This window comes from Chaetodon trifascialis, chromosome 1 (genome assembly GCF_039877785.1).
Source record: "Chaetodon trifascialis isolate fChaTrf1 chromosome 1, fChaTrf1.hap1, whole genome shotgun sequence".
NCBI classification, from domain to species: Eukaryota; Metazoa; Chordata; class Actinopteri; order Chaetodontiformes; family Chaetodontidae; genus Chaetodon; species Chaetodon trifascialis.
In genome coordinates, this window is record NC_092056.1 from 5137244 (window position 1) to 5425601 (window position 288358).

At 40.2% G+C, this 288358-nt stretch overlaps 3 protein-coding genes across 3 annotated transcripts in view; 1 reads left to right on the forward strand and 2 right to left on the reverse strand.

Moving 5' to 3' along the window:
* Positions 1-3291, reverse strand: part of lingo1b (leucine rich repeat and Ig domain containing 1b) — a 19705-nt gene extending 16414 nt beyond the window's left edge. Inside the window, exon 1 of the mRNA XM_070969725.1 lies at positions 3007-3291. Within this exon, the coding sequence (XP_070825826.1) occupies positions 3007-3018 (12 nt within the window). The 5' untranslated portion in view covers positions 3019-3291. The remainder of the gene's footprint in view (positions 1-3006) is intronic.
* A 21380-nt stretch (positions 3292-24671) lies between these two features.
* luzp2 (leucine zipper protein 2) lies at positions 24672-162816 on the forward strand. Its single transcript, XM_070969681.1, has 12 exons — positions 24672-24986; positions 97176-97293; positions 101433-101503; positions 104921-105002; positions 109716-109778; positions 132335-132397; positions 142311-142373; positions 145971-146045; positions 146827-146994; positions 154455-154556; positions 156418-156492; positions 161929-162816. Exons 1-12 carry the CDS (start codon positions 24925-24927, stop codon positions 162034-162036), a joined length of 1050 nt encoding a protein of 349 aa, XP_070825782.1. The 5' UTR covers positions 24672-24924; the 3' UTR covers positions 162037-162816.
* A 121475-nt stretch (positions 162817-284291) lies between these two features.
* The window catches only part of LOC139332876 (mucin-15), a 12513-nt gene continuing 8446 nt past the window's right edge, over positions 284292-288358 (reverse strand). The window contains exon 4 of the mRNA XM_070965026.1: positions 284292-286115. Coding sequence (XP_070821127.1) covers positions 286000-286115 — 116 coding nt within the window. The 3' untranslated portion in view covers positions 284292-285999. The remainder of the gene's footprint in view (positions 286116-288358) is intronic.

Below are 288358 nucleotides of genomic sequence, written 5' to 3' on the forward strand. Positions count from 1 at the left end.
TCACAGAATATTAAGCATATGACAGCAAGGAACAAACCACTGTGGAAAATATGAACAGCAATGCTGCTTTGTGTCAAGCTGCTTTGTTTTCTATGGAATAGACTGAAGTATAGATGTGTGCATCTATGCTTTTACTAGTATTTCCAATTGAATTACCAGTGCTGGGGAAATAATGGTTGTCAATTGAAAGACAACTAATCACCAAGTATTTTGATAATCAGTTCATCGTTTCAGTCGTTTTTCAAGCAAGAAATGTCAAACATTTCATGGTTCCAGCTTCTTAAATTTGCTGCTTTTCTTTATGATGTGTGACAGTAAATGGAGAGTCTTTGAGTTTTGGACTATTGTTTGGTCAAAAGGAGCATTTTTTTTGCTCTGGGAAACTGTGGGTTTTGATATTTATGGGCTCAATGATTAATCAATTAATCCTGAAAGTCATCAGCAGATTAATCAATAATGAAATCATTGTTAGCTGCAGCCATAAACCTTTTGACCTTTTTTTCCCCCTCACATGTCAGAGTGAAGCGAGTTCATACAGCAAACTGCTTATTATTACTTATTTTTTAAGAATAACACTATTTATGAGGAGCAGTGTAAGAACCTCCCTGGACCCCACAGATTACACAAGCTCTCTTTGTGTCACTTGTTACAGATGATTCAAATATATTACCATGGACTGTTGTATGCACACACAACTTTATATTATTGTTATTCTGTTGGCCACTGAGCAGCCTCAGAGGACAGTGGGGCTGTGTGCCTTATATAGGTACTTAAACAACAGGCCCTGATTTCCAGTGAAGGCGTTTGAACTAAAAGGATCTCAAAGTATGTTTGCCATGTTAACAATTAGATTTTTGTGCAAAACGCTTTGAAGCAGTTGTATTAGTCTAAATTATACACAGTACAATCTACTAAAGCTCACCCTAAGTACTCAGACAGTAGGTTAGCCGTAGCTGAAAAGGTCATCTCATCAGAACATTTAGCAATGCTGAAAATGGTTAGTTGTATGCAAAATGATAAACACTAGCGTCTGTTGTAGAAAACATTATAGCTGCTAAAATAAATACTTTTATATTAACCACATAACTACTTGTGATGTGAAAGGGTGTGCTCGTAGTGATGAGCCCTGAGTCAACGGATCACCCGACTGCAGTTCCCCTCTGTGTTTTAGCGTCTTTTAGTTCTTGCAAATTCACTGTTCTGGTTCAGTCACACCACTCTGCATGATTTCCAGCCACAGCAGGCAGCTGTTTTCAGCTAAAAGCAAAAAAATAAATAAATAAAAAAAGAAGCTCTGCTAAAACGACTGTACTCTACCTGCCAAGCACCACATGGAGAAAAAAACTGCTCACTAACAGAGACGTATAGTCACATTTACCAAAAGAGCCATACATTAAGGAGTTGGTGAAGACCAAAACAGCAAACCTATTTACATATTTAGAGGATATGGAGCAAGATTAGCATTCAATTAGAGGCATATTTATATCGCCCCAGTAACAATAAATACAGTATTCTAGCGGTTTGCTCACAAATTCATCTTTACGCTGTACGTTAATAGTACTGCAGCCCAACTTGTCCCCCTCAAGCTGGGGACAAAAAAATTGAATTGATGCAGGTTAGACGTTGTGGTAATCTATAAATGTGCTTATATAACATACATTTGCATTTTATATAATCAAATCAATGTTAATTTATTGAAATGCAGGGTAATGTAAAGTGTGACAATAAATTTTATGTTTGTTTTCCAGGCTTGATTTACAAATGTAATATGCCCACAAACAGCCCACAAATTTTATAATTAGAAACTGGTATTGCATTCGACACACACTGAGACACTTACAGACGTGCAAACGGAACTGACGATAGATTGCAGAAAAAAATGTTTGCCCAGTAATAATGATTTGTCCGTCAGATGTAATTAGAAATTCCAGTCATACACGTACATGCCTTGCTCACTTCAGTCTATTGAAATTTTGTTGAGCGGTTTGAAACTACAAACGTGCACATAGTGACACGCGTAAATAACCACCAAAAATAAAGAGTCCAATCAGCTGTCATAACCTGATTACAGGGGCCCAATTAAGAGCTTCAGCTCGTAAAGCTTTGACGTGAAGAGCAGACCCTTCACTCAGAGACTGTCGGAGGTCTGTCGCTTGCACAGGTTGTTACTGCAACAATCAAAAAAAAAAAAAAAAAACAGAGAGGAAGAGTCCCCTCAAAGCTGTCTGTCTGCTGGAGCGTTGCAACCATGATAATGAGAATGCAAATAAAACAAGCAATAGAAATTAAACTGGCCTGCATAAATAATCATACAAAGTTGCCCATCACCTCCCACACCCACCCTCCCCCCCACCACCACCCATCTGTCTAACCTGTGGCAACTCAAACACCTGCATAGGATCCCTCATAGCCACTGGAAACAGCCAACAGCAGAAGGCTGCTGAGAATGAATAAGTGTGAGTCTAGATGAGTTTACTGGCATTTGAAGGAACATGAATGTTAATGAGGGCAGATTAGGAAGCAACAACAACCAACCTGGCAAAACACTCAGGGAGAAGCACCAAACACACACTCTCCTGCTCAACCTCACACCTTTAACTGTCAAATAAAAAGGTAGGACTCATAGGTGTGTATGCATGCATCCGTGCACAGTACAATGTTTATAGTGTATCTGTATTTACATACACACCATGAAAAATATCTAAGCTATATATATTCGTACATTACATACACACATGTGTGTGTGTTCCATAGACAGTGCAAACCCAGATTGCACAGCACACAGCAAAATGAAATCCATCTGGATGACAAAGCACAAATAAGATCTCGAGCTGTCTTCAGTGAATAATTCTCCTTCTTTCCATCCCTTCCATTTGCCTACGATACACAATTTTATTCTTGACATTAATTTGCTCCCTGGCGATCCCCTGGCCCCACCACTGCACCATAATAAATCTGATCCAATGCCTCAGTGCTCAAAGCCCACCATAGAGACAGAGTACTTACCAGGACTGTCATGCAGAGAATTCTAATTCAGGCAGCTCCATGTTGCCAAGGAAATTCAAAATGCCTCCGAAAGCATGGAGACAGGGATGCAGGATTCAAGACAGGCTAGATTCAAACGGGAAAGAGGGATATATGCAGCGATGAGAATCCCTTGTCTGAGGGGCATTTGAGAAATGCCTTCGCTCTCTCCAGATGCGCTAAATCCGGCAGCACTGATAGGCTGACATGTAAACACACAGGCGGCTCTGCTGGCTCGCACACGCTCACATACATGCTGCACCTAGCAGAGACAGAGAGGAAGAGGGAGGGGCAGCTGATGAGGGAGGTGGAAGGAGGAGCTGCAGTGCATTGGGAGAAAGAGAGGCACAGAGCACAGGCAGCGAGGAGAGTTGAAAAGAAATGGAGAGAAACGTTCTCTGATTGCACTGGCAGCGTTTTCCTCTGATTTTTGTTTACTGTTTTCCTATTTTTGGAAGGATAAAACGATCTGGTTAATAGGAATACAGGCTACTGTGTGTGTGTGTGTGTGTGTGTGTGTGTGTGTGTGTGTGTGTGTGTGTGTGTGTGTGTGTGTGTGTGTGTGTAGGGGGGGATCAGAGTGATGTGAGTGGCTACAGTAGAAGGGGGGTTAGAGAGGGACAAGTATGAACATGCAAATAAAGCTAGGGGATGAAGATGAGCAAAAAAAGTGATGGGAGGTTATGATGGGGAGGAGGGAGAGATGAAACTACGGGGATATAGAGCAAATGAAATTCAATTCCTGCAGTATGCAAACCTTTGCTGATAATGAGAGGCAGCTTAAGACTTTGGTGGATAGGGATGGATAAGTACTCTTTATGTTTTCAAAGATTTCTCACCAGAATTGAGGATTAATGCCACCCATAGTGCAAAGAGAGGTAATCATCAGACAGACTCACCTTTGCTGTGAGGAGTGGGGATTGGGGGTGAGAAGCACAGGCTTAACGGTGCTAATGGTTATATGGGGCTGGCATACACATGCTGGCAGTGCCAAGGAGGCTTCACAGTCAGGGAGTGTTTATGGGAGATTATGGGGCTGAGGATTTAGTGGAGTGGTGGTGGACATGATGGGCTCCTAGCCACTGAATGAACTGTAAATGTACGGCTTAGAAAAAGACGTCTAAGTTATATTTTATGCATTTAATTCTATATTTTTATCGTTTCATGACAAAGAAAAGTATTTCATGTGCTTTAATTTAAACTTTTCCTGTTTTTTGAGACCAAGTTATGGCATATACCTTCTTCAAGAAAGCCCACCCTGCTTTTGTACTAAATCTGTTCGACAAACAGTCTGAAAACAGAGCTGAAGACAGCCAATGGTGGCACATCTCTGCTGCACAATAAAACATACAGAGGGAAAAGAATTATTCAGGCAGTTTGAAAAGGGGAAGCACTCTACACCAATACAACATAAAAAATATTTATGGCTCATTTCGCCAACTAGAAACTAATCTAAAAGAGATGAGTTATGTCCCGTGTAAGAAATAAAACCAGATGAAAGGTGAGTTTTGAAGAAATTTGAATGGATGACACCAAGGATAAGACCCACCAGACAGGGAGCGGGATGAATAAATCTCATTTTTTACGCTTTGAATGGGACTGTGCCCACTATGGCCACTTAGAAGAGATTGGACTGCTGATTCATGACATCTGCATTTACATTCAATGGTGCCATGAATTTTCCTATTTCTGTGTTAGCAGATGAATGCCTTCGGACCATGTGACTCATAGCCTATGATTTGTGATTGGATTTGTTCCTGAGACAGTTAAAAAAACATGAGTGTGTTTATTTTGTGTTGTTAGAGAGTGCAGTTTCCACTATGGAGATATTACATTTTAGAGGGGGGGCTCTCTTTATTAAAATGAAAGGACTCTGTTTCCATAATTAATGTCTGCACATATGCAATAACTTTCTACTGAGATACCTTTTTGTTTTTTTTTTGTTTTTTAGAACAGCACAGCACAAGCTCAGAGCTATGAGTTACTTGCTTGACGTAGCCCTGCCGTGCATGGATTGAGTAAGTCAGCAGCTCATTGATCCCAACTGAGAACCAGTTCAAAGACAGTTGGGATGAAACATAAATACAAACAGAAAACAATCATTTGCAAACAAACTATGTTTACTTACAAGTTTTCTGAAGTGTTCCTGAGCCCATGTAGTGATATCCTTAACCAATCATGTGTTCACAAAGTGGTGAACCTCACTCCATCCTCGCTTGTGAATGACTGAGCCTTTCCAGGATGCTCCTTTCACACCCGATCATGATACTATCACCTGTTACCGATCAACCTGTTTTTGGAGCACTCCACAAATTTCTTGTTCCTTGTTTGAAATGTGTTGCTATCAGTCTTGCCATTTCAGCTGTAGTTTTTATGTTTACAGCAGACCCGTTTTGAATCTAAATGATAATTTACAAACTGATTGCACAGCATCGGGGCAGTTTTGGGGTTCAGTATCTTGCCCAAGGATACTTCAGCATGTGGACTGCCGAGGCCAGGGATCGAAGCACACACCTCCTTATTGGAAGACGACTGTCTACCTCCTGAGCCAATCAAAGTTTGGACACATTCAAATAGTTTTATTTGTTTTAATTATTTTTTATTATTATTAAGACATCAAAACTGAAGAGCAAAACATGTTTTTTATTTTATATTCTTCAAAGTAGCCACCTTTTTCTTTTGCAGTTTTGCACAATGTGGGCTTTAATCTGTGGTGCCGTAAATTGGTGATTTCTGAGGCTGGTAGCTGGTAATGAACTTATCCTCTGCAGCAGGGGTCTTCTCTTGGTCTTCATGTCCTGGGGCGGTCCTCATGAGAGCCAGTTTCATCATCACATTCACCATCAGTTTGGTGGTTTTTTACAGCTGCACTTGAAGATACATTAAAATGACTCCAAATTCTTAATATATATTGAATAAATATTATAATCTGAAGCATGCCATTCTGAAGGTCGCTAAGCTATGGTTGAATAATTGCCCTTCCGGGGAGGAGTTTAGCTAACAGTCAGTTCAAAGTGTAACCTGAATGTGTGCGTTGATCGGGATTAAACGTCTTTGTTGACTGAAGGGTCTCAGATGACCCGCAGTTCAGATTTTGCTGCACAGCTCAGTTCTGTTTGTTGGGGCTTGGTGCCAACTGATGAGCTGCTGCTGTTCAAACCCAAATACTCAGTCCACAAGCTGAATGAATACTGGGTACGACCACAAAACTGCTGCGCAAGCTTGTTAACATCTGAGCTTTATCAGTGCTCTGTGATTTGTGTCTGAGTGTGTCCTCCTGCAACAACGATATGATACAGTGTGTTTTTATAAATACAGAAATCAGTGGCCGAAATGATGTTTATGCTTTTTTCCCCACATACAATCATTTAATTACTGCAGTTACAAAGTATATATAATGTTGCTTTTAATTGGGTAGTGGCACTGTGCTACATGTGGACATGGACACTGGCCAATACATGCAAACTCATGATTGGTTGACTGCGTAAATCTCTGGAACTAGAAACTGTGAAGCTACAACCTGGAAGGCTCCAGGAAGTCAGCCGCCTCCTCCAAAACATCCAGCCAAACAACTTTGCAGCTTAAAGATACACTCCCTGATTTATTTATTTTTCGCCCAGTTCACTGTTGATATTTTATTTGAGAGGAATAGTTGAAAGCATCAGTACTGCGGTGGAAGGAAATCTTGGAGATATGCAGCTATGTGGTGATATATCAATGTCAGAGTCCTTTTTTTTTTTTTGATCTTGTTGTCCATAATAGGCTGGCTGGCTATGATAGTTAGCAGTATCTTGTTTCAACATGAGGAGGAGTTTTTTTCCAGTCTTGCTCTGTTGCCTGCTCTTAGTATTACTGACAGTGCTGACGTAGTTTATAATTTTATAGCAGTCACTTCAAATAGGTCAATGTGACATAATTTAGTCCATCCAGACATCCACAGAATAAGAAAATGTAACTCCACCACACAACATTATGGCTAAAAAAAGATAGCTGCTGCTTGGTTGGTGTTAAAATGTTTTGGGGTAGATTTTTTCCATTAAGCCTGATCAGTGAGGATTTAACACCAAACTGTGTGTGTGTGTGTGTGTGTGTGTGTGTGTGTGTGTGTGTGTGTGTGTGTGTGTGTGTGTGTGTGTGTGTGTGTGTGTGTGTGTGTGTGTGTGTGTGTGTGTGTGTGTGTGTGTGTGTGTGTGTGTGTGTGTGTGTGTGTGTGTGTTTTCAGACCTGCTATATCTGGTATTAAGTGTCTCACAGGCAGCTGCTAACATGAGGTGGTGTTTTCCCAAAATACACACAGCAGCTTCCGTCTGAGTCTGTGTCTGGAGGAAAACTGCTGCAGCCCGACGAAGAACAAATTCTTTCAGAGAGCGTGAGTGGTCAGCTGTAAAGAGGCTTCTGCTGCTTGCACTCAGCACTACACATGGAAGCCTGAAGTCATTCTGACTTGTTTATGTCATGTTCAATCATGATGATGAGGAGGAGGTAGCCCATGAGTTAAACGTAGGGCTTAAGAAAAGAAGAGGTTAAATGTCAGAGCTTAGAAAACAAGAGGAGATTCTGTGCTCGCAGCTCGAAATCAGATTTCTGTTTGTGTGAGAAATAAAATACAAATTAATACGCAAGATGCATCTTTAAGAAAATATAGACAAAAATACACTTAGAGGGTTGCATGAGGTTTATTTACCTCTAATATTGAGTGACAGAACTGATATCTCAAAACATCAAAGCCTGTTTCTCAAGCTTAATGAGAGCTTGGCCTCCCCGACTCCATCATTACCAGCACCATGATCTCACATAGCTTATCAACACGCTCCATTTTTGGGGAAAAACACTCTGGCTTGTTTGTATTCTTTAGACTACTCACAGGCGTTTTGCATCGTGCTCAGTCCAGGATGAAGCGACAGTGTTGCAGATACATGCAGATAGCAACTAGCTGACGTAGTCTGCAGGCTTATACCTTTAGCCTTCTTCCTGTTAGTCAGACTGCCACCAATAAAATCCCTATCGAGCCATATTTTTAAAAATCTGGGGTAGTATTTGACTCAGATTTGATAAGCATATAAACTCAGTAATAAGAGTAGTTATGTCTTGGGTGGCATGGTGGAACAAGTGGTAACACTGTCGCCTTATAGCTAGAAGGTCCCGGTTCAAATCCTGCTGTGGGCGATGGTGGCGTGTCCTCCACCATGTCTTCGGTGCCTGCTGCTCGAGGAAAGGGGCCTTTCTGTGTGGAGTTTGCATGTTCTCCCCGTGTTCACCCGGGGTATCCTCCTTAAATAACCCCCACTAAAAACATGCAAGAAGATCACCACCTGACCAGTGGTGATGACAGAGAGTCTTCTTCTTATTTACATCTGATATCTTGAACCCGTATAGTGAACGTTATTCATGTCTTCACTGTCCCATCTGTACCTGATTGTCCAAAATGCTGCTGCAAAAGTTTTTACTGGCACTAAAAAGAGAAATAATCTTCCTCCTGTGCTGGGCTCTCTTCACTGGCCTCCAGTGCGTCAAAAATTGATTTTAAGATCCTGCTGTTTGTTTTTTAAGGCACTCAATGGAGCATGTTTGAACTGTATATCTCAAATCCCTTAACCTGTCACATCTCTGTGAGATCCTGCTTTTGTTGGGGTTATTTCATGAAAGTGAGCAAAGCCATTACTGCAGCTGAATACGGATTAACCCAACCTTATTTGAAAATACGGAGCTAAAATTTAATAAATCAGCCAGATGGGTTCTTAAATTCTTAAAGCTGCTCTGGTCAATATTTTTCAATTACGATCCATTGACTACATGTTGTGAATGGGGATGTATGTTTTACGTGAAAGCATGCAGCTGTTTTCAGTGAAAAAGCTATGAAAAACAACGTCTCGCTGGTGAACATAGTGGAGCATTTAACTGCTAAAGAATCAGATATTTCCCTCGAGTTCTTGGAGATCAAAATGTATTTATATACAGCGCTTTTTTCCAAAGTGCTTTACAGTATGCCATGCAAGATGCTGGCCTGACCATCGGGAGCAATTTGCGGTTCATTGTTTTGTGGACAGGAGGAGCTGGGGATCGAACTGCCACAATACAAGACAAAGGTCAAAAACAGAGAGAAAACAGGGCAGAGAAAAGCAAACTACAGTGATGGAACATCTATGTACTAATCAGGCAGCTCAGGCTAGCATCATTACAGATTCAAACTCATGAAAGAAGTCTTCAGAGGGCTGTGGTTGATTTGTTTTCTAGCATACAGTAAATATTTTAATTGGTCCTGGTGTTGTACACTTAGTGATTCCAGGAACGTCTAGCAGCAGAATGTGTCCAAACAGGTTGACATGCATCGCAAAGTCACGTTTTCACAACAGAGACACGCTGGCAGCCTAATTAGTGGAAATCCAGGAGAAACGCTTATGAACAAAATGTCTCGCAAAGACAATCACACACATGGACCAACACTTCAGTGCAGAGCTGCAGACGAGGTGAACGAGGTGGAATGAGTCAGAAAGAGAGAGGTGAAGTCATCTGAGTGAAATGTTTATCACAGGGTTTATACTCACCAGCCTAAGGACGAAAAGACACTAACTGAACTTGCTTACAAGTCCGGTATCGCTTCTTTTGTTGTCCTTGATTATCACTGTCAAAGCACAGATAAAAATCACAAGGACAGCCCTCAAAGGACATTGTCAGTATTCGGGTAAATCAAATGTTAAACAGCCGTAGATATGGTGCTCAATTATTCAGTTTTTGACAGATGGTGACTAAGAATGTGTGAAGAATGGCAACGATGCGGCAGGATAAAAAGACAATGGATGATTGGCAGCCCGATATGCATGGAGTAATGAGGCTAATGTTTAATTAACTGTATCTCCACACAGTAACAGAAAGCACTGGACTTCAGTGATATCACTGAAGTGTAAAGTATGGACGGACTGTATGGATAAGATCAAAATGGTATTGATGTTTCAATTAAACATTCACAGCCTACGGGTTTTGCAAAGGCAGCAGAACTTTTTTGAAGTGACAGTTTTTCCACTTGGATGGATAATTTTGTTCCCGGAAGAAGTGTCACATTTATATAGGAGACTTTCATCAGCTGCCACCTTTGTTCAGAGAACGCAGCGATATATGTAACTGATGTGAATGTTCACTTAGAAATGATTTCCCATTACTCTTAATATTTTACTTTTCTTTACAATTCATGATCATACTGTGACTCACTGAGCTGCATATTGTATGTGTGTGTATTTGTCCAAATGACATGTGCAGTGCATCTTCTTGGAGTTAGCTGTAATCCATTAACCGACTGTGACGTAAAGGGGAAAACCATAACCAAACATGTCTTTCGATGGAAGGGAATCCACAAAAGAACATGCGCTACTTAGTTTTTAATGTCCTACATCATCTCGTAATATCTTAATATCTGTTGCGGTGTAAAGGCTTATGCCAGTAATGTTCATAATACATCCCTGTATTTTCAGTATGATCAGGTGAGACAAACCTAAGTGTGAACAGAAATGCAATTTCTTGCGACTTGGCCTTTAACCTTTAACTAAAAATAAAGTGAATAGGATTCATTGATGGAACTCATAACATTCACTTTAGCTGCACAAAACTTATAAAAGAGCACCACCCTGTGGATCAGAGCAGTCATGACAATTGTTGAATTTATTCATGCCTGCATTTATACTTTTGTTTGCACATTTCCTGCAGCATTTGGGTGTTTTTTATGTTGCGAAGAAGCCAATTTATCTGCAGCTGCTTGCCATAGGCCTGAAGCCGCACTGAACTAGAATGAGAGCCATTACACCCAAGAGAAAACATGTTATTATCCACAATACATCACAGCTTTAACTCACATTAAAATACTAAAAATGTCTTTACATCAACAGTATTTGCAGACACTCACAGGAGGAGTATCTCATTTTATTTGGCAGCAGTGCTTCTCATAGTTGTCATTTGAAAGAATCATACCAGCTGCACAGCTGGACACAAAAACAAACCCACAGCGCTGCTAATATTATCACACGCAGCTGAAAATGTTTTGCACAGACTCTTTTATTCAGTGAATAGCCAACAGACAGCTTCCTCTTGCACGGTGCTGACTGCACTGGGTGCATGTAAAAGGAAAGTCTATGAGTGTGCTATTTGAGCGTGACATATCTGCTGAAGATGTTTTTTTCATTTTCTGCTGCAGTGAGGGAATATGAAGAAGAAAGAGAACACCTGTCCCTAAAATTATGGAGAATGCCAGTGAGCATACAACCGATTGTGTTTAAAGTGCGCATAATTGTGTGAGCTGTGAACCATGTCCACCTTCCATGCTTGGCAGTCATGCACCATTTCCTGTGACCTTGCTTTACACGAGAGAATCTGAACTGATTTTGTGTGTTTTCCATCATTTTAATTATATTCAGAATGAATTGTGTTTTTGAGTCGTTGTGCTTAGATTTATGCCATATTGAATTTGCTGGAGTCCAAGTCTCTACATTTAAAACATGATTTTTCTCTCTCTCTCTCTCTCTCTCTCTCTCTCTCTCTCTCTCTCTCTCTCTCTCTCTCTCTCTCTCTCTCTCTCTCTCTCTCTCTCTCTCTCTCTCTCTCACACACACACACACACACACACACACAGACAGAGTACATTTTTAAAGGTTTTCTCCACAAAAAGCACAAGCTGGAAACACCTGATTTCATCTTTATAACATGTCTGAGCTGGAAAAACAATATTCACAAGCAAGAAGGAATATTATAATTTGGTTAAAAAAAAAATTCTGTTCTTTATGTCGTTAAAAACATCTCAGTCTCCTTGCAAGTGTCAGGTCAAGATATGGGATTTAGAGAATTTGGTAGGAAATGCCAGAATAGAACATCAGTCATTGGCACATTTTCTGTTGTTGAATTTCACAATATGTATTTAAATATATGTATTGTTTAATTTATTCATTTTAAATTACATGAAGACAACACAGAGAAAAAAGAATTAACACACAAATTAATGTAAATAGTGTGTGCACAATGTAAGTTTAAAATCAAATGAAATGCAACTACTATACGACTTAATTTAACCATAATACAATGATCATATCTTAAATAACATAAGATTTATGATTATGATACAAGTTTGAAGTGTTTAGTGCAGATATAATGTTTTCAGGCTTATCAGAATTTTGTAAGCCCTCAAATTCTCAAAATAGATGATATGGAATTGATGGCATGTGTGTATTTAAAACCTCCCCGTCTGCATATAAAGAAATATTAATAGCCTCCGGTGTAGTGGGATATATCACTGCACTGAACTCTGCTTTACCCAACTTCTCTTAGCTCCGAAACTTCCCACCAAGCTTTAGATCTTGTGATTGGGGAATAGCTTCTGGTGCTCGTCAAATCACTGTTGAGTTTGCACAGTAGTTTCTATAGGGGCTTTGTCATCTTTCAGTACGGGGATAGCGTGAGGGAGCAGGGTTTGCACCATATGGTGAATGTGGCCCTTTAAAATTTCTCTTCGTTCTTTGGTTATTAGATGACCATTCAGAGTAATCAGCGACCTAATGATTCCCATTATTCCCTTTGACTGTGTCATCACCGTTTGAATAGGATATTATTACAGATCTATCCTCTAGTGAAGGCAAGGGCAGCCCAACAGGGATTATAAGTAAGCTGAAACCAAATGTTTGTAACCGTTTTAGAGCAAAAATAAACCAAGGCATGTAATGAAATTAAGGGGCTCAGTGTCAGGTTTCAACATAAATTAAAGTATCTCAAATGTTTCCTTTCTAAGAGAGAAGGGAGATTTTTTGCACATTACACGTATTCATCTTTTCTTTATTCAGGTTATTCATCAATCAATTACAGGCTGCTCTCACATGCAGCGCAGCCAGAATATGTTAGATTTGTGTGACACATCCTCAATAAAGTGATTCAACGATTCAAGGACTTGATTATCATAAGTATGAAAAAAACATCAGTGCATTTCCATATGATGGGAAAGTTGTGTCCTGGCTGCTCTTCAGTGTACATAGTATACAGTAATGTTACCACGCATACTTTTACACACATACATGCATAAAGTATAAAGACGTTCACATGAAAACAATATGAAAAACAAGTAAGAGTCAACAGCTTTCCAACACATCTGTGAGGCTGAACTAAAACACAGTGGTGTTTTTAGCTAAATGCTAATGGTACCCTGCTAACACACTTATAATGACAATGCTAACATGCTGATGTTTAGCAGGCACAGTTCATGCAGTTCATGATGAAATGCCCAATACTTATACCTGCTAAACACCTTAGCATGTCAACATGCTAAATAGCACTGTATGAAAACAGTAGCTGAAGCTGATGGGGATTCAGTTAGGTTTGCAGGTAATTAATGTTCTGGCAAGTTAAGATTTTGATGCTACATTCAACATTAAGTGATTAAACAAAGTTTTACGATGCGATCTTGAGGGGGACATAAGTGTCTGAACCCACTATTATATTATTACCCACTATTGGACACTTCACTAAAAACCACAAATGTCAACGTTATGGTTGCACTAATAGAAAAATCAGTAGGCTTCATTCTCTGACACATGGAGTGTCATTTCCAAGTCATTTCAACATATTCTCACACAAAATCTTCTTCCAGCTAGATGTAAGAAAATATTAGAATTGCTTGTTTAGTCATATTATTATATTATCATATTGTTATTATCTGCTACACACTCTAAATTTAAATGTTCACACATCAAGTTCTGGTCAGGATCTGGACAGTATAATCAACTATGCAGGTAATGTTTTGCTCATTAAAGCCCCATGAGTCGGGTTACTGACTGATAACATGATAAACTCCTCCCTCTACAAAGACTGTTGTCTATAAGAAAAGAAAACAAGGAGTGTTTTCTATGAGACAAGAAACCGCCATGCCAAACTGTACTGTCATTGGAAAAGGCACCTCACGCGCTCCACAAAGTGCTGGCTGGTGATCCATGAGCTGAACGGATATTTAACAAAGTTGAGTGTTTTGATGAAGTGGGCAGGACTGCTGACTTCTTCTTTTTTGTCCACTTAGTTGGAACAAAGAGCCTGTGTAATGCCTCATCACTCCTGTAAAAAGCTTGGCTGATGTAAAGCTCACACACCACCATCAGTCTCTGACGCCAGCTGAATTACATGACAGCTGCTTCGGGGTACTTGCTCTAAGTATTTCTCTTCCCACATCAGCAAGTGGGCCTGTGTCTGCCCATGAGAACCATCACAGGGACCTACCTGCCTTCAGAACAGCTCAGTTATGTGGGACCCTGGAGGGCCATGCCCAAATTTACTTGCACCTGTCATAGCCACACAGCGGCAGGTTGTCAGGACAGCCAGAGCTATGCTATACTGTCCTTAATGGGGAAGTTTCTTCCCTCTGGCATGACACCTAGTTGAACAGGGTGAGGAACTAGGTTTCCATGCTATGAATGTGCTCAGCTCTGGTTAAGGTCTTTTATACAAAGCAACAGAATTCTGATATCAACATTGTTTATTTAGAGGTTGTTCTTCGGACGAATGATGATAGTTGTGTCTTCGGTCGTCTGCATTTGGTTCATGGTTAGTGTGAACCCTCGGTGCCAGGAGACTGTCCATTTGAGTTGAGTTGAATACAAATGATTGAATTGTGCTACTGCAACATACAGTTACTCTCATTCATGCAGCTCGACGTGCATTGTCTAGCCACAATGGTGTAGAGCAACCATGGCAATACTCCCAATTTATATGTCCTTGTTAATTTGAGAAAAAAATCTCTCTCATTGCTGTCAGTTGTGCCATTATTTGTTATTTCGGGGTCCACTTGAAATAGCCTTTGGAGGACTGGCTCAATCTGTATCATATTTTTCACTTGTGGACAGCATTACAATGAATTTCTATAACAGCTGCTATGGATAGAATTTAAAGTATTTGTGAAATCTAAAGTAGCCTTTGTACTTATTCCATCATAATAATACAAATGGTCATAATTTTTATATAGTAGCTATCAGAATACATTTACCACGTGCCTTAAAGGGGAAAGACAAGATTAAAAAACCTTATTAAATAAATTCAAACAAACAGAAATGTAAGAATAAAACTTGGTTCTGAGAAAGTATTTAAAATATGTGACTAATTCTGCGGGGTTCAGATCCTCAGGCAGGGAGCTATAGTTTATTTAAAAGTCGATAGCACCATGAAAGAGTACTCCATTACAGATCACCCATTTATCCAATATCTATATCTACTTATCGCTTGGAGGATCACAGGGGGCTGGAGTCTATCCCACCTCACGCGGGTAACACATGAAGACAAACAACCAGGCGGCCGCATTAATACAAACATATTAACAGCAAAAAGCTGTTCAAGTATCCAAAGTAAAAGTTCTCAAAATGAACTGTCTCCATCACTGTGATATTGATGTATTAACATGCAAGCAGCATTTTAATGTTGTCACTGGTCCAGGTGGCACAGAGTCAAGCTCGTTCATCATATTTTATGGGCTTAGCACATATTCTGAATGCAACACCTTAATCTGCAAAGTAACTAGTACCTACATCATCAGATAAAGATAATGGATGGAGTTGAAAAGGCTGCTATTGTCTGAAGGGCAGATAGAAATTGAACTTCAGTACATTCCTTGGCAATATTTCACATAATTTTTGTGTTTGTTGTGTAAATGTGTTTGGGGAAGTTTAGATAACTAACATTCACACATTAGCTCCACTATTTAGCTACCATTAGCAGATACAAGTCACTTAACACCCATTACCACAGAACATGAGTGACTACAAGCCATACACAAACATAGCTTGGTTATGGAACCACTTGTTCTGAAGAGAACCCTGTCGGTCCCCGTGGCATTTGTTTCTTTCAGTTTGATTTTGGAGAGAGCTCCCAGCAGACGTACTCGGCATTCCCTCTGCGCCGCCATCAACAACAGAATCTGACAAAAACAACTGCATGTCGCTGCTGCATTTTAACTCGGTTATAACTGCTGGCTCGGCTGGGTCTCGATCTTCCCTACTCGTGGCGCAGCCGCACTTTGTCAGTCTTTATCATTTTGTCATGCAGTGCAGCTGGCTCAGAGATGCACAGATAAACCTGCATGTTTACGTCCTCCTGGCTCGTGCTGTGGCCGGCTGACTGGAGGCCTGTGTTTTTGTTGCAGCCTGAGCTCTTCCTCTGCAGTTGTTTGTCTGAATTTGATTTTAATCGTGCATCCCTGTGTGTTGCCTGTACCTCCTGTAGTCCAGACGGCAGCTGATCGGTTACAGTCTTTGACCCTTCCCTGTTCTCAGGCTTCACTGTGTATGGCTGGATTTCTGATCCGGCTGTTCAAGTGTATCTTCGCGTTAACTGTAGTATTTGAGATGCTGCTGCTGCTGAGTCCATATGTGTTAGCGCTTACATTAAATTCCATGCTTGCTTGCAACTTTCTTTCCAAACTTTCAGCTTCCAGTCCCAAGTTTATAACCCACAATGTGACCTTCTACAGCTTATTGACATAATGAGGACACCGCTGTATAAAAATGGCATCTCCTTTAATAGCTGTCAGTATTACATGCAGTGCAATATGTGGAATATATTTCCACAGAGCTGACATTTTACATCTCAATCCACTTCACAGAATTGTATGTTATCCAGTTTTTAATCTTTTCTGTTCCTTCTTTCTATCTTGGGTAACCTTTTACCTTTCACACACTCACATCATTTCAATTATGGGATACAGTCAGAACATTTTGTCCGTAAGATGAATGTTTGTTCCTGGACTTTGGATGAAGATTGGTGAAGACTCAATTTAATATGTTTTTAAATCATAGGAAAGGGGGGTGATTATACTTTTCCTGCCTCGATGTGCATTCAGTTCTTCAGTTATCCACAAGGCTGATAATGATAGAAAAATGCTGTATCATTTTGAAATAATGGAGTTTGAAGGATATAGGAAAGATTAACCCTTCTAAAAATGTCACTGTTCACTTCAAACATTTAATGTGAAATTCACACAATTCAGCTTTACGCTATAAAGCCTGTGTCCCTGGTAGTGTCTGACATAACAACAGCAGTATGCTGTTAATACTGCTGTATCTGCAGCATTTTGTTTATCCAGGTCATGCAGCAGCTGTGTGACAGAAGCAACTATGCGAGGTCTTAAAGATGCCTCACTGCCTCTCTGAGAGGGTTCAGCAGTTTGGAAAGAAAAACAACAACAATACTAATAAAAGGCACAGAATGATGAGTTTTCTTGCTGTGGTCACTGCTTGAAGTCCCAAACACTTGCAGTTTAAGGAACCACCTGAAGATGGAAGTAAAAATCCACCAATGAGTTTAAATAGCAGACAGCCTCTGAATTACGAGCGTTGTTAATCCTTTCACCTCAGACAATTCAGTTTGTATTCTTGAAATACTTCATTCTTCCTTCCCCTCTGGAGTCATGTTTTACGGACACCCACCCATGTGATGGCACAGCAGTGTGACGAAACCCGAACAATTGCTCAGATAGAATGGGAAGCGATTTTATTTTCTCTCTCTGGCTCATACAATAGTCCTACCAAGAGGGGCACCTCATTTCAGTGCAAAGTAGGTGCTCAAATCAATATTATATGCATTCACAAATTCAATCTCACACAATTCTCCAGCTATGGAACAACTCCAATTTGTGTTTCATAGCGTGACAGATGAGAATCTTGGCATCTGTTTTTTTTTTTTTTTTTTTTTTTTCACATTTCGAAATTGCAACTGCAAGAAAATGTTGCAAATGGAATGCAAATGGAAAAAAGACACTATCCCAGGATATTCGTGGATTACACAAAGCAGGTGCTGTATTTTGATGGATGCAATACATATTTTAATGAGTTCTTAAAAGTAAAGTCACCAAGAAGGTATGATGCTATGTAGTTTTTGTAAACCTTCCCCTGAAATATTGCACATATAATACAACCGCCTTAAGAACTCCTGTGAATTTTTTTTATATGCTCACAACAATTTGTCTTTATTTCAAAACACTGGTGTTCATGAACAAAAATCCACCAACATAGCCCAGTATTTATCCTGTGGAAGCATCATCTAAAGGCCAAAGCCTACTCCGTGAGAGCAAGAGAAGGTAAAATTGTCCCAGAAATGCTCATTTAATGGCACAAAACCAATCGAAGAAGCAACACAGAACTGTTCGAACGTAAAACCTGGGGGTGGTCACATGGCAAAGCTGCTGATGTTACAGAAACTAGAAATCTATATGTTTATAGATCTCCAAATGAATAGATTCTTTGCCTGGAGCTGCTCTATGGCACATATAGTAGCAATCAAGTAACCTGCAGCAATAGGCCTATCTCTGTATATTTTTCAAGGCCACAAGTCTGAGACATGGAATAAGTGGGTATTGGAAAACTGCCAGTTTTTATATCTCAGCAGCAGAGCAATGCAACCACATAACGGTTGTTATACATTCACCACTAGTTGTAAAACCTTGGTCCTGACATTGTGGAAGTACATCTATAATGCAGACCGATGACAGTTTCATGCAAACATGAGCTTGTGACCCTCAAGAGGGTCAATATGAATATGTCATTCTTCTGAGTGAATGGAAACATGAGCATTGTACATAAAGTTAGCATCTATCTTACCCGTCCCAGTCTCTTATATATTCCTCCCACGCTTGCGAAAATATTTTCACATTCAGGTTAAATATTCTGCTCTCTGTGTCCTTAGACCTTGTGGGTCAAAATAATCCTCCCTTAATCACAGAAATAATTGTTACATCTGTTATCATTAAGTTTTGGCCACATCATTGCCACCCCCAATAATTGGATTTGCATGTAATGTTGCTGATGTCGGACTTTAAGCTTATTCTGTTGTGAGTTGCTCTTCCTAAGATTATCAACTAAAGCTCTAAAATGTAAAGTAGAATCAGCACTTAATTACACTTGATGATACATAATTAACTTAACTCATAATAGTCTTCTTATAACAATCACATGGGTGAATAATTTGCAGGAAAAACTGTTTAGCAGTTTTTGCCTTCACTCAGGGGATGCAGGGTAAGTAGCTCACTGGCTAACAACCCCACAGAATCACAATAAACTGAGGCACAATCCCACACAAATGCTCCTCTCCAGTGGCAGCATCACCATGGTTTAAGGCCAGGGCTCTGCTCTGGGGATCTTTCTGGGGCATTACAATGCATCAGAGTGAACAAAGCTGGACTACAATGACTGGCCTTTCCATACTGGTTTGAATCGTGCGTGGTTTCAAAACGTCCTGTACTGTGTTATCATACAAATCCATAGCTGCTCTGCCACTAAACATGGATGTCCTGCTGCTGTCTCATTGCTCCAAGTGGGTGTCCTGGCATCTTACTACAGCTTCATGTGGGTGTCCTGCCAGTTTATTGGCTTTAAATGTGGGTGTCCTGGCATCTTGCCTCTGATTGTGGGTGTCCTGCTACTGACTTTGGTTGTTCTACCATTGAAGCCCCTCAGTCAGGCCGCTATGTTTAGCTGTCCAGCAGTCCTTAGCATCAATGTGAAGGGATTGTTGCCTCACAGCTGAAAAGGCTCCTGAAATTGATCAAATTTACATTGGTTTCAATTTAAAGATTCAATGTGAATACCAGCTTTATTTGTATTTTTGGAATAACTTGATAACTTAAATAAAATAAATAAATTAACCTCCTGAACACAGATTTCTCCTTTTAACTATAGTACAGCTTAATCTGAAGTTAAAAAAGAAAACAAGTATTCATATATATGTCATATTAATACATAATCACTTAACTGGTGCTGTAATAACCTTTATATTAACTTAAATATTCAAAGCTCAGGTATATTATGAAGGCTGCAAATAGCTGGAAATGTAGTAGATGCTTGATAATTTAAGGCATCCGCAGGCCAGTACTCTGCTTTTTGTAGAAGGATGTCTTTGTGTGTTAAGTACCTGATGTCTCATTTACCTGATTCAGCTTCAGGACATTGTCGTGAATTATGATCTCCCTTTAAAAAAGGCTAAAAAGATGTTGACATAATTAAATTGTTGCGGTTGTGACATGTTGCATTTATTTTTTTTGCCAGATGTTTCTCAGCTTTTTTGTTTTTTTTAAGAGGCTCCAATAAAGGGAGTTTAAGATGTCATCGAGCTGATTCAAGCTCAGCTGGACCTGTCCTTGGGAGTTGACTTGAACTTGCTGAAGATGACCTACTATACAAACGGTTCATGATGTGGGGTCTTGGCTCTCTAGGAGTCTCGAAAGGAATCCCAGAAAGTGTCCTTGAAAATTGAGAAAGTAATTTTCAGTCATTTCCAGTAATTGATTTAAAAAAAACAACAAAAAAAAAAAACACCCTTTGTTATCTCACACTATGGCTGTATTGACGGTATGAAGGATTTAAAAAAGTCTAACTTTGGCACAGAGAGTGGTAGTATGGAACAAAAACACTGTGGTCAACAGGTGTGCTTGCAGCAGACAAACACAGAGATTAGCTGGTGGAAAAAAATCCAACGAATGCAGCTTTAAACATAATTAAAAAAGGGATATCTCAATCTGTTGTCCATCTTTTCTGTCTCTCAGCATCCTTTATTTTCTTGGTACTCTGCAGGGGCGCAGTACATCGCTGAAACTTTAGAGAGAAACTTTAAAATGTGCCATCTCCACCAGGTTGGTGTTACAGGGTTTAATAAAAGCTATTTTTGTTTTGCGCTGACATATTTGTTGGATGTGACATGTCTCGGTTTCATCTGAACAGATGTTTCATGTGTAGTGTACGCCGTACCTCCTGATTATCAGGAGCTAACTGCTGACCAAGAACAGCTGTGTGGGGATTTAAGCTTAGTGACATTAACGCTGCTCGTGTAGTGTCTCCGTTCATTTGTACTGAACGTATGATGACAAACTAAACATCTCAGGCATGATGTTGAGAGCTTATGTCAGCACCAGTTCTGTGAAGGCACATTTCCATACTCCTGCTCTGAGAGAATAACCAACTGACAGGGAAGTGCCTTAAGCTTCAGCCTTGCTGCCTGACTTCTCTCTTTTTTTGTTTTCTTTTCCCTTTTCCTCACAAAATGTTGAATGGCACTGTAGATGTTGAGAAGGGAAATTTATGCAAGGGAAAGCTGGATTTTTTTTCTCTTCTAGTGCAAACCCTCTGTAAACATACATAATAGACTATGGAGATTTCAATACTTGCTAACTTATCTTCCTGAGCTTAATATTCATGTGGAAGAAAAGCAGAAGAGGAACGAGGAGCATCTTTGCAGAAAGCAAACAGTCATTGGTAAAAGCAGCATTGTTGCTGACAGGCCATTATTTTAGCGAGCTCAGAATCAGGATATCTTGATTTAGCTACTTAAACTAGTGTCAGTCAGTATCTCTGTCCTTGGACATGTTCTTGCAGATGTGGAAATGTTGGCTGCTGGGACCATTATAGCCTGGAGGTAAAGACAGCAGCTTGTGACCACAAGACTAAAACGTAGTCTAGGGAAATGTGGGCTAAGAAGTAAGTGCTCTAAGTGCCAAGAGCACCTACATAGTAGGAAATGCTACAGATTAAATAGGATAATCTAATGTGCAGTATGCTGGAAAAAACCTTCCATGGCCAAATCAAGGGTGTAAAAAGAAAACAAAAACAACTAGACTCATGCTCCTCTATGCTGGAGTCAGCTAAAGAATATACAGCTTCAAAGGCTTGAAGACTGTGGCCATGCCTACTGTGCTTTGACAGCTGGTAGGCAAATTCTGCCTTTTCCTCACTTTTAAAAACTCTCATAAAGCTCTATAAACACACGTTTTTTTTACTTCTATTTTTGTGAGAGCCCTTACTGACATAATGCATTGTATAGCACATAACCCCAAACTTAACTATGACAATTAGGCAAGGCAACTCACATTGCAGTTACAGTTCAAAATGCTTTTCAGCTTACAAAATAAGGTAAATAAGACGTGGTTTAAAAACACATTAAAACATCAATGTCAGTTATAAACACATTCAAGCACAAACTGCGATATGTTACACTGACATACAACACTCAAATATGTCCCCTGAAATCAGCATCTTACAGGACTGTCACATCTTTCTGATGCTAAAGCACAGTACCACTCTATCAGATCTCCTGATTGTGCTGCTCAAGTCCACCATTCATCATTTCCTCCGCTGTGACCACAGTGGGAATAAAAAGCTGAGAACATACTTTTACTTCATAGCCAAGATGTTGAAAATTGCCTGCATAAGATTTTTGTTGCATCACTCCATGGATGTTTATGACTTTGACTTTGCTTTCAGGCATTAAGAAATTATTGGAGGAAGTGCAGAGAAGAAAAAAATGCTCTTATAATAGTGTTTCTAATATGCCTCGCAGAGCTCCACGGCAGCCTTTTTAATTTTGTAGTTAATGCAACAAACTCAGCTGGAATAGTGGGATTCTACGTGGTTCAGGTCGTGATGAAGCAACTAGACATCTGCAGTGATTGTGTGTGTTTTTTGGGAATGCTAAGGAATTAGTGTGTCCAGTGCTCAAGTGGCACAGAGCTGTGGAATCTTTTCTGTTTGCAAAACTGCTTTAATGACAGAAAACCTCGAATGAAAAGTCTCCTAATGTCATTGTGCCTCAGTCTGGGTGTGCAACTATCATATAAACAAAGAACAGTCACACAGAAACGTGTTTTCATCCAAGGAGAATCCATAGAAATCATTAAACAGCGCTTGGCTCTGACTGAATCAAAGCATCCCATTTAGGCGTGATCAAAATTCAAATGAAGCATTCCTAAACAAAATATACAAATCAACTGATGTGACGTACAGGCTCAGCTATGGGGATTTATCCAAATGTAATCTTGCATAATATCAACAATTCATGCTCATTTGCTGGTGATTTTTCTTCATTATGATAAGATTATCAACAGGTTGGCTCAGAGCGCTGGGACTGCAAGTTTCTGGCTGATGTGATACATGATTGAGACGGATAACTTATGTCTGCAGAGGACGCTCTCCCCGGTAAGCGAGGCAAGCTGTGGTCTAGCAGACTCATTACAACTGGTCACCATGGGTTTCCATGCATGAACTTCTAATTATACCACATAAATGGGTGGAAATCTTTCAGTATGGAAAATGGGCTGGGGTACAAAAGACTCCAAACTCTATTAAACCTGTAATGGAAATCATTTATCATGCCTATGGTGTGTGACCTCCACCTTTTTGTATGGACTGCTTAATATTCTACCTGTATTACATGGCTTGGAGTCTCACTTGGAACATCCTTCTCAACATTTTGTTCTTGAGCTGTTCTTACTTTCATAAGGTTAACCTCGAATTTCAAAGTGGTCTGCAGGGGAGGTAAAGCTGGGGTTGAGATGATTTTATTAACTACACATTTCTGTTATGCCATCGATGTCCAGGTGTGGTTAATTTAAAGAATGAGAGCTGTTGGTCTCACTTTACAGCCTTGGACTTCACTCTGTACCAACAAATTATTAAAAGCTCCATATCAGCTTGTTCCAAAAATAAATGGAGGTTATCACCATAATTAACATCTTGTGCTAACAAGAGCTGATTTTCTAGACCATGTGTAACCATGTAGTTGTTTGTGGGTGTATTACGGCCATTGTTGGCAATGTTGCCATTAAATGAGTGGTCAGCACTATTTGATTTTACTGTAATTTCTGCAGGAGTGTGATGAAGTTTCTCGATTTGTCAGATATTTAATGCACTGAATTAGACAAAAATCAACAATCTGGTTATTTTATCCATGAATAGCATCTTAATATAAGTTCCATCAAGTTCAGCATATCATAATGTACATGTGTATATGTAATGTATATCAATAAAATAATATAAATTTACGTATACTGTAAGTGAGGATTTTATCCATGTCGCCCAGTCTTATGAGTTTTAATTAAATGTCAAATAATTATTAAAATGTTACATTCGAACAAAATAAACAAATTAACATTTTTTTCCATCATCTTTGTTGACTCTGTGCCAAATTTTATAGTGAGCAACTTATATCCCTACTTCTTCATCATTGTTTAACTTTATAACTGTCTTTTAAATCTGTATTTTATTTCAGGTTTTCTGAGAAGACGGTTTTTATTTTTGCTTTCTAAAATACTTAGTTCAGCAAGTTTTTGTTCACCGAACAATTTCAGTTGAGCCCACTGTAGCTCAAAAAAGAAATGTGTTTGTTTACTTTAAATTACTGCACACATCATGTAGCAAGGAGAAGTTATTTAAGCTTAAGAGAAAAGAGAAAAAATGAAGTAATACTTTGATCACAGTTTATTTCATTTAGTTTGGGATTTTTTTTTCCGTACTGAGGATGATTGATTTTTTTCTGCAGTGTTCACTCACAATTCAACAACCTAACCTTGCTTTCTGTCTAAGCACAAAGCTTCATTGCTAATTGCACTTTAATTCTCTTAGTATCTTGTCTTTACTGAACTGTGACTTTACTGTTACTGAACTGAGTGTTTTCTTGCGGTGGCAACCTCTCTCAGCCAAATGTTTTGCTGTATCTCCACCTATCAGGCTGCAGGTAGTAAAGAGGCAGAATGAAATGAATGGGGAGATGTATTGTTGGAGGAACAACCAGCCCCAAACAATGGCAATAATGCCTCTCTCCAATAGCTGAAGCTGCCCGGGCGCTGACATCATATCACTCCCACATCTCCCTCTCTTGATTTCAGCCCCACCCGCTCCTTTCCATTAGCAAGTCGGTCCGTGTCCCTGTGTTATTTAAAGCCAGAGATCCTCCCTCTCGCCAAGCCACTGTGTTGCATCTGTCTGCCTCGCTGCTTGTGTGTCTGGGTGTGTGCGTATGAGAGTGCGCTAAAAAACCCAGGCAGCCAGTGGGAGAGCTAGAGAGCGAGGAGAGAGACACGGGGGGAAAGGCAAAAAGCATCTGAGACGGGAGAAGGAACGGGAGTGTGAGACAGCTATGAAATTCATCCAAGCTATTTGCTTACTGCTTCTCTGTCCAGCATTGAGCCTCAACACCAGGTAAGAGATGAAGAAGAAGAGAGTAAGACCCTGCTACAGACTCTGAGACAAAAGGGGGGTATAGGTTCAAAGGATATAACAGGCAATCTTAGATTACTAATCTGAAGGTCTGTTCAGTCCTGCCAAATACTGAAGCCTTAATTCGTCCTGGCAGAGGCTCTCTGTGTGCTAAGCATGTTGGAGACGGAAAGACTTAAAAGGAAGAAAGAGCTTATCTGTTGAACTAGGCTATTATCTTTCTCAGTTCTGGATGGGCTGAGAGACAGTTGTCCTTTTGTGGTGGTAATTCACTGAAAGCGATGCCTCCTGAATAGTGGTGACATTGCTTTTTGGGACTTTTGCTGCCTGCTGGTCTGGGAGGGAGCAAGTTGAAGTCAGGGGAACTGAGAAAAAGGACAAGGCTACTTGTGTTGCAGTGTCTCGAAAAAGAGCAGGTGTGTGTGCTTCTGTATATATGTGTGTGTGTGTGCGCGCGCGTGCGATGTAAGGCTTTTGAAGAAGCTGGAGGAAGAGTGATGGGCAAGGAGAATGCATAAGAGAGAAATGTGTGGGGAGGGAGAGTTTTGATGATTAATTAAATCATTGATAAAATCGTCCTTCTTCTCTGCCAGTGCCTGACACCACTGCCTTAATGAGAGCCGTGAGAGGGCTTTGACTATACCATGGAGACATCACACGCAGGAAGGCAGGCGTTATAAAACTTGCCTCTCCTCTTTCTCCTCAGTGCCCAAAACATTCTGATACTGTTGTTGTCCTTTCTTGGTGAATTAGTTGAATGCGGTTGCAGAGGAAGGCATGCACAGGGACAGCCATGGCTTTGAGCTGACAGCTCTGTTGTCGATATTAACTGAATATTTAGACCAGTACCTACATTTTTGTGGTGTCACTCCTAACACACGAAGGGCCACTATATGAATTATTTTGTTTGCCTCAGGTGTTACAGACGTAGAAATCAAGGTTATTGCCTACATCCAACAAATTTGTCAATACCAGAGAGGTACACTGATGATGTATGAGTCATATAACTAGGGGCTCTATTGATGTATTAATCTCTTGCTTTTCGTAGTCAGCAAGTGAAGCGCTCACACACCCTTTGACACACCTACAATTTTAATGTTCGCATAAGGCAAATACATAAAAAACCTTCAGGCAGTAGTTTTTGGAAACGTTCGATGGTTTTAGCAGGTTTTTTTGGGCTGTGCATACACATAGACTTGTTAAGCTTTTTTCTGAACTGTGAAACTAATCATACGCAATTGTTGTAGCGCAACACTTTGTTACTCTACCTGTGTCTCCGCTACCTTTCCAGATCCACATGTCTGAACTGTAGTTGGGAGGTTTTAGGTTATTATAAATTACTTTAACCTGCCTCGTAGCAGGAAAGTAGTGTTACAGCCAGCTCTGCTATGAAGAATGAGCAAAGACGCCATAGTAATGTTGCATTAGGAGGGAATTTTTATTTCTCTTCTGTAACACTGAACACTGTATGCGGCTTACCAATTACTATTATGCTTATCCAGCTACATTATAGCTGATGGAAGTGAGTTAAGTGCTCCTTATAGCATGCACTTTTCTGTGGCTGTGGCTATGTGCTGGTACTTCCTGACACACCGGGAGAGACTTACTTCCAACAGCAAACCCATTAGACTACCAATCTAATGTTAAACCGACAATACACCCACAAGTCTTGTCAACATGTATGTGCAGTTCGGCTGTGGATGTGCTAACCTAGCTTGTAAAAATACTTTGTCACCAATAAATGTCCTGCCCTGAAAATGTTACTTAAAAAGTAAAATCAGCTGCTCATTTTGGACAAGACTGCAACTATGTATTATTTTCATTGTGGGTTAATCTGATTATTTTCTCCATTAATTGACTCTTTGTATGGTTTGTAAAAATTCAGAAAATGGTGAGAAATGCTGTCACAATTACCCTGAGCCCAGAGTGACATCTTCACAATGCTTGTTTTGTCCAGCAAATGGTACAAATTCAAAATGACTAAAAATGGATGAAAATTATTCAATAATAATTCAAAAGAAAAGCAGCAAATCCTTCCTTTTCAGAAGCTGGAACCGTGAAATGTTTTTGCCATGAAAAATGGCCAAATAGTTACCAATTGATTTTCTGTCAATCGGCTAATCGATTCAGCTCTACTTGGATGTTACTGTTGGGTAGTTTGATTCAGAACAAAACATATGTTAGAAGCTCTTTGTATGTTTTTATATGCAAAAAATGGACAGTGTTTTCCTCAGAGATGTAGAAAGTGACACAAAAAGAGAAGACTCAAATAAAGGACAAGTACCTCAAATCTGTACATGCTTGAGTAATTGTACTCCGTTACCCTCCACCACTCCAGAGGGGACGTGGATTGAACATAGGGATAGAACAAAGACAATGTTCACCCTGCCCCACCCCCACCCCGGCAACATTTCCCCCAAAGGAAAGCTGCTAATAATGCTCTTGTTAAGTTTGGTGTCTAAAAATTCAGTTTGTGTCTCAAGGTTTATTTTTATATAGTTATCTTTTGGGTGCTAATTGGAGAGGGAGGCATTACGGTGGTAATTTGGCAGGTCAGCACAGATTGTAAGCTACATCTCAAGGGGGAATGTCATGAAAAGTAATTACCAGAACACATAGATATAATCAGTGTTTCATTAGATAGTTCATTTCTAAACCTGGCTTAAAAAGGGAGAGTTGTGTTTTGTTGAAGGTGGAGGGGTTTTCCAGGCAAAGGTGGAGACCTCAACTGTGACCTGCTCAACCTTGATTTTTTTTCAAGAGTGGGAAAACTAAACCTGAGCCAGGTCCTAAACAGATCTGCAGTGCAGGCAGATGTGGAAGCAGAAGCTGTGACCATGTTAAAATGTTATAATTCAAAAAAATGACAACAGTTTGGGGGGATTTCAATAATAAATGGGCTCTCATTACAACATAGTGAAACAAAACAAGTTACAAAGAGGGTCTTTTTCCATCACTTCATCTGCTCCACAAACCAAAGAAGATCTTTCCAGCACGCTACTTAACATGCAGCCTGAAATACTAGAAACCAGCCTTCAAAGCTGATCACCAGTTCTGTCGACTGTGCGTCAGAGAGGTGTTGATTGAATTCTAGTCATTTCTGAGGTGGTAATTAAGTGTTTTATATGAAAGAATATACTGAAAGTTTGACAATTTGTTTGCAGAGCTTTCTTCTCTGTGAGTTTTTTCTGTTATCATGTGACCTCGGCAAAGAAAAAGCTTATAATTGGACCTTGGTTTATTTTTGTTTGTGGCTTTTTATCCAGAACTAAAATGTTCAGATGGCCTCATTTTAATGAAAAGGACAGTAACGAGGAATCTACAAGGGCAGCTAAATTTTCCTCTTGCTAAAGATTTGTCGTCACTGCCCTAGCACCACGGATGGATTCAATGAAAGGTCAACACTGAACACGGAAAGCAGTTGTTCCATAACACCTGCCTGCTCCATCATTGTTCCACTGCTACTGCAGTGGTTGGCATGCTTTTTGTCTACCATTCCCCCTGTCAAATATACAGAATTAGCTATGCTTTTAATAGCCAGTGCTAATTAACTAGCATATTATACTGCACGTTATCTTTTGATCTACCGCCGCCCTGGAGTGCTTCTGCTGAGGCAATAATAGTTGGCAGTGATGCATTTAACATAAAGCTCTTGAAATTGGTTTTATTATTGCTGACGTAGTCGCATTTCATTAAAAGCAGTACAGAATTTTTGATTTTTTTCTCTCCTCCTCTTTGGTGTACCTCCTTTCAAACTCAACATATTTCAGAGATTTTCAGCTTTATAGCTTTCTTTCTTTTCTAGTCATCAAAAACCACAAGCAAAGGGAATAATATAATACTGGAGGCAGACTTTGCTTTTAATCTATCTGGTACCCAAAACCTTTGAGTTGATTGGTGCCTGAAGCACCTTGTTGTGATTCTGGAGGTCATGGAGCCAGACAAGGCTTATCATATGTGACATCCTCATTCTTTTGTTGGAATAGTGTAACATCGGAGAGACTAACTGTAAGGTGTATCTGCAGCAGGAGAATGAATTGTGACCGGAGCTGTCTCGTCTACGTACTGCTCTGCCTTGCTTTTCTTCATTCACTATCATCACATCTGTGGTGTGTGAGAGAGTCCATTTCATATGTTAACTGCAACATCCATTGTGTGGCCTGACGAAGTCGCCTAAAGATTGAGAATCAATGAAATAGGAACAATTTCAATGTATATGTATGATAGCAGCATTTTATACTTAATTCTGTTGTATAGCCTTTGAATCTAAAAGGCGTCTCTTAGACAGTGTTATTATGAATGCTAAATAAAGGATATATAGTTTAAAAAAAAAAAAATCTGATTATCTCTGTAAAATTAACCATTTTGATGCCGATCCCTGCTCATGTGAGAGCCTGACCAAGAAGAATTCGATTTTAATGAATTGAGTGGATTACTCAGGCCACATAATGGTGGTGCAGGGCTATGTGTCATTGCAGAAATCAATTGGTACTCAGGCCGAACACAAGGCTGCATTGACACTAGTCCCATGAGATATGACTGTCCGCCTCTGGGTCAGGGTTGGGAGGCTACTACAAGACTGCTCTTCTGCATTTGCCTTGGTTTTTCTTCTCTGTGCAGATCAAACAGCACCACCTTTTTTACGCTTTCAAATATTCCCTTTCAGAGCATTTCATGAAACATATTTGACACATTTTCTTGACACGATCTTTGATGTCTCTTACCTTAGCAGGCTCTTCTTGGAAACGGTGATATCTGGTGGGATCTCCACAACATCAAATATTTATGAGTATTTTGGACAGCAATTAAAAGGACTACAGAGAGCCGTGGATTATAAATATAGCACAGACACTCAGCCACATTGCTTTATATCTTAACATCTGCCTGTGGATATGAGCATATTGTAAATCCAATATCTCTTTAATGTTACAGATTCAGACATGAAAAGGAAGATTCATGGCATTTAATGATCGAGCCGGGTAGCAACTGTAATAAATGCTTTATATATTGTCCATTGTGGTCGTTTCTTATGTGTAATACTTTTGTAAACACTAGGTTGTGCTTTTATCTCTTTTATCAGATTGAATTACATAAAAATATAACCTTATACCAGGTTGTACACATGTCTATTTCTGCTGTAAAGTTGGGCATTTTGATATGGGGGTCAGTGGGGATTGACTTGCTTTTGGAGCCAGCCTCAAGTGGCCTTTTGAGGAACTGCAGTTTTTTGGCACTTCCACATTGGCTTCATTTTTCAGCGCTGGCAGTTGCTGCTTGGAGGAAACATATCAGTATTTGGACATTTCTTGTCATTGAAACAGTTTTGAAGGATAAAGCAAAATCTCCTTGTCCGACTGTTTTCTCTCAGTGGAGCTGAAATAGCTCTGATAGGTGGTCAGCCTCCAATTCATTCATCAGAACAGATGCCTCCTTTGTGTCAATCTGTCACATTTGCTGAGTTGAGAACATTCCACAGATCATCATTTACATTCAATCAATGCTTTCTTACAAGTGACAATAAATAGATTTAACCATGATGTACAGCAGCGGAAAGAAACTCGACATGATGTCTCATTGAATGAATACTCACAGTCTGAATTTAGTTTCAGCTGTGTAGTTGTTCACAAATGTCGTCAGATATTTGGGTAAGTGAGGATTGACTAGAGGTCAAGTGTGGAGCAGACGCAGACTTAGACCGAACTATTGACCAGGAGGAGGTGGTAATGTCAATCTATACACTGATGGACTGCCAGCGGTTAGCAGGGATAATGACTAAGTAGAAACAAACCGCCTCTTATCCTTGGGCATTGTCTAGCACTTGGATGATGAAACAACAACTATTTTGAACAAATAAGGCTTACCTAAGGAAGTGTGGAATGCTGAGCCTGCCTATATTCTCTTTCTTTAAGTGGAGCTTGGCTGTGTTGTCATTTGTCTCGATTGTTATTGAGTGAGAACTCCATCGTCTGAATGAACAGGTGCTTTATTTATACTGAACGACATTGTAGAGGCCTGGCATGTTTGAACTGACTCCCTTGCATAAACATTTATGTGTGTAGCAGAGCAGCAGTTTGGTGGAAAGTGGTTAAAGTGTCTGGCTGGAGTGATGGTGCACCTTACAAGATGGCCATCTGTTTAATTGCCATGCAATAGCCACCTCTGGGTGACTTTTAATGTGCAGCAGTGATGTGTGCCACGATTGGGCCGATGCAACATGAAACATTTGAATGTGTGACAATTATCTGGGGCAACAATAAACACGGTTTCCCATCTGCACTCTGTTTTTCATGCCATCAAATGACAGAGAAAAGATAATAGATATGACTTTCATGGGTGGGGTTTCACTCATCAAGATGAGAGAAAATGATATTTGTGCAGCCCGGTAACGTCCTCAGCACAAATCAGACTGTGAATGATAATTGAAATTCAAAGGACATGGCATAATGGTCACACCATGGCAACCACATTGGCCACATGACAATAACAAAGTGGGCTACAATAAACAGAACCTTGCGTGGCTCCTACAAATGAGAAAGTAATTAAAAGGACCATCATCAGTGCGAGCTGAAGAGTAGCCAGACGTTTTATATTCAAGGCCACATTTCAGGTACTCTGCTTTTGCTTTCATTGCTCTCAGAAGACATTTGAAATGACAGCAGTGTTTATTCTTCAAATACTGAAAGTGAGTGTCAGAGATTACTTCTTATCGCGCTTCCTGGAACACAAAAGTTGAATAGCGTCATCCTGTAATGTGGCATGCAAGAAAATGAACATTTGCTTGGCTTAAAACAAGGATGTTTGGGATGATATGTTACAGACATTAAGAGGCTGAGAGTGCATCGCATAATGCACTAAAAAGTATTGGTATTTTAGAGTCAAAGGTATTTTTGAGGGATTGAACAGAGAGTGCAGTGTTGGCTTGACTTATGCAGTGAAATGTATCTGACCAGCCATCAACTTCATCACCCTGTTTAATTTACCCTTATTGATACAAATGAGGTGGACAAAATATTAAAAACACTTCTCAGTGTAATGTGCTATAACTCAGCAGTACTATATTGTAACTGTAGCTGCCAAAATCACCATAAATTATCAATATAAGCTTCATGGGGGGGGGGGGGGGGTATTACAGTACTGGTATGGTAGACTACATTAGTTAGATGTATAATAAATAATAAACTGGCAACAGCAGCAATCAGACACCAAAAGGAAGAAATGCATATTTTATATTTTTCAGTCTCATGATGGTGTCTCTGGGTTTTGCCTTAATTAGAAGGAATAACGTTCCAGTATCCGTCTACGTAGATGGAGATGTTCTTCTAATACAGTCAGATTTTGCATAAAGCAGAAGCGTCAGCGTTCTGTCGTCGTCAGAGCAGACGGCCAGTCTGAGCCAGACAGCAGGCGGCTACACAACACAGAAGCCACAGACCTCAACAATAACCCAGATTAGCTTTCCTGCAAAAGTCTTCCTTCTGTACATCTTACAAGCAAGACCACACATCTTATCCTGCTTGTTGAAGGAGCCAACAAGCAAACATTCACCGGCAAAAATGCACTGCTGATGTCAGTTTGCAGGCTAGATAGCTAATTAGGTGCTAAGCTACACCACACTGAATGGCTTGTAAACGTACCTGCAGATATCTCTTTTGTCCGGTTAGATGCTTGTGCGGTCTTTCCTCCTCAATACATCTAACGACACACTGTCTGCTCATCATATGTAGGCTATGGCAGCCTGCCAGCTGCTGTCAATCAAACACAGACACCGACACGCCCTCCAGTCAGCTGTGACGAAGAGGAGCATTTCTGTTATTTCCTCAAAGATGGTTAATAAAAAACAGTAACACTTTATTTTTAGGGTGCACATATTCATCATCCACTAGCTGCTTTTTTAGCATGCATATTAGTAACATACTGCCTGTTTATTAGTCATTACAAAGCACTTATTAATGCTTCCTTCCAGTCGTTAGGGTTATTAAGGATCAGGGTTAGGTTATTAAGGTCATAATTCATTTACAGCTTTCTTACTTACTGTCAATAAGAAGTAATTAGGAGGTTATTGAGGGACATGGTTGGTTGGTTGGGACATGTGGGCAGTTCAACAAGCAGTGAAACATTGACACGTTACCTGTTTAGGAAGATTTTATGGCGAATATGTGGAACATTAACTTTTTTTTGTTTGTTTCTGGCCACCTGACCAATGTTCACTATTCTCTTAGCTCCAGTTTGGTTTTCATTATACTGGAATATATTTGGCTCTTCAGCTTGGTAGAGCTTCACATGAGCCACTAACTGTATCTGCTACTGTTTACTGGTGGGCAGGTAAAACAGAGAGCTGCCTGGTTGAGAGATGAGTTTGCTTGCTGGGAAACCAAAACAGAGAGCTGAAAGATGCTAAAACACTTCGTAGGACTAAGTAGATCTGCAGTCATGTGATAATTCTCACTACACAAAGTCAGTTGTCAAAATTGGTCATTTGGTAGTCGAGTCAAGGATCCTGAGACACAGCTGTTATCACACAAGCATTAGTATCATAATGAGTATAGGAACAGACTTCCTCTGTTCCTATACTCATTGTGTTGCTGTGCTGTCTGTGCACCTTATTTGATATTTTCATTTACACATGGTGCAGCTTTGATGTGAATCTTTACTGTTGTATCAACCAGTACTTTATTCTACTCCTTTGCTGCTGTCAGTATAGATATTAGTGTCTGGTTGTCACAGTCACTGTTGTAATTGGCAGGCACTTAATTGCTCAGTCGCTGTAAACATGATGCCCGTGTTCTTTCAGTGATGAGTCATTAGTGGGAGGCTTGGCTTTTTGTTTTACAGTGAAGTGCAAGATGTATAACCATAATAAACAAAAGCTGAGCACCATCGCTCGTCGCACTGGCACCACGTATAAAAAATGCCTCTGCTGTTTTCAGCGGGTTATTGGTGGGCAGCTATTTCCTTTGAAACTAAAGGAGAATCCATCAGGTTCTTGCTCATGTATGCAGACTAATGCACAGGGCTTTTCATATGTTCTTTAATGTAGATGTCAGTTGAGGCATTAGATTAAAGTCGAACTCTATTTGTCTTTTCACGCTTTGTATGATTTTCATTCTGAATCTGACATCTCTGTCAGTCCGGTCTGATTTATAGAAGGTCTCTGCTTTTTATTTGCACTTTCTCAGCAGTTGTTCGACATTAATTTTAAGTGATGGACTCCGAGGCCCCAAGACAGGTAACATCTGAATCACTTCAGTGAAGTGTATTTAGCTGATAATCATTAGGTCTGCAGCTAGTTATTATTTTCATCACAGATTAATTGCTTGGCCTGTAAAATGTCTGAAAATAATGAGAAATGACCCTCACATTTTCCCAGAGTCCAAACATGCTGTGTTCACAATATCAAACTGAGAAAAGCAGCAAATACTCGTACTGGAGAAGCTGGAAGCAGAGAATGTTTGGTGCTCTTACTTTAAAAGTGATGATTAATCATTTAGCAATTCAAACTTGAACCTTATGAAAGCAGCTGCTTAATTTTCCATCGACCAACTGATCGACCAATCATTGCAGATCTAGTAATAATAAACTTTATTTGTGTAGCACGTTTCATACAGGAATTGCAGCGTCAGTGCTTTACAAGAAAGAAATCACATGCACTGAGTGCTTTACATAAAAAGACAGTTTTTAACTTATTAAGGTTGACGAGTGTTAGCAACTGAAAATCTTAGCCTGGGAACTCTACTACAAAATTATTCTTGATGTTTCTTCATGTCTCTCTTTTTGTTATTGTATGACCACATTCTCAACGTCATCATTAACAATACCAAAAAGGAAGAAACACATAAATGCAACATCTAAAGATCTGCATTGTTTTATAGGACTTTTTGCGGTGGGAAGCCAACAAGATTATCCCGTGTTAGCTCAACATTACACATGGCCACTCGTTATGTACAGTTCTCAGCCCAGTTGCTTAATCTTAAACAACTCCGAAGAGAAATAATTACCATAATTATATTTGTTCTCTTTATCTTATCCATGATAGCTACTCTTTTTTTGCTGTGCATGCACTACACTACTACTGAAGGTTGCAGGAGTACGCTGATTTCACAGTATTAATCATAATAATAATACCATGGAACTTATATTTTCTGAGATGGTTATTGTACCATAAGAATCTTCTAACATTGCAACCTTACTACTCTGACTATACTCTATTTTACTATACATTTTGCATAAGTGGTGAGTCATTCAGCATTTTAACAGAGTTTTAATGTCATGAGGCACGTTTTTTATCTAACCAGTCAATACTCGAAATACTGAATGATGCTAAAGTGTTTTTTCAGGGAGAAGAATCAGAAAATGACCGACAGAAATAGATCGAAATAGTTTCTGTGTAAGCTCAAGTAAGACATCCTGTGTGCCTCCCAAAACAACATCATGGACATATTGTAGTAGCATGTCTCTAAGGCAAGCTTAGTGGGAATCCTAATACAAATATATGTGTGTGTGTGTGTGTGTGTGTGTGTGTGTGTGTGTGTGTGTGTGTGTGTGTGTGTGTGTGTGTGTGTGTGTGTGTGTGTGTGTGTGTGTGTGTGTGTGTGTGTGTGTGTGTGTGTGTGTGTGTGTGTGTTTGACCAAGACAGTGGGCTAAGAAAGGTCATTAATTCTCTCCAACTTCAGTTTATATTGACTTTCTCATGTGATCCTGGACTGTTTTGGCATTGCAAACAGACTCTGTTGACATATTACAATTTAATCCTCATGTAAATATTCTCCTGATAAACAAATATTCATTAAGACATTTTCTCCACCACAAGTCTCTAACATTATAGAAAGTCTCTGGGAATTAATTGATCGCAATAGCAACAGAACACAGAGTTTAAATATCAAGCGTAAATGTCATTCAGACTGAGGCAGATGAAAATGTTACCTGCTATTTGAATTATTTTCTTGTTTCTTCGCCTCACAGCTGCTTTTGTGCTTTTTTCCCTCACCTTTATTTATCCAGAGAGGAGTTGCTAAACAGACAAGCTCTTTCTCAGGAGCGGCGTGTTTCACATTCATAAAGTTCCACTCTTTCACACCGGGGAGCTGCCCTTCACAGATCACATGGTCTTCGATTGCACAGCTCCACTGAAGTAGTTAGTTTAGTGCTCGCTCAGGACAACCTCTACAGTAGTTATCAAGGGGTAGAGCCCTGATTTTCTCGGCCTTTCTTGGGGTTCTGGTCTCAGTCATGGGCTACTCCTCTGATCATTAAGCTGCCACCGGCAATCTTTCCATTCCCTGTTTTCATTCTTTTCTGCTGCTTAATTGGTTCACTATGGAAGGAATCAAAGTGCTCAGAGGCATTACTCACAAAATATTGTGGGATCAGAGAACATGGGGATATTGGTTTTGGCATGAACAGAAGACGGGGATCATAAATAACACAGGTCTACACAAAATGCTTAGATCATGTTAGAAAAACACAGAGGAGGCTCAGCGGTTTGTCTTTTTTGTCAATATTTTTACTGTGTTCCAGCCTTTGTCTGTGCTCTAGTTCTGCAGCTGTCTGTTGAGACTGCCCTGTTTTCAGAAGCTGTCATTAATTGCTGTTCTTTCATTGTTTCCCCCATAATTTACGTTAAAGTGTGTTCTGATTTCTCTCCATTTTAAAAGCCATGGCAGCATTTGAAAGATGTGTCATTTGTTCCAACCTCTGAAAAACATCCTTCACCCTTAGTTAATAATGGCATAAACTGTTCTTTTTTTGTTCTGAACGCTAATAACCCAAATCTGTGAAGTCAAGGGTAATGTAGGTTTAATGCTTGGCCGTGGCTTCTAAATGGAATTAGCCTTTTGATGGTTCAAGGCTGCATTTAAGCAGAACATCTCAGCAGTCCTTGTTGCTAACAACACATGTTACATGGAGACTTAAAACCTGTTGAATGATTAGAAATCTACAAAAACCTCAATTATAGTAAGTGGTAAGTAAACAATGGGAGATGTGACATGAAATCCATTTCGGCTCAAGTGCTGGGCACCTGTGCAAAATAAAGCATTCCAGTCAAATGGCTGTGCTATGAATTCAAGGTCTTCAGGTCTTTAATTGTCCTGAAATACAGAAATACACACTTGCAGAGAACATTGTATTATGCCATGCTCTCGATCTGCTTTCATGGTAGTACAGTGTGAAAATATTTCTTTTGAATCCTGTAATATCCTGTTGCCACAGAGTTATGAACCATGCACAGCAAAAGCACTAAAGGCTAAAACAATGGAGTATCTCCCTCAGTATTTTCACTATTTGTCTCTTCACAAGGTTATGAATCACAATTGAACAGGTTGCACTAGTTTTTTTCTTCAGGGGCAGCAACAGACAACAATAAAAACGTTTTTTTTTTATAAATAATAATTTTTAAAAAATATAATAATTAATCTCAACCAATCCATGGGAAAAAGTGTGACTTACCATTTTTAGCACATAATAGCAAATTAAATACTGTCTACCTTAATTTTTAAAACATAATGCACCCAAATTTAATGTATTTACATCTTATGTTGTGCATACAGTATAAATACACAGGATCTTAACCATCTGTTTCTTGGCCCCTCTGTTTTCAAAAACAACATCGTGCACACAACATCGTTTTCAAAAATGTTGTTGTTTACATGAACCTGGATAAACATGACGTTGAGCACATCATAACTATGCCAAACCTATGGGCGCGAGTGTAAACATAGGTCGCTCATATGACGTTAAGTGTTCAGTTGCATGTTGTGACGTTTCGGAACCTAAAACGCCGTTTAACCCAGTTTACACGTCGACAAATAACTGCCGTTTTCAGAAATCTCCACTTTGGCCGGAGTTTTTAAAAGTGATCGTTTTGGGATCTGGCTGGGATCCCGAATGGCTTAATAACCATAAATACAGCCCTTGGTTGTACCACACTCCCCGTGGTAAGTTTCCAATTTGTTGTTTAGCTTATATTTTTGTTCTGATTGAGCTTCTTTTTTTTGGTAAGCAATAATGATGAAAATAACACAGACAATAGGCTAGTTTTCCACTAAAACCACTACGGGGTCATTTTTCCCCAGGCATTGTCAAATGAATGTAACTCTGTTATCATAAAACGAATAAAAAAAACTTCTATGTTTAATGTTTGTTAAATGTTTAAGTTATTTATAACTGATAGAATCTCAGTTATGTGTAGGAAATACCCCTACCACAAAGCCTTGGTGAATTCTTCTCTAAACCGAGAAAAATCAAGTGCAGCACAGAACAATGCACACTGTGTGGTTGAAGTGCCAATGTGCCAATCAAGCATGTTCCATTTGTATGCAATAAATGCACCTTATTAAGTCACCCTCTCCTTGTGATCTTGAATACAGTCTGGGTGAACAAAAATTTGAATGCAAATATAATAATTGCAGAATTGCAGACTGCTTGCTGTGCCACCTGACTTAATCCAACTGCGCCAATACACCATCCCACACGTCTCGTCTCTTTAGGGTTTTTTCGGTGGGTGCCACTGGGCCTGAAAAAAATTCTAGGGGAAACACTGAAGTGTACCTAATAAACTGGCAACTGAATGTATATTGGTTGGTTTTCTTGAAAAGAACAACCATTTGTAGAGATCTGTCTGTTAAACAGAACCAGCTGCAAAGCTGTCCATGGAGACAGTTTGGAGAATGGCAGGCACTTAAAAAAAACTAACTTTAACCAATCAGATCAACGAACATATCACGTAATAGGAGAGAAACTCTTGCCAATGCCAGTGAGAACAACAAAAACATCTTTTCCACTGAGAAAAGCCTTCAGTGCTGTTCTTTGCTCCTCTTTCAGTGAAGATGCACTCTAGCTAATATAAGTGATGCTACAGCAGCATCTATGACAACCTCTTTAGGAGCTGCGAGTGCTGATTTCGAACAAACTGAAGCTTCTCTCAGTATCGTCTACAGTGGCCAACCGTGAGAAACGTGCTGCAGCTTCAGAGATGATGCCAACTCAAAAACACCAGTGAAAATCCAAAACAAACACTACGGAAACCACTCCCATCACCGCCGCTCGTTCCTCACGGGACGCTGCTCTGTCGAAATGACTGTGAACTTCAAGCCTGGCAAGATTGATTCTTAGCTCAAGTGATCTCGATCTTAACCAAAAGAAGTTATGGACTCCAAAACATTAAGTCATTTATCACCGGAGATTATAAAGGAATATGTATTGTACTTTTATCATACTGAGTTTTTAAGGATTGATAACTTTGTTTTGTTATATGGCACAACCGAGCAACGGGTTGTTTTCTGAGCGTTTGTGGGCCATTTCAAGCGACAGTTGTGCGACTGTTGTCCCTTGCAGGTTATTGCAGTCGAGACTAATTTGAAATTAATTTGGTGCAGAACAGTGGACTAAGTGTAAGCCTTCGTGTAGGTACCACGCCGTTGAGTAATTGAGGTCTGATCGGTGTTGAGAGCACGGATTGGATGAGTGTCTGAGCTGCCAGAATTTACTCCACAGCTGTCAGTGGTCTTGAGCATAATTCAACAAAACATCTTTGATGTGAGTTGCCCACTTGATTACTAAGCTCCTTTCTGAAATACACAACCCAGCTACAGTATCTACAAAGGCAGTTGGGCTATACTGCATGTTGGTATATGGCACAAGTCAGACAGTGCCTGACAGAGATGAACTGTCAATATTCAAGGACAAACAAAACAAGCTTACATTCAAGAGCTGCAACTGATTTCCAAACGTATCACATAGAGCTGCCAAACTGGGGCTGTGTTTTTCATTTCCTGTCTTTTATTAACCCCTCCATATTTGTTCCATGCTCTCTGCTGGGTATACTGTACATCACAGCCAGGCTCCAATGTACCATTTTTCAAGAAACATAATATCTGCTTCTTTTGGTGAAGGCTACATAAATCTGAATCCTTTATCAGCCGCCAGCACACCTCCTCGAAGACGCCCGGGCGGATTCTGTTATTTTTATCTAATCATTTCCTGCGCATATTCTGGTGTCAGGATCCATCCTGGTTGACAAGTGCTGGTTCCATTTGAGTCCCCTATCGCCCTGTTTTTCCAGTGTTTTGCCATGACACCTGACTGATAAGTGTGGTGTTCAGTGTGTATGTATAAGGGAAGGATTTCAGCAGTGACACGCAGCATTTAGCACAGAGAAGCCGTTCGGTGGTGCCCACGGTGGCACTTTGTCTCATAAATGTGTTTGTTTTGTATTTTGATTGAGGATTTTATGCCCGCAGACCTCAGCATCTGATGGCACTTTTGAGACTCCTGCTTGTTCACTGCAAAAGAAAAATGGTGTCTTGAGGAAATGTGAAGTGTCAGAGATGTCATTAATCCACAGGCTTTGGTCAATTTGCATGAATTTGTGGCCACTATGAAACTAATGCCAAATTTGAATTACAACTATATTTTCTGCCTTTGTTGAAATTTAATATGCCTTTTTTTTTTTTTTTTTTTTTTTTTGGGGAAGTCTCCAAACGGATGACCTCCTTTGTGAGCCTGGCGTTACAAAAAATGAAATTGTAAACATCCTATGGTGCACCTGGTCATAAATCTTGACCCTGAAACAGTGCTTACTGGATGATGGTTCTGGGATTAAAGGGGTTTTGCCACTTGCCAATCAATTTTTAGTGTCAGGTTTACTATTTGGCAATAAATGGAAACTCACTCATGCAGTTCACCCCCTTGTTGATTGCATCTCTCTGATCAATCTGTATCTGTCCCTGATTTTTTTGTTTTTTTTTCTCGCCAAAGACAACTGCCAGAGAGCAAAGAGGAAGCCCAGGTTACAAAATATGGCCCTTCTTCTTTTGTCTGTGTGTGTATGTATGTGTGTGTGTGTATGTGCATTGAACCTCACCACTGGTCACAGAGAGGGCAGCGAGAGGGTGTTATGTTGCTGAAGTCCACCACTCCCATTTGCCTGTCTGTCAGATGCCTTGCTTGGCTGAGCTCCACACAGTGATGGTGTTGACAAAATGACAGGAGGGGGGCACACTCCAGTGAATGTCAATTTGGCTGCAAAGCACCGCTTCCCCAGGAGCGCTGAAGCTCCCACACACCAAAACAGAAAAGGGAGAGAGCTGTAGTTTATAAAAGGCAAGGCCCACAGAACTGGATATTTACAGAAAATCTACAGGGTCACGTGCATGTATAACAACGTACGCTGCACTGTCCCTGCATTTACACAAGCATAATGAGAACACACTGTGACTGAAATTACATCCCAGCTGCAATCAGCTGACATGTAGACAAAGCCTCTATCAAAATGCTATCTGATGTTTTGCATCGATGACAAGGTTTGCTTCCTTGCGCAGATTCACTGTCATTCGTTGTCGCAGATCCTGTGTTCTCAGAGCTTTCCTTGGCTTGCTTACTGTCCCGACTTGACTTGTGGGATTAGAGACGCATTTTAATGTGTCTCTAATCTTATAATCTGTCTAATAGAGGCAGTTACACTCAAGCCCTTTCTAATATATAAATGTAGATTGGCGGTGGAGACTGCAGAGGTTACTGGGGACGTTTAGTACAGATCTGAATCTATAATCTTCCCATCAGAATTCACAGAGTATTCCTGTTTGTAACTGCATTAAGTTGGAGTTGCATTCACAAAACTCGCATCAGATGTTAAATAAGTTATACCAAACAACCTCCCTGGCGTGTTTAGCAAATTAGCATTTGATGACAGGTGTTTGGATTAACACTGATTTAATGAGCTTTATGAAAGTCCCTGGAGGATGAATGCAGGGTTTTGGGATTACCTTCTTCCAGGATACTGTTAAAGACAGGCAAATGAAAAATCTCTGCTCCAAATCCATTAAAATGTGTCCATGTCCTTATCTACTTAAACCCCACCAGGAAAAATGAAACAACACCACACCAACATTTAACATGTGCATGTGAAGCATGAGGATGAGGATGCCTTTGTGCCGCAAAACATCCGATTCCTCTGGGTGTGTCTTTGTAAACGAATGAATGTCATGATGACATTCTTTATCTTGATGGCATGCTTAATTGGAAATGCATACACAAGGTTGTTTACAAGGCAGCAGTCTCCAAGGTAGCCTAAATGTTTTTGCCATTATGTAGGAGGCTGATTTTGACAGCGGCAGTAACTTAAGTTTGTCCTATACTTTCACTGAGCTCTTTTGTTAATCAGTATCACATTAAAACATTAATAAATGCTTTAATGATGCTTTCTCTTCATGGTAATCTTGTAGCAGTAACCAGTCAGTGTATTCATACATATTAATACAGTGGGCTATTAGCTCAAGTTTGTACAATAGAACCACAAACTATACATATACTTAATATACTTATTTTTTTTATATACCGCAACACAAATAAAATCATTTAAAATGATCTGGAGGAGCAGAGGGTCTCTGTGGGACCTGCAATACACAGTGTCTGAGAAAATGTCAAAGAATAATGTCAAGCTGGAAACTTGACAGGTTTAAAAAGACCCGAGTAATGGTCACCTGTGGGAGTTAAAAATTGTCCCTGCTGAACGCGACCTTGTCAATCTTCTCCTTATCAGTCTGAATCTAGACAAAGGGGCTGCAGTGTCACCTGCTGTGGGCATTGACTGCAACTCAGTAAGAGCAGTTTCAGCAGATGCTTGAAGAGCCACTACTTCAGATCCGCTCACTGCATTCAGATGTACTTCACAGACAGAAGACTGGGTGTCCACAGGTTAAGACACATTTCAATATGCTTGTGTAAATGCATTTTTCTACAGAGGCTTTAATACGCAGTATGATGTTTTCAAGGCAAGACAGGTTTATTTGTATAGCACCTTTCGACAACACAGCAATTCAGAGTACTTTACAAAGAGCATAAAAGGCATTAAGAAGAGAAACACAAGGCGGTGTAAAAAGACATTATAAAACGGCGCATTTAAACAGGATTTAAAAGAGTAAAATAAAGTAGATGATAAAAATAAGCTCAAAATGAAGTCCCGGATTTAATTCCTTAAATTGCACTGGCAAACAGTGTTTACTGCAAGAAAAACACTTGGAGCTTGTAAAAGTTGACAGTGTGCTCAGAGTCCATTGTCATCGAAAATAGTTTCCCTCTCAGCCTCAAGTATTTAGCAAAGTCTCAGCAGCATAGAGGGGTGTCCCATATCTCAGACTCTTCATACCGTGAGTCTGTCAAAGCTTGTGTAATATGTTATACAACTAACATTAATCCAACACCTCCCAACCTGAGTTGACAACAGGTTCGTCTGAATATAGTGCTTGGCTGCATTGCGAGCAGAATCCCATTACTTAAATGGCTAGGACTAATAATAAAATATTACTTCCGACCTAACCGGATTAACAATGATCTTGTGCTCATGGGAGTTTGTTGAGCTGCCTTTCCACATGAACACCTTTTTATATATACAAAGCTTTAAAGCAAGTTCATTTTGCTTCTGCTGCTTTGTGTTCATGGATTGGAGGAGGGATAATAAATGCATGCTGGACAAATGAGGACGGGAAAAGGCAGGCCTCTTTAGTCTATGTGCTTACTGCTGCACCTCACTATATAGCTGAATTAATGCCAAGTGCACACAAGTTAGGTCAGCTAGGGAATGCCAAGCATAGGAAAATATAAGCAGTTTGTTGACTTCACGCCACAGAAAATGCAGATGAAACAAAAGGATGAGACACTGAATCAGCAACCAAGTCTGTGCACAGGATTCTGGGCTTCTTAGGCTGGTTGGTATCATTTTCTTTAATGTCCTCCTCCTGTGTGACGGTTTATGCAAAATTTAAAGTCTAGAAAGAGCCCTTTAAAAATACAAAATGACTCCAAAGGTGAGATCATCACTTGCTTAATAGTAGAGCTGCAATGCTTAGTTGATCGAAAGAAAATTGATCAATCGCATCAACCCTGTTTTCAAGCAAAAATGTCAAATATTATCTGGTTCCAGCTTCGTTAGTGTGAGGATTTGCTGCTTTTCTTTGTCATTTATGATAGTAAATGAAGACTCTTTGGGTTTTGGTTGGACAAAAGAAGCAATTTGAGGACATCTGGGAAATAGTGATGAGTATTTTTCACAATTACATTGACTAAACGAATCGTGGAAATAATCGTCAGATTAATCAACAATGAAAATTATTGCTGGTTGCCGCCTACTTTATAGCTGTGTCCCAATGCCATACTACATACACATACTATATGTGCTATACCTTCATAATGTGTTTTTGCTGTTAGCACACAATGTTGAAGTATATTAATTTCTAAGGGAGCAGTTCAGAATCATCTTGCTGCTCAGTGTGGAGTGTAAGATATTTTAACCGGAAGGCTGACTGAGATACATCAACACCTTGGTGCAGAGGGGTGGTATCAAATGTACCCGGCTGTTTGGATTACACAGGAGTGGTTCCCATGCTCATTAGGGAACCCTTTAGAAGGAGAAGATGCTCTGGTTGTGCTTTGGCTTAGCCCAACCAATGCATGCAGTTCCCTAACAAGCTGGTGGAAACATCTATACTACGTTCCAAGCAGGTCTAGAAACCTCATCCTTGATTCTTATATCAACTGCCATCTGTGAATCACCACTGGGGAGATTACATCAGAGTGGCACTGCCTGGAGAAAGGCATCATAACAGGCTGTACCGTCTCTGTCACACACTATTTGCCTTATACATGAACATGCAATTGAAGGCTGCCGTGGTGGAGCGCAGAGGCCCCCGGTCCAAGTCGTGGTAAAAGAGTTTATGGAGGATCTTACAGGGCTGTGAAGCAGGTGGCTTCTGCAGGGGCCAGAGAGACTCATCACTTGTGCCAGGATGAGCTTTAAGACAGCAAAATCAAGACCCCTCAGGCTCAAGAAAGACAAGGTCACCAGCAAGTGACCATCATTGCTTTTCTCTCTTAGGATCCCCTATCCCCTCAGCAATGGTGAGGAGCCTGGGGAAGGTGTTTACATGCTCCCTTAGGGATAATGCCTCAGTCCAGGAAACCAATCAGACTCTTGGAGTCCTGGCTAACATCTGTGAACAAATCAGGTTTACCTGGCAAGTTCAAAGCCTGGATCTACCAGCATGGCATCTTTCCGCGCATCCTCTGGCCTTTGATATATGAAGTCCAATTAACTACAGCGGAGAGCTTCGAGAAGAGGCTCTGCCATTACCTCTGGCGACAACTGGCCCTCACCAGCGTATCAGCAACATCGCCCTCTATGGCCACCAGTCTCACTTCAGGCTTCCCTTTAGCAGCCTGAGTGAAGGGTTGATGGCAGCGCTTTCTTGCCACATTACTGTTGCCATCTGTCAATCAGTACAATAGCGCTAAACCTGCAGTAGGAATGTGCAACGTGTTGCTGCACCCTCGTGTGTGTCCTGATGATGAGTGTGACATGCAAACAGAATGGGGAAGTCCTTCCTTGCTTTGTTTGTGCAAATCTTCCTGGATCTTCTGCATCACCACAATTTTTAGCTTTTTTCCCCCCACTTTTTCAACATAAATGCAATACAAACCCTTACAGAATTAGTGCTTAGTGCAGTTAACACTGTCTGCAACAATGCCTCCAGTAGTCAGAAACACTCTTAGAAGAGGGCAGCTTTAGTTCAGAAGATTTCCTTTGATGGATTATGAAGTAGCCAAAAAGTGAATTGGCCTGACATGAAAAAAATCCAGTGTCCAACCTTACATTTACACACCTCATAATTAGCAGATAAAACAGTGTTGACACTGTAATAATAATTACATATTCTTACATGATATGTGTGATTCACATGCATTAGATATTATATAGATAATTCAGAACTGTTGTAAATCATTGCAGAGGCTTCTGGAGCTATCATGGGGCTAATTTAATGAAATGTCTGTGACAGGAGTTGACCAGTGGATAACACTACTGAGACTCTTCCCAACCACTCTTTATTCCCGCATGCAAGCTACATATCACATTTCACCCCAGTTTCATAGCACACACGATAGTTACATCAGACCCTCTGTATTAGTTAATGAATATAAGCCCGCCTAGCTCACAATAGTAATATCTTGTGACAGTGCTGAAGACTTATTTTTGACAGATAAAGGTAGTTGTGTTTGCACTGCAGAATCATAACTGCTGTTCTTACTGCAGAGATACATATTTGGCATTCCAGTCACAACCCTCCAGTGGGCCGACTGAGCAGATAGAGCGATACCTTAAGCAAGAAGTGCAGTAATTGTGGTTGAAGAGTGACCTACTCAGTCCTCATGTTTGAATTGGGAGGTTTTAACTAAAGTATGGGACTCTGTAATGGCACACAGGTCAACTGGCAGATCTGAATTTTGAAACTGAAATGATTAAATTGTCAAAATGTCCCTTCACTGTATTTTGTTTCCTGTTAAAACGATATGGATATTTTAATCATCAGCCTTGTTAGCATCCACTTACTGGTTCGCACATCAGCTGCCACATCACTGTTAGGGCAGTGTCTCTCACTTGAAAAGCGAAATATACAACAGCTCCGATGCAGCAACTAAATACTAATTATTAAATACTAATTATGATACATTTCTAACAGTGATTTAAGGAACTGAGCAAACTGTTTACTATGATGTCTTTCTGATCTAAGGCAGTTACTGTTTGGGTGCAGCCAAAGTTCATAAAACAAATGTAAAATATACAGGAAAAATTATTTCCAAGCAGTGCCAGTATACTTACTACTATCCTCAGCACAGATTTCTGTTGCTCTAATATTAGCAAATATGCTGAAGACTTTTTCTGAAACCTAACCATCACTCATCTCCCCACACAATTAGTCACCACTGTTGCTAATGTTTTTAGTCATGACATTATTCTGTAGACTTTGCTCTTGGATCTGCAAGTTATAGCACTCTTTCATGTCTTTCAAGGAACTGAACAGATTTAAGAGATCTAAACCTTTTTCTTTATGAATGAAATGACATTATGTACCGCAAACAATTGTACAGAGCTGACATTTGGTAGCTCGGTGAGTCATGCAAGGACGGAGAGACAGTTGAAGGAATACAGAGGATGAGAGCTGAGCCCCTGAAGTATGAAAAATATTTAAACAAGGAGAGGGAAATAAATGAAAGAACAGGGAAGGTTTAACTCTATCAAAGATTTATCTGCCAGAAAGCAAAGGAATGTCTAAAGCAGCTGAGAGAAAGAGCACAGCGCATTAGTGAGAAGACAGAGAAGGTAGCAGGTTTTGGAGAGCTTTGGTGTAAACAGAGAGAGGCAGTTCAGACAGATCAACCTGTAAGAGGCGCTAGTGCTGCAACAAGGCCCAGGAAATTGATCGTAAGGGTAGAGCACATTGCAGCAAGGCAACTTTATCAATATAAATAATGAAAATATACCAGCTATATAGTACTAATAAGGGGAATAATAAACTTGTCAAGTCCATTATTGAATCTATCAGGGCTTTGAGTTAAATCTAATGAATGTGGCGTAGGGAATAAGTGGTAAGCCTCACTCCTCTCCAACACACAGCGCAGATTTTCCCTCGGGCACCTATCCATGTCTCTGATGCCACGTTGATGTCACCCTCTTTTCCTGGCACAATGCCACTAATTGGGGTTTCCCATTATTGAGATGAGATGTCTGACAGCTCTGCGGTCCCCGTGACACTCAGTGAATGTGCAGCCGTGGGCCTCTTGGAGTTAACCTTTATATGGATACATTTCTTCTTTTATTTATGTTTGAGTAAAGGGGCTGACTCTCAGAATTGACAGCAGAATGTATGATAATATACACAATGGTGCTAGAAATAGTACCGTCAGGCAATACATCACACTTTGCCTTCAAAATGGCACTTCGGTTCACACTGTGAAATTTAAGTGGTACCTTGTGCTCTTGTTCATTTTCAGAGACAAAAGAAAAGCCGAAATAAACAAGTTCATTGACATGGATATGAATATTCAAGAGGGTCACTTCATTAACAATTTCTGGCCAATTTCAGGAGTTAATGGAGGAGGGTGTGAGGCACATTAATGTGTCCAAAAATTACAATTTCTAAAGAGAACTTCAAATAGAAAATGTCAAAATGGTTTTATAACTTGACTGTTTAACTTTGAAAACAGAAAACTGTGCGACATCTTTATCAATTTAGCTAATTTCAATGTTGGCCTGTGAAAAGATTTTAATGGTTTACACTGCAGAGCAGTGCATTTATTCAGGTAATATTTACTTTATTATTATTTCTAGTATTGTAAAGTCACACTGCACAGTCTCGTTTTGGGGAAAGAATGTTGGCAAATACAGAAAATCCACAGTAAGATCCCAGTTAATACCTTAAGATACTGTATGTACATGTAAAGTAAACACTGAGGTCTTTGTTATTCAAATCCACCATTTTTTCATTGTTAAATTCACAAACCAGTAACCGGCATCTCTGTGGTGTCTTGCTTCAGTATTCCTCCTTGGGTGGGTGGGTTGGACTATAACAAACAAAGGCAGTGAAGCCCACTGCAGAGTGTAGCTGGTAAAGCAATCCTCTGTGAATTGCTTTGTGCATAATCTTATGCTGTCACACCAGGCTGCAAACATTGTGCCCAACACATTAACATGATGTTTCATGTGATGGGAGGGGCAGAGAGTGTGCAGAGAAATCTGGGATGGTATTATCGGCGCAGTGTTAGTCTACACCGTCCCTGGAAATAAAATAAAATACCAGCGTGAAATAAAGCAAGAGAAAATAAATGTTGCACATAATTCAACTCCGTTTCAAGCAGGTGCAAAGTCTCATGTGGAAAATCTGCAAACAAAAGTCATTTTTATTGTGATTTTAATGGAAAAGGTCGGTGCTGGATATTATGTGATTTATCACCTGAGGTATTGAAAGATCCGAGTGTCACAAATGCCAACTTGGTCGTCCCGGCCCACAAAGGATAGCACACATGATCTCTGAGTTATGAGGCCTTTGACTCGTCGCACACAGCAGCAGGTAGCAGCATGTGAGTGGCAACATAATCACATCAGTTATAAAGGGCACTAGTCGTAACACAGCAGCCATAATGGCCAATAGCATCGTGTGTTGGGAAATTGAAATGGTCAGGTGAAGGGCTTATGTAAAACATGTAATATCTGTGCAGATAGTTTTATCTCGTTTTCGTCCATCACCAACCAGTACAGTACTTATCTTTGCAGAGAGCAGACTAAACTAAAATATGTTATTGAATTACTATTATTAAATCTTCATTGGGGCATGAAATACTCATTGCATGTGAGGCGGGTGTATTGAAGTTCATTGAACAATCCAATGTGCTATGTATGAGACTATGGGATCGCTTCTAATTGAATTTTTATGGGGATCCATGTGAACAGCAGGGCCGCCTATGCTTCACAGCATGCAACCTGAAAATATCATGGTTTATGAATGCTGCGTGCCTGGCTGCCAGGTGATGTGTGACTTCAGTGGCACCTTTCAGCGCAGCTTTTATCAGAAAATCACATCCAGATCCATTAAATCTGAACAAACATCTGATTCTGACATCTGAGATCTTCAAAACCAGATATTGAAGTAGTCGTTCACTGTGGTGGCAGTTCCACCCACAATGTGCATATGAGCCATATATAAAGCTAGAAAGGGCAAGAAATATTGTGGGGGTATGGACATAAATTAATACATCCGGAGGGTGCGATATATACATATATATATATTATGAGCAGCACCACCTGAAATGAGCACCGTCCAGGCAGGTCCCTAAAACAAGAACCAAGACTGACAATTAAATGGCCACATACCGAAAAACAAGACATATGTGCTCCTTCCAGGGATGCGGAAGGATTTCTTTGAGCCAGCTTCCAGCCCACCAGGGTCCGCACTCTTCAGAGGATATCGGGGACAGCAGAACAGTGGCTGGCACTGCCGGTAAATGATGGAATAATCTGGAAACACAGCAGCCAATACTCTGGTCTGATGAGTATTTACCTACAGGGGGTATGCTCATCCCTTCCGTTTTATCTCAGCAAGCACATATGGTGCCCTGTTGCAGGCGCCTCCAACAGGAACGTCTGTTTTCCAGAGGATGCCTGCAGTTTATTTATACAGTTTTATGCACTTGTTGTATGACTATGCGGCGTTAGACAAAACAGAGCTCTTGTCAGAGTAGGGGAGATTTTTCTTGCTGCTCTGGTCATGGTGCGTGATGCTGTAACATTACCGCTGTGTGTGTGTGTGTCAGTTACAGTGGCACAAAAACGAAACATGTTCCCCATCAAGAGCATTTGAAACCTCCTGAATCATTGGTTGCAATGCCGCTTGTCCTTCAGACAGCAAGAACTCCTGTTGAGCCTGCATGAGCCACTCCACTTCATTCACTTAAGTATGCTTTTACCCTGACATCTAATGTGACAGCCAACCCTCAGGGGGGCATTGATTGCAGTGACCCCTATGGGAGTAAGGGGTACATATTTATATGGCAGTAGACAGCTGTCCCTAAGAATAATGTGATGAAGGCCACTGAGACAGACATTGACGGTGAATAGCGGCCCCTCCAGGAGCTCCAAACTGCCTGCATCATCACCTTCATCTCTTAACAAAAATGTATATTCGCTTTAAATTAGTTTATCAGCTCGACCTCGTGGTCCACCCCTGATCATTTAAATGTGCCCCCAATCAATCATATTAGCATAATGAGATTTTCAATGTCAAATGCTTGTCAAAGACAACCAAAAAATGTCTTCATTGGAGGCCTCAGAGGTGAAGGGTGAACGTGTCAGATTTCTGGAAAGAGTTCAGCATCTCATCACCCATCACCACATTCAAGACGACAAATGATAACGTGCGCCCTTCGTTTGTCTTTGTAGGGGGCATGTTTCAAGTAAAGCATTTGTTGTGACAGATTAATGCCAGACAGATCAAAGACAGCACATGTTATTAGACTTGTTAAATTAATTAAAAATCAAAAGCATGAAAATATGCGTTCAAGTTGAAGGTGCATCCGTTTGACGGTACGTGACACAAACGTCTCAAACTGTGCTTCGCCGCAAAGTGAAAATGAGCCGACCCTTTTAAAAATAATGCCAAAATAAACTGACATTTTAGCAGATGAAAAGCAGACTTTTGATATTATCTCAGCTGACAAAAAACCCCAAAAAAACCTTCAATTTGGAGGACAAATTTTCCCCATATTGGTGTGGCTCCATACTGGTGTGGCATTTACAATAAATCGGCTTCTCCTCGGCGCTTCGAAATGCCTCAGGGCCGGGAAAAAAGGTCACACATAAGCTGAGAAAATCATACATGTTTGAAAGCATGCTGAATTGTGGCTCTCATATTTATGAAGTGCCTTATTTTTTTTTTTTTTTTTTTTTTTTTTTTTTACATTTATTAAATATTATTATCAGAATGAATAAATCTCCTGTCCTCAGGTGTTCAAGATGTAAAGTGCTTTAAATACAGGAAATTAGTGCTCTAATGACTTAAAATTGATGGTTACCTACTTTTTAAGTAATTAAAGCAGTAATCTGTCTCTATTTATATCCAGTTTTTTCTTAATTTCACAGTTTTTAATGTTGCCATTTCATTCACAGTAACTACCTCTCATTGTGTGAACTGAACCACACACACCCACACACACACACACACACACACACACACACACACACACACACACACACACACACACACACACACACACTCTCTCTCCTCTTGAAATGATTTTTTAAGAAAAGGGTTGCTGCTGAGTGTCAGAGCTCCCGCTGAGTTGTTTGGCCTAAGAGGAGTAACCACTTAACCACTGTCTCGTAGCAACGACACGACAAAGCACATTTCCCAGCGTGGTTTCACACGCACACCTGACACAGGGAGGTGAGAAATTAAATTCAACTTTGAAGTTAGTATTAAAAGCTTCAGATAGCTTGAAGCTAATATTACAGCTAACTGATAGCCATCACCCCTTTCATAGGGTTACTGGGAAGAGCTTGTATGGAGTTCGACGCCCACTGATGTCATTTTACCCTCTGATACAGAAGTTCCACATCAGATTATGCACCTCTCAAATGTCAGGATCAGCTGACTTACTGCAGACTCTCAATGATTTACAGACCAGAGAGCATATACTTTTCACCACATCCAGATATCTTCAGACTTTAATTACTCACCGCCATGTGTTAAAGAATTGCAGTTTTGCGGCCGCTCTGTCACTCAGTTATTATTGGTGATGTTTGTTTAGTCAGTAAATTAACCAAAGAGCAAAATATGTTTATAAGGTCCAGTCCACTTTGGAGTGAGACAAGCCTGATTGCTCATGTGAACATGAACTTATTCATGTGATCATGTGATGGTTGAGGATTTCAAGGCTCTCCCCCAGGACTGCTGGGTGTGATATGGCCTTATTTGATTGACAAGCACCATATGCTTGTCAGTATTTTTTATATTATAACATTTTTGTGTGTATTAATGGTGACTATGTGATGTTGGAGTGATGGGAATAGGATGCAGAGTATTAGACACCTGTCTGCACAATGGAGGCAGTCTGGTGAGTGTTTTATGCTTCTGATGAAAGTAACTGCATTGAAATAACAGGAAAATATCATTAGGTTTCATTTCTCTTGCTTCATCTCGTCAGCCCACAGAGTGCTAACATTGGTACTAGCGGCAGCCTGTGTTTACAGGTTGAATGAATCCTGTTCACATGTTGTAGACTGCAGTCTGACCAGTCAGTCATGCACTGCAAACTCTTTCTAGATAATTCCTGGGAAACCAGAAAGTGCTGCCCAGGGAGCAGGGATTTGGAGGGCATTGACAGCAAGAATGTCTTTCTGTCAATGCAGATTATGTGTCTAATAGTTTCTTGGTTTCCTGGAAAAAAAAGCTAATAGTGGTTCCACTCTGAAACAATTTGCAGTGTTTCCCATTAATTACGGAGTCTGTGACAGCCCGCCACAGTCCTATTTATCCTGCCACAGTCTCATAGTGAACAGGAAATATTTTTACACTCCTCATAACAACATAAAAGATGCACTGGAACATTCCTGGTTTGAACCCGAGACACATATTGAGAGCACAACATCATTAAGGAAGACTAAATAATGTTGCAGCATCAGTTGCAGTTATCCACTAATCCAAACACCATTTTATCAAATCAATGTCCGACAGCAAACAGATAACGCTCCCAGTAAGCGTGGGTCATAAGCTAATGTTGATTAACTTCCTGCCCTTTGTGCACACCGCCCGTCGCTGCTACCAATTGGTTGGCAATTAGCCGCTATTGCTTCATTTCTCTGATGGCTCAAATGTATGCAGTAGTCGATTCTGTGATTTGACCATTTGTGACCTGCGTTAAACTCTGTCTATTTACCAGGCTTTGTGGGTGTGACTTCTCTACTGCGCCTTTCACATCTTTTCAACCAACGTGTTTATTATTAAACTGTTTACTTCAGCGCAAAGTAGATTCTTAAATTTGATCTCAACGCTGTATACTGGTGGTCCCACAGTAGAGCAGGATGGTGCTGCACAATAAGGAAAATCCCAATGCATTGATTTATTTGGTTGCGAAGCAGCAGAAACACAGGAGCTGAAAGCAAATATCTGCTTCGTAAAGCCACTTGAATCAGTATGTTAGTAAGTTAGCTTGTTTGCTAACTCTGCTTTGACAGATTATTGCAAGAGGTACAGAAAATAATGAATGTTATCTACAGGGATTCAAAGGTCATTTGTTATGTTAAGACACAAAGCTGTAGGAACTGTAATATGATTAATTATGCACCGTACGGGACTTGCCAGCAACGCTTTTGGCATCTACACTTCCGAGACATTAATAGACTCGACAGCACTGAATATGCAGCCATACAGCTATTCTGTTTGTGCGATATTTCTCACATCTGATGTGTTTTCCCATGTCTACATTATACCCATCAAGTGCTTTAAAAATGACTCTTCATTTATTTAGGATAGACGGAGACACCCTGTGAATGAAGCGTGGCTGATTTGCACTGCCAACTAAAAAAGTGGGACTCAGACACTGACAGGCTGTCACTGAACACCGAACCCTCGGGCTGATAGATTTTACATCCATTCTTGAGCTGTCTTGCTGTCATGTAGCGTCCAGCTATCTCTGACCCCCCCCTTCCCCCACTATCAAAACTCTCATGTGCTCAGGTGTGGCCTTCCTGCTTCTCGGTATGATTTATTAAAAAAAACCTGATCGTATATGATTTGACATATGCTGTATGTTTTCTTTTCTGGTTGTTCTGAATTCTGTGTTTTAAGAGTTAAGCCCATTGTGTGTCATCAGTAAGACAATATTCAACACTGAATTAATATCAATGACTTTGCTGTAATACAGCCATGAAGTCTGCAGTGAACTCACGTCTTGCTGCTGCCGATGTGGTTTTACTCCTGACAGTTTGCAGAAGTGAAGAGGTCTTTCTAGTGTGCTGCCTCTCTCTCAGAGGACCCCTTCAGCATGGCTACATGTGTGCGTGTGTGCGTGAGACACCAACACATTGCAGCAATTCTTTTTTTCCTCTCTTCATTCGGCTCAGATGCTGTCAGAAAACCACTTAAAATGGCAGGGAGCGGCCTGATTTTTTTAACACATATTTCTGTGTGATTCCTTGTTGTACAGTCAGTTTTGTTTTGTTGTTGTTTTCTCATCAAGGAAACAACCTGTTTTCAACGGCAAGACTGACGCGGAGATCCTTGATCTTCCTTTTTCCCCTCCAGTCAACATGGATGACGAGGGACTAATTTGCGAGGCTGACCAGAGATCACAGTGTACAAATCCCCCAAATTACTCATTCTAGCTGAGGAAATGATTAAAACTTAGGAAAATTATGTTGTGAAAAAATAACTCATTTGCAGAGGGAGGAATCATAAGCGATGCCAAAAATCTTCCGCTCCTCATGCTCCGACATCGCTCGTAGTATATGTGGAGAGTTTTTTGCACGCCATCTGTTAGCTCGACTGCTCGCTTTATGTTAGGAAGAGGCGTCACTGTTCTCATCTTCTCAGCCTCGTTTCCAGCAGCACCTGCGTGCTATCTAGGAACACACAACAAGGTCTTCTTTCCATTTTCTGAGACAAATCTGCATCCTCCAGACTTACTATTAGAAACTGAAAGCTTTGTGATTTAAAGTTGAAACAAGCAGTTTGTGAGCACAGAAGGAGGACAGCTTCCACACAAAAGGTTTTGTCATCGGAACTTAGTTTCGTCCCTCCAGAAAACCCATCAAAGCTCTTCTGAAGTCACTTTTCTCAGCTCCACTCCAGGACTCCCTCGTGGACTTGGCTCTTCTGCTGAGCCATGACATTTAGCCCACAAATGTCTAGAGCTTATTGGGAAAGGTGTCCTCCAAAAGCACTTAAAAACATAAATAATAAGTCGATAAACTGGCCTCCTTATATATAATATACTGTTGAGTACTTTTTTCTAGTAATTTGTGGGAGTTTTTTTTTTTTTTTTCCAGCTTTTGTCTCTTTTTTTGGCTCTCCATAACAACTGGACTTTTGTAAAAGTAGCAGATTGGTTTGCTGTTTCGCGGATATTTGTTGTGGACGCTCTTCCAAAAAGTCTCACACTGCAAGAAGGTACAGTTCCCCGTATCGCACTTCCTTTGCAAAGAGGGCACTTCAGAAAACACAGACAGCATACTGTCACAAAGGTTAGGTTTTGTTTGATCCAAATCTTCACTTTTTTCCAAGCAAAGTGGAATTTTAACACATTTTTCAGCTTTTGTAATACCCATCTTTCGGCCCTTGGAAGTCCAAAGAGGACTTTTAAAACCTGTGTTTACGTAGATTTTTGTATTATTATTTTATTTTAATATTCAAGATACCGATTTGATTAATTTAGATCTTTGATTTGAACTAAAAAGAGCTCTAATCTTTATGTGGGAAATGAATAATGGAACTGTTGAGAGACCCTTAAATAGCTCTCTCATTTAGCCTTGTAGTTGCTGACTTATGGGTGTGGGTTCTCAAATTAATTTGTATTTATGATTCTCTTATAGAAACTCATCTGTCTTTAGCTGCTGTTACTGGATATGATGATAAATATCCATCAATAAATTAATCATTGTCAGTGGATAAAATGAAGCCAACAACACCTCCAGGTAAAAACAATACACTGCTATATATATACATATATATATTTTATTTGATTTTGTGACATTGTGTGCTTTCATGTCCACAATTTTGCAGGCTTTGTTTCATTCAGTGTGTTTTAGGTGTTAAATCGTTAATATGGCGAATATCCATTTTTCCATGCCAGACTCTTCTTCACTGCCAGCAGATCAGTAATTGTGGAGAAACCAAGACTGGGGTGTGTAACATGATTGGAACAATATGAATCCTGTTTAGTGTGTCGTTTCCTTTGAAATTGTCCTGGCACCACATGAGACTGGATTTGTTTGGTATCTCGCTAAGAAGAAGAAAAGAGCATCGGCAAGAGTATGCCAAATGTTTTTATTCCTCGGTGTACACTTTTCCTCTGTAAGCTTAGTCGCTGCTAACAAACAGATTGACCACAGTTGAACCTTCTCAGTGAAATCATTACACAAGATAGAGGCTAAAAGTTATGTGATCTACAGTGGCAGATTGGAAGCAAGGCAACTGGTTTAATAATGCCATTAGTAACACTTCAAATGATTGCACCCCCATGGAACTGCAGTGAAAACCCAACCCAAAGGACCACTGTTTTTACTCTGCTTGAGAAACACTCAATGCTGTTTTGTGCACTCCATACCATGTTTATTTTTTGGAAAAGTAGGCATAAAATAATTTTTCAGAGCTGTATACAGTATAGCCATTAGAGCAAAGTAAATGCTATATATTGTAAGCAATACTCCTGGGCTGCTGGAGCGGTCTACAGAGTCTGTTTAGTGAAACTAAGCAAAACGCTCAGTAGAACTTTTCATTTGAGCAGTCTAGGTTTTAGACTCACTGGAGAAAATCCATTTTCTCAGATCCCCATCCATCCATTTTGTGTAATATGGCATCTGTTGCAGCTCTTTTGCCATAACAACAGCCTGTCCTCACCAGAAAAACGTTCCACAGTGCAAGAAGGTCATTACGAAACATATTTACTTTCATTGCTTGGCTGCGACCTCTAGTGGCCGTAGTAACTATGACAGGATCAAGGGAGGAAGTCAGGTGACGTAGTGTAAGGAGGAAACAAACACAAGGCATTCAGCCAGGAGGCCGCTGCTTGCGTCCCATGTGAAAGCGTTAATAAACTTAGTTACTTCATCAACGTTCGTCAACTTATTTTTTACTTATGTCACGCAGGTAATGTAACTTTGTGTAACTAACATACTCATTTTAAGCCATGGTCTTTCCCAAACCTGATTAGGTAGTTTTAGTGCACAAACTTAACCAAACTGTGACCATTTCACATCATTAATCACCAAAGACAACGAGGGTCCACTCCACCTATCGCTGGTACAGTACTCTCCAGTGTATGACTGTATATGCCTCTTTGGGAGTCATTGGCTATCGACCTATTCAGTCGTTTTCACACCACAGGGCCAGTAAAGACTGAAAATCAACTGCAAGTGTGACAAGCTTACAAAATATACTTCATTCTGAATAATTCTATGCGTTGATCACTCTTAATATATTGATACCATGCAGGTGAATTGATGATATTTGCTGGCACACAGCGGAGCATCGATCACATACTGTGGCATTTGATTATGTGTTTAGCATTAGCCCGTGTGTTTCTCCTTCATTATTTATCTGTCTGCTCGTCCCTGTCCTCCTCCCATACTGATGCTTGAGTATTTATCCTCTCCCTACTTGTATCCTCAGTGGATTGCTTTGTCCTAATTGGAAAGCTGAGCTAATTATCCCCTAGCCTGTACTTGGCACATCATCTAGACCTCCCAAGAGAGACTGTTAGGTTTGGTAATCCTGAATAAAAAAAAAGAAAACCTTGCACCGGGGTGAAGAACAGGGACGTGGGAGCACTCTGACCTGAATTGGGCCTCCGATTGATTGAAATGATTGGGGATGGAGAAATAAAGAGCATCCATCATGATTTCCAGCTGTCAGCATTCACAGGGATTTCACAGAGCTAATTGGAAAGGCCTGCGTTAGATTGCAGTTTTGCTTCCCTCGGTCTTTCATAAAAAGACAAGTGTTCTGTTTGCTTGGTCTTAATAAAGTCACAGGACATGAACAAAGTAACCTGGTTCTGCAAACCTACACTATTTTGTACCGTGTCAAGAGCAGCTGTGTGGGTATTGAATACCCTTAATACAGTATGTTGGTGTTTAAAGGTTTAGACAAACTCTAATGAGTGGCGTCGTACAGAATTTTTTGCTGAACCACAGGGTAAGGAAACATTTGGCTCACAAACCTTACTTGGTTCTTCTTTTAATGATGCTTTAATTTCAAGGTTCATCACAAAAATCAATACATGATACCAAATTTGGTAGCAGCCAGAGTGCTACTGACATAATTGCTGTGCGTTTGGAGAAATCTGACAGTGGAAAAGCTGAGTAGAAAAACAGGACATTTGTTACACTGATAAACAGTGAAGTCACATCAAGGCAACAAGCAGCATTCTGCATGAAGTGCAAATCTACCATTACCACTTAGTATTTAAACGAATACTTGGTCTTATCAGTAGTTCAGAATTTGAGGTTGACTTTGCTCTTGACTGCGTTGTAGTGACTTCAAATCCAGAAAACACCCACAAACCTCATGGGCTTTGTAAATCAGTGTTTTATTACAATATAACACTTTTAGTGACAAGTAAACACAAAGAGTAGAGCATCATCAGACTGATTGTGGCACAGTTTCTCTTGGGACGAATTGTATTCAATTTGCCAAGAAGAAGAACTGACATTATACATTTTATATTATAGATGATAGATCCTGAAGTAACCCCCAAAAGGCCTGTGTGTGATTTGACAAGACTGCATAAAGCAAAGCTTCCAGATGCTTTTCTTCCAAGTCCTCGACAATCTGCGTGCCGTCACCCGTCTCCCCTCCTAAAAATGAATGATATGGAAGAGTCATTCTAAAAAATGAATGACATTTCACACTTATTATAATTTAATGGAGCTCCAAGATCCTTTCCTCTTACGATTAAGTTGAATTTTTATGATCGCTGCACTCTGAATAGAAAATCAAGAGCCACCAGCTTCAAATGTTGGTTTACGTTGAAACACTATTTTGTTTATAAGCGTTGGCAGTGTATTATTGCTGAAGCTATTAATGTGTCAGAACCTGTTATCTCTGTCACAATATGTCCAACATCCTAAGCTAAAACAAGTTTGCTGAAGTCAAACAGGCAAAACAAAGTCCCAAAATCCAAAGTGCTACCGGCTCGGTATGAGCACAAGGTGCAAACAGTAATCACTTTTATCAGACGAATGTGATCGTACTTATTCTCTTCAGACCTGCTGCTTCCTGCATTTTTCCCTGGTGGCAGCTAAGTACAAGTGCTTCCCACTGAAAATACATTGAACCTATCTGTTAATATCACTAAAGGCAAGAAAAGATGATGTTTTATGGCTATACATAAATCTGTGACCGCAACAAACAGTTTCACCATAGATAGATGTGAAGATAAAATGTGTAAATTAAAAAAAAGTTGACACATCGCTCACCCTGTCAGACCATTAGTTCAACATCCAAAGATAATCAGTTTACTTTCATAGAGGAAAGAAAAACATCAGATCCTCACATTTTAAAACTGGAACCAGGCGTTTTGGTAGCAAAATACTGTAATAAAATATTGAAATAGCCAGTTTCATTTTCTGTTGATCACCTAATTGATAAATTGACTAATCATTGCTTCATTACTATTGTCTGTTTGTTGAATCTCACTGTTAACTCCTGTGTTGATGCTTTTTCCTTTCTTGCCTCCACATCTTTAACCATTTCTATCGGGATTTTACGGGAAAATGGTGAAACATAATTATCAATGACTTGTCAGAGTTTTTTTTTTTTTTAAACTCTACCCTTTAGACCTTCAGGGCTACAGATGTGTTAGTTGAAGCTAGAGCTTGCCATGATTGAACCAAATGATAACATACAGCACTCAACAAAATAAACAAAACAACATCTACTCTAGAGAGAAGACAGCTCTGCCTAATCTTTGTAGCCTACCACCCACCTTGAACCCCCAGCGAAGACATGAAATACAGTAACTTCAAAGAACATCCTGCTGGAGGGAAAAAATTGGAAAAACCTTGAACCGGGCAATAGGTTTCCCGAGCATGTAGCAAAAATAAGAAATGGATGTATGAGCTGTGAAAATGAAAAATAGTTGGCAGCAAATGTATTTAATGGCCCTTTAGATTTGAAATAATTGCCTCTATGTTCTCCTCTCAGTGAAAGGATTTTCCCTGCTTTGAGTTGAGGTTTGATGATGATGCACACCTGGGATAACTGTGATCAGATGCTCAGCACCGCTCAAAACGTGAATTGACTATTTGATAAGGTGTTGACTATCTCCCAGACTCCAGTGAAATCACATGCTTCAGCCTAGTCAAGAACCCTGGAGTGACGATCTCTTAATAGAGGAGTTCTGTTCAAGGAGCTGGAGAGATGCAGCAAAGGAGATGCTTGATAGAGTGGCTGCTTTGGAAAACCGATGAGAAGGACGAGATGCCTTGAATGTGATCCAAATATCAACTCACCCGCTCAGTCTCCGGGTCATAGGCAGATCCGTGTGAAAATTGGAACCTTGTAAGCTGACGGACCGAGTGAGCGAGGACTGCCTCACATCTGTAACTCACGCACATCCACTATGTTATCACGCATGGCGATGCAGTCGGCTATGAATACCAAGTCTGGGCCACAATAAAGCTAAACACTCGCCTAAGAACTGCATTACCAAGGTGAAATGTTCACCGTCCTGACCGATCAATCCCTCAAATCAATCTGCCACAGGCAAGGCAAAGAATTCTCCACGGGGGGAATCTAACCAAAGCAGCTGCCACCTGCCTTTGATGCTGGACCGAATCCTGTTAGATTAGTGTTTCAGCTGTGATGATGCATTTATTAAATTGGTATTTTGCAGGTATTTTTGCTACTTCATTTAAGATTTCATTTTTGCAACCTTGGGCTTTTTCAGAAATTGTGAAGCCTTTTTACATGAGACGAGAAATATAGCCTTAATTTCAAACCCCTCATTACAAGAGAATCAGTCAACGCTTTCCTGAAGTGTGTAATTTGCAACCCATCAAAACCAAATTGATTGCAATTTAGTAGCTGTTAATTACAACTACAAAGGCAGACCACTAAATGGTGAGTGTACTCCTTTCATGAGCAGTTTTGCTTTGTCACAGCCAGAGCACCAAAAGTTGGTAACACGTGTTTAATAATTCATTTTAAAAACATTTCAAATCAGTAGGTTGCTAATATCTAAGTAAATAACAACAAATCGACTGATCTCGCTTCCACCTCTTCTGAATCTGGCCCCAAACACCACAACGAAATAATTAGATATTATAATAAGTACAAAAACTCAAAATGTCTTCAAACGGTATTGAAATTTTTAAATCTGTAAGCTTAATCACAAGATAACTAATCAACTTTTCTATATTGAGATATTAAGTGATTTTGGTAAATTTCATAATAGTTTCACACACAAATTTCTCTTGAACAGTTACGTTCCTCCAGTTAAGGTTGTATTTCTAACATACTGTGATGAAAATTCAAGTTATTGCAAAATTAGTCATAACACTGCTGTAAATTGAACACCTGGCTTTTTTACACCTGGCTGTATTCCTTTATATTCTGCCTTCGTGCCCTCTGTCTGTTTTACAAATTGTAATTCATTTACGTGGATGTAACATAAATTTCAGGGCAGCAATGAAACTGTGGTTTATGACAGGATGGAAATGAGTGAAGGTGCTTATAGCCAAGCGGATGTGGTGCAGTCCGCTTGATTAATAAACACTGTGAGCTTGCGTTGAATACAGGGATATTTGCTCATCTGTGCAGCCAAATACCTTTGTGAAATGTGCATTTCTAAAAGTAACTGCAGTAGTAAGAGTACTGTAAATGTTCTTAGCATGAAGATTACTTTCTCAAAGTGACTTTTTTAAGGTTAAATACATGCATTACTCATAGGTGATTAGCAGCCAAGCACGCTCTGGAGGCCCCAAATGTTCCTGTAATGTATAATAGATAAAGCAAACATTGATGTGCCAGCCAATTAATGAAATTATACTTAACATTCTGCCTCGATTTAACAGGTTGCCCACAAATCTTACGCTCCTCTCTTCTGACATAATTTGGTTTTGAACCCTGGCTAACATTCCCTGATTAGATTTCTTTATTGATTCTGCAGGAGCCGTGAAGGTCAGACTATCACTTGACTCGCAGAGACTGACCTTCAGAGGAACTCTGGCGCAGACAGTTGTCTCTTTCATTTGGCTGGGATCATTTTCAGGGATTGATGTCTCTGGACATATTTTTACTTTTATTAAAAATAAAGCACGTTTTAGAAATTTGAATAGGCATTACACATGAAGAGTGTTTTACTTATCGCAAGGATTCATGTTCAAACTGTGGAAATGGTTCTGTAATGTCCTCTGTGGCTGCAAATGGAGCTTTCCAAATCCAAGAAAATGGCTCTGATAATGTCATCAGGGCTATCTCAAGTTGGGCTTGAGATGTCAAATTTCTATCATGCGTTATGAACTAGTGATGTGGAGATTGTCATGGTCAGGAAGGCTGTTCAGCAGGTAGAGAGGACCGAACAAAAGATACCATCAAGTGCCCTGTAGAAATCATGAGGGCTGTACATCTTCCTAAAGCTGGTGCTAGTGACTACTACCTCTTCCAAAAGTTCCTCATGAATCTCAATGTAGACAAACTCTTGTCACTGATGTTGCGCGTTTGCACAGATTTGATATCGTATTACTTGTTGTGTTAAATGTTAATGACGTTTTGGATTTTATGGCCTTCAACGCTCGAACATGCCCTGTCTGACTCTTGTTTTATCAACACAGCTTATAAATAATACATCTTAGATGACGTTAAGTCAGAATTGCCCCCACTTTTTGACAGATTTGTCTAGATATACATGCAGTAATTATTAATCGTTATTGTATCCATAATAACATGATGTAAATCTCCTTTGAACTGAGATTCAGATTCACGCATTCCTCACATCTCACATTTGTTCTTGCACGCTGACACATGTGAAACTCTCGACCCTTCGCTTCCTAATCAAGCAGCAAGCGGGAAAAATTGCTCCGAGCTTCTGCTGTCATCTAAGGAAAGTCAGTCACCATTTCAAGGTTAATGGCAAATCACTTTGAGGGTTTTGGGCAATGGGGGAAGAATTCGTGCAATGTCACAGTGGCTGTTATGAAAGATTACAGCCCAAAGACAACAGACATAAAAAAAGAAAAAAAGAAAGCCTTCGGGTTCCAGCAAATACTCTGATCACAAGAGCACGCTTCGAAGGTCCAGCAATGTCAGTTTATTGACCTTTCCTATAAGATTATGCATGCCCTCATATTTAATTTAGTGAAATGCGAATGCTGTGAGCCTTCAGGCTGTCAGTGACATGGATATATCATTTGCACTTTATACTCCGTGTGTGAGCCTCATTTAGCTAATGAATATCTGGTAGGTAGGTACAAATATATGCATTTGTTGTATTAAAGTAATGAAAGTGCATTCAAACGTGAGCGTCTTTTCATCACTGTGATTGCATGGCAGTGCAGGTAACAAGAAATGTAGCTTATATAAATACATGTTCCTGCTGTATGCTCTCATCCAGTGGGTGTATTGCACTCTGATGTGACCATATGACAGCTGGCGAGTAAGGCTGTCAGAGAGAGAATATGTAATATTCAAAGTGAGGAGGAATCAGCAGTGCATGCTCACAAATGCAGGATCTCCAACCAGGTGAGTTTAAAAACAGCTTGACTCATTGGTCCGGCAGGTAGAGGTAAAGATCAGGATGGAAAAACCGAGAGGCAAGAGCACTAAGACAGATAAGACAACAGAGGGCAAAGAGAAATACAGTATGACTCATGATCAAATGCAAAGCAGCTGTAGACAGGTGGCGTGTCGCCGGAGGAGTCAGAGAAGAAGAAAAACTGACGGTGTCTAGTGGACAGGTGCGGCATGACGAGGTCTAAAATAACAATCAGTGCACAACAACAAGCCGGGGGGAGGTGGCTGAAAGGGGAAACAACGTAAATTAACAGTATCTAACCTCAACCTGCCATTTTAATAAATCAGTCATTTTAATTAATATTTTCATTTCCGTTGCGTCTTACTCATTTCAGTCAATTTCACAGTCTAATCTGACTTTTCATGGTCATGTTGGCAGCTCTTCTGTCAGGCTTCATAATGTTGTGTGGTACAGTGAATAACATATCACAGCTGAGCCTTCTGCTAAACGGAGTGAATTTCATACCTGGTAGAGACTTCTTACCTGCCTGGAGTACAAATTTAAAAACTACTACTACTACTTCTGCTGCTACTTCTGCTGCTACTTCTACTACCACTACTACTAATGATAATAATAAACCTTATTTTACAACAGTAAAATGAGCTGAATAGTCTGTTAATTGATTAGTCACTCCGTAAAGATTTGCTGATGTATTCAGTCTTCTGTGACCGTAAACTGACCATTTTGGTGTTCTGGACCTTTTATTGGTGCTCATCACAGATTTTCAAAGGCGAAGGTGACTTAAGACGTCACCTTCGCCTTTGAAAATCTGTGATGAGCACATATCATTATTTTCTGAGATTTTATAGAACAAATAATTAATGGAGAAAATAATTGGCAGATTAAAAGATTGAAAATAAGCTTTTGTTTGTTTGCTTCCTCAGGACTGAACCAGTGGCATGTAGTTGCTGTATTTCATTTCTAAACACTAAAAACTAAACATTTAGTTGATGTCACCGGAGAGAGAGACACTAACAACCCCAAAGTCCAAAGGCAGAGAAAATAACTCCCATTTTGGCAAGCTGAATTATAATTTAAAGGTAGGAGTTGGTCAATAGATTGTGTGCAGTGTGTGTGTGTGTTAAGCCAGCAGTCTTATCTTCTGAGTGTTTTTTGATGAGAGTAGACAGATACATAACTCAGTGCCTCTCTTCATGAGCGCCCCATGATGCCTCATTTCAGGCTGAAAACATGAAAGCTGTTCGAAACAAGAAGGTACCGTGTCTCTTTTCCTGATGTATTCATCTGTTCTCTGGTGATACTGTGGACGTTCAGATACCACCTGAAGGCCGGGGGCTCAAATGGGAAAAGGGCATCAGCAGCGCACACATGGGCACAGAGCTGGAAAATCCATATACAGTGCCTTCTAGATACGCCGTGGAATCCTCTTTACTACACTAGAGGTGATATTTTCATGGATAACCAACTGCTTTTCACAAAAAATGCCGATGTCATACAGAGTGACTGACCACTGACAACAGTCTGCAATGACTTTGTGTTTCTCCCAAACATTTGTTAATGTCTGCTGTGTCTTTTTAGCCATGCTAGCAGCTAGAGTTATCACAAGCTATCATAAATCCCTATTCCATCTTTGGGAAGCTCCCGGGTCAACTGAAGGGTGGTGAGAATGGTGGGCTGACTTGTGGTTGATTGCTTAGTGGTTTCACATGAACTCTGCAATTAAACCAACAGGTCTGATGAGAAGCATGGCCATACGGGATGTTATTGCAAAACCACGAGACCCACAAAGTGTGCAAAATACATTTACGATGAAATGTGAGCTACATTATTTTAAATTAAAAATTTCGTTGCAGTCTCATTGCTTGATGCCACTAAATCCTCCACAGTCGCTTGAAGCAATCACCTATGAGGAACTACTGATGGGTACAGACTGCAGCTGTCCATTGAAAAACTACAATGGTGAATCCTACAGAGGTTAGCGTAGATGCTGCTGTAGCATCAGTGATATCAGAAGTGGAAAATACTATTTCATTGAAAGAAGAGAAAAGAATGGCACTGAAGGTTTTTCTCAATGGAAAGATGTTTTCGTTCTTCTCCAAACTGGCCCGCTCTCCCATGAAGTCATATGGTTCACTGATCTGATTGGCTGAAGTTAGCCTGTGACAGACGGTGAGAGACAGATGGTTCAGCCAATCACCTGCCATCTATTTTTTTGAAAGTGCATCTCTTCTCCAAACATTTTCCATGGAGAACGTCCCAGATGGTTCAGTGTAATAAACCATCTTGCAGGTCAGCTTATGTTCCCAGCAATCTATCCAATTGACTTGATTCTTCCTCTAGTGCCACCATGAGATTCACATTGTATCTCACCACCTATTGAAAGGATTACCATGACAGTTGGTGCATTCATGTTCCTTCAGTTCAGGATGAATTGTACTAATCTTTACCTTTTCATCACGTGATATATTAAATAGCTGAAAATGCTAGCATGCTAAACTGAAATGTTGAACATGCTAAGCATTATACCTAATAAACATCAGCATGCTAACATTGTCACGTTAGCATGCTGACCTGCCAGAGAGGCATATATTGATATATTTATTATTGATTGATTGTGCTGTGTCAAATGCAGCTTTGTCTTATAGTGTTGTACAATAATATATTTTTTATGTGGTCTATTGATATATGTTTGACAAATATTAGAAACACCTCTGTGAACAAAACAATACAATTTAACAGCACCACAAACTGCAGCCTCCAGAATGGCCATAAAGTTGAATCACCGCCTCTCTACAACAGTTGGCAAAACAGTCTCACCACAAGGTCCATTAGTGGTTCTTCTATAGCTTTCAATCACATTATACAATCTTCCTTGGTACATAAAGTTTGCCCAGTTGTCATGCAATGGCAGATTTTCAAATTTTCATTTTTGGAGCATTTTAAGCACTCCGCTTTGCTATGTCTTGGCTTAAAAGTTGAGATTGAGGTCAAGAATGAACTTTTAATCTCAACTCTGGAAAACAGTTTCCACAAAACTCAACATTATAACCTTGAAGACAGGAGGATTAATCGTAGGGCTCTTGCATTATTTTTATCTAGATGTTCCTAATAAACTGGCAGCTGAGCGTTCTTCTCAGCCTCCGTTTCTTTCTCTGGATGTCAGGTAAAAGCAGAGTATAACTCAAGAAAAAAGAGAATCCGAAAAAAACTAAAGCTAATTAGGGCTTCATGTTTACTGCAGTCGATTATCTTACTTGGGCAACTTTCAAGTCTTGAAGGTTGTTTTTCCCACTATACAAGACTGACTGACAGCAAATGACTTCCTTTAAGAGGAGGAAAATGAGTCCCTAACATCCAACGACGCTCTATGTAGACACAGAGGAAGGCACCAATCTTAAAACAGCCACAGTATTATTCTTTAACCCTGTCCTGTTATAAGAGCGGTAATGAGACCAGAAAAAAAGGCTTCCTGCCACAGTGAGGGATTTCTTTTTCACCTGTCAGTATTATGCAGATTGGAAACAGGATACGTAACCCAGCATGTCCTTGGTTTAAAGACGCCTGGTAATCAACCAGAATAATAGCAGCAATGTCCCCAATAATTTAGAAAAGCAGGATAGCCTCCATTTACCTTTTGAAATCAGCACCTGTTCTCTGTTGGTTTGTTTGTTGTGTTTCCTGTATGAGTCCCATTTTTTAAGCCTCGCTCCCCTCAGAACTGAAACAGTAGCTGACCGACAGAAAATTAATTAACACCTCTGATGGTCAGTTAAGTCATTTTTAGTTCAATGTGAAGGTTTGCTTGTTTTCTTAGTCCTTCTTGGTATTAAACTAAATATCTTTGGGGTTTGGACTGCTGGTCGGATAAAACAAGACATTTGGAGATTTCACCTTTACATTTTTCAGTAATTGGCTAAACAAAAAAATGAACTGATGATGAAAATAATCATTGCTGCAGCCTCAGTTTCTTCCTTCAAAGTGACATATACTGTAAATCACATCTTGAATAAAATGAGAATCTGCCGCTCTTCTCCTCGCCTGTTGACATTTAGGTGGAGTTTCCAGTCCCCTGTATTTATTCTTACACTCGGTCAATCTTAATGTCACGTTACTTATTTTAGAAATGGGAAAGCCACACATCTGATCCAGGTCAGAGCACTACTGTACCTGGAATTTCACTTTTGATATTATGCCTGGACTTACATGCTCCTCTGACTGTCTCCCTGTCACCTGTGGTTGTCTTTATCCAGATGGATGAAAGAACAGTCCCTCTGGCCACCTCTCGCCTTTGCTTCTCTTTCTTTTTACATTTGGCATCAGACTTTCTGTAAAGGAATCACTCACATGATGTGTTAAGGTGGTAAAACTACAGCAATGAATTCTTCTGTGGCTTGTGATAAGATGTGTTTTGTGCCACCTTTGTGTTTGATGTTTGCATGGGATCAGGTTATTTGCTGGACTGTTCTTAGCAGGATCTGGCTTTGGGAGAGTGTAAATGTGTATTCTGCATATTGTTCACTGTGAACATACAGTACTAACTCCACTATCTGACAGCTCTTCAATGCTGTAATGACAGGTGCCATGTTGCCAAGTGTCAGGACTTTCATGACATGTAGGCCTGCATAATTGTGCTTCAAAGTATTCTTTAAATCTGTGTCTTTTCCAATGTGAAAGACAGGGCCTGCTTTATTTGCAACCCAGCACACAGCTGACAGGCATATAACTAGCACTAATCTAGATTTCACTTGTTTGTCTTTATTATTGTGGGTAATTTACAGTGAGCCTGCTGCAGTTTAAGGACACACTGGATGTTTAGTGGCTTATTTAAATGAACACTTAAGTAGATGGAAATGCCTTATCCTGGCTGTAAGCACAATAATAATATGGCAGGTTAACAAGCCAGGGTGAAACAATTAATTACAGAGTGGATAGTTCATTCTGGCTGGAGTTAATTCAGAGTTTCGTACTTCTTAAAAGATTAAAATCAAAACTTCATTTTCACAACCCTCAGATCTGAGATTACTATGCCTGTTTTGAGGCTCAACACGCGTCTTTACACTGTTTGCCAAAAGAAACTAATATGACAGGCATGATTGAATATTCTGGGGATGAATCCTTTATGGTAAATAAATGTAGATTTTGGGAGACTGAGTGATTGACAAGAGTTTGCCTTAAGCTGCCTCTTTCGTGGATTTAATAGCAGTTGTGATTGAGTACAAATCATAAAAAACATTAAAAAGTCACAGACTTCATCCACCTCCGTGCATTTCCAGATGATCTTGGTGAGGTTTAGGCAACAAAACCTCTGGTTAGGAAAAGATCATGGTTTGACTTCAAATAAGTACATTAACCTGTGATATAAGTTAAATACATCACGCAAATTAACTCACAGATGTGAGTTAAAAAAGTCAGTGTTGACTCACGACTACTGCATTTTAGACCACTGCATCTTGCTCCTGCTGCATGTCTGCTGCTGCAGCGCCCACACAACAACAACAACAACAACAACAACAACAACAACAACAACAACAACAACAACAACCCACAGTGCCCTCAGCTGAAGATACAGCTCCACTACTTTATTACTGCATCATGCTAAAATCACATATGAACCACATTTTCTGCGAAACCCCTATTTCAGACGGGACATGAACACTGGTCTCCTGCACGAAAGTCCTCTGCCCATCCACCACAGCCTCCTCCATACGAGGAACCCCCTTTAAACTACGTCGCCTGACATTTCTTTCCTCTCTGGCCTCCATGCCTTCAATGATGTGGACCCGTTAAATGACACACAAAAAGCAAAAAAATGCATTGTGCTAACACGCAAGATGACTTCAGACACTGGCGTGTCATTCGTTGAGACCAGAGAGGTCATTTAAATACAGCAGAGTCAATGAAATCACAGCTAATATAAAGCAAATACTCCCGCTTTGTGTTGTGTTAAAGCTACGTTGGACTGATATCCATTGAGGACACTGGTTGTCTCTGAGGTTTGGGTTCATCATCTCTGCACCACCTCGAATGTCATGATTCACCGTAGACACATTTTATTGGCGGTGTCTGTGTGCGTTTGTGTGTGTGCAGGGGGCAATCAGGCGGTTCAGTCATTAATATTAATAGAAGATTAAAATTGACAGAGACACGCCTACTTAAGCAGGATGAGATTTACACTTGGAGGGGGTAGAGGAAAGATAAAAAAGTGATTAAAATTATTACTCGGAGCTTATTGTGACAAAAATATCACACACTGACTTCTTGATATGTTGTTAATGGAAATTACAATAACTGAAGTGGGTTTTTAAAGTTTTCAGATGAGCTACAGAGTGAATTCGTTTCCCACCTCTCTTTAACTTGTGACACACTCCCCGCTGATGTACAGGCGTGTGCAGGCGGCTCTGAGTGTGGCTGGTCAGCAGCAACATGGCAGGGGTATCTGCTTGATTAATGTAACGCTGGCTCCCTCATTATGCTTTCAACCTCCCACAAAAAGGGAGAGATTGACATTTTGAGTTGCTTCCTGTTCCTTCCTTGTCTTCTATTACTCGCACCAATACTTTCACTGTGGACAAGTTGTACTTTGGCCAACAGGGCCAAAGGGCAGTCTATTACAGCAGCAGCAGAAAAACTCTGCCTTGAGATTTATTTCCAGTATTGAATGAAAACACATTTTACATGTACAATTTGAAACTTAGACTCAGAAAAGGTCTGCATACATACCCTTTTGTCAGCTCCCTTGAGGTTACAAATGTGCAACACTGCATGGTCTAGACCTCATTGTAGTCCATTAGTCTAATAAATGAGCACGACGTCATGCATGTTGTTTATCATCACATCCCAGCGAGAACAAGAGGCTGCGATTCAGCTGAGCAAACCTTTCCAGCATTCCCAGTATATTTATGGTTTCTGGTGATATTTTTGTCTTTTTATCCACCCCTGGGTCTTGGTGTCATTGCGTGAATTTCATTTTTATTTTAGTCTAATTGCGTCTTTGAAGGAGGATTTCTTGGCATGGCTGGCCTTTTTTGTTTCCAGTAATTAAGACAAAAGGCAATATTGAACGTTTACATTAACATTCAGCCCCTGAGCTTACCACATTGAATGTCGCTGGAATAAGCCATGAAATCCGTCCCCTGACATATTTAAACGTGATTTCATGCAAAATTTAACAGTGGGCATTAACAGCTGAATTCCTCCTATACCAACTGTCCCTCATTAAGATCTTCTTCAATGAGTACTTGGTTCAGAGCAATGATACATAATCCCCTCTTCTCTCACACCGAGATAAGATGCAATGCGTATTTGCACAAATGATCAGTGTGTGGAAAACGGTAGATTTTCAGCGAGGTGACAGATGGAGACAGAATGAAATGGTCAACCTGTGTGTGTATGTGTGTAAGTGCAGCATGGAGGAAGTCAAAACAAGGTCAACCACAAGGTTACACATATGAATTGTGTATCAGCCATTTCCACCTGACACACATGTAACAGTGAGACCAGCGGACGTGCTACCCGGTATTGAAACAGGCTGAGACTGTCTCCAGGGGCCCGATCGTTTGGTTCATTTTCATTCGAGCCGGCTGCTACATTGTTGGGATGTCTGGTATTTAATTAATAAAATGGATATGAGCACCTGTGCAAGCATTCATTAGTGTGCCTCTTTAAAATCGTTGGGTGCTAAGAGTTGCAAATTGCATGCCGTGTTCTACCATGCTCTAAATTAGCCACTGAAGTGTACAACTGTCTCAACACTGCTGTGTTTGGCACGCCAGTGCTGTAAAAAGAGCTTTGTTTGAGTTTGAGCTTATTTTTGTCAGCTTTACGACTCGTTCGTATCTGAAGTGGTCGCCGTCCGTTGTAAACTGCTTTGTGGACTGTATATAAAGTCATGCAAATTGCATGTTGAACAACAAAATGTACTCACTTCAGCAAACGCAGACCACAGAAGTGTTTATCTGGGGAGACTGTCAGTCAGCATCTGCGTGGTCTATTTTAAAAGACAAAAACCATGTTTGCTCTGAAAATCTCCTCCTCACAATACCGCTGTGTGCCATGTGCTGTCATGCATTATAAAATAACTTTGGCAAACCATTTGATGCAGCAGAAATTTCAAATCAAAGCAAAACTTCACGTCATTAAAATATGTACAGTGTTCCGTGTGCGAACGTCTGTAAGACTTCATGGATGAATACCAGAGTTGTCCTTTGTGATGTGCTCCAGATGAACCTGTGTGCTGACCCACTCATGCAACTCGGTGCACTTTGAATCGAGGCACATCCAGATTTCCCTGAACAGCCATCACGAATAGCCAAAGATGTGATGAGAGCTTCTTTCTTTCTGTGACTACAGAGGTTTGAAACCTCTGATTCTATCATCCATTTATACAGACTGATCATCAAAGCACCCTCCCATTCTCCTCTAATGGCTAAAAGAGTTCTGCCTTTTCAAAGACGAGCTGTAATTTGTTGGCAGCAGTTCTGGGCAGGTCACTCGGTTGCTTCCATTAAGAAGCTGAGAACAAGCACGAATCCCGTCTCCAGCTGGTTAAATTGGCTGAATGGTTACTGATAAGGGTCACAGAGTGACGATGGAGATGCTCGAAGTGATGGGCTGTTATTTCTTTTTACATTATATATGCAAGACTATTTAAGCAACTAGTTTGGAGGAAAAGAACATCTTCAGTTTTCATTTATTGAATTTAACATTGAAAATCTTGACAGCATCCTTTCAACCAAAGCATACAACCCAAAACAGTTATCAGAGTTTGATTTAAATGACGCCAAACTCTTCTGACTTTGTTGAAGTTCGTTGTTTCTGACTCTGACAGGTTGGCCATTGGCCTCAATGTGACTGATGTGCATTAAATTTTTTTTTTTTTTGTCAATGCTATTATAAAATTCTGCATTTCCACCATCAGTTACATTAATTTAGTCATGGCTCGCCACCAACTCAGTTTTTAACGCCACAGCAGTCTCTGGCCTCCTGTTACCTTCCATAAAATGAGTTCCTCACAGTGAGGTATACAGAATTCAACTTTGGGAAAAGTGTGCTCTGTATCGGTAGATACTCTGAGGTGACATTTTGGATGCAAACCAGGAGAAAAAAGTTGGATCAGCGCTTTCAAACTCAGGCAGCTTAAAGGTCCAAATCCAGCTATGATGCAGATTTGAACTGTGGTGTAACCCGACATCACTGCCGCAGTGGGTGTGCAAAGAGCATGTAGTCACCACTAGCAGCTTGCTAACTCGCTAACAGAGCAAGTTACTATGGTGCTTTTATCTTGGTCACGACTGCCCCCACACCTGCACACATAGCGTATGCACATACTAAACAGTGTGTAAACAGAGTGATGGTGTTTTCAGCCACACTGTGTATTTGGTCATTTTCAGCTGTTCGTAGATATCATGATGAACTTTGCAGTCACTTTACAAGCTGCTGTTGAAGTCAGTGTGGACGCGTGCGAGCACTACTTTCACGAGTTTCCTTTAATCTGTGACGTCACATATTTTCCTAAAGGCTTCCTCGTGTTTCTCTTATTTTGCTTTAACACAGGAGTAGTCGTACAGTGTGTAGGAGCACCTAACCTACTGTTACCTCCTGTATATCAGGCTGCATTACAGGAAGACTGCAGCGTCTGAGGCCTTAATTGGACACTTACCACTTGAACAACTCTTTTCTGTGTTAGCTAGTGTTTTCCTTTTTTCCTGGTAAACACTACCACCAGCTGAACCAGACAATGTAATTTTAAATAAGGATTAATCATGAATGTTGTTTTGTTCTCTGTCTTTCTATTTGCCACTCTCCGCTGAGGCTCCTTTACAAATTGTAGCGCTGGTGAGCTGGCAACACTCTGCTCACGCTCTTTGGAGAAAAGTCAATAGGCTTAGCACAAAGAGAGGACAGTAATACAGTCCTCACTTAGAAAATGTCTTGACTTCAGGTTTATTTGTGATACCGAAAGAAGAAGCATGCATGTTGATGACATATTGACACCTTTGCTGGTGTCATTATCAGTGTCGGCTGTAGTGTTTGGAGCTCTTTGACTTGGAAAAAACAAAACAAAAAAAAACATTATTTGGACTGGAAAGCCATTTCCAGTTGCTGTCCAGTGTGTTACAGCCCTTTAGACCATTTTATCATCACAGTCGTTTGCTCTGGAGACTGCGTGGAGGGCAGCTCGTGGACTTTGTGTGTGTGTGTGGGTGTGCTGTTTTTGTACCACATTATTAGACATTAGTTTGACACATTATCACATCTGAAATCAGATGTGACCTTCACACCAGAAGTGTTTCATTTTAACACATTTCTATAATTGGCTCACTGTAGAGATCCAGTGTGTAGGATTTATGGGGATCTATTGGCAGAAATGGAATATGATATTCATACGTATGTGTGTACAAGCGGCTGAAAATAACAATCCTTGTGTTTTTGTTGGAGCAGCTGCTCCTCCACCGTATCACACAGCCATGTTTCTACAGTAGCCCAGAATGGACAGTCCAAACACTGACTCTAGAGAGCAGCTTTCACAGGTTTGGCATTTTAGCAGCCACCATTGTGAAGGCTGAGGTTCAGTTGGTTGTACCTCACTGCTAGCTGCCATTAAATCCTACACACTGGGTCCTTAAATACAAAGTATATAATAAGTAAGTAAATAATGCAACATTTGATACCAGTTTATGTTCAATATTGACTTTCATTATCATTATATTTTTTTTTAAATATTGCACATTTATGTGTTATTTTCCTGCTACTTTTAGTAAGCAGTTGTTGTGTCTGATATAGATTTTTTTCTGTCTCGTCAAAAGACGGATGTATTACGTTGTCCCTCCACAAACACAACATTTCCTCACAGTTTTCTGTGTTTTTGACAGCAGCGTTATCTTCATCGTTGGCATATCTCCATAATTCAGTGCAGTGATATTGAATGATGTTTAACTTGTCATATAAAAAATGTGGAGTCTCAAGGCTGACAAGGCATCACTGTACACAACCAGCCCTGCAGGCATATGAGCATGAAATCTGTACCATGCAGACAGTGAGTGGGGAAAGGCTTATTGACAACTCTTACACACTGGTCATCTGAGGAATAAATAGACGACGTAAATTAAGATGACAAGCTTAACGAATCAAATTAATAAAGGCATTTCAAACTGTTGTCACACAACCAACAAGAGAAGTGTGGTGCCTTGCATTTTCAGTCCACTTCCTATGATGGATCTTAACCCCTTTTTTTTCTAAATAAAATGACACAAACTGAGTTAATGGGTACAATTTTGTATTTTAGAAAATTAACTTTTAAGTGTTTTTTTGTATATCAGCAAAGTGATGCCATGCATCTACTTACACTCAAAACATCTTATTTCCGAAGTCTCACTCTCAACTAAAAGAGGGCTAAATCACAAACACCCACTGTGATCACACTTTTAAAAAGGATTTGCACACCGCAAAGTACAACACTTTTTTTGGCAGCCAAGTTTCACCTCAGCTGAAAGTCACTCTCTGCCTCGATTTTGGCTGAAGACTCATTTCATTTCTTTGCTTATCATACTGCAAAATAATACCTGACATTTGCCAAATATTTGCTTTGGTGCAGCTTTAATGCAGCAGCTGAGGTTCAGCTGGTGCACATATTTGCACACATTTAAAGGTGGAGCTGAGTCCGTTTTGACTGCAAACGTAGAGAAACATTTGGCTGTTTTAAAGTCTCTAGAGTGAAACTGAAATGGATTTTTCTATGCTTGCTGTAGAATTTTACTATTTCACAATGGTTTTCTAAACACAAGTTGAATAAGAAATGGTGGGCAGTGGCCCTGATTACACTGATGAGAGCTTTGTTGATGCTTGATTGTGAAAAGCTGGATGAAAATCTGCCGGAATTTGTGCGATGTTTTTGTCCCACCAAAGGGGAATATGTCATTCTATGTTTTTTCATCCTTTCATCACAGTTTTCTGAATCAACCAGCACTTTATTCTTCACACCTATTTCTTAGCACACAATGGTTTGCACATACATCATTTGCACATAAGCCCACTTTCAGGTTCCTTCAAATGCAGTTCTAATTCTTTAATCAAAAACCAACCAGCACAATAAAATGAAAAAAAAAAAAAAGGAAAAAGGACCGGTGAACTGAAGCTAACACTTTGTGGCTCATCTCTAATCTTAAAGGTCATGAATGAACTGAGGACCCAGAGCAGCAAGAATAAGAGATTCTCCTGACTTTGACACTCACATAAAGAGACATAAGAGCCAAGAGGGAGGGAGGCAGGGAGGGAGGGAGGGAGGGATGAGCCTAAGCCGCCACTCCCTGCTCTGCCTTTGTGACGAAGTGAAGACTCTTTGAGGAGCTTACAGCGTGAGCCATGTTGAAAGAAGAATGCAAAATCCAGAGCGACAAACAAGGCATTCTGACCCCGAACGCAGCGTGAGCTTTAGCCATTATCTGTCTTACTTCATCACAGGCATCAGCTTATGATCCTGTGCTCTTCAGTCTCCCAGCAGAATTTATCCAAATGTTAATGGTCTTGGCAGCGTAGCAGTGGCGAAAGAGCCTCAGTGTTGTCACTGGCTCAGCCAATATCTGAAGTGGAGGGCCAAGCCTGTGCCCCAGCTTTTAGCAGGGCAGGCGGCTCCTTGGGGAAAGTAACACTATCTGTACACATAGTGCCTAATATCGCACGACGTATTCAAATAACATGCCTGTTTTATGCAAATAAAATGCAGCAGCAGAAGAAGAGATCACTTGCCAGCAACAGGCTGAGTCCGTGGAATTTTAGTTTGCATCCATTTGTATAATGGGACTGTGTCGATATTTAAAATTTAAAATGACTTTTTAGTTTTAGTGTAGATGGCTAACATGGCAGAACAGTTATACAGCGATGATGATTATTTTCATCGATTAATGTGCCCATTTTTTTTTCATTTATTTAGTCTATAGCATTTAAGAAACAATAATAAAAACTTCCCAGAGATCAGAATGACATCAAATCACTGTCAAAACCTCCAAATATTCCATTTATAGTGACATAAAACTGAGAAATTTAGCAAATCCTCATATTTGAGACGCTTGAATCAGCAAATATTTGGATTTTTTTCCTGACTTAAAAGATTGCTAATCTATGAATTGTTTTATGTAGGTTGGCTAATTGATTTTTCATTACTTCATTATAATTTCGCTGCTGTTAATTATGTTTAAATTTAGTTAATGTTCTAATTACAAACCAAAATAAACAACTTAATCTGTTTACAAAAAACATAGAGTAAAACAGAATAAACAAATCCCCTCTGATATATTTACCTTGTTCACGAGGAAATTATCATTTAATTACAACTGTGGGTTTTGATAAACATAAATGAGACATTGGTAGCATGGACACGTAAGCTTTAGATAAGTGATTGTCTCACTGCTATCCATTTAACGTGACTCATTTCAACAAAGCCTGGCCAGTGGTCTATTTTTGGCCCTGTTCAAATTGAAAAATGCAGATGAGACATCATTAAAGACTTGTCTGTGATGAAATTGTCTCTCGTGCCCGGCGTGCAAATTTTCCTCCATTTGTCCAATCTGGGAGGAAAAATGAGAGCCATCAAGCATACGTCACGTTCATTACTGCTCACTGTGGAAGCACATTGTACAGGTCTCCAAAGTAAGATGACAGTTTAAATCATTTCCATGGTGATAAAAGCCATGGTCACAGTGATTCTGTATCACACAACTGGCATGTGCACTCATTGTTTCTGATCTCACTACTTAACACTTGGCATGTAATGAACTTCGCTCGTTCTGGTTTAAACCAATTTCTGTGTTAAACTGAAGTTATGACTTAAAGTTTGAAGACTCCAGCCACATTATTTTCTACTGGAGACATATTTCCAACTAAAACTGGATAGGTATGTCCAGAACCATGATGTGTTAATGGGTGAACTTGGTAGTTTCCAGTCACACCAAAGGGCAAGCCAACATCTCAAGACACAGCTGTATTCACATCTGTGCAAAACGACCTCTAGAACATGTTATGATCACTCTTATTATTCTGTACACTTAAGTTTTGTTTTTTTTTTAAATAACATCAAAGCTGCAGCAGAAGCAGAGAGTCTGTTTTTCCCCACAACCTGAAAACAGTTGTCTTCCAATCCAGTTCACAACCATGAGAAGAATGAAAACTCAAAAGCGATCCAGGTTTTACCGCCAATCCCCACAAAGCTCCATCAAGACCCGCAATTCCTGGAGAAACTCCCGACTGGGATATGCGCACATCCACCCGATAATTCCGCCTTCTGACACACACTCCAGACACTAAGCTTATGTTTCACCATGACTTGTATATTGGGATAATAATGTATAGCTGTCACAAAATCCCACTGCACATCAGTGTGCCGCAACACATCGTTTGGGAATTGCAGCACTGACCTGGTAAAAGTGGCTGTGGCTGAAAGACCTTCAAAGTGAAACCTTGAAGTTAAAAACGTTCAGACTTCCCAGTGCATTAAATAGGCGATAATGTCTCACAGTGACACGTTCAAGATAAGTCATTCGTGGACAAAGCCAACACTTTTCAGTGTCTGCTCCCTGTGGGACGTGGAGGTCAGGAACACCATGAATCTTGCAAAAAGTCCAATATAATGGACAAATTACCATTTACGAATGTTGAACTGGAGTGAAATCACAAAATGTTCTTACTTGGCTCCTGGAATATGCAAGCTTTACACCAGCTTTCATGACATGCTCATGGAAGACACTCACTGAACAAAGCTGTTGCTTCAGAGTCAAAATAAATGCTCCCTTGTCAGATTGTTTCCTTACAAAAAAGCGAAACATCTCCTGGGATTAGCCATGAAAACAAGTGCTGTGAACCTGCTTATTAGACATTGTCTGCTGTTTGTCAGATGCACTCTGACCCCATTTTTTTTTTAAATCACAGCCTGTGTATCTGTATGTGTGTCTGATTTTCTTCTCTGAACTTGTGTTTACAATCCAAGCGCAACGGATTAGCTGCTTCCAGTCCATGCTCAGTTAATTAATGTCATTGAAGAGGATGGATAAGCTTTGAACGAGGCAGTGACAGCACACAGTGTTGAAACAGGCTTGACTTTGTCAATTCCAAACAAATACCAAATTTGAACATGTAGCTTCAGATGAAGAAAATATTTTGAAAGATCTTTGTCTGCACTTTGCTCAGGTTGTTTTGGCTTGCTGAAGTTATATGTGCAACAGAATGATGATTGATCTGGAGGTTACAATCAAATAGACGACGACAAATGCAAGAAAATCGCAGATATGAGGCGACGTACGTCCAAGACAAGACACTGCCACACCGGTGCAAAAACTCTGAGGTCGGAGGTCAAGGTCGCTAGTTTGGCGTGCTGAATGTGAGTCTTCCACATCGAAGATTGATGCTGGTCCTGATTATGTTCAATGTTCAATGTTCTTTTAACCATGACAGCAGTCATTCAGGAACCCTAACCATGTAGTTTCAGTTGTCTAAACCAGGCTTCAACAAGACAGCTGACAAATCAGAAAACGCTCATATTAATTGTTTCGGAAGGCGCAGACAAACTATTTTATAATATTTATATTTTTGTTTGGTCTTCTTTACAGTCAATATAAAGAGAAATTCTCCAACAAATGGATGGCAGTTATGATGTTATTGACCTCCTTGGTCATTTCTATAGCTCCATATCCACAGGGTCGTGGTTCGGGCCCATCTCACATTGACTCTTGAGTCAAAAGACAGAGACAAAAGGGTCACATATGAAGTCTGAAGAACCTTTCGATACACAGCTTCTCCTTTTAAAGGACATCTGCAGGCTGCTGTTCAGAACTCACCAGAAAAGCAGACTTGCAATAAAAGGTCTGACTGGAGGAGATTCATGGCCTCAAAAGCCTCTGGCCTTTCTCTGTAACTGCCCTTTTAAAGACCATTTTATGGCATTTCTGCTCCATTATGCAATTCACAGTGACGAGAGACAAAAAGATGGCAGACAGAGGGCATGACATGTGGCAAAGGTCCGGACAGGATTTAAATCTAAGATGTTATGACTGTACACGGCCAGCACTCAGAGCAACTGCTCTGCCAACCACTTAAGGCAACTTTACCTGTGCACCATTCAGAGACTGTGCACGACGCTGCCATGTTTACACAGATAGTTAAATATGCACGATTCATTTTGAATGTTAATGTTTTGTAATCATTTTAAGAGTCTGGAACTTTTTACATGGGGACAATTTTGACAACTTTAATTGATTCTAAAAACAGAGTTTCCGATCATAAGAGCCTAATGAAACACATCAACCATGTGAAATTATTATTTTGTCAAATTTCTACTGCAGGAGTTCACTAATGTACATTTGACCTAAATTTTAACTACATTTATCTGATGTCTGTTCAGATATGGAGTTATTGTCTTGCATGCAAACTATATGACAAGTATAGGTCTACAGTATTATGATGGTTTGCCATAAGCACAAAACAATATATTAAGCAGTTTGATTGGCAACAGCTACAGCAATGAAATACAAGTAATAACAAGTAATGGTTCTATAGAATAAGTATTTTTACTTTTATTTCAACCTGCAATAATTTTTTGGTCACTTGGGAGCAGCAGTGAGCAGTTGTGAACATTGTCATACTGTCACTTTTTAAGTTTTTATGGCAAACTTTTAAAGGTACTCTGTGGAGTTTTTGGCCACTAGGAGCGCTATGGAGCAATGTTTTGATCAGTGGGTTCTCTTTTTGTTTGCATGCCATGCAGGCAATGCATTCCACATTTATGCCGTTCCACTGATTGATAGTTCATAGATGAAATGCACCATGAAATGTAGCAATGAACTAGGAAGGTCGTGAAAGAAGATGACTGGCAGCTAGTAAACATGGATGGCAAATACATTCAAAACATCACTTTCTGAGGGAATGCACCAAACATGTTTATTATTAGTGAGGGATACACACAATGCATTTACCTTTGTTTACAGGAAAAAACACAGGGTACTGTGAAGTACAATATGCAGCTAATTCATGCATGGTTTATTGAAGTAAAGGTCTGAAAGCAGGAAGTTAACATGGAGTTTAATGTCTGTCAGCAAGTGAACACCTCAAATAATCATATACGATGTGTGGGTTTAAACTGTTAAATCTAATCCAGCAAATAAGTGTGACCATAATCTTTCCATTTAGAAATAAGTCTGTATAATCCTATTTCATGCCCAGTTAAAGACAGCACATGGTGCCCATATCCTACCTCAGTGTTATGCAAATGGCCACTAAAATTGCATTTTCATTAGCGTTTAGCTGCAAGATATAACTATTTTTTATGTTATTAATATTCATGGACGAGCAGGGCTCTTGCAGGAGATTTGAGAAATGAATGATGAACCCATTTCAAACTGTCCCACACCTTAGGGCGAAGTGGCTTCCCCCAACAGAAATAATCAAGTAGTAGTTTATTCTTCAGACAAGCAATTTGAGAAAACTTCCAGCGCAGCTGTACACAAGTGGAAAAGATACTGAGCCAGCAGAGTGCAACACAAAGAGATGGATGCTCTTTCAATGCAGAAATGTGTTTTGAGACAGGGTCAAGCTAAAAGAGAATCCAACACATTAAGCATGTTAACAGATGGCAGAGCTTGAAAGACCAGGTACCACATCTGAGTGACGGTTTCACTGAAAAGGCACAATAAGTAGGGGCTGAGTTACGCCAATACGAAGGCAGGGAGAAATGTGCCTTGTGCTGAAGAAAGCGCCTAAAAATGTCTGCCTGAAAGCAACCACTGGATTTGTTTTTCAAAGTGTACATCATTACTGTTTGTGAGTGAAAGAAGCAGCTCCACACAAAGGTGCACCTCAGTAGTATTTCATTAAACGTTGGCGAGTGACAACTTCAAACCTACATAATGAGGAGAGGAATATAGACTCACATCAGCAAAACGTCACCTGAGCACCTGAGCTGTCGACCCACATCGCCTGTATATCCTTAGTGAAAGTATTTGGTTCCATTTAATTCTCCATTGTCATGGATGTCATTGAAAGATAATATTAAGTAGCTTGATGATATGCTGTTTGAAGCTTGTCCTAAAAAGATAGCCATGCTGTGGTGCGTTCTTCTTATTCTATCTGCACGTAAAATAATCAATTTAAAAAAGCAGAATTTTCTCCTGCGCTCATGTTACTGTAAACAGCCCAGCTCTCACACTGAGTGGCCATTGGACGAGGCAATGACAGCAGCGTCTTATGAATGAACGCATCAAATATGGTAACCAGATAATTATCTAAGTATGGCTGGAGTAAAATCGTACTCTCAATGGTTTTCCTGTCACTCTTGATCAAGGCAACATTGGTTCTTATCATCTGAGGGTAAAGACCTCTATTAACCTCGCTTCATTTCAGGCCTTTTTTTCTGATTGGTGGTATTTGTAGGCATGATAGATAATTTCAGTTTCAATGCAGCGTAATGTGGCATAGTTCATGAAAAGCACTGCAAATGACCTGCAGATTAGAGTTGAATTTTACACTTAATATGCTAATAAGTGTAATTATAAATTTGATATGAAATCCATGGAGATTAAGTGGAGAATCTTTGCCTCTTCCATGTAATATATCAACACATTTAATGCGTCTTATTCTCCTGCCAGTTTGTCACTTTTGATGGAATTCCGCTGAGCGTGGCTTTGATTAAAAGGCACAATTCGTAATGTTTGTGTGTTTGTATTACAATAGCCTGATTTCACACGCATGACTGATGGGTCTGGTTCCTAGTAAATTGCATTTGTTGAAGGTGGAGGTGATCTGTGGCTGCTGTTTATGTGCTGGAATCAAGGTCATCCCTCAGACCTGAATGCCTCAATCAGCATGCTGCCGTCTGTCATCTCACTCATGAGACACAACCTCGTCCTGGTCAGCACTTTAATGAGACTCTTTAAACTGTGCAGACTCCCAAGAGCCCTGTTTACGAGAAAAACTGTGCGTGCGTAATCACACACCAGACAGTATAATAGCCACACGTCTTTTTTTTTTTAATTGTTGTGAACAAGACGTTCTTTTGTGACAAATTAGACTGTATGGAAGTCATACAAATTAGACAAATTCACAGTGATATTTAACTGTGATTGCATTGGTTTACACTCCAAAGCCCAAGTGCTTTATTTCTTGTAGGATAACATTGAACCTGCATCACCTGCATCTCTTTGGAGGCTGAGGACACGAAGGCTCTGCTGGTGAAAGCTTATCTGACTGGAGCGACTGAATCAATGCATTAATGAAATGAAATGTTCTCTTATTTACAGCAACACTTTGATATCCAATCCTTTGGTGTTAACAGGTGTCACATCTGAGTCCCTGCAAAGCACAAGCACACAGCTGTGCATTAAAGACACACTTCAAATGTTGAGAAACCCTGTCATCATCCTCGCAATCACCTGAAATCTGCTTCATCTTCTGACATGGCTTATAGCATAATTATTATATACAAGATATGGTTCAGCTGAGAAGCCGAGAGCCATTTTAGACTTGTGATTAGGCTAGATATCCTATGACATTCTCCTGCTTGAAAAAGCAGTTGTTAGATGAGTTTTCTCTGTCTCACTGTTACAGCGATCAATGGGTAAACACGGACTTCCATTGAAAAATTGATTATTTCCTGCAGGCATATATCTGATCAACCTCCCAATCCATGTTTGCACATTTTGTTGTTGTGTTAATGTACTGACCCTGCAGCACTTGCTAGTGCTTGTCTTGATGGCTTCCTTACACTTGTTCACTATATACTGAAGCAGTAGTATTATAGCACATATATTGGAATTAAAATTATAATCTGTGCAAATACTAATCTAGTATAATCAGTTTTAATGTTATAAACTCATTTGCATTCGATTGTGTATACAGATCATCTTAAAACAGTCCTAGACTGACTAAAGCAGTATAACATGTTACCTAATCAAGGGTATCTCAAAAATACAGTTGTATGTTAACAAGTGTTGAATTAAATCCACAGGTTTGATGGATTATAACGCATCAATAAATGAGTGTCCTCTGTGGCCGCCTGTAAACTCAGAACACTCAATTACCCGCTAAAGCAATGTCAAATCTGCTGTTGAGGTGAGACAAAAAGCTGCTTGCAGCTTGTAAGTGTAAAAAATCACAGTCCTGCAACTTGTGTGTAGGTTGGTTCTTTGCCTGAGGATGATTTGTAGCAAACTAGCAACAACATCAGAGGCAATATACCCAAACAAATATCCACCAGAGAAAGTAGTGCTTTCCTGAGCTTAAAAAATGCACATTTAGTAAGATTTGTAAGAGAGGAGGAATAAACATGCACAGCTTGCTGTAGTACTTTGGGTAGGCTTTTGGGAAGGACGTGATGTTACAAAAATTTTATTCTAACATAAGTGTTTTTTTAATAATGGTAAGCGCAAATTACGTCCAGGTTGGTGTGCATGTGGGTGTGTAAGACCATGACTCCATCCCAACTCTGGGAAGCAAAATATGTGTGGCTGAACTGAAAGATGTGTCTAAAAAATAACAACTCAGTATTTTACATGCATATTTAATATGTGCTGTTTATTTAAAAGGTAGATATGAATAGATATTCCTACATTTCCTCTGAATATCTCTACAAAGATGAACTACTCTAGTGACTCAGACACAGGTTTTAAACAGAATGGCTAAAATGGAGGCAGCAGAGGCAGAGATGGCCTGACTTTTAGTCCATATTACTGGTTAATCTCCAAAAGGAAAATAGGATCCTACACATTCCATAATGTAACTTGAAAGAGCGTCTAACCCCCGGTTAATGCTCTTGTCTCCCAGACTCCAAAGGCTCTGATTTGATACGCAGGCCCTCCGTTAAAATGTGTAATCTTTAAGCTCAAACTCAGATTGCCTGGCTGACACGAGGAGTTGTTTTCTCACAAGCCCAAAACCTCTCTCTATTTTTTATATAATGCACTTCATTTACTGCCTGTCTTTATGTTCCAGTCTCTGAATTTCCAGTGTGAAATTTATGCGCTACATACTGCCACTTCCACAATGGAACAAAAAACTAGTATCCATGGCATGTGGTCTATTTTCTGCCGGCAATCCCACAGTTTTACAGAGGCGAAAATTACAGTGAGACATTATGTCTGTCGCGACTGTTACACAAGGACATTAAACATAATTTAGTGCTGTCGTGCATCTTGGGCAGGACGGTCTCTACCTTTGCTCTGGTTGTAGCCAAATGACTCTATAACACTGCAAAGTTAAAAATGAGAAGCACTTAAAATCATCAGTTAATAATCAGCCGTTGAGCACATCTATGTGCTCTGTATACTTTTTGGATATTTGATGGTCTTGCTCAGGCTTCTGTCAACCCACTCAGAAAAAAAAAAAATCATATTTTAGTTGGCCCAGCTGTAGCAGAAAATATCAGATTTTTACATGACAGACTGTGTGCCATGGTTCAGAGAATAGACTGAGCCAAAATGGAGTCCACACCTCTCTGAATTTGTCAATTTCAAGCTGATCAAAATCTCCTCTTGTCAGTCATTCCATTCTTTTCAGCCACCCTCATGAGTTAGCTGTGGTGAGAAAAGACTTCTCTCCGCATGTTCGACTTTGCTTTACATTGCATCATGTCAGTCCGACCTGTGGGCAGCAGGTTTGCGTGAGGGCCTGAATATTGTGGCGGGTGCAGGTGCTTCAGTATACCGTATAACAGAGCACTAATAAATTTGATGAAAAGCTTGATAGGAGATTTTATTAAAGAGTTGGTGAGGTGGCAAATCACTGAGGCACGTGAGAGCCAGAAAGCCGACTCCTACGCTCAAGTCAAAGACAGGAGCCCTGTAACTGTCAGCCTGCCTGGAATGAAACAATAGATTCAAATAGAGTCTTGCCTACTCCAAATTGATAATCCAGCCGCCAGCGGCTTTCTCATCCAGATCGGAGTGGTGCACCAGCAGCGTAGTTAACCAGTAATCAAGTCACATCCGTCATCCAATTCCAAATTCTCCACCTCGCGCTCCCCCCTCCTCCCTCCCCTCCGCCTGGCTTAACTCGTCCTCTTGTGTTTTCCCTGAGTGACACTTGGAAGTTGGGGAGAGGCTTCGCTGATTGCCCTTGATGTGAATCAGATGCATCTGCCTGCTCGTTGCCAGTTCCCAACTTCTGAGCCGCTGGTCAGATGGGGGGAATCAAGACACACAGCCACAAAGCTCCTGGAAGATGTGTGCTGCATTCAGTATCAGCTTTGTTCCAGTTGTATTACAATTTTTATAACCGTATACCTGTAACATAAAGGATAAGCAAAAAGCAACAAGCTATCTGTTGTCATGTGCTACAACACAAAGAAGGATCTCCTGCAGTGTGTTGTACTGCATCTCCTTAAATCGCCTTTGATGACATAAAAAGAAAGTATTCCCAGAGCTGACACAATTAGTCCATTAATTTAGAAGTTGATCAACAGAAAATTAATCAGCGAATCATTTAAAGTTTAAATGAAACAGTTAGCAGAGTGCTATTTGCTTCTGCATGTTTTTCAGGGAACAAGGGATAGACATGTTGTGGATATTGGTTAACTGGTGTTTACGTAGCAATGAATATGCCCACCTGTCATGAAGCTAACGTTAGCGGTCCTATTAGCTGACTCTGCTCAGACTGGGATCACCCAGTGAACACAGCTGGACCTCTGAGACCCACAGAGGCCAGTCTGACGACACTCAGGGGCTGAGTCAGCTAATAAGACTAACAAAGCTAACCACTAGCTAACCAGCTAATGGCAGCTACATATAGCAGCAGTTAGCACTTACTTTAGCAAGAAGTAAAGCTATCTGTCCCTCAGGAAACTGTAAATCACCCCAGTACTGTGGTCTCTGTCGGTCATGGAGGCTTCATGCTGTCCTGGTCCAGCTGTGTCCACTAGCAGGCTGCTAGTTAGCAGAAGTTAGCGGTTGTAGCTACAAGTAAAGCAATTTGTCCACAGTTGAGGCAGAGGGGAGCATTAGAGGGAAATCAGAAAAACATTTTCTCTGTAAAACATTTCACCACAAAACAGAGAATAAAGTTGAAAAGTTGTGTATTTGTACAGTAATCCATGAGGCACGGCACCCAGAAACACTCCGGGTGCCATCCTACTCTTTATACATCCATGGCGGCATCATAAAAATTCAGAAAGTGTTTCATTGAATGCCAAATTAGCATACATCCCCAAGTGCAGGGTGAGTCATCAGTATTTTTTTTAATCGTTTACCAGGAAATGACCCTAAGACTAAAACACCATCAGTAATACGTAATGCAAAAAGACTTTCTGCCATTGTTGGGACAGATACTGGTATAGGTGATGTATAGCATCAGGTCTATGTGCTAAAAACACTTCAAAACATCAATTTTGGCTTCAAGGCAACATTTCTCATTTGTTTCTCTATCTTAGAAAACAGTATCTTTGGGTTTTGGACTGTTCTTTGACAAAACAAGTCACTTAAAGGGGTAACCTTGGGCTTTTTGGAAATTGGGATGGGAATTTTGTACTCTTTCTTTAGATTTTATAGACCAAACAATTAATTTAATTGAGAAAATCTTAATATCCAGCTTCAAGGAAAACAAACAAAGGCGCTCCATCACACGACAATTGCCTCACATATAATACGTGAGGTAACTGTTAAACTGTCATCTAATAGCTACACTGTTAACGAGATGAGATGGGAAATGTGGAAACAAACAGCTCCCAGTCATTTACAGTCTGGTGGGGATGAGTGCAGTAAATCTCACCTGTACAGTGCAGGTCAGACACGAGGCTGCGGTTTGATAACGGCCTGCCGGACACACATTTTATCCGATAGAGTGCGCTCGTGCGGAAGTTGGCTTAAAGTTTATATTGACCAGCAGGAACCATTCGCTTTGTGTTGCTCACATCAAGTGTGATCACACACGGAGGTATTTCACAAAGAGCTTTGTGTCATCCTGTGGCTTAGATCCTCCATTAAGCACTCACAACCTTTGCTAAACAATGTCCTTGGGGGTCCACATTGAACAGCTGAAGATTTTCAGTTTAAGATATTTTAAGTCCTTCTACCTTAGTGAAAAATTTATTATTTTTGCAAGACTGAGTGTTTGACTCATCTTCGCCTGTCTTACCACTGCAATGCATGATACAAAAACTACATAACATCGCACTTTACTCACCCACATGTCAGTAAATCATGGCTCACATTCTCCATGAGTGGGTGACTAAATAAATAAATACAATGTGTTATTTCAGAGGACTTCAACTCTTGAAAAACACTGTGTCATGTTTAACTGTACATACAATAAGTATGTTATGTCATGTATTGGTTAGCTTTTGTGGGGTTTGGCTTTGAACTCACATGTTGGGCACTTTCCTCACTGTGTGCTGTTGCTCTAACAAATGAAGACACCGACATTCAGCATTGAAGTTGCAGCGTTAATGTCCTGAGGACGTTGCCTCTGGTGTGAAGCAACTTACTTCTTGTAGCATTCTCCGACAAACACTTGCAACAAAGCTGGATTAGATGTTGTCATAAAATGTCTCTGAGGGAAAAGGTGAGGCTCTCCCACACAAAAGGGAATGCTTTATCGTTCCCAATAGCACTAAGCATTGATGTCTGGCAGAGTGTGCCTTTCAGAGTAAACAAAAAAAGTCCAAGCTCAATCCAGCTTGATTATAGCACAACAATTACTGAAGCAGGAAACACAGTGTTGCACAGCTTTGAAAAGCCAGGATGGGCGGAATTGCATTAGATACACTCAAATCCCAGATTTAATTGAAGCTGGCAACCATAAGAGGTTCCTGGGATGCCTCTAAAGCTGTAATTTGTGTGATATAGGTCCCTAGATGAGAGATTCTGCCATAAGAAGACAGAATGAGTCACATCAACATCATACATCAAGCTGAGGAAAGACATAGAAACCAAACGTCAGCATCTCCGTGATGCCAAATGTACGTATTATGTAAAATACAGGAGGAATGTGTGGAGAACACTGTGTGAATGTATAATTAGCCAGAAAAGAGGGGTTTGGCTTTGACCTGCTTCATTTTTAAATCAAATGCAGCTTTTCCAGGAATGCTTGTAGTTTGATTGAGAGGGTTTCATGTCACTGTGAAAATGATTTGGATTGTACACGACAACGGAGAGAGCAGGGCGGATTGTCTGCTGAGCTCAACTGAGGCAGAAAATAGAGCAACACTCACTTTTCTCTTTATGTGTAAGTGAAGATAAACTGAGCAAGAGACAAAGACAGAGACAGTCTTATTTATTAGTATTATTTTATTTTATGTTTGTTTGTTTTTTCCAAATTGAAAAAAATTTGTTTTCCAATTAAGAATAAGCGTTATGTTCGTGTTATAAAGTATCCATCAGTGGATGTATTTCAGGTTTGTTTTGCTTTATTTGTTATAGCGGCTTAAATTTCACATGACTCTTCTGTGCTGTGTCTCATTTGTATTTCTTTCTGCTATTAAGTACCTATCTGTCTAGAAACAGTATTGTTTCCTAGTAGAGAATGATGGAGTGTTAAATGTCGAGGGAGAGTAATTGGCATCTACTTATGCATGAAAATGCCTGCAAGTAATCATTGAATTATTCATCTAATATGCTAAGTATTTCTATTTCAATGCCGTAAACCTCCCTTGGTGGAAAATTACATAACTTAAGTGATGAACAAATTAGAAGGACTCACTTTTCAAGGATGTGAAAATGGAGGAATCTTATATCATTTTCATACAATTCACTGTCACTGTATTTCCATATCAACTCCTCCAACATAGCCTGAAAGGAGTAATAAAAAAATCATTTCAGATCTTTGCTGGACAGTTTATATGATGAATCACAGGTCAAAAATCTCTCCTGTGATCTTAACATGCACACACACACACACACACATCTGAAGACAATTAATTCATTACTTTTCTACATGCTTCCAATTCCAATCCCATAATTCAAGAGAGCTAAAGATGCAGAATATCTGCATTCCTTGCTCATGTGTAAAATTAGTTTACACTACTTTAATTCCATCTATCTAAATGATAAAATACGTAAATGCAAATTGCTTTGCACTTCGTTATTTAGTAACAGATGAATCCAGGCTTTCATTGTTGGATGGTACTTGTTTTCAAATCATTATTTTGAGTTATATGATCAGATTGACGTTTTAATTTTAACATTTTATTGTTTTACTGCTCAGCTTTATCAAGAGACCATTCTTCAATTAACTGTTTTTCTTACTCAGCACTTCATAAAACCATTTGTTCAATGAACTGCAAAGTTAAAAGATGCTTTATTTTTAGCACCTTTTATTATTAGTCGAGCTGAGGAGAGAAAATAATCCTCAACCACTGCAGAATCAGTTGTGTGCTGAAAACGTTTGTCACTACAGTACGGCAATAATAAGAGGGCATCCCATAGTGTGAGTCGGCTTGTCAGAGCACAATTACTCATAATTATTGCAAAGCATGCGGTCAGTAACGTAAAAAATAAACTAGTTCCCTTACCAATACACAGCCTCACTTTGCTATAGTGGCCACCAGCGTCCAGAAATACCCACATGTCCTCAGAAAAACTTAGCAACAGCAAGCTGGGAGATAGTTTTAGAAGTTTGACGGAGACAAAAAATAGCTCTTCGATGCAGTCTACACTCAGTGAGGTAAAACACAAGATAAAAGGGGGATAATCATGACGAAAAGGCACTAGTTCAACAGAATGCAAAATCTCATTTTATCTACAGTACAAAATAATACAAAATACAAACTTAATAATGATAATATTTTTAGATTTGTATTGTTTTCATTTTGCAGCATAATTTTATGACATTTCAAGTGTCCCTATTTGTTCAGTACATGTCCTGGATCTGTGTATATTGCTTTTATTTTATTGTTGTGTATTACTTTGACCTTTGTTAACAAAGCAAAATTGTCTTTCTTGTCATCAGTTTCATCACATTCCCCCACTAAACAATTAAATAAGATTTAATGCCAGACATCCCCTGACATGCATGCAATTAATATTCCCTGCTGCCTGCGATGTTTACACACCAGTTGGTAAACATGACTGACTTTTGTTACAGATGTTGGATGGTGGTCATGCTCTGCTAGTGGAATATATTAATTCACTGACAGGCCTTGGGCAGTCCCTCTTATTAAAACTATTTATTTGCCCCTCCTAATGGCATAATTAATCCAGCCTGAAATTGGAAATACCACATAAACTGCTGTCTGCCTATAATCTGCATGACGGCAAATAAACGCCTTTATGCTCAGTAGTTGTTGGTTTCTGTGGCTGCTGCTCTGTAAAATATTGAATATTTAACTTTGATCCTACAATCAGGGACATGGCATGGTGCATTAGCATGCGTACCGCTGGTACAGCGCTCACTGTTTGTAATATATTTTCATTTCCAAGACCAAGACAGTCGTCACTGGACCCTCAGATAAATCTTTACTTTCAACACATGTGAACATCTTTAAGTGTAACTATAGTTCACAGTTCAGACTGAAGCCCCTAACCACTGTTGGCTATATTTCCGCTTCCACTTAAAGGTTAGGTGAGTCACTCTGAAGAAAGAGGGATGGTAAAGCTGGCATGCTAACATGTAATTGCATTGTGAAGGACAAGCTTTCTCCAGAATGACTCAACCCACATTTCACTCAGAAAAACAGAATAATGGGACTACAAGTTGCAGTAAGTCTTGCAGTTTGTTTTTGAGTGTGGTTTAATAATGGCGGGCGATAATCTTTTCTGTCCCTGTGTGCTGTATTTGGTGACTCTACATAGCCTGACAACCCAGGATGCACGGGACAAGACATTACCCCAGGGGTAGAAAGAGGCTGCAAGGCATTCCAGTGGCATTTTGGGAGTAAACTTCAAGCAGAAACCGAGTTTGTTTGCCCTGAACTTACCCTGTCAAGTGGCGCTTATTATTTGGACTAAATAAGTTATTAAATGTGATAGGGTTACATAAATTGCCTCTGACAATGCCACGGCAGACATTGAACAATGAGGTGGTTGCCCCAAAAACAAAAGGAAATTTAAAGTAAGCTATCAACATTACAGCTGCTAATATTTTGCTAAAAGAGCGAATGAGCTAGTTTAGATTTTATTAAATTGTTTGTCGTTGCGGATTATAGATGTTTCAGTAACAAGTCCTCGAAGCCAAATAGGACAGAGAAGAGAGAGAGGTTGTGTTTAACTCAGGTCGGAAAGTAACTTGTTTCATTCCCAAGATGGCATGCAGTCATGTAAAAATGACAGATTCATGCCGGTGTATTTATTACAGTCATTGCATTATGTGTATAGTTGACATGTGAAATGAATGATTGATGGTGCTCAGATTTTAGCTGCGGGTGGGTATTAAAATAACAGGTCTGGTAGTGGAGAGGCCTCCAAAGACACCGAGCCCAGGGGAATCCTTTAATTTGTCCTTGTCTGAACCGCCGGCTGTCTCCTGCAAATTTTCCAAAAATAGCAGTGAGAGCTCATGTTGGGGAGGGGGAGACATCAGATTACTCAACCTGCTTACACACCGAGCTCCTTTTGTGATTATTTTACTGCAGCTAATTGCGAAGCAGAGGATGTGGGATGATATCCTCAATGTCCTTGTATTATGAGAAATGTGGCGCCATCTTTTTGTGATTGTTATCAACCCAGTTGTTTTGTTTTTTACTTCTTAGTATCAACAGAACACATGCAGAGGAATGGTTCTCCAGCTCCACCCACTCATGAAAGGCAAATAAAAAGTATAACACAGCAGGAAAAAGGTGGGAAAATGAATAAATGGAGATGAGAAAATGATGTAGGTATAAAAACAAAGCCAGCTTAGAGTGAGGCACATCACCCAATCAGCCTTTGAGTATTGAGATACATGTATGCAGAAAGACAGTACCATCATGCAGACGTGACTCTTGAGTCGGAATCCAGTGGATATTGGGAATATATTGAACATTAACTATAACTGCTTTTAACATTTCTCATGAACCCTTAACTTCAAGTCACTACTGTTAGCTACACGGTTGTTTTTACAACACTTTTGCCATATTTCCTCAAATAAAAACCACTAGTAAAATAATAGCCAGGTCTCTAATAGAGGCTGGGGAAAAAACAAGGCTTAATAAACTCCCAGTGGCTGCCATATTGTGAGTATGACGCCTAGGCTTAGGTTTGTATTAACAGCATAATGCAGTAACTTTTACAAGGCAAACAGTATGACCAAGTATTTGAACTAATATATAATGAATGAATACAGGCCTGTCTCTAATACAAGCCTGCTTCAAATAGACGCTTGGCACCTTCTGCAGTTGATGTAAATAAAGGCCCCAGTCACTGTTTGAGAAAATATGGTATTTTGAGAAATGTTTTAATGTGAAACCTGCCCACACAGGATTTAAACTGCAAGACTGTACTAGTATTTGCTCATTTCACCATATTATTATACTCTGATGTACAGTGTGTTAATGAGCTATATCATAATCTTTTTAAAATGCCTTTCTGTCAAAGAGTTCATTGGAGGCTCCAGGACTTGCAAATACAACCTAGCAGTAATGTGGGCGACATGTTTCAGTAGAAAGTCTGAACATCTGAGTCGTTGTATGTGTGTCATGAGTTCTGTCCAGAAAAGCTGCACTTATGTCTTGCTATATGTCCACTGTAACAGTATTTACAGGGTAGTCTTTGTCAACAATGGACCCCGAGCTTCTGCAGCTCTCTCTGTGAGGCCTTGGCTTCCTTTATTGAACCATTGCTTGGATGTTGACTGTAGTGTTAAGTGGCATTTCCTTTAGCCTCAGCAGTTCTATTTCACACTGCAGGGTCAGCGTCATATAACTCCAAGACCTGCTGTGGCTCCAAGGGCGAAGAAATATTTGTCCTCAATAATCAGATCCAATAAATGATGCCTCCCCCTCAGTCTCTGGAGTTTGATGAGTCTCGTGAAGACAGCCAGGGACTGTTTTTTTTTTTTTTTTTTTAACTGCAGATGTCTAAAATGAAAGATTTCATTATCTCATCGCCGTGCTTTATGGCAGTGTGCCTGGTGGTGCCATTTCTGATCATAAGCCTTTTTGTCAGGCATTCTGCTCCTCATTATCACACTTCTCTGTCCTGGAAAAGGGGGATCTTTGTTTGGGAGGAGGCTGCTTGAACACTGGACTCTTAAGAGGTCATGGTGCAGTCACGCAGCTGTAACCATTTGTTTGTTGTAATGAGCATTTTATGGTGGATTGGCAAGAAAAAAGCCCAAGCTTTATCTAAGAACCTTGTGATATACATGTTTCTGTGTCAGTGGGTCTCAAATTATGGGTCTTACTCATTTCACAGATACCCAAGGGCCTATTCCATCGGGTAATGAATAATATGGCAGACAGGGAGGAATCTCTCACCCCATCTTCCCCCGTTGCATGAACCTGCAATAAATTTCCCGCCAATGCCATATGGTGGCAAGTCATGTGTGGGAATCAGTATGCCGTGTTTTTTATTTATTTACCAGGTGTTGCTTTTCTATTAGTGATTTATGTGTTATTGTGTATGATCTGCTGCTGGGATCTATGACATGGGGTGTGCAGGGTTTTTTGGAAGAGGGCCCAGACTGAAATGAAGCCATGGATTCAGAATAATGTGCCAGCACTCGGCTCCATCATGAGTATTTCAGTTTGCTCTCTTTTTGTTTTTTGTTTTTTTGGTTTATCTACTGTAGCAAATGAGGAACGGTCAATCAGATGCTCCTATTAAAAGTGATTCATGTGAAAGCGGATGGAAGTGAGAGATTTTGTGACTATCAGCAAGTATTTAGCAAGGAATTATTCAGCTATATCAAGTGCATATGCTTTTCTTGAAGCTGTTGCTTCATTTGGAGTTTGTGACTACATAAAGAAGCAAGCAGAGAGAATCCTTTTGATCTCTTGAATTTTGTTGGGGGGGGGGAATAAATATCTCTTTAACGAGCTGTGTTGGTGTTAGCTGGGTTTGTGATTATTTCTTTACTCATAACCCAGATTTTAAACTTTGATTGGGTCTGCCTCTTGATCTGGCTCCTTAAAATTACATGTATGTACTACTAACTTGCAAGCACAAATAGGTTTTGAGAGAGGCATGCCGCCCAAATGTAATTTTTGGTCAAAACCCTACTGAGTTTTAATATTATACAGAAAGTTAACGTAAATCTTTGTAAATGAAACATATTTAATTTGTGATTACTTCTGCACAATACCCTCCTGTGGCAACTAAAGCAGGATTAAAGTGTTTGTGGTTATGTTTAGCCACTCAAAGCATGTGGTTAAGGAGAAAGGTGCCACGTAAGCACCAGCTGACACTTTCAGGATTTAACTAAAACCACTAAATGTCTCTTATGTGCTTTACATCATTTTCATTTTAACTGTGTTTAACTTAATTCTGAATAAACTATTACAACTAGGAAAACTTCATGTTTACTGTTACCCGGCCACCTTACTTTACCTGTCTATTGCTAATTTCAGTTTAATCTTGAATTTGAATCTACCACAGCTTGTTCAAGTCATACTCTGCAGCTCCTATGTGTATATTATTAACCTCAATATATCACTCTCAAATTAATTCACATATAATAGGATGGTGCCTGTTGAAGAGTGAAATTAGTTTATTCTCTGTGCAACTCTTCAGGTGTTTATTTTGTCAATCCTGGAGTACAAGTTTGTTGTTAAATCAGTTTTCCTCTATATTAGCCTTGTTGCAAAGCAATGGCCAAAGTGAAATAGGGGCCAGTGAGGATAACAGAGTGCAGTGAGACCATTTTACCCAATAACCTGAAACATGCACCTTTTCCTGGCATAAGAAAAACAAGTCTCCCCCTTCTACAACCTGATTCCAGCTCTATAAATAAGATTACATTATGACCTCGTCTTTTTACGTGCTGGCTCCCTGCAGGAGGGGTGGATGGGGTCTTTTGTGCTATTATAAACAATTTTAAATTGAAGACTCAAGGGAAAATTTAGGGCCCGAAGGTTCTTTTATTAGCAGGGTAACTACATTCAGATTTACTTGATTTTCAACACCTCACAGAAGAGCTACTGCTGTCCTTGAGTCTGCAAACAAGGACGTTAAAGGAAAATTAGTATTTTCAGTTTCTAGATTTGTGTCAGGCAGTGAAAGGGACCATAACTCATAATCTTTCATCTCTGATCATGTTCATTAGCACTGTACTGATCATTTGAAGCTTCTGTTGATGTTTTGAAAGAAGTCTGGTGTCATATGTTATGAAGTCATCACCCTGAAGGAAAATTCCTCAAGAAAATTCTTTTTTTTCTTTAATCAACTTTCTTGAATATGTAATGAATATAACTCATCAGTTTTGTCAACATAAATACATGTAGGCCTTGTAAACTCTTGGACTTTACAATGCCCCAGAGTTATTGGAAATAATATTAGTGTTGTCTGAACTTTATTTGCAGCTGTGATGAAATACCAGGCTTAAAAAGAATGAACAGACGTGCCAAAAAAAAAGCCCTAAGGCCGATTAAAAGGGGTAAAAAGGAAACCAAGCTGTTAATTATGAAGCCACCAAATGTCAAATGTGAGCTTTTATTCCCTTTGTGTCTGTTCACGTATGGTTCCTTAAACTCTTTGTGTCCAGTTCTTCAGTACATCACTCAGTGGGATTACACTATGTCACTGACAGTGAAAATAGAACAGAAAATCTTTACAATGGCTATAGGCAAGGCTGCTTTATTTAGAGCACAGCTCAAAGAAACTCAATGTGCTTTACATTTAAAATGAGACATACTATATAAACATGCAACACAGTGGTACAACAAAACATTACAAAATAACATATACACAAGGTTTACACACACACACACACACGTACACACACATACACACTGTTGACAGGCCTGAGAAAACAGGAGGGTTTTCGAGCTTAGCTTTAAATTTAGATGCAGCTCATCAGTGAACCGTTCCAACAGCATAGTTCATACAAACATGCTGTGAAGTAATATTTGCCTCCATGAAAGCTCAGTAAGGAATGACAAGAATGCCTCTGCAGTGCAACTCAATAGGAGTTTAGAGAAAAACAGGATTTGACAAATGTGCCCTGTAGAATTTTTCTCTTAATAATTGGATGAACTACATGAATATTTAAATAGAAAAGCAGGGGCACACCTCTGGTCAAAAGACCTATCTCTGTAAAACGAGCCTTCACTAAATTGGTTGATTGAAAGGAATAGAAGGTTCTTCCCTCTCTTTTATTCATCCAGGGACTGTGCTGAGTAGATATTAGTTTTCTCCCCTATTGCTCTACCCTTTAGCTTTAACGATGGTGCTTTTAATCCAGTTTAAAACACCTCTTTCTCCCAAGGGTGCCAATAAAGAGTGAATTCTCTCAGCCAGTGGCACGCATTTAAAAGTGAAATCTCACTCTCATTCTCTTAACAGACAAAGCTACGATGGGCTTGAAAAGAAGCTAAAGGAAGTCTTCAGTGAACGAAGCAGCATCCTGCACCAACTCTCCAAGACATCAAAGGAGCTGGACAGCATAAAAGGCAACCTTCAGGTTGGAATTTTACTGCTTCTTTGTGAGAGATACAGCGATGTTAAAAGGCTTAGTTGGCCGTGAGTTCTGGGCTGGAGGTAATTTCCCAGCCTCTACTTCGAGCCATTATCAGATGACTGGGAAACCCAAGACTCTCCTCACTTATTTTTCAATCAATCTGCTGTACAACAACTCGCTGTTGTTAAATATTAATGCGAAAATGTTTTTCAATTTGGTGAGCCATCCCATTGTTATGTATGTGACATGTTACTGGAAATACAGCTGCTGAATAAGTCATGCAGAGACGGAAAAGCAGATCAATTAGCAGTGAGCAAACTTTTTTTTTTTTTTAACGCTAATGGAAACAGCAGTTACAAAGAGCTTCAGAGGAGGAGGAAAAAGACTGACACGACCAACAATTCAAAGATTTTAACACTGCTCCAACCAGTCTTCAAAGCCTTTAACTGTAATCATTAATACTCTTCTTAAAGGAAACTACAGGTTATTACAGCTTGGGTTTTATATTTTCAAAGCTCTGGCCCTCTGTGTTACCAGTTATGTACTCACCAAAGTGATTGGGAGCAACTGGGAACAAGAAAAATAGGTCTTTTGTGGCAACAAACCCGACCATACTGGTTAAAAAGAAACTCCCAGGTTACTTTGATATATTTAGAGGAAAAACCAAAGGCTTCTGGTGAAATTACATCCCAAATGGTTCGTTACAAACATCCATCATAGTTTTCAGATCTGCCACACATTGTTGTGAGCACTCACGGTTTACCTGTGAAGTATAATTACTGCCATTATGGCTCCACTCACATCCAGTTTCACATCTATAAAAAGCATTAAATAAACGGTCACTGCATGTTTACATGCAGTAAAACAGTTTGACCACTCGTGTTTCTTGCCCTCTCGTTAGCTATGTGACCTTGGAGTGTATTCATAACTGATCCTGGATTCTATTCCTCAATAATTAATGGCACCAAATGTGTGCTGAAAGAATGTAATGGCTCTTTTCAAACCAGAATAAGAACAAATTTATGGCTTCCAGGAGACGTCCACGCAGGTTTCTGATGTGTTAATTCAAAAATGCAACATACTGTCCTTTAAAGACCTGCTTGTATCCACACAAACTCCACTTTTCATGCATATGTGTGCTGGAAAGTTTTAAGATTTCTGCCCTAATTAAGTTTGGCCTGAAAACAAAGATGCTAAAATATACAGCCCAACTCTACAGCGGGGGTGATTTTGCATAAAGAATAAAAATGGGCTTAGGTGGATGATAATGAAGATTCCTATTCCTGAGGTATCTGTTGGTTTCACAAAATACTGGTCTTGGAAATTTTATCAAGTAATGTACTTTATTATACTGTAGATATTATAATTCTATGAGCATTTCACAAAACACAATTATCTCAGCGCCAGATACTGCACACCACTTCCCACCAGTCACTTTAGGTCAACTTCATTACAGCTCTTGGCAGCGACAGGAAATAAACAGAAACTCAATTATACATTCAGATATTTTAATCATTTAGTATTTTTCGGTCGCGTTTGTGTTTGCAGCAGTGATCCTGCAAAACATGCCTCCCTCTTGGACATTTAGACCCTGGGTGCCAGATGCCCTGCGTTTTCTGTGCAGCGCTCCCAAAGCTGCACTCAGAGTGATGATTTCCTCTTTGCAGGGTGTTGATGTTTTTTGGCTTCGGGCAACTTCTGTGGGCCAATACAATAGTCGGAAAATCAATAATCAAGCAATTGATATGCACACTTTTCCCGCGTTTGTGTGTGTTTGTGATGATGTCCCATGTGTCTGGAAAAAGCTCACGTAGTCTGGCTATCACCGTCCCCGGGGCAGGCTTTGATGTCTATTCACTCCAGGCTAGCTAGGTTGGCATCTATCTTCGCCCTGGGCCCCGCGCCAGCACACTGGTCAGGGCAGAGGTTGGGCTGGATTTGGAATAGTGTGCTGTGGAATAAATCTATTCTTCAGGGGGAAAAACATCATCTACATAAAAATCATCAACTTTTAAAAGAGAATCAGCTCAACAGGGAGATGCACTTAGTATTTCTGGAAAGATTTGATGGAGCAAGTGTTTATAGTTTTAACGAGTTGCCCATAGGTGGAGGTCAGCAACCCTCATAATTAAGCTTTGTGTGATGGGGAATTTATTCTTGGCAGCGGCTCCCAAGTGAGATCTTGTGAAGCAAGAATAGTTCTTTTGCCCTGCGCCTAACTGTGGCAACAAATCGGATTGTACTTTGAAAAATAACCCCATGTGACATTTGCATGTAAGTCAAAAGTAGCTGTTTAGTTGTTTAAATTCAGTGTCATAATCACGTAGCTTGAGGGGGGTGAGCGCATATAAAGGATTATAGACCCATCACTCACAAGCTTCTCACTGATCTCATGCAGCAGCTCCTTGGATACTTCTTTTCTCTTCAATGAAAACAATAGTATAATAATAGCTCTGGGATATTTTTGAAGGACAGTCACTTATGTCATGTCATCCAGTGACCATATTGCTCATTTAGTTTTGACATAAAAGTGCAGGATGTGTAAAATATCACCGTATTCACTTTAAGACATTCATATAACGACAGAACCCTCCGTGCTGCCTTTTACAATGCGTAACACTGGGCCAAGTTTGGTGTGAAATTAAATGGGCTGCTTTATGGCACCAAGTAATGGAGGAAGAATGCAAAGTAAAAAAAAATCTCCAGTATCTCAAAACTGTACTCAAGACTTTGTTATACCACCTCTTGTTTTGCGATTCATGAATATATTTCATGTCTTTCATGTTGAACTTCTTTCGAGCGCCTGAACCCACGAGGAAGAGCAGATTCTCAAGAAACTGTCATTTAATCAAAACATTTAAATCATGTAAAAAACAAAAAAAGGACAAAAATAATAGCCTGTGTGCTGATTAGTGTGATGGATTATACATTTCAGCCGCGCTTGAGTTTGATGCCACTGTAATGAATGGAGGCTCACAGCTCTCTGGTGGCTTATTGAATGCACGTCTCTATCTACAGATCTATAGCCTGCTTTGGAAAATGGCCAGAAGGTGTATTTGATGATTTCTGGCAAACTTTAAACAGGAAGTGCATCCAAACTGTAAAATTTTTGCGACAGTAAGCTCGTTTTCAGATGACATAACAAGGCTTGTAAAAATGTGTGGCCTGAGCTTTTATCATGCTTTTTTGTGGACAATGATGCAGCGGGGAGTATAAAAGTGGCCATTTGAGTCGAGGCCCAGTGACAGATGATACAAATCATTGAATATCACCACAGCAAGAATGCAGAAACTGATGTAACTGTGCTACTAACATACAATTTTAAGCTGCCTTATTCTTGTAATTTCAGCTGAACATTAGCTTGTCTGAAGTGAATATACATTCTCTTTTGTTCTGTGGTGGCCTCCTTCCACTGCTCAGACTCTTCAATATAAATGTGCTTGAAGTGAAGGGAGCTACTGTGGAGGAAGAGAAACATCTCCTCTGTGACAGGAGGAAACAGGGTTTATGGAAATGTTGTGGTAATTGCATCTGATATTACCTTCAAGCACAATTTAAATAGAAGCTATCCCTCCCTTTGAGTCCACATTTTCTTAGAAATATGGAAATTTCTGTTCAGCTCAGAACAAATAAAAAATATCTTGGAGGGCTTGTAGGGCAATCAGAGACCTGACTAATCCATAATTACCCATCAGGCAGATGCTTAGGCACCGGCAGAACCCGATCTGTGCACCTGCCCGAACCCTCGTTAGGATTTTTTCGAAGACACTGATCACCAGATTGTTAAAGTTTATGTAATTCTTTGGGGCATCAACACATTTTACATCCGCTGCATCATTTTAAAATATCCACCTCAATTATTTTCTGTTTTTTGACACTTCATTACAGTATTCTACATTTAGTTCCACGCCTCGCAGAGCTAACACCGAAGCTTTCGACTGTAGCTTGAAGCGACTTGCAACCTTGAAAACCTGGGTACATTTTGAAACATTTACTATGCAGTTCAAGGAAAGCGAATGCGGTGTGTTTGCTTTCCCCTGTCTGTTGTGAGTGCTTTGAAATAATTCTCATGTTGGAGTTTGTCATGTAAAATGCAAAACCGTGTCTTTCCTGAAATAACAGCATCTTCTGTTCTCTTTTAGTCACTGAAAAATGATGACTCAGTGGCCAAGAAGGATGTGCAGAGGATTCTGGAGCTCAGCCACAAACAGAGGTAAAGGCATCATGAATGACTTCAACAGTTACCAACAGTAGGGCAGCAATTAATAATAACCATCAGTAATGGCTGATGAATTAGTCACATCTGAGGCATGTGATGTTTTCTCAACATCACCATTAATTAAAGTGTTATGTAAGCATTACATTATAATTAATACATATTAAAGCCTGTGAAAGTTATTTTGGGCACCTCTGGATCCTGAAGTCCCATCCATTTGTCCCATATAACTCGGAGACGGAGCTCTTCTCCAGCTTGGATGGGCATGAAACTCTCCCTGTTAAATCATCGAGAGATTAATAACTGTGTCTCGGACATGTCTGGCTCTTTGATAAAGAGGCGAAGGTGTAAAAGCCTGAATGCATAAAAACTTGGGGGTAGATGTTAACTACCACTTCCAATGTGCATTTCTTCAAGAAGCATCCAATCACGGAGCTTAAAATTTTGTTACATGCACTGCAAACAGCTGGAAGCTAAAGATTAGAGTGTCGAGAATACTGACAATACAATCTGCTGCTTACATCAGAGTTAGTTTTGGAGGAATTCAGCTACTTTGGCACTGTGTTGTATTCACCAACTCAACAACAAAGACTTGAATTTGTGCTTCTGACTGTCCTTTTCACTATAGCAACTGTGGCCAAAGCTCATCTGTGCTATAATATTTTGAGCAACCTGCCACACAAAAGCACAATTTCTCTGAAATGAAGCTGAAATACAACCCTGATTCTAAACTATTGAGACGCTGTGTTACCCAATCATGATACTATCACCTGTTACCAGTGAAGCTGTTTACCTGTGGAATGATTCAAACAGGTGTTTTTGGAGCATCCCACATCTTTCCCAGCCTTTAGATGCATCAGATTCAGAAAAAGCAGATATTTACAAAAATCAAGGAAGCTGATGAGCTCAGACATTAAATATATTGTCTTTGTGCTGTGGTCTGATCAGATTTGATTGACATGATTTTGACATTTCGACTCAAATGTTGCTACACCCTGATTAGCGAACACGTGTAAGTGACATCACCTCTATCCAATGGAGTCCCGCCCACTTCATACCAGTGAGAAGAGCACAGAGACAGACAGAAAACAGAAAGCTCAAAGGTGAAATAACTGAAACTGCCGTACCTTTGGCAGAACAGTGTGCTCATACTGGAGATCTCAATATTTACAGCCAGAAGCTGATGGAGAAAATAAGCTTTCAGACCCTTTAAATAGTGGCTCATTCACTATTATTGATGCTGGTTATTCTTCGGTGTTGCCCAGCTTGCTTATACAAAGCAGTGTACAGTGAATCAGGTGGATAATACATCCAATCATGAAACCCTCCTGTATATATCAGAAGATAATGCGCCTGTCTCCTTTTTGTGAAAGAGCACGTCAAGCATCTCTGATTTAGTGCTTCATCTTTTTGCAAGCCAGCTGGAAAAGTGTTTACACAAAATGCTTTACCAGTTAGGATTGTCTGATTAACGTTGTGTGTAATGAGACTTTTAATGATTAGGAGTCATTTGTGGCCTTCATGCTCTCTGAAATGTCAGCCTGATTGAAGTCCAGCCTCTTGTGTGCAGTGTCCTGATAGCCAATCAATAGCCTATCACCGGGCCACGGCAGCTCTCACATGTCATCAAGCTAAAAACCGTAAAGCAGCGGCTGGCCTCCATATTTCCTAGCTAGCGTTTGTGAGCTGCAATTTTTCCAAAGTGTTATTAATCCGCCTTTGCAGTTCCATGACTGCCAAGTGTGATTACCAGACGGCTCCATCATGGCGGATTCAGACAGGTGATTCATTGCAAGTCGTTTATTTTTGACAACTCTTAACAGTGATTTGATTGCTTTCTGAAAAATAATTTTGCCACAAACTGTAAAGCAACAAAAATGTTTACCAACAGAGCAGGCCCGACAGTAAAAATGCAACATTTTAAGGCTTCACAATGGTAAAAATTAAATCAGCTGGGATTTAACCTGCTGGCAACCGACTGTACTCACCAGTCTGTGCTTTCAAAGTGCGTCAGTGTCACATTTACTGTGCTCTTTTCTGTCGGTTTGGGCAGTTTTGACCCTGTTTGTACAAAATGTTTCCAAGTCTTGGATGCAGGAGCTGTTAATATAAATGAAGTGCCAAAGCAGTGGTGGTTGGCTGATTGCTGTGAGGAAAAATGTTTGCTAGGCTGAACTTACGCCAAGAGACAAAACCGCTGGCAAATAAAATATAAGAGTATATGGCCGTGGAGCAGCGCGATGCTTTCCACACACACATCAAGCTTTGCTGTATTGCTTTCAATGATGCTGCTGCTTGACTGCACCGCTGGCCAGTTTGGACCGCGTCATATATTTTTAAACTTACAGCCATGCTTGGAGACTGTAAATAGACCGTTACCTCTAATTTAACTGAGGTGCCTTGTGATGTGATTTCTACAAGCATTTTTGAAACCAGTGACCCACATCACTTGCCCACTTGATTCATAATTCAGTGTGCGCCGCTGTTATCTGTGCACAGGAGCATCAAACGCTACTGAAATACCCATTGCATTTTAATGCATTAACATTTATGTTAAACGCATATTCAATGCAGCACCAGTCTTAATACAGCATGCAAAAAAACCAGTGTGGAGAGTTCCAAATGGTCGTAGGCATAATACAACATAATGAATACTACACACTGTGTTTTTTATGCTTATCATTAAAATCTAGTACCTTTATGATATTTGTCTTGGTGTGTGTGTCTTTGGGATTACAGCTAAACATCTTGAGAAAAAACAGGCTACAGCTGAACCTTTAAATGCAAACAGGAAACATAAGAGATTAATAAACAAATGAAAATTGTTCCTGAGTTTGATGAAAAATAAAAGCAAAAAATGTGAGAAAAATCTTTACATTTGAATGTGTAAACAAGGTTTAAATTAAAGTTATTTACTGCACAAACATTCAACATATACCTCCTTATTACCCCTAATTGCAAAATATGCGGCTTGATTCTTGAACCTGAAATCACAGTATTTTACTCAACATGTTAATTTCCAGCCTGCTTTGCATAATTACAAATTTCACTCATGCAAAGATCTTTGTGATTAGATCAACTTTTACGTTTCAGCGCATCGAAATCTAATCCGCTTTCTTTTTGTACACTCCAAACATTTATCAACATGTGTCTGGCTGCTTGGAAACAGCACGAACGTGATTAAATCAGATATAACAGATGACACATGTAAACCGCCGTTTTCTTCTTTCTTCAACAGAAGTTAACCTGAGATAAAACAGTGAAAACAGCTTTGAGCAAATAATTTTCTGTGCAAAGTGGCCCTCAACAGTGGTATATTTAAGAAAGCCATTCTGTGGCCGAGCAGTGGAGGCCGCTGAGAGTGTGACGAGGATGTGCTAACGGAGTGTTTCTCACTTTCCTCTCTCCTGACAGGGAGGAGATGAAGTCCCTCCAGGCGGCCTTGCAGAAGCAGCTGGATGAGGCAAATGAGAGAGCGGAGAAGCAGCAGGCCACGGTAAGACAGAGCTGACCTGACCATCAGCATCCGGCCTCCTCTAACCAGCCCTGTCACCTGTCACACAGGCCCCTCAGTGATCCACGCTCATTACCCAGCAGCCAGCTCTCTCACCTCCTCGCCTCACCACTTAATTGAAACTCTCAGAAATAGTGAGAGAAAGCTTTGTGTCCTTCCTCCAACCCCAACCCAATAATTAATAAGAGCAGACAAAGGCATTATAACCTAAGACTGTGTACTTATCTCTCCATCTATCTATCTATCCATCTCTCCATCTATAGCTTCCAGCTTTCCATCCACAGTATCTCAAGCACTAATGACAAATTAAATTGAGTTAATCACTGGGTCTATATAATCTAGGAATAAAGTGAAAACCACCATTTCCCAAAGCCCAAGGTGAGGTGTTGAAATTGCTTTTTTGTCCAAAACTGAAAGATATGAAGTTTATTATCACAGAAGATCAAGAAAGGCAACGAATCGTCACATTTCAGGAGCTGGATTGAGGGAATGTTTGGCATTGATGACTGATATGGTGAAAGAGAAAGGGCCATTTGATTATCAAAATAGTGTGATTAGTTTTCTGTTGAGCAGCAAATCAATTAATCAACTAATCATTTCAGCTCCACTCATTTCTAATGAAGTGATTTATAAAACTGAAGCGTTTGTTTCACACACAAATCTTAAATAATTACATATGCCGATGACACTTATTTGGAGTTAAGTTGCAGCATGTATATGCAGGGGCCCTTCCCCAGCACTAGTCTAAGTACATATAACCCGTAACCACACCTACACACACTGATGTATAACTGGGGGGTTGGGGGTTTATCATGCCTGCTTTAATGACTGTCTGCATACCAATAGTTCACTCACCAATCTGACGGCTCTGTACTAGCTTTAGCTGATACGAGCCAACTATCCTGCAAAGCTAACTATGCAGATATTTCTCAGATGCAATTAAGTGTGTGTAACTGCTTGCATTCCACTTTCAGACGTCAGAAAAATAAGGATTGATGCTTTACTAACTATTTCAGCAACACACGCTTAAGCTGTAAGCTTCCAGCCTTGATACACAAGAGTGCAGTGCATGCATACAGTATGTGCTGCTGGGGCCCCCACCCCCACCCCCACCCCAACCTTGAATGTGTATGACTTGCTCAAGAGAAACAAGAACACAATACAAGCAGAAACTCACTTAAAGAACACTGCCGCTAGTCCCTGGAGGTGTTGTGTTATTGAAATTGTTATTGCTGTGTTATTCCTGTGCTCTGTCTCACTGTATTGTCCCACATTTGTATCCTCACACTATTCAGACATACCAGCTCTTGTTATGCCACCAAACTCCTTATCAACTAATCAGCATGAAGCCTGTCTGGCTGCACTGACGGCTACGCTGGTCCTCCATTCTTCTGGGTTTTTCTGCACGTCCCATAGAAAAGCCTGTCCATTAATAGTCCCAGCTTTTTATGCACAGTCATGAGGTTTAATGTGCACCGTGATTAGCACCAAAATCATCTGCACTCTGGGAGATAAACAATGGCACGGGAACATTTCAAGTGAATTCTCACCATTTTCCTAAGACCAGCGGCAAATCCCAGTTGCTTTGAGTTTGAGTTGACATTTATGTTCTGTCAAATGGTATTTATCACCCCCGCAGAGATTCAAGTTTTAAAAGAACACCTCTGCAGCATGCAAATGCCACAGACGTTCAACAGAACCAGGGGATGCTGTATCTGGTTTAGAGACCTGGTGTCCGCATAAAATGCCCTGGGAAAAAAGAGCTTCCTCAAACCAGAGAATTCACATTAAGAATATTAGAAACGCCTTGCTTACAAAACTGAATTTCTCTGAATGTGCATTTGGTCATTTCTGCACATCAGCTGTAATAAACATTTTCAGTTTTGCAAGCAAGGTGCCTCTCTGACTTCCTGGTTTTGAATCTTGCACTGAAAATATAGAGAATATACATGCAGCATAACTTTATCTCTGCAACTTATGACTTATTACCATTTAATTAGGTAAATATTTTTCTGATAAAATGCTTAAACCTGTTATTTGACGTCGTCATTATGCTTGCTTTCTCCAATCAACAGTCCAGTACTTCAATTACATTAACTTCAAAACTACTGATACTCTCACCAGCTTCAGCTGTACTTCGTGTTGAGCGGGAGCATAGTCCTCGTAAACATGTTAGCATGCTAATCCTTTTAGCATGAAGATAAAAGCTACCGCTGTGCCTACGGAAAGCCTCACAGAACCACTAACATGGTTACAGACTAGTTTTGTGGTTTGATGAATGTCTTTAATAATTAATTACATTTTCGGCTGACTGATTATTCAGTTAACACTCCATGATTCATATTTCAGGCAAAGTTATCTCTGCATCCATGATTCACTCAGTCCAGCTCAATAGTTCAACGCCTAGTTCTCATGCTGAAAATCCACAAACAGCTGATTTTTATGTCTTAAAAATAGATTAAATAAAGAAAACTATAGTTTCATGCAGCACACTGACCTTGTATGTCAGAGCTGTTGTTACTCCTTTTAACTAAAAACCTAAATGCTGCATCAGGATGTGTTTTTTTTTGTTTTTTTTTAACCATTCCCGGGGGCTGTGGCAGTGACTGAAAGGCTCCAAAATGAACCTTGATGTTATCATGCCCTGCTTGGGGATGTGAGTCAACTGGTGAGGCTTAGTTTACAGTTCCCTGGGGTGTATACCTGGTATGAGGTCACCAGCCCCATGAATCATTGCCTCTTTGTCCTCCAGACTATCTTGATGACCTCTCTCAAGGACACACAATGCTTAAAAACCACCCTTTCAGAATGAAAAACAGACAGAAAGATGAAACCTTGACCTATCTCTCTCTCACTCTCTCTCCCACACACACACACAGAATTCATTCTTTTACATATACTGTAGCCCATGGCAGCAGTTTGCCATCTGCAGTTGGTGTTTGAACCTCTGTCTGGCTGCTAAACACAAGCCACAGGCCTGCACCAGGAAGACATGCTGAGCTCATGATAAAAGGCTTGTGATAAACAAAGATATCATTCTGACATGATAAGCATATGGGCTATTAAATCAGGCACACAGTGGAAAATAGGCAGTCGCTCACTGCAGGAATCGATGCCTCAGCGCGTCACGTGTGCCGCAGTCAGAGTCTCGGATGGAACATTTCTGAACACTTCATGTTAGACTAACTGTAAGAGAAACATCATGTGTGACAGAGGTTTTTATCAGAGTTAAAACGTCTTAAAACCTTGATGGGTGGCCAGTTCAAAAATGAAAAACTGTGTTTCATTACAGCATGGGGGGACAGTTTATAAGGAACAGCGCTCATTTATGGTAGGAGCCTCAATGGAAACTTACTCACACTACTCATACCGCTTAAATTAAAGACACTAAATCAAATGCTAACACTGTTTTTGCTCCTTGCACTGGCATATCACAAGCATTCAGTACACTTAATGCTAATGCACAGAGGCTGCTTTATTTTTCCTTTTTAACCAATGAGATCAATGAAATGCTGCAGCAGGACATTCATTCCTTTGGTTCTTTCATGCCCGAACATGATACTATCACCTGTTACCGATGAACCTGTTTACCTGTGGAATGATCCAAACAGGTGTTTTTGGAGCGTTCCACATCTTTCCCAGTCTTTAGTTGCTCCTGTTTCAAACATGTTCAGATGTTTACAAAAATCAGTGAAGCTGATTATTAAACATATTGTCTTTGTACTGTCCCACCTTTTTTTTGGAATGGGACAATCCTCAGGGACAGTGACAGTGCCTGAACATGACCTTTGATGTTAGCATGCCCACTTTGGGGATGTGAGTCGACTTGTCTGGTCGAGTTCACAGTTCCACAAGGTGCCCTGCTGGAAAGTGCAGAATGTGACTTTTACCCAAAAAGAGGACTTTCTTTGCTTCTGCACAACTTTTACTTACGGCAGTACCCTTGAGGTACTACCTGGCCACTGTTGTATTTCAATGCAAACTGTAAATAAAGATGAGTAAACCTGGTTAAAGGATTCATGAAAATACCAAAACCAACAATGATGATACTACTAACGTGTCATGTGTATCCAAAGCCTGATATTGACTTTTGCTCTGCGCCACAAACAAACAAACCACCCATCAATGAGCCACACTGGGCGACATGTTCCTGCATTACAATGAATGCGCGCGCTGCAGTTTATGTTGAGTCCATCACACCGTCCTGCTGCTCTAAAAAGCTAATAGACCACCAAATGTGTACTAATCCGCGGCTGAAACTCGCCCTACAAAAAGCACACTCTTTAGTCCTGTTTGAGTAATGATGTCTATAAACTACAAGCCCCACCTGTTTTTAAAGATTTATGCCTTCAGACGTCAAGTGTTGGGTGAGTGCCACGGACGTGCCGGGGAGCTCGGACGGTGTCCACAGACGGACTGAGGCAATGTTGGTTTTGGTATTTTCATGGGATTTGTTAACAATAACAAAATATAGAACATTTTTATTTCAGTACTGGACTACAGGAAGCCAGATGCTGCTTTTTGTTAATTGCCCTAATTGCTTTAATTCAACGCTTTTAATTTCACATACATTATTTAAATGGGCGAACTGGACGTCCACAACCTTCATTAAAGATGTTCACTGGATTGGAAATAAACGTAATGAAGCAGGGCATTCAGTATGATCATCTGTCCTTTTGTCCTTTCTGTCTTCAGATCAAATTTCTTAAAGTGGAGATGGAGAAAAAGACCAAAATCATCAAGGATTTACAGCAAGAGGTGAGTCATCACGTTTCACTTCGGGATGGTTTCAACATAATTAATTCCCAGTTAATTTGTTCCTGAGGTACAGTATACGTAACCGTAAAGGAAGAATTTATTTTGATTTACTGATCAGGAACCCACTTCCCTGGCCTTGTCTGCTTCCATTTCATTTAATGATTTTCTGTTTGCCAAATGCCTTCTGACAATCTCCAGAGACTTGTGGGAGCTGGTTGCTTTCAATCAAAGGTGGACATACGCTGGCATGAATATGTCTATTTTACAGAGTACTTTGTAAACACTGGAGCGAGTCTTTGATCATGACTGTCATGGCTTGTGTTGGTTGAGAAATTGGTCTCTCTTCCTCTGCGATGGATTTCTCCCTGCTCGATTGTTGAACATGAGTGCAAACTAGTTTGTCTAAAAAGAATTTTTTTTCTCTTTGATTCTGAGGGGCTGACACCAAAATCTGACATTTACCGCTGATGCCTCAGATAACAGGAGAAAAAAAAATCTGCTGGCAAATACCATTGTGCTGTGCTGAAAATATGTGACACCACATTATCCACCGTTTGGCTTGTTATCTGTAGGGATAAAAAAAAATAAAAAAAAAACACCAGCAAAACACATCAAAACAACATGGGCCCATTAATGCAACACAGCTGCATCGGCAGCAGCTGCCTTTAAAGATGTTTCGACATTTTCTGTTTCCATTGTTATGCTTGGTTTGTCTGACAGCTATGTAGCAAGAAAGTCATGTCAGAGTGAAACTTCTGCAGACCAGTGCTGTGACAAATGAAATGAAATCATGCGGCACCGGCCACTGAATTGATTACTGAATATTACAGATGTAGAGGACTCTCTTAACGCCGTGTAAACATGCTCCCAAATGACATGAGATTTTTATTGAGGTTTTTATTCATCTTGTTACATCTTGACTGCACGCTTTGCATTTATTGTGGGGGTAAGCGTTTGTACTTTACTGGACATCTGGAACCTTGATAACATGAACAAAATTACAACAATACACCATAAAGGAGCTTTTTGTTCATAACATAAGGTTTATGAACGATGTCACAGTTCGTGTGATACCTTGTATTTTGTCAAAAATGCGTAGCAATTATCATGACTGCAGTGCCCAATAATGTCACAGCACTGCAGTGCCGTGTTTTTCTGTGCTTTGAACTGCAGACAGGGCATTTTAATTACATCACAAGATCATGTGAAATGATGATGAAGAGGGAAAACTGCCACACCACACTGCACACTGCTGCACTGAGAAAACTGATTTTTGCCAGATGTTCAAATTAATTTGAGACCAATTTTGACTAAATTCTGCTTTGGTAACACAATCAAGCTCTTGAAATGAAGAACCAAACAATGACATAATGACATCAATTTACTGAGATCAAACTGTTTGGAGAAGTACCTGCCAGAATGCAGGTGCTGTGGCTTTTTCTGAAATGTAGGTAAACATCCCTGTAGATCACAGATGATACAGCAGAGAGGATGCTGTGTCGAGTTTCTATCAAAATTGCTAAGATTGAAGGACAACTTGAAGTCATACGTGGAGAATATAACAAATCTTAGCATGAAGTTGTCCTGTTATTTTGATCTTAAGGCACTATGACACTTGCGACATCACAGTAACATCCTTGGACCATGTGTCACCATTTTCTCTGCATTTTCACACCACTGTGTGGAGTGCACTGCCCTTCAAAGGTATCTTGGAAATTTACTAGCACTATGGAGCAATTTTGTAAGTGGATCCCTGTTTCCTGGACGGTCTTGTGCATGTGGCTGACATGAAGGAGTTTTCTCCTCTCATCAGCATATTCACATGTCACAGCAGGCTTTTGTTCTGGCAGAGTAGGAAAATGCAGCGTTACCTCTCTCCAGCTGCACTTGCCACAGCTTTAATTCACTTCAAATGATTTCTCATTTGAAAGCAGAGAGCTGAGAGGCTGGCTGGAGCTTGAGGTCCAGCTCTCAGAGGTACTATGAAGGCCAAATCACAAAGACACTTGCTATCACTGAGCTCCCATTTCATGTTTTCCTTCATCTCTATGAATTATTCCAGACAAACAGAGCAATTTTACTTTTAATGGTACTAGCTGCTCCACAGCGAGAACAAGGCTCTCCATGTGGTCTTGTGAGAGCTGCTTGTTGGGCATTCAAACTCCACTGAAGAGCGTTAACTTGATCCAAGCACATTTGTCCTTACAGCTCATCCAGTTTAGCATGTTTGTAGCTGCGATTAGCCTTTGTCAGCACCGCGAGCTCTGAGCTTGTCTCAACATACTAACTTAAGCACACGGGCGACAAAAAATAATCATTTGACTATTTCACTTCAGAACGAGGCGACACCCTTGACATCTTGACAGCCGCCATGATGCATTTACTTGATATCAGCCGCTTCCATGTGCAGTGTGCCATCAAAGGCAGGGAAGAAGAAGAAGAGTGTTAGCCTGTAAACGTGGACGTAAACAGCGCATGTTTGCTTTTGCAAATGTTTTGTAATGAAGAAAATGCATTCTGCACATTAATTAGACCTCTATGATTTGCAGTGTGTTTTGGTGAGTAAAACTGACTTTCAGCAGATCTTGTTTGTTTACATGAAAACTCCCCTTTAAATATGTACGTTGCTGTGTAGAGCTAAAAAGCACTTAGTCATCACACAGTTTCATAAATCAGGCTGATGGGGTTCTGTGATTTTACTTTTTTAAATCACACAGTGGTTCCTCTACTAAACCCTCATGGTAGTGCCTTATCATGACACCCCTGGGCGTCACTGATATGAAGAAATACTTATGAGATCTTACAAAAACCTTTTTCATGAATACATTAAAAAGTAATATCTCAGGTAGCCTTTAACTTTAAACGAATGTCTGAATGTATTGAATTTGTTCTCGTATACTTAACTCTGTAGGAGGTAATCAGAGGGAAATGTAGAAACACTTCCATAATCAATCAAGTGATTTTCACAGTGGGAGGCTGCGCATGTTGGCAATACTGTGAGGCTAAACGGTTTAACTGACTAAATGACCCATAAAGGAGGCCATGATTTGCCTTTGTAATGAACAATTAGGGATTCCTTTACTCTTAAACAACATCTTGATTTGGAGTAGACACTGACAAGGAGGCATGAAAATGGTCTTTGCGCTAATGTTTGTCAGTGCAGTTCAGTTTTCTGCTAAACCTCATTACCATAAGCCAGTCCTCGATGTACACACTAATCTTGCCAAAACAAAGAGCTGGCAAATAACGGTGCCAGCAATTTGACCTGGCTTACAGAAAGCTGAACTGTAATTGAAGAGACGTAGAATTGCCATGTAAATGCATGTGCCACCAACTGAAGCAGCACTGAGGTTAGTTACTGAGATTTTCTCTGCAAGCAGGAGGACAAGACAAAGAGCAGGAGCACAAACAGAAAGCACCTTTTAAGAACCTTTGCTCCCCCACCGTGAGAGCTTCATTGTTGACATTTTGAGGTTTGCCTCTTTCTCTGCCAGATCTACATATCTTGGAAAAAAGGCCTCTCTAGGTTTGAGGGCCTTTAAAATCGCATACAGAGGGGGTCATTTGTGTTCAATAGAAGTCTGGGAACTTCTCTGACATCTGTGACGCTCTGACATTTAAGTCGTGGCTACACGCTGGGAATCATGAGAAACATTTCCCTGCATCTATTACACTTGAGTAAGACTTACAGAAAGTTTCTTGCATGCAAAAAAATCTGAAGTCAAAAGCATTTAAGCATCATTTTAATACCCCCGTTTCCAGTTTCTTCAGCCTTATTCTCATTCTCATTATTAAATGTCATGACGTGTGTGTGTGTGTGTGTGTGTGTGTGTGTGTGTATATATACATTTGTATATATCCCCTGTATTGTGCAATACCATTATTCAGAACTACGATTCCATGGTCATGTAAAGTGTATGTAAACTCCTGATAGAGCTGAAATGAACAAGCGTAAAGCGAGCTGTATCCTTTGTTTACACCAGCATTCGTTTTTTAAAACTTTGTTTTTATGTTGCACATCACTGTGGTGTCAGCAGGGAAGCTTTACGGCCACAATTCACTGTGAAGTCATTATCAATGATTTGCTTTCAGGGCTTTTTATGAGTATTTTGAGGGGGAGTGATTTACAGACTTACTTGGATCCTGCTGGGATTCATCAGGTTCTCACAGAGCATTGTAATAGACAGCTTTGCCACACACTCAGCTCCTTGCTGATGCTGATGGGGTTTTTTGTCTAAAATGGCTTCCCATCATTGTCTTCTTCTTTCATGTCTTCTTGATGTAATTTCACCGGCTAAACGGCAGGAGAAAAAAAAAAAAAATCCTGCATCAGGGCATTTACTGGATCTCTCTGTGATACTCTTACCGGAAAAAAGTGACAGGAAACTGAAGTAGACAGAAAATGGAAACCGCATCATTATGTGTGCTGAACGGACAAAGACAGCGCAGATGAAACCACTGACTTTAATGGAGGCTTAATAATATGGTGCCAAGTTCTGCGGTTCTTCTTTTGTTTTACTAGAATTACCACTGATTGAGGAGATACAGTTACTTGTTCGTGACCATCAGAAAGTGATATAATGAAAACACTAAAAAGATGTGATGCTTAATTTCAAACACAGATATGCACATTCAGTGAAGTCCAGTCAGTTCTATTGTTTTTTAAAGTGCTTCAAACAGTAACAAAGTACAGATGCACAGATCTGAATTCAGTGAAAATATCCTCACGGTCTGCTAGCTGTTCTGTGTGTGCGTGCTAAAAAAAACACATCCCTGCTCTGTAAATGGAGGCAAAACAGCTCAGACCGAGCCACACAACATATTCCAGCAAGTCACCAACAGGTGGCGTTCGTGCTCGTGAACAGGATAAGAAAAAGGGGAGGGGAGGCGGGGGAGTGAGAGGGACGCTAAATGTTGCATGCTAACTTTTAATCATATTGTGAAGAAGGAGAGATGCAACATCAACTATTAATCAAATCTTTCACCAGAATGACTGGACAGTAGTAACTGCATGTCTGTCTTATTGTCACCTGTTTTTAATTATTTCTCCACACAGCACGCCAAGCTGCATGGCATTATTGCCTTCACCAATAAATAGCTTCATCGCTCCTCCTCAAGTATATTACTCAACAACTGAATAGCCTCTGCAGTAACACAAAGAGGCCATCAAGACTCTATCAGAACTAATTTCACACATATGATGACTGTCATGCACAAGGAGCAAATGTGTACCGACAAAAATGGGGGGATTAAATCAAATAGGGTGAGACAGGTGATGGCGTGCAATGTCACTTTTTACACTGCACGGACAGGTGATGAGCAGCCTGATCGATTGCACCCTCATATCCGAGACAGCAGGCCCATCTTGTTACGAGAGAGCCACGGTGGACTTGACGTCCAGCAAGAGTGACTGTGTTTTGTGAATGGAAACGGTCTAGCTGGATGGCAATGACAGATTAAAGTGCTGTAAAATGTTATGACCGTATACACTTGTCTACCAGAAAATGGACTGATGTCTGAAATACAAGGATGAAACGTCTTCACCATTTTAAGCAAGATTAGTGTATTATTTCTGGTCTGTACAGTTTTAGGAGGGTAAAAAGGAAAGGAGCACTAAAAAGTTCGAGCACCCTAAAATATTTGAGCTCTCAGATAACTTTTACCAGGGTCTAAGACCTTAATTGGCTTCTTAGGTCTATGGCTTGATCACAATCATCGTTAGGAAAGGGCAAGCAATGCAAATTTCATAGCTTTACAGATACTGTGACTCCTCAGACCTTGTCCCAACAATCAGCAGCCATGGGCTCCTCAGCAGCTGCCTAGCACTCGAAAAATTAAAGTAATTGATGCCCACAAAGCAGAAGTCTATAAGAAGGCAGCAAAAGGTTTTCAGGTAGTCATTTCCTCAGTTCATGATATAATTAAGAAATGTCAATTAACATGAACTGTGGAGGTCAAGCTGAGGTCTGGAAAATGAACCAATCAAACCTCTGTTTGACTGCAAAAGACCTTCAGGAAGATTTAGCAGACTGTGGAGCGATGGTTCACTGTTCTACTCTACCTTTCCTGCATCCTCGCCAGACAATTCAGTCAGAAGTTTGCAAGGGAACATCGAAACAAGCCTGATGCATTTTGGAAACAAGCCCTTTGAACTGATGAAGTTAAAAGAGAATTTTTGGCTGCAAAGCAAAGGTATGTTTGAAGAAAAAAGGGTGTAGAATTTCATGAAAAGAACACCTCTCCAACTGTTAAGCACGGGGGTGGATCGATTACGCGTTGGGTTTGTGTTGCGGCCAGTGGCACCAGGAACATTTCACTGCTAGAGGGAAGAATGGATTCAAATAAACACCATCAAATTTTGGAAACAAACATCACACTATCTGTAAAAAGCTGAGGATGAAAAAAGGATGGCTTCTACAACAGGATAATGATCGCAAATGCACATCAAAATCCTCAATGGACTACATCAAGAGGTGCAACCTGAAGGTTTTGCCATGGCCCTCGCAGACCTGAGCAACACTGAAAATCTGTGGATCGATGGCTGAAGAATCTCACAGAACTAGAAGCTTTATGCAGGAAGAATGAACAAAAATCCCCCAAAGATGAACTGAAGGACACTTAGCTACAAAAAGCCTTTACAAACTGTCGTACTTGCCAAAGGGGTTGTTACTAAGTACTGACCATGCAGGGAGCCCCAACATTTACTTCCATTTTTGTTATTTGAAAACAGTAAAAGATGAAAAAAGATGAAATTTGCTTGAATTATTAAAGCTGTCAGTAATCTAATAATCCCAAGATTTACCTTGTGACCCGCTGGTACGAATTCTGGCAACATGACTAAATTATGTGCAGTGTGTTCCAGGTCTGATTTTTCTTTCCTGTATATCAGTAAATTAAGTTTTTTCATACCTAGAGTTGATAATTACAAACTAGAAAAATGTCATTATGTTTTCCCCCAAAGCATGTGTTAACAAATCTGTGCAGCTCAAACTGATGCAGACATGTGCTTTGTGGTCTGAATACTAAAAGGAAAAGACAGAAAATGACTGTGAACTGAGCATGACCTGTAAAACAAACTGTATGATGTGTTTGCAAATTTAATGATCATGATATTCTTCCACCGTGAGCTGGATAAAGTGAAGGTAGCCTCAGTTTGACATGTTGTCTCTTGTTTACCCTTTAGGCGAGGTAACAGTTAAACTTTTTTCCATGCCTATACATAGGCATACAGGTGATGAGCTGTGCAAAGCACTGAAGTTACACAAAACATCAAATAACAGCTAAAAATCTCATAGAAGTCCAGACACTGAGGTGGTTTGGGCATTTCATTTAGATGCAAATAAAATCAGAACCACAAATCCATGTGTCTTTGGTTGCCTTGGCAATATGCAAACATCGCAGTGTAAAGTAGAAAAAAGAAATCTCACAGCCATTTATATACAGTATGTTTGAGCCAGATGAAGTAAAAATACAGCAGAGGACCTTCATGAAGTTCAATCCAACTTGAAAAGTTTCACCGCCCATTGGCTGTCAGTCGCATATCAGCGACAGCACATCGAGCATTCAAACCAGGAAATAAAGACAGAGGGTTACATCGACGCAATCAACTGCATTTTATGGCATTTCAAAGAGCTGATTGCAGCACAAACCAACACAATCAACACCTATTTAGCTTACAGTTTCCTCTGCCTTTTTTGTGTGTGTTTTTTTTTTTTTTTTTTAGATTAGTAAAAGAGTAATGAATGAGGCTCTGATCAGGAAAATGTATGTATGTATTCCCAATTGCCCTTCCAGTGTCAGACCTATTTCTAAGCGTTTCTCTTTCACAAAATCTTTTTGTATTTCTCCCACTCTTCATGCAGTGGGCATACACTTTCATTTTATGGCATCATGCTCATTTCACACAATTTCCAGTACCAAAAGGGATCCCTCCACACACACACCATTGATTCTCCCCCCACTGAGATCACGAGGAAACCCGGAAAAGTTTTCAGTGAATCCTTGTTTTTGACAAAGAAAACACACACGCTTCATTTCATTGGGCATCGAATGAGGCTCGGGGTGAGCCGGAGGGTTAACAGATTGTGAATCTATCTACTCTGCTTAATCAGTGTTAAAAATGTATTTGGGCTAAATAAATATCCACATTATAATTGCTAATTTATATCAACCAACCAGCAGCTCCTTCCTTAAAAACAGCTGCTAATACTGGTCTTGCTGTTGAGCAGGTTAAAGAGGAAATGGTTTTGTTGGAATCATGGAAGCATTATTCATTGTGCACTGCATTAAATAAATGAGTCTTGAGTTTTATGCTCAAATACTGAGTCAGTGTGTGCTTCCCCGACATTGACAGGAAGCTTGTTCCAAATGGAGAAGCACTGCATCTGTCTCCTGCAGAGCTGCATAAGAACAGAGCCGAAATCAAGTCAGGAAGGAAAAGAACAAAAAAACATACATAAACGAAGCTTATTAAACTGAAGGAAAATATTTCTCAGGTGAGTCATGGTCTTATTTTGATGTAAGTGATCAGCTGATCACAAATGGTTCCACTGTAGTAACCGAGACGTTTTGGGTTAAGCCAGAATCCAAAGTCTGAGTTTTTCCTTTGCTCCTTAATGCAGCCAGTGTGATTCGGGTTTGTCTCTGCGAGTTTCAGGAGTAGTTCTGCAGCGACAGGGTTGAAAGTGAAAGTCTATGGGATTTAGATGCCATGAGCAGTATGGATAATACCTGCAGCGGATTAGAAACAGAGTGTTTTTGTGATGTGGGTTAGGCTGCAAACATCTACCGCAGAGGCTGCTGTGCTGGAGACGTTTCTGGCATTGTTGCTAGTCGATTCATTATCAGCAGGGCTGCTTATGCAAGAGATGACGTCAGCGTGGGTAACTTCGTCAACAATTCCCCATTCAATTTTGTTGTGTTGTGTTGTTGTTTTTTTTCCTTTTTTAAATTAGAACTGATAACCCAGAGCTAGAGAATTGGCAAATATAGTAAAGCCTTATTAAATCCCTGTGTGAGACCTAAACACAGGGTCCTCCATGAACAGTGAGTTTGTACATGAACGCAGTGAGCAAATCTAACACTGTCAAAGGAAAAAAGGCTATTTAGGGAATATTCAAATAGTGAGGTACGATAATTCTACCATAGCTAGTAAAATCTGGAGTGGCAGGCACACCTGAAAGCAGAATGTGTTGGTTCAGTGTCTCATACTAAGAGGAGGGCGTGTTTCTTCTGGGAGCCAGAGGGCGGCACATTTAGCAGCTTCATATGTGACAATGAGGAGGAAACAAACTCCTTTTTCTGTTCACGTCTATGGCAGCAAGCAGTGAACATTAACAGCCTTACATATCCTAAAGCCTACAGAGACAGAGATCGTCGATGAAGGATAGTGCCACTCCTTTTCTGTGCCGCTGTACAATTCACATTAAGACTGCCGTAACTAAAAATAAATGCAGCTGTACCCTGATCACAGGAACTTTGAGGTTTTTGATTAGCTGGCCAACGAATACCTAGTGAGGACTGAAATTGGGCCAGATTTGGTTGAAAGGCTAATTCTTTTAGACATCTAGACAGATGTGGGCCACTCAGGTCACGTGACTCGACATGACACTGATAAACACTGCTAAAAAAAACTCGACTTTTACTTCAAGAATTAGGACTTAGGAATTAGGAGGCCAACGTGCGAGGCAGTTACCATGGAGGGAGCTAGCCCAAAAATCCAAAAAATGTTGGTTTTAAGAATAATGTTTCTGATGACAGTATAAGAAGAGGACATCAGCATGCAAAGTCTGCAGCTCAAAAATCAATGATTCATCGCTACAGAACCCACAAAGAAAGGGGTGTGAATGTGTCTCTTTGGCTTATCTATTGGCTGGTCAAACGTTAGCTAGAAAGCTAACATTAAGATTGCCACAAAAAGTCAAATGTCAGTAAGATTTATAGGGTGTAATCATGCCGCAACAGTTTTCTTTAATGTTGGAAATAAATCTCAACCTTTCATGACAAAGAACTGTGGACACTATGACTTGGCTTGTCGCTTGCTTCACCTGAGCAATGGTGACTGTTTGACACAGACATGACACAGTAACTAGAGGCTAGCATACATGTGATTTACTCCCACTTCTGCATCTAGGTTATATTTAATACAGTCAATCAATTATATATCTGTGTACCGGTGGCACAGTGGTACAGTGGCAACACTGTCACCTCACAGCTAGACGGTCCCGGGTTCGATTCCCATCTGGGGTGCAGTGGGCGTGTCTTCCACCATGCCTTATTTCGAGGAAAGGGGCCTTTCTGTGTGGAGTTTCCATGTTCTTCCCGTGTTCACCTGGGGTATCCTCCATAAAAAAAATACCCCCACTAAAAACATGCAAGAAGACCTGACCAATGGTGACAAAGAGAACTGGGTCCCCGGCGCCACTGTCGGCCGGCAGCCCACCGCTCCTGGTCTGCCGTGGAGGAAGGACATTCCAGGATGGGTCAAATGCGGAGAAATAATTTCATAAAGAAGCATGGCGTGTGCATGTACTGTGTGCACTGTGTGCAAGTAAGTCTCTTCTCTTCTTCTTCTTCTCTTCTCTAAAGCAGGTCCTCAGTACGTGTTGAAATATAGCCATTAGAATGCTGCTGAAATGAGAAATGGTTTTCACGCGCAGCCTAGACCTCTACAGACCCACGCTTTGAAATTCAGCCCAACTCTAACCTCAGCGTCTTTGACTGGCAATTCAGCAGTTCAGTGCTTGCTGAGATGTGTAGTCAGATGTCCTTATTTACACAGCAGGAAGTCTGCCTGAGCCACTATGTTGCTTTACAGCGTGATTTAGCGAGGGCTTTGATGATCCAGACTTACATATACTGTTTTACTGCATTTTACAAGCCATCAGAAAACTGTGAATTATATCGACTCTCAGCTCCACAGTCACAATCACCCACAAAGTCCCCTCCCTGCCCCCCCATCAAGGAGATACTTCTCTCTGAGCTTTGCGCCAACTTGAAGTGAAAAATCATACTTCCTCATTTGCAGTGTGTGGGCTGTCTGTCTGGGTAACTCAGCCACCTGCTGGCAACTCCTACATTTATGCATAAGTCTTAGAATTTGTTCCAGAAGTGGGATTAAATTTGTGTCACTCCACATTGTTTTGCACTTAATACTAGATTTTCACTCTGTGTGCTTTCATGGATACTGGTGCTGAACCCAAATGATAGAAACTTGTTGGAGAGAGGTAAAGACAGGCCGCATGTGTTCAGAAGGCTGCTGTCATGCTGTCACTTAGCAGCGTTGCTTTATTCCTCACAGCCTGCCATGGATATTGATTTGTTGCCCTCAGCTTCCAGACAAGTGACCAGTTTTCTGTGGTATTCAGCTGTGACACTATAAAGTGGATGGTCTATTTTTTTTACAGAAATACATCCAAGTGCTTCAAGACTGATGAAGGCTGCAACTGCAGACATTTCTTTGAGATGCTCAGAAAATAACATTTTATGTTTTTTATTTATTTATTTATTTATTGTAGCCAGAGGTTGTTTTAACAAACTCTGTGGGTACACAGGACATTCAATTTCAAAATGTCAGTGTCAAGACATCAGAGAATAGTTGGAGACCAGAAAAATATTCCAGAAAAACAAAGAGTTTCTTGGAAAGCATTACAAGTATTATTCCTAAATCATTATTCTGATGGCAAAGTTTATCTAAGAAGGTCCTGTAATTGGATAGTATATGTATGTATGGTAATTTATTTTTAATCCACTCTATCTGACTGAAAAAACAATTCTTCTGATGATAATCCCATATAAATACATACATAATTAAGAGTGTAATCTTACTTTTGAGAAGCTCTACTCCTACTGAATCTGACATTAAAGGAGGAGTAAGATTCAAACTCTGCAAAAAAGCACAATTGCAAAAGATAAAGAGGCGTTGAAGCATGCAGATTGTGTGACTTCGCACACCTCTTCTAACCCACATGCTTATTGGAGGGAATGTTATGTTACCAAATTGCGAGGCTGCGTGATAAGTGTGGATGTAACATAGAAATGCTTAGTAATTCAAGCATAATCTAGTAATGGCTCTTCTCCCATCAGTATTTTCCATCACAAAATAAGTTCAGTTTCCAATCTGTTTTGAGTAAAAGTTTTAGCTGAATGTGACTTTTCACAACTTTGTAATTGATAAAACTGGCAGATAATCATCACAGTGTTTTTATTTGCACTCTCTAGTGTACTCAGGCTGAAGCCCCAATCAGACCAGATTAATATTCCAGGGAGATATGGTTGATAAAATATTATCCACGCTCCTTTCTAGCAAGATTGATCTAATCCTTTGCAAACCCACCATGTCTGTAATGTTTAAAGTAAATTACCTGAAAAGACGGAGGTTGTCTAATAATATGACCTTGTGTTTTTTCCACTTTCTTCCTCTCTTAGTTTGACAATTGTTAAAGGTCCATGAAAGTGGTTTGTAGGTTTGGTAGCATGCTGTAAATTCAGGAGGCCTGTCTTCCTGGTCAGCTTGGAGTTTGCCTACTTTACAACCACATGTACACATTTGTGCTACTATTAATAATTTGGTAGAAAGAGACATTTTCTTATGCTGTAAATTCACCACATTAACCATAGATGTGAACTGGATGTGGATTCTTTAATTGCTGATGTCTTCAGGTAGTAGTCTTGTAAGTATAAAGCTTAAAGAGGCGATAATCAGTATTCTTATAATAATATCAAATGAGAATGTGAGAGGGAGTAAATGTCACTGAGATTAAAACTCTCTTTTCCCAAGAGTGTCTTGGTAAAGACAGGCAGCAAAGACCAGTTTCAGACATTATTACATGAATCTGGAGCTCCTTTAAAGCAGTGACAGTGGACTAAAACAGTGAAGTTGCAGACCAGAGAGCTAAACATTGAGCCGAAACGTGGTCTCATAGCGTTGTTTTCTGTCGTAGCAGTTCTAAAAACCCACAGCACGATATCGTTAGCACCAAACAGCAGATCGAGTTACTGTTGCCAGTGAACATTTAGCAGCTGAGGAGCTAAATAGAGGCAGATATTTGTCACAGGAGATGGTAGGGACCAAAAACAGAGCTAAAAGTGAATGAATATCAGACTAACATTCATCTAGTGACCAGAGTCATGACTCCAAATTAATGAAAAAGTTGCTCCTGGCACCACATCAACTTAAAAGATGCTGTTGACCTTGATCATGTATTTCCTCCATGTTCCACTGAATGCAGTATAATTACCATGATGAGTACAGCTGCAGATATTTTCATATCTCCTGGAAACAACAGTTAGAGCCCCGCTTAGTACATTAAATTAGTCCACTTTTCATGTAATGCACTGTGACATCATTGTAAGCAAACATATTGGACTGTTGTTCAGTGTTCAGAAAGTACTGCACCCTCTTACTGTACAATATGCACTTTTTAATCCACTGGGGAAAGGCCATTATAAAGCACAGTTAACGTCGCAGCGCCAGATGTTGCAGTTCTTCATCCAATTTTTCTTTTAATGGAACAAACTGAACAGAAAGTTGCCGGTGGTATCAGGACACATTATTTTAAACACCATGGAGCATAATTAGTGCTCTCATCCACAGATTATTGATTGTTAGGACAGTTTTAAACAGCTGTACAGATGCTGAAATCAATAAATCAGTTGTCCGTAAATGTCCTAAATGACTCCAAATGCTGATTTGTAATTTGGCCTTTTTTCAGGCAACATATTTAGCATTGGCCCCTTCATAATTACCCTCATACAGGACAAAATTCATCATACGGCAACACAGGAAGTGCGGTGAACTGAATGTTCAGCTTTGACCACAGTGTGTGTCATGTCTTTTAGCAACAGTTAGCGTCTGGGATTTTTAACCATTTCGTAGATGCTTTTGTCTCACCGGGAGCAGTTTATCGTTCAGTGGCTTGCTTGAGGGTAATTCAAACTACCAATTCAAACATAACCATTGTGTAATCATGGCCGGGTATCTTAGGAATAATCATCGTCACTGTCATCAGAGTCGTCTCATATCGGTATTCTCCTTCTTATTGCATCTCTGAAACCTTAGTGGGAGAAATTCAAGATGCTGTAATTGAGGCTGTCTGAGACTAACTCTGAACATAACGTCCAGTGGGCACAGAATAACCATCATCACTTCAGACTATTAGAGCTCTTTGTTCCACCTCAACACTTCAATTCAGAGAGTGGATAGCAATGTTTTGGGCTTGTCGTCTATATCAAGGTTTGAATTATTCAATTTGAAGAAATATCAATTCATCTAGGCATTCTTCATATTTTACAGTTGCAGTGCTTCAATTAATCTCTCAGATAATTCACTGTCATTCGAGGCTTCACTGTCATCATTTCCATCTGATTTATCAGATTGTTCTGCCGTTTTTGATTCAGCTCGAACAAATACAAGGATGACAATGAATTAAATGACCAGAAATAATTAGTGTTCAGGTGGGTGGGTTAGTGCACAGACGGGCTGCAGCTCTATTATTATGCTGATAGTAATTCAGGCTGCTTCACATGGAATATTTCAACTCTTCTTTGAAACGCCAAGCCTTCCCAATCCCCCTGCGAGGATCAATAGAGTTCATCTTATCTCTTTTCTTCTAATAGCCTGAAGCCTTGTCAAGCATCTTACACAAATACTCAAGAGCTATTTGATGAGGAATGGGAGAGGCAATATCTATAAAGAAACGCTGAACTGATGCAAGTGGTCGGGTCAGATGAGGATGTGGACAATATTTCCAACAAATCAAAATTGCATGTATGATAGGAAGGCAGTGGTGCGTCTGCAGTGACAATAAATACCTAGAAAAAGTTCTTAAAAAGACCGATAAACATCTTTCACTTACTCAGTTCATTCTTTATGCTTAAGCATAAAGTGCATGATGTTACAGTCAATAAAGTTCACCCTACGGCAGTGGTGGAGGAAGTATACAGATCTTTTAAGTAAAAAAAAAACAATACTGCAGTATAAAAATTACAAACAAAAGTCCAGCATTTGCATGTCACCGAAGGAAATCATGTGAGTATTTCTGGCTAACAGTACATTAAGTAATAAAAGTAAAAGAACTCATAATTAAAATTGACCCCTGTAGATGATATATTATTATTGGATTATTATTATCAGTGCATGTAGGAAACTAATTGAATATAGCTACTGTTGGGTGGTTTCATCCATCAAAATAACTTAGAACTGCAGCTGAATTGTAGTGGAGTGTAAGTATATAGTAGTATGACAAAACCAAAATACTCATGCACAAGTGCCTAAAATGTGTAGTATAGTAGTTGGACCTTACTCCGCCCGCCCCCCACTGCCCTGTGGAGAGATAAATTGATGATTTAGCTGCACATGCAGTGGTGAACATCCCACTAACCTAACATCTGAACAGCCCTTCAACCTTTTCATGTCAACTTCAGAGACTAAAACTAATTAATTTAATGATTAAAAGGTGAAACTAAATAGTTTGAGGAGCATAATCAAATGAAGTACTTTAAATATCTGATATACACTTTGGCTTCTGGTCTCTTCAGTTTTGTTCTTATTTTCAGTTGCAGTTCAGGTGCCTCAAGCATTTTAGGGCCCCCAGTTTCAGATTGCAATTCACTTAAACACCACTGTGATAAAAATGGACAGCTGTACAAGTGCAAGGTTATATTACTTATGATCACAAACAAGCGATTCGACAACACAGCCAAACATCGATCGAGTGTCCCACTAGCTAACAGCAGCTGCAGTTAGCAGGGTTAGCGCTTACTTCAGCAATAAGTGCAGCTAACTATCCATTGGAAACTGGAGCTGAGGCAGAGGACCACTTTCTCTTTTTCCCTTAATGTTTCTGCACATAATAGCAAAATACGTTACAGCTATTTTTGATTTTGCGATATTTTGTTGGCAATAACACCCTCTCAGGTTTATCACCTAAGAGCATAAGGGATTCAGTATCTTGCTCAGAGACAAATTGAGCGGGTTAATAGGTATGGGGAAATGTTACAACCACTAGACCACCCTGTTCCCAATGCACAGTGTACATACTGCATGCACATGATTATGTGTCAGAACAATGAAACAGTGGTGAGAAGCAATCTTTTCACTATGCATAATCCCCCCTTTGACCTCAAGAGTCCTTAAACTGCCAAGATGTGTTCAGCTCAAGCTGCCAAATGCCTTGTAAGATGTCTGGGGGTATGTCATATTTAATAGCTTATCCACAGTGAACGTTTGTTTTTCTAATGCCAGTAATTTATATTGGATGTGTTCGACAGCTACATGACTGCAGAACTTGGGTGAGCTCTGCCACGATTTTCTCGCAATGTGAGTTTCTTATTTTTTCTTGCTTTTGAGAAAGCAGACAAGCCTGTTGGACTGCCCTGACAGAGATTGTAATTGATTGTGTTATGTGTGGAATCTGTTCATTAATATATGACACAGGCTGTCAAATAGACAGATCCCAGAGTGTGTTTTTATTTTATTATATAAATTCATTTTTCAGCTCATAAGGAGGGCCAAGATTAAGGGAAAAATCAGTTGAATACGAGATAAAAACGGGTAAAATTTCTACTCATAAATAACAATCTTTAATGGTCTGAAAAAAATGGGGACATGGGGAAAATAGGATCCCGCGAGGATTATTTAATGTTAATTTTTTATTAAGTTTTAAGAGTTTTATAGCTGAGCTGACACCGAGCGATGAGCCAAGTTTCTGTTTCCCCTCTTCAGTCCATTCTGCTTGATCAGCAGCCCTTTTTTTTGTACGCCCATAGAGATCTTGTCAAAACTCACAGAGTGAAACGTTGAGCAGCAGATATTTTCTAAATTATTTCAGTTTTTTTCAACAACGGTTTAAAGGGACGAGGGATTTTCTCCAGTCAAGTAGTTTCTTTTGTACCGTTGGAGCTTTTACTATGGATGACCTCATGACTTTTCATCTAAACAAACAGCGTGCAGAGCTCCGACATGAAAAAGCTGCTCTGAAGAGCTGCTGCTCAACAGGCTCTGGTGCCTAAATTAATTTCTACACTCAAACAACTGAATATTTTCCAGCTCATAATTGTGAAAATTATGTCGTGGGATCAACCGCAATCACATGGGACACATGAATAAGCATGCACAACAAAGGGCTTTGTTGGTAACTTAAAATCAAAACACTTTAATTAATCCATAATGCTATCATTCCACTTTGTTGGGCCCAGTGGCTCACCATTAAAGTCTCTCAAGGTCCATCTATAATGAAGTCTAGTAAGCACAAATTAAGCTTTTCTATGTCAGATTAATATCAAACATCAGTCCCTCCACTGCAAAACAACAGTGAATAAGAAAGTTATGGTTCACTGATGTTTCTGTGTGGGACTCTCAAGGTCTCACAACATATATTATACTATCATAATGTTAATATGGATGTACACCAAAGACAAGACAGAGTAGTTTCCAATGATGCATGTCAGGCAGAGCGTCCACTCAACAAGCTTTTATCCAGACTGAAGTTTGTTATCTGTGGCTTTCGCTGACCTCCACAGGAAACGGTGGCTCGGTTAGGGTTCGTGACACAGTTCACTGCGGCCTTTAACCGACATGAGCAATGAAGTCACATTTTCACAATGGGGACGTGTAAGCTATTAAGCAGTGATGCAACAGAGACATCTCGTCGTTTTGTTTTCTCTGTCAGCACATTGAAGCTTATTGACCTTTCCAGCTGAAATATGTTGTGACAATAGCCCCTCGCTCGTGGTGTCAGGCAACGTGCACGCCAGGGCGAGTGTGGCTCTACTTGTTGAAAATAAAAATGTCAACTCTAACTGCATCGCACTTAGGGCGGTGTATTTCCACTCACTGAGGGCACGGGGCTGCATGCGAGGGGGTTGATCCGTCCAGTTTAACGGTAGAAGGTTGAAGTTGTCTAAGACACACATGCGATATAGCAGAGTTAATTTGTGGGAAACTTGACCAGAATTAAATTTTAAAATTCGCTGTTGCATGAGCTAGTTTCTGACACACACACAGTAGGGCTAAAAGGATCCAGCACTGATGTGTCGAGCCGTGTGACAGTTGACCTAGATGGACAGTAAATATCAACACTGGAGGGCTGTCGACATATCAGCACTTTATAATGTGTGAAAATAACTCTGGTGAGTTGAGTCAGAGAGATATTTTTGAGTGCTGAGGTCCTTTAGATGGTTAGTGATTGCCTATATTGCTGTATATGACTGAATGTTTCAATTTTTTTAGCATTTTTTATTTAATATAACGTTACCTCTTCAACCCTGACAACGTAATATGATTTTGCATTTAAAATCATCACATAACCAAAAGATAGCAGCGGTCCATCACTCCTTACTGTGGTTTGTAGTCAACGTGGGACTCAATGATTGTCACAGATCAGTGATAAAGGCCCTGTGACAGATTGAGAGGTAGATTTTGTACAACTTGTGTGCATGCTGTTGCATTTTTCTAAATGGGAAATATGAGCAAAGTGTTCCTTTATTTTCAGGTCTGCAGACAGATAGTGCTGCAGGAATAACACATTACAATATGTGGCTGCCTGTATCACACTTTGCATAATGCGCTGTGACATATAAGCTCTAGAGGATCTCATTTTCACTCCGAGTACGTCCTGGGGCTCAGCTACGTCACATTATATGACAGCTGCCAGTTTTGCATGTCCTCGAATGGTGGTCCTTCTGCAGGTGAGAGGAGGTGCAACTGTGAGGAATTGATTCTCAGCCAGTTTTGCCTCACTGAATCACAAAACAACTGCCATCCCAGCTCATTACCTCTGCTCAGCGTGCATGTACTGTATGTGTTGTACACAACACACTGTACAGGTGTGTGTGGGAGTGAGGAGTGAATTGAAAGGAAGAGAGAGGCCACAGTGTGCCGTATGTGAGAAACTGCCACTTTTGAATTGACTGTCACTTTTTCCTGCCAGCCAAATTGCAGTATAAACCTGAACCTTTTTCAGTAACGTGTTTATGGTTCAGGTTCTTTTTAAATCAACCAATAATTATGTAAAGCAGATGTGGTCGTTCTTTCCCAACAAAGTACACTACAGCCTCGAGTTTGACTGTAGAAAACTGGCCCTATCAGCTAATAATGCTCTGGCGCTATGGTTTTGAGTAATAATGTGGCACATTTCATGGCCAGCCTGGACCAGCACGTCATATCATTAGAAATGATTCCCAAGTACAAACTCTGCTTGGTGATGATTTGACCAATCTGACTTTTGTACACTGATTAACTGGAAAGAAGAGTCTACAGCCATGCTGGTGGCTCTGTGACGCTGTACGCTAAAGTCAGCATGCTAACATATTAATGTTTAGCAGTTAGAAAGTTTACCACCTTCACATAACACTTCAAACATAACCTCATGGTGGCACAAGCGGAAAAGCTGGGATCACCTAAGTCAGAAGGATTGATCTGGGGACCCTAAATGTGACCCTAATCTTCATGGTAGTCCATCCAATCATCAGACCAACATCCCAGAAGCCAAGCTGCTAGCATGGCTACAAAATAAGCCAAATTCATCAGAGTAACTATATGCAGATGGAGCTGTGCTGTGAATGATTGTCATCAAGCATGAAATTATCAATGCATTCAGTATGAGCCACGACACAGAGTCAGAATTGTAGAGGTGGGATCATCATTTATAAGTAGATGTCAAGGGCCAGCTGGTGGATGCACATCCCCCTCTCCCTCTGCATCCACACTGTCCCTGTGGTTCACAGCTGCCTCGTCACCTAATAACACTGAGCCGTCTCCAACATCTAGCAGCAAATCTATCATCAGAGCACAGCAACATAATAGCCAAATGTGTTATCTCCCCCTAAATTAATTTAATGTGCCATCTATAAGCCATAATTGCTCATGGCAAGATCGTATTTTCAAAAATATCTACCACTAGGAGTGTTGCATGGGGATGAATGCACGTCCGTGATTTGTCCTGGAGCCAAAAAAAGGCAGACTGGGGCTGATTCTGAAGGACAGACAGACAGACAGACAGACAGACAGACAGACAGACAGACAGACAGACAGACAGACAGACAGACAGACAGACAGACAGACAGACAGACAGACAGTCAGTCAGTCAGACAGGCAGGCAGGTAGGTAGGCAGACAGACAGACAGACAGGCAGGCAGGCAGGCAGGCAGGCAGGCAGGCAGGCAGGCAGGCAGGCAGGCAGGCAGACAGACAGACAGACTCGCCAGCAGTGTCTGATTGTGGTTCAAATAAAGAATAATCTGCTAAAAAAAAGCAGCGAGCTGTCAGCCTGTATTAGTATTCCCCAATCTGTGTTGTTCTGATCTGCTTTTCTTTTAGTTTTGACTAATGAGAACAGTGAAACAGCTTATTGCAGATTTATTTTTAAAACATCCTCCGCACTCCCAGAAGAAATGAGATCATATTGTTCATCTATTCTATTGTTGTTTTAGCCGTCTCAAATTTTAGTTGACGGTTCAAATTCAATATTTTTCCTAATTCTGGCCATGATAAAAACATAATACATGATATTTGAATTCCCTTGGTCTGTTTGTCATTCTAATGAAGTGCATTGTGTGTTCCAGCACTGGCTGACAATTGTTTCATGTTCACGTCGTACTTTGGTGTAGTGATGAACAGTTTATAGCCCGAGCCGCCCGTCATCTCCCATGTGCCTCTTCCCAGGGCTGCCTCCCACATAGCAAGCACTGTGATGAGGTTTTCTGGTCCACTCGTTGTACAGTTAGGAGATTACTGCCTTTGTGAAACCTAGCAACTCTCCAGTCTTGGCTATGCTCAGGACCACCCTCCTGGCATCCGCCATCAAGCTGTTTCAAAGTCTGTTAGATGGAAGTCTAAGCTCACACGCTGTAATCCGTTCACATGCAAAGCAAGTGTGGAAAAGGAACCGCTGCTGCATGTAGCAGAGCGTCCTGTATGTGCTGCATAAGAAGAGCGAGGGCAGCGGTGTGTTAGAGTTCAGTTTTGTTGAATCAAAGCCGGTGAACGAATATTCATCTCTATTCATCTCTCCTTCAGTTCTGCTGGATGGGTTTCGACTGCAGGTAATTAGCTCATTGATAAACTCGTTAAGAATTTTAAATGTGTTGTTGAGCCAATGAAAAGGGTTAATAAATCTCTGGTTGCTATGATGAAGTTGCATCGAATTGCATTTGTTTCTGTAGATTAAACAGAAGTGGAACAAGCTGTGGTCTCCCAGGCTGTCACAGAAACACACACACACACACACACACACACACACACACACACACACACACACACACACACACACACACACACACACACACACACACACACACACACACACACACACACACACACACACACACACACACACACACACACACACACACACACCACGAAAAAGCCTCATGCATCACATGGATCATTTTTTACATATGTTGTACAGAGGAGTGTGTTCTTTTCTTTACCTAATGCTGCTCTTACCGAATCATTTCCTCAGTCTCAGAAATGTTATTGCGGTGCAACAGCCGATCTGCCTCGAACGGCCCTCTCTAAGCTCTGGAGACTGTACAGTTTTAGTTCTCTCAGGCCTTAGAGAGGCTTTCGTCATGGCTGATCGTACTGCTTTAATGGCTCATCTTGAGATCTGGATGGGTGCTTTGGGTTAAGCGATGAGTTGGCTTTGGACCGATTTTACTAACAGATCATTGTCAATTAAAAAGTGGAAATTCCTTCCCTCCAAATGCTCTCCAGGTCCCATTCTCTTGTGTCTTTACACGCTTCCTCTTGCCTCTGTCATGCTGACTTCCATCTAAAAACACAGCAGTGGATTTTATTTAAACTCAATTTCGAGAGAAAGATCTGTGGCCTGTGGTCAGAAACCTTTGTGTTACCTTTGACTTTTCCTCTGAGAAAAGAAAGCTGTACTTCAGATACTGGTATTTGGGTTTGGGCAAGACTCTCAGATTAATAAAATAAGACATTTACAAAAGAAAGAAGAGTTTTATTACTGTTTTTCATATATGGCACCTGATAAAGAGAGCAGTGCCATTCTGCTGAAGGTCTAACATAAAATATTTTACATTGTCTTGTAATCTGGGGATGATCATTAATGCCTTTAACACATCTCATGTAAATTAATGTAAAACACTGCATTGCTCTCTGAGTCAAAAATCACCCTCAGGCCTCCAAATTGTTTAGAAAATGGCAGCGAGGGTCTCAGCTGGCACCGAACTACGAGACCCTATGACCTCGACTTTGGCGTCTCTCCATTGGCTGCCAGTCAGTGATTTCAAGGCTTTACTGATCACGTTTAAAGATCAGTGGGGGTCTGGCCGTGACATACATTTCTGACCTTTAAGATGCCCGTGAGCCCGAGTGCACTTTCAGATCCTCAGACACAGCACTCCTGACTGCTCCTCAGAGTCAAGCACTTGCTGTCAGAGCTCCTCAACAGCCAAATGTCCTGCTGGAGAAACTGACGCCCACTGAGTCAATTGTAGTTTTTATAAAGCAGCAGAAATTTTACGGGAACATGGAGTCCAGAACACAGGGCCGACACCAATGCCGTCACTTCTTTCTTTCTCTTTTTCAGAACAAGAGCTTGAAGACTAAACTCCTCTCGGGACACAAACTTTGTGACGCCTATGCTGAAGAGGTAAAGATTTTCAATTAGTGCATTCTGTTTTATCGCATGCATAATTAATTCTCAGCTCCAGCTACTTCATTGTTCATGGAATAGGTTCAATTCATGATAAGATATTGCAGACAAATTTTGCTCTCTTGTGAGCAAGTGATGTTAGCAAAATACAAATTAAAGCATCTGAGGAATGCAGTGATTAGCATTAATTGACTGTGAAATATTACTGAATTTATAATGGAGGCTTTAGATTTTGTCTTATTCCTGAAGTTACTCTACATCATTCATTGAGACTGTAATTAGAAAACTCTTGGTGGAGGGTTCAGTAAAGAACCCGTCTGCTCCGTCTGTCCCTCACACACAAACTTTTCTGGCCGTCCAGTGAAGCTCGGAAGAACTCGTCTCTAACAGCGAGCTCTTTGATGGCTGCACAGAGCAATCTGAGAGCGGGCTGAGTACATTTCATGTGTCATTTTTGCTGTCGCCTACTTTTCCTCTTTTTCTACTTCATCTCTGCTGCCAGTTGTTACGGTCAGCAGCGTCCACAGGTTCACATCTTTAGTGGAGCCATGAGCTCAGCTTTGAACTGCTGCTTTTGCCTTCCTGCTGACCAGTGCTCATGCTGCAATTTAGCCATGCAGGATCCCACAAGGCAGCGGGTCCTGCGGGCGTCCTGATGACATGCCCAAGTGAGTGCAGATGGTGCTGTGTAATCGCGGGCTCAATAGTTATGCAGTTGGTGATTCCAAACATTTCCTGTATCCAGGCGACAGTATGTGGAATAACTTAGATTTTAATAACATAAAGCCATGTGGTGATGTAGGCAGATTGATAGATGGCAACCTTGGTGCAGGCATGGACATTTTTCTTTACAAAGACCCTGAAGTTGACCTTCGATGAGGTAGTTGGGACTTGTTTGATCTATGCTCCAGAGGATATTACCGCAGCTTTGGAATGACGGAACAATTGTTGGTAGTTCACGTTTTCAGTTGAAGACAAGCACTAAACCAGCCTGGCAGGTACCAGAACTGTGATATTTGAGTCCTTCAGTAATCTGTAACCTTAAAAAAAATATATCTTTGGCCTTTAATTAATAACCCATGCTCTCACATTACTTAACTTGCCTGCCCCTTCTCTCTTGATTAGGCACAAATCTTAATTCTGACCCCATAGCCCACTAAACCCACTATAATGAGGTTAGCTCATGGACTGAAATGTGATACAGTCAATATTTGAACATCTCTTTATCTTAATCTAAGTGCTGCTCTAAACTTTGCTCTATGGAAAAATATACTCAGCTGCCACTTTATTAGGTACACCTAGCAGTCCTGGAAAAAATCCTTACTTCATGAAGGTCATGAAGCTGCAGTTTGCGGTGCTGTCAAACTGCATTGTGTTACACTGACAGGTGTGTTTTGTTTTGTCCACCCACGTATATCAACGAGGGTAGAGGTAAATAATGCAAACATGTCTCTGTTTAATGCAATACAGTTCAACAGAATCACAAACTACATCCTGCAAAATGATCAACAGTTTAATCAACAGCTCTCTGAAACAGATTCAATACAAGTTGATTATATTCTTCATTAAGGTCGGATTTATTGTTATTGTATTAGTCTGCATTCAGTTCAGCTTGATTGCTAACAGTCACGCATCCTCAAGCTGCCAAGGCCATCCAGAAAAGAGCGCTGACACATTGTCCAATGACGTCTGAAAATTGTGTCAGAAAGAGACAAAGGGACAAAGGACAAACGGAAAGAAAAGGATAACCTTAAAGGAATTAGTTCAGTACTTGGCTGGTTGGCATGGTTGCTTCTCCTGACTGACCCGGCTAGCCTCAACCTGTGACTTCAGTTCCTATTGGTACAATAAGTGAACACTTATTTTTACTTAATTCGAGGACACAGATAATTAATTTGAGGTTATGTGTCATAATTAACAAGATAATAAATAGACTAATCACAAAGGACGAGGATTTTCATGGCAAATCACTTCTGTGTTGAGGCTGAAATATTATTGGACTAACAGCATCAGCAGGGATGGACTGAAGCTTTGAACTGGCCACACTTTTGTGCATACCGTAGTTCAGAGGTCCACAAAGACAATTTGGCGTTTGGAGGTTCTTGATGAAGCTTTGAGAGCTTTTCATGGAACCTGAAGTATGCTCCAACACGAAGGTTATTCTCGAGTTCCTACTGAGACACAGGAAATGGGTGCTGGAAATTACAAGCCTCTTTCCTCCTACAAATCCTCCAGCTGAACATCCCTGACATCTTCCCAGCTAAGCTTATCCAAGCCATCATCACATATTCAAACTTTGAAATGATGATGGCACATTTGACAGTGCAGCCAAGTATGATTATAACACTTCAGGAGATGGAAAGAGTACAAAGGCTATGAAGAGGGGCTGACTGAAGCTGTCGGTCAGTCTACACTGTGCCAGAATTTCTGTAGCAACAGCAAAGGAAATGATCTAACTGGTGATAAAATACAGCTGGTTGGATTTGTGCTTGTAGATGATAATATCTTACTGTCTGTACTCTTAAATACTGAGATGTGTATTTGTCCGGTGCTCCTTTGTCTGCCTGATTACTTCTGCAGAACCGTTATCAAGGCAAGTGGACTTCAAGGTCTTTAGGGAATAATAAGCTGTGAGAATTTTTCCGAACACAGGTGGATCACTGGAGGTCACTGTCTACAATTCCCCGGGGAGGCTATAAAAGCTGAAGTAAATCAGTGAGGGGAAACATTCTTTCATAGCCCTGCTTTCATCCTGGAAAGTTATTTATGTTCAAAGGGGAAGGTTTGCAGACTGAGGCTGTAATCACTCTGTAATTACTACAGAGTGGCAGAAAGAGATTGATACGAGAGCAGGAACTTTCAAACAACATTATTATTATTTGTTTTTTGGGGTAACTTCTGTTTATGGGGTCTAAATGCGGTCATGATGATGAAGTCACGATGTACGCTTCCACCCACCCCAACCATCAAAAGTTGAAGCTAGACCAACTCTTAAGAACATGTTTACCCTTGAACTTTTACTTAATTGTTTTCTAGAAATAATCTCTTCATGCTTCAAAGATGTTTTCAATTAAGATTTCCTCAGAGCTTTGAGTGAGTCAGGGTTTCAAAAAATGTTGTGATAAAATCTTTTAATCTGAAATCAGGGCTTTGAAGCCATGTCCAAGAACTGAGATTAGGCCAGAGATTTTTTTTTATTTTTTATTTTGGCTGGCCTTGGATAAACTTTCTAGGCACAAGCTCGTTTTGTTGCACATGATACATTCTAAGTATTTGTGTGAGTAAACAGCAGCTTTCCTTTATGTGTGATTTGCGTTCTCATCTTGTGAAAATTGGCTTTGGGAATTCCTGCATTGTGCACTGGAATACATTTCATTTGGTGTGGTAATGGTTTTTCAGAAAGCTGCTTTAACTTGTGCTTGGCTTTTGCTTGCTCTGTGAGGTGGAGGATCAAGCTTTGTGCTCCTAATCCATGTTGTGTGGTTAAAACTATTCAGCCAACAAAACATGAAATTACATGTTAACAACAATATAAAGAGGGTGTGTGGTTGCCGTTCGCATATTATGCATGAACTGACCTTGTAAACTGGCTATTATTTGGGAAAAAAACAATACAGATTACAATAAAATGAATATCCACAAAGTCTCTTGGACAACACGATAAAAGAAGGGCGGAGTTTGATTAGAACAACATACCTGTTTCATTTCACCAAAGTTTTGAGGTTTATCTCATGAGAACCTCAGATATGCAGGGTAGGCCTGCAAACTGATGATTATTTTAAATATTAATTCGCCTGACAATTATTTTTCTATTAATTTGGTCTACAAAATGTCTGAAAACAAACCCTAAAAGCTGGACCTCTTCAACCCAAAAGCAAAGCAAAACAACCACCAAAAGTTATTCAGTGTCTGATGACTAAATCTCAAACCAGGTAACAACTAATCATTCATCAAAACAGTTGCCAATTAATTTTCTGTTGAAAGACTACCTGATTAATGGTTTCAGCTCCGGGTAGGGACAGAAGATTTTCTCAACTCACAGAACCATCTATCTGTAAATTAAGGTTAAAGCATGAACTGCAGATGTGAAGGTTCCCACAATAAAAGCAGCAACCATCCAATTTCAAATGAATAGTATGTTATGTGTTTAACTCGTATAACAATGTGTATGCATGTTTAATTTTAAAGTAAAGTACACATATTTACCATTGATTAGTTGCTCATTAGCATGAATTCTAGAAGCATTGGCATTGGCTTGTTATTAGTCATCATAAAGCACTTGATAATGGCTATTGCTAATGTTCAGTTGGTTCAACCTCATCTCATTTATTAATAAATGAATAAGGACGTTTGACCCGCTTTGAGGATAAACATGAACTATGATTCTCATCCCTGTTATTCCAGTTACCTCAACAATTCAAGGATGCATCATTGTTTGCACTAAAATCATTCCAAATGATTTAAAGGAATGGCTGAAAGCGCAGAGGTATTTCACAGTAGGTACTTCTTTGTATAGTATTTCTCGTCTGAATCTCAAAAACAGGTTGGAAAGACAACAGTGGAATTGTCAATGTTCAAACATGACCGTATGAATGGGTATAGGTCACTATGAAAAATATATCACAGGCTGAGTGAAGTTCAGTCCGGAAACTCGCTGGCAGGCAGCCACCGGCCTGACTCGTGTGCGAGTGTGTGTGTGTGTGCGAGTGTGTGTGTGTGTGCGTGTGTGCGTGTGTGTGTGTGTGTGTGCGCGTGTGCTTGTTCACTTCACCAATCACAAACATTTAGCAAATTCAGCCGTCCATTTAAACTGGAAAAGAATCTGCTGCCTGCTGTACATATCTGGCTATTTCTGCTCTTAGGCACTTTATTGGAAAAATGTGTTGAAACCTTCCTGAACCAGACGGCTCAGGGGAAACATCTCAGAACACCTAAGTCAAAGTCAAGGTTAGGACTGCTCAGTGGAGGACAGCGACACGTAGCATGAGAGATGCCATTTAATCTGTTGCACATCTTTTCCTCAAGAGCATGAATTTATTTTGTATGCTGTCAAATTTATGGTGCTGCTGCAGAGTCATCATTTGGATGAAGGATGCTGTTACACTTCAGTATTTCAGCTGTTTTTTTCATTTGCTCCTGCATCAGGATTTAATGGAAATATCAAGTAACCCGAACCTTACGCAGATAAAATACAATGTGCTGGATCTGAGAGGATCGTGTGAAGAGCGAATTCAAGGTGAATGGCCTCATGTAATTAATTCTACAAGGCTCTTTGAACGGAGCAGCATGCCACCACCATCATGTGTATTTGGGGGTGATTAATGATCCAGAAAACAGATCACACAAGTCTAATAACATCAGTTATTTTAATAAATGTTCTTTGCATCAAATTAGACTTTGGAAATGTTTGTGTGTGTACGTGCGTGTGTGTGTGTGTGTGTGTGTGTGCGTGCGTGTGTGTGTGTGTGTGTGTGTGTGAGAGATAGAGAAAGGGCAGAGAGTCTTTCACTGATGGACTTCTCTAATGTGAGTCAAGCAGGTGTCTTTCTTAGGCAGGCAGTTTCTTACTTTTTTCATATTTTTAGTCAAAACACTGAAAATCAATGAAGCAGCACTTGTTATGTTAACAGTACGTATAAAGTTGGACATGGTCAGATTAGGTGAGGGTTTCATGTGAGGACCACAGAGGATGTTCAACCACTCTGTCAGTCACATGACCCTCATCGCATCCTGTATGTCCTCGCCGTGTCTCACCGCGTGCGTCTACAAGCCCTCAGACATCTGTGTTTCTGTTCGGGAAGCAGTAACGAGACGGCATACGCGGTTTAGTGCCATGTAATATTAGAATGTGTGAGGCCTCGTCCAGTGATCACAAATAAGAAATCAAAGCCGAGTTTCTACACATTTGAATGTTTGATGTTTGTCCGCTTTGATAATGCGTTGCTTTGGGAGATGTCGTGTTCCCAGTTTCAGTGATATACCCTACATTACAATATGTTATGTGCACAGGGAGCGTACCAGAACAGATGCCTTAAATAAAACAAATGTATTACTGTGCTGTTTTACTTCATTCACTATTCCTGTTGAATAAATCAAATTATACTGACTGAAATTATTGAAATAAAACATATACTTCAGCCAGTAAGTTTTGGCTGCCGGCCAGTCACTGGTCTGCCTCAGCTCGCATGCTTCAGCCAATCAGACGCACTTCACAAATAGGGCACTCTAAAGAGAGGAGGAGGAGGAGGAGGAGTGGGTCTGTGATGCTGTTGGGCTCCCGCTGCGACTGCACATACAGATGCATGCTGGGAATGTCTGGGCACCTTTGCACATGCAGCATCACCTTGTGTTGTCATGTCACCTGTTTTGTATCTGCTGTAAAGTGGAGCACTTGTGCTGTTCTCTCACAGGGAGGATTTATGGTACATTGAGTTACGGGTACAGACTGTACATACAAAACAGAACCATCTATTCTTTGCTCAGAGTAAAGCGATGTTTTGTCTTCTATCTTTTCCAGTAACAATGGAAGCCTACTGTTAGCTGTCCCTCCCTGACAAAAAGCTTGAACACTCTGCAATGATAAAAGATGAAGAGAAATTTAGAAAGACATCAGTATACCTCGTAATAAAGTTTTGACAGTCTCTCATCGACCTTGCTTCGTGACCAAACTGAACTCCACTACGTTTAGATTTTTTTAATGATCTCCATGTTTCCAATTCAAGATGCACTCACACAGTGAGTTGGATAAAGAGAAGCTCTTAAAGGCTGCTATGCTGTACTTTTTTATGTCTAATTTTTGTCTTTAGGTGTAGAACTGGATGGTTATTAAAACTGTGTGAAAGTAAAAGTGCAAAAAATCAGTTTTTGAAAACCTAATCATCAAAGACGTTGGAAGACAGACAGACAGACAGACAGACAAAACTAGCGACCAGCCGGTGAACATAGCGGAGCATTTAGCAGCTAAACAGCATGACATTTTTCTCAGGATTTGGTGTGGACCAAAACAGAGCGAAAAGATGGATGTATGTTAGACGTAGTACATTTGTCACGTAGACACAAACATGACGAATTGTCCTCACGTGGACAAAAGTTACACAATACTGCCATTTGTAGTAAGTTCACCAGGATTTGTTCAACTTACACAAAACGAGTAAATGAATCACAAAACAACATCCCAAATATTTTTCTAATCTCAAAAGTCCACATCCCTCCAGAATCTGGCAAACTGTAGCACCCTCTGTTTGTATGATCTTGTAATCAACAACACATAAATAATAAACTGAGACGCACTCTTGCAGACATTAACATGTCTGTCCTTGGGACAGACTGCTGAAATTTAACAGTTTTGTCATCATTCTCACAAGGACGATGACTCACAGCGATACATTTGGAAAGGGTTAGGGAGAGCTGTTCAAGTGCACCGAGTGTATAAAACACTGTGTTCACTGTGTTTCGTTTAGTTTGTGGCTGTTTGAAATGCACGTCCCACCCTCGCAGGATTTGAACCATCGGGAACAACAAGGCAGAGATGCTGCTGTGACTCTCCGGGGTCGAGGAGACAGCTCACATGATTTATTCTGAGTAAATAATAGACCAATGCTTTTGCAATTCTGAGAGCTCAGCACATTTAGTGATTCAGATATTTGCATTTATGAGTTAACACTCCACAGCGTTTGACTGTGTCACCTCTTTATATGATTAATTCTATTACCAGCAAGAATCTCTAAAGCTCCACTTAACTGATACAAATAAAATTAATTTGTTGGCATTTAATTTTATGGCCTGGGACACAGAAAAACTGACTTAACTATCTCAAATCAAATATGTGGCTGCCCCCCTGTGAGCTGGAGTTTTTCAGGTAGCTCTGTGTTTATTTAACCTTACAATTTTTTACAAGGAGCCTCAGGATGCAATTTCTGAATCCAGCTACACATGATAGAAATGGGTGTCTTGGGACATGGGAGCACCCTGGGAAGAGAAATAACAAGATAAAGATTCTCATAAAAAAAATAAAATAATAAAAGGCACAGGTGCTCGTCAAGTACACAAAACCCTTTGAAGTGAATCTGTCCCTCAGCATCGTGTTCAGTGTGCTTTGGTGGAAGATTAGACCTCATGTCACATTTTTACTGCCTGTGTCAAGGAAGTACAGAGATAGACAGATAGGAGAGCAAGAGCGGTTTAGAGAGATACAGTCGGATAGAAAGAACGAGATACAGTAGATAGAAAGAGATACACGTGTAGATAAAAAGACAGAGATATCTCCAAGCCTAATTCCAAAAAGTCTGGACTCCGTAAAACGTAAAGAAAAATCATTTGCAGTCATTTGTAAACAAACTGTGTTTACAGGCAGCAGCTTTACGAGGTGTAATCTCCTTTATCCAGTCATGTGTTCACAAAGTGGTGAACCTCGCTCCATCCTCGCTTGTGAACGACTGAGCCTTTCCAGGATGCCCCTTTCACACCCGATCATGATACTCTCACCTGTTACCAATCAACCTGTTTACCTGTGGAATGATCCAAACAGGCGTTTTTGGAGCATTCCACATCTTTCCCAGTCTTTAGTTGCTCTTGTTTCAAACATGTTCAGAATAAGCAGATATTTACAAAAATCAATGAAGCTGATGAGGTCAAACATTAAATATATTGTCTTTGTACTGTTTTCAATTGAGTATGTGTCAACTGATCAAATTCTGTTTAACTTTTTCTAAATCTGTAGGTACAAAGAAATAAAGAAATGTAAGTCAAGTTTCTATCCAAATGTGTATCAGATTTTAATTAAATTTCCAATAAATGTACAGCTGGTGGCCACTACACCACTACAGAAGAGGAGGGTGAAATGAAATAATGTAATTAAAAGAGCTCCAGTGAAATGCACAAAATCCATGCGAAAAACACGTCTCAGATGCCTTGATTTGTGTCTTCAGAGTAGCTGAAATGAAGAAGGTGAAAAAAGAGGATGCAGTAGTTAGCTTAAAGCAGACATCAAGATTGTTATTTTATCACTAAATTCTAATATTCTTTCATGATCTGAAATACGATACTCTAACCTGTCCATCTATTCTTTGAAAACTCTGTTTGGGTTCAAGGCAGGGAATCAAGGCAATATATTTGCATACCAATTAAGCTCATTTACACTCCTGGAGGTCTTCACAGTACCCTTGGTATTAAACCCTTCTAGCCTCGCTGAAGACTCGGAGAGAAACCTTCTGAACTGCTGCCGAGTCCTGCGTGGAGGCTTCAGTGTTCATGCTCACATCATGAGCAGCTTTGAGGACGGCTGTGTATCAAGCTATCTGGGAGACAGCCCCTGCCTTCCGTGTGCCCACTGATGTGGAGCAGCAGAGTGAATGTCAGGCAGCGCTGGTCACTGTGGCTGTTTGGGGGCAGCAGCAAAGATCTGCTCTGTTTGTGTGTGTGTGTGTGTGTGTGTGTGTGTGTGTGTGTGTGTGTGTGTGTGTGTGTGTGTGTGTGTGTGTGTGTGTGTGTGTGTGTGTGTGTGTGTGTGTGTGTGTGTGTGTGTGTGTGTGTGTGTGTGTGTGTGTGTGTGTGTGTGTGTGTGTGTGTGTGCTGCTTAGCGATCACAGGCAAGAGCCCTCCATAACTTGGGAACCTGCATGTGTGTGGTGATGGTGTCGGTAATGCGTGTAGTGGGAGGGAGAATTCAGGTTTAGACAGTGGGCAAGAAGCCAGTGCATGACTGCATCATTGTGTGGACTATGCAGTTCAGTGGAGGGGAGATTTGATATTTTCTTACTCTCAGTAGAGCCTCCCTTCAAGCCAGAGCTTTGCCCAGGGAACGCTCACAAAGAAGTCTTCTGCTGCAGCTGGCAGAATCCTGCTACGTGATCTAAAACCAATTTCGCTATTTGAATAAGCTAACACTTATTTTCTTATCTTCTCCTTGCAGTCCAAAAAAATCCAGGCTCAACTGAAAGAACTGCGGTACGGGAAAAAGGATTTAATTTTCAAGGTAAGTTCGAACTGAAGGTGGGGTGGCTTTATAGTAGCTTCAGACCAGGGGTACACAGGTGCTTCAGGCCACCCTGAAAGGATGATCTCATCACAAGTGGTGCTCCAATTAATTCAGTCTGCAATTACAAAGTCCCTCCCAGTTAGCAGCCCGCAGAGTCAATTGGCCGGCCCATAGTCCAAATACCGCTCAGTCCTCTCCTCTGTTTTCCCCTCTGCAAGCTCCACCCCATCCTCTCCAATCATGGGAGGTATGTGGATAAATGATGTGGACAGCTGTGGATGAAGTTGATACAGAATTATGCATTAGATCATACAAGGGAGTCTTCGAGACACAAATTACAGACGACATCATGCACTGCTACAATTCAGTGGGTCCCATATATGATAGGGCATCCGAAATTTGTCTCCTCTTCACATACTGTACGTCCTCTGCAAGCACAATATAAACAGTGGCAAACAAACTGTTCTGCTGCCTCTACTGCCCCTTGTATTGCGAGCACGAAACGCTCTTAGATATGAGCGCTTGCGTAATATTTATTGGTATTTACTGGTACATGGCCACTGACCTTTCAGGCCTTGTTTGCACTGTTAAAATGTCAGTCGTCATTTCTGCCACTACGCCCCACAACGCCATTTCTTAAATGTACATTCAGCCCCATCGTTCCTAAAGCTGCACCAGACATAAATGAACAAAAAGGACTAAATCCTCACAGGCTGAATTTAATGCTTCTAACCCAATGACTGAATATATTGTCCCTGGATGTCCTCTTCCTTGTTCTATTTCTAGCCTGTGAATGATGGACGCATTGACTTGTTTGCTCGGTGTCACCGCTCGTAAATCGTTGTCTCTAAATTGCATCAGTCACTCACACAACACAACCTTATTGCTCAATGTCACCAAACACTTCATGTGGACCTTTAAAAGAGTATGGTCTTTGATGATTTGCAGTTGCAGATGGATAAGGCTAATTTGATCATACTCTTTATCTTGTAAAAACAGTCATCTTTGGGAGATGACACACACACTGCTTTTTTTTCCAAATGGAAAGGTCAGAGGGAAAGGCATCATGTTCCTCTGACCCCCCCTGAGCCATCTGGCTATTCCTGAAACCTCATATGTATTCCCCATGCGCTGTGATCAAAAGCCCAGCAGGGGACAAGGGAGCAGGAAGCAGAGAAGAGTCACTCAAGATACAGAAATGTCATCAGCCTCACAGGGGGGATGTCAATCAAGGCACTCTGACCGGGGTACAGTTGAATTGGTTATGATGGCTGTTGTACCATATCAAACTGAATTTTGCAGCACAATGTCACAGTACACAAAAACAGAGCAACCTGACGAGACCGGAGGCAGAACAACATCAAGAAACCTCAAAACCTAATTATTTTATCTTGGGAACCATTCAGTCTTTCTTAGAATTGACAGATAGGAAGAAAAGAATCGTGAAACTGTAAAAACAGAAAAGAGCACTGTTTTGACAACATGCATTAGTGCAGATTCACGAAATGAGGCCAAACTGCACCTACAGTGCCAGAAAAGAAGCCAGCATTGTCATTGTTTTCTACACTGGAGAATTTTCCATTAATAGTGCTCAGATTTGAAGGACAAGTTGAAAAGAGACCCAACTCTTTGTGAATGTAAACCATGCAGTCCCAGTGCTTAACTGTAAACACTACGCACAGGCAGGTTCCCATCCGCTTCCTCAGCCATAACATTAAAGCCTTCAGAGGAACTGACGGTGCCTTCCCTGCGTTTCCCTGCGAGACAATATTTTTGGCAGCCGTATTCAAGCCTTCACATCTTCTTCTCTCCGTCAGTCCACTTTTAAATGTACCCCTCCAGCTGTTTCTCCTCCAGCTTAGGGGGAAAAAAAAACAAAGAAAAGAAAAGAAAAATGACGGCTTGATGTAGTTGCATGCCTCGTCTAGCAGAGTGCCTAGTACCCCACTGACCCCACACCTCTATAATAGACTCAGCACAGAAATATGAGGCTTTGGACTTAGAGGCACTAGCCCTGAAAGTCAGCATTTCTGGGTCAGTGGCCACGCGCCCGCAGTCCTCTGAGGACTATCCGCTGATGATGCTCTGTATAATGGATGTAATAGCTCTCTACTGTAATGCTACACAGCCGCATACATGCACTTATAAAAACAGTCTTCAGATCCTTTGGAAGACAAGCTGAGAGCAGGCTGCATTTTCTGCTGTGTGTTTGTGAACCAGTCCAGTCTGGACCCTGATTATTCAGTACTACACTTTATTAAATTCAGCACTTGGTGTTGTTTTGCAGTATTGCTTCTGGATCCAACACTTTGAGTGCAACATTTTGTATTTTTTTTGTCTAACTGTAACATCATATCAACATCCACTGCCAGGAATTTAATGGCAAATATCCAATAATATGTCACCGGTCTCTTTGAAATTGGACTGTTTTTCTTCTCAGTGCCCTTCAGTGTCACATTCCAAACTTTATTATCTTTGGATTCCCTCTTAACATCTACAAATGACTCCAAATGGCACCAAACTCCCTGTAAATGAAAGAAGACCTTCTGAGAGACAGATCAGATTCTTTGGCATCTTTGAAAATAGTGGTGAACGTTGTCCTTGACTGCCACTGTGTGACTCATCTGTCAGGGAAAACATGGTTCCAGCTGTCCTGTTGAGTGGTAGAAGTGACAGACATGTTCGTTACTAAAATTACCACTTGCAGAAATTAAGATGAAAAAGAGGGGAAATCGGCAAGTATTGCCATTGTGTCACAAAATGCACTGAGGTACTGCATAAGTCTGTAAAACCCACCAAAACCATCAATCAGCCTCATCACCCATCTCTGGAATTTCTTGCAGTTTTTCCCAGAGACTGTGGATGCTGTTTGTTGGGTTTGCAGACCTTGGGTGTTTCAGAATGTAAGCCTGAGCTGTTTGTCATTTGGAGAGGCCAGTGAAAGACCAATAAAAGTTCATCACCGATGCCAGTTCTGCACAGACTGCATGCAGAGTAGTGCAAAGTTTCTTTTCTTCTTCTGATCAGTTTATCAATGATGAAAGACTCCTCAGAGGGAACCCTTGGTGATCCTCAAATGGAGTTAGATTGACCCATTTACTGCAAAAAATAAAAATAAAAAAATGATGCTTGATGGTTTCAGGGGGTCTGCTCTTATGACTGTTGAAGTTAAACCTCTCTTCTCTCTGAGAACAGATGTGATCTTTATCAATGTGGCTTTGAATGAACTTATGCTCATCTGTTTCCTTGTACCCTCTGGATTCTGCACTGTGACTAAAATCAAGCTAATACTCTATTAATAAAATGCAGCCATGATTATGAAGGTGTATGAGATTCCAGTACTCCAGTTGAGCGCTAAAAGCGTGTAATGTACATGAGAATTTGCACTCGATCAATGTGTGCGAGTGTGTGTGAGGTGTCATTTTAAAAAGTCGGGACAAAAGTGATGATTGGCAAAATGATAAAGAAGAGTCTCAATTCTTTGTGCAAATGATTTGTGTTATTGATAGCACTGGGGTGATGAGGAGGGGGTGGAGAAATGCTTTGTATGCACAGACCATAGAGGGCTCTGCTGATTCAGATGTCTTCCTGCAGGGGCAGCAGCTAATGGACCTGGAGCACAAGTTAACTATAGCCAAGGAAGAACTGGAGAAGACTGCACTGGATAAGGTGAATAATGGGAAAAAAAACCATCATCAGTGACCAATGATTTTAATTTTCCTGCTGTTGTAACATTTCCTCATCTATAGGTTGTTTAACTAATCCTTTTCTCTCTCATCTTACCCATTTTAAACCCTGCAACATCAAACACTGAATAGAGAAATGGCACCTAAATTATTTAATGAAGTATTATGTAGTAATATTAAATCTCAGTTTTAGGGAGTATAGTTTAAAGAAAGGAGGTTGAAAGTGTGAAGATAAAATAAACACTTTCATGATAATTTTCCTCACTACAGTTTTTTTTTTTTTTTTTTTTTTTTTTTTTAAAGTTAAGCTCCAGCAGGTTTAGCACATGCAGCAGATTTAATTTATGTGTTGTAATGTTATTTTTATACGTGGTTATTGACACACTGTCACTGGGGACAAGTTAGATGAGTTAAAAATGCAGGGGGAGAAAAGTGCTGATCATGAAAACAGGTAATTCTGCCGCTCAGCTCAGGAGAATTGACATCAGAGGCTGTCGCAGAATAATTAAACCAATCAGTCTGTCCATTATTATTATTGATTAAAAGTAAATGATCTTTTGAACGTTCCTTCTTTATTACCCTGGTGAGTTCCGCTTCATGTCTTGCCTAACGATGCCTCCTTGCTGTTCTAAAGTCACTTTAAAGCGTGGCCTCCCTTGGCTTTAATGCCTAAGTAAATTTCTCATGTGGAAGGAGGGACAGAGGGACGGAGGGACGGAGGGACTCAGAAACCTTCTTGTGTGTGTAATCTTGTTTGGGGACAGGAGTCTCAGATGAAGGCGCTGAAGGACACAGTTCACATCTGCTTCTCAGCTGTCCTGCACAACCAGCCCAGCAGCAGTCACAGATTTCCCACCTCCCCCACCCACTTGTTCAGATACTCATCACTCATCAACAGCTCCAGAGTCACCTTTCAGCAGCCACATGCCAAGGTAATTCAGTATTCCACTCAGCTCCATCTGATTTAATGTTTATCTAAAAGCAGGCCTGGGTTCTTGTAAAAATCCAACCTTTTATATTTAATGAATCAGCTGAGTGATCTATGCTCAGTCTATCATATATCTATATATGTATCTGTACTGTAGATGTGGTCCTGCTGTCCTTGAACTAACAGTAATGTCTCACTGTAAGATGTCAGCATCTGCTCTATAAAGATGTCTCTAGGACATCTCTCAGCCTGTTTACATCTGCCGTTAAAATGCATCTTGGGTTATCCGATCACAAGTGGACAGCCGAGACACGTGGCCATTCAACTGTGTCTATAACGTGTCTCCAAGCTGACCACTTGCATCGAGCCACCCCACGTCCTGCACTGATGAGGTATGTTCCTGGTACGTCCTCGTTTGGGACGCATCAGGAGACATTAACATACGCTACAAAAGATATGTGGTCACATGTGTCCCGGACCACCCGGACCCCGGACCGGAGGTTTGAGGGGTCGGATCACAGTGCTCAAAGTGGTTCTTTCCACTTGTATTTATCTCTGTCCACTTGGGCTCAGATCACCCAAGACACACATTAATGCATTAGTGTAAGCAAGGTTTATGTCACGCATTTATACAACGTGATGTGTTTTTAATGTTCATCATGAGGTAAATACGGCTTGTAAATAATGAGACAGATAATTAGCTTTAGTAAAAAAAAAAAATGAATGAAGGTGGCACTCTCATGATTGTTTCTAATATAAAAATCATTAGGCAGCACATTTTACCACATGTCTCTGCTTATTTCATTCAGACAATTCCATTTTTATTTGTGAGTTTGTTAATGCAGTTGAAATTTGCAAAGAATACACACAGAAACACCTTTAAAACCTTTAAACATGGTTCAGTCTACACTGATTTGTTTGGATATTAAATAAGTAGTGATGACACATTATAGAGGCAAACAAAAACAGCTGGAGTTCAGTTTGGTTTTTAAACAGGAGGTAGGGGTTTTGGTTTTGTGTAATTTCACCCTAAATTGTCAAGCTGCATTACTCTCAGGACTACAGGAGCTACTTTAAAGTCCCAAACTAAATTTTAAACTACATTTAAAGGTGAATGAACAATGCAGGCTGAGTGTTGGCTGCTTTTCTACAGTCATCTGGTTTTACCTGAAGCATGACCAATGGGCATTCTTCACAGCAGACATTTTGGCTTGTCTTAGTGGGAAAAGCACAGGTGTAATTAATACAACTAACAATGGCTCTGTTCCATTTCAGTGCATCAGGAGGTCATGTCAAAGAGCCACCATGCAAACTAGTAGTGGCCTGGAACAGGAATGGTTAAATGGAGTGCTGCCCTTATTAATCTTATTAATTTCACCTGTGGTTTTCCTGCTGACATATCAAAGTATCTGCAATCAAAAGGCCTCGCAGTATCTGGTCAATTTGATTGTCAGTGACCCCAGTTTAAAGAGAGCAGTTACGATGTCTTAGGATGAAAATAAGATAAGTTTGTTTTGTGAAGTGAAAATGGAAAGCGCGTTGGATTTGGGATTTGCCTCTGTAATGGTGGAGTATAATTTTCTCTCTGACTTTCCAGATAAGATAAAGCAGGCTGCTGGTTTTTTCCCTCTCCTCACTGTGTAAACACTTTCAAATTGAAATTCATTTCACACTGTAACTCCCAGCCTGGTGACATCATGGAATATAACTTGGTGCCAAAATATTCACCTCACCGCACATCAGAGCGCACATAATGCACTGTCTGCGATATGAATTTAAGTGTTAGCCGATTATTACCTCCCTTTCAAGTGGCTATTTGTCAATCTGATGCCCTCAGTATCACCCTCTGGAGAGAAATAGCCCAGGAAATAATTACTACCAAATATAACAGTTGGGCAAACACGATTCCAGAGGTTGTTCAGAATAATAACATGTCTAAATCAAACAGCAGTCTCAGTAATTTATGTCAGTCTTTATATTCTATGGTGTGGTAGCTTTGGAAGTAAAGCCCAATTACTTTAGGGCATTATGGGTGTTTTGGTTATTGGACTTAAAATTAGTTCTCTATGAAATTATTAACTCAACGTGACACAGTCTTTGTTTGGAGCCTCTCAAAGTCAAGGTCACAGTAGACTCATCGAAGGGCTCAGGATTTAATCCCTTTTAGGAGTTAAAAAAAAAAAAAAAAAAAGGTGACTGCCAAGAGGATTCATTGTAAAAATAGGATTATGTCTTCAGTGTAGATATTGTTTCTTGTTTTTCCAGAGGAACACTTTGACATTTTAGGACTATTGTCAAGTGTTTACACAGTCAATTCCTTTTGTTGTTCATAAACAACCAATACTGACTGATTCAGAGCAACATTTCTATATGACTCTATACACCAGCAAACAGAAGCTACATGCAGCAGAGCACACACATCACTTCTGTTTCTAGAAAATATACTTCATAGTACCTTCAGTTATTTTTCCCTCTACCAAGCGGGCATGTCAACCTCAATCAGAGATTGGGTTAGTTCTGATTTCTGAAACGCAGTCACAGCACTCACTTTGAAATCATCGAGTCGGCCACAGCACCGCAGCGCCTTATCTGCCATGATCCTGGTGAGCAATTCTGTCTTTAAGAGGCTTTTCTCTTCTCAAAGCAGTCACAATTTACTCTGCGTGTCTTTCGTAGGTGCCTAAGAGATTTGACATGCCACTTAGGGGATTTTCTTTTTTGTTTATTTCTTATCGCGGTTCAGTACCACCATCCCCACCACTGTCCTTCTGCTGTGGCGTCATTCAAAACAATATTCTGTAATTGTCACTTTCTGTCCACATTTAAACTCTCATCACTGTTTGCAGCAAACAGGATGATTATATAAAGTGTGTTTCTCCGTCATCTTCCTGTCATTAGCAAATAAATGTAAGCACATGGGCGAAAGACGCATCTCACAAAAGACAGGCAAAGAAAACTCATGGTAGGTGTGGGTTGATTTTTCTATGCTAATGAAGTTTATACTTCCCACTTCATTAGCATACAAATAGCAGCACTCCACTTGTGAGCAGTTGCAGGCTCCATTATCTCCTGTAGCCGCTGAACACGTTGACGGGCTGTCTGATAAATCTGAGCGCGCCTTCACTGTAAAGATTACTGCGGTGCTCCATCTGTCCACTCTGCCTGCGCATGTGGAGGTGGGTCAGATCTCATTTACATCACTGCCAAATTTATTTCAAATTAACTGGTAAAAAAACAACACACAATAGCACTTACTGTGCGTCAAAGAGCCGACCAGCTCACAGCTCAGGAGTTAGGTCACAATCCACTGAGAGAGAGAGGCAAATGTCAAGAACTTGATAACTTTGATAAGCATGTGGTGTTCCTCATTATGCTCATTAACAGCATGAAAGCACTCAGTGGCGCTATTATTACATCCTTTATCAAAGTTTCTGTTGCATAGTTTTAAACCTGACACATTAGCATAAGAGAATTGTAGCTGTGCATTTAGTTAGACGTGATATTTCTGAAAATGCTGGCCATCAAAAGGCAATTATTTTGCACACAGCGCAGTACGATGGCTCCTCCACCATCAGAGAAAGAAAAAAATGTTACAAAGCTTTTCTCATATGAAGGAAGCCTTTATCCACTAACTGGGTGATTAAACATACATCTGAGTTTCCTCAGCAGATTTAGACTAAAGTCCACTTTGTGTTTTTCTCTGAGGGTGTAAATGCAGGGTTTGCTGAAGCACTCACTGACACCACCTTCAGCTTCACGCTCATACTGTGAGTTAACATAATGGGCCTTAAGCTCTGGTAGATGCTACAGATAAGACTGCTCCAGACCCCCCCCCCCCCACACACACACACTCACACACACACAAAGCTCTTGTTGCTGGTGAAAGATTCATTAGTGTGAGGATGCAGAGATCAGCAAGATTGGAGTGGAAGTTGCTTCATATTTAACAGTCTCGGGGAGGGAGCCAAGTCTTGTGGTCCGATAGCATGCAATTTTCATCAGAGTAATGGGAGATGATGTCTTAGATGCTCGGAGCACTGCGCCCGAGGAGAAATCGGACATTTCATTGCCCTGCTCTCAGCACTTACTATTTACTTTTATGATTGTTTCCTTGTCTGTATGTATTGACGGGATATTCATCTCTGCCATGCAAGGAGGAGATAGCGGATGGCTGACAGCGCAAAACAAAAGTAGCTTGAAGATATTTATCAGCTAAATTTGGATGGTAGAATTACATTGGCATCATGCAACAAATGTGAGAAATCTTACTAAAAAGTCCACTAAAGGAATGATTTCTAATAAAGCTCTTTTCAATTCAACTCTTGCTGGACATTAAGACGTTACTTTAAGCATTTTATCAAGTTTCTACTGGGGGATAACTGGTTCATTGGAGGCTGATGTCCAAAATTCAGCTTGTTTTGACAGATGCTGTCAAAAGTTAAGAAATAATGGATGAAATGTTTGCCCAAAAGTGGGCACTTCCACAAGTAAAGCCAAGTCCTCTGAACTTCCCTAAAAAGATGTTTCAGCTGACGAAGAATAGAGTTTGACAGTGACAGGTTAAAACTGCTTCTGCTCATCTCGCAACCATCTTGCTTTTTGCTCTAAAGAGACCATTTTTGACCCAGTTAAGGAAGGTACTATGTACTCATCTTGTGCAGAAGACTGACTGCAGCAGACTGAGAGTCACTTGTGGAAAAATACCTGCTGTGCAAACTAGTGTGAATTTTGTCAGTGATTTTCTTATTTTTATCATATGCATTGACCTCAAGTTGACTAAAAGTTAACAAAAGGCATTTTTGTCTCATCTTACTCAAAGAAAACCATAACTATTTATTTTTTCTACGCTGAGTCATTGAAAACTGTTAACATTTCACAGCAGATTTTATCTTCTTGTTAGTTTTGTAGAAGTGTCTGGTCCAGCTGTCTGATGGCATCAATTTAAAGAATATAGCCAGATTCATTTTGATGGTAACGTGAAGGACAAATAAACGCAGCTTTTCTATGCCACCAAATACATGCCAGAAAACACCAGTTTGTAAGTTAGCTGCTCAGCTGTATGTAATGTCACGGCTTTTAGCCCGTTAGCTCGCTAGGTTTACACAGAAGCTCCTGCTGCTGCTTTAAAGAACATTTACAATTTTCAGTATTCCCGTTTGACCCGCTGCAGTTTCACGTTGGAGTTTTGGTCTCGACGCCCACATGAGCACTGGCGTATAGGTCAGCAGTACAGTTCGCTGTAGACTGACTTTCTGATGGCCTGTTGCTGGATTAGAGAGTAGTTTGATCCTTACAGACTGAAAACTTGAGCTGCCCCTAAATGATATCAACATTTCATATGCAAGGAGGATGAGCAGAAGGGCCCTCAGAAAAGAACATTGTAGTTTGGTCAAGATTCATTTCAATAACTAGGGCTCAAGGACAGAATTACAGAATTTGACAATAAAAATTGATTGAACTCATCATAGAAACTGCAACAGACCACAGAATTCAGACAAATTAAAATGGAAAACACTGAATTTGGAAAAATAATATTGATTTCATAGGGTCCTGAATAATTGTCAGGGAGCCTGCTGGCAAAGAATGTCCACTAACTTTTTTTGCCCCAAAAATTCTTTGTTATTGTGCATGAATTTTGAAATAAAATTACCAAAATTTGTTGAGAGTTACACAGTGAACATTTATAGCTGGAGGAGCCAATGATGCCTGTTCACATGATCATGAAGGTCTCTAAAAAAAATGGCCTCAACTACTGTAAATGATGACAACACAAAAACTGGCACTGGGTTACTCTGCTGCTGCATATGTTGAGAATATAATAATGTCTTGTGTCCTAATATAAAGCCATGAATGAATTCTGTAATTCTCAAGTTATATAAGCCATCACAGACATTGATAGACAATATATCATAAATGATATTTTACTACCAGCAAATGGACCTAAATGACAAAATGTTCCAACAGTGGTTCAGAAATAAAATGCAGAACAGTTTATAAATGTGATTTCAAGCCATGTTAAGAGTTTATTGAGACAATAATACGTGTAAACACAACACACACACACAAACACACACGGGGCTCTGTGAAGAAGCCTGCCTCTTGTCCGAGACAAGTTTCCAGCTAGATTCAGTTACTCATCAGTATTCGAAAGATGAGGTCTAGTTGGTGATGGGAAAAAAAGTTGACTGAATCCTGCCATGTAACCCTGCTGAAATCTGTTGTTTTTATTTACTATGTTTTGGTCTCCAGAGTAGAGCATTTCATAATTCACTGATTCAAAGCACATCAACCTCCAAAGACTCATACGGACATCATTTCAGGTGGTAGTGATATAGATTGCTTGCCGATCTCCAGAGAGAGCCTTTTCATCTCTGACTGTCCATCTTGTTTTCCTCCCAATATCTGGGCATTGCTTTGCCTGTTGTTGCAGTGGATCACTTCACTAAAATATCACTGTCCATCACATGCAGCTCCCATAGTAGTAAACCCCAAATCTACCTCCCAGAGTTATGTTTACTTTTCACTCACAGCTGATTTGTGTACAGTATGTTGATACAGAAATCTACTGCATGCTGGTTCATATCAAAATCAACAACCCTAAACAAAGATGATCTGTTTGCTACAGTAACTAGACATCTAACAAAAGTGCCTGTTCATAAATCATATATAAAATATAAGTTAAATAGGTTGCGTTATAAGCTAATACTCACGCATAGCACACTGCAGTGGGGGTCAACTCAACTACATTTTTCCAAGTGCCAGAATTTTTCTAAGCAGACTCTGGAGGGGCTGAAGTTTCAAATTAAAAAAAAATAATAATAATAAAAATGTATTTAGATAGAGAACAGGCAGAAAGCTTATGATAGTAAGAGGATAGTATTAGCATAGTCTTTGCCAGCATGCCTTTGTTAGCATTTAGCTTAAAGCACAGAGCCCTTCTGTGGCCGTAAACTTTCCATTGAATTGACGAAACATAAGTCCCTGATCACAGTAGCTGCTGGTTTTTCATGAAGCTTCATTGGCTTATTTTAAGCCTCCTTTGTAAGCCAGACTGTAGAAACAGCTGGTGTGGTGCACTGGATGTGAAGTCTGGCTTCTAACTGCAATAACTCAAACTGAAAAACTATTTGTGTGAAAATCTGAATTATGAAGAAAAGTTTTGGATTTTTATGTGATGGTTTGAATATTGCTGGGTTACCTCCGAGCCTTCATGCTTCAATAATTCTCTTTTAGTTTGTCAGCACTGTTTCTTTTGCCCTAAATGCTGCCTGCTATGAAATAGTCATTTTAGCTGTGATTTATTTACTACAAATAAATAAGCTGAATTAGTTCAAATGAACAAGTAATAAATTAAACAGTTTTGAACATTTGACTCAGAACTATTTACTTTTCAAGAACCATCAACAGGCTGTTTGCACATTTTATTTTTAACCCCACGTTGATTGTTCTCTCTTTTTTCCACAGGATATCTCTAAAGTTCAGAGAATTTCCACAGCCAGTAAATCACCCGTGAACATCGGAGTAATGAGGAGAGAGAGTGGAGTTAAAGAGTGCCAGGTGGAAAAGGTGAGCCTTCAGAGTAATTAAACTGAAATGGCCTATGTGACCCGAGGGCCTGCATCCACCAGGTTCATCTGTTCACCGCATTCATGTGCAAGACCCTCATCAGAAATCAAAGAAGCCACTTTGACTCCAAATGTCTTCATTATGTTCATTAATCAGAAAACTTGCTGCAACAAGTTTCCACTTGATGTCTGACATTCAGTTAATCGTCATGTATTGAGCAAAAATCCACGTCCATGTTTCAAGCTTCTCAAATGAAAATAATTTTTTAATTGTTGTAAACTGAATATCTTTAAGTTTTGGACTATTGGTCAGAAAAAAAAACTAACATTTTGAAGAGTGGGCCTTATGGTCACAGACTTGCTTCTCTAAGATCCAGGCTGCGAGCAGTCAGTTATGAGGGAAGCTCCCAATGATTATCTCCAAGCCTGTCAAAACCAAGAAGATTTGAAGAAAGCAGGTGAAGCGAACAGAGTCCATAAGGATTTGTGACAAGTGGCTATCAAGAACTATTACAGACAGAAGTTGATAGACCACTGGAGACAGGGGGGTATGGAGGGATGTCACCCGGAGACGAAATTACCCTCTGTGGAAACCGTGTCAAAGAGATTGTTCTTTAATGAAATTGTGCCAAAAACAATGTTCACCGGTGTCCTGTAATTGATTATAGAATTTTGGCAGGGTTGTAGCAAGAGGGAGAAACAGTCAGATTCAGATAAGAGGAGACATATTTGAAACACAGACTCAGATATTGTGTTTGCTTATGAACGCCACACCCCCAATCATGACACTATCAGCTGTTACCAATCAACCTGTTTACCTGTGGAATGATCCAAACAGGTGTTTTTGGAGCATTTCACATCTTTCACAGTCTTTAGTTGCTCCTGTCCCAACTTGTTTGAAACATGTTGCTGCATCAAATTCAGAATAAGCAGATATTTACAAAAATCAATGAAGCTGAAGAGGTCAAACATTAAATACACTGTCTTTGTGCTGTTTTCAATCGAGTACACGTCAAATGATCACAATCTGTTTTAGTTATGTTTTACACAGAGCCCCAACAAAATACATGAGACTAGACATTGTCTCACGGTGGTATGAAGCACTCACCAGGCCTTCACCTTCATTCCTCATTCATCCTTCATGTGGTTAAATAAATACTGCTGTGTACAGCAGGTGCTTCAAGCGAGTAATTCACAATTTACCTAATAAGATTATAGGGGAGTAATTACTGAAGATTGTGGAGAGACAATGTTTAGTGTTCATTCTGGATAAAGCTATATTTTGTCCCTGACAAGCTGCAGCAATGAGAGAGGAAGAGGAAAATTACCGCCGTGGGCACAAAATGGCTTCAGGTTTATCACAGCAGGGAGATGATTGACATTGCTATTAGTCATGTGATGTAACAGATCGTGTAGGGCTCCCACTGATGATCTGTATTGATTAGTTCATGACTGATTGTTTAGTCTATGAAATGTCAGAAAATGCTGAAAATGTGGGTGTCAAGCTCTGACAGCCCATGGCGAAATCTTCAAATTGCTTTTTTTTTTCTAATAAACGATTTCATCACTTAAGAAGTGCAATAGTAATGGGGCATTTTTTATCCAGTACACATAAAAACAGTTTACCTAAATTACTGTGATAAATCCAATGAGAAAGTTAATTGGATGATTTTATAGTTGTACAGGTCAATTAAACTTCTCGTAGCTTTTTTTGTGAAAATCAAAAAGGCATTTTAATGCTGCTGATTCGGGTCTATTCATCTCATGTATTTTCACTGAATACACACAGCTGCAAAGTTGACACAACTTCCCAGCATGTACCCTCTACACTGCACCAAGATATTCTCCCTCTACTCTCACAGGCCGGGGGCAACTGCTTCCAGAATCAGACGGAGGAATCGGCCCCGGAAAGTAAAAAGCTACCAGAGCCACAGCAGGTGAGCGTCACTGGGATTTCTATGGAAATGATAACAGATGCAGACATTTCAAAATTTCCTTTTGTTGCCGCAGTGAATTCTTCTTCTTCTTTGGCCCCACAGGAAATTATTGATCAGTTAATCAGACAAAGAAACCCATGAAAAGACCAAAACCAACAATGTGTCCATCCATCTCACAATACTTTCCAGCCCCCCCACCCCACCCAAACCCTGTCTACGTGGCACTCACACTGCATGAAAAACCACATTTTCGACCCGTAAATTCCCGCAAAGTTCGTTGATTTTCGGCGATTTACAGCAAGTTTACAGGGAACTTCGCTGGCTCCGAATATCGTCGGAAACGAACCATCTGTCGGCGGGGGGCGTGGTTAATCGCACCTTCGCGAAGGTGCAAATAGCTCTAAATAGCACATGAATGCTACCGACGTTGATCTACTCCGGCTGGCCTGCTGACTTCACAAACAACCATTGGATGATTCCACAGGCATTTTAAAAGGAAACCATCATGTGATTGGATAGCAACTCCAATCACATGAGTGAGCGATCATGTGACAACTCAGCCACAAGCCCATTTGTTCTCAGTAAATACGTAAATCTTTAAAAAATAGCTCACAAATATATAAAAACCATCAGTAATTTCTTAAAACAGCTGGACACTGTATTTTGCAAACAGGAGTACAGAAAACATTTGTTGGGAACTATTTTCAGCCGTGGGTCAGTTTGTCTGTGACGTGTATCTGGAACTCAAAATCAATTTCAGCAAGAGCAGTTCATGGTAATGAAGTAACATGGCAGCAGGTGCAACTCTGTGGCAGATTGATGTGTTTTTGGACAACAATGGAGGTCTATGGCACAGAGAAATAAGCTACATGAGATTTGAGCTATACAGGGAAATACTTATGGGCCTGGTCATTGCTTGTGTTTAAAAAAAAAAAAAAAAATCATGTCTATGTAACATGACACACATGCTTTAAAGAAGTTAAAGGAAAGAGAGGCTAAAGAGACGTAACTCACAGTGTGAATCCAGTGACTGAAGACTAATAACCTCAACAGATTCAACTCATTGTGCGACAAAGTACGACACAATAAGTGAAGCAAAGCACAGCAAATGGCACACACAACACCTACATTAAATTCCTAAAAGAAGGCAACCAATCAACTAAAACCTAGAATTCAGTGTGCCAGTGCCCTGCTATTCAATGCCCTGCCAAAGCCTATGCGTAGCTGCCTCCCTCATCATATTACTGAATTGAGTCACACCTGTTTGGCGGTGGCAGATGGTACAGCAAAACAATGCATCTCATTTCAATGCAGTGCAATACTGTGTAACTGAGCAACTGTCTTGCATTCCAAGTGGCAGCGATCCATTTTTAGACACAGACTATTTGCACAAGAAAACGAGAATAATTCAAATCCGATCTCGACAAATGGGCAGATTTGACTTCACTGGTTTGTTTTGTGCCAGAAAGATATTGAGTGAGAGAGTCTGAGAATGGCTTTTTTTGTAATACGAGAGTGGACTATGTCACTGATTCAAAGCAGTACAAGATAATGTATTCTGTTTTAGATTCAATGTAGTGAAATCGTACATGATATGTTACATATTACTGAAGTCAGAGGCGGTTCATTCCTCGAGGCATTTGTGCTGTGCTGCGCTGCATTGACATGAGATGAAAATACAATAATAGAAAGAAATCTGTGAGTGAACAATGTACAACAGCAGCCATGTTCCATATAAAAAAAAAGATGATTTTCCTCGATGTTCCACTTTCTTTTAAATCATTACAGTTTCCTTTAGGAGCAGTAGCAAAGTTGACAAATAAGAAGAAAAGACTTGTAACGACTCAGTTGGTCTCATGACTCTTCAGACTGCTTTCAGTGTTGTCTTTGTTTTATCTCTTTAATTGGGAAATTCTCACATTGTGTTGCAGCGCTGAATCTACAATTGACTCTCATTTCCTGCTGTCTGTTGGTGTCCCTCATGCACAGCACTTGCCATTCATGGTGTAGTAAACAATTTGATTAGTAATGATTGGCATTTCAGTCTCTGTGGATCAATCTGCATTGAAGTGCCCTCTATTCCTGTCACTACTCTACCTTCATTATGCGTTCTCATGTTCGATTGACTGTGAGACTGAGAACCTGAGTGGCATCTCCCCTTATGTTTAAATGTTTCTGGAAGAAAAGGCTATTCTTCTTGTCTTGCACCTGTTGTGTTTTTTTGTATAGCAACACAAAGAAGGGCTTAAAGAAAACAGAGCAACATCTGCACTTTTAGGTGAGATATATTGTACAATAAGGCTTCTCCTATTCACTCCCTCTCCCCTGGTGGACTGATCAGACAAAGAGGCTCTCATGTTGTTGACAGACCAACATCACAGACCCACAGGAGTTTTTTCAGCCACATTCACTATCCTATCAACAACATTGAGGAAAATAACACTGTTCCAGCTTGATAAATATACTGTGTGGGCTTTAAAGCCACAGTATGTAATCTAACCTGTATAACATTGATTCAGATGTAAGGTGTGTCTGCTGGAGTCCATCATTAAGATTCTTTGAGAACAACGTTTTTTCAGTCAAAAGTATAACTCCATAACACTTCAGCAACCCCTGGCACTCTCTGAATCACTATTGTTTGTTTCTGACATTCCTGAATTCATTAAAAATGTCAGAGTGGAAGCTGGAATATAAAAATCACATGAGTAAATGTGAGGAAAAGCTAAAAAAAAAATAAAAAAAAAATCAAGTGAGCCAGATATGGCATTGTTCAAAATCATAAATTATTAATTATTATTCAGAAACATAATAAAAAATAATTGTGTCAACTCTTGACTCTCAGCTCTCTTCTCTCCTGTAGGAGAATACTGCCTGTGTTGTTAATAAAGACATTGTTAGGCACCCCTGTGTTTCTTTATGGATTTTACAATAAGTAGGGCTCAATATTCAAGAATACTGAAGACAACGTGTTTCATATAGATGCTGTTTTTTTGTGGGGGGTTTGATTCACCAACATATTCCAACAAATAAAAACCATCTGCCTGCTGTGACACAGTCACTTAGTTAATTAGTCAGTTGGCGTGCGCCCACATATTCACTGGCGACCACAATCAGACAGCGCAGGAAAGAGGGTTACTTCCTTTTTTTCCCAAACTGTCATCCAGAGTGCACAGCAAACGTTGCCCAGTGAAGTAAATGTATCTGGTTACTTTCGTCTCTGACAGAAGTTTGGTAAAATGTGCCATGCTGAAGTTCTTCAGAACATTTGCAACACATTTAAACAACAATCTGCAGTTCCTCTGAGCAGAAACTCTGCCCTGCTGTGTGTTTAGCTCCATTAGCTGTTAGCTCTATTAACTCCTTTAGCTCCATTAACCACATTAGTGAAACACGCCACAGGGCCCTGCTGCCCACCGGCTGCTAAACAATTATCACTGTCCTGCCAATTTCAACTTGGATTTGTTGTTTACAAGGTAGAATTATGAGTCAGAGATGCAGGATGTGTACCTAACAACATCACAGTGAACATCACAGAATCAGCCATGATAATAAGTGATATCAACAACAACATGACACGCTCCGATGTAGTCAATGCTAAGTGACTACATGCTACGTGACAGTTATAAAAACATACATTGAAAAACTCCTTTCATCACAGAGTCTTTGCAGGAAAGATCTCTGTTCATCCAACACATTTTTACATGTTTATCAAGATATCCACTTTGCACAAAAACTTACAGATTTCCTGAGGGAACTTTTTTGCTGATGATTACTGATGAACACAATAAAAGGAAAATCCCAAACTAACATCAAAGTGGGCGGCTACTGAGGCTGGCAAGAAGCCACGAGGGTGCATTAAGCGAGATATGGTTTGCCTGCAGATCGAGGCGAGAGACACTCAGTCACTGACTCACACAGCACTTACTGGGGTTTAAACTTAGTGTTTTATAATTACACAACTGCAAAATTATATGGTCAAATTCAGGGTTTAGTTGCACATCCCTCTGAATGTGACAGGATAAATGTACTGTAGAGATGCATGTTGTCCCTTTTTGTTTGTTTTGCTTCAAGCCAGGTGATAAACTATAACCAGTGCCATGCAGAGTGATGTTATAACAGTCTGCAGGCAGCCAGCACGCCTTTAGGCTGTCTGCAAAGTGACACTGGTAAACACAAAACAGATGCTTTGCTTGGGGAATTGGTTTCTGGCACCTGTGTGCTTAAACATTTCATTTCCAAAAATGATCTTTTAAAATACTAAAGAAAATTGCCAATCATTAATAAAATAAAAACACACATCTCCCAAACACTCACACACACCCTCAAACTGCATTGTGTTTCACGATCCACATGAACTGCACAGACTGCTATTACTGTCAGAGCGGGTCTTCAAAACACTGAGTACTGCTGGTTTTCCATCCCACCAGGTAGTTAATTGCATTCGTTCGCAACTGTAACTCATTTTCTTGATGACAAGGATAAAACTCAGCAGGACTCTGTAGCTGTGTCCCAATCCAAGAGCGCTCCCCCCTTCAAAGTCAGCATTTCAAAACCTAGTGACAAGACTGTATTAAAGCTACCATTAAACTTCAGCTTTAAATAGTACTTTGACAACAGATTTTCAAGAAAATCAAACATTTGCTGCCCTGTAGACAAAAAAAATTTAATATCAGTGAAAAAAAAAGTGCCTTGTCCGCTGCATCATGTTCACCCCCACCACCCAAAATGTATTTTTGGACTCTGTGAAGGGGGCATGTTCAAGCTACAACTGGGTGTTAAGTTGCTCTTTAAACTTCACAAACTGTGTATCATTTCACAATTCACACTGTAAACTCAGCAGTTGTGAAATTTAAATGTGGAGTTTCGACCTCATTCTATGAGTGGGACAAAGCAAAAGTCCCAGCAAGCAAGCAGGCAACACAATCCACATCCTGCAGTTGGTTTCATTCTCTTCAGCTTGTTGACAGAGCGACCAAGCAAACATGGATGAAAACATTGCAATATTTCAAACAAACATTGGGAGGAAGCAAATGTCCTCTACGTGTTTGTTAGAACTCAAGGACACACTCAGTGTGTTTTGGTAAGAAACAATGAATGTAAACTTTAGTGAACAACAAAACTCTGCAGGGTGCTTTTAGGTTGGTTTGCAGTGGTGTTGAACTGAAGCAGCATGGGAGAGACGTTGTGTGGTCAGAACCAGGAGTGAGATAGGAATCAGGAACTGTCTGATTATGATATGATATCCAGTATCAATGGCACTAGAAGACTAACTACCAGTATTATATTTAAATAAGGAAAACCCATTTTTCTACTCCCTTTGCATCCCACAGATATTTAGCAGCATTCCCTGCTCAGATTACAGACCAACTTGTGTACTGTGGAACATTATTGTGTCAGTCTGGCTCATTATGAATCTTTATCTTCTGAACCCAACAGCAAAGGAGCCAAGCGCAGACTGGAAAATTCAACACAAAGCTCTCAGACGACGGCGAGGAGGCAGAGGGAGGCAGCAGCAAAAAGACAAAGCCACATGAATACAACTGAGGGGACAGCATATCATCCAAAATGCAGAGCTCCTGCATTGCCTGAAGGATCTTTCTAAGAGCACACACTTGCGCACTCTCACAAAAAACATATGTGCGCCCACACACACACACACACACACACACACACACACGCACACACACACGCAGCTACACATATCAGCATTGTTTGCTAAAGCTGAGACACTCGAATTGTCAACAAATTTCAAACTGTCATCTGAAAACCTCCATAGTAAAATGGCATGCATTCTAGAAATTCTTTTTAAAAGGTAGCAATGGCACTGGTAACTTGTTTCATGATTGTTCATTTGATGTTTACTTATGAGTTTTATTCTGAGTGAGGACACTGCTTTCTAAATGTGTGATCTTTCTAGAAAAATCCCTTTGCACTGGTGAGGTCTGACACTGTATCCTGTGATAAATATATCAATTGACAAATAAAAATATTACTACTATTACTACTACTTCTACTACTACTACTACTACTACTACTACTACTACTACCACCCAACTTAGAATATTGTTTGTCACTCATTGTAGCAAGGTTAATTTACTCCTCCACATTTTGAAATATAGAGGCTCAAGTTGGCTGGCCAACTGTTCAACATTTAATATTTCAGCACTCTTTCTGCCTTTAACACTCCAGAGGCAAAGAGCCAAAGACTCACAATGGGTCGTCTCCCTGAGAATGTGCCATGCACTGAGTAGTAACCCCTAGCTACATGTATCTGTGTTATCTGACCTTTCTGTGTCCTTTCAATAAACTGTAATTTTCAGTAAATGTGTGAAGAATAAATGTTTCTTTGTGGGAAAGAAATGAGTGAATATGTTTGTGATCAACAGAGGAAAAGGTTGCACAGTGCAAAGAGCAGTCACAGTTTACGCCTGGTGAATATTAATTACGTGTCCAACACTACTAGAAGAGGTTATTAGGGAGGCACTGACATCTGAGGTCAGGACAAAAACTGTCTTTTTCAAAAGGGAAATTATTCACAAAATTTTAAAAGTTGGCTTTGTTGAATAATTATCTGATACAAATGAGTCGGGTCACAGCATGACCTTTTTTGACCTTGCTGTCCAAACTGCAAATCCGGCTTCTTCTTACTGATTGTTCCTCACTATTTTGTGACCTGGATGACAGCAAATTTCCACAGAGGAGCTGTGGAAATTATTCAAGAGGATTCATTTCCCACAGCATAATTTTTATGTTGAATTAAAGTCTAATTTGATCACAAAATTTGCTGCCTCTGTTAATTACTGTGTAAGGTTGACATTAGCCAAATGCAGCCTTTTTATTCATATGTCGCATGTGCAGTCACATACAGTGTATCCATTAGGGCTTATTATTGATTAATATGCTGATTAGTTTTTCTTTGTTGTGTCTGTCTTTCAAAAATAAAATAAATCATAAAAAAATACTGTCAGCCACGACACAATACAAGTTTATGTATTAGTTTATGATACCATCAAATGTTTTCTTTTGTCCCAGCAAACAACCCACCTACGCTTTAAGATGAGGAAAATTAAAATTCTTCCTTTTGAGAAGCTGGAAACAATACATGTCCATGATTCTGGCTTGAGACAACTGAAAAGATCAATTATCAAAATATTAACTTTCAATTAACTTTATGTCGATCAACAAATAGATTAATGAACTAATCATTGCTGCTCTAGTGTCCATGGTTATCAACCTTTGTCTCAATATTAATATTTATAAAAATAACGATGGTTATTTGTATTGCACTTAAAAACCAGCGTTTTGAAGAGCTTTACAACAAACAGTGTATCCTGTATCTTCAGTGGGAATAATCATTAACATGCGATCAACAGAAATTTGCACTGCGACCACAGTGACTGAGTCTGTTTTTAGCCACTTGCTTAACACAGAATGAGAGGCATGTACAGTGTTTCTGATGCTCTGTGGAAGCTGCTGACTCAATCTGCTACTCCGCTGCGTAAACAGCAAGGTCAAAGGAGAGGGTCGGGAGGGGGCAGCACGTACACAGAGTGCAGGAACAGCTAAATGTAGTGCTTTACTTCTAGTGTACACTTTATTCACCATGTTTATATGCAGTCAAGTCACAAATATGTGAAAGGACGGTTTTCAGGGGCTCTATGCATTTTTGTGAACATCTTATAATATTCACTGTTTTCTTATGGCACTACATTGATGGGCAGGAATAGTGAACGTTAGCAGTTTACAAGTATTGTATTTACCACTTTTCCATTGCAATGTAGCAATGATGCTGCTGAAATAAGACTAACTGACATGTGATGCGAAGAATAAACAGGCCAGCATAAATAATAAAGGAGAATAAAATTTAAAGAAATGATGATTGAAATCCTCAATAAAACATCAAGAATAAAATGTAAAAACAACGGGATGGGAAGTGGAACATCAAGAATGAAGCACAGTGCGACTCAAATGTCAAGAATAAAAGAAACCTAAAAATTAAAAGCAAAAATCAGAAGAAAGCCTTTTGATACAAACATGTCTTCAAAGGTGATTTAAAGGATGATGCTGATGTAGCAAGCTGGATTTCCTTAGGCAGGTTGTTCCATAACTGAGGAACCCTAACAGCAAACACTCGGTCCCCTTTAGTCTTTCAGTGCGAGCTGGGAACAGTCAGCAGGGTTCCTGCCTGAGGATCTCAGGTTTAAATTGTATTTAACCACATGTAATGCAGCTAACACACATTTTTACAAAGGAAACAGCATAACAACTGATGTCTGCTGCAAAGCAGTGCTATAGCATTATGGGATCATGATCACTAATATGACTAAAACCTGCTTCCTATTCACCCTGAACACACCTTTAGAGGTCGCCTGAATGCTGATACAGTCAGTGCAAAGTGGATGCAAATTAGCCCTGTGAGGCACAAACTGAGGCAGACTCGGGAACTTAAAATGATTTCAAATTGAGCAAAAATATTGTGCTTATGCAGATGGTGAATCACTTCGCTTCATGAATGTCTAGCAGGAGGAAAAAGAAAGTAGAGGAAACAGACAACTGGAGTTCGAACTAGGCCTGTCACAATTATTACACTTAATTGAGCTGACAGTGATTTATTTGCATAACTGATGGAATGGTTTCCATTCATCTGTTTAGAAACAGGTGTCAGGTGTCGGGTGAAACCAACAGAAATGACATATTTACATCACAATTTCCATGCTGTTTTTTACCGTTAGGCTTGACTGGCGCTTTATTGATGACGTCATCTCTTAACGCCCTCTTCTGCTTTGGTTTAATGGTACCTGAGTGGAGAGTTTATCTCATGACTCTGAACATTTAATCATGGCATCACAGTAGTGGATGGAAATGCACAACGTTTTCCATTTTGTTTTGCAGATTTTCTGCAAATTCAGTTCAAGTTTGTGCTATATATGAATGGAAACCTGGCTAATGCTAGAAATGCTTCAGCAAATAGAAGGTGAATCAGGTGTGTTTCCATCAGTTGGTTTAGACAAAAAAAAACCTGAAATGCAAACCGGAAATTGAATTTTTGCTTATGTTCCAATGATCAATGTCAATAAATGTGATGGAATCTAGAAGAACCTGCCAGATGTCGCGCTGGCACTTTTTAGGAAAATGTGAAAATAGGTCAAAAGTCAAAATATTGGGGAAACTTTCATTATTATTTTACAAAATCTATTGTATCATTTCTAAAAATATCTCCTTATATTTCGCTTGTTTAATACTTAAAAACTGTTATTTAAATTAGGTATGCTGCTTGTCGTTATCTCCTATGAATGAAAAACAATCAGCGCATGAAATCTGCCCCTAACTTGTTAGTCTACATAGCCTACGAAGACAGTTTTTTTTATCATAGTTGGGGTGACCAGATGTCCCGCTTTGTGCGGGACAATTGTGACGTTGTCGCGAATTGTTATTGACTAACAATTCGCAACAGCGACACAATTTGCAGGGTGTGTGAAAAGTAATAGAAATGCGTGACTGTCCCGCACAAAGCGGGACATCTGGCCACCCTGATCATAGTAAACCACATAACATGAAGACGAAGCCGCATTAATGCGCATTTTCGTGCACGGAGAGAGATGGCGAAGCTTCAGAGACCGAGAGAGTTTGAGGTAGCTGGTCGTGTTCGGATTTAGAATCCTTGTCTTCAAACCTGTTGTTCTCAAAATTCTGCTCCAAAAAAATCCTACTGATCAGCTGACTCTGAGTGATCATAACACTTGATACAAACAAGATAAAAAATAATGAAAACGGATTTGAAAAGAGCTTGAAATAAACTTTTAGATGATATTAACATGTGACTGGTTTTCCCAGATCCCATCGCAAATGGCTCTTCTTCCTCCTAAGGTATATGTGTATTGAACTATTATCAACCTATACTATAATAGTAGTTATATGACAAGACTGACAGGCCGAGTTCTTAAATCAGTCACACAGCAGTTACACAATAAACACACGAGACAACAGGGAGTTAAAAAAAAAAAAACAGCTCAGCGGTTGTGCAGAGAAAGTATGTAAATAAATAAAAATAGCTTTAAAGCAGAAAATGTGTCTTTAAAAGCCACAGCCACTCCCTCACTTTCCAATATCTTCACCAGCATAAAATACATCAGTCTCCAGCTGCACAGCAGAGGTAATTCTACAGCGTTACGACACCGTGAGGAGAATGTTCCTATACATCACTGTCAGCATTTCAAAACTTGATCCAAATCCGGAGACATCACTCATACATTTGGAGTCTAAAGTTGTTTGTGAAAAACTTCTGTGGCTCCTCTTTGTGTTTTGAAAGCCACCGGCTGCTTTAATCAGCTTTGTGCTCACAGCATCCCCTTCATGTGACATTTGGTGCGGTCACCGGATCCAAGAGTGTCCATGCTGGAAAATGTTAGGCGACAGGTGCACAGCTCTATTTTAAGGCCTGTAATCCATCTTTTTTTTTTGCAAGTTCGGGAGCCTCCTCCAGGTCGGGTATACGTCTTGCTGAGAAGGAAACAAAAGGGCCTGTCGCCAGGATTTGGAACCCAACGGCAGATCTTGCAAATGTTGCCATTAAACCTTAGAGCCAAGGCGATAGGGAGGGAAAAAAAATGTCCAAGCTTGCTATGAAGTCAACAGGCCTGGGATTTGATCAAAGTGACAGGGTGGTTTTTCTACGCCATCTTCATTTTACTGCCTCCCGTTCACAGCTTGTGGAAATGATGCATTTTTTGAGGACAATTACTCAGATTTCATTTGTTGCTGAGCTACACAAGAAGTCTGTTTCCAAGAGCACCCAGCCAATGAGGAAATGGTTTCTGTTCAGTGTGAATTCAAAACACGGCCGATTGTAAAGACTAAACAATTTATTTGATATACTGTTTAGGAGAGAGAGGTCTTAAGAGCCCTTGAACCAGCTACAAATCCAGCTCTCTTTACACAATAAGATGCATGGACTCCTGCACAGTGCAAGCATTAAGTTTAAGAAAAAAGCACAGTGATCCCACTCATGCATGTGTAAGTCTGCTGCCTTCTTTTCACTTTGTTAAGCTTTATTTTGTCAGAGGTGTCACAGAGACCTGAGAAAAAAAGGACATGTATTGCAGGATAGGACGGTCAGCTCCTTCTCAAAACTCAAACTATCTTTCAAATGTGGAACAAAATCAAATATTTAATCTGTAATGATTAAATATTCAGTCCAAACTCAAAACATACAGAATAAGTACACCAGGCCATGCCTTGTAATCCAGCGGGGGTCAGTCTGATCTATTTCCAAATCCTGCTGCTCTATCAAGAAAAGGACATTTTCATTCTCAACCCTGACACAAAAAAGAGGAAACAAGCGAGCAGAGCTGAATGAATTAATATTAATAACAGCAAACCACCAGAGAAGTAACGTGTGGAGATCTCTCAAGCTGATCTGGGCATATTTTAATGGATCCGTGTGGTTGAAATGAAGCCAATCAAAATCCAATCGTTTCTTTACTGAACTCTCCTGTGTTTTGTCCTCATGTTTTGTGTTGCAGCACTGCTCTCTATAATATCAGCCTGGTTCTACACTGCAAGCATTTCACTGCAAATGTGAGTGAAAATTAGAGCATTTAGATATCAAAAACAATTCATTTGCATCAGTGATTGACTCTGTTTTGACACTTGGGTTGGCAAAATTCATTATGAGTCCAGGCCTAAGAAATCTGCCATCTTTCCTCTCACTTTATCATCAAAGCACAGAGTGCAAAACATCTAGGAAGCAGCTTCTTATTCTCAGCCAGCACATTCAGTCACTTCCCGTGGTTAAAATGACAAACCTTACCGGCTGTGGGTCAGCTGTCCTTGATTAACAATAATTACTTCTGTAAGTTGATGGCGAGCCAAAAATAAAACTTGGCTTTTCCTGGGATTGTGTGCTCTCTGCAAGCAGCTGTCTGTACTCTGCCGAGGCTTGTTTAGGAGGGAAAAGAAGCATCGCTCTGTAACACCGCAGCACAACCTCAAGTGGACAGAGTGTTTTTGCAGTCCCAGCTCCATTAGAGAGGGACATCTTCTCTCCAGCGGATTGCTTCACTTCAATTTCAGGAGTCACTTTCTCCCTGTTAAACACAAATCATATCAATCATTTAAGATAAAAACTAGTTTTGAACCATCGTCAGTTTTTGGATCAAGCAGCTTGTGAAAAGAAGGTGTGCCAAATTTGGTAGCTACTAGGGATGTCAATGGTTAACTGCTAACAGACTATAGGTTAATATGCATACACACACAGTGTGATGTGCACCTGTCCGAGGCCATCAGCCCGTCGGTGTGCTGTATGATTGAGATCCATATGTTAAGGGTGAGGGATTCAAAGCACTAGTTTGGTACCTCGAGGCCAAGTACATTATCCCATTGAGGGCTACTGTGACTGAAGTCATTGAAAAACAGTGTGAGGAAAAGAAGGATGAGCTAAAAGTCAAGCTAGCCAGGACAGACAAGCCAACTCTGACCACTGACTGCTGGACAGCCCTCGCAAACGAAGGCTACATCATAACTACCTTCACTTCATCAGTGCTGGCTGAGAACAGGGTTTCGATCTTATCCAGTAGTTACTGTTTTTAACCACGAAAATCTGTTGAAATTCAAACATATTTAAGCCTCTCCCGTATTAATGTCTGGAGAAAATAATTCCTTGCACGATGTGAACGATGCTCTTACGTCCGCCATCTCTCTCGCTCCTCCCCCGATTCAGTGAATTAAAGGTTTATTTTGAGCAAACTACAGTTATCGATGATTGCTGGAGCAGTGTAAAGACGAACCAAGAAGATTTTGGTGGGTTTTATTTTGTCTTTGTTAAGTTTGAATGTGTTTTACAATGACAAAATGGTCTGGTGGAGATTGATGTAGAAGGATCTTATGCTTTTAAGAACAAAATAGGGATCATTTCCAAAATATTGTCAGACACTTGGAATAGCAGTCTGAAGCAGTCAGTGGCAAACCAAACACTTTCAGTGGACATACATTGACGGTGTGAGATTACATTGCAGCCCATGTTGTGCCTGCCAACTGCGGCGCTTTCCTTCAATGCTGGACCAATTTCAAAAATTGTTGTCTGCATCAGTCACTTCGACACAAACACGTGGGAAATAGGGTCCATAAACACAGATAATATTTGAAAAAATTCTCCCATTAGTCTGGGACATTGAAATCTTCCAGGACATGACTGAATGGGAGATGCTGTCCAGAATGCTCATCAGCTCAATACTTATACCGTTCAGTTAGCAGTTAAAAGCTGTCAGGCTATCAAAAGCAAAATTAACATAAACTGACATCCCAAGTAGCTATATCTGTCAAGTGTCAGATACATATTAAAGCAATATTTAGCTACAGATAAGGATTGTATCAGACTTGGTGTTGGTAGATAGCCAATATCAAAGCCCTCTGATGAGGATCAGGGCCAAAAAACTTGATCAGGACATTGCTAGTGGATGCAAGTTTAATTCTATAAACATATATGGCGCAAGTGTGGATACAGACAAGGCTTTTTAAGATGCAGCATGACAGCAAGGACAAAATTCACGAGTCAGCCAGGTGAAGCAAAATGAACGGAAGATCAAGTGAACAACATAATTTACTGTGGGATTAGCAGATTCCATTCAAATGAATACAACTGAATTACGTGTTTTCATACATTACACCTACACACACACACACACACACACACATACACAGATTGTGCAACACTTGACAAACTTTCTTTAAAAGTCCCTGGGAAAATGCTTCTATCTTCACTTAGAAGAAGAAAATTCCACTGGTGAAAGGAACAGGCTTTAATCACAGATGACATTTTGTCCGTTTCTTCACAATCCTGTCATAGCAGGAAAAGCACAGACATCAGTAATAACAGCAACACTGTCTGTTCTATTCAAGTGTCTCGGTAATCCATTACAGTGAGCCAACATGCACAGTACCAGGACCATGAAACGGAAGCAGCGAAATGGAATTCAGCCATCTCACTCCTTTTAACAAACGTGATCAACCCCTTAGTCTGGAATCTTGTTTCTGCAACAGGCAATGTAGGAAAAGTAATTTCCGGCAATCAGCGAGGCTAAAAACAAGTCTAGTCTGTTGCACATTGCATTTTAGCCTTATTGTGGCTCAAAAACTGTCATCCATAGAGAAGTTTGGTGTCATCTTGAGCCAGAGCATCTGCAAGTTAAGTCCATTCCCAACGTTACAATCCGCTAAACTCAGGCACAGTATGAGATGATTAATCCCCATTTTTGTTACTTTCACCACCATCTTGACTATGAACTGGCCAAGATCTGCACTCTCCTGAGTGCTTTGGATTTTAGATTTTTTGGATTTTATAAGTCGGACCGTAGTCAGACCAATGTGGTCTGTAACTTATGCAAGACTGTCGTCCCCACCAAGACTGGTAATACCACAAACTTGTTTAACCACCTTAGCCGCGCTCACTCTTTGGAGCGCAGCCGTATTCGCCAACGTCCGCCAACCGCAGCACCACCACACAAGCAGCAGAGCACCATGCAGAGGTATCTGCTTCAATGCCTGATGACAAATCATCTAAAAGGCACGAAGACGTAACGGAGGCAGCGGCATATCATATAGCTAAAGACATGCTTCACTGAGCACTGAGGAGAAGCCAGGTTATAAACATCTCTTACACGTACTTTTTTTTTTCTTAAACACAAGTGCAATAAAAATATAATTGAATAGTTCATGTATGTTTAGAGTAAGAAGAGTGACTAAAGTTGTTCATATGTCTAGGCTGGTTTTATAGTTCAGTCAGTGTTACTGTGCTGTCTATCATATTTGTTTGTTTGTATGTTTGTATGTTACAGATGTCAAGTTTCTGCTATGTTTCCAAAACACTGAACATATTTGAAAACATTTTATTCACCAGAAGGTGAATCAGCTTGTTAACTTTCTGCACTAAACCTGCAGAAAAAAAGTTCTCAGGTTTCTCTCTGTTTACATTTTTACACTTTTTTTACATTTATTATTTGAGTGTTTTCCATGGTTGTGTTGACATTTCCTTTCTGCCTTGATAGCTGAGGGGATTATAATCAGAGGAAGGTTAAATTTAAAATAAAAATATTTAAATTGAATGTATTTTTCTCCTGATCCTTATTTTAAATAGGTCATAAAAAATATCAATAATTATCGATATCGACCAATATAAAACACTTATATCGCAATAGAGTTTTCAGCCATATCGCCCAGCCCTAAGTGAAAGTCATGATTTAGGGTAGTAGCAGCAGCAAGAGCATACAAAGTCTCCACAACCCAGAGTAGATGGTATTGTATAATGATTGAAAAAAATAGAAATAAGATCTGTTTTTCCTGTATATGAGAATCAATTTAGACTTTTTAGTTCATGATTATGTACATACTTTGCAGGCAATCTGCTATCTAATTAAATCCCGTAAGTATTTATAGTGCATCACTGCATCAATTAAATCACCACTGAGGTTATAAATGAGCACTTTGAGTATTATTTAATTATTCTACACCTACTTTATGCATTAGAGAATAACATTCTTTTACAATTACAAATGGGGAAACACGCATGTGGCAAAGATTCAAGACAGCAAAGGTCAGCTGTATTATGACAGTGAATAGCTTTTGCTACTTAAGCACACAAACCTAATTAAACACTCACTCTAGTTACATCGCCTGGAGCTGTCTCATCTTTTTAAACTTCTGCTGTTGGTGGCCATACTAAATTGAGACACACATGAATGACTGCAAAACCTTTATAGAGCGTGCACAAGTGTGTCAAGATTGCCCACTTCATCTGCTCTTTTATCCACAGCTCTTAAAGCTCTGCTTGCTAATGTGCTGAGAGAGTAAATGATTTTAATGAGGTGGAGGGTTGTGATGGAAGAGCTGCTTTACACTCCCATCAATTCTGAACGGTGTGAGAAGCAAACCCAGGTCAAAGAGCCGCTGCTGATAAATTTTTCAAGCAGTTATTTTAAACTTGTGTTGAGTACCAGAATAAGGACCATAAGTCCAGTGGCAAGTGGTTGGATGTCAGTCAGAGATTAGCACTGACTTTGACTTTTAATCTTCTGCTATGATTGTGTAGTGCTCATTTAGCGCCAGGACTCCCGCTTGGCAAACACCACCCACTTGGCACCTAATTAGGAAACTATTTACAAATATACACTTCTTGTACGTCCTTGTACCCCCAGCTGTTTGAAATGTGTTCATTCCCTCAGTTTTTTCAATTTATGAAGAGCCAAAAATAATTAGGCAAAATTATTAGTAGGACATGAGTGTAAATGATTTTCATTTTTCTTTCTAGGTAAAAAGAAAACAGACCATGACAGGTCTTTCCTTCCATGCTGAGGCTGCTGATTTTGGAAAACCTGAGATGACTGCTCTTGTGCAAACTTATCAATTTCACCTACCATCTGAATGTGCCACTAAGAATGTAGTTATTAAAATTTCATGAAATGAAATTTATGCAGTACATTAAGAGACACGATAATGACAATATAAGTCAGCAGCATAATTCAGCTTACGATAAATGCATTTTTATTAAGTCACAGCAGATTATATGTCAATTTTAAATGTTTCAAGGTTAAGTAGATAAAGAAACACAGAGTTTTTTAGGGGGGGCAGTTCAGGGGCAGCCAACGATGTACCTCTTTTGAAGACATTAAACAGAGCTCCATGCTTTGTCTGTGAAAGACATATGAAACTAAATTTGACAAAGCGAATCCAACTCATCTGTCAAGCGTCTCTCTATTTGCTGACCAGAGTGGATTTTGATCTTGTCTCATATCTATTTAAGTATGATGTCATTTCAATCCATCTCTACCGCCCTGTTTTTGCAAATATCAGCAGTTTCCCACTCCCTGCATTCGCTCCCTGACCAACTGTAAAATGTCTTTTAACACCATCCTTTAATGTCAAGGAGAATATGGTAAAAGGATTTTCAGGGTCAATCACCGTTCAACTTACTGCAATGCCGAAGATCCTCCTTTCTGTTCCGATTTGACGAGCTTTTAAGCGGCATGTTACAGTAAATGTGGCCTTTAACTCAGAATCCACTTTATCTCACATTGAAATTCAGATAAAAGCTTCTGCCACTCGAGGCAAGGTCCATTCGACTGTCAGAATGAACCCAAAACATTAGCATTTTGTTTCTTCTTACATGCTGAGTATCAGAATTTGACTTATTTATGATACATATAGTATAAAACAAGCCTTACGATGTCTGTTTTTTGCAGCTACAAATGGATGAGCATAGATGAGTGACACACACACACACACACACACACACACACACACACACACACACACACACACACACACACACACACACACACACACAGAGTCCTGCACAATCTTTCTGGTCAAGTGGACATCAGTGGCAAAGCAGCCGCTACCCTCAATGCCTCCACCCTCATCTCGTCACATAATACTTCACTCACAGCTCTGGTGTACTTTCAACAAAACAAACTACCCTTGCATCAACATTTGACTGAAAAAATACAAAGAATATAATTGTATTATTGAATTATCCTGGTTTACAGTCCTACAAACACAACTGTGTTCTCATAGAATTTAGTCAAAACTAATAGTTTTAATAGTTTTTACATTATGTATTATGTTGTATAACAATAACTGGCATGATGCAAAACTCTTAGGACAGTCAAGTAATATATATGTTACAGATATGAATGCAGTTTGGTGGACAGACCTCATTTATTTTTGACTCTTCTGCCATAAAAGCCAGACCGACACTTCGGCCGGGCTGACAAATCAGTCGATATTAGCTAGCTCCATGTCGGTCAATAACTAACAAACTAGGTTTTGGTTTATATCTTTTCGAAATGGTCTCACCATTCCGGTTTGTCCAGCACAGCACACTGATAATTAGATTTCTCAGCAGTAAAATGTCCTGCTTAGTATGTCACAATTCCTAAGAAAGAGAACAGTTTAGGGGTTTGCATTAAGATTTATGTTTATGCCATGTTTATGTTAAAAAAAATTATCTCAGCTGATCTCAATCTGATTTTGAACTCTCTTAAATATTGATATCTGAATCAACCTCAAACATCCACCAACAGGTCAGGCAGTAATGAAGAAAAAGTATGGGTGGGGATTTTACATAGACTGCCCTTTTGTGAAACCTTTGTTGAGAGATGTATTTGTGCCCTAATGAGATGCTGCCTAAATGTCACACCAGAGGGCCACCTGAGCCATCAAGAGCCTCTGTGATCAGCCCAACGGCACCCCAAGTGTCAAACACACTTCTGGTGAGCCAAAGCACCCATCTGGTTTGATCTGGTTTGGACTTTTGGGGAAGATGAACACTGACTCTAACCCTTTTTCATATTTGCACCTGCAAAGCCTGAGCCTCAACCGTTCTCTTTTCCTCTACGGAACATTACATCTGACCTTTTGCACTTAAATGTGAGTCTATAGTCTATCTATTAAATGTGAGTCTTCCAGCTAAAATAACAGAGTATAAAGCAAAAGAAGAGAAAGAGGGATCAGACTAAATAACAGTCATAGAATATGGATATGAATTTGAGATAAAAACACGACAACAAACAACTGACTTTTGTACTGGGATACAAGTTAACTCAGCCTTTAACTAGCCTTTTTAATTCTGCTTTATAATTACACCACCCACATTTTCGTTACATAAGCTCTCATTTCAAAGCAGACCAGCAAGCCATGCCTGGTATTTCAAAACCACATTTTTCCAGGCTTAAGAAATTCTGAAGCAACAATGGTGAGCACTTTCCTCAATTAATGCAAATGGGCGCTGTTACAAAATGAAGTATCCTTTTCAAACCAGCTATGAATGGAAAAATAAACAGAATTTTAATTACCATTTTCATAGTGTTTTAGAAACATTAATAGCAGCATCTGTCGGGCTGTTACTCAGCTCTGAAAGTGTTTTGTATTCATTCATATTAATCAGTAATTAATTTATTTCAGCAGAGCATACAGTGACTTCTCAGAGATCAGCATGTCCCTGCTCGTGACCTGAAGTCTTTAAAAACCTTTTCACCCTGCCTGCTGTCTGACATCGTAAGAGGTCCGGAGACAGTAGCGGGCAGCATCAGAGAACATCAGCACTTCTATTACTGAGTTTAGACTGCTACATTTGTACCACCTTTGACAAATTATTAAAGAAAACTTAATGTGATTAAAGATAATCAAAGGACATGATCTGGCAAATAAACTGAGTTATTTGTAAGGACAATTTTTGATGAAATACCTCCACACTGACATATCGCAAGGTTGGACAATTATCAGCTTCATCCAGTGACCACAGACTTGCAACAGCATTGACAGGTTTCTGGCACAGCTTATATCAAATAACATTTCTCAAGGTTTTACTGCCTCATAGCAGAAAATGACTTTAATATATCTGCCCAGGGTGGATAGAGTTATTGATCAATGCCAATGAGACAAGTTAGATTTCTGGCCTACAAAACTCATTTTCCGGTCTTTACACCATTTTGAAACCAAAACTAAACTCTGTCCTCTGAAGTCTGATGCCATTATTACCTACTTGCAATTTAATGGAATAGAGAAAGAAGATGTTGCCAAAAAAACAGTGGCTGGTCTTTTGAGCCATTTTTACAACAAAGTCAGGACTGCAACTAATCATTGTTTTCATTATTGATCTTCCAGTGAGTTACATGATAAATTGTTTTGTTCATAAAATAAAAAAATCACAAATCTCAATTTCCCAGAGCGCAAGGTGACATTTTCAAATTGCATGTTTTATCCAACAAACAGTCCAAAACCCAAAGATGCTCAAGCTACTAGCACACATGATAAAGAAAAGAAATCAGATAATCACATTTGAGAGGCTTAAAAAAGCAAATGTTTGGCATATTGGTTTGAAAAATGATCATTAAAATTAAGATTGTTAGATTGTTTCTTACACAGAACCGTCTGGGAAGCCATTCAAGGACACTGTTTGGAAAAGGAGAGGCACTAAAAAAAAAAAAAAAAACACTTGGTGACTGGATGAACCATCTGTCTATCACCATACATCACAGGCTACATTCAACCAAACACATCAAGCAACCATATAATGTATTAGGAAAGCGAAACTTACACAGCCTATACTAACCTCTTTACGAGGCAGCATTTGTTGGACACTGGTCGGTCTGAATAACATGGAAATAGCCGCAGGTTAATGTTCTATCAATTGATTAATCACTTAATCAGCCCTAAAGCAGTTTGATTATTATAGTATTTGAATCACAATATGTACCTAATCACATTCTGTTGTATAATGAGGCAGCCTTCACTTTGACACCCTTAAGCACAGACTGCAGTTCCTCATTATGCAGAAGGACAGCTGCTGGATAGTGCTCTGCAGGTTAAAACAAAAGGCTGCAAAGGGTCCAGCTCTCAGTAAAAATTTTCTACAATCAGGCACTTGCTGAGAGCAGTCCGAATGTTTTTAGTAAACAACTGAGCACCATTAAAGTTTGGATGAATACCATGTTTCACTAATAGCAGACGTTCTCCAAAGACTGGATTTAAAAATAGGCTGCAGCTAAAAGACCACTTTTTGAATAATTTACAAATAACATATGTACAGGCCTTTGTTGAAAATTGTGCACCTCTGTCTTGGACGCTGTGAAAATGCTCATTAAGCCCCTCAGCCATCCTGAATTTATAACAACTGTCAGCTCTCTCATTAATGCCAACGCCATAAGAATGCATCCTACAGTGTCGATGGCTCCGGGTAACCTTTAGTGGCCTAACACAGAGCAAAACATTGTAATGGTCAAATGCATCTTTCTCCTCTCTCAGACAGTCAGCACTCATAAAGCAAAAGATGGATTACATAAATGCCATGCTATATGAAGTTCAGGTGGGATTATTAATGTCCTCAGTGAGGATGCATACCCTAATTTTGATGTTATATGTGGTAGAGAATAACGCTACATTATTTAGCAAGGATTTAATCTCTTAAGCAATACCATGGGTCTTTATATAACTAGATAATGATCACAGAAACATGGAAATATAATTTTAATATTTTATTAATGCAGCTCAATGAAGATGATATGAAAGTTCCATGTTTTATTAAGAAGCAGCCCCCGACAGTGTGCCTTCTATGTACTGTACCGTCTTCATTGTGCAGATGAGAGAAGGCACTTGTATGTTTTTGCTAGATCATAAAAGCTTTTAGCTTGTACAAATGTCTGGTGAGAAAGCTGTGCAGAGTGCTGTGTTTCTCAAAAGAAGGCTGAATTCAAGCGGCCATAGGATCCAGGATATTTGGAAACTAAACAAGCCTTTCTTAGGTTTCAATTAGAAAACTGACAATCAGGATTACAGGATGATAAGCTCTCACCATGTAAACGTCATTCCATGGAAAAGGGTATACAGTAAGGCCACTTAACACAGTGCTAACAAATGGGCGGGATCCATAGCATCCACCAGTTTTAGCGCTAACGTTTGATTATGAAGGAAAGAGCATGAAATGATTGATTGTTCAGTATAACAGGTGCATTCTTCAGAGCCCGGGGATTTTCCCATCATAACTGTACGCTGGCCAGGTGGTGATCCATCCATCCATTTTCTATGCCGCTTATCCCTTTCAAGGTCGCGGCCAGGTGGTGATCTTCTTGCATTTGCCCAAGTTGTTAGCAAACGATTACTAACAACATGTATGTGCCCAGTAGAGCTTCAACAATTAATCAATCAACAGGAAATTAATTTGCAAGAAGTCAGTATTTGATGCTTTTCTTTAACATATATGATTGCACACTAGGAATGCAGTAATCCAAGCTTTTCAGATCCAATCTGGTTCTAATACCTGTCTCTGATACCAAGCACTGATCTGATACCAGTGTTTCAGTAAGAAGCTGTATGCCTCACTGTGTGGAAGAGACTCAGTTCTTTCCTTTGTGTATAAGACAACATCAGGCTTGATTTAAACACTGCTTTTCTAAATTTGTGAAAAAACAAAATGTAACAAATAAATGCATAGATATAAATGTACTGATTTTAAAAAATAATCATGCACCAGCAACTTTTAAATGCAGCAACAAATTGATCAGGAATTAAAATTCCTGTATGAAATAATTCAACTTCATCAAATGTCACCAATACCAGTTTGAGCCAGTGTCGGACCGATTTCAGATACCAGAATCAGATCGGTTGTGATCAGTCTGACAGATTCACTCTTGTTTTTGCTCTGCTTTGGTCACCAACTTTCAAGAAAAAGGTTTTTGGGTGTTTAACCATTCGATGTTCCACTTTTTTGACTAGCTACTTGCTAACTTGCTGCTGCTAGAAATCAGTTGATAAAAGAGGTGAGACTGAGCCATAAAGTAATTAGCAGAAGAGGCGAAAAAGCTCCAGCTAACAAGTCCTGTAGAGTTATGTGGCAAGTCTCATGTTTCTCTGTGGGTGACTTTCACATTACTACTATTTAACATAAAACATATTGATCTATGCAGCTTTAAGGCTATTTAAATCAATGCACATTAGCACACTCCTTCTATAACCTGAGCTGTAGAGCAGATTTTACTCTGGTCCACAAACTGCAGTATCAAACAATAGAAACCCCACCCATTTCCCTTTAATTCCAGTCTGAGGCCTAATCAAAGTTTTCTTTGTTCATGATGATGTAGTTAGCAAGACACATAAAAAACTGCATAATGTTGCCATGCATCTGCTTTTGTTTTGGTGGAACTGGAGACATGAATTTAAAAATATGCAAAAGACCACAGATACTGCAGCCCTGCACAGCGTGATCTCCCATATTTCATGAAATTAACCCAGTGACTCGAAATACAAACATGCCCTGTCCACAAAAACTGGGAGAAATACTGCATATGTTTAACACAACAAAATCAGGCAGAGCTGAAATACTGTGAAGCAAGTAAAGCAGACCAGAAGGAACAGCAAAGTAATTCAACTTTCCTCTGTGCAGCAGTCTGGTTGGCCTCACAAGAGTTTCAGAGAAAACAGACACTCCAATAGGTTTCCTACTGTAAGTGATGCTTTGAGGTGAGCATGGGTCAGCCAGGATAGCTAGATGTTTCTTACTCCTCACAGTTAAAATGAGCTTGTACAACCTGGAAAAGGAGACCTGTGAAACAAGCTGTTCTTGATAGGCTGTCAAGATATGAGCACAGCAGTGTTGGCCATTTTCGCTCTGACTGTGGTAACAATTAGCCTTGGTATACCTTTAACTTGTGAAGTTTTCTTTTAGTCCTGCAAGTGTAGATTCAGATGACACCCCAGCATCTTTAGGTTCACTGAGTGGGAAGAGCATTTTCTATGGTGTTTCTTAAGTGATTCCTAAACTGTCCTGCACGAACATTTCCTCGTACGTTTCTTTCTGCTTGTCGCCGGTGGTTCTTGGGGAGGGAAGAGAAAGTCAAGACTGCTGTGGCAGGAAGGTTTTGACTGACTCACCATGATGTGCATGCACGTAGTCAACTGCAGGTATTCAAATAGTTCACAAATGTTTGCATGGTGCAACAGGAGAGGAGGAGGGGAGAGGAGTGGAGTAAATTATCAGCACAAGGAAGGACAAAAAGGGGACACAACACAACTGGCTGTTGTTGACTGGCTGACTGCCACAAGCCTTAAAGGTGCTCTCAGACCAGAAATGCCAAGGTGAACTAGTCAGTGTAAACAAAAACTAAAAAATGTGCTTACAGTATAATAAAACACAGACTACAAATGCAGTTTGTGCTGCATTGTTACAAAATGCAATGTGTGATCGAGGAATATTCAGTTTAATGTCAACGATGCATGAAATCTTTTGAGTGATTGGAGCTATCACAATTATGTTGCCAATTAATATTTTTCATATTTGTAGCAGCGGTGGGTCAGATGGCAGAGCAGGTTGTCCACTGATCACAGGGTTGGAGGTTCAACCACCTGCTCCTCCTCTACATGAGAGTGTCCTTGAGAAAGAGGGTAAACCCCAAATTGCTCCATGATGGTAGATGGGTATGAATGGGTGAATGAGAGGAAAAATGGAAAGCACTTTGGATAAAAGCACTGTATCAAATGCAGCCATTTTATTACTCTATCATCAACAAGTTCTGACTTAAACAAGAAAAGTGGCCGTTTACCACTGCATTTCAAAACCACACAACAAATGTTCTGATCACCACTATCATGTTTTATTTGTGCCTTCAACCAACATTATTAACAATAATTATAGAAATTATCTGTGTAAACCTTTTAAGATCTTCCTCCACTATGGTTGAGATATGTTGCTTAGGCAAAAAAAAAATCAGGGAAATATTGTCGTGATGGTCAAAGAAACATGCATTGACAATTGGTAGGATACACAATGTGAACAGCAGTTTTGAGTTCTCAGACAACAATCATTTTTGCACAGCCACAACAGGATGCTTGTCTGGAAAACAGAAAAATATGTTGTCAGTTTTCCATCAACAACACCTGACTGATGGATACTACTTTACAGATACAACAAAATAAAACCACACTGGAATGTATTTTGATTATTGTTCATTGTGCTGAATTAATCCTCATTGTCCAAGTCCATTAATTTTGGCATCCTCTCTCACTTGCAGGGGGAATGTTGATGCTCACATGTAATCCGATTTGTAAAGAGTTCCAATTTCAATCAAACATTTGTTTAATATATATGTATGTGAACAATTAATTACCAGCAGTCAAGACTTGCATTGATTAAGGGTGTAATCTTTCACTGAAGGAATTACAATGGTTTTTCATGAGGTGATCATGGTTTTATGTGAAGGTAATTCATCTGTATAGCATTTCAATGTTTCATAACTACCTAACACAGAACAAGACTGAGCAAACTGAATATCTTTGAATGTTGGACTGTTGCTTGAGATAAGAACATTTATATATGGCAACTTGGGCCCAAACTTGTTTTGAACATTTTTCACTGTTTTCTGGCACTTAATGGACCAAAATGATTATCATTAACTGTTAATTGTTAGTTATAGCCCTGCAATACTGCATCCAGAAGATATAATGTGAGACAACTTAAAAAGAAAATCGTCAAATTCTTTTGACACCAGAGCTGGTTAGACCTGTTGGCATCAGCTATTTCACGTCAGTATACTATTCAAAGGCCACAAGATGCAGTCAGCATTGGAAACTGGCCACCCTGTGTTGCATATTTGTTTGCACTACAACTCTGCTTTCTGCTTCAAGAGAAGGAATTGTTGTAATTTCTGGGGGTTAACATCCCTGGACCTTCTTCTAAACCCAATGTACCACCTCTGATTGATAATTAGATCTCAGACCTACAGCACATCCCCCTCTTATAAATAGGAAACTGCATCAAATTAGCTAAAATGAACAATGCCCTTGGATTTCATTGTCTCTTCCAATTTGTTCATCCTCATTGACTTGGCTGAATAGGGAAAACAAATCTTCACATTTCATTTGGGATGGTGAGCAGCCATTCACCCAGACCCAGAATGGTGAGCAAAAGGACAAGTTTAAACTTTTTTACTGGGAAAATTACATTTCAAAGGTCACTTTTATTACAACCCTGATTCCACTGAAGTTGGGATGCTGTTTAAGACATGAATACAACAGAATGTGACAACTTGCTAATCCCTTTTTGACATATACCCAATTGAAAATAGCACAAAGACAATGTATTTAATGTTTTACCTCATCAACTTCATTGGTTTTTGTAAAAATAAGCTTACCCTGATTGGATCATTCCACAGATAAACAGGTTCATTGGAAACAGATTATAGTATCACGATTGGGTATGAAAGGGGCATCCTGAGAAGGCTCAGTCGTTCACAAGCGAGGATGAAGCGAGGTTCAACACGGTCGTACAAGGATATCACTACATGGGCTCAGGAACACTTAATAAAACTGCTGTCAGCAAATACAGCTCGTTGCAAAATGACTGCATTCTGGTTTTATTTGTTTTACACAGAGTCCTGTTTATGGAATCAGGGTTGTAGTAGAGAAGAGTCCACAGGCACCAGACCAGGTCAGGAGTAGATCTTGTAACTTTTCTGGTCAACAGCCGCTGACATTTCATGGTAAATCAACAACCTTTTGATAACTCACATGTGTAAAAACTGGTCGCAGTTCAAGAAGCTAAAACCTCCTCTCATATGAGGCTCAGTGTGTCAGAACGCCTTTTAACACCAGCTGGGAAAAATCTGACTTTTTGGCATCTGGAATCAAAGTGAGAGTCGGTTCACCAAAGATTTTTGAGATACAATTTTCCGTCTGTCTCTGCTGGCTAGACATTTAAAAATATGGGAATAATTGAGGTGGAAAGCCACAAAGAAAGTGTGTGTTTCAGCGATAGGGGGTTCACCTCATATTCTCTGAACAGCTCGCTCTGGCTTGTTAAGCTTATGCTATAGAGAGGGAGTCTCACAGTGCTTTCACTACTGAGGGGGTCACTGTAGGTGGAGGACTTCTCTCCTCTATCCTCCATAATCTCCCATATCTGATATTGAAGCAGACAACCGAGAAGATCCAAATGTCTGTTAGCTCCACCTCAGCCCCCCAGGGTGATGGCTGAGCTCTTAGAGGATGACATTGCAGAGTGTAACAGAGCAGAAGAGAAGTCTTGAGTTGTACGACATAGCATGTTATTATATGACTCTACATATTGTCTGAAATGAAACATGTATGGGTCAGTAGTGACATTTTTAACCATACAAAAATCATAGAAAAGGATTTACAGCTAAAAACCTGGGATTCAGAACTTGTTTGTCTGTTTTCATCCACTGGGGTCTGAGGAGGCTGTTTTGACAACAATTGATGCCGTTTGATTGAGATTGTAAGGGGAGAAATCACAGACCTCATCTTAAACTAAACCACGTTTAAAAGATGGAATTATCCAGTTTAAGTTTTATTGCTCAAAAGTGCGCGTTAGAAAATGTGGGCACCATAAACATTATATTTCAGCATGCCAAGTGTGTGAATTAAAAAAATGTTACTGCCAAACAGTAGCAACTGCAACTAAATTCAGACTTGCACTATCAAAATGTTGAACTATACCTTTAAATAGTATTTGCATGAACTAGACATTTTCATTAGACCTTAATGGTAAAGGTATAGTGCAGAGTTATGTTTGCCATTTTAAACATTTTCACTTCACACCTGTTTTCAAAAGCTGCACTGAGATCTATTCATGGAGGATATATTCATTTCTTGGCCTCACAGGCACAGTCAGTAATTGCAAGAAAATCTTAGTCCAAGCTTGAGGCAAACATGAATGTAAATCATCTCATGCTTCCACTGGAAATCCTGATAAAGCCTATTCCTGAACTTGAATGAGCAACATGGTTTGTGACATGACCAAATGATTTCTGCTCCAGCTGAGTGTCCCTGTGTTTCCAGAGGAGCACAAATCCAAATCCAAAAAATTAAATTTGTGGGATGTTTTGTCACTGCTAGATTTCAATACAATTGTTTGGGATGTCTTGTACTAATGCAAACAAAATGTCGGGTGTGATGTTTTTTGATCGAGAACTTAATGAACAAATTAATCAATAATCAGTAGGCATTAGTTGGAGACCTCGTTTAAAGCAGATCACAGGCACACACTGAAAAAGAAGAGTCTATAACGAAGTAACAAAAGTGTTACAATCAGTGTTACTCAACAGAGTTACTATCAAAGATGGAATACTCAAGTAAAAGTACTGTTACTTTCAAGAAATGTTACTTAAGTTAAAGTAGTTGTGTAAAAATGTACAATGCTGATTCCAAACATGTTTCAAACAAGTTGGGACAGAAGCAACTACAGACTGGGAGAGATGTGGAATGCTCCAAAAACACCTGTTTGGAACATTCCACAGGTAAACAGGTTGATTGGTAACAGGTGACAGTATAATGGTTGGGTATGAAACGGGCATTCTGGAAAGGCTCAGTCGTTCACAGGCGAGGATGGAGCGAGGTTCACCACTTAATGAACACATGATTGTATAAATGATATTACTACATGGGCTAAGGAACACTTCATAAAACACAGTTTGCAAATGACTGCATTCTGTGCTTACTAACATTTTATACAGCATCTCAACTTTTTTGGAATTGAGGTTGCACTTAGATAAAAGTAAAGGTAAGTCAATTAAAGTGTGCTCCAAGTAAACATCACTGCAATACAATTTGGAAATTACTAGTGACACATGATGCCAATGTTAAATTAAAGAACCCCTTTGGGCTACAATTCCATTAAATGTCAAGAACACCATCACACCACTGCACCCTGACGTCCAAACCAACAATTAATTCACTTTGCAGCCTGTGCATACCGCTGATTATCAATTATAAATACTGTACACAACAACCTTCCTCTGTATAGCCTCAGTAGAATTAACAAGAAAAGAGGACATAACTGAGACAAACACAAATGATCAACACTGAATAGAAAGAGCTATGGACTCTGGTGGATGCAGTAACCAATATGACAGAAATATAATAACTGTCTCTTTGACAGAAGAATAAAGCAAGAACAACGCAAACAACACAGAGATGCATAAGCAATATAAACTCCACAGCGGCTGCGGCCACTAACACACACATTGATGTAAACAGAGCTGCACAGGTTTTACACATCATGTTGAGTCACCTGTCTGAATGGCACTCTGTGAGTCTTGTCCTCAACAATCTGCTTTTGCTTCAATTTCTGTGGTTGACCATCCTCAAATCATACTATTACTAGTCCACTCAGCCTGTCCGTCCCACTGAAACCAGTCCACTCACCAAGAAGTGACATGCACTGAGTGCCTCACATGAAAATAGATATAAAATGAACATAAAAACATGCTAAAAATGGTAATGTGAAATGTGATGGAAAACTACATGTGAAGTGAGCTGTACTGTATAAAAGTAGAAACAGTATAGCAGCGATTTGTGGCTTCCTCAAAGTCTTCCAGTATAATTTCTAATCGCCTGGTGGTAACGTACAGTGTGGGAATAGAGGAGAAAAGTTTTAAATATGGTCAAGGCTTCAAAACGGTAGCCCAAAAACCAGTGAGTGACATCACGGTAGGCTTCCATTTGGAGTGTACACCGCAGCATGTAGTGTATGTTTTGAGTGTCAGCTGAGCTCTTTAGAGCTCTGCTCTCCTGTAGCTGCTGACACACAATGCAAATTTGCACCATGAAATAAAAACTGGCGTGCAAATTAATGGTAATTCATGTCCTTAAATTGCTTAAATTGTTATTCTAAATTATTTTGTTTGTTTGAAATAATAATTTGTTAACATATGATTGATCATTTGCTATTTTGTAAAAATTGTGTGTGGCCACACGCTTTCACTGCTTTCAGGTGGTGCTGAAAACAACGAGAAAGCTGCTAAAATCTAGTAGTTCTACTAAAAGATCAGTTCACAATACAATTAATGTTCATGAATTTCTTTATTCGTATTTGTCCTGGGAAGTAAGACAGGTTGAAAATTTTCCCATGTGCTCTTCTAAGGAGCCTAGCCTCTGCATCCTTGATGACATTTAAACTTCTCTTTGTATAGAAAAACAATGTCATATACATGGAAGATTTATGGATAAAGATGATATTTTTTTATGTTTGTAATATGATGATATATGATTCTAGTTTGGGGAATGACATTCTCATACAGAGCATGGTATCTCCATATATTAGATTTATAGTTTAGCTCAAAAAATGTAACTTGAAATTGTTCAAAAATGTAGCATTGTGATAATAAAGGCGCCGCACACCCTGGACTCCAGAGTTATTTGTGGGTTTGGGGTGAAGTGTAGCAGACTTCCATGCATCCCTTCCATGAGCTGTCTCTATGCTTCAGCAGAAAGGGTGGACAGCCTTTGCTGGCTTGTCTCACAACATGAAAGTTCACAATGATGTACTGTAACTGACTCAACCAGCTGAAAGAGAACTGTAAATACCCCCCCACACACACACACAACTCTTTATTTCTGCTACCCACTGTGGTTCAATTTTTTGGCCAATAATTGGATAACAATGCAACCCAGACAGTCATCACTTTGTGAAAAATGCCCTGAGATAACTTCTGTAATGATTTAGCATTATTTAATTAAAACTTACTTGACTTTTTGGTGTCTGGTTAGAATACAACTGTTTCTTCACTGGTTAAGCCTTTTGAATTGTGTTGGGTTTGCTTTTTTTTTCCAGTTTTAAGTCATTGTGATTACAAAATCTTTGGATTTCAGATTGTTGGTCAGACAAGAGAAGCAAAAACAAGTATATAGTCGATCAAGAAAATAATGTGCAGACGATTCAATAATGGCATTTAGCCCTGGTGGACTAGGGGTTTAAGATGTTGACTATGAATTCACAACACCCTCAGTTCAGGTCCCGCTGGGGCCCTTGGTTTCATATTATTCCTCCTTTTCCCCCATCGTTTCCTGTTCCTACATTTAAACAAAAGAATCATCAATGCAGCTCAATTGTGGAAACAGTGGAAACCATCATGAAGAGACTATTCATCACAGGGTCGGAGTGTGTTGAGACACTGACAATGGAAAAACCTTGGGTAGAAATTGCAACCCCATTTAAAAAAAGTTGCTTTTTGTTTGATTTGAAATGTGTGTCGGCTCATTTAAAGTAATTACATGAGCAATTGCAATGCCACACCACAACTATCCACTGAGTGAACAAACCGTGAAGGAAAATTGCTGTGTGAGACAGGCAAAAAGTGAAAGCTGCCATTTTCTGTTTGTTTCACTGGTTTAATTCACTCAAGTCATGCAGGGGAGATGAAAACAGTGAGTGATGGAAAAGAGGTTAAGTGAAAATCATATATGGCTTTTGAACATTGCAGTGCAGTACGAAGACTTTATATTTTGTGTGTAAAGCTTTTGATTTACTTTTAAAAAGCTGGATTCTTAAAAGCTGTACTGATTCTCACCTACATTTTCTGTACCCTACTGTACATATCCAAATATCCAAAGGCAACAGATTCCCAGATTTGATCTGCAAAACAAAAAACAAACACTAATGAGCCATAAGTATGCAGAAAAAACTGAATCAAAATCAAAAACAGTAAGTTGCAAAGAAGCAAGAAACTCGAGCTGCCCAATTTTAGCTGCACAAAGTATAAGATATGTTCCATTATGAAATTGTCATGGCTGGCTCCTCTGCATCATGTCACCACCTGAATCTTGATGAATTGTTCTAGTTCCTACTGCCAAGAATTGCCTTGATTACTCCTCCACTGCTTCTAATGGCCTCAATCTATTTAAAGTGGTGTTTCCGGTCACTCCCTTGTTAGTCTCTCATGTTTTAAGGCACAATACAAATTGCTCATTTAAAAACTTCATTGATGGGCACAAGTTGAATTTGTCCATCTGACCAAAAAAACTGCAACAGTGCATTTAGGGAGCTACTTTTCAGCAATTAGAGACACAAAGACATTCAACACGAGGCAGTGTGTTTAAAGGGATTTGTTTTATTGGTCATTAAAAACATAATTCTTTATTTCACTGCGGTAGAAATGATTAATCTCTCTGCCACTCAAGTTTAGAATGTCAGAAGGGGCCAGCTGAAACAAAAATTCAGGCCAGCAATCTCACTCCATCTCAGACCACCCTGTTCTCGCAAACCACCAGACCGCTAATTTTGTAAGCAAACCCTATTTGTTGAGGTGCATCCTCAAAAACTCACTATGAATACATTAATCATACCACATACAAATGTACAAAAGCTAGATGCACAAAACAATTAGCCTACACTTTCTGAAAAGACACAGTCATAGTCATCATGAAAAGACTAGACTTTTCTTTCGAAATGGAGGCTTTAAGGTTTCGAATGGGAACAGAGATGAAACACAGGTGCATTTTTGCCACCACCTGTCACTCTCAGGTCAGCTGAGAACATGTTAAGCAGTAGCACTGCCAAAAATCAGATGACTTTGCGAAGCAGCTGGATTGTTACATCGCACTGTCCATCAGGAATATACAGACACAACAGCCATTTTCTCATTTGAACTCTGGACAATGTCAACGCAATTTTCAAGCATTGTTTTGTTACCAATGTGCTTATGATACTGGATACTTGGTTAAATTAAAAATGTGGGTTTTATACCAAAATACTTTATGTTATGTAGATAGTAACAGAAATAGTCCTTGAATATAATGTTTATAGCTTTACACTATACAATCGCCTCCTAAGTATATTTTTTTCTGCATGTAAACTGGTTGCCATGGTATAAATGTATTTATAACAAATTAACCTCAGGATGACGGCCAGCCCATTAAATGTGAACAAAAAGGTGCATTCCTAATGTTTGGGAATGAGGGAAAGGAATAAGAGAAATAACAGGCAAATTAGGTCAGATTATTTTTTCATCTTAGTTTCCTGTTTGCAATGTTTTGTACGTTTTATTCAGTGAGTTAACGTTAAAGATTCACTTGTGAAAGAATGTGGTCTGCAAATACTAAAAGCCAGTTTACATGAACGCAACTAGATGAGGCGATCTGTCATTTCCATAACACTGACGTGAAGAGTCGGTGTTCAGTGAGACACTTATTCATAGTGTCTTGTTGCACCATTGACCAAAATAAAGTGTTTTTGAAAATTAAAACTTTTCTCCTCTTTTCACAGGAAAGTATGCAGACAATTTTGACTCGAAACAACAGATGTAACAAGGATTAATCATTTTAACATATGAAAACACAAACAAGTTATTCTGGGAAATATTTTGTGCATCATTAGCCTCTCATGGTCTTATCATATATTTGGCATGATGGGTGTTGTTTTTTGTTGGGGTGGGGGTGGGGGGTTACACCTTATTTGTCGTGTTAATAAAGGTATGGTAGATAACGTGGGAGCTGGGAGACCTGTTAGGATGGCACACTCGCAGTTAAGTGCGAACAAAAAGGTTTACTGTAACACCAATGATTTGTCTGGGCTCTGCCAAGAATAGCAGGAGGTGTTTTTGAACACACGGTCTGTTTAAACTGATTGATGAATGCACAGATGAGTACAGCTGATTTTCTGGGTGTGCGGAGTATTATTTCTTACTGCCTATCATTAATTTTCCACATTCTTTAATTTTTCAGACACTCCTCTGGAATAAAGCAAAGCTGCGGCTGCCGTTTCATTTGAAGACTGACCTATTGTTTCAGCTGCTGTGTGATGTTGAAGGTGTTTAATAAGCTCAAAGGAAGGAATCTGACTTAGACTGTTGTGAACAACAACAAAGAACAACAGTACTGACGTGTCTGCAAAATCCAGACTACATTCGGTCACACGAACAAGATCACTCTAAGAGTCAGACACTGATCTTGAGTCACTTTAACAGCTGTATTTTGATGGACATTTCAATAGATTATCTTACAGATTTGATACTATAGAAAATGTTGTTCTACAAACAGGTTTCAGTATAATATTGTCATGGCCAACATGAACAACGAGCAAAACAGGCAAACTACAGCAGTTTGATGGCAGTCAGTGTTTGAGCTTTCATAATCACTGCTGCTCCTCATGAGTAGATAAAGCACTGCAAGAGGTTTCCTCACATCATCAGTGATGGATAGCTTTTAAATGTGGCCTCTTAGCTTCCAGTGATCCCTCCCGAGGCTCTTATCCTAAAAACATATTCCATAGATCCTGTCCTTTGTGTTGTTATTAACGTCCTCCACAACCGAATACCCAAAATCCAATTTGACTGAACTGTCAGGCTTTTTAATCCTCAGTTCTTCTCTGTTATGACAAAGTTTTGATTACTGGTGACTTTAACGTCCACGTTGATAACATTTCCAACGCTGCTGAATTTTTAAGAATTAAGGAGTCTTTTCATTTTACTCAACACGTGTCAGGCCCTACTCATAATTGTGGTCATGCGTTGGAGTTAATCAGTTATCATCTTTGATTTTAAAAGACATTTTACACATCTCTGACCATCTTTCTGGCTGTGCTCTATGTTACTGGGAATATTCATAAGGGGAAAAATTTGCTTCTGCATTTTTAATGACACTAGTGCTTCTAGATTTTCCTCTTTATTTGCTCAAGTATGGTGACTCCTTCACTTCGTTTTCAAACACCAATAATGTAGTGAACTGCTTCACTGACATACACAAAGCTTTAGATTATATTACTCGAGTAAAAGGTGGGGGGGGGGACTTAGTACACTGTACACACTGAGCACATTTATATTTTACTACAATCCTACAACAGTGAAATTAAAGAAGCATGAGCACAATGTTTTTAAGAGCTTATCACCACCAGCAAGTACGAGCCTTGGTTCTTATTTAAGGCCATTGATCGTCTAGTCAACCGTGGTTCTCCTGATGTCCCTATTGCCTCGAACGTTGGCTGTGGAAGGTTTCAAGCCTTTCTTATAGAAAAGATTGAGGACGTTCGAACAAAGATTCATTCCTCGACTTGTTTATCTGACTTATCTTTTCCCCTGTTGGATCCTTCACATGTTTTTAAGGAAATTACTATTCCAGAATTAATTGAGACACACACTCATGACCTTCCTATTTAAGTCCACTAGACATAGTACCTACCAAATCACTATTAGAGGTTCTGGATAACATTGTCCCTTGCCTGTTTTCATAAGAGCAACTGATGGTATTCTGATTGAAGGCTAACACAGGTGAATGCTCAGTTTTTTCATTTCATAGAAACCATCTGCCCTTGCTATAACTTACTCTGACATGCTCTCTTAAAACTTCACAAACCTTCACACGCATAAATAGTCTACAGGTATTATTACTGTAACTTGTAATATAGCGTGTTTTAGCACTACGCCAATCTCAGGCCTCGCATTGCCATGAATACAAGTCATTTCAAAGAGTTCCATGCAGTGAAGCATACATTTTAAGTACTAGTATCAGATTGATACTTGTCAGCAGATGACTTAAATTCAGGTATTGGAATAAGAAGAGAAGAGAAAGTTGAACTGGCGTCCTGACAGAGTACCAATTCACCAGCCTCCTTCCTAAATCCACCTGTTGCCCTCAGCCTTTTCCTGAAACTCTCTAGTCCATCTCCCCTGTTAGCAGACCATCTACAGTACAGCCCACCAACTTTTCTTTGATCATCAGTCTCTGTGTCAGAAACAGAATTTGTTTGAAGCTCAGAGTTTCGATTCTAGGCCTGGCATCATAGCTTTCGATATCAGCTGGGACAATGTGTAGTGTTAGCATTGGTCTAAATGGAAGAAGAAAATATCAACCTGTGGGGAGCTTGACTATTACAGAGAGTGAATAAGAAGGCTTTTGGGAGGCACTAGATCGTCTTTGAGCCCTTCTTGACTCCTTAATGGGCATCCTCTGACAATGTGCTTTCCAGTTAGCTGAAATGAGATTCTGCGTGTGACTCCATCAGCACATCAATGTGTGATACACGGCAGCTCTCCACTTTGCACAAATGACTTCAGCCATCGCAAAGAGAAGCTTTCTTACCAGAAAACGTCAGATTTGCACCTGCTCTTCATTTTGAGCACTCAAACTGAGACAGCTACAGTCATTTCAGCTTGATATTTAATGGAACACCTTTATATGCCTTAGCCTTTGTGTGATTATATGTGAAAACATGATGACGATTTTGACATGGCTCAGCTTGACTAAGAACAAAAATGTACGTGTAGATGTATTGGTAAGCCAAAGTTTGTCAGCCATTTTTCACTCGCCAAACATTTGACGGTTATACTTTTCAAATGTGAGGGCTTGCTGTTGCCTGCTGCTCTTATACTAAACTGAAAATCTTTGAGTTGTGGACTGCTGGTCTGACAAAAAAGGCAATTTGAAGACACAACCTTGTGCTCTTGGAAATTGTAATGGGAGTCCTATAGACTAGTTTCAGATGATTAACAGACCAACTGCTAAAAAAATCATTCAATGCACGCATAACTCTTTGGTCAAATAGCATCTGTATGTTACATATGTACAGTGTCTGCCTCACTGGTCACTCAAATGAGCCCTTCACATACCTAGAGGTCCTGTGTGTGTCATTACTGCTGCCTCAGTAAACAATTTCAGGGAAAGCCACAGAGACTATTTTTCATGTATAGATGGACAGCGCTGTTATCTTTCAAGTAACATGTCTTACTTCTCCATGAGTGTGCATCCTAATTTGTCAAGGCTATTTGATTTGAAGAAGAAGCTTGTTTCATCTTTGAAGTACAGAACTTCAGAGATGAAATGAGGTGTTTGATGAAGGCTTCAGGAGAGCTTCATCCAAATCAAGATCCAAGGGCTGTTGTGCTACTTGTCTTCAAGTTAACCTATTGTTTGTAGTTCACAGTCAATACTGTATATTTGCTTTCTGATAGGAATAAATTCAATATGATACAAGAGAGAGGGGAGTAAAAGTCTACTAAAGTCACAATTAGCTCAAAAGGAGCTAAAGTGTATGGACACTGCTGAATTACTGAAATCCACAGAGTACAGGTGTAACTACTGCTGTTGATGATGATTCAAAACAGTAGTAATCGGATGTTTTTCCTGCAACAACAGCATCGATATAGAGCAAGTGAAATGCTTAGATGGCTAGAAACAGTAACTACAAGCACCAAGTAATTTTGAAGATTACCAAGCACATCGTGCGAGGTTCTGCAAAGGTGTGGTAGTTCATACAAACAGCTATGGCTAGAGCCTGAGGTCATGACATCTGTATTGTTTCAGGAAATATGGGTGTTTTTTGTGGACCTGGAGGAGTTTAAGTTGTACAAAGAAACACAACTGCCACTTTCATGTGGACGTGTTTGCTTGTAGTGACGAAACCACAGAGAATTGTCATCCAACTTCTCAGTTCCTTCAGGTCCACGAAGTGTTACAACATCTTTTAGCTTAACAGAGGATTGATATTGGCTTTTACTGTCCAAGTAGCCAGAAAATGTCTCAGTGAATAATAAATTTGCTCTGTATCTTCTACATGTGTAAGCAGGCAACTGTTTACTAACAAGTTCCCCATAACAACTGATGATAATATATTAGTGTCATGTTTACAACTCTTTTCCCCTGACCCCAAGAAAAAAAAAATCAGTTAACAGGGGTTTGAGAAAATATAATTAAAAATACGCTGTTCATCGTGTCTTGAAATATAGCTACGCTAGCACAAATAGAATCATCCAGAGTGAAATCATTCTGTTTCTGACCTTTTTTAAAAAGTGCATTAATACCAGTGACAAACAACCATTGCATTCACTTTATACATCATCGTCTGGAGTCAAATAAAGCATGACTTACAGTTTTCGCTTGTGTGAAGCCAGAAATTCAGCACTTCTATTCTGTATTTAGGGGAAACTCTCCACCCCCAAACCCAAACTTTTTTGCATTCATAGAAACATTTCTACCAAGAGACATTTCATTTCCTTGCACAACTGATGATTTCTCAGATCAAACAGAATACCGAAAAAATGTTTCTTACGGATAGGAGAGACAGCAGAGTTTGATAAATTGATCTTAATGAAACCAGCATGCAATTACAGTGTATCGAAACACATCAGTGGTTTCTAAATCAAGTCACGGTTGCACGTACACCAAAGAGCAGTGGAAATGCATTATGTTCAGCCTCAGCCACAGCAAAATCATTACTGTGTCAAAGAACAAGTTAACTCATCGGTGAAGTGACAATGTAGTTTGGTGCAAAAGCAGTGAAGTTCTGATAGAGGTTAATGTGTGGGGAAATGACAGGGCCGCCAAAGGAGAGTGCCCCAATATTTGCTCTCCACACTCTGATAATTATCTGCTTGTGATGGCTTAAGCACCACGGTGTATTGTAATCAGACGTGAGATCAAACCAAATAAGAAGGTGAGAAAGAACAAGGTGTCTAGTTTCTTGCAGAAGCTGCAATCAAACACTTGGTGAGAAGAGTGCATGGTTCATCACATATTATCAACATCAGAAAACGAATACAGAAAGCTTTACTCTATAGCTGTAATAGAGGCCAAGGACAATGTGGAATGTCAAAACAAGCCCTCAGCATCAAACCAATAGGTATAAAGTCTCATCTGACTTATCATCTGTTATTATCTGAGGAGCCTTGGAGTAGAGTTTGCTCCATAATGAGGCCAGGAAGGAGTAGTTGTGGCAGAATTGCTTGGGGGAGAAGTGTTTGTTTCCAGCTCAGAATGATATGGCTGTTTATTGGCTACAAGAGTAATGAAATCAACTCTGTAAAATCCATAATGATTTTTCATTTCTAGCAATGGTGTTCCAGAGGTTTCCCCTTGCCATAATCTTCAATAAAATTCCCACTGCCACCGCAACACCTTCACAACATCACCTTTGGCAAAAATGCCTCATGGTATAGCACCTGCTGATGTAGCTTGGTCCTATGGGTGCACGTTGATGGGAACTCCAAGCAGGATTTTTGTGTTGCTGAGGGATGAGCTGCAGTTTTCAGTGCTACATGGCCAGCAGCTAGAGCAATAAACATCAGCAACAACATAACACACATCTTGTAATGGGAGTGGGTGGGAGCGTGAGAAAGCTGCAATACTATTACTCTAGAGAGAACAAAGAAAGACACAGGTATAGAAAGGCCAGAAAAGAAAAGATTGTTCTTGTACCCTTTCATCTGCTGTTTTCCTAATCCATGTAACGTTTTCCTGGACATTCTTTCACTAACACAACTCACTGTGTTATCTGTTAACTTTGATCTTAGTTCACACACTCAAAACAATCACTTACATAGAAATGGCACAAGATGATGGCTGAATCTGGCCTGAGGAATAACATTTTCACATGTAAATGGAATTGCAAAACATTCCCATCTGCTATATTTGCCTCCAGATGGACTTTTGAAGTACTTTGGTCTCCTTCCCACAGAAAATCCAGAAGCTTTTGAAGACAACTGCATCGACACAGCCTGGTGATGGTACATCAAACCAACAACCAACCATTTATGTCTAGAAAGCAAGTTTTATTGCTCTCCAGCAGTGGTGCCAAATGAGCACTGGTATTTGTTGTTTAACATGAGCGGACACAACAACAGGAGCGGACACAAAACCATAGTTAATTTACCATGCTCTAATTTAAAAGCTAAGGGACAGCTAAATTACTCTCCAAAGGCTTCGAGGATGAAACAGCAGCACTTCAGTGAACCTTGAAGAACAAGCTGTTGGTGCCTGACAGCTGATTGGCATGAGGGTAATTCTCCAGGGGTTTTCAACCTTTTTAACTTGTGACCCATAAATTAAACAAAGAGGTTTACTTATTTATTTATTTCCTTTTAGATTTTCTCTTCTAAACAACTCTGTAAAGCACAGAAAATGTTGAACTGTTAACACTGTGATTTTTTTGGTTCTCTTAGATAATTCTCTTGCAGCTGAAAATATTCAGATCAATACCTGGATTCAAGCGATGAGTTTCCTCTTTCCCCTTTTCCCTGTGATGATTTTTTTAACCTCATCTCCAAAAAGAAACTGAAAGCATTTAATGGATAAATACCACAGAAAAAAATTGGAAACCCAGAGTATCTGTATCAACTGAGCACATGCGAATACAAATTAACTTCAGTTTTCCAAACAGTTCAAACATACTTTCATTTCATTTAGTAACTCAAAGTACAATGCTTGTTGTTCCATATTTAAGTTTCAGGAACAAGATGTGCCAACTTTTTTTTTTAAACTATGTACATATGATCTGTTTATAGTCAATGTTTAATATGCAGCAAATCACTGAACTACACAATAAGCATGTTAGTTTTATAAAGGTCATGGGAGATAAAAAGAGTTTGTAAGGAGGTCTTTGGAGATTCAGTAAGTTTAAATATATTATGCATCATATACATACTTCTCAACTCTCTGGAGGTTGTTCTTACAGATCAAAGCACTTCCTCAATCTGAAATAATGAGGGATGGAAAAAAGTGAAGATATCCTCATCAGTCATGTCAGTCAACCACCTTGAATGTACCATCAGCAACCTTCAGTCTCAAGCATTATTTGAGTAGAAAACTACAGTAAGAGTGGACCTCATGCAGACCTGGAAGCCAGGACAAAAAACAGCTGGGATTGTGTACAGTCACTTGAAATGCACCTACACCAGCCCAGCTATTTAAATAAGAATATTACGTGGTCAAATCATTTTGGATCATGAACTCACCTCAAGCATCTTCACCGTGGCACCCTCCTTTCCACTCACAAGGTTACCATGGAAACAAGGAGTCTACTGTTCTAGCCTCCTTACAAAGTGCTGCAGCCTCACAGCAGACCAAACCCGCCCCTGTCACAGCGCTCCAAGAATGCAGCATTGTCTAACCCAGCTGCAGACAAGTTTGTGTTTTCGTGGAATCTTGGAGTCGATATTTTTAGTATATAATAAATAATATGCTGTTAAAAAATTCCTTGAATACCAATTATACACTCATGTCCCAAAAGTAACTGTTTACAGTCCCTAGATAAATCCCTCCAAAACTAGGCTATGCCTATGGTGTTTAATCCTTTGATGTCTGAAAAGACCACACAAAGGGATTATTAACAGGATGTTACTCTGTTAAAACCAGCTGTAAGAAGAGGCAGATTTTCTATAGTAGCATAAGTATTAGTCCTGGAACAAGCCGTTGATAATAAGCCCAACTGTGCTCATCCATCCAAATGGACTTAACTCCTATTCTCGAGTTACAACACGCTGAACTATGCCTTCCCAAATCTTTCACAAAAGATTTTGATTGGAAAAGCCGATCCTATGAATAAAAATAAGAATGCAAAAAATGGCAGCATCGTGCAAATTTTCTTTTTTAAAATGTCGTTTTCTATAATCCTGCTTGTTACATTTAGGGCCCAATCACTATAAAACACTGTTCTTTGCACATTTTCAAATGTATTTGTGAAATGCTAATGAGACCCTTTTTTGTCTGAGCAAGATAAAAAAAAAGGATGAATATGTTTTAGTGGTGGTGCAGATCTCTGGTCACTTCACTTGGTGTTTACCTACATTTGAAAGTGCACCTTAAGCCTTCATACTACTTACAAATAAACTCAGATCTTGTGAAACGCTTGTGAAACGCTTGCTGGGATGATAATAATTTTATTGCTCCAGATATGGAGAAATATTCTGCTGACCAGGTGCTCAAGCATATTGCTTGTCTGGGATACAGACGGATGGGGAGAAGACTCATCTTTCCTGATTAACATTAAATTTAAGTTGTGTCAGCTGTAAATCACAAGAATGGGTGATGAGATTAATCAAATCAACCCAACCGTGTGATTTACTAAGCCAGAAAGTGCTGCTTGGCACTCATCATTTAAGGCCCACTGAAAGCATATCTTAACTTTCCACCTTGTGCTAAATTAGACCAGAGTTGTGAGTGGTATCCTCTAAATTTTAGAGTCTAAAATGTCGCTTTGCATGGAGGGATGACTTGATCGAAGAGTCCAGAAATAAGGATAAAGGATGAAAAAAGATGAGGATGAAAATAGAGATGTTAAAAATATTTTCTTGTGATTATCTTGTTTTGACATAACTTAAAATGAAAACAGAATACAGGGGAACAGTAAAACCTTCAAGCGATTCACTACTAATTTGATGATTAATGGAACGAGTTCATGTATGAGTATTTATTAACAGAGAGAGCCTTACAGAAACGTATTAGCTTGGAGTCTATAAATCATTTAAAGCTACTTTATTTTTGAGCCTGCAGAACACAGCTATGATATGTAAATGTTCAGTGATACTAAATGTGTTCTATAGTGATTCTATACTACACCAATTATCACTTCATAAATAAAGTCATAAAGTGTACAACCAAACTCCACAGTTCTCTTCTTCTGAAGACTATTTATATGCTTTGCCATTCTATGTCATCATGTTGAACATAACCCACAATTGGCCTCATGTGTGTAATCAGGGGCTATATTTTTACAGCAATATCACTGTTGAACCAAGAGGTTATGGTTGAACTTGATTTGCATAAAAATATGCAATTAAAGAAGGCACTGCCACTGCTGTGAAAACTCATTTTCATGCAAGTAGGCAACTGGACAACCACCGCATGTAATTTGTGCACAAGTCGGTGATTGACAAAGCACTGACCGCCCAGCTAGCGTCCGTAAGGGAGTAATTTGACTACAGTTAAGGAATCGGCTGACAGAAGTTTACAGCATCATGGTGGAAAAACAAAACACATTTTGCTTTTGATTAGCTTTTAAACTAATCAAAAGCATGAGCATGGTTAAAAAGCTGTGGCCTCATTTTAACCCCATTATTGCAGCAAGAAAAGAGCACAAACAAAAAGGTGCTTTTTAAAAAAAAGAACAAAATTGTTTGACTGTGTTCAATTCCATACATTTTATTTTGGTTTACTGATACAGTTTTATTATGTGGATCCTGTGGATAGATGTGGATGCACCATTACTATATGGCTATAAAATGAAGATGGCTATAACGTGAAGAGTGGAAAAAAAAGTTGTAAAGCAATTTCTAACCCTTCTGTTAAACCCTGTCAAAAGCTGTACAGATGGAGCGGCCTCGAAATTCCCCCAATTTCATGCTGGGGCCCTGGCGGGTCCGTGACCGGTCCCTGCTCTGCAGTAGGCGGGTTCGTGACTGTAATGAGATCCCCCGCGATGACGTCATCGGCGCGGGGCCACCTCGTAACGCCCCCAAGCTCCATTTGCGGAAACTGCCTGCACTCGCTCGATCAGTCCACCAGGAGGAGCAGTCATTATTACCGTGTCAGCTTTGCTGAGTCGTTCATTAGATCTGCACATAGCCTCCACTGCTGTAAGAAAAACTGCTTGTCTAGTAGAGCACCCTGTGCAGTTTTTTTAAATATAATTATGCTTAATCATCCACATTATTGTAGTGCTCGTTCACAAACTTCTTGGATCTGCTCATCTGCCCATCCTGCCTTTTCCTCCACATCTCTCTCCACCTTTGGAGAGGCTCCCAGCGCATCTCCGCGTGCCGAGTGATTTGTGCCCAGAAAATTAATCGTGAATAACAGAAGTTGTGCGTCGCGTTCTTCTAGCATTCTGAACTGCTAAACAGTTAAATGTTTAATACTCTGCCTGATTCGCGGAGCCACTCTGCTTTTCAGTTGGTGGGTTTCCTGTTTGTAGCACATTTTAGATTTGCGGGTCGCTATTTGATGCGGCGACCAGCAATACGCAGAGTCCTATATGTGTGTGTACTGTATATTACTGGACAGAAATCATTTACAGTGCGCTGAAAAGGGAGGGACGGGAGGATGAAATGCCAATTTCAGCCTGTGATCTGTTAATGTCTGACTGAACAGCCTCAGCCTGATATTTTACAGTTCTACATATTTTAATCTAACGAAATTCGTTAAAACAAGTCACTTGGTGCTTTCAAAGTCATGTCATTGAGCTGAAAGGTTCCAGATTTTGTTCGCCTTCACAGGCGGCTGCGGAGCGCCGCAGACAGCTCGCACTGCGCACTGCGATGTTCAACATCATAGGCTTAATATACCGTAGTTAATTATCACTGATCTTTTTCATCACTCTGTCTGTGTGACTGTCTGTGTCCTCCTCTCTGTGTCTCTGTCTCTTTTTTCAGACTGTTCACGCGATGAATATAAACAGTAACTATTAAAAAAAGTTATAGTCGCGGGTAAACATAGTGCTCAGAAGCGCACCAAGAATGCATTTTTTACGTCAGGCGTGCACGCGTGTTTGATATTAATATTGTGCCGCTGCACCTCAAATAAATGTTTTTTTGGGAAACGGAAATGTTCAACATGACTTCATCATGTTAGACCAGGCAGACGGGTTCTTACTACAACATCAACTCTCCCTCCGCAGCCAGCGAGCCTCATCCCCCGCACGACACCGACATTCAATCATGAATAATCCTAATGGTCCAATCAGACCCATGAAAAAAAACAATGCTGTGGGGCATAAAGGGCCAATGGGCCGATGTAGATGGGCCAATCTACTTGTTTTTATTGGCCAATCAGTTAACACACACACATGAAAACGGCCAATAAACAGTGAAATCAGTATCATGAGTATTTCTCAGATGATGATTTCTGTATCTATCTAATCCGTAGCATGCAATATTTCACCCCGATTTTAGATAAAGTATAAATCCAATTGTTTCATTGTTTCAGCTGTCGTGGCCAAATCTCTTGTTAACTTATTAAGCTCTTCACCACAGGCGTCATGATGTTCTCCTGTCTGTCACTCTGTCAGGCATGTGTAGTGTCGAGCCGGCCGCGTTGTTGGCTGAAAAGTCATTATTTGCATTACAGTGTATCCTTTGTTCTAACTCAATGGATGGTCGCCAGCCAAACAGGCTCCCAGCCCCCACTGTCCCACAGACTAGCTATGGTCAGTAAAATAGGTGGAGGGCTGAGGGGAGCGCGTACCCCCAGTAATTAAAAATCAATTTGTGCCACAGATATTAATATTGTGTCGCTGGCTACTTTATAGACTTCACTAAATGTTTCCATTACACTTAATTACATTTATGGATAAGCCAACTTTCCCACCTCCCTCATGCATCAAAATGTATATTATCAGTCCGACCAGGAAATCTTGCGATCGCAAAAATTAGCGCATATTCAACCAATACTAATATGACTGTCTAGTGGCCGCTTCCTGGTCTATTTTTGCCGAGAGCCGTGCGCCTGTTACGGAAAACATAGGCGAGCCCTGGAATCTCCAGATGACGCGCTCTGCTCCTGCAGCTCTGTCTCTGTTCCAGCGCATGTAAAGTAAAATTAGGTCATCATTTTTGTTGATAATTATCAAAAGCAAACTCTATGTAAACAGATGGAGCCTGTTTATTCTTGGAGTCACAGGCTGTTTTGTAAAGCTACATCACTTTTATGACTCAGGAATGATTTTGTAACTTTTTTTTTGTTTCGAAGAAGATAATATGCAGCAAAAGGCTGAATGAAGGAATCGAACCCGTAGCCGCTGTAGAGAGCTTCATACATAGGGCGGAGGCTCTACCAACTGCGCCAAATCTCCGCCACATGATTTCGTAATTTTGAGCTAACACTTCTCATTCTCAAGTTAAAACTGTTTGGTTTTTTTTAAGATGGGAACTGAATCTTTTCGACTGTTTCTGTAATGTGAAGTATGGTTATTGTCATATAGGAAGTGATTATATACAACTTTTTTACATGAGTTTGTTTTTTTTGATCGCAACAATCACAAAAACATTCATACAGTATATTGTAAGAGAAAAAATATAAAAAATATGCATTAAAACAGGCTGATGGAAACACATATTTAAGACTTTTTTAAGACTTTGTGCGAGAAATATTTTTCTAAGTTGATCTGAATAATCAACGTAAAATAGTTGAGTAACTGTGACTGCCTAAGTACAAATAAGCCTACTAAAGCAGATTAATGTAGTGGAGTAAAAATCTTTGCCCTTGAGATGTGTTCCTGTGAGGGACACGCCATCTCCTGGTGACACCCTGCAATTGAATGAAGAGGCGTGTTTATAATGGATTCTGGGCACACCCCCAAGAGGAGGGGGGGACTGGTAGCTGGCTGGCAGCCGGCTGGGAGCCGGCTGGGAGCTGGATGGCCTCTGGCCTGGAGGGGAATTTCGAGGCCGCTCCATCTGTAAGCCAAAACCTTGGGCTTTGATTCAGCATAATTCTGGTTTGACCACAGAAGACAGTATAGAAGAATACAAGGCCAAGTCAGTGTACAGTCCTCCTCCTCCCATTTGTTAAGCTGAAAGACCACCAACAAAGTACAAATCTAAAAGGTTGCCTTTTTTTAAACGAGAATTACCACCTCATGGTTGCATACCTTTGTCAACCAGTCAAGTTGCAGCTTATAGCCATATATTTGTCCAGACTCATAATCCATGTAGTGAAGACAATATATATCGTGTATTTTTGGGCAAAATTGAAGTTATCATTGTACTGACATGTATGATTCCAGTGAATCACTTTCAGTGAGAAACATGCTGTCTTCACTTTTTCCTATCTCATCTATCTTTTCTATCGTTCACTATATTCACAGACAAGTACAGAGGACTGATAGAGAGCCTCATCACATGATGTAATGACAGTCACCTGAAGCTCAATATCAGCAGAACCATTGAGCTTGTGGTGGACTTCAATGCTCTAATTATGGATGTTGCTGTAAGGAACAAATTTTAAAACATGGATGTTTCACACACACCTTCAACTTGGCAGCAGGTAAGATCTATACAGTCGCCACAGTTTCAGGGTGGACACCCAAGATTAGAGTCACCAATTCAGTATCTGACCAAATGTGAAACATGGGCACAATCTTCCCTTCTGTTCCTGAGTTATGGTGTTGATTACTGCATCACTTTATCCTATAATATATAAATCATTTGAGGGATAGTTTGTTGTAATAGTGTATGTATTATTGGGTTATGGCCAAAAGTGTGTTTCATAAGGTTATGGTGACCTTGAACTTTGAGCACCGAGTTATAATCAGTTAATCCTTGAGTCCAAGTGAACGTTTGCACCAAACACAAGGAAATTCCCGCAAGGCATTCCTGAAATATCACATTCACAAGAATGGGAAGGACGGATAGATGGAAAAGCAGAACACATACTGCCTCTGGCCACGGCTGCTGCCGGCGCAGAGGCATAAAAAAAAAAAATTCACAAAGCAACGTGTGCTGTCTAACAAGTGTGTCCAGTAGGAACAGCATGGAAAGGAGACCACAAAGTACAGAAAATGTATTATTGCGGTAATAGATTATTGAAATGCAACATTTAAGGTGGTACAGAGTATATGGTAAAGTTATGGGGCTGGGGGCTTCTATTCCAAGTACTATCAAAACCCTTTGGTATTCATACATTTTACAGATAATTACTGGAACTGGCATACCAGCACTGGCACTGAGTTTTTTAATTCAACTTTTTTTTTTTTAGAAGTACCTCTTTGCTTTCTAGTTGCACTGTAAAAGATAAACCACGTTCACACTCCAAGAGCAGCGAGCAAGGAATCCATTCATTGGGATCCCCCACTTATTTCATAATCCCATATTTACTGTGAAGGGTTTTGAATTAAACAGTAGCATCTGCTGTTAATCCAAGGCCTGATGTAGATCTTGATCACACGGAGTTACATGCTGTTTATACATTCACACCAGACTCTGCTCCCAGCACAAACCCATACACATTCTCCAAACAGTCATCTAAACTCTAGTACACACACCACCATTCTGACACTGCATCTAATCCAAGGTTCACACCCTGGCCCTATCTGCAGAAAATAATTTCCAAGTGCAACATCAATCTTTGTAACAATGGGCTTTGTACTGGCAATCAAACACTAATGGAATAACTGAACTTGTTGCCTTGAAACAGCCCATTCAGCATTTGGTGAACCGTGCTGTATGGACAAACAATAGCTCCAATTATGTAAAATAAATAAATACACCAGGACCTGTGGACACTGAGTGGCTACCTAATTCAGCTTTCACAACACTACCTTCAAATGATAAATTGAAGCATCTATCTTAGTTATTATTAGATAGATTTTCATACTTTCTCCAGCTGGAGCCACCATCTTTTTTTCTTTTTTTTTTTCCCCCCCAGTTGCTTCTGAAACTAGCAGGGAGGTAGGCTTGACATAACCCTGCTCCTGAATGTCTGACTTACAGAATACACTGTTAGTGGGAGGGGATACACAACACCAAGTATCCAAAAGGGAATTCCCAGCACTCATGAGTCACAGTTGAGCCTTGGCTGCTGATACAGTCTATCTTTGCTTACATAGCCGTCTTATTGGAGTATTTCCCATTAGGGGCACATGATAAGCAGAGCTCAATTCTGAGACAATATAGTAAGTGAAGAGGAACAAAGCTGCAGGGTAAATGAAGTGAAACTCACCTCATAAGATGGGTTTACATCGATAAATATGGTTCCTGACACAGAGGACCAGTTTCTCTTCACTACTGGTGTATTTTTTTTTTGTAATCGCTTAATTTAATTTCTTTAAGAAATATTTTCAATAATTTCTCAGCAATTTTTACTAACCTTATGAAAACATTTTTTAGTCCTTCAACCAAAGGTTGATCTTCATTCAGTATATATGCTGTTTGGCAGGAGTACAGAAGGCATTTTTTCTATAAAATCATTGTTAAAAAGCATTGTAATACTTATCTTTATCCTAACTAACTAAGTGATGGCCACACTGAAAATTTACTACTAATATTCAGTCAAAACAGGTACAGCCCAAACGACAGTTTTATGGGACTGCATTATTATCTAGGTTAAATTTATATATAGTACACTGCCAGATAAGACGACAGCAGCGCCTTAAAACAACCTGTTTTCAGTCAGAGAGCAGGAACTGCTATGATGTTCTAATCACTTAGCAAAAACTGCTATGAAAAGGTCAGGACACAAAGTCCAGTCCGTAGCAAATGTCAACAGTGCTTTCCTTTAAACATGAAGCTGTTCTGTCCCTTATCCTACAAGACCATCACACTGACACAAATGTCTTAATTTATTCTGGCCAATAAGACCAGCACTCAGATTGAGGTTGGCTGGAGCTACATATTCTTTACATGTTCAACATATTACATGAGGTCACCAAAGTAGTACTAATTTTAATGGCTGCACACCGAAACACAATGAGCACAGTACTGGTTTGCGCCAACATGGAATCATGGAAAACGATGTAACAACTGGCAAACACATAAACTACTTATGGCTGTAAAAAAAAACAAAAAAAAAAAGGATATTCAGAACAAGATTAGAAATAATTAATATTTTAAACATAGCAGCATGCTGCAGCAACAGTAAAGTTTCCAATAGCAAAGTCACTATATAAACTCAAAAATATCTCACTGGAAGCAAATCTAAAATGTCAATGAAATAAATAATACTCCTGACTTCACAATACTGAGTGAAAGAAAGAATGAAGAACACAGACATCAGTCAGTATCACTTATTCATCCTGCTCCATCCCCCTCCCTCTGCTGATGTCATGCACTGCCTGCAGGTATCACTGATGGAGGAAGGATGGGCTGGACTGTCTCAGCCAGCAGCTAATTTTACAAGTATTTGCCAAATTTTAAAACATACACATAGCTACACAGACTACATACATACAGCTGGTGTGTAAACCATAGCGGTGGTGGATAATAGACTGCGGACAGAAATATGTCTTTTTGTATATCACTGCTTGTAGAACAGGTGTGTTAATAAAGTAGTTTTTTTCACTGGCAAAGATTTTATTCTCCGCACTTAGAGTAAAGAGTGTAGTTGAAGAAGCTCACCAACACTAAGAAGAGAGGAGATGCTGCAGTATGATAGTAAATTACACCAAAACATCAAAAAGTACAGATAAAAGAACTGGTAACGTCGGAGCTCATCAACACCGCAGCTTTTAATAATTTATCCTCAGGGCCCGTTTAACATGGGGTTTTGGTGCCATGCCTCTGCTCTCTCCCTCCTAGCATTGTGCCAGAGTCAGTCATCTCTTGCAACAAAAACATCAAAAATCAGTGCTTTCCACTAGTTTGTACAATGTCCAGCTGGACGAAAACAGTAGCCAGGTGGGGACAGAATTTGAAATAGTATGTTACTCTATTTTTAGTAGGTTATTTCTTCTTCTCTCCCTCATATTTCAGTGTTTACTTCACTCATCTTCCAAACAGCAGCGTCCAGCAGATGATGTCATGATGTCATGTAATTAGACAGAAATACCCTCCATCTATTTTCTCTCCATTATGGGATAGATCAAGCTGTAGGAGCTGTAGCTTTATCAAGCATTAGCTCTAAGATAGCTTCATCAGGAGCCTGGCTACGTTCATCCTTCAAAAACAGAGAAAAAACCGATGGAGGGTATTTCAGTGCATGAAGTGTGTTTTTTAATTCAAACCTGTAATCAAGCATTTCTTCTTTGTATTGCCAGTCTCTGCCTTCACCATTTTTCAAATGTCTACCAAGGAGACAAAGGAGATGGTGTCATTTTCTGTAGTTCCTCACGTGACCGACACAAGACACAGCAACAGCCAGCTTACTGCCCCCACCTCGGTCGTGGTCGCCACAGAGTGTGCTGTGCGTTTAACACAGATCTATGGCTCTATGAATTCTGCAATGTATAAACTATTTTTCTAACCAATTTGAATAGATTAGCTGTTGCAGCCTTTGTATTGATAATACTTTTTTATTATTAAAAAGGAGGAAAATTTGAGGAATTTTCGTCTCAGCTGGCTGGGCTTGCTGGTCTCAGGGTTTGATTGACAGCAGCTGGAAAGCTGCCAGAGTGTTGGTGTTACACTGTGGGGAAGGAGAGACTTGTACAACAAGTAAACAAACTTGCACTGCAGCCAACATGTGATGTGCAGACACGTTGTCACACACAGTGTAGAGTAAAGACCACACCTGCATCGAAGTAAGATTTGCAGGTACAGTTACAAGCCATTAAATTTGCTGCACCTGAACAGCTAATTAGCTATCTAGCACGCAAACAAACGTTAGCGCTGCACTTTTTCCAATGAATGTTCTGATCTTTAACCGTTTTAAACACAGACATTCATTCAGCTACATACCTGCAACACCAAACGCATGTCCATAAGTTACACGATGACAGCCGAATGGAGCATAGCCAGTGATAAAGGTTAATCAGGTGCAACAAAAAGGAACAGGTAAGTGAGAGAATCAGCTATTTCTGCTTTGGATGAATCATAGGTGTGTCAGGGGTAAAGCATGGCCACAAACTTTCCTTAACCAAGTAACTTTTTAGAGGCAGCAGATCAAAAAATACAGATTCCCTCTGACAGGGCCATGTGAAAACTCTACCCATAGAAGTCTTTTGGCTCCTTATTATGCATATTTATGTCTAACATCCAACCCCAAAACCAGCACCAAGTGAAGAAAGACTCCATCGCAACAACTGTAGTTTTTCTCCTAAAAAAAACGATTTTTTGGATTCACTAAACTTAAATAACATAAAAATAATTACAGGTCATTTTTATTTATTATTTATTATTTAGTTTTCTGTTTCCGTATGCTGTCCAACTCTGGAAAACTTGGAAGAATAAAAAGGAGGGAGATCAGTGAGTTTAGTGAGAGGAGTCATGGTTCGCAATCCCTTGCTGAGACCTTGTGAGAGATCTTACAGACTACTTTTGATCATTACTAGAAGACCAAGCATCAAAGCTGCAGTGGCACCCTATTGTTTCTGTAGGCTTTTTTTCATTTTTTCTTGGTAGTCTACGCCTTTAGACCTTCTCTGAGAAGACATTCTGACATGTTAAGCATGCAAGACAAAGATTGTTAATATAACTGTTGATTATTAACACTAAAAAGGGCCACTTTCATATACCATCATACCACTCAATCCTATTTCAGACCATTTACCACATGTTAACTTGCAGTACATTTTGAGTTGTGATAAAGATTTCCCTCAAACTAAATTATGAAGCAAATTACTGGAAGAATGGTTTCATGAGCCAGATATTATTATAATATTAGAGAGCTAATTCTGAATTAATGCACTTGATTCTCTGAAGCACAGAAACACAAACTAAAATCGACAGCACAATTTCAATAACTAAAACTTTCTGGAGAACAGCACTAAATAAGGGATCATTTTTATGGGTACTAAGGATGTGGATGCGTTTTCTACCACACAATCCAGCACTATGAAGGAATTAAGTTCACTCAAGGGTAAACTTTCAAATAAATGCTCCATCATTTCACAGATTCAGCCTCCTACACAGTGAACCAAAGCACCCTCACATCATCATGGATTAGACTGTTAATTTTCCGTCTGTTTTGGGTTTTATTATTGCTCAAGTTCACGTATCAAGTGACTCATAAAAGTGATATAAAAGATTTTGTTTTAGATGAGAGTTTTGATTTATTTCCTGGATTTGCTGCACTGAATAACCAGGATTTTATATCACTTATCCAAAGAAAACAAATGCCCAAAGGCCTGCATTGTCTGCAATTCTACAAGTTTCAGAGCATTTTTGTGTGCAGCAGAGGGGCTTGCCTGTCAGTATATCACACAAGGTTTGCAAAAACTGGGTCAGAATGAGGCAAAAGATTTGAAAGTGGAAAATGTGCACCTATGCTTATTAAAGCATGTCAGGCTCCAGGATTGATTGAACTACACGGGGTGTCTAACTTGAGGGAAAGAACATTTATATTTTGAGATTTTTAGAAAAAGATATTTCAGTGAGCATTACATCGATTGCTCTCAGAGAACAGCAGTTGCCAAGATGTGAGAGATTACAGATGTCAAGAAATTTTTAACCAAATATTCTTCATTCACATTGCCTTACCACATGGCTTTTATGAATAAATCCTCACTTAATTGTTAGGTGAGGCTGATAAAAAAAAAATTCCACACCACAGAGGTGAGCACAACCCCCACTTTCCTTTCAAAAGCTGTGACTTGTACAGTGCAGCAGGCTGGCTGCATGGGGGAAAAGAGTGAGACAACTTCAATGTGTCTGCTTTTACCTTTACAGATGTCCCCTCGTATCCTTTTTTCCTTTTTATCATTAAATTATCCTCATACAGTATTCTTAGAGTGTTCCTTCTCCTTTCTTTCCCTCATTGTTGTGAGGTGATGTCACCTTGACATGAAGGTAGAAACATCTTGCATTCCCTGTGCCGTTCTATCTACGAGCTGACCTATGGGTCGCATGGAATTCTCAACGGGGATGGACTCGCAGCAGAGCGTCTACCTTTATCTAATTATATGACAGCTTCAAGGGAGGGAGAACTGCGGCTCCACGATCTCTTCATGGTGCCTAATATCCCATTCCTTTTCATACTGAATCTTTTTGTTCAAAGCAGCCCTTTAATGCTCACTGCACCCTCATCACCCAGGCACTGGGAGAGAGGGAAGAGGCATAAGCACTGGCTTCAAGCAAGAAAAAAGAGTGAATAGTTAGCTTCTCCAATCACACCTATTGAAGGATGAGTCGGAGAGATTGCGTCACCTCATATTTAGGCCCATCCTAAAGTTTTTCCTGTGTGAGGCCTTCTGTGGTTCAGAGCATCCATTGAAATGCAGGATTTGTGCGCGTGCACATTGAGCGTGCGTGCATCTGAGAAACAGATGGAAGATTTTGATGTCTTTGATCTTTATCTAAAAGCCCAGTTAGATTTAGATCAGAACATGAGAATTTGCTTTATGCACGTCATTACCACAGTGAGGAATTATTCATGTTAATGCTACAGAATGGTTTCAAGTATACAGAAAACCCTCAGCCTCAGTGTTGCATCTTTCAGGAATTAAAAAAATCAGGTGTTTGGAAATGTGTTTACTTTACTGAACGTAAAAAATTTATCACAACGGTTAATTTGCTTCCCTTCACTTTCAACTTGCTTTCATGTTCATTCAGTTGCCTTATATAAAATGGCAAGAGTCCACTGACTGACACAGACAGTGAACCCACTTACAAAACAAATAGCGAAGGGTTGCATTAGGGTTGGGCAGTAATCCGGTAATAAGGTATGCCACGGTATCAACAACCGCAAGCAACGGTATCAGTTTCATTACAGTAATTTAAAAAAATGCTGCGCATATAGGTCTGTAGGGGCCTAACATAATTGTAGCATCGTCATAACAAAAATGTCCACTCCGTTCAATGTATCTGGTTGAATTTTTACTTGAGAAAAAGGTGACAAAAAAGCAAAAGCACATGCAAAAAAAATGAACCTGAGCAGTTTTACAGAAGTTTTAACACAGGTATGTCCAGGCGCTGATTTAGGTGCGTCTGGGCAGAGTACCGTTATCTCATCCAAGCATACGGAGAAACTCCTCTGCTGAAAATACTTTTTCAGCATTTTTTCTGCTTGCTATTGTTCTTAGCTCTCATAAAAGGAAGAAATGCAAGTAGAACAGTAAAATAACACTTCGGGCTGCTCAGCGTGAGCACTCTGCTCCTTCATGAGACAGAGCGGTGAAACTAACTGTGTAGTTACGCCGGTCAATAGCTCAGCGACCTGCCCAAATTCACCATAGAAACACCAATGACGATCCAGAAGGAAGTAAGCCCAGAGATAGGTTATTGCATGAAGAGCGCTTCCTCCACTCTAGAAACCCCCTCCTCTTTATGTAAACAATCAGGACCTTCATGATTGATCTCAAACTAACACAGAGTCATACAGTAGGAGGAGACATTAGCAGCCTTTTTTTTTCGAGCTGGAATATAACTTTTGAGCACAAAACAGCGAAGGTAAAACATACTTTACAGTTTAGCAAAGTTTTTTTCTGCTACTCTTTGGCTGCTAGCTCGCCAAGTTTTCGTCGCACAGTGAGGAGGCAGACATCTTCGTGATCATCACACTCTCTGCTTTCACATGATACTGGGCTTTGGTGGTTTGTGCGAAGTGGTGAAATCAGCTGATGCAATACCTTTGACATGCGCTATTTTCGTGGTTTCATTACATTCGCATATAATTATGTTTCGTTTGGGTGGCAATGCTTGGTAGAGGCTTTTAGCTGAGTTTCTCCCCGTCATTCTGGTATGCTACAAGTTAGGAGTGGCGCTTCTTAGTGTGAGCATTGACCGTCTGAACTGCGCGCATGTCACACTGCCCTGCAAAGTGATTTTTAATTACTCACGATAATACCGTATACCCCGGGAAAATGTGGGGAAGGTTTGATGGTATCAAAATTTGGATACCGCCCAACTGTAGCAGACATTATATACGTTCTTTTGACGCAAAGTGAGTGAAAAACACATGGCAACATGTAACAACTGTGCACGGGGCCCCTTGACTGTCTAGTGGATGTGGCATAGGCAGTAACAAAACCTGAACACAAGCTGTCAGCTGGACACCTTGGAGATGTATGATAGACACAGGTGTGAATGCCGATTTGTCTCAGCTGCCCACTTGTGATTGGATCACCCAAGACACGTGTTAATATCTATTCCTGCCATTACAATACTTGAAGAGGCCAAAAAGGATGGGAGGCACAGTTAGTTGACACAAAGTGAATTAATGGAGCACGTCTATTTAAATTGCTCCAGTCATAACGTCAGATGAAAATAATTTATTGGCGAGTAATACAACAGCTGTTTCTAGATTCTGGAGGGATTACATTTCAGCCAGTTTTGTGGCTACTGGCTACAGCACTCACTCAGTACTGAAAATTTTTCAAAAATTGTTATCTCCATTAGTCATTTAGATACAAAATCAGGGGAAAACAGAGTCCATAATCTGACAATATTGGGCAAGAATTTTCCCATTTCTCTGGGATTCTGGAATCTTACAGGACGCATGGACCGGCATCATTTGGGAACTCTGCACACAGCATCACTTACAATGACTGAAAATAAAATGTAGGTCAAGCCGATAAGATTGAATACTTCAGCAACATGTTATAGGATGTTATTTTATTGTGTAGGTATGTAAACATTTTAAAACATGTTTATGCTAAAATAATGTACAAGTAGTATGTCATTGTAATGGTTTTCCCTTACATTATGTGCAACAATAGATATCTGAATGGTTCAGACCTGTTTTTTTTTTTTAGAAGGAATATTCAAAGATCATTTTTGGCCAATTTTAACAGCCCTTATCTTGACTTGTCTCCCAGTCCCTCTTGCAGAAACACTTCCCCCCATGATTTGACTGTAGGGATGGTATTCATGAGGTGATGCTCAGCATCTGGTTTCCTCTACACATGCCGCTGGGAATTGTGGCCATATAGTTCAATCTTTGTTTCATCAGACCGGAGGATTTTGCTTCTCGTGGTCTGGGAATCGTTCAGCTTCCTTTTGGCAAACTCCCAGCTGGCTGTCATGTGCCTTTTAGTGAGAAATGACCTCCGTCTGGCCATTCTACCATTAAGGCCTGATTGGTGTAGTGCTGCATTGATGGTCGTCCTACCATCTCCACAAAGGAACTCTGGATTTTATTCATAGTTAAAATTGCGTTCTTGGTTACCTTTCTGGCAAAAGCCTTTCATCCCCAATTGCTTAGTTTGACTGGATCTAGGACATTTTTTACTGTGGTGTAATATCACGGTATTACAAGAAAAAAAAAAGAAAAGAAAAACAATATGTCATAATATTTATTTCAATTAGTAAATGTCTAGGATTAGGCATCTCAACAGTATTTGGTAGTGAAAACACAAGCATGTCTATAGAGTGGGTTTACATGCAGCAGCGACAGACACACATAACGCAGCAGAGGAAGCTTTCATGTAACCATAAAGCTGAGCTTGTGTTGCAGAATGAAGTGTAGAGATAACGTCTCTGTGTGAGACTACACAAAAAGCAATGTGAAAAAACACATCCAGCCTATACTCAAGTTACTTAATTGGCTTCAAATGAGGCTTAACGTCCACACAGTTCCCCTGACTGTCTCAATATTAAATACACCAACACTGCTCCAGCATCTGGGTCTAAAATCGATGTAACTAGCGTAAAGCAAAAAAAAGAAAGGCTTGAAAGGTTTGAAGCCCATCCTTGAGCTTCAGTTTTGAAGCAAATACAGCTTTGTATTGGCCCTCAAAGAAGTTTGAAGAAAAAGTAAAATATTTTATAAATTAAAATTATTTTAGAATTTTTAGGCTGCAGTGACCACAAGATGGACCAACTGAAGCTCTGAACAAACATGCCAAATGAAGACAAGAAAAAAGTTTTCTCTGCTCAGAGCATTTTGTACACTACAACTATTAAAAAAATATGAAATCCAGCCAAATAAAACAAAATTAGGGTTTTGATCCCTGTCAGGCAACATGGTGCCAAATCTGGCAACCTGACTGATGGTTATGCATCAGCAGGCTGTGCACCATTATTGCTTACAAAGAAAAAGCTCCCACAAATAACTCCCCCAAAAATGATGTATACATTTCTACTGTAAGATGTATCTAATGTTTCATTAGTCAGTCACTTTAAAAAGAGCCTGGTCAGCTGGCCAGCTGGTACCTTTTGACTTGACTGAGTGCATCACCTATGACCCAAATAAAGAAGTTGCAACTTCCCTCTTTTGAACACAATATATTGACATAAATACATGTCCTTCACCAAAAAAAGCCACCACAAGGGAGATGATGAAGACATATTAACCTGCGAGTGTCTCAACATGGCACAGAGGCAAACAATGTACCCCCGTTGGGAGACAGAAGACTGATAGAGACATACAGCATTGAGGTCATGCCTGCAACCAGTTCTAGTTCAGCAGAAAGTGAAGTCAGGGTAATTAGTGATAAACAAAACTCAGACCATATCAAAGCAAAACCTTTAACAAACCACTTTAGGCTTAATTCCTCTTGTATTGTAAACTGCTTTTGGAACCGGATTTCCACTGTGAAGAACAACAAGGTGTTTTATTTCAAAAGGTTTTATATTAACCTTAACCCTAACCCTTTTAACTTTTAGAAATACACATTCAATCCATCTTTGACAGTTTTAAATTGTTGCATTTTGCCTCTCATATCTATGCTGTCATGTCAATGGCTCTGGCCAGTGAGAAGCACAGTTTTGATGGGGACTAAAAGATGATATTATTACAACTTGTATAGTACAACTTTGACATAATTTAGGTCAGTGGTGAGTCCAGGATTTTTGTGCATGGTAGGGGCTATGGCAGAGTGTACTGCAGCAGTAACACAGAATCATTCAGTTTGTCGTAGATCTGCATAAATAGACATGGAAATGAGAAAATGTAATAGTTTTACTCAAAAGCCAATTTTTCAAGTGTTCCTCAAAAATGGGACAAAAAGATGACCTTTGAACACTCAAGGCTTAAATTACACAATCAAGGCTTAAACGCATTCATTAAAAAGATAACTAATTCAGTTTGCCCAAAAACACTCTGATGCTCTCTCTCTCTCTCTCTCTCTCTCTCTCTCTCTCTCTCACACACACACACACACACACACACACACACACACACAGCTCATTTTCACAGACATCAATGTATCTGATAATCAGCCTAATTAAAATTAATCATCTTCATAACTCTTACACTAAATACTGTATCTCAAATTTAACTCATAACACGAAGTAGGTCTCCTTTATATTTCAGTTTGCATAGTCTTGCAGGAAATACGGCTTAATGATGTGCACAAAAAAATCATTATTCATTATTTCGACAGGTATTAACATATGAAGCACAATTTAGTGATGATGGCTATTTTTTCACTTCATTTTGCTGAAAAAAAAAAATAATTCAAAACTTCATTTTTGCAGGGCCAAACAAGCATGTTTCCTTCTGTCTGGAGACAATGGACTGCAGCCCGGGCATCTCTGTAGCACCATGATGCTTCATTCATAATGATATATTGGGACACATTTTACCTTTATCAAAAAATTGCACCTCCTGTAATTTGGTATGGCCATATTGCAATTTCCATAATATTTTAATTAATTTTTCCGACCTAGCAGAAAATTGTAATTAATACAGTGCTTAACCATATAATAGCAAAAAAAAAAGGAATATATTTTGCAGCAGCGTAAACAAGTGAAACGTCTGCTTTCAGACACAGCTATAGATTAGTAAACAGCATATAAACTCCACACACTGCAGCTTCTATAATGTTTACTTCATCCCTGCAGTGTGTTGTTTCTCAGAGGGTTAAAAGATGACGCTGCCATCAATCACAAATTTAGGGCAGAGGGCCGTGAGCCTTCAGTACAGACCACCTCAACCTGTGATACTCATGCTGTTTGCCAACAAACACCCACATATATAGGTCAAGATAAAAAAAGAAAACACTGTACTGATAAGCATATGTACAGTGTGCCAGTACAGGGTTCAATCAATTAGATTTAATTAAGCCGCTGAGGGAAATCAGAGGAGACAGCAACTTGGTCTCAGCACATCAGTAAATCACACTAACGTTGCACTTGTTGGTAACTTCAACAAATCATTAACAAAACTTTTCTCCATACAGATCCATCAGTCTGCAGTATCAGCTAAATGCCACCTACAAGTGGCACAGTGAGACACAGAGTCCGACAAACCGCTGCTCAATCAGTAATTTCACAAACATTATCACGCAGTAACACAGATAGCTGTCCTACCTTGAACCAGGTTTGTGACGCTTTCTTTCACGGAAAGCGCGTCCGCCATGATAGTAAATTCCAGATAATAGACAGGCTCATCTTCGTTTCCATCCGTCTTTAGGCCACACATCCAACGAGCAAAATAAGCTCACAGAGATGACAGCGTCAGTTCAGAGAGCTGTTGGTGGTCCTCTGTCGCTGTTGCTTCCTCACACTTGCACTGCTAGCTAGCCAAAAAGTTAGCTTCGGAAAATGTTGTTAGCTAACTGTAACGTTAACGTTTCTTCAGCCGCCTCGTAGTTGTCTCTCCCGAGTTCTCTTCAAAGTTTTTGCTCTCATTGTCCTCCTCTGTGTCACTATTTTCACTTGTCTGTTGCTTAACTAACTTTCTAGTTACTTAATTGGTCTCTTCTCTCACCCGTTACCACCGGTTCGGTTCTAACTTTCACCCGCCTGAAATCGGAAATTGTTTGCTGCGTTCAAGTACAGCCCGTAATTACGAGAGTCCAATGACAAAGACGTTAATGTCACCCTGCTGGTTGTTAATCAGTTAAAATATGTATAATTCATGTCAGGGTTTTTTTTGTTTTGTTTTGTTTTGTTCTGTTTTGTTTTTTTTTATTGTTTTTTTTAAAGGGAAATCAAATAGTGGCAAAGAGGCGTGAAAGCCATTGTCACGGACAGCTTCCACACCCATTTTTATTTCTAATAATCAATTGGGTTAATTGAAGATGCTAAGTGTTTATTTCTGTTTCTGTTTTTTTTTTTTCCTAATGAATATTTAAAGATATGCAACAACATTAATTTCAATAATGTTTCCCCTTCCTCTCCTGTTTTATATTGACAGTGTGAATGCAACATAATACTGTAGGAACAGAAAATGTGTTCATTTTGTTTGCTCATTGTGTTTGCAACATTACCTGTAAAACCGTGAAAATGCTGAAAGCTGCTGGTCATAATAAAGTTGGCTATATATACACAATGTTTTTTTTTTATTCTTTCTTCTGCTCATGCTTTGTAAATTAAATGGTTGCCAAACAAGAGATTTCCAATGGTGTTTTATGCAAGAATCATACTACACAACATTTATCTCTTTCCACATGGTCACTATGTTATTTAAGGAGATCCTGGTTTTTCTGTGACTTGACCGAAACACATAATAGATTACATTAACCCTGACTTGCAGTGTTTTTTCACACCCAGTGCTCATTTTCTTCCCTGGCATGCCTCATCTATCCAGTGGTGCTGTTTTCAGGCTTATAGTGGTGTCTGATCTCTGCATTAGGGCTGGCTAAGCCATGTTTAAATTTAGAATAAACTTTAGGAAATCTCACTTATAAGTGAGGAGTGGCAGGAAGTTAAGGGCGCAGGATGCAGTGCAGCAGGATCAACTACCATGGTGGACCGGGACAGGTAGTGGCAGAGGAAAGAACCCAACAGCTTCCCAACTATTCAATTTATTATCTGGATGAAAGACAAACTGACACTGACTGGAGGAGGTTCTTCAAGCAGGTAGTGAAGGATGAAACAGACACCGTCAGCAGAGCGGGAGAAAAGTGGAGGGAAAGCCGCTCCCTCAGCCAAGAATACCAATTGTGTGTCTTAAGTTGACCTAAGAAAGCAGCACAAATTCCTAGAAACCACTGTAGCGACAATGCTCGGGCAGGCTGGACATTTTACGGCTGTCTGCAGTGTGCACACTCAAGCGCTGGCTGTTCTTGGACTGATGGGATGGTAGAGGCAACAGTACAGAGGAGAGCCAACTATGAAAACTTGGAGAAAGAGAGCTGGAGGCAGTCATGACTGGCTGACAGCACGACGGTCGTTTTTTCAGTTGAAAAGTGAGGAGCCATCAAAAACTCAAATGCTGCAGAGTCGTTTTAATGATCAGGACGAGTGATCTGTGGACCGAGCATGTGACTCAGACACAAGCTAGTTGAGCTCCAGGGAATTTCTGGTGTTTTTCTATCTAGGACAGCTGAGTGCTTGACGGTGATATTGTAGTTTCTGATGTATAGTCTTGTCATTTTTACACTTTTCTGTACCCTGCCCTGTGTACGAAAAAATCCCAGTGTGTCACAGTGCAACTTAGTTGAATGTGTTCAGGTCAGTGCAGCCTTAAGAGAGCACAATTCTCCACTGTTCTTTGCTTCTGTCACTATTTTTAGCTCTCCAGACGGACATTGTGTGGCTGTGGCTCTGACAGGAATGAGGCCATCCGAATGCAGGGAATGAACCTGTGCCAACTGCCAAGAGTCTCACCCCTCTGCATATTCACCGTCCAAAACGTAACATCTGGGACATTTCACTGTCAGCCTGATTTCCACACTCACTGTACTGCCCCAGTAATCAAACAATTTGCTCATCTCTCTCTCTCCCTGTGAACCATAATATGAAAGGCCAAGTGACAAATTAAGGGAATGCCAGACAGGGTATGGTACATGACAGAGATTTGGCCGAGTTGTGTATGTGCCATACTTTGAAAATGAATTGAATGCCGGTGTAACAATTTAAGTTTTGATAGATATACACATTACTCTGTGTGTGTGTGTGTGTGTGTGTGTGTGTGTGTGTGTGTGTGTGTGTGTGTGTGTGTGTGTGTGTGTGTGTGTGTGTGTGTGTGTGTGTGTGTCTTGTGGAGATGGGCCTGCAGCGATCCAGAATCTGGTGGGACCTGGCTACCACTGGCAAATTTGTCCTCTGCTACTTTTGCACCTAGCAGTGTGTGCAAGCATGATATGCAATCAGCTGCACCATATTCCATTTTCCCCTATTTTTATGACTCTTTATACAGTGGACATTTAATTGGCTGGCAAGAGTCCATTCAAATATGCAACATAACTCCTGCCGACTGTTACACCACTGTTCTAAATCAGTGAGCAAGGTCTATTATACTGCACTTATCCACAGCTAACTGAGCTGGTCAAACACACAGATGTACTAAAAACTAACTCCGAGGATTGAAGGTAGTGGATTTTGTTACTTTTGGACAGAGCCAGGCCAGGCGAGCTAAGCAAGCCAGCAGCTGACGGTAGAACTATATTTACCATACAAACACGAGAAGGGTGTCAGTCCTCCCATCTAACTCTTGGCAAAAAAAGTGAATAAAATGTCCCAAAATGTAAAACTGTTCCTAGATGGATGAAAATTTGAGCACAGCTTTTTGGTTAAGTGATCATAGATAAGTGGTCGTGGTTTAGGCTTGCTAATACAGCCTAAGGTGTCCCAATACAGAGAATAAAAGACTCCACTTCATGGTTTTCATATACCAGGACACCTTGGAGGATGAAACACCACCTGAAGGCTTGAAATGTGGTTGTAAAGTCTGTATATTATTCCTTTACAAATGAGAGCAACATCTTAACAAAGATCGACAGCAACCAAGATGAATCCAAGCCATTCTGATGCAAGCAAACAAAGAGCAAATGTGCCCCACCCAACTGAATTTAAGCTGTATATTGATTGAAAGGTGCTGAAAAAGTGGGAACTTACTGTGTGCACAAACCTCAGTAGAACAATGTCTCATTCTGCAGGTGCTGTACCTGCCAACACTGGAGCAGAGCAGGTGTGTTTCACTTTTCCATTTACAGAACTCATCAGATTCACTTTTTCTATTATGTGAACAGTTCATTACTGGAAGAAAAGGATTTGATGCTCATATGCTTCATGATATGATATCAAAGTTGAGATATTTCATTTTTCATGTAATCCATTGCATTCGCTTGACATTTAAATAAATCTGTGCAAGTCAATTCTAACCTACTTTCACTGGTTTTAATCATGAAGAAAAAGTTACAAACATATAAAGTTTTGAGTATATTGACATTGTTTTAACTCTTTTGATAAGTCTTGATCATCTCTTCAATCGAAATATAATTGTCTTTGAAGCTGCAAAGATATTACATTATTGATTACAGGTTTAGCTGCAGATCTGCAGAAATATTAAACCCCTGAGAAACCTTCCACCCCCCCAACACCCAACCCCCCCCCCCCCCCCCCCCAAAAAAGCGATGAGTTTCTCACTGAATATTGATAGAGCCACATGTGCCACGTTAGTAGCAATTTTCTACTGAGGAGCTCTAACCTGAGATTAGCTCCAGTACTGTAAGTATTTCACAGGTCTGTGGCTTTTTGGTTAAATGTACAGTACTTGGCAAGCTAAAAATGAAAAGCAGCTGAACCAGTAGAAACCTCAACTTGGTTCAACTGAGTAAATTTATTCAGTTCTTCTTTCTTCATGGGTCTTTGCTGTAAACGGTGGCTAAAGTTCAGCTACTGTACATTTGCATTTGCAGTGCCAAGAAGTCCTACTTCATTTAAAGAGTGAATGTGATCAAATTCATCTTCAGCATGTTTGTACCAGGCATGGTTGTGGTTTGGGCACTTTAATTTCATGTCCTGAACTGGATCACTGTAACTGACCTTGGGTATGTCAAATTTCAACAAAAATTGTACCCAAGCATGATGGATGATTGAAGTCAAGTCGGCAAAGGATTTTCTAAAGTCTACTTAAACACGCTGATGAGAGCGTTGTTCAGCAGTCATACTGTTGTAGTGTATGTGACCACAGCTGAGCTGCAGAGTCAGCATCAGGCTAAAGTCGATTCAGTGAGAGATATATGACCTGATATAGTTTCTAAATGAGGATTGATGATTTAATTGCAAAATATTATTAACCTCCAGAATACTGCAAGGTAATAGAAATATTAAAGTCTCCATTAGTGGGAATTCAGTCGGAAAATTAAGTCATGGATTTTATTTTGGGGACACAGTGGAGACCAGTGACTTGACGCTTTCCAGGAACCAATTTTAGCTCACGAAGTTGGACTTACTGTAATCTACTCCCATGGAAAGTCCCAGATAGGGAGCACCTCGCAGTCCATCTGAAAAGGGGAATAGCAAACTGATAGTCCCCTATCAAAAACATAGCACCGGCCATAATAATAGGCTTCCTGCTCTAATCTGACAGTGCAGCAGTCACTGCACACTGACAGTTGTATCCTAGCAGCAACCAACTGTATGAAATGTGACTTAGAAGCCTTTTGCCATTCAGGCCCCAACAGCACATGCACCAATTCACCGATGTGGCCCTGCTGCCCTTTTTCTCTTAGTGAGCCACAAACCTGTCTCATTTACCACACTATCATGCCTCTCGGTCTTTTCTTCCACCACAATGTTTGACCTTTGTCACCATCTTGTCATTATTCTGTTGGCATGGTGAAGACAGCCTCTATGCCAGGTTAAATATGAATAGTGTAGTCAAGGATTGCAGGGTGAGCATCAGATTCAGATTCTGGTTGGTGCTGTGTGTCTGCCCTCTGACAGGATGTTTGCTCTGCCTCATGGGCAGAAAAGAAGGCTGCCTCAGTTGGATGTTTTTGTTGATAATCGACTTTGATCGTGTGATATGCATTTTGTATCCAGAGCATATTACTGGACTACCTTCTGCTGGTAGGAGAGTATGTTCCTCTGAAACTTATCACACTGACATTTGTGGGGTTCTGGGATCTTTTACAGCATTTGTACTCCCTCCTTCCGCCTGCTTACTACAAAGCCTTTTTGTTGGAATTAATCAGATGTCTAAAAGTGGGATTAGATAGTAGGTGTACTCCTCTAAAAAGCTGCACCTCTCTCAGACTTACACTGTAACTCAGTATATATGCCAATGCTTATGCAACCATGACTACTTTTTTGCTTTGTTGGAGCTTTGTTGGAGTTGGATTCCTTAATGTGACGTACTGCAAAGTGAACCAGCGTGTGTGGGTGTACAGTTTTGTTATAAGAGACATTCAAATCAAACCCTTGAAATTTTTGTTGGACTGTTCAAAAATGAGCTGTTACAGAGAAGCGTTGGAATTACCAAACCTTGCTTACCTTCAGCAAGGAAAGATTGCTTTTCAAAACCTTTAACTGAAGCTGATCCTGCCAGCCTGTCATGAGTGTGAAGAGCGACACTGCTCCAAGCACCAGGTTTTTTCTTACATAAGCTTGTGACATGATCTCACTCACTTGGAACTATTGTATTGCTCCCTGCTCCGTCCAATGTCATGCTACAAGCTTAATGGTCCCACTTTGAAAGGTGAGTGAGAGCTAAGTTCAAACAGATTGAACTTTCACAGCAAGTTTGAGGCCAAGGACAACGCAGCAGTGAGCTCACTGTCACATCTGTCCTCATGGGAAAACAGTATGTCACTTATTTGTTGGCAGCTTCATACAGGGCAGTTACTGAGCTGTCCAAGTTTACTTGAGTCAGTGGCCTCCATTTTTGTGGCATATTTTCAGGCTCACTGAGGGCTTTTTTTAATCCTACCTAGACCTGCTTGGAATTAGTAAGTCACCTTGAACTTAAGTGTGCAAAAATGGGAGGAGAGGCACAGGCAGGTGATTCAGAATCGTTGTCAAACAGCACATCTTTGGTACCGTGCTGCACTTCATCATCTGTTTACTCAAAGCACATCAAAGACGCAAGCCACAGTCATGTTCTATGCTATTATTATAGCTTTCCAAAGCAGTTTGCATAAGAACACATCCTGCGTTATGGCTTATAACTTTTCTTGCAGACATGCTGATGAAAGGAACTTTGACAGAAATTTCTTATGCAGGATGAAGATAATTAGCAACACCAGCCAATACAAAAGACACATGCAGCAGACATCAACAACAGAAGTGATCAGAAGCAAACCTGTAAAATACATACACTCACAGCACCACCCACACACATGCACTCAAAGGGCAGTGATGCTGTGCTTCATTGCCTCTGTAGTTATTCAAGAGAAAACTATGTGTGACAGACTTGACTGTGGCATTTCTGCCTCCTGTTATCTGTCTTTGTCTTTTATCTCCATCATGTTACCCTTTTTCCTGATTGGCTGAAAAGCAGTTTGATTGCCCATGTGTGCCAGTCCTATGGGCCTGTATGTTGCCAAAAACTGAACACTTTCCATTAATCATGAGTGCTTGAATGATTGTGAAACAGGTTTTCTCTTGGAATGAAAAGGAAGCTTTTGAAATCCAGCATTTTCAATAAACATTCGGTTCCAGTCACGCACGAAAAATGTATAACACATAAACTCAGATCCCAATATGGTGAGTGGCCCAATTTGACACCATAACATCCGACTACAACCACTGAGGATGGAGTCATCTTAACCGCACCCTATCACCAGCTGTGCAATAGTGACAGCCACATCTCTCCTGTGTCATTTGGTGATTGGGAACGCCCTGGTTGCACCACACATCATCTTCCTGTGCTTTTGTCAATATGTCCAATAAAGGATTACAAACAGAATAAGTATTTCCTTCTTTCTACCTGTGGACTTTTTAAGAGTAGAAATAGCTGCAAAGAAACAGCTCCATGGTGGTCCAGCAGTGGCAGTTAAGTAAGAGAGAATCGGACAAAGGCTGTCAGAGAAGCAGTGATAGAGAGGTGGAGGCTTGGCAGACAAGCTGTAGCAGAGTGGCAGCAAAGCAGCTCAAGGGTGGCAGGCTGGTTGCCTCTGCCAGACTGGAACAAGGTGCCTCTGTGTTCACTGTATTTTTTGCTAGATTTTGCAGCATTGTCTGAGCCTATGGGGCAGTTTTTCATTTATTCACACACAGTGTTAGTGTGAGATAATCAAAAAGTGAAGCATTTACCAGCATACAGGTTTTGATCCAGCTTTGTTCTGTTCGTGGATGACCACCTACGAAGAAATCACTCATAAGAAAGCAGTGGCAAGAATAAGCTCACTGAAATGTCACAGTCAACCTTTACTCAGAGCTTTCAGAAATGTCTCAAAGGTACCATGTGGTGCTTTTGACAGCTTGCTGTGCCACGGAGCATTTCTGTACGAGTGAGCCTGTTTTTATTTGTTCATGTGCAGCTATGAGCACATGGATGACACAATACATATTCCCAGAGGTGGAATAAGTTCTCAGATCTTCTACTTAAGTAAAAGTAGCAGGCTGTAGTCCTTTGTTACAATTAAATAATTAATATTTTTAGATATATTTTAAACTACTCTGGCTGTGTTGATTGCAGTAAAGGGACATGCCACCCAAAGCCAGCAGCGTTTTCTGTATTATGTGCTGAAGCACAAGTAAAATCAAGCCTTTTTGAAAATAGAAATTCACTGTTGGTTTTCGTCTCTTCAGGGGGGTTGTTGTTAATAATAAAAAGAAAAAAAAATTGTGCTTTTAAGAGTGGCTGTACATATTTAAAGGGGGGCTTGTAAAATACTGTCATAACTTCTTTCTTCTTAGTCCTTTGTTTTTTTTCATTTCCCTCAAAGACTCCCTCGAGTCAGTTCTATCAAATGGCTCTTTGTTTACTTGTAGTATATTGGCACTTCCATTCTGATCTGTGTGATCTTCTGATGTCTCTCTGTGGCACTTTTCAGCTGTCTCTCTTCCACATGACAACTGTTCACTGTCGCTTACACCACTCTGGTTCTGATGTTGCCTCTTTCTTTTTGTGAACTACACACCTTTCTTCTCCTGAGTCATATAGTGTATGACATCCTCCGACACGCTCCATCTTATCTGTTCTGCTCTCAGCTCTTCTTTTTAGCCTGTCTAGTGCTGTTTGCGAGCCGGTTTCACCATTCCCTTTTGTCAGTAGCCCTAGGCCATTTTACTCTGGATGTTTCTGCCTGCTGGTCTTTTCCTTCTTTGGCTGCTTGAACTCTTAACCCTCCAGACCCCGTATTTTAGCATTTGTATCTACGGCTTGGTTTCCCGTGTGTCACTGGACTTGAACGGATTGTGTCTCTGACCTCTCAAGAAGTACTGATCGATGTGAGGTCCCTGTTTTACCTTTGTCAAACACTTTTTACCTCTGAGTTTGTTTCAGCTCTTTGAAACAATGTTACTGTCTAACAATGTTTCAGGCAGCCATTTTTCCCCCATTCTGCATTTTGTGTTCTGTGTTTTTGCCCATATTTGTGACATATTTCATCTTTCAAAGTATTCCTGAAACTCAAAAACTCTCACAAATTTTCAGTTTTTAGTGGATGTAAGCAGCGTGTTGAACCGGCCTTGAATACAGCTCTCATGGGTTGCAAGCCCATTAGATCCTCAGTTGGGTCTGTTCCCTCCCATCAGCTATAACTATTGTTATTGTTATTGCATGGTCTTTCAACAGATGTCAGCAGCAATATTCACAGCAGTCATTAGATGAATCTCACTGAGACAATTATACGCAGGATCTGAATTGAATAAACTACATGCTTTACACTGTGGGGCAGAACAGCGGCTCTGATGTAGGAAAATTGAGTTTAGGTCATCAGATAAGTTGTTGACTGACTTCCTATAAAGGAAACGCTGACTGTAACTTTTTAGTCAAACTGATAAACAATGAGAATCAAATGTAATAAAGATGGCACAGACAAGATTTACTGTTGACAGTGACAGAGAGAGGCAAAATGCTGACTAAAACCAACAGATTTAGTTAGAGAAAAGAGTAGAAAATAGTGCACCATCAGGTGTTCCTTTAAATTAATTTAAAGTCTACAGTGAATAGCCAGATAAGGCCAAATAAGGATAGGAGTTAACAGGGTGTTGGCATGCTTTCACGTTGAACAGACCATGCCAGTATTTCAGAAGCTGGGAAGCTGAGTTTAGGCATAATGCATAAATTTGGAACATATAGCAATGCCAAGCCTCGCTTGGCACGTACAGTCTTAACACTTGGGGAAATACTGTACCAATTTTTAATGAGATGCATTAGTTAAAGTTAAGCCAAGTTTCAGTTAATGCTCCAGAGTCTCGTCTGTACAGAGTGATTTAATTCTTCCAGGCAATGTAAAGCAAAGTCCAAATAAAAGGATCCACTGGACTTTTGTTATTAAAGAGATCTTTTGCTCTTTATCCAGTTGGCTTCCCTCTAATGGCCGATAAGACCAGCCGCACTATATTTCCTGTTGGGGTACGTTCTCATCCCATCAGTGGATGAAAGCCTATTTGACGCCATCTGTTCAGAGGGTGCCAAAAGTTGAGCACCTTGTTAGTGTGATGTCCTCTCTCCAGGTGACCCACCTCCCCCCCACCAGGACCTGTGGCTGTGTTGGAGAAATGCCGAGCCAGAGTTTTTATAGAAGCATTTGAGAGGCCTTTACAGAATGCCTGTGAGTTTAACATTTCCCAGTAATATGGCACAAACAACTGGCTCAGTGGGACACCTCTTAGTGAACAGACATTATCTAGGGCATAGTGAAAGTGGATCTGCTGTCCTGCAGGCATTCCTGGGTTGTGTTCAGCAATCACTCATGTTTTGGGGCAGCTGGCCAGTTCGCTGTTGTCCTGACTGGAGGTGTTTTCTCTCTAATAGGCTCACTTTCCTCCAGAAATTACCCTAATAATGTAAGAAGCTGCAGCTTTCTGTCTTACTGTGTACTATTACCTCAAGTCACCTCAGGCCACCAGAAAAACAGCGGTGTTATGCATTATGTGGGTCATTCTTCAATATTGTAATCCTTTACCATCTACAAACATGACCTATAATGTAACAAGAATGCTTTTTGTCATTTGCAAACAAAGCTAAATCTGCAGCAACATTAGCAGCTCCTACTGACTGAATCACCAACCCGGTCTCATACAACATTTATACTCTACTAATGTGCAACAGCAAGCACACAGGGTGATGCCAACTGAACTACGTTTTATCAACGCAATGAGAAACATTTTAATGAACCGATATGCAAAATACTTACTGACAGTTTATTTGTTTTTGTTTTCCTGACAGTTCTTACCAGCTGATGAGAGTTTTTTTATTGCTGCGTTTGGCACTCACAGCACAGGATTAGAGAACTTGATGATGAAAACATGATCTCAAAGTGTTTTGTTGCCTGATCGTTACCATGTGCAGGGCTCAGGATGGTCTATGGTTTCACTGTCATTCCAACCACCTTCCAACAGCTTACATGTGGTCAATAAACATAACGCTTCCTTCATTGGAAAAACATTGCAAATGAACATAAACATGGCAGCAATTGAACTTCCTTGCGAAAGCCTTTTTGGCAAAACAAATTAGTAGCATAGAGGTGTAATTTTGAGGAGACAAGGATGGAATGACAGATGATTTCACCAGGCTGATGTGACTGACAATGAAAGTGTCAAAGTCACAGATTAGAGAAGGCATCAGATTTTATGAGGATCGTATTTTTGGCCACCCTTGCATCAAGAGCAAACTTTCCAGGGACACGAGGCAGGAAAGAGCAGTAGATTGAGATGGGACCTTGCAGAGTTACATCAGGGTTATTTAAGGGAAGGGATTTAAAGGAGCGAGAAACAGTAGATGAAATTCTTAAGGCTGGCAATAAAATCACCCGAGGACACAAAAAATGTTTTTGTGAAGGAAGAGAAGGAGAGGTGGTGATGATCAAACTGTTCTATAAAGGTTATGCCAATATATGTAATTATAAAAGACAGCATGAGGAAGAGGATAATGAGTGTGCAGCTCTGTGCAGAGTCTTTAAAATCAGAGAACAGGGAGTGACATCGTATGTGGCAATGAAAATATGAAATTCCCAAAACAGGTTAGGAACACATAATAAAAACCACCAAACAAAAGACGAGTTTGAGGGAAATTACACCGACAGACAGAGAAGCTGAAGTTCCATACATCGTTTCCTTTTCCTCTGGAATTACAAAACTAAAATCTTGCTCGGGGCAGAACACGCAAAACACTGCAGAGACCAACTAGTGTGACATGGAAAGAGACGGTGAGCACTCCAGCATGATCAACGACAGGAAATATGCACAAGCTGGATTTCTATCACTGTCACAATGGAAGATGTTGCATGTCTGAAGCTTTCTGTGATATGTGAGAATGATGACTTTTAAATACACTTTAATCAAATAACTGAAACCTGTGTTTTTTATCATTTAATTTGCAAGACATACTTGCTATTTTACCTTCTATTTACAGTATAGTTTGAAATGTAGTAAACAGAGAAAATATTGCAGCCATCGTTCCCACTGTAGCGAAACCAAAGAGTCCTCAGTTTCCTGTTTAATTTCTCAGATTTCTATTTCCAAACATCCTGAGCTCACAAGAAGCTCTTAAAACTTGACTTTAATAAACTCTTCAAGAGATGGCAATAAAGCAGGAACCAGTGCCTTAAGGACTGTATCATGTCAGTTGATGCTGTGCTTTAGTTTAGTTCCTAAACAGAGTTACTGTTAATCAAATTACCACAAACCCATTGCCATAAAGTGAGCGTGGGGCTTCTGAAGCCCCCTGGGGTTCTGGGGATGTGTAAAGTTGGTGTAACAGGGTAAATACCGCTAGCTGGTCTTATTAAATATTCACATGCAGTAAACACCAGCTGCATTTAGGTGGAGCATTCTTCCATTCCTAATCAGAACAGGAACCTAATCAAAGTAAAACTACCTCACGTAAACACCTCAGTCAGACTAAACCGACATGATCTGAATTAAATTTTTCAAAAGGGTGATTTATGCTGTTTGACACATCAACAGTATGAGCATTTACAGCTGATCTACTTGGGCCTCCTGGGGTGCAGGGGCATTAGTGTGTAATTATTAGTGTTATTTTTGACAAAGCATGATGATGACTCTGGTCTGTCCGGAGTGAGGACGCCTGCAACGCTTGTGTCTGTGTGCAGCTCAGGGCTTTGGTTTCCTGAACTATAAGCAAATTAAATGACCAAATCTCTTGTTCACCCGCACCCACCAGAACAAAGAGGCATTTCTTGATGTGACACCCTCAACAGGACGGGAAACAACAGCGGCTGACCTCCTCTGAAGGTGGACTTTGCGCTGCTCACCCCCACCACACTTCCTTCTGTGCTGCCATCATAGTTAATTCTGCAGCTGGAGGGCTTTGTCACCAGAACGTAAACAAATGTCATCACTTGCTGAAACGACTGATGCCGTCGTTCTTCAGAGGACAGTCTCTCCTGAGGGCTGAGCGTTGTGGAAAACCAGCCCGGTCAGTGATGTGGTGAAAAGAAAATCAAAGTAATGTGGGTCACTGAAGCGGGACTGTCTGAGACGCAGCTATCAACTGTGGGACAGTGGACCCCAGGCCTGGGACAATGTACAGTCCAGTGAGCATAACAAGTAAGCAGCCAGCCTCGGACTCCTTTTCCCTTCAGTGCTGACTTCAATGCTGCTGATTTTACTTCAGAAAACATTAGCAGCTGCAGCCGTAACGACTCCTCATTTCACTTTGGTTAATTTTGAATAGGTTAATAAAGTAAGTCTTAAACTGTAGCTCACTGTACAGTCTTTTCTATTTTATTTTACCTCATTGGTTAATAAAGTGCCTGTAAGGCTGCTGTAAACATCTGACAGTCTGAGTTGCTTTGGCCCTGCTTAATGTAAGGTTTGCACTAAATGAAATCCTGATATGCCGTTTGTCTAAACAGCAGATCATTATTCTGGCCATTTTGTGTAGCTGTTTGCTTCCCTTATCTACTTCTTTACAGTCAGCATTCATGGAATTTCTGTCTTGTACTGCACCAAATGACAGCAAAGGGGTTTAAACCTGAGTTTGAGCTGTGTGTTTCGCAATCGCATTTATAGATTGAGGTGAAAACCATGCCAGACTCTTACTCCTGGCCTGGTGTAAATGCTCTTTCAGGGAGCAGCCATTTTTCTCTTTGATCACGGGTGTATTGTTATTTTATCCCTTTTTTATAGCAGCCATTACACATCACACGCGCACTGTGTGCTCTCATATCTTTAATGAACATCCCACAGAATCGTCTCTTTTTTTTTTTGTCAGTTTAAGTGCAAACGGCGCAGTCTCCCCCACAATGCATCTGCTAATGATTTCACCCAGCTGTGCATATTACTGCTCCATCCAGGAAACAGTCAACAATCAGATCATCTGAACTTTGAATCCATTTTTCTGAACTTACCTCTCTAGGTTTTTTTTTCACTTCTGTTGATCACTTTGTAAGCGCTGCCCTGACAGGTTTTCCTGCTGCTCTGATCGTTAACTCTGGGAAATTATTAACTGTGCAGTCATCAGTGCATCAATTCATCGCTGCCGCTCATCATTTTCTTCCAAGCTGACTTGTTAAGGCACTTTCCATCAATTTCACTAAACGACCAGGGCTTGCTTCGACACTCTTCCTTTAGATGTCATTCTCACTAGCTCCCTCAAATAATGTAGGTTATGAGATATGCTGGAGTAGGCAGTTGCTTTAGCTGTACTGGAAACTGATTTATGCCACAGTTGTGGACCCCATTTACACTTAATCACTTCATCCATCTTGAGCAGATCTCAAAAAACCAAAGTGTGAATTCATCCAAGAGGTGTTCAAAACAGACTGAAATCAGACTGCAGAAATGAAGCACTTTAGCATGATAAATTTAAATGTATGCATCTCTCCAGCATGCATATGTAAGCTTTGCCCATCTGCACTTACATGTACATGTTACTACATCAGTAATCACTGTGGAAATAGTGTCTACCTCTAAAAGCAGCAGCTGAAGTTACAATTAAATGACACTGAATTTGCTGTTGTTCTGTCTTTGTTGAAGTAAAAAAAAAAAGAGAGACTGTAAAGATGATAAAATTTTCCACTTGCATGTAATTCATGAATACAATTCAACAATGTTTTTGTTTGTGTAGCTAGCAGCAGTTCAGCTGTTATTGTAGATAAAATGCTTAAGTGCAGAACTATTTCTTCTTCTGGGGTTTTTGCAGATACCAAACAGCTTCATGTGCATTATCTCCACCATCTGTACTGGAGTGGAACTGCACCTGACCTGCATGGAAAACCAAGCGAATTCCATTAAAATCATCTATTGTTTTTTCAACCCCATGTAGATGAAAGCACACTCATTCATATGACAAAAGTCTCGATGGAAACTGCACTCATGAAGGTCCAGCGCAATATGACAGCTACAGTAGCTTCTAAAATAGCGATATGGGGCACTGACTTTCATGAATTCACTGTTGAAGCATTAGCCTGCTAATGTGTAGCAAGACAGAAACTGAAGGGACGCAACGAGAACACAAAAGTGGGTTGGACAGACGATAGACGGGATCAGGCCAAATGAGACGTGTGTGGAGAAAGGTAAATTAAAGTGTCTTTGCTTGGATTTTATTCATACCAGACACTTGGCATGACAAGTGAAAATGAGGCATCTGGTCTTTATCTCCAAAATTTGGAGTCTAAAGCTTCAAAGGTGGAGGCGTTCTTAAACCCTGTAGCATTTAATCCACCGTTCTCTGGATTAATAATTATCATCTGATCAGTGCCCTAAATGCTCAGGATCAGTGGTGTTTGACCTAAGCCCACCCTGGAATATGATTAATCATGTTATTGTAATTGATATACTACTGTGGGCTGGTTCTTATCAAACAGAAACGGTTTAGTGTCTGTTGGTGATTATGCATCTCCACGCTCGGCTCGGGGGCCAAAAGTGTTTTATTTAACCTTTGGCTCGCAGTGTTTGTCAGCAAGCATTCCCTTTCACTGTTTTGCCAGCAATGCTCAGTGCCAACTTGTAGCTCTAAGTTGCCAGTTAAAAATAACTATGAAGAGATAATGTTCTAAAATTTAAATTTTGCATTTGAAGTTATTTCTAGAAAAATACAGTTGTATTTTAAAAGCCCTTAAATCCATTTATCAAAATGATATTGAAGGATTCTTTGATAAATGTTTAAATCCTTAGCAGTGGGCTACAAATCTGTTTCAGTCATGGATTTACCATTTTAGGCACGCTGATTACTCTGGTCTTGTCTTCAATAATATGAGAGCCTTATGTATTTTTAAGCACTGTTTTACATCATCTCTCCTCAGATGTTACAAAGGCCTGTTTTTACAGTCTCAATTAACAAACTGTGTTATGAGATCCACCATCGTATCTGGTGGAGTATTTTATTTTAGCATCTCTGCAGGGATGCAGGTCAGTGTGACGGGCCCAGGACCAAGTAAGTTTTGATGTTACATGTTAAATTCCATTGGCATTTCTCCTTTTTTATACTGCTAACACTGTACCTCTGTCACTAGTTTGCTTTCACTTATGCTAACACTATCATCATTGGTACTACCAGCTACAACTACTCCAAACATCATAGATCTATTACTGCTGCTGTTGCTGCTACTAGCTCCTACTAACATGGAAGGAAAAATTACATAAATGCATAAAAACATTTTTCTGCTGCTTTTCCAGGGCAGGATCACGGCGGCAGCCGACTAAGCAAGATAGACGTCTCTCTTCCCAGCAAGGTTTTCCAGCTCCTCTTGTTTTCCTTCTCCGAGGCGTTCCCACGCCAGATGAGACATAAAATCTCAACAGCGTGTTCTGGGTCTGACCCGGAAAACCTCCAAAGGAAGACGCCTGGGAGGCATCCTGATCAGATGCTCGAACCAGCTTAACTGGCTCGTCTCGACCCGAAGACGCAGTGGCTCGACTTTCAGCTCCCTCTGGATGTCTGAGCTCCTTAGCCCAACTCTGAGGGTGAGCCTTGCCTTCCAGCTCTGTTCCCTCTTCACCACAACCGTTCAGTGCAAGGCCCGCATTACTGCTGACGCTGCACCAATCCACCTGTCAAAGCTCCATCTTACCCTCTCTTGTAAACAAGACCCTGAGATACTTGAACTCTTTCACTTGGGACAGCAACTCACTCCCAGCCCAGAGGGAGCACTCCAGTGTTTTCCGGCAGAGAGCCATGGCCTTGGAGGTGCTGACTGTCACTCAAACTTCCACTTATACACATGTATGTACAAGATAAAATGCCCACACACTACTTGTTTTTCTTATGTTGAAATATAATGTTAATATCTTGCACTATATATGAATATTTAGTATATTCCACAGTCTGATCTGTGTCAGGAGTATTTTTCAAAAGTGATGAGCGTCCTCCTTACTGCTGCTGTGGCCATCTAGCATTGAACGTATGCAGTTTATGATGATGAATCTGGCAGATGTACTACTTGAAACTGATGGCCATTTTTGAAACATGGTTCCTTGACTTCGCAGGACAGGAATCATCATCGTTTTTAGGCAGCCACTGCTGATTTTGCTGGCTGAAGTGACATTACTGTCATGGCAGATCAGCTGGAGCCAGCTAGCTAATTAAAGTCCATGGCTTTGTTTGAAAATCCCATCGCTGGTTGACTTTTTAATGTTTCCAGCTGATATGTTTTATTAGTGCATCTCTGAGTCAAAATATATAAAATAAATACTATTTTTCATTTTTACATGAGAGAGGAATTTGAGGATAAGTACAATCATCTCATCTCATTCCCCACATCCAGTGTGGAGCAGGACAGAACCCCGATGTTACGATGTTAAACTCTGATATGGTATCAGAGCAGCGGCAGGAAGTCTGCTAATAAAAGCAACAATTAACAGGCAGGTTTAACAGGCATAGCTGGAACACTGTCCCAACAAAGGATACGGACAATCTGGAAACTGTGAGCGAGGGAGTGGTTTGCATTTATGGGCTTAATGAGGGACAGGTGTGTAGAGAGGAGCAGGATCAGGTGTTTGGCAAAAAGTGGGAAACTCTCTGGGGGTTAGAGGTGGACAGGTGGGGGGATGACATGGTTCCACAAGAAGTACAGGGGGTCTCCTTATGCAGAGAAGGAGAGAGTCTGAAACTGCAGAGGGAGATGATGCAGCTGTCGCCATAACAGATCTCCATATGGAAAATATATATCTGTTGCATAAAGGACTGTTGCTTATCTTCTAGTGCTACGACTGCTGCTGCTTTCAGCTGATAGAAATGTGTCTGCCTCTTGCGAGCAAACACCAAAATGCAATCAATTAATGAAGTTAATGAAGACACATTGCGACAGCAGAACTGTTTTGATGCTTCAACGGTGAGAAAATGAAAAGAAAGCTAACAATGCATTTTGGCATCTTTTAAACTCCATGCCCTTAAAATACAGACGCTAACCCACCGGATCAATAGTCTATAATAAGGGATCAAGGCATCGGCATGTTGTTACCGAGCCCTGAAGTGCTCCAGTCCCTGTGGTATGTCAAAAGCTAAGTCATTATATTCACTTCACCTGTATCAAGTTCCTCCACCCTGCTCCTCAAAAGCTACACTAGTCTGCTGCTTTCACTATGATGCCCCGAGGCAGTGCTGATGCGGTGAAATGTGCTGTGAAAATGCTTGGGAGAATACCCACAACTCTCCCGATCAATAGGGTTTTTTCCCCCCTTAGAAGTCGACACTGTGGGGAGTTAACTTAGGTGAATTCCATTATAAGGACAAGCAACATAGTAGTTTAAAACCTGTAACAAGGATATTAGCTCTGACCTTTACTTTTATCTACTCATCATTTTGCACGAACTATCAGTCTCTGGATGATATCTGGAGAATTTGTTGGATAAGGGTCGGGTTTGTTAACTCTCACATATATGAATGTGACATTGACAGTGTTCACTGTTTGTGGATTAAAGCAAAGCCAAAATAAAGAAGTAAGAATATATTAAAGTCACCCAGACAGGCTCACAAAGACACGCTGGGTGGTGAGACATGGATGTCTGTCCTCCTATAACCCCAGAAAGTGGAAAGTCACTGTCTTTTTAATATTCAAGAGCTACTTGTGAGCTTTAATTGTAAGGTTTTTCAGGGTGTTTTAAATGAGAACAAGTAATCAAGGGTACAGCCTGCCAATTCAGCCTTGAATTGTAATGTGTTTTGCACAGAGCAAAAATAGATAGGCATGAGTGAATTTAGACGTTTTCCTCCCTGCTAACTCTCCTACAGTATCAGAGAGAATTGATAGGGGAAAAGTGCCAAGTCACTCAAGCTGTTCTCGAAGCTCAGTCTGTAGCAGGGACAAGACAGGTGAACGGTGAGACCACAGACCCTTAAATGCTTCAATTAAATGTCTAAAAAGAGCTGCATATGTCTCGCTGCCCAAGAGTCACTGGAGTCATTGCAAAATAACTATGAACGCTGCGACTGTAGTTTACTCTGAGTCTGTCCTGCTGCCGAATGTCCTCACAAAAGCATCAAATGTGTATCAATCTTCAGCTGAAATAGCCCCTAAAAAAAGCATATTAATTTCTGCTTGAGTGATATTTCCTTGTGCCCAGCTTTTTTAGGAAATGTTGAGCTGAAACTGAATTTAAAATTAAGTTTTGCCAAGACATAAGTACCCACAGTCAGTTTTTTGTTTGTTTGTTTGGTTTTCTTGTACTTATTTGGTCAAAAATATACATATTTTTCTGCAGTGACAGCGCCCCCTACACGTACGTTTTCCAGGCATAATCTGATAGCAATGTATTGGTGTTGTTCCTACAACATCATATTTTTGTTGCCCCAGAAATGTCATTGCAACTGACCAATCCTGCTGATATGACGTCAAAGTTTTGCGCTCAAGGAAAGATTGGAAAAACAAATGCACACGAGAGGAGCCTTTCTATGTCACTTACGTAACAGTATGATCTTTTCTTAAACCTAATCAACGTCTGCGCTGACCAAGCTGTGACAGAAAACCGCAAATTAAAAGAAAGAAACTGAAAATAATAAGTGAACTAAGTCTAAAACTAATGATTCAATAACATAACAATGAGTTCCACACAGGACATGAACCTCATATGCTTGACCCATTCATCCACCATGACCTGCTCCACATCTGGACTGTTACTCTGTGATCACTTGCAATAATGGTCCTGTAGCAACATTAATCATGATCTTGTAGGAACAACAGTAACACAGCTAAACCACAGTAACAGTTCTCCAGAGGCTGACTAATGACGGTCATTTGACTGGTCCGATATGTTTGTGGGTAAATGCAAAAAGCAAGTTCACCTCAGCTTGGGGAAAAAATACAAAAAGTCTGATGGGTTATCCAATATGTTTAACATCATGTCAGGGGACATAACAAACCCTATGTGTGGTTTGTGTTTGTGAATATGTGGATAAGTGTAACATGTGTAGGTTGTTGTTATGACAGAATAAAAAGAAAACAAACCATGTTTGCTTGTGGAAAAGGAGGGAAAAAGACATCTTCTATCAGCATCCATATATATATATATATATTTATATACAGAATGGTTGGTAGTGCTCCACGACCATTGACAGCACGTCTCCTAGCAACAGCAGCCCTCAAACATCAGTCAACCTCTGCCATGGGACATGTCCACAAAGAGACTTAGAGACTGTTTCCACAAACATGCCCTCAACAGCTGCAGTATCATCATAGTGTATATTTCCTTAAGCAAACACTGAGGAGCGTTCAAATCCAACTTTAATACACTCACCGGCCACTTTGTTGGCACACTTGTAACGTGTAATCTACTGTGATCCAACACAACAGCTCTGCAGTGAAATCTGCTTTTACAAAGCTTATAAATGTTGACGTTGCCAGAAAGCTTATAATGCTTTGTGTTTGTTATTGACGTGGTTGTGAGTGGTGATGTACTGTAGCGCATTATATTTAAATGTATGTAAATGGGGTGGACAAAATATTAGGAACACCTCACAATATAAAGCAATCCAGTTCAACACCACTGCAAACTGTGACCTCAGTACGTAGTTAAATTGATATCTCTTTATGTGTACATTAGCTTGTACACGTGTACCTTGTGTAGTAGGCTTGGTGCATGGACCAAGATGGATGGTGTAATAAACAAGCACTCGGTGCCTTTGATGTTATGACATCCTACATCCAGCATCTGTCCATCTGCTAATTTGAATCACATAAGACAGTCAGAGAAAACATCATTCACATATTATACAAAGCTACGCTACCATAGAATCTGAGGGCTCTCCTGCAGTAATTACAATGCATTAGACAGCTCTTGAGAGGTACACAGTTACTACAGTGAGAGCAGCTTAACCCTGCAGAAACACAACACTTCAAAGAGCTCCACGTCACAATATTGAAAACACATCTTGGTGTCATTTGAGAAAATGTGCACTGATGCTAATGCTCAGGAAGATCTGAAGTCACAGTTCCTGAGTAATTTCTCCTTTATTAAAGTGTGCTGGATTTGTAATGAATAAGATCTGTCTGCATTAAGAGTAACCAGGTAATCCCGACAAATGCATCACCCCACACCTTTTCATCAGCCAAAGGCTTTTCTCACAAGTGCTGTGCTACATCAAGGTGATGGAAGAACTGCAGTCCCAACTGAAGCTCTCATTTGGACCTAATCCTGATGCACAATGCACAACAACAAAGGCATGAATGAAAATTATGTGACTTTTTTGGGAATAAAACTTAACTTGAAGTGAGCTGTCTTCAAATGACAGCAGCTGAAAACATCAAGAAAAACAAGAAGAGCAAGGAGTGCAGAGAAAAAGATCACAGCGGCAGAGGTCACGAGTCACGGTGTGAATGGGTGTTAAGCCGCCTGGGGAGGGTCCCAGGACTGCACTGTATATGGCCAATAAGTGGTGTTGTAGTGCTAAATTACAAGTACTTTTAAGAGTAATGAAGTATAATAAAAGTATACTTATTTTCAAGTCCTTTGTGATACACTAAAGTGTGCTTTGATTTAACTTCATTTGAATTATATTTAAGTGTTTTTCCAGCACATTGTACTGCAAGTGTGTTTTGAATACCCATGAATCCTGATTTTTACTGTCACTTAAAGTTTGTAAAACCAACTACACTTACATACTCAAGTATCACTCAAGTGGTACTCAAGAACTACTTGGGTACACTTAGGTATACTTGGAGGAGACAAAAATAGCACAAAGTGTACTCAGTACATTCTTCAAAAAGTAAAATTTAAGTATAATAAGAAAACATGTCGTTGAACACTGTAATGCTTAACAGATGGTTGCATGTTGTCTTCCACTGTACGATGAATATGTGCATGCGTCACATACGCTGCATACAAGCATTATTTTTCCTTGTGCATGGGCAATGAATCCTGTACAAGAAATTTCTGTAAAAATGGCAGAGATAAACTGAATCAAAAGTGGATATTGGCATAAAGACAATCTTAACTTTGACCTCAGACTGTGAATAGCGAGTATTTTGGTGTGAACTTGACCAACTGAGGCTGAGCAGGACTGCACTTCCTTTGAGTGGAGAAAAAAAAGCTGCATATTGAAGTCTGAAGAAGAAACAGCCCAGCATGTTGACATCATTTACTTTGATTTGCTGTCAAAGTAATGAAATCAAACAATTTGATAACTATATGCCTTTGTGCACACACAAACATCACGTACACATGCACTGACATAGGAATACATCCCTAATTCATGCAGGACCGCTTGTGAACTGCAGTCCTTCCGAGGCGTTATTGATTAATTCAGCATTTCATTCATACACATGTATATCCAGTATTACCGTTCACAAGACAAGATCAGTGCCAGAGCCAGCTGGACCTGTCTCTAAAGAGTGGGTTTCACTCCCCGAAGGCCTGCACATCTCGTTGAAACAAATGAAGGAGTATGTTTGTTGTTTTAAAAGCATCTACAGTGGAAAACAACAAGCACCTCAGGTTTTTTACCGCTGAATCTCAAATTAACTTCGACCAGTCTGTTTCCCAATGCAGCTTACTAATAACAACCAGAGATGTGCATCATTAATTCATGAGTGGTGGGGGTGGCAGTTGAGATGTGTTGATGCCTCAGAGGAGGGTAATTAAACAGATAGAGCTGTTTCCATGCAGTAAAGTGTGCTTGCGTTGCGGCGCCACAGGAAATGAGATGGGTCTGTTGATGCTCACGAGAAGCTTATAATTTAATAAAACCCTGAAACTCACATGTATGTTGACACTATCTACTCTGAGCTTCAAAGAGCACACGAGATGTCAGGGTCTAACATTCCTCCCTCTTGGGTGTTTTGAGAGAAAACCTGCTCTCAAGTGCTGTTATCACGTGATCTCCTTGAGGATACTAGCTCAAGACCAAAGAGCATATTTAGCCCACTGTTCATTTACTGACTCGTTTGTTTACATTTGAAACATATAAAGATATTGGATGGGGTGTAAAGTAAGAAAGTGTATATTTACTTCACTGATGCACCAAATTACAGTTAAGAAATGCCGGCACTGTTCTGGAGTATTTTTTTTTACTTTTGGAGAGTTAGTACTCGTAATGTGATGCAAACTTTTAGAGGGAAATTAAAAGAGAAAACATGCAATAAGCTAGAAATGGGAGATGGATTTGGAGAAGTTAGACCAGCTACAACATTTCTGGCTGGATTAAGCTGTGATGAGGCACTGTGGGACATGATTTGCAAGTAACATAGACAGTACAATATGCACAATGTGACAGCCAGGTAAAAAAGGAATCATTCTTCATAATGAAGTCAGAATGAATACACTGCAATATGTATTTTATAATATAATATTCCTAATTAGTACTATTACTTTTGATGGATAAATCATTTCGCCACAGATATAATTTCTTTCCACAGTTGACAGCAGTTTGAATGCAGGGCTTTTTAATTGGACTATGATTCAGTTCATCCTGTGCTTTTAACTCAAATGAGGTATGTAAGTGCTCCCTCTTCCTCTTGATGATGTTTCACAAGGTTTCCACTTCAGAATGCAACTTCAAAACCCAATGCCCCTGATGATTTAAGAAAAAAGGCCCAGCTGTCTTAAAATGTCTGCAGCTAGTGCCTCCTAAAGCCATACATTAAATTTTTTAAACAATATGCATGTACAGCTTCAACTGCAGTGAAGGACTGTCAAGTGAAAATGAGTGTGTAAATGAGCAGCTAATCATCACTCAGACACATTTATCTTCATAACTTCATATATCCAAGTATGGACATTAAAACACACTCTCTCACACACTTGCAGCGCATCCTTGATAAGTGAAATGTTCTTAAATGTTGCAATTTTTAATATACTCAATGTCTAGCAGATGGTACATCATTTGTTCACTGCCCCTTAAGACAAAGTGCATTAAAACTGAGAAAAATCAGCAAATCTTTATACTGAGAAAGTCAAACAGCCGTACTTTCTTTAAGAATTGCATCACAGATTAATCGATTAAGAAAATGTTCTTGTTGCTCTGCACTGCAAAAAAAGTACAGTGAGTCAGAAGCTGTAAATAAATGTAAATTTGATAGATGGAGCACATATAGTACATGCACACCAGTATCCAAGTTCTGATCATATTGGGGATGTGATGTTTACATGGAGCCTGGACCTGGTTATTCATACGTCTGTGTACTGTATGTGATTCTAATATTATCCAGGTTTCTGATGGTCTGAGCAGGCTTCTCTTTGCTTCCACTGCATCGAGGAAAACTGTCATGTCTCTACAGAAAGACCAACCAACCGCAACAACAACAAGGATTTAATAACTGTATTTTAATTTGCCAGACTTTCATTTTCATTTCAGCATGTCATAAAAGCTTTGATTTTAGATTCATGTAGCACTTACTGAGTTACAAAGTGCTTGTAAAATGCTGAAATAATAAGGTGCACCCATGGTAGAGCACGGTCAGAAACCTGGATAAGATTGTCACAGCATCCGTTTTTAGTTTTGAGAGGACTCAGCAGGGTACCTGGTTTCTAAAGGCAGCATATTATGTTTACTTGAATAATACAAGACAGGGATAGTACAAAAAGCAGCAAAGCATTGCCGACGCTTTCTGGTTTCTGTGGATTATGTACATTAAAGACTTTCTTTGATGAACTCCATTTTTATATTAGACATGTGTTTTCCTGTTGTCAGGTTGTTACGTTCATCGTTTATGTCATCACTTACCCACAGGATGTAAATTAATTTTCATTACGCTGCGGTAATGTCATCACTAATGACTGATGACTTCATTTTCGCAACATTAGAATTTTATTAACGCGTCAGTGCAGACAAACACTGCACACCTGTATTTCTGTGGAGTGAAAAATGCAGGCAGAACCTGTTCATCACTTATTCTGTTTCAGTGTTCATGCCTACGCCTCCCTCTCTCGCTTGCTCTCTCACTCACACACTCACAGTCTCTTTACTCCTTCACGATTGTCATCAAACATGCCCCTTCCCCGCCATCTTTTATTCCCTATATTCACTGTCAAGCTGCCATGACATTGTCTTTTACAATGCACTTTAAATATGCATTGCACTGGCGTCGAATTGAGTTCAGTGTGTGTTTGCAATTTAAGAGCTGCAGCAGAGAATGTGTTGCGTGTGAACAGCTACAGTGTGAACTGACCAACAACCTTGAGCTTTAATGTAAAAAAAGGACGCCAAAGTCGTGCAGTCATGCAGTACTTTTCCTCTGGGATCAGCAAGAGGCTCACTTGCAGGTTTTCATACAACCTGCAGCCCCTCAGTGGCTGGGAATAGCAATGGAGCAGGTGTCATGCTCACCTGACAGCAGGTTAACTCAACTCATCTCTAAAATCCATTCAGCCCTTTTGTGTTTGACATCTAATAAGCCCAGACTTAAATTAAAAGCCCATTAATGCCACCTAATCGTGCTTCGCCTTGCTCCCTGCACCACCCCCCTTCACTCTCCCTCCATTGGGAATTAAACTGGGCTTTAAGAGTGTATCTCACCTATAGTCCTCACTGCACAGCTCCACAGTTCACTCCATTAAAAAAAGTTTCAGGACTGGATGAAAGAAAGATTAGACTGCTGTAATGGAGAGTCACAAAGGGAGAGAGGTGGACTACTCTTTTTAAGGATGATCATTTGCTCTTTTATAATTAAACACATTGTTGATCATGCAGGTATTATTACTACATTTGCACCTGTTATGGACAATGAATTTGTATCTGGGTATCTTATCTGGGTAAGGAAAAGGTGTAAATACATGCAGAGCACATTGTGATCAGAATGCCAGACTTGGCTAGACTTAATACTCCCATCATGTTGAAACTCTGCCTCTTTCCTTTATCTCAAGCAATCCTGGCAAAAAGCTGCAGACAACCACTTTCTCAAAGGAAAAATAAGTGGAGCTTATGCAGCAGCATCGCTTCAGGAGACACTTGAGGGACTAAGACCTGCAAGAACAGGGGAGCTGAGCTACAGTAGCATTAATGCTAGCAAACCTCTCCACTGGTACGGATTCCTAACACTTCTTACAGAATTAGAGTTAGCAAGCTACAAAATAGAGGCCGAATGATGCCTTCTCCTGTCTCATGACCCTTGCCTTGCATTGTCAAACCTACTGTGAGATCAGGTGATCCTACAAAACCACAGATTATGTTCAAAGACACAATCTTTTGTTTTTTGCAAACCAATGCATCTGAATCACTTTGTAAAGGGTCAGTTAAAGGATGAGGTGAATGTTACCTGCAGTCTGTGATGGGACATGAACTCAGCCCTCTTGCATGAAAGAGGGGTTTGCTTCATAAACATCCACCACCTTCTCCACACCATTTCATTTTGCGACACATCCCCTCTTGTGTCGACACTGAACATTGGCATTGGAAAAACAGTAAATTGTGAATTATTGAACTGTCAAACATGGATGTAGTTCTTTTGGATTCTGGTTTGGCACATTGTAGTGGTCCCTTGAGAGAATCCCCCATTGCATCTGTCTATGTTTTTGGAGGTTTTGTGCCATCTTGCCATCTTATTTGTTATTGAAAAGATGTAGAGAGATGCACTGAAAAGCAGAGGCAGCATAACACACCAACTCTGGACGCTTTGAGGAGAGGTAGCTGCACAGTACATGCAGCAGGACAACATGTGACTTCATGTGTTTCAACCTGATCCTTCACTTCTGTTGAGAGTCCTCACCGGAAAAACAACAGCAGTGGTCATTTGTTCAAATGCTTCAAACAACCTACGCTCAGCATGGCATTGTTTTTCTGCCACAGAACCTCTGAAGCGGGAAGTTGTGGTGGATGGTCTGGTCTACAAAATGTGAGACTGTGACACCACAGACTGTGCTGTCCCAGCAGTCCAGTGGTTTCTTTGAACCTTTACCTTTTCTAGAACAAGATGTTTTAGTTGCCTAAAGTTCACAAGGCCTGAATCACTGAGGCGTCACATCAGAAAACACTCGTATGAGTTTTTGAAACTGTCATAGTGTTTTTTTTTTCAGACAGCACAGACAGACAAGCCATTTTATCATTTAGGTATGAGTGATTCTTGCTTCTATTACATCTGAGCATCTGGATCCCAACAACATCACAAATGTAAAAAAGTCACAAATCAAAAGCCTACTGATCCTGAACATCCTCTGAATTGTGTTTTTGTATCACAGGTTAGCGAAGCAAAAGTGGTTGAGGACACATCCACTCTTTTATTCATAAGCTGAGTTGATTAAGTCAAACAGCGAAAACAATGTCACAGAATTAATTTTTCCTGATGGTCATTATTTCTCTGACTGAGAATGCAAAATTGGAGTGCACCGCAGGACCTTGCGTGAGTTTACTCTCCATCAAATTTGGAGTTACGCCGAGAAAATATATTTTTCAGTGAGTTTCTCTTGGTGCAGGACAGCAATGACAAAGTGCCTCTGAACCTATTGCTTTGAAACACATCAGAGAAAAATAATGCTTTGTGGCACATCTAATTCATCAGTGCACCTCTACACCCCCTTTTCGCCAGCTTCAATGGTGATGCATTTTTTCAGGTTGCCTCTGCAAGAATCAATCTGCAGAGGAGCATAGACTCTCAATGTGTTCTGTAACAACAGTTTGGCCTGGTCGATTATCTTTCAGCTCAACTTATTAGTATCACTTAAGCTCCAAATGAATCACTGAAAACATATCTTCGTAATTCAGATGACTCCTTGCCGAAATGCCACAGCACTCTTGACCCACATGACCACTGATTCTCCACAGCATTACCTTTCTCCCTGCCTGTTATAAGAGCCGCTGCCACCCCTTAAGCACACTTCATGCAGTAACTCAGCGGAAAAGTTTACAGTGTGCTGCTGCAGGAGCTTTTCCAAGCCAATTGCCATATCAGCTCACTATTTTACACACCTTTAGCCAGGTGACAGGAACCCATCATTAAAATCAGCTGTATAAACTTTTTGGAATTAAAGCCTGCAGCTAGAGGAGCCACTATGTTAAGTTTCAGGTAATTACTCAGGACCCAAAAGTAGAACTCAGACTGGGAGACCATGCAAGAGTTCAACCAACAGCAATTTATTGTCAGATTAGTTAGTAATGGAAATCCAGAGCAATGGAGTGGGGCTGGCTGGATTGTGTATTGTGAATCAGAGGCAAACAGCAGAGCAGGCAGTGGCTAGAAACAGGAACACTGGACCTCTGACACAACAAACATTTGTGTAATGCCCTGTACGTTGTGTCCTTTCTGCCTCTCTGAACCATAAATCATTCAAGGTTTCCCCCCTCTAGATGTCCCCCTGCATGTAATCAGCTCACCCTTTATGCAAGACGAATTGAAACTATTTTATACTGTAATGGCCACATCTCTCTCACTGTGCAGCTCTTATTGTGATCAAATGGGAGCTACGTATGTTATTAGCCCAGCACAGCGTCTCTTGTATTTCCAATGCCAGCGCCCTGGGCCAACACAGGAAACAGTGTGTCCTTTCTGCAGCAATGCAGAAAATAAGGTTGTGGACGTCAGGCTGGTGGATGGACATGGTGTGTCTGACTTTCATGCAGGAGAAGGTTGGTGTTCTTTCAATCATATCTGAGTGTTTTAGGTGCCTCAATTCAGCCATGCCTCAACAATAGTTACGCCAGTGCATCCTTACCCTGAACAATAGTTGCCATTCTCAAAAGGAGAATTTAAAAAAAAAACCTTGACATTGTAATTAAACATGATTTGAAGTTTTGTCCTACACTGATGGTCTTGTCTGACAGTTATGTGATGTCAAAAAATGGCTGAAATGACAATGTGGGAGGATTGTGAGTGAGTGTTTCATACTCCTTTATACAATCCTGCTTTGATAGAAGATCCTGGTACCAAGCACGACATTTTATGTTAAGTAGAGCATTCCGATTTTAATCCAATCCAATCCAATTTTTAATTTTGCATTAGAGTCAAATCAACATCTCTCTAACAAAAGCTGATTATTTCAACCCTTTCACAGGTCTTTATATCAGGGCTATTGGGCTACATTACATTGTACAGGTTCTACATGGTTTTTCATGTCAATCTAAATCAGTTTCTACAGGTGAGCAGTAAGAATTGCTGCATCACACCACTGTCAAAGCTTATTGTCCAACACAAATCTCTGACACCGCATCCTCGCCTCACATTTTCGCATTAAAGGAAGATATAAATGGAACACAGATTAGACATAAACATCAAGTAAAGATGCAATATTATTTGATAAACTACTGCCACTAAACGTATCATTTGCATTGTAGGTTTTGTTTCTAACACGTAGCTGCTTTGGCCAGCAAGTGAGATCTGAAAGCCAGAAATCCAGAATCTCGCAAACGAATTGTTCGATCATTGGTACTGTTTAACGCGGCTTTCACACCCTTACACTCACTGAATTCCTGCAATTATTGTTGTTTTCACTCTTCATCATGTGTCGGGTTGATATTATTATTGAGAGCGCAGCAGGAATCATGATTCGTAGAAAATGATAATAAGACACAGTTCTTGCTCAACAAAAACATTTAATTTCCAGTCACGCTTTATGAATGTTTTCCACATCTGTTGTTTTGTTTTGGCTCTGAAAGCATTGAGTCTCGCCACTTAAACCACAACAAACTGCAGCTCAGAACAGAAGCTCTGTGACCGCTGTTGCTTTGATGAAAGCACCTTTGCATGCACATCAGCCCTAAATTGATTGGACTAAATTGATTGCCTCTGTACGCTACAACAATAAATATGCTATACCTTCCCAAGAGGCTTCAACATGTACACAGAGTGGTTTGAAGTATGCATTGGACAAAGCAATTGGTCAAAATCAGCCTGTTTCATGTCATATTTCACTGGTCAGATGAAATAAAAAGAGACAATCAACAAAACAATCAAAGAGGCAGCTTTTCCCTGCTTTCACATCAGGCTCAGGTTCTGCTCAATCCAATTATTTTTCCTTATGAGGAGCCATTCTGGTAAGATAGCTTGAAAATTGTGAACTCATAAAATAAAAATAGTGTCTGACACTTTTAAAGCACGGCTGCAGTGCTGAGGGAGAGCTGTACGTTGTGCCTTTCAGTTCACATTTCACCTTTAATTTTTATTGGCAGTCAGATGCCGAGCTAAAAGTCAATTGCTTGCACTGAGTTTGGAAATCAAATGAAAAATGATGTTATTAAAGATGCTGTGATTCATTTTCATGATATGTGCACAGTAGATTGCTTTTGCTGTGTGAAAACCACCTGACTACATGTTTTAATATTTTTCATGTCTTCGGTTAATTTGAAACAGCAGATTAGCCCCTCTGTGCCGACTCTCCAGCCTCTGTGGCTTCTTGAACCCCGTTAAACTCATCTGATAAGTTCAAATATACTCTGTCGTCTCAGTGAAAACAAGGCTTTTCCTCTCAGTTCCTCTTTCTCCACTGTGAGCTGCTCTCTTTGTTTCTCGGCTTCTTTGCTTCGTCAGAATTTTAATATGTAATATTGCTTTTTAAGCTTGCATAGCAGGACTGCACAACACAGTCGTTGGTCGTGGCTGTGGATTCCCGGAGCAGCTGACATTTGTTGATCTGGAGGTCACAGAGCTGAGGAAATCTCATCGGAATGTGCACATAAAAAATTCAGACGCTTTTCTAAAATTGAATGGCTCCTTACAGCCTGATCGCCATTAGATTTGAGGAAATATTTGTTTTCCTTTGATGGAAGAGATGTTTAGAAAGGGGATTCAGCCACTTGATTATTGTTGCAGTGGTCAGAGTAAACAGCAAGTCAAGGAGAACGAGGTTTTGATCATCGGAGCAGGGGCCATAACTCATTTTTTAGACGTATATACAGTCTTAAAAGATCAGTCCCTGAGCAGCTGGGGGAATAAGATGCTGTCAGATGAAAAAACACACAGCCAAAGCTCTGTGTGACACAAAGAAATAAATCATTCATTCACCTCCTGTGACATCTTATTTTGAATTGATGAAACTGAATCCTTGGGAAACAGAAGTAGATGATGAAAGATTTAACAAACCACGAGCAGATCATTAACAGTTCCCATGTCGGGTGTGAAAGTTCAGCGAGGGGATGGTGTTTCTCAGCAACATGCCAGCATCTGCAGAGCACGTGCAGCAGTATGCACCTTTTCTTGTATATTCCCTCTAGTAGTTTTTCAATATAAAGGCTTTCATTGAATCGGTCAGAACTGATACACATGCAGCCAGAGACAAAGGATCAAACGTGGGCGTCGCTTTGTTTTAAGGACTCACAAGAGCGCACTCAGCCCGTGATGGTGTAGGTCATCCGTTTAAGTAAGTGATTACAGCCCATATTTATGTTTATTGTTACCGGCAACCTCTAGAAGCTGTAAAGGAGGAGAGGAGGGAGTCAGGTGAAGTTTAAAGAGAGAGGCTACTAGCAAGTGAGACAATTGGTAGGAGAGGGTGCTTACAAAATGGATGGGAGAGATAGTATAAATGTAGTATAAATGGTAGAGAATGTGATCCACTAAAATTCATCCAGCATATTTTACAAAAAAGCATGACCATTGCTCTCATATGTCTTCTTCTTCGCGTTTTACGAGGGTGCTGTTTGAGTGTCATCGTCAATAGATGCGATACAGCAAGTGTTTTACATGCTGTAACCATCTGCTGTACCAGAGGGGAATGTAGCAAGGGTCTGACTTGTTTTAACGTATATGACATACTTCAGACATCGTATATGACATCCCATGTGTAAAAGTAAAGTACCTATTTTAACCCATTTTAACAGCGTCAGTTTCACAATGTTAAACTTGTGATAGTGAACGTTCAGTATAAGGAAGGTCCACCAAAGCAAGCTGCAACCATTTCACAGCATTAACCACAAGATGATGAAGGTCCAGTCCTCTCCAACAGTCATATATGTCATGTTGGAAGTCATTGGCAATCAGCCTCTTCAGAGAACTGCAGGCATATGACATGATACTCTGCTGTTCTTCTACAACTTCTTAAAACTGTCACCAAAATTATCTTTTGCATGAAGGTGAAGGCATGATCCTGTTTTCCTCTTCAGTGGAAATTGATATGATTTTCTATAATTTTCGGGAACTTGTCTCCCTCTCTCCCTTCATTTCTATTTTTTTACAAGCAGGCTTGAAGAGTAGCAGCAACCTTGTTTTTTATTCTCAGGTTTACTTCCACATAACTCATGTTCCACTCAAAGCTCAGTTTCATTAAAAGAAAATACAACTATTCACTGCTACATTCAGCTGAGCGAATGCTGTGTTCAGCAGCACTTTTACATGTTTCATGTAACAAAAATGGTTTTAAAAGAAAACACTTTAGAATAGTTCACTTAACTGACCCTGGAGGCTGAACGAGCAAAGTCTTGCAGAGGAGCACCGAGAAGCTAAAATTACAAACCTAAGATGAGAATTCTGTGTTTTAATTTGTGCTTGTACATGAGCCACGCTGACATTTCAGTGGTGGTATTTTGTGTAAGTCTTGTTCTCTGCAGTGCTGTGTGCTTGCGCTCTGGGCAGCATATCACTTTTTCAAACGTTATTCATTCATAAAATACAGTTTGTTCCATCCTTTTGACATTTAAACATGGATAACAGAAGATCCCAAACTGCAATTTGATGTTGTTCATGCATTCTTAATATTCCCCAAGATAGTCACTGAGTTCCCGCTCTATTGTTGCTTTTACATCAAGGATGACACATCTGAGGCCTCTATGAATGCTCCTCTTACACGCCCTGCTCTCAGTTGACATAAGAAGTGGTTAATAAATTGCGACATAGTTTTTAAGGGAAGGGAAAAGGACCAGGGACAGTCAGCAATGGCTGAGCATCAGCAATTTCACAATTATTGCAGTTTTTTGGGGCCACTCTCATTTCTAATCTCCTCCTTAGGACTCAGACTTTATCCATGTTGACTTCAAACCATTTCAGGACTCGAGGTAGTGGCTGATTATTTTCAAAGGTCGGCTTTGTCACTGGCAATCACAGAATTCCCCTAAAGTCCATTAATGCGCTTTCTGTGCAAGGCAGAAGCTGTTTCTGCACCGGTGAATATTAGTGTCAGGTAGTTTTGGTCAGCGTTTAGCTTTAGTGTCAGCAAGATATTTAATTATGTTGCACCCACCAGTGTGTTTAACTACACCCTGAGACATATTAAAAGTTTGTAAGGGCAAATGGAAAGATAAGGCTCAGAAGTGCCTTTAGTTCATGGGTAAAGGTCACACTGGAGGGCCATTAATTCGTCAGTTTTCTAATTGAACATTTGCTGCTGATGTTCTAGGATGTATTTAAACCTGAGAGAGGCCTTTTGAAAATATGATGACCGTTAAAAATAAGCGTGTTTCCTTCAGCGTGTTGAGGAAATCACAGTGTCCTCTTTAGAAGTCCTCTGGAGGGTCTTATTATGACTGTGAGTTAAAGTGTGAGGGCTGCTAACGTTGGTCAGCTAGCTACAGTACAGCGAGAGTCTGATGGTTTTGGGAGAAGGACTGTTTCAAGCAAGGAGTACAGTCCGTCCTCTGCTGAGAAAACACTTTAAGCTTGCAGCAAGAGGTGATCTGAACATGTGGAAAAGCCAAGTGCAGTTTTTTGGCATGATGACAAACAAGATGAGTGCAATTATAGTGATATAGTGAGCTACTGTGTATGTTTCTTCACAGCTTTGTCACTTCCTTGTGTGGCATGAGCTTGGGTAACATGAGATAAAGGCTGAAAGTGGGTGTCCCTGGTGTATCTGTAGTCATATAAGCCAGACTAATACAATTTACTGAAGTCATGAACCACACATAACAGAGTCTCACACTGAGCGGCTAAATCTAGCTCAAGCTCAGCCACTCAATGTGAGACTAGCTAACTAGCTAGCTTGTTAGCTTGCCACTAATTAGTTTCTCTGACTTGTTCATTTGAGAGCTTATATTTTCTTCACATTAATTAGCTTTGGCTCTTGGTTTGGTGTCAGCGCCCTTTCCAACGCACGACCACCTCTCTACCTCCACAACTGTCAGCTCTGTCTTGCATGCAGGTGCAGCTCTGTGAGCCTCATCAGGAAACATCTGAAAAGGTGAAGCTATTACTTTTGAACTGACAATGGCGTGTCCGTGCACCGCCGTGGGACGTCTTTCAGGATCTCAAACAAACCAGACGATGTCAAACTGTCTTTGTGAACCTCTGCCATTGAGTTGTATTATTAATGGGTTGAATTTGAGGCAGATAAAGAACTGGTACAGACAGTATGCAGGATGTTGCTTTTACTTTATCATCTAGAGTTGAAGAATTTCCACAGCCCCCTCAAAGACCTTTCTCCTGCAAGAACAGGATACAGCAACGGATAGTTCACTTATTTTTAAGGTCTCTTTGATTTTCCCTTGTCTTGGGTGCATGTAAAGGTGTGGGGAACATTCATCTTTTTCACGTGGACTCACAACATCTTTCACTCAAACCCCTGATAGACTCAAAGAAAAATGTCAGCCCTGGGAGTTTGTGTCTTAACTGACTCAATAAACCACCTCAGCACCAATCCCTGCTCTCTCGAAACACATTTTATGTGTGGAAAAATAGTGCTGACTTTATTGGCTGAAAGTTCCCTGATTCACTAGGTAAAGTTGGTGAAATGTGTGAACCACATCTCTCTCAGATCCTATGGAAATCCCAAACCTGCAACCACTTAACTGCATATAGACTATTGAGTCTACTGAACTTAGCAGTTATAATAGTAATAAGACAGCAACAAAAATGATCCAAGTACAATTATGTGCTTAATTTTTGGGTTAACTACATGCAGGATTACATTATTATGAATGCATGATAAAATATTCCCCAACATCTGAGAATGACCTTGACATATTTCCACATTTGACAGTGGTGGTCTTGTTTTAGGAGAAACTGAACATGCTTTTAAAGGTGGAAGAATTTCATCCTGGGCTTTTTAAGGTGGGATATTGTATTTTTTTTAGACTTGAAACTACTCATGCACTTGATTGTAAGGTTTATTAAAAGCAATTTATTTCTTCAATTTCTTCTTTTAAAATCTTCTCTCTGGAAAACTGCATGTTGAAATTGCGACACCAGTGTACAGTATGTCATCTGTGGCCCCGATGAATCAAACCTTTTGCATTGCATCAACATTCACAGATGTCTGGCACCATAACTGACCTGAAATGGCAGATAAAACCACAAAAGAGCAACAGTAATTAATTAATTAATTAATTAGCACAGAGATTCATTAGAAGCATCTTGTGAAGAGGTAAATTATCAAACCACTGTAAAAATACATAATTTTGTCATTTGGTTTTTGGCTGGGGAATAAAATGCTCGACCAGGCTGGAAATTAGTGAAAGATGGAAATCACAGCAACTAGTTAAGCAACTGTTGAGTCACTGATCTTGAGCAGTGAGCCCAGTGGATGTATTGTGCTCATATTGTGCTGAAATGTAACTAGGACAGTGAGGTAGGATGCACCCTGCATAAATTCACATCACTGCTTTTCTGCCCTTGACTTTGATAAAACTCCCACCCTTCATGGTATCATCTCTCTCATGTTATGGATTGCCCAATTCTCAGTATTGGTGCCTGGGGTCTTGGCCAAGGACTGCTCTTTTCCTCCTCATCACTTTCCCTGGAGGATCCTGTTTTACATAAAAGCTGACTTCCAATCCCCCAGATATCCCTCGTACAAAACTCCTCAGCGACATTGTTAGGACGGGGGGTCCTGGCTTGTTGTGAATAGCTCTCGCTAATTAGGTTTCAGACTACTTCAAAATGACAAATGTTCAGCCTCTCCTGAAAAAAACAAAAAATACAAAAAATACATATTAACAGTTGTCTCAGTTTAGTTTGCACATGATACATTTATGTCAGGAACAGAAAAACAGAAAATGCCCTCCATGACGTTTTACAAGTGCATCAGAAACAGGGTGCATTATTCCAACATGCCTTTATACCAGAAAAGCTGCTTGTAACAGCAGAATCTACAGCAGATACATTCAATTAATTGTGAGAAGAAAAATGGAAAGAAAAATAATCAGATCTTTGATGCACATAATTATAAAACGGAAAGGTGAAATCCGGCAATCTGATTGGCTGTTAACTGTGATATACTGCTACTGCTGTTATTACATCCACTGTCACTGTTACTGTGACTGCATGTCTGTCTCTCTGTCTCTGTCTCTCTCTCTCTCTCTCTCTCTCTCTGACTGCTTTTCTTTCTGTCTGTCTGTCTGTCTGTCTGTCTGTCTGTCTGTCTGTCTGTCTGTCTGTCTGTCTGTCTGTCTCACTCTCTCTCTCTTGCTCTTCCTCTCTCACCCAACCGGTCGAGGCAGATGGCCGCCCACCCAGAGTCTGGTTCTGCTCGAGGTTTCTGCCTGTTAAAAGGAAGCTTTTCCTCGCCACTGTCGCCAAGTGCTTGCTCATGGGGGAATTGTTGGTTTCTTTGTAGATAAAAGAGCTTGGTCTGTACCAGCTCTATATGGAAAGTGTCCTGAGACAACTTCTGTTGTGATTTGGCGCTATACAAATAAAATTGAATTGAACATTGAATTGAATTGAATTGAATTGAATATAATGAGCGTATACCACAGCCACTATTCTAAAAAGCCTTATCACAGCATATCACTCCGCTTCAGGGAAGCAACAATGTTTCTATGACAACGGGCCGTATTATTATTGGCTAAATTAGATTATAAAATTCTGCACTGTGCGTCAATGAGTAATTAGGAGTCAAATATACGGATAGCTCCAGTATAATGTCACAGGATCAGCACCTTGACAGCGACTATGACACTTAGGGCTCTATAGGGAGATCTGTCACTGTCTGATTGAACAGCCTCATGGAAATGATAATTTACAATTCTTCACATTATTTATTAATGAAATTCGTAAGTAATTTGGTGCTTTTAAAGTCATGATATTCAGATGCCGCTGCTGCATCTCCAGGTGCCTGCCGTGATGTCACATATTGTCGGCTTAATAAAGTCAGTGATCACTCAAAGCTAAAAAAAAAAAAACTCTCATTCATTGAGGTTTTGGGTGGATTCTTCCGGACCACTCACTCATAGTTAACCCTAACCCTAACCCTAACCCCTAAATTAGTTGAATTCACATGTTTAAGGTTAACTTTCACGTCCAGATAGGGTTAACAATGGTAGAGTTGATTGAGCATTGACAAAAAAAGGTGAGGAATAGATGACATGCAGAGCTAACGTACTCCATGGCGGAGCTATTTTATTAGATAATATGTATTTCTGTTAAATTAAAAACTACGTGAAAATTATTGTGTATTCCTCTTTCATATTGCCATTATTGGTAACCGTTTTATAAAAGCAATACATCAATCTCACAACCAACCTGACTCCAGAGATGTTGCATGTGGTATCATGAAACTCTAGATGTAAATGGAAAATAAGCAGAGATGGATCTATGTACAAATCTCCAATCAGCAGGTTGGACCTATAACGTCCCACCAGGAGAACATGTCTTACTGTGTTAATGTGCAGGATTTTAACCAAGACTCTGTCATTTGCTGAAGGAAACTGCATTTTCTGTGTAACCCTGGTTTGGCCTTGAGTTTTACTGTCATGGAAATTGTCCTCTGCCTGTTGACAGACATGAGAGAGGAGAAACAAAGTCAAGCAGAGAGTGTGTGAAGTTGAGAGGTGTAGTTGTGTTACTATTCGAAAAAACGCACTCGTTTCAGTAAAGCTGGAAATTCACTCAGACGCTCTCGTCGGATTCACAACATGTGATGGTGTCATCTGGTGACCCCGCGAAGTGGTGCGTGGTCTTGTCGTGTCTTTCTCTCTTTTATCTTCTTGAACACAGCGACAGTACAAAAACACGCAGAGTCCGAGATGCCGTATGTTTCTCCCGCTCGATCCATAGAAGTGATGCAGACTTTCTCTCCTCCTTCATTCTACCTCTGCTCATTTCTCCTTCTCATCAAAGTGAGATCAGGACCAGGCACTGTAGCTTTACCCAGACTTCTCTTCAAAGGTCATCGTATGGAAAAGTCCCATATTCCATCCGATCTCCCTCACACATTCACACAGTGGAGACGAGAGATTTTGACATGTTGCTAGGTTACGGGTGTCTGATACCTCTGACAACATACACAAAGCAGACTTATATTTTTGCAGTGAGGTGTTGCTAGGTTACAAGTGCCATTGTCATTTTGTTTTGTTACTCTGTGCCTCTCCAAAGGATCAGGAGTGATGTCAAACAATTCATAGAAATATTGCAAAGATAGCTTAAGACAAATATACATGTGGCACCAACAGCACAGGGCTTTAGCTCATAGTGAGGAAGGTGTAGATAGTAACATTAATAATGGCTGGATTCCATTTAGCTGCTTCAGTTTCATGGCCCTGGTCAAACCAGTATCATGTCAAAGCGTGTAACAGTTCCACAGATCGCCTCGCCTAGGCGTCCTCATTCCACGGTCAAGTTGGCCATAATAAATATGCAGCTAGACTTTCAAAATAAAGCTTGAGACAGAGTTCAGGTGACGTTGCAGTAGGTAACAAAAGTACGTGGTTAGGTTTAGGAGAAGATCATGGTTTATGTGAGTTACGTTAGTTCAGTTACATGTGAGTTATCTTACATTACCTAAGCTAGCGTGTGAATGCAAGTCAAAAAATGTTGCCTATTGGTTTCACACAGGAATCAAACCCCAGTCTCCTGTGTGTGTGTTGGACTCATCTATCCACCATGACCCCTTCTCTACTGTATGTGGATCTTGTCACGCTTTATACTGCATTCATCCTTTTCTCCCATCATTATCGCCCCCTGCTGGTACTGCACCTACATGCACGTAGTCTTTACGCCTAGGCGAGGTAAAACAGGACACTGATGCACTATCCTCCAGTGGGTCGGTGGGCATATTACATGCTTTGGCGTGATACTGGGCTGAGCTGGTAATGTGCATGCTGGGTCACTGTCACACAGTCAAGGTTTACTGGGACTCTTAGATAAAATGGAGCCACCATTAATGTTTTCAATGTGGTTTTCCTGCAATGACAAGTTGCTGAAAGCAGGCCTGGACAAGAATTAAAGAGAGAACAGGGAAAACAAGGCCAAAGGTCTTTTTAGTCAGGATTTACTCACACTCTTTTTTGTTGTTGCTACTGCATGACTGACTTCTTCTTCTTCTTCTTTTGGTGGCACGGTGGCACAAGTGGTAACACTGTCGCCTCATGGCTAGAAGGTCCCGGTTCAGATCCCGCTGTGGGCGCTGGTGGCATGTCCTCCATCATGCCTTCAGTGCCTGCTGCTCGAGGAAAGAGGGCCTTTCTGTGTGGAGTTTGCATGCTCTCCCCGTGTTCACCTATCCTCCATAAAATGTACCCCCACTAAAAACATGCAAGAAGATCACCACCTGACCAATGGTGACAAAGGAACTTCTTCTTCTGGTTGGTTGGGGTGAGGATGGAACTGGTGGTGCCGTGTTGTCATCATTGGCCCAAAGTTTGCTATTACATTTATTCCTAATGCCAACACTGTTTGCTGCTGCACCCCCCTCCATCACCCCACCCTCCCGGTGACTGAGGCTTAATATTGGTGAACTTGCTGAGATCTAATGTTCATATATGCTCACAGCGGTAGCTGATTTTAGATGTAAGGGGATTAGTTCTCCCAGTGGGATTCTCATTGTGTCTCAGACTCATGTGAACCATCCTTCACTGATGGATGTGGTCAGAAATGAGCTTTTTTTGCAACTGTAACCACACCCTGCAGTGATGACACAGGGGTCTGGAGTTAAAGGTGGAGGTTAGGAAAGATTTTCAGATGGTGCTAAGTGAAACCACTTGAGATTTAGATAAAAACATGGCTGAGGGCCACACTTTTTCCCACTAGTGATTAGAATCCAAGGCTTCCCAGTACCTTGTGCCCTTCGTTGCTGGCCTTACTGCATGATTCTCAAATTATTGCTATTTTAATCAATTCAAATTTCAGACTCTACATCCAACTATTCAACAGAATATGTGTTAGCACAATAATTCATCAAGGGAAAATTTGTCTCCTTGTCAAAGTGTCAAAGTGTGTTTTTTGCCACGCTATTCATCTTACAGTCAGTCCTCAGTACTCCTGATCCGCTGTAACATTATCTAACTTTAATAAGCGAGTGAATGAATATGGTAATCACACTCTGATATATATACTCATTTTTATTTTGCACCTAAAGAAAAGAAAACATAATCTACATCTACGAGTGTAAAATAATGTCCTGTCCTTGAGGGGTTTTTTGTTTACTTATCTCTTGGGTGCAGATGATTCGAGGGCACTTCAGCAAGTCAAGGCAGTCATTGCAGACAAATAACATTACATTAGCTGTTGAATGAAATGTCGCTCATGAAATGCAGTTGTGGTGCTAAAACGCCTGGTTATTCCTCTTAGAGGATACACTTTCAGAGCATATAAGTAACTGCTATGATGGACACCAACCTGATGAAATGGGTTGCAGTAATTTTGCATTTTCCAGTTGGGAGATGAATTGGGATCAAGGAAGCTTAGCTGCATTGTCCTCCATTACCAGCATCAAAGGGCTATATGGAGAATCATGAACAGATAAAGAGGGCAGAAGAAATACATGTGCTAGAAGATGAAGTGTCACTTTGGTTTTACTCGCATCTTATTGGGTAGATGAAGCCTCAGCATTCAACCAGCAGAGCAAAACATACTTTGAATGTCTTAGGAGTGGTTAGGACTCATAACTGCCCAGCAGAGGTAAAGAAATGTGTGTGTGCTGTGTGTGATCCTGTGCATTAAGAGACAGGGATGCCTCACTTCAGAGAAGAAGGTCTGGAGGTTAAAGACAACTGGATGTTTTTGATTAGATGTTTGGAGTCTGTGATGCAGCTATAGGCTACACTGTTAGGATGTCTTCTAAACCCATTACAGGCTGAAACACACTCACAAACAGACGCGCTGCACCGGCAGGTGAAGGAGACAGAGAGCCCATGGCAGCTTTGTAGATAATAAATAGAAAATTACATCTTATTTCAGCTCTGTGAAGGAGAGACTTGGGACTGTGAACGTGTGAGAGCTGCAGACAGAATGTGAAGTTAAACTGAAATATATATGACACTGTACATAGTGTGCATGTGGGACAAAGTAGATGTTGATTAGTCCTAATAATAAAAAGAGCATAATTCTAACTTTTACAGAGAAGAAATGCAATGAAGAGCCGATGTAAACAGCTTTGTTTTCAGAAATGTTGTCTTCTTTGTTCATTAACAGCACTGACTTTATTTTGTTAATTTCCCAGAAAATTAAAGCAGCGTATCTCCAGTACAGAAATTCTTTATTCTTCATCCCGATGAGTGGAAGCTTGCTGATCTGTTCGTTGGATAAAGCACAGAGTACTTGAGAAGAGCTCTGCAATGTATTTTGATTTTGACTGACCTTCACTGACGCTCACACTGGTTTAGACCTTGCTTTTGTGCGTCTGCATGTTAGAAATGATAATTACTTCCAAAAAACTCCCATGACAACTTTTCAGTTTGCTCCTTAGAAAAACTCTCTCACCATAATGATCATGAAATTTGATGTACAATTGATTTTTCACTCTCTTTTTCAAATTTTTTGAAACATAAATTGAAGAATTAAATTGCAAACTGGATTTTAACATTTCAATTTGATGTCCTGATTTTCATTTATTACTAATGAAAATGAAATGGGAATATTTTAATAATAGCAGGATTCTTCAATGTCAACCATCAAATCCTGGTTATAGTGCATCACCAGAGACTTGTTTGCTTTTTGAGGTAAGATGGAAGGCGTGAACTTTAAGGAACAACAAAACTCACATGTAAAACAAGTGTTCCTTCGATTGGGTCTAATTATGCCTGAGTCTAGACCAGGTCCGGCTTATTCTCACTCCCAACTCGTCACATCCGGACGCTTGGTTAGGACCCCTCGGCATCACTTCTTGATGCACTAAGTATCCCTTTAGTGTCATTTTTCAGCATGCAGGGGGGTCTGATAGGCTTCTGTAGACAGTCCGTTTTTACTTCCAACACATCAAAAGGCGCAGTATAAAAGGCAAGAAGTCCACCTATGGAGGAGGCTGGGAAGGTTACATGGGCCAAGCACAAGACTTTCAGACAGGAGATCAAACATGAAGGCTGTCTTCTCATGTAACATCCATAATTTATTATACGTAAGAAATCCATGTAATTACTGTACTTATATTAAGCCAAACCATGATCTTTTCCCAAGCCTTACCGAATTGCGACCTCTTCACAACGTTAACCACGTGTCCATTATTGTTCTCAGCAAGCTTTATTTTGAAAGTGTAACTGGATGTTGCATATCAATTACTGCTAACTTCACCGTGGAGCCCTGTATATTAAATAATGAAGCTAAAAGGCCTGAAAAAGTGGCACCAACAGGTCTTATCTCGGTAATTTCAGAAGCAGTGAACTGTTTTTCATAAAACTATTCATAATTAATTGTTTTTTATTGCAGCAGTCACTGGCAACACTTCTCACGGCAGACTGCCCCCCTTTACTTGAATGCAGTCTGGTGATGTAAATTCATATGCTGATGTCTTGTCGGCTACAGGGCTTGAAGACAGGACTATTTAATTTATGTAAAGGAGTGTGGGTGTATAGTCCACTCCTCTGCAGTAATGTGGATTTGAAGGCCGAGGAAGAATCGGCAAGATAAAGATGTGACAACGCACCAGCTGGCAAGAAAGTGCTTGTTTGACTCGCGTATGCTGTAAATGTTTCACAGTCAAGAAGACGCACGATCTGTCAATGATGAAAAATAAAAGTCTAGTTTCCACACAGACGACCATAAAAGATTGGATCAATTACTTTATGGTCCCCACCTCTGCTGACACAGGCACAGAAAGACACATCCTTATAAAATCACTTCTGCGTCAACTTCGCTGAATCAGCAAATAAAATCTGTCATTTTCTCACATGTGGAAATTTCTCATGTCTCTGTGCCTCCTATAGCCTTATTAACTCCAAGTTATTCCAGCTGTATCCTGTGGAACCAGAAAAAGACTCTCAGTTGGAAACGACATAATTTAGGTGAATTTTTCATTAAAGCACAGATAGATTTAATACTCCAGTGTCCCCCAGTGCTTATTAAATCAGGCCAGTTTGAGATAATGGATCTTTAAAATTCTACAAGCAGCTCTAGTAATCTCTTCCCGCTCTCCTCCCTCTCCTCCCGCCGGACTCTGTTCCCTCACACCATATTTATTGCAGGATGATTCAAGTTTGGGCGAATGGAGAGAAAGAAAGAGCGTGTGAACGAGATTTCCAATAGATAACGTGTTTGTAATATTAACAGAGAGACTCGTAGCCGATCAGAAAAAGAGCAGCAGGTGCCAGAAGTGCTGATGATTTCAAAAAGCAGCAGAGAGCAAAGATTAGGGAAAGAATAGCGATTCCAGTTCACACTAAGTCGACGCAGTCAATAGCTCCTTACTGGGATGAGGCACTGAAGAGGGAAGGAAGGTAACTACACTGAAGTCAACTTTCTTCTTCGAGGACCAGGCAAAGTTGTTAAATCTATAGCTGTCACATTTGATGTCAGTATTGATTTATGAGGATGGCACACTGAAAAGACTGGCAGCTTCAAGGGATCTCACTGTTTAGCTATGCAAAGCTTGCTTTTAATCCCACAGCAGGTTTAGGCGCTTCCTGCTTTGTGTGCAGTCCTGGCTCGGCACAGCAGAGCAGCATAATGTGTAATGATTGGAATATTGAACTACACATGACTAGAAATAACAACAAAGTTTCTCTCTCTAAAGGAACCTCTCTGGGGTTGCATTTTCCCACACGGAGGGGCAGTGAAATATGTTTTAGCAAGTAGCAAATCAGGAGCATATTTGTTGCTCAAATTAGTTGCCTTTGAAGGAGCATTTTTGTGCTGCAGCTAAATGGAAAGTAAATAACAGTGGTAGCTGCAAGTCACAATTGGACAGGCCAAAGATAATATGCACTTCAGGGGGGGAATGTTTTGCAGTATGGCATAATGAGACCTCATGTAAAATAAGTATAAAAATTAAGGTGCAAATTTCACTTGAACAGTTTCAAGGTCACTTCTCCCCATCCTGTCAGATGTTGTCACAAACTCCAAATCATCTCTCAAATGGCCACAAGCTGTTTTTGTCTGATACGCTTCCATTAATACATCCGCCCTGCCCATGATGGTCTTATCACAGTTTTAGCATCTGCCTTCGATGTTGGTTTCTCTCCGCCTGTCATTCCAAACTTTAGGCCTCCGAGTAAAAAAGCTCAATCATTGGAGAGATGGGCCTACAGGCCAATATTATGTGCAGCAGTGTGTGATATAAACACCCACTTCTACCCAGCAGCATAATTTTACCTTCAAAAAAGACAGCACTCAGCTCTTGTTGTCAGTGTTGCCAGATGAGGCCTCCACATATGAAAACTCGCCGCTACCAGCAGACCGCTTTTCCCTCTTTTGTTTCATGGCAGCCTTGTGTGCTCAGATGGACATTTTGGCACCATGATGGCTACCCTGCTGCGCTGATTATGACTTTCTGCACTTTCTGTATATTCTTCATATTTCAGAAACACTTTAATCTCCTTGAGAAGTCTTCTTTTCTTTTTCCAAGAATTCAGTCCAACTCTGTGTGGGAGTCTGAGGTTAGTGAAAGTTTGCAACTTCAGTTTCACATGAGACTGTACTATTTAGGCGGAGTTGATAAGGTAAATTTGAGAATGCTATATTCACATTATTAAGTTCACCTGTTAGAGAGATGTTGATTCCACTTCATGGTGATTTAGGAGGATGTAGGTGCTGACAGGTGTTTCAATCTGTCCTTACAGATAGGAACACAGTGGACAAAATAGTGGAAACACTCATTAGTGTAATCAGTAGGCAATCTGAGGGCGGATGAGGGAGGATGTCAGTCCCCCTTATTCACAAAATGACCAAAATGCATCCCCATTGTTGACCTGCTATCCTGAGATCCTCTAGTAGCAGAGAGAGTGCAGGGGCAGAGGGGTCGTTCAGTCGAATATGTTTGTATCATCTGCCTGACTCATTGATCCTGTGCAGGTTAGAATCTGTGACTCCGACCATGGCTTGGAAATATCAGCAGTATAGCTGTGCTGTGTATTGATGAATCAATCGCGCTGTCCATGGTGCTGACCTAGTTTTCCCTCAGCCCCAACCTTCTGTAACTTTCAACTTCGATCAACAATATTCTCTAAAATATATAGTCAGTGCTATGCTAGATTGTAGCCTATATACTCTATAGAGTAGTGTCACCCTCATGATCAAAGTGACGAGAAACAACATGCAGACGAGGAAGATCGAGAGGATCATAGAGACACACGGCTGCCTGTAGTATTCCAGTAATATTCCTATAATATGTGATCATTCAGTAGCATCTGTGCTGCTGAAAATACAGTACAATTATTTGGTGTTGAGTTCAGTCTTGATTGTACAGCCTGACAGCAGCAAGAAGGAAGGACCTGTGTTATCTCCCCTTCACACACTGTGGGTGAAGCAGACTGTCAGGAGTGTCCTGCAAGGGGTGGGACATGTCCTCCATCAGGGATGATAGCTTAGCCATCATCCTCCTTTCTCCCACTGAGTCAAAGGTGCACCCCAGGACAGAGCTGGCCTTCGTAACCAGTCTGTTAAGAGTCTTCCTGTCTTCCCATCCCCTCTATTAAAAATTTACAAATCACCCACTGAGACTATTGCAACTGAACTCTACAGCAGCACAAACTAGAGCCTCCTCTTTCAACAAACACTGAACATTATAACCTTCATGAAGGGAGGATTTCATGCAGTTGTAGACTGCATTAGTTTTCGCTGTGGGTACCTAAAAAACTGGCAGTATTTTCACTTCAAACACGTTATAAGAGACTGTACGATTTTCATTAAGCTCTTGTTTAGCTTCCATGTAAGCACTAATAGTTAATATATTATGGGGAGGCTGGTGTCTGGTAATTGTTAGGCTCCTCTTGCAGGTTTTTAATGCAGTTTGGAGTGGAATATGTGCTTGTATTTCACATTTAGACTCCTTGCCAAAGTGTCCGCTGATAAGAAAATAAATTAAAAGTTTTCTGATAAAGTTAGTTGTGTCATTTCAGAAATGCGACGGTGTCAGGGAGACTTGAACATACACTTGAGGAACAGCCTAAAGCTGCATGAACTTCAGTGTCACGATGGCTGACTTTAATTTAGCTCAGTCTGCCCCTCTGTCCCTGTCTACAGCCACTTCACCAGGGCAAATATCCCTCTGAGGAGCTTTCCAGACCTGTCATTCTCCACCTGTCCACCAGATGCCCTCTGAGTTTCCCACCAATGGCTCTCACCTGCTCACATTCCCAAATCATACCCACCTGCTGACACACCTGCCTGCCATTATCCCATCAGTCCTTCAGTCACTACGTTTACATGCAGTCAAGTAACCCTTTCATAACCGGAATATCAGCAATAACCAGGTTGTGCACGGCCATGTAAACACCAATAACCCTTTTGAAAAACCCGAATATGACCCCTGGGTTACTCCTTTTCTAAACTGAATATTTGGTCATGTATACGTCTATCAGAATATCCCCATCGAACGGAACATTAATTTGTGTTCTGCGCATGTTCTTTTCACAAGGAATCTTGGTCTTTTGAGTGCAGGTAGCATGGATATGGATGGCACAGCTCCGGCTCCATTTCCCATTTCTTCACGTTCTCGCCTTCCATTAATGAAGAAAGTGAGACATGTTGTCTGTGTGTCGCTGTTTTGATCGGGATATCCCAATTGATTATTCCTGTTTGCTCACGCATGTAAACAGGTTATTCCGAATGTTTCAGAAACCGGAATATTGACCATGACCCGAATACTGACTGCATGTAAACGTAGTGAGTGTATATAACCAGCTCAACAGCCCTTTTTCTTCCTGCTTGTCATGTCACCTGTACTTGCTCCTCTACCTGATATATCTGCTATGTTTGGACCTGCTGCTGCTTTGCCCCTAAGGGTTTGTTTGCTTGTTTGGACCACCCTCTTTCTCGTGTCTATAAGCTTGTTCATTTGAAAATTCGTTAACTTCTTTTCCTTTGACCTGTTCTGCCTCAGTGTCTGCATTTGGTTCTTCAGTCCTGTTCACACACACACACACACACACACACACACACACACACACACACACACACACACACACACACACACACACACACACACACACACACACACACACACACACACATCTGTGTGTTTTTTTGTGCGTCATACCTATTGCTCCGTAAGTAAATGTGTTTTGTATTTTGCCTCAACACCTCGACGAAGGCTTTCAGCCAAAATGTGTTGGTGTCAGCCAGGTAATATTAGAGGCTCTTTATTATGTTCAGGACTGAGAGTGCCTTCATGTTTTTTCTCTTGTTGTGATTCAAGAAAAATAAAGCACTTTTTATTTATAAAGAATATTTTTTCTTACTTTCATGTTTTCAACCTGCGAGAACGCCCACAAGCATCCATTCAATTCTCAGCTGTTTGAAGATCAACTTGCAGAGATGTTGCTTGAGATGTGTGGCCAATCAGTGAATTTCATATCTGCCCTTAATGTCATGCTATTGTTGGGTGGCCATGTACTGCGAACAGATGTGAAAACTGTTGCCTTTCAGCACAATAACTCGTAAAAACATAAAAGCAGACATGATTTGCTCTACAATGGTTTACCTTGAGTTATTCAGAAGTTTGAAGACTCTGTGAGACAATTTTCATGTCTTGCAGAAATGCAAATGCAATGCAAACCACAGGCTGCCTCGGAACTGAGAGGGGATCACAAATCTATGCACCATGGATTGTTGTGGAACAGGGTCAGCAGTAATGCAAAGCACATCTGACTTGTAGTAAACAGGCTAAAAAATGCAAAAAAAACAGATAAGGTTATTCATAGTAACACAGGCTTTACTCAACAAAGACTATACCATATTAACAGCATGTGTGGGCTGGACTCCACACGTGCTGTTAATATGCCACAGAACACTTGCTGAACTGCAAAAAAACAAAACAAAAAAAACAACATGAACACAAATGAATAGTGAAGTTTAATTATGGCCTCTGTAACATTAACAACTAGGGACCAGTGTCTTCTGTATTGCACATCTCTCATCTCAAGAGTAAAATTCATACCACACCCTGCAATGATGAAGCTAGTCATTCATTTGATTCATGGCAGTCTTTACAGTGCAGCCAGCCGGTGTACAATATATGAATTATTAATAAACCATAATAATAAGAGAGAAAAAACAACAACTCACAAGTACCAGAGCAACTCTCAAAACAATAAAACACAGAGTGACCAGCTGAGCATTTACAGTCAGGCAAACATGGTTAGAATAAGCAACCTGGCAGTAGATCAAACAACAAAGACGTTACCTACAGAGGATTTAGCCTCAACACTTTCACCACTGCACAGACTGTAGGATGACTCACGTGACCACACGTTACAAAAACTGTAAGTTTGAGGTAATTACTCAGCATGCAAAAGTAGAGCTCAGACTCGGAGACCATGTGAAAGTTCAAACAAAGGTCATTTATTACAAAGTTCATCAGTGGTAGAAATCTGGAGCGATGGAAAGCAGCTGGCTGGTTTGAATTGTTGATCAGAGGCAGACAGCCTAGCAGTGCAGGCAGTGGCAGAAATCTTCAGGAAGAACATTAAAGTCCGACGAGGATCATGGCGTAGCGGCAAATCAGGAAGGCAGGAGACAATAAACCTGAAGCACAGGTAAAATAGCATTAAGCAGGTTCAAAGACCGAACAAGAAGACTGCAGAGAACTAAGAGTCGGCCAAACGTAGCACCACTATGACACGATCTGACAAAGACTGGAGTGATGGACCCTCATTTATATACTGCACACTGATGAGCGGATTGGCTGCAGGTGTGCAGGTGATTTGGCAGGAAGAGGAAACTAGGTCGCCACGCCCTGTCTGAAGCAGACACACAAACACAGAGAGAGACAAACAGGACACACCAGGGAGGAGAACACAGCAGAAACACAAGAGATGAGGGAAGAATCCTGTTAGTATGTAAACCAGAGAGCCCGAAAGCAGAGGAAAATGTTTGTTTTGCAAGATACAAGTCAAGGCCTAAAACACACAATCCTGACTTCAGTCATTTTAATCTGCTATGTTGCTCAGAAGCTGCTACACAAGCCTCTGTATTCTCACACAGGACTGTGCAGTCTACCCTGCAGTGCTGGAAGAGATATGCACCAGTCAGTATCAAATTGATAAATGAAAGTATAGCGGTGCAATAATTTTGCCACCTGCCTTGTGTCCACAGAGCTGAGGCATGAAGTCCAACAGCCCTGGCTCCTGAAATTTCATGAAATGAGCTCCATGTTGTAAAATTCAAGTACATGCTCCATACATGAGAAGTGAGAGAAATACATTCTCCCATCGCTAAAGGATTATGTGAGAACAGGACAAGGAAAGCCAGTGGTCTGGAACTGAGATGATGGATGGAAGAGGACCATTGTGTTGGGGGGGCAGCAAGAAGGGGGGGTAGAGAAGCAGAAGTATTTCCCTGCAAGGAAGTGAAATTCACTTCCTGAGTAAAACTCCAGAGCGCTCTGTTTAATGTGAATAATTAAATGTTTTTCTCATGTAACAACGAGAAAAATCTCACCTTGCTGTAAACCAAAGGAAAAGGTGAGAAAAACAACCAGGTGTTCAAATGTGTTTGACATGACAGACGACGAGCGCCGCGTGCGCTTCATTGGTTTTTTGTTCTTGAATTTAATAGTTGTACTGAACGTGTTTTCAAACCTTCTGATGGACAATGTGCATCCATTTTATGCTGTTTGTGCTCGACAAATATACTGTATAATATCTACAGGCACACAGCACAGGGGCAGGGGACCTTTTTCCTATTAGGGGTCGTTTCACTTTTAATAACATCCTTCGAGGGCCATACTCAGTAGTGCCCCATGGGGGCGGTTCTCACCGGTGATTGGTCAGCACATGCGATGGCAGGGAGGAGGGGGCTCACTTGGTGGTGCCCCTGGCCTTACTAACTTATTAAACACATATATCACACTAACCTCTGCATTGACTGGAACTGCTTCTCGTTGATGAGGTGTCTGATGTCAGACATGATGATGATGATGGTACTCACAGCTGGATTTCCAGGTTTCAGTCAGTCTTGAGCAGATGTGAGTTTGTGAGTTTGCTCACAGTTGCAGGTCGTGGGTTTGTAGCATTTCATGGTGATGATTGTCAGACACATCGGCTGCTTCCACATCAAACGTGTTCCGTTTCCTGAAACCTCTCACCAGTTTTCACACTCATCGGTATATTCAGACGTCATAGCAGCTTTTGTTCTTGCAGAGTAGGTAAATGCAGTGTTTCCTCTTCCCAGCTGCACTTACCACAGCTTTAATTTCACATTTGACAGCAGAGAGGTGAGAAGCTGGCCGGAGATTACTTGGTAATGTGCACCATGAAGGCAAAATCACACAGATACTTGCTATCACTGAGTTTTCAGTTTTTCTGAAATATAATAAGATATGACTTTAGTAAACCCCACCGGGGAAATTAGGGTATTATAGACAGCAGCAATAGCAGCAGGAATAAAAAGGAGTCATAGAAGAGAATAAAATATAAAATACAAATAAAATATCAATTCTATATGTATATTCTATACATAAGGAGTATAAAAAACAATACTGAAAATGAAACATATTTGAAATTGCACATGGTAGACATGGATAATTAAGTAAAGTGTTTTAGTACTATTGCACAGCAGAGAAAAATATAGAGAAATGTAGGTAATACTCAAGACTCAGTATAAAAAATAAATGTAATATTGCACAAGATATTGCATGGATGTGATGGCAAGATGTTAGAAATCACACACTAGTCCAAACAGTAGGTATGTAAACACATAGCGACATTGAACAATGCCACTGTGTCCTCTTACACAGTGAATACAGCAGGGTGTTGCATCTGTAGAGGTGCTGTTTCTGAAGAGCGTTAACTTTATCGAAGTGTATTTGTTGTAATGATGCTCGTGATTAGCCTTTATCATCACTGCGAGCTCGTCGCCACAAACTAACTGAGACGCACTGGCTTAAATTCTACTTCGACAAAAGTAAATAAATAAATAATCTGTCCATTTCTCATGGAAAGCTGGACACTCTGCATCTGCTTCCGTTCTGTTGACAGGCACCATGATGCACTGACATGATATCAGCACTGTGTGAGTTGCGTTCAGGGACCACTCCGCTGCACATGTTGGTCTACTATTTGATTTCTTTTTCTTTATTGCTGACAAAAAAAAAAGTGATTGCTTTTTTGTGTTTCTGAAATGCCTCGCGGGCTGGTTCAAACGGCCTCGTGGGCCGCAAGGTTCCCCACCCCTGACATACCACCTGGTCTCATAGCAAATTTGTAATTATTTGTTCTGATGTACTGTTGTTTTCCTGTGTAGGAATAAAAAAGAGAGACTGCAGCTACATGCCAGGGGGACGCAGACACCCCAACTTGTCAACAAGATTTTCGGTGAAAACTCAACCTCATGTCCCTCCTGGAGCTCCATCCAAGACGGACCAATTTAAATCGATGTAAGCAGAGCATGTTTGCTGGTACATGCCCACAATCTATTTTACAACAATTATAAAATGATTCCTCATCGAGAAAACAACAAGTGCGAGCCAGAGGGGCAGATATGTTAAAATCACAGCCTGATAAAATCATATGTATGTATTTCAATGAAGGTATTCAAACTCAAGTCTTTATTTAAATTGAAATACTGTTGACACGTTCTTCATCATTTTTCTTCAGCCTGACAACATATTTGGTGTCTCTGGAAACTTTGGGATCTCATGTCTGCAACATTTGACTGATTGCTTCTAACTCAAAGGGAGGGTTTTAAAAGACTAAACTGAAGCCTCTGTTGGCTCATTGTTTTTGTTTTCAGGCCTGAACACATTCACACAAGCATTTAGCAGCTTAAAGATTTTTTTCAAGTTGAATCTGAAAATGTATTTAGTGTAGTGTAAATGTTCTTTACATTTTATATTCTGATATAAGCTTTTAAGTGTTCAGTGTGACAGAGGAATGTAGATTTCAGAACATTTTAACATAGAAAATGTTTGACTTTGGGTGTTTTGTCATTTTTATTTAATTAATTCACTTATATCCTATAATTTGATTTATTTTTTTCAAATTCATATACTTTGTTCGACTGCTGCGACATGAATGGTGTATAAACATGTCCCTAAGACTGACTGATGGCACAGCAGCCTCATGTAGCTGTGAAAATCTTCTCCGGTTCTTAAATGCTGTATTTGAGACATGTTTTTCAAGTTAAAACGGGTATTAGCAGGACTCACTTTAGTCGTATTTGGAGTATTTTTGTTCAAACTGGCACACTGTCCTGAGGGTATGCCACAAATAATTCATGAGTATTCATGAGCATTTAATACAGTTGCTCTGAAGCTCTTACTCCACTAAGTGCCATACAGTAATATTTAAGGTAAATCGCCCCCAGAATCCGTCTGTACTGCTGACTGTTTGCAGTGCTGTTGAAGCACTCACAGTATGCTGATTTATTGACCTCAGCTACATGCAGTTCATTGACAGTCAAAGTGATGTATGAGCACTTAGTGTGTGTTTGCCCTCAGTGTCACCTGCATATCAGGCACGTCAGAGTTATGTTTGGCAGCTGACTTGTAGCTAATTTGTAGATACTGTCAATTTGTAATGGATGTTATTGCAAGAGGATGTAAAGCGTCAGCTGACTGAAGACACCTGGTCACAGATCCTAATTAATACAGAGGAATGTGAAGTGAGAGGTAATATTATTAAAAATAAAATGATATACTGGACACCTATTAGGTTGCCCTTACCTAAATCCCCAGTATATGCCTGTATCAAATATATGGCATAGTATGCAATATGGTTTATTATTTAACTCCAGCATCATTTAATGTAGCACTGTGACAAACCTACTGTTTGCTCTACTGTGTAATTCCTGGTTTTTAATATATTGCTCTTAAATCCATGCAATATCTTGTGCAATAATAAACATTTCTTTTGTGTAGTGAGCCTTATATATATATTTTCCATACTGTTACATATATTCTATCTGCTGTGCAATAGTACAAAACACTATACTTATTCATATTTTTTCCATGTGCAATTTTTTTCCCACTTTTCATGTTCTATTTTGTATTTTTTATTCCCTTCTACGTCCATTTCATTGCTTGCTGTCTGTTATGCCCTAATTTCCCTGGCAGGGGACTAATAAAATGTTATCTTGTCTTATCTTATCTTAATGTGTTTAATAGTGTGAATCACAAATATGACTTAAAACGGAGGGGCAGCATGTTTATTTTCATCTTTGCTTGAATTTTGCAAATGAACTATATTTGAAACATTTGATTGTCTAATTATTCTTTGTATACATTATTGTCTTTTTAGTGCATTTACATTAAAGCTGCTAACTAAAACAATATCTTTACATTAACAATGGATCAGATTACAGAGAATTATCACCCAACTCACCAGTTCCTCCCAGCTCAAATTAGCATATTAGCATCTTTCAGCTCTTTGTTTTTATTTTTGCTTCACAGCTGCAGCAGCTTGCAGTGAAAAAGCTCCGATAAACCGACTGCACGACACCCTCCCAGCACCAAACAGACAAAGTTACCAACTAGCTAGTGAAGCAAAGTGATGGATCTTTCCCTCAGAAGCTGAAACCAGACCAGAGCTAAAATGAGAGTGATGACTCCAAATGAATGCTAACGGGCTGTTCTGCTGTCCCCACGTTGGCAACAATCGATGAATTCGTCGTTACAAAAAAGCAAAAAATTAGTTATAAAAAGAAGTTGTAATTTGGGTGAAAGTAGAGAGTATTGAGGGAAAATTGAAGAAAGACTTGCAGCTATCAAATACCTCTATTTTTGGCAACAGATCTCGGACAATAACTCACTTTTTTGTTTAACTAATGCCTATTCTAGCTTTTCTGGCAGCCTTTGGTCTTTACACAGTGAATTATCAAATATAGCCTTGTTCATCAGTCTTTCTGTTGAGTATCACAACCAACCAGGTTTTAATTTAGTTCCGCTGAGAGGCATGTAATTAATTCTCCATAAGCAGTAATGAGTTGCATTGTAATGTAGCATGTAATCACCTCCTGTCCAAAGAAAAAATGCCCTGGTGTTTGCCTGTGCGTCTAGATACACCTGTCGGAAGTATTTTTCTCACCAAAATAGATTCGGCCTCTTCAGCTCCCACTTTGAAGTGCCTCAAAAGCATTTCTTTCCCCTTCTTTCGTTGCACAGACGTGAATACAGTGGGAAGAAAAAGTAGAAAACAAGGTCCGATTGGTTTGATGACAGCGAGGGAAAAGGGAAAAGGAGTACCATCCTCTGCATTGCAGCCTCCAACTAACTGTGAGTGTCCTCTGTGCACTGGGCTGTGGCAGATTTTAATCAGCTCCTCGTCTCAGCCGCAGTATGATACGCACCACGGGAGCAGTAGGACCCAGAGACACATACCACTGACACCGAGGATCTCTTAATGGCACTGAAAGGGGCTAATAATGCAGGACATCAATTATCAATAGAGGCATGGTGTGAACACTGATTGTTAACTGTGTGGCACCTTAAGCCACAAGAGCACCTCAGTGAAAGTGTGGATTTATTGCCACTCATGCAGGGCAAGAAATGAGATTTTAGTGGCTGATGACCATCTATAGTCAAAGCTGTAATCATGTTTGTCATACACTTTATCCTTGAAATTTGAGCTCTGTGGCCCGGATGCAGCAGCGTGATTTTCAAAATAAAACTATCAAAAGCTAATTAGCTGCAACTGCTCACGTTAAATGCCTGCTGGGGATATGCAGACACGCTAGGAGCCATCATGTTCGTCTCATGGCTTCAGCAGTGGCTGCTTTGCAATCAGCTCAGAGTGCCGTCTGCGCGGGCCTTTCCCACACAAGACAAGCTTCCAGCATTCAAATGATAAATGGAGGCTGGCTGCTGCCTGTTTCAGACGTTTCTGCAGGGGAGTATCAAAGGACCCACAAAGCATCTCAGGTCATGAACATGGTTAAAGCTCCACTGATCAGTTTTGGGCTAATAGGGGTCGGAAAAGCAAACACACACAAAAGTCTGATGTAGAGTATCGTTTTATTGCCTTATAACGTTGGTTTGTCCTTTAGGCTTCCGTTTCTGGGTACCTCGGTCCAACATTTACCTCCGTTTAGTTCTGGATGGGTCTCAACCAACTCCTGGGAAAAATATCTGGTTCATTGGTCCTTGATGTTTAACTTTCCTCAGCAGCTTGGTATTACTTTGTCTGCCATTAAGGCAGGTAGCATACAGTGGGTTTATCAGAGCTTCTTGTTGCCGGAAACGAAAGCCCACGGGCCTGATTACACCATTATATTTAACAGTGAAATTCTGGATGGAAATCAATTGATTCCTTTCAAATTGCCATCATTGTTGGACTTAATAATAAATAAATTCAAACAATACTTTTGCATTTTGATCAGTGCAAACTGTCTATGCAGAGCTGATCTGTGAGGGAACAGAGAGACCCAAAGAATCCAAAATGGAGAGGATTTTGTATTAGCTGTGTTGCTCATTTTCACATAACCCTGCTCTGCCAGACGTTAAACGGGCCCACAAACGAGAGGCAGCACGATGAGATATGAGTGAATGCTGCCAGTGGTATGCACATACAGTATGTGCTGTACTGTACGTTCCCTTAAATTTGAACTTACTGCTCAGATAATAAGTCATCCTGAACTAAGAAATGACATAGAGTGCATTTAAAAGTCCACAAAACAGCTAAATAAAACTAATAGAAATGCTTGTGATGAGCAGGAAAGTGAAGGTTTAAAGTTAATCTACATTCATGTATCTTAATTTTAATGGCCACTTAATGTACAGGAAAGTTTGATGTTGTGTACTTTAAAGTTAGACTCACTCCAGTCTCACATTGTCTCCTCCACATATTGTCTTTGCAGAGTTTCATTGTAAACATTTTCTATTTCATCTTCATTGCCTTGTCTGTCTTCAGAAAGTCCGCGTATTTCTATACCCACAAATGGAAACCATCAAACCAGAGACACTGTGAGTCTTCTCCCAGATGATTCAAACTGGCAGCAGCATGGCTGGACAGATAATGGGATCTGCTGAGGAAGACAGCCTCTCTGCGTGAAGCTTGTAAATTGTTCATTGAGAGCACTTGTGTAAAGCACAACGTATTCTTTTAATGACTGAACTCTGTGGCTGATTGCTGTGGTGTGAATGCAGACATCCTGGATGATAATGGTGATAATGAACTGGGAGCATGCAGGGACTCAGCTCGGCACACACTTCATTGCAGCAGTCTGGCATATGGCGTGAGATTTCCGTGCCTCCTCAACATTTGTTGACCTTGATTTGAGCCTGCCTGCCTCCCATACATAATTAGTACCTGTTAAGTCCTGCATTGCTCCCTAGTCATCTGCAGTCAGGTGCCAAGTGAGAAGTGGCAAGTGCTTAACCAGCCTTCCCCCGTTTCATCCATCTGATGAGTGGCGGAGGGGTGTAGTCAACGGCGGTAATGCTGACCGGCTAGCTGGCTGGTGCTGCCCCGCTGACTCACTTAGCTGATCGATAGCTAATTCCCTTAAATAATCAAGGGGCCTCTGCAATGGGAATGTGGTGGGAGGTGTGATAATTGATTACTTTTGCTCTACATTTTCCCCAGTGAGTTCACTCTGTACGATACTCCGCCGCATTTTTCATTGAGCTGTTCACGAGATGCTGAGGTATGCTCCTTCCATGCATCACATTTGGTTAGGGCCAATATGAGGATATAATTCTCCTTTGCTAAGACATTTATTTTGGTGCAAATCTTGCTGGGACAACCTTCAAGCCCTGCCTAACTTCAGCTCTTAAACAGAAATGCGGATGTTTGTTTTCTCCTGTGATGAGTTTGTATTTCTGACGTTAAAAAACGAGCCACATATGCCTTTACTAGTTTCCATGAAGAATCAGGATCAACACTTTTGGTCACACATCCCAAAATCCTACAGACTGAATATATTAAAGGGGTCTGATAGCTTTCCTCGGAAAATGGAGTGTAATAACAGAATTATGTATGGAAGATGATGTTCAAGAACCCATAAAAATCCATAAGTTCAGCGTAAAACGATGCAATAAACACTGAACAGATATTACATTGTGACCTCATTTAACCTAAAATGAAACAAGGCTCAGCTTTTCTTTGCCCCAAGAAATCACTCATTAAAATAAATCTTTTTTTTTTTTAGGTTATTTCGCAGAGAAACAAATTGTGCTTAAAGATAGTTAAAACCTTAAAAAAACAAAATTTTCACAGCTGCTCAGATGTGGGGTGCTGGACTCAGCTGTGCTGCTGAGAAGAGCAGCGAAGATGAAGAGGACCAGGGGCGAATTTTTTGCCTGCCTTGCAGTTCTCGTGCTTCAGATCTTCTATGTGTCAGCCTGCTTGTGTGTATGTTTATGAGTGTGTGTGTGTGTGTGGGTGCGTGTGTGTGTATGCGTCTACGCTAGGAGCGCGGGGAAAAGCAGAGAAATAACATTTTACTCTTGAAGAGACACTTTGACTGGCACAAACCATCTGTTGTTTTATTCTGTATTCTTTTGCATGTTTATCTGCCAAAAGCACAAACATTGTCAGGAGGACGAGATATAAAAGGAGGAAAGTGCAAAAGCACTGAGCCAGCAGCAAGTCAACACAACTGACAACCGCAATCTCACGAGTGAACTCACACTGATTCATTTCAAGGTGTAAATTAGTTGGTTTGGACACATTTCCGGTGGTGGGGGATGCCTACGGTCTCTCTGGACCCACGTTTGAACTGAGGAAGGTCGCTTTTATCTCCTGTCTAATATGAACTCACACTCAGTGATGGGAGGAATCAGTACCGGGTAATCAGTCTGTAATGTGTTCAATTATATTATATAGATATGAGCCTCATTTATGCATCGATCAGCGAGGGATTATTGACAAACAGTCTCACCTCAAGGTCCATTAGTGGCTCATCTTTGAGTTTTTGACCATATCACATAGTCTTCGTCAGCAGATGGAGTTTGTCTGGTTGTCACATTAAAGCTCCTTTTACAGCATCACCTTCCTCAATGCTCCCCCTCATCGTAAAATATATGCAGATATGAGTAATGAAGCCATTTTAATAATCCCACTGATGCTGGACTGTTGTAACAATCATTAATTCTTCTTTATAGAGTGACCTCACAATGTTAAAATAATTACCTGTAAAGTATTTCAGCAGCTATTTATTGGGTGGTTTATTTCTTTATTCGTTATATCGTTTTTTCTCCCTCTTAAGTTTGGCTTTATACATTGTGACTTGGTGTTATGGCCTGTTGGAGGAGCCCAGTGGAGTTTTCTTGCAAACAAACCAAAGTTATTGTGTTCGTTTTTGTGTGCATTTTCTTCTTCATGTAGAATACTGTGCATTGTTTGCACCCATGTTTGCTGGGTCTTTTTCTTAACTGTCTTGGATTGTTATCGCACCTGCTCCAAAAAATACTACTCCATAGCGCCACTAATGGTTGGAAACCTCACAGCGTACCTTTAACGTGGCGTGTATGTGTGGACCGCAGTAACCTGGAGATTCTGGCTGCGCTGTGGTTTTGTTCCATCCTCCACAGTTACAGAAGCGGAACTGCTCTGCTTCTCCTTGATTTTTGTGTTTCTGTCATGGCTACCAGATACTCTACGCCGACTTCCTGCCTGGCTCGATCTGCTGTGTGCCGCTTGACGTGGATTCCATCAAAGACAGACTCAGCACGTATCCTCCATGGAGCAGAATGAAAAGCCGCTTCTGGGGTACTTTTGAAAAGCGCTGTGGCCCTTCAGGTGGAATCACAGGCTGGACAGGCCGCGGCCAAGCAACGCGTTGCCGCTGTGCCCGGTGGAACTTATGAGTTAGAATAGCATCTGTTGTTATGAAGCTAATGGAGATCCTAATAAATGAAAAGAAATGTAATTGACAGATCAAATTTTCTAGCTTAGTTTAGTTGAGATTTAAGGTTCATCAAGTGAATTTTGAACAACAACTGTGATATGAGGAAATGCTTCAAGACACTAAATGGACCTTTGGGACAGATTATTTTGTCAGCTGCTTTTTAAAGTTCAGCAATTAAATCTGAATCACAAGGAACTTGTTATTTTGGGAAAAGGTGAAGATATGGCTGCATTTCCTATACAACAAATCATAATAATTCATCTATTTATTATAATTAGCAGAATTATCTTTTATGTACATCATTTTTTTTAATGATTGCTAAACAAAATGCCCTTCAGATTAACTCAATTCCAGACACTGGACAAGAATTGGTCTTGAGTGACTCTCCTCGCTGTGGAATTACTCACTTCCTCTAATCAGGCCATTTTGCAGCATTTGAGTTGGAAAGCCTCCAAAACAGCAGGTTTGCCCCCATTTAAATACACAGAGCTGCAGCTGTCGGCGGGTAACCATTCTGCCTGTGAATACTTTCCCTTAAAGTCCATACAGTTTAATCTTCAGTTAATTCAGTTGTCTTTGTTAATTAGCATTTCACTTTGTGACTCTACATATACCTCAACATTATAATTATTTTTCTCTGCTGTCAAATGATGAATATTGCTGCCTCTGTGGTGAACAGGTATTTCCTGTTCAGATGACAAATGACACAAGCACATCTGTCGTTAACTTATTATTTAAAGTACAGTATATATATAGTGACCACGACAATTACATACTTGGTCACAGATGGAATCCAGGTCATCACAGTTGAAGCCCGAAGCATCCACCCAGACACCACCCTGACCACACTGTGCTGTCAGACTACCACCTGTTTCCTCCAGCTCCTGCACATAATCCTCTATAAACAGTCTTATGACTTCCTCCAGATTGTTGTTGGCAGTTGGCTCGCTGAGAAACTAAGATTTTCATTGAGGAAAATCCAAGCAATAATGATGTAAATATTGGACATTTAAACCCCCGGTACAAACATCTGCCCACAAAACACTCAGATTATGCTGCATACACTCATTTGTCTGCCATGTAAACAGATGGCTTTGTGGTGGAACTGCAGGAGCTGTCCTCGGTGACTTTCATTTTAGGGTCACACTTTATTTGAACAGTCCAGTCCTGATTTTTTTTGCCCAGTTGGGTGCAGTGGAGACAAGGTGTAAACACAATACTGACATGTTATCACCTTTTACATGGCAAATTTTTGAGCAAACAGTTACGTATTTACAAATCCTGCAAAGATTTGGCAAATTAGTCCGCTGACGTATGAAGAAGCAAAGGCTGTTTTTATGTCATCTTTGCACATGACTATACAACAACAAGACTTGGAAATCAGAAATGTTCAGAGCCGGCAGCCCTACCCCCAAAGTTCCTGTTGTTTTGGAAAGTACTACCCACCGATCAGGGACTTTATAATGTCCCCGGAACTGAATTTAGACCCTGGTCCCTGCAGTGGAAACTCGCTTATGTTCACCTGCTAGTAGCTAATTTCGTTTGGTGCTGGGCAGGTTGCAGAGTTTAAGAGCTTTTTAACTGAAAATGTGTGACTATTAAAGCTCTGCAGTACTGAGGGGAGCTGTAGAGTCAGGTGATAATTATCTGTGAATTCAACAACACAAGTTTAGACTTACATGAGAGTATAGATGCAGTACAGCAGTCTGCCAGCTGCTGCATTCACAAGCTGCGTGGCTATTAATGTCACACAGTGTTACAGGCAGCAGGTAGCAGGTGGTTGCATAAACTCGACACTAGACAAGCGTGTCTAAAGGACACTAATTAACACTTAATAAGTTGTTGATTTAATCCTGTCAGAATCAGAATCAGAAAAAGCTTTATTGCCAAGAACGATTTTACACATACAAGGAATTTGTTTTGGTGATGACAGTCTTCTAAAAATAAACTATTAAAAAGCAAAAAATATAACAATATAAATATATATACACAGTCTGTTTTTTTTTTTTTTCAAATGTTCACAAATGTCACAACTCTATCCACATCATGACATTGATTCTGTTTATTGTTCATCCTGTCTGCCACTCATTCCAGATCCAGTCACCTTATTTTCCCCGCCCACTCACTCACCTGCCTCCCACTTCCCCTGCTCAGCCCAGCAGTACATACCACCTCGCTTACACTAGTAATCGTCTGGATTGCATCCGCCCTGGGTTTCCAGCCTTTTCTGATCCTGCCTCTTCTGATCCTGCCTGTTTCCTGGTTTGATGATTCTTCGTCGCCTGTCTGGTTAAGTTTGCCTTCCCTGACTGATCTCATGGTTTTGTCCCTTGCCTGGCTTTTCATTAAAACTTCCATAAACTTTTACATTACCCTGACTGTTTCTGAGTTTTGCTTGTGGGTTCAAACCCACCCAAAAGCAAACACATGATGAGGTATTTCTTTGCTGGGCAGGGTTAGGGTCAAAACTATTAGCAAAGGGTGTCTTATTTTCCATTAAAGCTAATGCTATGTCAGGAATGATCATGGACTGCCTTTTGAAACCTGAAAGACTTGCAGTGTGACTTTCCCAGCTTTCTCATGAAGACTTGAGACTTGTGCTTTTCTCAAAGCAGTTCAACAAAGAACTTCATGTTCCCATTGGTTAGATCTGGTCTCCACGGGGCATCTCAGCTCACAACCCTCGTGGGGACACTCATGCTTCAAGTTGACTGAAGTTCAGCCAAGTAACCCAGTCTACAACAAGCTGGCAACTACCTTAAGCACCTAGTCTGAAACCTGCTCCACCCAGCCTTTGGCCTTATAATTGGATATATTGTGATTCCATTATGGGAAAGCTGTGCAAACCTGTTCTGAAAACAGGTAAAACTAGTGTAATGACGTTCACACAGACCAAAAATAAGACACATTGTTCCCTATTATCATCTCTTTTTATACCTGATTGATTGTAAGAGTTCGATGAAAGCATTAAGTCATTATCTTTGGCTGCTGGGATTTATTATGGGCCTTTACAGCTTTTTACTGAATTGAAAGAGCACTTATCGCTGTACCTTTATGCAAGGCTTGGCTTGTGCTCTCTCTCCTTGTAGAACACATATTGGTGTTAGTTTTATTTATATATTTTCTATTATTGCCCACCTGTCTTTTATATCTTTGGAATTATACATCTGGTTAATCCCACATTCACAGGACTGACCATGTGCAGTTGGTTGAAAGGGCTTTAAAAACACTCTGCTTTGTATTGTTAGACCTCAATACAAAATTATTTAAATCTGCTGCATCGATGTGTTTTTATTTACTTTACTGAGAGCCTTGAGGAAGGCTTATCAAGTGTTTCATCATCATCATGTTATTGTTCAGTCTGCTAAAGGACCAGCGTGTAAGATTTAGGGGGACAAACCAAACACTGGCTTGAGAGACCACCGCTCGCATTTTCACACGTTTTGCGGCCACTGTAGATTCTGCTACATGTTTGGAAAGGGAAGGGTAAGGAAAGGGGGTTTTCAGTTGGATGCAATCTGCAACGTCACCACTAGATGTCACTGTATTATACACACTGGAGCTTTAATGTATTGATTTTTGCCTCATCGTAAATTTTCAGTTTTGCTTTTGTCTACCTTAGAGAGGCCCAGGGGTTTACTACAAGCAGTCCCAGTGAATGCAAATTCAAAACTCGCTTCATGTTTATGTGTGTTATCTTGATAAATTCAGCATATTGTAGCACTAATTTCATTGGCACAGCAACAGTCTCAACATCATCAGGCATCATTTGTTGGGCGAAATGCCCAAAAACGCCTTATTTCGACATTGTTGTTTTTTTTTTTCTAAAGCTGCCCTTTAGCAGCAATTGGTATTACCGCATGACTCTAGTCTGTCTGGAGCAAAACAGCAAGTAGTGTGACTTCCTAATAGAACCACACCGCAGGAGGAGGCTGGGTTTTACACATGGATCAACAAAATGTTCGACTTTGACACAAGAGACCAGAAAACTGTATTTTGTAACAGCTTTTAAAGCACAGTCAAATGATGCCTCCCTGAAGATAGGGACGTTGGATCAGAAAGTATTAGCATTCGCTGCTCTTTTTTAACTGGGAAAACTGTCATAGTCACCACATCCTGCGGATTCTTTACAATATGACTCTTCACATCATGTGAAAATGGTGCAGGGGAGGTGGAAGTGGTTAGACTGGAATAGTAACTAGTATTTGAGATCTAAAGAGCAGAGATGTGAAAATGACTCTTATGTTGAATTGATGTTATTAGTGCTGTGGAAATGTGAGCTTTTGTAATTCCTCCTTCCACCATGTTTTCTTTTTAAACTCAGCAATTATTAACAGCCATTTTGTTCATTTTGGACACAGCATGTTTCTGACTCAACCCATATTTTAAGGTGGACTTCTCTGGAAAAATTGCAGTATTCATACTGTGTGATTGTTTAATGTCAGTGGGGCTGAGTGGACGACAGGCTAAGTGAAAGTCAAACTATTCTTCACCTGGCACCTGTGCCTGGAGGGCATAGTGTATGTTCTCCAAAAAGGTACCATGCTTTGAATACCACTGCCATGTTTCACAAAATGTGTTAGTTTGCATAACTGATTGCAGAAATCCTGTTTATTTTACGCAGCACTTATCAGTATTCGCTGCCTGTCTATGCAAATATCACTCCCCTGTCTCATCTGTATATTTGGAAACCTTTCATATTTGTTTATCTTTCCCAGAATGGACTCTGTCAGAGGAGGACGCTGACCTTTCAGATCCACCCCAGTGACCCAACAGCAGCAGCAACCAGTGTGGAAAGATCCCTGACAGACAATACCCTGGCAGACACATGGGTACCGTAGAAGCTGCAGAGAGCGAGCGACCTGTGCAGCGAGACGGTGACGGAGCGAGAATGTTAACCTGCTGCATGGCCTCATTTCTCACTCTCACTGTCATAACCTATTGAGTTAGCTTTTAAATACACCCCAGGAATCCCTTTAATGTCACAACAGTCTGAGCTGTCGGTGTACTTTTAAAATGCAAAACAATACCTTCAGCTCACACACATACAGTATGTTACTTTAGCATACTTTCGGTTATATTACACTCACTATTTCATTCCCTGTAGGCTTGCCCTAAACTGAGTTTGCCCAATTAAGAAAGAAATCACTCTTAGATGGCTGTGAACACTCCAGCACTGACACACAATTACTGCTGATAACTATCTAAATAAACCTCAGATTGTGCAGAACTGAGATGCCAGATTAGTTCATCATTGTTTTTACTGTGTTAATGTGTGTGAGAGGCATAAACGACTGTTGTGGCTAACCAAGGAAGCTAAATCAAGCCTTCTGTAATCCATGTAAAATGTCATATGGATTAATGCACAACAACGTGTTTCCTATTAACATCAAACAGGTTAAAAATAGACTTTCCTTCAGGAAGTCACTTTGACATAAATAAATCGTAGGTGCTGTTGGTACCTTCATGTGTTTTTGACTATTTCTGATTATTATGGGTTACTATCTGGCTGCCTGCTTTATGTGTAGAGTTACTTCATATGTTTTCTCATCTTTATGCCTGCATTTTTAGTCTTACTGATTCACTTCAGCTCAGATCTTAATTTGTATTTTTCGTTGACGTGTCAATGAGAATACATTTCCTAAAAAAAAATTGTAGTTTAATTGTCATCGCTCTCATTGCTTTATCATTAACACTGGCCTACGCTTCTGTTATCATCATCCCACTGTCTTATTCTGCCTCTGTGTGTGTGTGTGTGTGTGTGTGTGTGTGTGTGTGTGTGTATGTAAAGAGCTAGAGCAAGGAGGCGATTAGCTTAGCATAAAAAAAAGCAAGGGAAGCAGTTTAGCCTTTTTGGACTGTGCTGTACACACTGAAGAGGACAGGAGCCTCCACACTTGAGTATACAGGAAAGTGACACATACAGAACAATGCTTCCTCTTTGACTCCCACCACCCACTGGAGGAGAAGTTAGGAGGTGTCAAAACCCTGCAACACCGAGCTGACAGCAAGTGTCCAGGCCCAAGAGAAGGAGCACAAACATTTGTGGGAAACACCAGCACACCCAGACACAAGAGAAGCAATGATGTCCATGCAGTTCAATGCAGTGAGGAATGCACAGACTTGAATATCAGGGAAACTAAACCAGCATATGGGTCAACACAGGAGGGCCGACTCCTCAGGTCAGGACTCAGCAGTTTACCTACACCTGACAGATAAGGGACACACATCAGGGGCAACAAGGTACATATTTTGGACAGAGAGGACAGATGGTTTGAAAGAGAAGTGAAGGAGGTTACTTATGTAAAAATAGAGAAAGCGTCCCTCAACAGAAGAGGAGCTCTGTGACACCACTTATCTCTTGCCTACAATGCTGTCCTGTCATCTCTTCCCAGGAGATTTAACAGCGATTCACAGTTTGCCGCAAGTGACAACTCCAATGAATGTCATTCACACTTGGTCTCAGGTGATTCCAATGACTCTAATGACTCTAACGACTGTTGTTACACAGGCAAGAGCACGACGAACCAGGTGGCATCAATGACCTTGATAACGACTCTACAGAGGTCAAGTATTTGGGACTCCCAGTCAGTCAGTGAGAACTGAAGAAGCCAAACTATTTTCAAGTTTCTACAACCAAATCCTGTTTGCATTGATTCCAACTTCCCTGGATAACCATGACCTGGATGACTGAGATCCTTCACAGACAGCTAAACTGACTCCTAAATTTAAAAATCTGAAACAAAAAAGAGGTTTAAAGGTGTTTGTAAGTGGATTTTTTAACTTTGGACAGAGCCAGGCTAGCTGTTTCCCCTTGCTTCCAGTCTTTATGCTAAGCTAAGCTAACTATCTCTTGGCTCCAGCTCTATAGTTGACTTGCAGCCATGAGAGTGGTATCGATCTTCTCATCTAACTGTCCACAAGAAATGTCCAGGTTTCAAAGTATTTTTTTAAACTTCTGATAACATTGTTTTTACTGTGTTTGTGATGCATGTTGAGACAATGGAGATAATGTACTTAAATGTCCCCAAATGTGCAATATTTAAATTAAATGATGTCTTTCTGTTATTCTGTCATTTATCTTATTGAACCTTTAACTAATTCAAAGCTAACTGGTTAATCTAAAATTAAAGGTTTGAAGAAAACATGAGAGCAATGTGACATTGTGAGTTGTACAACGTGATTGTAATGCAACAAACAAGGCTGACATTTACCATTTCAATTATTTGAGTATTCCATCATTTTAAAAAGAAACTTAATTTTAAAACTCTCACGTTCTCCGTCTGTGTCATGAATACATTTCCTGGTTGTGTCAGATGCTGCAGCTGTTTTGAATGTGGTGTCAAACCCGAGTTCAAGCTGTTCTTTCTTTCACCAGAATTTGTCTCTGTGGATTAGTCGTGTGGGTTCGGAAACAGAGGATGAAACAGAAGCTGCACACCAGCCTCCGTATGCAGCCGCTTCCCACCATTCCACCCAGTTATCAAGTAAAGATTTCAGGTCTGTTGGGACATGACAATGATTTCCACCAAACACCAGTGTGCTTTTTTCCATCATATGCTGATCATTAAGTTCAATGTGGCTTATCAAAGAGAAGAAAAGAACTGAAACAAATTCCTTTGATCTTCAGTCATGTCAGAGACTATTTTCATTCACAAAATAACATAATTACACAATATTACTGTATTAAAGGAATTAAAGTAGAGCAAAGTTTAAATTCTCCTCACTTTTTAAGTAAGGAAGTATAAACTCTGTTGATGTTGCAGCTATTGTGCATGTTTTTTCCCACACAAAACACACACTTTTTGGACACATTTGTGGAAACATCATCTAAGCTTCAGGTCTCTTGGGGTCGGTTCCCATGGCAGCGGGTTGACTGACAGTTGAGGGCCGGTGTTTGCGCAGGAGAAGTCAGCTTCCATGGTGTGCTTCTGACACTGATAGAGGACATTATTTCCTTTTTCAGCCAGCCCATGTGGTACTGGGGACTATTACAACCTGGTATCAACCCAGGGTGTGTAATACACCCACCAGTTCACCGTGTCTACATCACATTTTGCCTCATGTAGGTGTGAAAACAGCCAAAACATTGTCAGTCGCAACTCGTCACATATAGATGCTCATCAGGACCCCTTGGCGTCACCTTTTAAGACACTAGCTACCTCTTTAGTGTCGTTTTTCAATGTGTTTTTCAATGTCCAGTTAGCAACTTTCAGTTACCCTTTCAGAATAAAGCTTGCTGAGAACAATAATAAACATGATTAATATTGTTTAATCACCAAAAACATCTTGGTTATGTTTGGAAAAGATCATATTTTGTCTTCAAATATGTAAGTTAGTTATGTCTGTTACTTCACTTACAAAATCAACCTTCACTTCTGGTTTCACATGGGACATGAAGACCCAACCCCTCCATGAAAGTCCTATGCTTGACCCATCCAACCAACCTCAAGATGTGGACCTTTGTCTCTTTTTACGTCATTTGATGTATTGGGAGTAAGAACGGGCTGTCTTAAGAATTCAGAGTACCTTGGACATTGAAAAATTACGTTTGAAGGGTATCCGGTGCCTTACGAAGTGACGCCAATGGGCTCTGACTAAACATCCATTCGTGACAGTTTTCTCACTCCAGGGTCACCTTAGCAATAATGAATATGCAAAGTCTGTGTACACGTTCAAAATAAAGCTTGCCAGGAATCATTTCAGGTGACGGTTGCAGTTTGGTTTAGTTCAGGCAACAAAATGATTTGGTTAGGTTGAGGGTTTTGCTTAAAATAACCACCTCCTTGAAATAATCAACACTAGCTATTGGTTTCCCTCAGGAATTGAACCCTGGTCTCCTGTCCTGTCCTGTCCTGTCCTGACCACCACGGTCATGTGTATAATCACCACTCTACCTCACTTCCATCATTATCGCCCCCTGCTGGTATTGTATGCTACTGAAGTGAGGCAAAACATGACACTTACATGCTAGGCAGACTTTGTTACCATTAGATGAAGCCAGGCTTGCTTTTCCTCCTTTTTCCAGTCTTTGTGCGAAGCTAAGCTAGCTGGCTGCAGGCTCAAGCTAAATATTTACTAGAAAGTTGTGAGAGTAGTACAAAAAAGTCCCTCAGGAATATCAAAAGTTTCAGTTGTGAAGGAATTCTTCTTCTTCTCTTGCCAAGAAAACAACAAAGCGCTTATCCAGAATTGTCAAACTATTCCTTTAAGACATCTGTCCCTTCACAGTGTTCAACGTTTGAGGGGTCCCCTGCCGCCGTTAAGTTTGTAGACCACCTGGAAAGTGGAAGCAGTTGTGGTGATGAAATGATTAGACTCTCAAAACCCCATCAGCAGCAGGTAGTCCTGTAATCAGAGCACAGCTTGTTAACTGCCTGTGTGGCTGTTAGAATGGAAGTGATATTATGAGCTACCCACAGAGATATTGCACCAATTTGTTTGTAACAGTATTGATGCTTTGAAGTAAAAACAGTGTATAGATGCTTTCACCTGGAGTATGATTGGATGTTTATGTCTCTTACCTTTAGCCTCCACCCTGAGGTAAAGGCCCCATGTTCACTGAAAATCACAGGATTCCAGCATAATGCTCCATTTAATTGTTGTAGAGGCACATCTGATAAAGGGACTGCCATTTGGGTCATTACTACAAGCTAATCTTTCAGGTTAAACTCATTTCCAGCGAGTTAACTTGAAGAAAATGAATTTGAATTTAGCCAATAATAAAGTTGACATAGCCTCAATTTAGATAGTGATCGTTTAATTTCATTGGAATTAATTTGGCTCAGCTGGAAGTGTAAATTAACCTGCCAATACCCCCCAAAGAAATATGTACATTCTTTAGCAAGGACTTGGCGCCAGTTAATTGATTTCAGCACCCTGCCAAACCTTCACATCCTAAATTGTTGTGCTTAATTAAAACAGGCACAATCTCTCTACAGAGCACGTTTCTGTAATGAATGAACGAAACCCTCGCTTCTGCAAATATGTTCTTGATACTGATTAAGCAGTGTGTGTGTGTGTGTGTGTGTGTGTGTGTGTCTGCATGTTTCTGTGTGTGTTTAATGAATAAACCCATTTTTGTTGGAATACCTTGAATATCTTGGGAGGAGAGCTCATGTGGAAGAATTTAATATCAAATCAAAGAAAATGTTTTTGGGGGTTTGGTTGTTTATTAAGGCATCATCAAGTTTCATTACACTTCACAAGCAGTGGTAACTGATGTAGACGTCTCCCATTATCCATATGCCCTGCATCATTTCTGCAGTTCTTTAACACTGCGACACAAAACTCCTCTCTCTCCATCAGACAAAATGCCTCTCGTGCTGATTGATGTCTGAAATTAGAACGAGGAAGGAAGCAGGCCTGCCGCCGAACCGTCTAACCACACCAAGAAAATCACACATCTCAGAGTTATTGTTGGCTGTTTAGGCCAAGCTGAGGTACGTATCAGTCATAATAAGGACGCATATTGATCGAGTGTGGGCTTGACTCAGGTAATGATGAGTGAAAGGATCGAGGGAGCAGGAAGATGGATTTTCTGGATGGATTTTCTTCACATATACAGTTATAAAAGTGTATTTTTTGATATAACATTGAAAAGTAAGCAAGTTTAGAAATGAGCAATTATGAAATATTGTTAGATGCTCATCGTACAAAGGCCTTAGATACAAAAGAGGACGAGAGAGTTGTAGTCCCCGCCTATTCCCTCCTTGCCCAACAGTAATGTCTCAGTCAAAAAAAAGACGCTCTCCTCGCTGAAGGTTGTCACTCAAAGTTAAAGCAAACTTAGGAGAAGAATAACAGTAAAAAAAAATGAAGTTTTGAAAAATTCTGCATCAGGTATGTTCTGATTTTTCTCAAGGCATGCAGCAGGTAAACGCTGTGTAACTCCCCAAGGTGCATGCTGTCACTACAAGAAACTCAAATCTGTGTCTGGACACCTGGAGGTCAGAAGATCTAAGCAGTATATTATGATGATATAGTTGTTGCTACTGAATAGTGCTAAGACCAAATACACAACTCCCTTCCTGAATACCAAAACCTCAGTCTATGAATAACAAAACAGCATCCAGCCTCCCTCCACCTCCCTCGCTGGCATAGAAAAACAAACTCAAGTCTTTGGTTTGACGGTTCAATTCTCAGACTCTGGCTGTGCCTGCCTGTTGTGGAATATCTGAAAGCGGAGTTCAAATTTAACTTCTTGTTGGCTTCCTTATGCCATAACAGTAGGATATTGTTGATATGGATAAAGTTATTGCTCGCCATGGCTTCTGAATTTTGTTGCGAAGGCCTTGAAGAACCAGCTGTGTCATCTGTTATGAAGGCTGCAGAACAACAGCATTTTTTTCCTTCAAATGTTTTACATCAGCATCAGTCACATTCTGGTGTCTCCTCTTTAGCTGATCTGATCATATGCAAATGTCTTTGTTTGTCTTTAACAGCATTTCATGGTCTCTATTCACACAAAAACATAATTAAAATGAAACCAAAAGTTAGAACCAATATCAATTTTTAACATCCTTCATTGACTTCACTCGGAAAGACTTCATTTGATTCCCTTTGGCAACATATATAAATGGCTGACAGTTCATTTTGGCTGTTGCAGTGGAGTTCAGATAGATTGCCTTCAGCGATCCCTCCTTCAATGCAATAAATCTACTCAGCACAATGCATAATCTAACATAAGTATCATTTGTGGTGGCTGACAACAGACCTTTACAATCTCATTTGTAATTTCCATCCACAAATGTCACTTTCAGAGAGTTTATATACAAAACTCCACATTCTAGGTTGTCTACCAAATGCCAGTAAGCATGATTGGCAGACTTTCATTGAAGGGAGGTCATGACTTTGTTCTTGAGAGTCCTTCAGTAGCGTCCTGGAAGGTTGTTCATTTGGATGTTGTCCCCTTGGAGTCCTGGGTTGTAATAGGCCGAACCACCAAAGTTCAAGTCCAAAGGTTCGCTGTTGTCCAATCTGAGAACTAGAAATTAGAGGAAGTTAACATCGAACATTTGTATTGAACTCCTATTTACATAGGAAGTTTAAATGGTTTTTGCTGTTAAACTAAACTTGGTATTGAAGGAAAAAGCCACCCTTTCATTCCTGTTATAATCTAACAGGCACTGTATTTGTGGCAGTTATGGGTCTGTTTTGTTGTTTAGGTTAGTAATGTTACTCTTACTTATGTCTAGCCAAAAATAGGCAATGAAACATCATACTGATGTAGTTACAGTCCAGCGTTGAACTGTGGTTTTCACTGTCCACATTCCCTCCGAATCAAAGAACAAGGGTTCCCTTGTTGAGCCTCCATTTTGAAACAGCATTCAAAGAACTCAATCATACAAAGCTCTCTTCCTGAGTGAACTAACATCATCCTGTTGAGTCATCATTGTCCTCTGCACCTACAAACACTGAATACAAAAGGTTCACACCTGTTATGTGGAGCTTTTTGAAAGTCGTTCGGGGAAATGTAGGGAATCACTACACCTAACTGAGGTAAGAGTAAACAAGGCAGATTGGAGGTAAATGGGTACACTTATGCTTAACTACAAAATAACAGCTTCAACACAGAGACGGGGTTGCCAGTCCTCCAGGGTCTGCTCTGAGAATTTTACCCCAATTTCTGGAGAGGAAAGGAAAATCAATCCCTGCAGATTGGGAAGTTAAAATGAACCTCTTTATTCTCCTGTTAAAGTGGATTTTGTGGAGTTTTTTTATGATCCAAACTGAGGGTCTCAGAATAGAGGGTGATGTTTGTTGTATATATTGTAAAGACCAGGACAAATGTGTCACTTTGGGCTATAAATGAAACTGACTTGTATGTGTACTGTAGGTTGTACTTGGCCTTTGGTAATGGAAGTTGGTTAAGATAGAGCTGAGATCACATGTAGTCATTCCAGCAGTCAAAAATCAAAGTGTACAAGAGATTTTTAAATTGCTAAATATATTTTAGAAATCCTCCTTTAGCCTGTTAGCGTGCTAACTTTTTGGTAACTGCAGCTTGAGGGATGGTTTTCTCTCAACAGCGGAGGAAGGATACAACACCCCACATGTAACACTGTCCTTTCATGCTTTCTCTGGAGAGTCAGCAACTACACATATCTGGCCTCGTGTGACAATGCATGTTGTTTACACCTGGCTGCAGGTGACTCCAACAGCTCCAACAACTGCTGTTACACAGGCAGAAGCACTAAGACCCAGGTGGTATCAATGACCTTGATACACCTGCGACTCCCCACCAGTCAGTTAGGACTGAAGAAGCCCCCCGGATAAGAGGCAGAATGTTTCCAAGTTTCTACATCCGGCTGACCTTGATTCAGCCTTCTTTGGATAAACTGCTGAGCTGTTTAGTACAACAGAGCTTCTCCTCCACTTTCTTTTTGGAAGCTTGCTTTCGGGCATCACCAGCATGTTTTTCAAGGATCAATTCACTGTTGCTCCTCCAGTGTTTGAGAGTGTATGCACGAAATTGGCCTAAGGACCTTCCATTTAGGATGTGATCTGACTCATCTTAAATATGCAGGCAGACTAGTGTGCAGCAGCAGAAAAAAACCTGCAGCTTCACTGTAGTTAGCGGAGAGGTTAGGCATGGGGGAGTGGGGAGGAACTGTGAGAACAAAATGCTGTCCTTCATTAAGTTCATGATAGAATGAGACAACTTGCAAACTGTCATAGTACATGATCCTATTTTGCATGGTAAGGTTAGCGTATTAAAGCACGATGTAGCTTTTGTGTGTGTGTGTGTGTGTGTGTGTGTGTGTGTGTGTGTGTGTGTGTGTGTGTGTGTGTGTGTGTGTGTGTGTGTGTTACTTAGACTACTTTAGAGGACAGACTTCTGACTAGAGTTAATTGGGGACTACTGGTGCAATTGGGGACAACAGCTGTGTCCCCAGTTGGAGAACAGCTGTTTTTTTGGGTCAGTGGCTCAGGAGACTCCACCGAGCACGACTGCGTAGCGTTCCTGCTGCTGGTTCTTGTCTGTCCTCCACATGGCCCTAGTGAGTGTTTTGGGAGCCTGCTTGATTTTGTTGATTTGGTCAGATTTGGCTGATTTTCCTTGATGTTTGTGCATCTACCCATCTTTCTTTTTAATTGTGTTTATTGTTCATATGTGATCAGGAGTCTGCATGGTTGTTTTATTTTGAAAATCTTTGAAAGATCTGCTCTGTGCAGCTTGACGCAGCCCCCATCAAAAATAAACTAGCGGTGGATTCCCTACAGCGC

Excerpts from the sequence above, each read along its gene's own strand:
- luzp2 (XM_070969681.1), top strand. The coding sequence starts at position 24,925 with ATGAAATTCATCCAAGCTATTTGCTTACTGCTTCTCTGTCCAGCATTG. Across the intron at positions 24,987-97,175 it reads GCATTGAGCCTCAACACCAG|ACAAAGCTACGATGGGCTTG; the intron begins GTAAGAGATGAA and ends TTCTCTTAACAG. Across the intron at positions 105,003-109,715 it reads CGGAGAAGCAGCAGGCCACG|ATCAAATTTCTTAAAGTGGA; the intron begins GTAAGACAGAGC and ends TTCTGTCTTCAG.